This window comes from Pecten maximus, chromosome 16, assembly GCF_902652985.1.
Source record: "Pecten maximus chromosome 16, xPecMax1.1, whole genome shotgun sequence".
Taxonomy (NCBI): domain Eukaryota; kingdom Metazoa; phylum Mollusca; class Bivalvia; order Pectinida; family Pectinidae; genus Pecten; species Pecten maximus.
This window is the reverse complement of record NC_047030.1, coordinates 16,615,641-16,859,433: the sequence shown is the minus strand read 5'-3', so window position 1 is coordinate 16,859,433 and position 243,793 is coordinate 16,615,641. Positions and strand designations below refer to the sequence as shown.

Here is a 243,793-nt window from a genome sequence, read left to right as displayed (position 1 = left end):
ATATAACGTATTCTAAATATTCTGTTGACTTTTGGCGGCCCCAGGATGTCGAGAATTACGGACATTTTAAGTATATAGAAATTTGCGCTATATACTTGTTGTGACGTCACATTCTCTATGACGTCATTACGTTGTAGGTTTTGCTCATATTAAATTGAATTGTCAAACGGAAAAGACGTTCTTTTTATTATCATTTATCTGGTTAATTCGGTATTAACAAACCACAATACACGGTCCATAACAGAGCATGTGCACTACTTTGATCTGCGAAATCTCAATTAGAAAGCAATATATAGTGCAAAAATCCGTGTCACATTCAAAACATGAAATTTTCAGTTTCACAGCTTAAAATAAATCTATGCCCTGATAAGCAGAGGACCTGTATTTGAAATCTTAAAATAGACATGTCCTAAATCAATCGTACATAAAAATGAAACCAGTCTCTTCGAGTTGATCCGCTTACCTAATCTTTTCCTTCAATTAATGCATATTCTTAACTGTTTATTTTCCATTTATGAATAGCAACACTACCGTTTCCTCCACCTACGATGTCCCATTTTTAATCTATACGATATTGAAATATTTTTTTAATTTAAGGAAGAAGAAAGATTCGGTTTGTATGTCGGTATGATCTGCTTGTTTCGTCAAGCAGACTATTTTAGTATGTTTCGTTTGTGTCAGTTTTATTCATATAAATCAAACATTAGTTGTCTCTCTTTGCATCACTCCATACATCTTGTTCTCTACTATACTGGGAGCCAGATTGATTGACCGTTGCACTTCTGGAGAATGTCGTCGTCGCCTTCTAGACAAACAATAGAACATATCATTAATCATAGACAGAACATGGAACATTACAAACGAAAGAAAAGTATGTTCAAGGTGAACTGGACTAGTAGTACCTACTTGTGTTTTGTTAGATAATACAAGTAATAACAAAGCAGAATGAAATACTTGTTTGAAAAAAAACCAGAATTACATATTATGACTACGTACGGGAACGGCTTGAATCTAATCAGAGGGAGGATAATATAAATACCACTGGTTCAAATACCGATATAGAGCAGTGAACACTGACGTAAGGGTATCTAAGGTTACAATCGAATGATAGCATGCGGTCTCTAAGGTTACAATCGAATGAGAACACAAGGATCTCTATGGTTACTATCGAATAATTACATAATGGTCTCTATGGTTACCATCGAGTGATAGCATGGACATATTTTACAGTTAACAGGTAGTGCTTAAATATCGCGTGTATAAATCCCAACATTTACCTTTTTACAAGATCTCGCCTTATAAATTGCATTACCATGGCAGTTCACGACAAGATAATCGCAGCAAACAGTGATATGTTCGTTGAGTTTAGCCATGACTTACCTGTATACATACAAGATGTAACAACTTTCCTATTTAAGTTAAGAGGGGCAACTGCTTACGGTAGAGCTAACTACTGAAGGGTAGAGTATATGTCTTTTTCATCTCATTTTAATCACAATTTACTTTATAATTAATTTGTAAAGAACATGTGACTAATATTATGTTTTGGGACTTACCTGTATATATATACAGCAATCAGCGCAACAATTATCCCCATGACTCCACCCCACCCGACTGCCATAGCTATGATTAGGTCAAAGTTATTGTCCGATTCTTCCGTGGTGGAAAGTTCAAATACGACTGACATTGACGAGCTTTCGATGTCTTTGATATCCTCTCTGGTGGTAACATTTTCCTTTTTGTTGTTTAAATTATTAGATATAGTGAACTGTTCCGTTGAACCTACAAGCTTGTTATCTGGTGTATCATTGTGTAGTTGGCGCGAGGTGGTTGTTGTAGATTTACTGGCATTATCAAAGAAAGCACTTAGCGTCACGAGACTTTTGGAAATAGAATTAACTGATGATTCATCAACGGTTACAGTTTGCTCAGACAGGGCTATTGCTGTCATTAGCGACGGTCCTTGTGGTGTTATATCCAACACTTGGCCTTGCTGTGGTGGCGAAGGAGTGGTTATGTTTGCCGATATAATCGTTGTCTTGTCTTTTAATTTGTCTGAATGGTTTATTTGTGTGTTGTCGTGATTAATTTCATAATTTGTTGTAGTAATTACTGTCTCTGGATTAATGATTTTTATATCAGTTGATGACCTTTGTAGACCCATTGATACGGACGTAAGTTGTCCCAAAACTGTAGATGGATTTTTCGACACAGCTTTGCCAGTGAGGGGATGAGTAGTGGTCGATAAAGGCCATGATACTGGGGAACGGGGCGATTCACGTGTTGGCGTAGACAATGTTGTTGAAGTTAATGAAGGTACTGATCTAGGGGTCGCTGTACTAATTGGTATAGAAGAGGTCTCTGCAGATGATGTTGTAGGAGCTAACGAGGGGTTAGTTGATGGAATAGGAGTTAATCTGTGAGTTGATGTATGTGATGATGCAGGGTACAATTGTGGGTTCGATGACGTTATTGTATGCGTTGATGGATGTGTTAATGTATGCGACAATGGTGGGTTTGATAAAGTTGTTGAAAATGTTGATAGCGGGTTCGATAAAGTTGTTGTAGATGTTGGTGGATTTATTAATACAGGAGACGATGGTAGGTTTGATGACGTTGTTGTATGTGTTGATGGATTTGTTAATACAGGAGACGATGGTTGGTTTGATGACGTTGTTGTATGTGTTGATGGATTTGTTGATACAGGAGACGATGGTTGGTTTGATGACGTTGTTGTATGTGTTGATGGATTTGTTGATACAGGAGACGATGGTAGGTTTGATGACGTAGTTGTAGATGTTGATGGATTTGTTAATACAGGAGACGATGGTTGGTTTGATGACGTTGTTGTATGTGTTGATGGATTTGTTGATACAGGAGACGATGGTAGGTTTGATGACGTAGTCGTAGATGTTGATGGATTTGTTAATACAGGAGACGATGGTTGGTTTGATGACGTTGTTGTATGTGTTGATGGATTTGTTGATACAGGAGACGATGGTAGGTTTGATGACGTTGTTGTATGTGTTGATGGATTTGTTGATACAGGAGACGATGGTTGGTTTGATGACGTTGTTGTATGTGTTGATGGATGTTTTGAGGCAGTAGAAGATGATGGGTTTGATGGCGTTGTTGTATCTGTTACTGTATGAGCTGATGAAGTTGATGTAACAGTTACTTTGGATGGAGTAGTTAATGTAGGAGACATTTGACACGCCGAAGATCTAGGTGTTGATAAAGGAGTTGACTGCTGAGTCAAAATTTGTGCTGAATTATCAGTAGGTGCTGATTGAGGGATCCCTAGTTCACCAGTCTGATGGACGAAGTCTGAAGACGACGACATGGATATATGTGAAGGAGATGTGAACACATCTAAGGTCATACTTGTAGACATTGCAGGGACTCTATCTGTAAATGAAAATGCAAATTATGTACTTACACATCATCGGCATGAACAAAGATATAACAAAATCAGTAGTAATTGCATTTTTAATGCCTGGTCGGAAGTGTTTTAAGGAAGCTACCTTAACTGTTATTACTACGTTTATTAAACTATCCCGCCATGAAAAGGACTTTTTAAAAGACACTAATAAATAAGAATAAATTTAGTACAGCATTCATATAACACGTGAAAATACAGCTGTAAAACTCATTGAAACGTCTGCTGTTGATACATCAGTAAATCCCTATAAACTAAAATGACAGTGATATGACAACACTTAAGGAATCGTTAATTAGAAACTATTATGTCTCGAATCTAACCAAGTACTTGAATATAAAAAGTCAGCTGAGACTCAGTTTTGAAAATACGATCTGCATTTGGAATACATGTAACTAACCTTGCATTATGTTATTCGACTATACATAAAAGCGTGTGCATGGTGTTATCAATATAAATATCGAAGAACGCTTGTATGGTGGAGCACGTAAGTGAACGGACAGTTATAAAATAACATAATTTTTTTAATAAGTTTTATGAATGTGACAAACTCACCATACTGGCATATAAACGAATGACTTCCATCGCATTGTACAGCTCGCCATTCCTTCAACGGGAAGGATAAGACAGCGCAGTTTTCTGAAACGATCAATAAACTTATTCTCAGAATACTATACAAATCGAAATAAGAATATTTCATGATTCTGTCTCTCTGTAGGCGGATCGTTCAATCGATATTTTTAAATGTTTAATAAAAAAAACCATAAACGCTATATTACCTTTTCAAGATATCAAAGTAGTCATAGACAATGCAAGTTTATTTGGGGGGGAAGTCAAATTATCTTGTGTTTTGAAAACTCCGATGTAATATAAATTAATGATTTATTGTCAATTTTGCAATTTCAGTACATATAGTAGCGTTTGATTACAGTATTATAGATATTACAAACTTTGAGTGAATGGGAACAAGAATCCTCTGGTTGGTTGAAGAATTTTCCACATCAATGTTAAACCATCTAAAAAAGAGAGAAAAATGAGCAAAAATAACTGACGAATAAACAAGACTATAATAGAAACTCGTCACGGAAATCTTCACTGAAATATGAACTAAATATTCTACACACAGAGCTGTCACAAACTATTCTCTAGAGTAATTCAGAACGATATATCACTTGCCCTTCGACTTGTTGGTCGGGGCACCTCTTAAATTCACTTTTACAGCACCACTTTGAAGAGGAATGTGGTTTTAAACAAATGCCTCATCATTGTCTAAACGGTCATGTGATGTTTTTAAACCCAATGTCACAAAGGTAAGATGTTTGGTAAACGTGCGATGATTTATAATATTTTTCATATTTTTTGTTTTGTTTTACATAACTGCAAGAGAAATGTTTGCTTCAATATGGTTAATGGAAATAGATGATAATTAAACTAATATCGACCTACCCGAATCCCACTTCCATTGACCATTGACCTTGGTCAATCCCAGCCATACATCATTGTAATACCTGCCGGCAATGACGGCGGCCAGTTGATCCTGTTCAGTCTGACTCCTTATCTCTAACAATTGTCCATTGGGACAAAACGCAGCAGCGAAGGTTTTAGATGTTGACTGTTCATGATACACTAGGCAGTGTCTATCGGTCGATCCTATATAAAATCTTCTATCGCTGTCCTTAATTATAGAACAATCATCTGGAATGCTACCTGTAACGATTGTAAGAGACACATGTTAATATCAGCTGTAGGTATTCGTTTGTGTAATGCGTACAGTATATTTACAATTCATTAGCTTATTCGTCCATCAAGGTATCTTGAGTGATGCCCAGTACTTTGCCGAAATATCCTAAATGTGTAAGGGTAAGAAGAAAACATTATCAAAGATGACACTGAATATGGAACAGTTTTAATAGAATACGTGAAAAATAAATAATTCTGACTTAGTGGTATAGTAAATCATTCGTCGCGATTATCTGTACGTAAATTACACATTTGGATGGCGGCCAAGTTATCGGTTATACATGCATATATAGTAGTTTTCTTAAGTCCATGACCTGAAAAAAATCATCATTCACTTAAAACCATTTCTAGATCAGCGGTCGCGAAATCATGTATTTGCGATTATATCTGAAGTTCGCGAATTAAAGCATTAAGGAACTCTAAGTGATTTACAGTATTCATAGGATTCTCCACTTGACATGCTGGGCAAGTGTTGGTCTCGGGGTATCAGAGAAGATCGCAAGTAACTGTACATGCAGTTCACTTTGTAGTTTTAGAAATTTGAACAATCATTGACAATGACAAAGAAATGATAGAGTTAAGTGTTCTTCGCGTTGCCTGATATAATAGTTTACCAGCCGTCCAAAATGTAAGGAATGTCTTCCTAAATACATGACGAATACCACGTTATTGTTATCAAATCTGTTCTATCAAAACATTACTTTTAAAGAAATCACTAAGCGTAACATAACGAAAGATTGCGTGTTATTTATTCTCTGTACATAATTTGTATAATGATACCTTGAGAACAATTAGCTTGCATCAAAACTGTTTTCTCATATACCAACCTAAGGTAGGTCTTGCCGTTCCAATAAAAGATAATATGAACATGGCAATCAAAGCGTAGCTATTAGCCATTTTGATTAGTTCACCACTTTTGACCACCACTCCACATCAGTATGTAACGTTGAAAGGCTGTGACATAATATATATTATATGTTAATCAGTTTAAGGTGTAATCACAGTCGTGTTATCTCATTATCAGATGTCATGGATAGAAATCATATCTGACTTGTTATCTTGTGAAAATGACAGCATATCAATGTATGTCATATAGATATCTGAAAAAGGAACAAAAACTCCTGAACAGTAACAGTATTATAACCAGCAGGGGTTCATTGAATCATTGAGACGAAAATGAAGATCACCCCACCCTCCAAAACAAGGGGGGGGGGGGGGGGTGTAATGAACGGATGACCTGATAACATTTCCATACAATTCTGTCTATTGTATAAGCAGAATTTAAAAATAAAAAATATTGTCCTGACTAGGGAATGTATGGAGGATCAATTATCAATTTTTCGTTACCTTACTCTTATTCAATATTATACATAATATTCAAAGCAGTAATTTCTCAAAATAACAATAACATCTACAGTCTATACCATTTAATGCATACTTTAAGTACTTATATCCTTTTTTTTATCTAGCTTCAGAAACGTGACCACGGGCTATATGTATCTTGTGTTTATAAAAGCCCGGATAAGAGTTTTTAATATCACCCTAGTATATCAAGTAGACAGATTACAATAATATCCATGAGATGAGCGTATCAAAGTCATTACAAGTGGGAGGATTGTTGGATAAAACATCCACATCCGACACAACCAAATGTGGAGGCTTGGGATACGCCCTAGTAAATCACAAAGGAACTTCACTGTGTTAATTTTGCAAACTTACAAGCACTAAAGTGCTGTTTGTTATTGCGTCAGCTTGACATGTCATTGCATCATCACCGGGGCTAGATATAAAATATCGATGTGAAATTCCATCATCAGTTGGACGGTAAACAGCTGACCTGACCGAGAAGGTACGAAAGGAAATATCGACAGTGTTTACGTTTTATAGGGAGTTAAGGTTTAAAATTTAGCAATATCTAGTTATAGTCAAAGCGTCTATAACGTAATGTATAATGTTTATGATCAACATAAATAAATATTGATGTTTACCACTTTGTAATGTGAATGTATTTCATTATTGATGCTCTGTCTAAAAGCGCATTTTAATTTACATGCTTGAAGAACTTATTTTATATTAATTTTACTTTGCAACGAATGATGCATATTGTGCATGTATAATTGTACAGAATCTAATTATCGAGTGATCACAGGATATTGAACTAAAAATTAATAGTTTTTCTATCAATTACACGTATGCATAACGTGTATTTTGACGAAACATATTACATCAAAATTAATTTAACATGGGGTTTAAAGCTTAAATAATTTATCGTAAGGAACTCCTAGCCTAGAGTACGACGTTCATGTGTGTATATTTGCTAAAAATAAACTTTTCGATTCATGCTGGCGTTCATGTCGCTTGCATGAAAGTATCGTATAATGATTTTTTTTCTTTAAAAATCACTTCTATAAAGCATCAGAAATCACTGCAGAGTTTGTAAAAGACTAGATTGCATTATAAACGCATTATCTTTATAAATATTGTAAATTTAAATTTAGAGCAAAATTAACAAAGCCACTTATATTCGATCAGGATATTCCTATACTGGTAGTGATTGTCGCTGTCCTGCTCACCAATCACAGACGGAGAGGATTCAATTTCGATTCCAACAAGATCTTATTGTCTTTTAATAAGTTAAATGGATTGGACATCAGGCTAAGTCTATGTAAGTACTTTTCCAAATTATTACAAATATAGATATATTGTTACATGTTCTGCAGTGGTATCCACTTATACAGATAAAGGGAGAGAAGTTATTTTGGAATGTATGTTTTATAAATGATACAATATGCAAAGACGTATATCATAATATCAATTAAATTTGTACCACTAATACAGATAGAGGGAGAGATGTTATTTTGGATTATATGATTATGTCAATTATATTCATACCACTGATGCAGATTTAATGATAAACACTGTTTGAAGTCTGTGGGAAACAAGACATAAAGTATAAACAAACTCCATGAGGACAGTGATACACATAAATTAGTGTTAGTACATGTTTGATAGAGTTGTTTCCCCTAAATCATTGTTAATATTTGTATACATAATTGCTAAAGGGTTCATACATATATTGGTGTAGTTGAAGATTTTGACTTGAAAAGAAGATTTTTATTCATAGTCACGATCCATGAAATGATAGACACAATTCAAGGGAAAATCGTTTGTTGATAAAATTCCTAAAACAATAATAAATTTTTAAGCGCACGTACTGACTTAATCTGATAATAAACCAAGTGCTCATATCCAGAAAATCTGTTTGTCATGCATAGATTTGTGGAGTAAATCAAAATTTGTGATTTAAAATCTGTGGAATCTGTCGGTATCTCACGAGGATACAGATATTTCATCAATTGCTTCTCTTTTTATAACGTTAAACAGGTGTAGCTTTGAAGACGACCCTTTTCTTATAGTGTGTATTTGATGATGTTGAGCCTGCCGGTCCTTCGGGACCTGTATCACACCAAAGTGTAGGGATGTATCAAATTTATAGTGTGTCTGTTTACTTAATTCTAAGCATTAATAATATTAATTTTAGAGTGTGCAGTAGATATTTCTACAATAACTAGAAAGGCAGCGTTAACATGATGTAACTAATAACAAATGTTATGAATTACATATGTATATAAACTATATGTATGTATGTAAATTATATATTTATATAAATTACATTTAAATGTAAGTTATATATGTGTGTAAATTACATGTTTGTGTGAAATACATAGGTATATATATTATGTATGTAAATTACATGTCATATGTATATAAATTACATATGTATGTAAATTATATATATATATGTATGTACATAAATTACATATGTATAAAAAAATTACATATGTATAAAAATTACATATATATGTAAGCTAGAGATACCTCAATAGAAACATCATTAAATCCTTCTAGGACCCGTCTGTCTTACGTAATGTTGTAACCGAAGATATGAGAAATACAGAAAAATCCGAATGATGATCAAGTTTTGACCGGATTCTCGCTTATGAACATATCTGGATAAAAAGGTGTTATGTTCATATATTTTTGATGTTCAATAATACACAATAAATTAAATTTTGTTATTTGATAAGTTAAGTTACAAAGGCTTATATGCTTTGCAATCTTCTTTCTGTTTTAATTATTGCGGTGGAAAACATCATGATAGGCTCTAATTTCCCTCAAAACAATCACCAGTGATACCATCATCACAGTGATACCATCATCACCAGTGATACCATCATCACCAGTGATGAGCTGAAAAACACCATAATGACATCGAAACATGTTGTTAAGAACAAATATTTACGTTAGTTTTGCAATTTAATTATACATGTATATCATAAATGTAATGAGAATAATAATGAGATATATTAACAATCATTCTTTGTTATTTATTCAAAACTGCATGATAAAATCTGAAATATTTCTTTTGATAAAACATTAACTTGAAAAAATGATTGAAAGAATGATTTCTTTCAATCATTTCAATTCATTTCATTTCTGATGATGAGTGTGTGTATAACCCAGCACTGATTTGGAATGTACACACTAGTGTACTAGATGACCTGTGCCAACATGTGTATATGTCGGCTGTGTGTTGTTTAAGGTACACGTCTGATCAGGGGATCGTCGAACGAGTCCACCCTGATGTAGCATACATACACTCGTATCACCTTTAGCTTTTTAGAATTTTCAGACCATTCCAAGCCTTTGATTCCAAGTCATTTTTATTGCTTCTGTTACGTTGTTAGTTAAACTTATCTTCGATTGGTGCATCCTGGTTACTAACATGTAATCCGATAGTCTCGCATTTGCGAGACTAGTAATCCGAAAGTTTCTGGTGTTTTTATTGGCACTTATGGGCCGACTAACATATCTATTCAGAAATCCTGCCCTCGGATTGGCACCTTAGTTATGTTTTCAAATATATAAACCGTAGTATGGATATAAAAAACACGATTAAAATAAGTGGAATGACATATTTATGCATGTTGACATGTATGTCTGTATGGTCAGGTATGTCGAAAATTGATCGATGTTTCGATATATGTGTGTTTTAAATCCACATAGCGGTATTGAATAGTTGAAAATATGCAGTGCCGATCCGACCGCGAGTCGACTTCCCCCCAGTTTTCACTTTTGCAGTACTGTTATTCGGCCAATATCAGCTTTTTAAAATGACGATCAAACATCAAAAACCTTCAGATCAGCTAACATACCGTTAATCCATCATAATTAGGCTTGTAATATGCAATGGATATGGTATATCTTGTATAATCAGAATTGCCGTTTTAAAGTTATTTTTAGTGCTTAGTTATGCTTAGTTATTTTAGTAAAATAGGAAATAACTTTTCCCATATTTAGCTGTTGCAGGAAATGACGTCTTGTACAAGTATACTCATATAAGACGGTCGTTCGTAACTACTCGGCCGATTCCGTACCTTCCATAGATGATCGTAGATCTATCATCCGAGGTGTTCCGACAGGTAAGACGGTAAGTTGTAGATGTATCATCATTGGCCTTTCAAACTAACATCCATTGTTACTGGGGATGACGTATATATGAAGCTCTGGGAACTGTGCCTACAACACCTGTAGTGTTTGGACTTTCGACTAGTACAAGGTATAATCCGAAAACTATGGATTGGTTATCTACGTTTTGGTTTTCAGTATACTGGTTTAGCTTTCATGTTTTATATTTTACAAACATTTCTATACTGATCTTTTAATAGAAAAATGCACATCTTCTGAAATGATGTATGATTAACTGAATTGAAGACTAAGTACCATTGATGTCATTCCCAGCGTCTAGACACGTCGTTTATATTTCAATTGTAGTTGGTGTATGTTATTACCATATCATGTGTAATGGTCGATTATAACTCACGTTTATAATTAGCTTATTACCCATCATACACATTCCAGGGAATGGAAATTAAACTAATCTGTTTATCTTGATATTACTGCCTTTAAAAGTGTAACAGCGTACACTTGCTACACATTTTACATAAGTGAAAATAGCATGGACCTATTAATAGTATTACGTAATTGGCTGATGTAGGGATTTCCATTTTGCTATTTTTAGATCCAGCTAATATTTCATCACATTATGTGAAGTATATTTATCCTTCACACTGTTTATCAGTATTTCTTTCTACTTTTTACAGAGGAATATAACCGTGATGCTTGTTAAACAAACCCAGGCTTTTCCCGCTGTGGTAAGTACGCGTACAAATACACATACACATATGTAGTCGCGTGTGCATATGTTTACGACATTGATATAGCTCGTTTTTGATTTCCAGGTGGTTGTGTTTGTGGTGGGCCTGGCAGTTACATCTGGGAAGATTTGCTACTTTCCAGGTACGTTGATGTTATAAACATACCTGTACACATTATCTTATTCTAACTTGATACAAAACATACATGACCCAATATTGTAAAGGTCACATGCTCACTATATGTATTAAAATACGTGTGCATGGATTTGTCTGTTAAGGTAAGGGCAACAGCTAGGTTAAACATATTGTGTTTTTCTGAAATATATTTGAGGAAACACTTTTTAAAATGAACCCATATCCTGAAGCTAACAATTATAGTAAAATATTCTTTGTTTTTTTAGTAGTACGTATTTTGGTGTAAATGATTCCGAATTAAATTGAAAGTTAATATCTTAGGCTTCGTAAAAGCTTTCTTCATTTAGAGATATGTTGATAAACATAATTAAGGTGGTCGTTATTAGTGTTTATCATTGTCATATGATATACATGTAAGTCAGCTCAATGACTGTTCATGATTTAAAGTGTTATAAATATTGTGTTAGTCCTATAAAGTTTGCTATGGATTGTGTTGAAGTGTATATGTTAAATGTTCTATTACACGCGTAATGGGTGGTGTTAAAGTATGAAAAAAGGAAAACGACAATATATCAAATAAATCAGTAATGTGTCAATAAATCGACAATATATTAATAAATCAGTAATATATCAATTAATCAGTAATATATCAATAAATCGGTAATGTATCAATAAATCAGTAATATAAATCAGTAATGTATCAATAAATCGACATTATTTCAATAAGTTGGTTATATATTAATAAATCAGTAATATATCAATAAAACGGTTATATATCAATGCTGACGATTGATAGACAAACGAAGCAGACATATAATGCAATGTTACTAATTTTCGACACTGCATGCAAATTCTTATTTTTATTGAAGCGTGCAAAAGCCTTGTGCATTTTGTAAAATCCATCAAAATCTTTAATAGGTTTATATGTGCTATCAAATGGTGTTAAAGTGTAATGTATCAGTTCTATATTCCCATGTGTTGGTTACAGAGACGGTACCAGTAGTACAGTCGGATGGATCTGAGAAATGTGTCTGTGACACATCACGAGGCTACTGTGGTCTCAGGGAAGATTTGTGCGTGAAAAATGTCTGTGATGACAACAGAATTCTTCTACATGATTGTAAGTGATTAACATAGGTTTTTGTGTATCATTCCAGTTAAACTGGACTGTGGAGCTGATGCTGCATTTATTTATTACCATCATATTGATAATTTTTTCGATACGGCTTAAATTTAATGTATATATCTAGTTGAGTTCATCCGACAGGATTTATATTTTTTTATTTTAATAAAATAATATTTGATCGGAATGAATTAATTCATTTGAGTATTGACACGGATATATATGTACTGAACGTTCTTTTGACATTCAATATTGAATAATATTGCGTTTACACAGTACCGTCCCGATTGTGACATTTCTGTCGACCGATTTTTAGTATTGATTTTGGTCACCTCCCAGGTGTCAACACTTTTGATTCTCAATTTGTTTTGAATGTGTGATATATCTGGTATGTCAATAATGATCTTAATAGTAAAGTTTATTATGATACACATATCATGTTAGATTAAAGATTATGGGTTGCATTGACACGCCGTGTATGGATTGATATAGTTTCTGAGTCATTCCTTTACACTCCGTTGTCGTATCAATAGATAGTTGGATTTAATCTCTTTGAGGCATAAAATTTTAACAGAAAGATCACCTGAATATTTTGTTTCAATTATTCAAAATGTTTCAACATTTATTCACACTTTGTACTTGATATAGCTTTTTCGCTTCAATCTTATATCATGAAAATCTTTTCCAGGTTTGTGTGTTTGTCCAACAAATTATACAGAGACTACTGAAGGCAACTGTATAGCGGTTCAGACACCCAAGTATGTACTTTTTGATAGTGTAAACACTATTTTTGCATCCGTAAATCAATAGATCTGTAAAGTCCTAGTTAAAACAGTATGCAATTGCATGCGCGGATCCAGGAATTTGAAAGGGGGGGGGGGGGGGAGGGGTCCAGTAATTTAGTGGTAATGCGAGCGCCGTAGGCCCGAGCCGAATTTTCTTTTTTGGCGATAAGATTTTCGATAAGAGGGACCCCCCCCCCCCCCCCCCCCCCCCCCCCCCCTGGATCCACTAGTGAATTGTTCGTTAATAATTAAAATGATTATTATTGTGATTTATAAAACTATAATGCTTGAACGATATAAAGTTGATAGTGTAAAAGTTGTATTGATGAAATAAGGAAACCTCTTTTATAATGACTATAAAGTACCTTCGTTTTGCATAATAATATTTCCAGGTGCAAGGATGGGAAGATCATACTCCTGAACGAACAATGTGGCCTACCGAGCACTGCTGACACTAACAACACCAAGACAACTAGCCCTCCAGGTACATTACGGTGTTATGATATACAATTATAGTATTTTGATGAAGTCCATGTATGGTTATATCAACCTTTGAAAATACATCAACCGAGGACTGAGATATTAAAATGTTCTCATTGTTTATGATAAGTCAACCTAGCAAGGGACGTGTTAGAAAAAAAATATAATGCATAAAGTGACGTTGACCTATACTGGCAACTGTAATTTTCAGGATCTCATTATATGAATTAATACATTTATCCAATTAACCCACAATTTCCAATAAATGTAATGCATTGTTGACACACTGACCTAATATATGTATTGATAATTCATTACATCGCCAATTACTACTGTTATCTAAAGATTTTAACAAAAGACACCCAAGAGGGTATTAGCGCATTTGAATACAAATTGAGAGATAGAGTAGCGCCATAGATGACTTAAATTTTACAGCTATTTCGTCCTTGAAGGATAAGTAAGAAATGATGATTAAGGGCTTTAAGTGTTAATACCTCAAAGACGATAGATGAAATAAACATTTCAAAAGAATGTCAAAGGTCAAATGGCAAAGTTGAAGAGAAATTATTTTAACAAAAGGAAAGTTTCAGATGAAGTACCATTAGCGTATGGCTGTCTGAAACACACACAAAAAACCAGCAAATTTACTTAACAACCGAGGAGAACATTTAAGTACGATATCTGTGTTTACTTTAGTAACTTGAGTTTTAATACAATATATTTTCTTTACAGTTCCTCAGATAAATCCTCCTGAGGTGAAGGCAACTAACATAACTTCGACCTCGGCGATCCTACTTATCAACGTGATACGGCCACAAAGCATGATGGGATATATAGCTGCTCGCATATATGGACCTCGCAATGAATCCTTGCTGAGACAACAGGAGAGGGATATTGGTATGTTTTCTTACTATTGATATATTTTATATGGACTAACACAAGATCCTGACGGTTGGGCTTTTAGAACATCGAAATACTTTGCAAGATTGTATAAGACACACAAAATGTTATCCAACCATTTGTTATGTATGTAATGGTAGCACTGATCCAATATGAATATTGATAAAGTATTACATATCCAATAGCTATTGTATTCAAATGATTTTTACAAAAGACACACAAGATATTAACCCATCTCAATACGACTTGAGAGATACAACAGAGTCAAAATGAGTAAGTTCCATACTGCTGTTTAGTCCTTCAAGGACTCGTCGGTGATGCTAATTTAAAGGCCGAATGTGTTGATAAGAGGCGACTACATCAGGTCAAAATCGCGTAAAAATCTGAAAATGGAGGTAGAATAGACCCATAATCCATTCAATTTCATGATTATCATCATCAAGAACTTTATTGATATATTTATAGATAAGAAAATCGGAAACAAAGGAAGTATTTTAAGGAGACGTTAGAAAAAGAAAAAGAAAAGTGTTTTATATATTGTTTATATATTATTATCTTTGATTTGTTTTCTAAATACATTCTAAATGTTAGGTCTATTTTATCTCTGCTTATTCAAACTCAGACAGATAAAATATATTCCCTTTTATATGAAATATATACATATTATCATCTAGATCCTGACCGTAACATTACCGATATGAAGCTCCCCAACCTTTCCCCGAATACGACTTACACGGTGGCTGTGAGAGTGTTCCTCCAGAACGCCAGAGCGACTGATGCCAAAGTATTACAAATACGCACGATTTCAGAAATCAGTAAGTTTTTGTAATTTTTCTGTTATCTTCGGATTTTTCGTTCTTTCTTTCTGCTATCCTTTGTTTTGCTTTCTGAATTTTGTATACAACTATTTAACTAGTAAATTTAGTTAACTAAGTTTACTAGTTAAATGGTATTTATATATTCCCGTGGTAAATATAGGCGTTATGTCGTCAGTCTATCAAACATTCTTATGGGTAACGTGAGCCTGATGCAAAAATGTTACTCTATTTTAGGTGAACAGGAAGGCCCTACAACAGGACCTTATCTGCCCTCAGACAACACTGACGTTTTAAAGATGTAAGTATAAACATATACCTAGATGTACACGTAAAACACCAATCAACAATGCAAATTCCGGAATATCACTTTAATGACAGATACATCACTGCAAAAGAACATGTACCATCAACTCCTATCGAAAATGGAATTATCATAAACGGTATACAGATGTATGGTGTAATATGATAATATAGCGTATAATAGTAAGTAGCTGGAGTTGTCTCCCTTCTGGATATTACTAACAGAATCACAAAATTAAAATTTAAAAAAAAATTAAAAATATGTGAAAAACAAACGTAATTAGGGTCATCAATACAATTTTATATAATGTATAGTTTTTACAGATATCATTCGTCAGAAATAGAGGTTACACAACGAGTAATTGTTGGATATGGAATATCTAACACGAGTAAGTTATTTTTTAAAAGTTACAAAAGACAGGAGCTTTAGCGAGTGTCTTTTGAAACTTTTAAAAAATAACTTACGAGTGTGAAATAAATTCCATATACAACAATCACGAGTCGTGTGACCTGTTTCTACCACAATAATATCGGCTTGAATCAAAGGGAAACGTGGCCAAGTATAATTTCGCCTATGCAAATAAAGTCTACCGGTGACGTCCGGGACCCGGTGATGTGACGTCTTTCGATTATTGATGACGTCAATAACAATTGCAGCTTGGGTCAATGTTCAAATTCTTATCCAATCAAAAGACCGGAAGGTCATATACCACTAGTGGTATATAACATATATTTATCCTACAGTCGGCACATTTATATATTGGCTTGAGAGTGGAATAACAGAGCGTATTGTGGTAGAAACAGTTATAGCCGATGATCTGGTCTTGTCATTTCTAACACGATAACTTCCAAATCATGACAGGTACCAACATATTCTCATTAAATGTTTTCCTGCTTGAGCTTTACTTGATTGATAGATAAATGATTATTCTGTCTGATCCTGTGATATATTTTATCATACTACATGAGTAGTTTATGATAGATAAATAATTATTGTTTGGTCCTGTGATATATTTTACCACACTATGTGAGTAGTTTATGATAGATAAATAATTATTGTTTGGTCCTGTGATATATTTTACCACACTATGTGAGTAGTTTATGATAGATAAATAATTATTGTTTGGTCCTGTGATATATTTTACCACACTATGTGAGTAGTTTATGATAGATAAATAATTATTGTTTGGTCCGGTGATATATTTTACCACACTACGTGAATAGTTTATGATAGATAATTATTCTGTCTGGTCCTGTGGTATATTTTACCACACTACGTGAATAGTTTATGATAGATAGATAATTATCTGTATGGTCCTGTGGTATATTTTATTATACTACGTGAATAGTTTATGATAGATAGATAATTATCTGTCTGGTCCTGTGGTATATTTTATCATACTACGTGAATAGTTTATGATAGATAGATAATTATTCTGTCTGGTGTTGTGGTATATTGTATCATACTACGTGAATAGTTTATGATAGATAGATAATTATTCTGTCTGGTGTTGTGGTATATTGTATCATACTACGTGAATAGTTTACTATAGATAATTATTCTGTCTGGTCCTGTGGTATATTTTATCACACTACGTGAGTAGTTTATCAGTGTGTGACAAAAATACTAGAGATAGTATACGTGTTACTAATATTTAAAAACACAGCTGATGCAGAAAACATACCAGCACAACTGTAACATCAAAGGCGACATTATCTGTTTTGGATTTATTAATGGTGCTAAAGGCCAGCCATATATAACATGTAAATTTGTATATTATATCGGTTTAATTATTCTTGGTATCAAATCTTTGATTTATGTACACTATGCCATATTCTCAGGAATGTCGCTATATTATACATATATCAAAATGGGGTTTGGGAAACTGTCATCACGGGAAATAACTTTTGCCCTTTCTGTAAATGATTATCCTTGATCGATAAATAAATCGAGTATATCAGAAGGGAAATAATGAAGAGTTTTTGTTTATTCCATAAGACACCATTAAATATATTTTAAAAAATTGACATCAACTGTCATGTAAAATGAATAAACGCTTTCCTTTCTTTTGTAGATTAATACCAATAGTGTCGATAATGGTGGTAGCGCTAGTACTTATAGTATTCTTTTGTGGGTGTGGTGAGTATTGAAATCATTTTATGTATATGATAGATAATGCTTTATTATAATATATTCCATATAATTTCGAGACATCGACAGCCTTCGTGCTTACTGATTTTGCTTATCTTTACAAAAAAAATTGTAGGCGGCATAGTTGGTGTGCACCAAAACAAATGTTGTATTTCAATAAAACAAAAACGAGAATCAATTAACTACAGATGTAGAAAAAAAATTAAAGAATCATTTTCTACGTTTCATGCCTTCCGAGTTTCCGCTGTGAGTATACCAATAATGTAGCGTTTGTTGTTCTTTGTAATCAAATAAGTTCCTATGTAATCATTTCACTACAGATGTACACAAGAAAGCGTATGAACAACAAAAGTTGGGGGGGGGGGGGAATCAACAAAGAACCGCCAATTATATTGAAAATGAATAAGTTTCTACATAAGTTATCTTTCAAAAAGACAACATTGCTTAACTTCATCATAGGTAACCTGATGATTGGCTTAAGGGATATACATTATTTTGAGTAACATTTGGTTTTTCTATTTTCTTTCACATATTTCAGGTAACACCATAACATTCAGATGTCAGAGGCTACAACAACGATGTAAGAACTCTGTTTGGAAATACAATATTTAGAATCATAAAAATATTATAGTGAATTATAAGGAATTGATATTTCTTTCTGCCTATCTTGTGTTTTCCCATTTGCCTCTTTAATATCAACACTTTAGACATTTAGCATCGTTGAAGACAATTTAATTGATATGTTGCTTTATAGTAATCTAACTCTGAACTGGTATTGAATGGCGCTAATAAGTGTGTCTCATACAATCCAATGTAAAGATGTATTTTCGTTTTGAGCCACCCTTCACTGTAGAACAGCCTGCTGACTCAGATGTACTAGGTTGTGTAGTACCTCCTACAAGCAGTATGTTACCTAAGACGGCCAGTTATGCTTTTAATGTAACCGTGTTACCGTCAAGAAACCTTATATGTACCTTACATTCCAATACATATGAAAATATCTTTTAATGCATAAGAACAGAAAATAAGATTTTTACGATGTTTTTCGTAAAAACAATGTTATATCTCAGGAAAAAGCAAATGGAATGAAATGTTTGAAATGACGAGGATACTTTGAAAACGAATATATATATAGCACCTTTTCCACAGAGATTCAAAATAACAGTGGCTGCAATATAGAATAAAACATCATATCTTAATAGCTAATTCTCATCGTTTTTAGAGTTGGAGATGTTGATAGTCCTTATTGTTTTCGTTGCAAACCTGAAATAGAAACAATGATTTAAACAATATGGGAATTGTTCACAAATTTAAGAATTTATACAAAAATTTGAATCTTTTCTCGATGACCACCTCATTCCATTTTCCTTTAATAAAGAAACTTCATTTTTTTGACTTTTCTAAATCAAATCACATCAGTAACAAGGTTGATAATATGATGCTCTTAATCATAAAACACTATATTTATTCATCAATATGTTTAGAAACTGACCTAAAGCTAAATGCCTTTATGATCAGATCAGAGAAAGTTACCATACCCAAAAGTATACTGACATTGTTACAGGTGTAATATTTGTACAGGAACTGAATGCCGACTCTGGAAGAAATGGGCTAGATTACTTAAATATACATATTTTTCTTTCACTGCATAATATCATATGGAAAATAAATTAGCGAACTCTGACTAGTAAATTACACTAATTTGTGATATTTTATTGGATAACATATTGGATTTGATTGGTTTTTGTTTTTGTTTTTTTTACATTGCTGTGGCACTCCACCCCCAAGAAGACAATGAATTGTTTATTAAAGGGATACTTGTAATGTATATTATAATTTATTTCGTTGTAGTTCTTAATACACGCAGAAATACACCCATACAAGCAGTCCCCGTAGTGACAGGTGAGTAGAACGTAAACCTTGTTTATGGGCTTTCCAATTTTTATTTCTATTCGTTGTACATTGGAATCAAATCCAGCTGATTGTAGTTTATATATAAGTATCCTACTGTACTAAGTGGTAACGTATCACAGGTATTTCAAAAAGGAAAATCGATTAATCGGCTCTGATAGAAAATCGTAATCGTTATCATAATTCACAATTATATGACTCAATAAATAAGATTAATACACAAAGAGACAATGGAAAAGTCGAAAGATAACAAGACCAGGAATTCCGGAAGGGTAAAGACATTTTGCGACGATGAGATTTGTGTTTCATCAAACTCGTACTTAAACGTTTGCACAACGAGTGATTTTTTTTTCGTGGAGGACTGTAAAGTTTGCCTAAATATGTTTCACATTCAGTTATGCATTTACCTTCAAACCGATAGTATTTTTATCATGCTTTAAAATCTGTGTAGTGTGAGATCTATCTTTTCACATTTATCGTATATCTACAAATGTATGTGGACATTTAAGGTCGGCCGGGATCTCCTGTTTCGCTTACGGGTGAAAACATTCCTCTGCGTGGACAAAGGAATGGTGATGTAGTCCCCAATGGTATGTACAAGTTTCAATATATATTTGAATCGTCCGTCTAAAGCGGGATACAACGGAGGGTTTTTCCTTCCTATTTTCTTGCTTGCCATGCAACTGTTTAGTATCTGTATTGTCACCTCGCCGGTTATGCCTTGAAGTGCATGGCGGCCAGCAGTAATGTCTTAAAAAACTCCTAAAGTCAAGAAAGTTTTTTTGTCGTGTAATGTTCACAAGACAAGCGCCAAATTGACATCATATTTGTATGGCTTTTAACCATTCTTAAATAAAAAAAAAAAAAAACCTTTGAGGAAAAAATCGGGTTTTTGGTCATCTTACCCGAAGGGTCAAGATGAACTAAAGCAATCGTGCTCCGTCAGTCGCCGTCCGCCATTAAACTTTTATTTTCAAAATGTTCCTCCACCTTGATTCCAAAGCAGATTAATACCAAATTTGATGTGAAACATCACTGGGGGAGGGCAATTATATTTTATTTAAGAGAGGCTTGTCCGACTCTTAAAGACAGAGGGCTCAAAAAATTGCTTTCTATATATAATGATTCAATTGTCAGATGATCTCTAAGGGCCATGACCATCTTGTTGAATTTGAGGTTTTATCAGTATCAAGTTGGGAATATCACTTTAGAAAATATTAATCACATAAAAATCGAAGTTTTTAATAACAGGTTAAACGATGTCAATCTGTTTTAAGAATGAGTTTAGCTGAAATCGATTTTTAATTGTTTAATCAATTAATTCCGTGTAATGTAATCCCTGTCACTAACTCGTTTCCAGTCATCGACGAAGATGAGAATGCCCGTCTTGTGAATTCCCGTGATAACGAGAGGGATCACAGAGGTATGTAAATATGTTACATACGCATTTTCATACGAAATTTTTGCAAAAGTTATCGTCCTTTTCATATTTTTCCACAGAGGTCTCCTCTTTCATGTCTTGAACGATTTCAGAAATAGAAATGTTATGATCTCATTAAAGCAACGGTAGTGTTTTTAAATATGCCTATACACATGTGGAGGCAAATATGTTGTTAGTTCTGGTTATAGCATAATAAATGATAGTGCCACATAACTTCTAATGGACAAAGGAGGTTGTTCACGCGTAAATAGTTCTTCAAAGGTTGATAAATCCTTATGTTAATCTACAATCAAGGCCATGATTTTTTTTTAAATCTTAACTATGAATAGCCCGATGAGCGAGAAATCCCTTTTTTTTTTCTTTTTTTTGTTTTTTGTAATTGTTATTAAAAATTCTGAAGCCTAGGAACATTCCCTTTTGCTATTAAATGTCCTATGTGGACATGGTTGAACAATCAATTTCACTTCACCCAGGAATTTTTACATTATGCTATAATTTGGCATTGATATGGACATTGATATGGACATTGAGGTTGCAAGCATGTGTCCATTATATATTATTAACTAATAAATAAATAGAAATGAAATGTTTACAATAAGAAAATTAGAATCATCATAACTAAGTTGTCTGTCGTGTCTGTTAGAAACAGAGAAAGTTGAGGGAGAGGCGAGACTTTTCCTATAGACAATGAATGTATCAATGTAAGAATAGTTCGTCGTGTCTGTTGGTTGATCGTGGTTTATGGCTCACTTATAACTAGAGTCCGCTTTACTCCATATTCACGCGGATATAAAATACCTACATGGTAAATGTCCTTTTGTTTTATTATAAAAATAAATGAAGGTCGAGAAATATTATTTAACTGTATTGCTTAGCTGAAACAACCTAAAACAGATAATACCGAAATAATAGCGAAACGTAATTCTAAATCAACATCGATAAAACCAGGGCCCAACATCAACAAAACACGCACAGATTCTCAGACTTGACCGTATTGGTAGACATGTGAAAATGCATGGTTTAAACATGTTGAAATGAATCGGAACTTGCTTTGTCGAACACATTTGGTGATGAATGGAGTTGGTATTCGGATGAATTCAACAGGAACAAATTCCATTCAGCACAAAAATGAAACTGATAAATCCAAGATATAATCGTTAAATAGATTTGTTGAAATCACTCCTATGTCTGATCTTTCAGAAGTGTCCCCTTCAGCTGACTCAGTTACAGAAAGTGTTGAGGTTGGAATCGCTCATAGTGTGGAACCACCCGTTGACGACACAGATGTTATTGGTATGTATAAATTAGATGTATAAGTATGTTTAAGAAATAATTAACGATGATTCGTGTATTGTTGCAGGATATACAACGAGGACGAGGATATTTTGGAATTAAATTAATAACAAAGGTCGCAGGCCTGAGTTATTAATTAAAATTGCAAAATATCCGAGTCCGAGTTGTATATCCTGCAACAATACACGAGTCAAAGTTGATTATATCTATTCTACCATGTACTGTTTAGTTCTGAGATCTACCTCTTTCTAATAGAAAAAACGGCAACGAAACCCCGGGAAATGTGTCGCTACATAGCTGTTACAATTCACAAGAAGCGATAAGGCGCGCGTGCTAATTAATATTCAAAAGCTGACGTCAATTCCAAGCCGTTTCGATAACTTTCGGGGATGTCGGCAAATAATTCATGTAGAAATGCTCTCCAACCTTACAACATATTGTTTAGCAAAGTCTGCTCTGGGTGGAAAGAAATTAACAATCTGCTTTTCTCCGTTGTAAAATACACGGTCTCCGACGTTCAAACGTTTTGGCGCCGCCATGTTTGTTTACAAATGCACGATTTGAGGGAAAATATTGTAACAGCCTTGACTCACCAGCGTGTATTATTGGAAAATAATACATGGTTTTAAACCAATCAAAACTGTCGTTGCATAGCAAACATGGTAGAATGCAGAATAATCAGTCATGAGGCTGTGCTACAGTGATCGCTTTGACAATAATTTTATATTTACGTATTATTTCGTGATTATTTTCTCTTTTTCATAAAAGTGTAAAATTGCTAGGTATATGGTCGTTTCCCATTATGTGAACAGACGTAGGTTACCTTGTACAGATGTAGGTTACCTTATACAGACGAAGTTTACCTTGTACAGTCGTAGGTTACCTTGTACAGACGTACATTACCTTGTACAGACGTAGTTTATCTCGTACAGTCGTAGGTTACCTTATACAGACGTAGTTTACCTTGTGCAGTCGTAGGTTACCTTGTACAGACGTACATTACCTTGTTCAGACGTAGGTTACCTTGTACAGTCGTATGTTACCTTGTACAGACGTAGGTTACCTCATACAGACGTAGGTTACCTTGTACAGACGTAGGTTACCTTGTACAGACGTACATTACCTTGTACAGACGTAGGTTACCTTGTACAGTCGTAGGTTACCTTGTACAGACGAAGGTTACCTTATACAGACGTAGGTTACCTTGTACAGACGTAGTTTACCTTGTACAGACGTAGGTTACCTTGTACAGTCGTAGGTTACCTTGTACAGTCGTAGGTTACCTTGTACAAACGTAGGTTACCTTATACAGACATAGGTTACCTTATACAGACGTAGTTTACCTTGTACAGTCGTAGGTTACCTTGTACAGACGTACATTACCTTGTACAGACGTAGGTTACCTTGTAAAGACATAGTTTACCTTATAAAAACGTAGGTTACCTTATACAGACGTGGTTACCTTGTACAGACGTAGGTTACCTTGTACAGATGTAGGTTATCTTATACAGACGTAAGTTACCTTATAAAAACGTAGGTTACCTTATAAAAACGTAGGTTACCTTATACAGACGTAGGTTACCTTGTACAGACGTAGGTTACCTTGTACAGACGTAGGTTACCTTGTACAGACGTAGGTTACCTTATACAGACGTAGGTTACCTTGTACAGATGTAGGTTATCTTATACAGACATAGGTTACCTTGTACAGACGTAGGTTACCTTATACAGACGTAGGTTTCCTCTTACAGACGTGGTTACCTCTTACAGACGTGGTTACTTTGTACAGACTAGGTTACCTTGTACAGACGTAGGTTAACTTGTACAGACGTAGGTTACCTCGTACAGACGTAGGTTATCTTGTACAGTCGTAGGTTACCTTGTACAGACGAAGGTTACCTTGTACAGACTTAGTTTACCTTATAAAGACGTAGGTTACCTTGTACATACGTAGGTTACCTTGTACAGTCGTGATTACCTTGTAGAGTCGTAGGTTACCTTGTACAGTCGAAGGTTACCTTGTACAGACGTAGGTTACCTTGTACATACGTAGGTTACCTTGTACAGACGTAGGTTACCTTATACAGACGTAGGTTACCTCTTACAGACGTAGGTTACCTCTTACAGACGTAGGTTACCTCTTACAGACGTAGGTAACCTCTTACAGACGTAGGTTACCTTATACAGACGTAGGTTACCTCTTACAGACGTAGGTTACCTTGTACAGACGTAGGTTACCTCTTACAGACGTAGGTTGCCTCATACAGACGTAGGTTACCTTATACAGACGTTGGTTACCTTGTACAGACGTAGGTTACCTTGTACAGACGTAGGTTACCTTGTATAGACGTAGGTTACCTTGTACGGACGCAGGTTACCTTGTACAGACGTAGGCTACCTTGTACAGACGTAGGTTACCTTGTAAAGACATAGATTACCTCTCACAGACGTAGGTTACCTTGTACAGACGTAGGTTACCTCTCACAGACGTAGGTTATCTTGTACAGACGTAGATTATCTGGTACAGACATAGGTTACCTCTCACAGACGTAGGTTACCTTATACAGACGTAGGTTACCTTGTACAGACGTAGGTTACCTTGTACAGACGTAGGTTACCTTATACAGACGTAGGTTACCTTATACAGACGAAGGTTACCTTGTACAGACGTAGGTTACCTCTCACAGACGTAGGTTACCTTGTACAGACGTAAGTTACCTTGTACAGACGTAGGTTACCTTATACAGACGTAGGTTACCTTCTACAGACGTAGGTTACCTTGTACAGACTTAGGTTACCTCTTACATACCTAGGTTATCTTGTACAGACTTAAGTTATCTTGTACAGACGTAGGTTACCTTGTACAGACGTAGGTTACCCTGTACAGACGTAGGTTACCTTGTACAGACATAGGTTACCTTGTACAGACATAGATTACCTCTCACAGACGTAGGTTACCTTATACAGACGTAGGTTACCTCTCACAGACGTAGGTTACCTTGTACAGACGTAGGTTATCTTGTACAGATGTAGGTTACCTTGTACAGACGTAGGTTACCTTGTACAGACGTAGGTTACCTCTCACAGACGTAGGTTACCTTGTACAGACGTAAGTTACCATGTACAGACGTAGGTTACCTTGTACAGACGTAGGTTACCTTGTACAGACTTAGGTTACCTCTTACATACCTAGGTTATCTTGTACAGACTTAGGTTATCTTGTACAGACGTAGGTTACCTCTCACAGACGTAGGTTACCTTGTACAGACGTAAGTTACCTTGTACAGACTTAGGTTACCTCTTACATACCTAGGTTATCTTGTACAGACGTAGGTTACCTTGTACAGACGTAGGTTACCTTGTACAAACGTAGGTTACCTTGTACAGACGTAGGTTACCTTTGTTCTGTACACGTTCTATTTGACGAACTCAAATCAGTGCAATGGTGAATCAGTACACACACAATGCTTGTCATAGAAAACAATGTATAGAAAACAATGTATAGAAAGCTATCATTACCGCAATCATATCTAGCGGATTGCTTCCAGCGCTAACATTTGTGTAATGTGAGGACCGCTTAATATTCTTGCTCATTTATAACTTATCACTATTTTTCTCTTTAGTTTTCCTTTAATAAGTTATCTGTATGTGGAAGAAGACTTCAATAAGCACTCCAACCATGCCATGTTTTAATATCACTTTTCAGTTTTTGAAGAACAAGACAACACATTGCCTAATTATCACATCTATCCAATTCTTTCACAAACTTCATACAAAAGTAAGTATATACGATGCTCTTATACACAGACATAAAAACAAAAATGGTTAGACTTAATTATCTCTATATGACATGTAGTCATTTTGATACTGTAAATGCATAATTGAAGTTATATATTTATCGTTTGGGCTTAAACAAATATCTGGCATGTATACTCACTGAGATAAGTACACTATGAGTCCCTTTATTATACCCCCGCAACGAAGTTAGGGGGGGTATACTGGAATCAGGTTGTCCGTCCGTCCGTCCGTCCGTCCGTCTGTAGACGCATTTTGTCCGGACAATGGCAACTGGTCACTATAAACAGGTTTTCCGATAAAAACCCTAACTTTAAGTTTGTCCGGACAACTCCTCCTAAACTGAAGGGCCGATTTCAATGAAACTTCACACAAATATAGAAGACGATGTGTAGATGTGCATGCCACTTTCTTTTTTCTCAAAATTATGGTTGCTATGGCAACTGGTCACTATAAACAGGTTTTCCGATAAAAACACTAACTTTAAGTTTGTCCGGACAACTCCTCCTAAACCGAAGGGCCGATTTCAATGAAACTTCACACAAATATAGAGGACCATGTGTAGATGTCCATGCCACTTTCTTTGTTCTCAAAATGATGGTTGCTATGGCAACTGGTCACTATAAACAGGTTTTCCGATAAGAACCATAACTTTAAGTTTGTCCGGACAACTCCTCCTAAACTGAAGGGCCAATTTCAATGAAACTTCACACATATATAGAGGACAATGTGTAGATGTGCATGCCACTTTCTTTTTTCTCAAAATTATGGTTGCTATGGCAACTGGTCACTATAAACAGGTTTTCCGATAAGAACCATAACTTTAAGTTTGTCCGGACAACTCCTCCTAAACTGAAGGGCCAATTTCAATGAAACTTCACACATATATGGAGGACAATGTGTAGATGTGCATGCCACTTTCTTTTTTCTCAAAATTATGGTTGCTATGGCAACTGGTCACTATAAACAGGTTTTCCGATAAGAACCATAACTTTAAGTTTGTCCGGACAACTCCTCCTAAACCGAAGGGCCGATTTCAATGAAACTTCACACAAAGATAGAGGACCATGTGTAGATGTGCATGTCACTTTCTTGTTTCTCAAAATGATGGTTGCTATGTCAACTGGTCACTATAAACAGGTTTTCCGATAAGAACCATAACTTTAAGTTTGTCCGGACAACTCCTCCTAAACCGAAGGGCCGATTTCAATGAAACTTCACACAAAGATAGAGGACCATGTGTAGATGTGCATGTCACTTTCTTGTTTCTCAAAATGATGGTTGCTATGTCAACTGGTCACTATAAACAGGTTTTCCGATAAGAACCCTAACTTTAAGTTTGTCCGGACAACTCCTCCTAAACCGAATGGCCGATTTCAATGAAATTTCACACATATATAGAGGACAATGTATAGATGTGCATACCACTTTCTTTTTTCTCAAAATTATGGTTGCTATGTCAACTGGTCACTATTAACAGGTTTTCCGATAAAAAAACCTTAACTTTAAGTTTGTCCGGACAACTCCTCCTAAATTGAAGGGCCGACATACAAATAAAAAAATTATTAAAAAAAATAAAAAAAATGAAGGGCCGATTTCAATGAAACTTCACACAAATATAGAGGACCATGTGAAGATATTATTGTGCATGCCACTTTCTTTTTTCTCAAAATTATGGTTGTTATGGCAAGTGGTTACTAAAAACAGGTTTTCCGATAATAACCCTAACTTAATTCAAATATAGAGAACCATGTGTAGATGTGCATCTCACTTTCTTTTTCTCAAAATTATGGTTGCTATGGCAACTGGTCATTATATCACTGGGTTATCTTAGTTAGCCTCTAATTAACAGTTCCAATTCACCATTGACTCGTGCAGATTTCGGGGGTATTAGTCAGCCATCCTGGCGACAGTTCTAGTTAATAAATATATCTATGTTGATATGTAATTTACTATTAGTACTTGTAGTATAGAGATTTTGATGTTGGTATGTACTAAACTGCTAGTACCTGTAGTATAAAGATATGTGTGTTGATATGTAATACACTGTATAAAGTTGTCTAAGTTGATATGTAATAAACCATATCTATGAATTTTCAGGTATGGCGGGGAGTGATGATGACCCAGAGGATACCAAACTAATGAAATTGGTCAGTGAGCCTCCATCCAGTGGTAAGTACATACGTATGACAGTTTGACGATCCTGTTGTCGTAAAAATCCTCATCGACGATTTTCAATATTTCCATCCTTTTGATATTGTTTATGCATAATATATTCATCGTTTGAGCTGAAAAAGAAAAATCACCCATTGATGATCACTTGGGTGTGTGCACCATTAATACCTGTAGTATAAGTTGATATGTAATATAATGTTAGTACATGTAGTATAAAGATATCTATGTTGATATGTTATAAACTGTTAGAACATGTAGTATAAAGATATCTGTGTTGAGATGTAATACACTGTTAGTACCTGTAGTATAAAGATATATATGTTTATATGTAATACACTGTTAGAACCTGTATTATATATAGGATCTTAAATGAGTTTTCATTTCATATGAACCTCCATCTAGTGGTAAGTACATACGTATGAAAGTTTGACGATCATGTTGTCGTAAAAATCCTCATCGCCAAAGGCGAGCAAAAATAAAAACTTCTAGACGAGTTTCATAAAATCTCATATGAAATGAAAACTCATTTAAGATACTTTTTATCACATAATTAAAATATTACAATTTTAATGCAGGTCTATAAACTAGAAACGGTCGACATTCACAGCATTAGGAAATATCCCATGAGTAATTATGCGTCCGCCATTAAAAATTGTACGTGGTCTACAGAAAAAAATAATAATAATAAAACACGATATTGACTCAAATGAATTTAATAAATAGCACATTACTGTCAACACATTTAAAGTATTTAAGATAAATGTATTGTCTCTGAACTGATCAAATGTGTGACCTAGTGTATGACGTCAGAGCGCGCGACACTCCGTAATGTGACCATGACCTTGTGCGAAAGTTACTCACTGCCAGAATCTGACACAATAATCCGGCGACGTTTTTGAGGTCTTTGAGGCGAGTTATCAGAGTTGTTGTATATGTTGATGCTGAAGTGTCCACAGTACACGTTACCACCAAACAGGGTATGCACATTTCCCTGAAAAGTGGATGTACTGGCCGATTTCGGTCCCGTCACACACGTGGTGGTTGAGTTAGTGTTTACAACGTTCTGCACACTTGTCAGGGCCGAGGCGTTCATTGAAACGTTGTTCTGCAAATTTGTCATAGGATTAATGGTAGAATTTGGATTCGATAGCAATCTGGATATGTTCTTGTGAGTTTCCTCATTGATGTGGCTGTAATTATCAACAGATTGTAAATTACGATGCCCAGTAAATTGGACGATGGTATTTGGCGAAACTCCTTTGTTTACAAGTGTTTGTACAAGATGTTTTCTTGCACTGTGATTTGTGAGACGTTTGTCTCCGGAGAGTCCAGCTGCGACTGACATTTTCCTCATCAATGAGGTAAGTCTGTTTGGGCCTATAGCCTGTCTCTTAAACCATTGGTCTTTCTCGCGTATAGTTGCAACATTGGTATGTGTCGCGATGTAGAAAGGATAATCTTTTCAGCATAGAACTTGTAGACATCGAGCGGACCTTGTTCAGGTCTCTCAAGATTCGCCCACATTTTGGGAGTAACTTGTCGAATATCGCGACGATTGTCTCCTTATCGAGTTTTTGTTTGACGCTCCTTAAATTCCAAATATTCCTGTCCATCGGAATCTGTACACAGTGAAACGTCTCCCCATGTCATACACCGATGTTCATGTGAACCTCTCAGGTCAAAATGGATAGTGTTGTAAAGCCACAAAGTGTTTATAATAGTGTCCGGATTATGTTGTCCTAGTTGCTTTGTACTCCAGAGTGTTTCTATTTCCTGTCCAGTTATCGAGTCAGCTTTTTGGGGGCCATTTCCTAACGAGTTACGTTTGAGTTCACGTTGTTTTGATTTTAAAACGTCTTGAAGCTGTGAAAACTCCCTACTAGTAGCAAGACTGTACCCGTATCTGAATCTTCGTAACTGACGGTCATAACTGCCCATGAAACACCTGAGTGAACTGGGTTCATAATAAGAACCATCAGATTTCCTGACGGTGATAAAGAAATTGGAAAGCAGTGGGCATAGCTCTGATGGTGGGATATGATGGATGGGCCTATCCTCATTTTCTTTCGCCATGAACATTTTCAAAATTTTCAAATCATAAAATGTCTTGCTTAAAGTGATTTTATTTGCCTCTGCATCAACAAAGTCTTGAATGGAATCATTTTGAACATCAGCAAATCGAGATTTGTTTTCTTGATCGTGAGTTTGTCTGGTTTCCCCAGTCGACGTCTCTGTCGTCTGCTCCGACGCCGACGGGACGTTTTCAGTTTCGTTCAGGGCTAATCTATCTCCACTCAAATCAACCTCAAAGTCAGTTTCATTAAATAAACTCTATACAGAGGACCAGCAGTTGACTGCATTACCTTTACCACCTTTCCTTTGTATTTGCCATCGATTTGGACGAATGTGCCCACTGTAAACAGTATCGTGTCGTCCATGTTTACTACGAAGCGTAGAGTAGTACTACGACGCGTAGTAATATCAATAACCGTGGGAAAATGTGATAAGGCTGGCCAATCAAATTTGCGCTAGGGTATATGTAACTAGTTACATATACAAAATATATTACACTGTCAAATTCACTGGATAACAGCTCAATTATGTGATAAAAATATATCTGTGTATTTTCAGGTATGGTAGGGAGGGATGATGAACAAGAGGATACCAAACCCACGAAATTGGTCAATGGATATCTAGCTGGTGGTAAGTACATACGTATGAAAGTTTGACGATCCTGTTGTGGTAAAAATCCTCATCGACGATTTTCAATATTTCCGTCCTTTTGATATTGTTAATGTTTAATATATTCATCGCTTGAGCTGAAAAAGAAAACTGTCACATTTATTATCACTAGGGTGTGTACACCATTAAGACCTGTAGATAAAGATATCTGTGTTGATATGTAATACACTGTTAGTACCTGTAGTATAAAGATATCTGTGTTGACATGTAATACACTGTTAGTACCTGTAGTATAAAGATATATATGTTGATATGTAATACACTGTTAGTACCTATAGTATAAAGTTATCTATGTTGATATGTAAAACACTGTTAGTACATGTAGTATAAAGATATCTGCGTTGATATTTAATACACTGTTAGAGCCTGTAGTATAAAGATATATATGTTGATATGTAATACACTGTTAGTACCTATAGTATAAAGTTATCTATGTTGATATGTAAAACACTGTTAGTACATGTAGTATAAAGATATCTGCGTTGATATTTAATACACTGTTAGAGCCTGTAGTATAAAGATATACATGTTGATATATAATACACTGTTAGTACCTGTAATATAAAGTTATCTGTGTTGATATGTAATATACTATTAGTACCTGTAATATAACGATATCTGTGTTATTATGTAATACACTGTTAGTACCTGTAGTATAAAGATATCTGCGTTGTATTGTAATACACTGTTAGAACATGTAGTATAAAGATATCTGCGTTCATATGTAATACACTGTTAGTACCTGAAGTATAAATTTTTATGTGTTGATATGTATTTTCAGGCATGATAGAAAGTGATAATGGTCAAGAGAATACCAAACTAATGAAATTGGTCAATGAACATCCATCCAGTGGTAAGTACATACGTATGACAGTTAGACGATTCTGTTTTGGTAAAAATCCTCATCAGAATCTTTCAATTTTGTTTGCATCAAAAATGATATTAAAGTAAATGACCGGTAAATGTTTAAACTTATGCACATATATTATGATTATTTACTGTATTCACAGCATAACAAATGTTAGTACCAAATATTATTTGATGAAAATTAGAGATCTATATTGCGTAAATATTCCCAAAAATTGTGTCGTTCCATTCTTTTGAGATATGTCCAAATAATAGATAGATGTCATTTATTTTGTTTTAATTCAATAATATTCAACAAAGGTGTTTTTTCCCCTTTTTTTTACTAGAAATTAGAAGTAAAAAACAACCCACACAGTAGTTTTAAATGTTTCGAATTATGTGATGACACCATATGTTTAGCGATTACAAGTATTAGTATTAGTATTAGTATTAGTATTTCTCCTTTTATTCTAGCAACAGAGGCTGCCGAAAGACTTTGTTTCCAACCAAACACTATCGATGGTAACGGCAAGCAAGTTATCAGTAATCAGATCAATTCCATCGGCCCTCTTACTGATGAATCTCAACAAGACGACAGCCGAGTAATTGATAATCAGAATGACTCCCATGTTCCTCTTACAGAACAATTTCAACATGGCCTCAACAATAGAACACAGCTACATGACAACCCCAGTATTCATAGTATCCAGCAGTTTGGTGGAACTCAACCTTCCAGTAATACTAGTTAACGCCACATATTTACATTTGGTGTGGCAATGCGCGCTAGCGCGCACCATTCAGTTTGTCTGTGACACATGTGGCAGTTATACCAGTAGGTCTGCCGCATCTAGGCAGTTTATTGCTTAACCCTTTCACTGCCGGATTTTTGAATTTGCCAAATATGACGTTACAATATTGATGACGTCAATATTCCATGACGCGACATACAACAAATAGCCCGCTGGCTCTCGTCACGTCAAAGATAATGACGTACGATTTGCCAATAACATACACGCGCGTAATCACGTCAGAGATGTGTAACTTATATAATTTATCCGATGTGAAACAGGTCGGTATTTCAGTTAACAAGTGACATTTTAAACAACTTCAATTTAGTTACTTTAACATAAACTTATTTTGTTACAATATGCATCAAGAACACAAGTTTTAATACTGTAATTGTAGTTCATTCCGGAACCAATTACCATACACATGCAGTAGCAGTAACCTTTAAACATGCCAACCCTTAGAGTAGAAAATACCCGTCCGATACGTTGGAAATCAATGACCAATTCAAGCCTGTACTTTTTATTGTTCAATATGTTTGAGTGCCTTTTAGACCGTGTTTGCAAACTTTATTTTTCACATATGGCCAGGAAAGTCGGCCAACCACTATTGCGAATGAATTCGCAGACTAGAGCTAGGGGACATTAGTATTGCAGATCATTATATTAACCATTCAATTTTATCGAAAACTAGAGATGACTGTAAGACAAAAATGCCCCTGCCTCCATATGAAAGTAGTCTATTTGTGGTCATCTTGAATGTAATTCCGTATTTTTTTATAAAGTATGATGTCACATTATCATGCCACCCACTAAGTTTCATCAGCATTAATAACACAGAACAAAAGTTTGAAGCGGGACGATTATAGGTAGCACTGTATGCCTCAGCCCCACCTACAACCCATTTCATGGCGGGACCTTAAAACATATCATGGTCAGTTATATTTACATATACACAAACATAGTATGGTTCGATCCATGAAATACTCTCTTCTAGAGCTGTCAATTTGGTCACTGGCCATCAATTTCGTCACCGGTTAATTTTCTTCTAAAAAGCAATTTATTCGGTACACACCGGTTCTCTTCGATTGTATAAAAGATATTATAGGAAGGTGTTACTTATTTTGAACGGTTTGGTTTGGTTTGGTTTGGTTTATTTTGTTTAACGTCCTATTAACAGCTAAGGTAATTTAAGGACGGCCTCCCGTGCGTGCGACATGCATGCGTGTGGTGAGTGCGTATGTGTGTTTTGGGAGGCTGCGGTATGTTCATGTTAAGTCTCCTTGTGATAGGCCGGAACTTTTGCCGATTTATAGTGCTACCTCACTCAAGCATACTGCCGAAGACATCCAGCAGCACACCCCACCCGGTCACATTATACTGACAACGGGCGAACCAGTCGTCCCACTCCAAATATGCTGAGCGCTAAGCAGGAGTAGCAACTACCATTTTTAAAGACTCTGGTATGTCTCGGCTAGGGGACAGAACCCAAAGCCTTCCTCACAGGGGCGAACGCTCAACCAAAGGCCAAAAGTGAGGCAGTGTCAAGGGAGACATTAGGAAGAAGAAAGTTGTTAAGAAAGAAGAGAAAAGATAAGTCCACAATTTAGTCGCCTGTTACGATCATGCAATGGGGGCAGCAGGTACAATTCTTACGCCCTACCTGCAGGGCAGATTTTGAACGGATTAGTGTAGCAACGTATTATGTATTTGAAGTTGATATCTTTAGTCTTAACGGTGTTTGAAATTAAGTTTTTCACAGTAGTAATTCATCGCCAAATAACCCTCTTTTTTTTACAAAAACTGATAATTTTGTCACTATACGATGTTCTCTTTGATCGCTATTTGTTTCAAGTAAGTATGTTAGTAATATGGAATATTCTCTGGTATAGTTAATAATTATATATTTACGTGTATATCACTGTCTGTCGTTAGATGGAAAAGCAAACTCTTTCTTGGCATGTAAAATAGAGTAACCCTGTTTAGTAACGGATGATCAAATTTGCTGGGGCCGCGGAGGCCGCGTGCTTTTACACATAGCTCTCCACCTCTAGGTCGCGAGTTCGAAACCCATGTAGAGATCAAAGGTCGCTGGTTTTTCTCGGGGTATTCTGATTTACCCCCACCTCCCAAACCTGGCACGTCCGTAGATGATTCTGACTGTTAATAGGACGGAAAACTAAATCAAATCCTATTTTTGTTGGACCTGTAGTTTAGCGCACAAATTTGATGACCGGGCTTACAATCTACCGTTGGATATTAATAATAACATTTTACTACATGTAGTGAAATTATATTTTTTACGGATTTCTATACATTAAAGGATTACCGGAAAGATATGTACATTTGTAAACAATGATGATGAAAAAAATCTCGTGTGAAAATGTTTAGTTTAATTTAAACATGCATGTATTTCATTGACATGAAATGACAAAGGGCTTAGTCAGCAAGTTTTACCAACTTATAAACGACTTCTCCCATAATAACAACACAATGATAAACAATAGCATAGTCACATGATGACATTAACAAATATTAAAAAATGTGATAAAGAAACGAAAATGTGATAATTGACATATCAGAAATAGTATTTTTAAAGGAGAGAGAGAGAGAGAGAGAGAGAGAGAGAGTTTATTCAATTATACTTAATCGATTAGAATTTTTTTTATATATATATATTTATATAGTATATGGATAAATGGAGCATTTTGGATTAAGTTGTTTTTGTAATTATAGGAAAATGGCATGAAAAGAAGGGGAGAGGGGGAGTTAGGAAGTGATAGTTAGTCGAATCTTCCCGACCTTCTCAAGAAGTGAAAATGTTAATGTTTGGATACCAAATTAAAGGGTTCAATTCCTTATCCCTGCTATTTCTATATATTTGAAAACAAAACAATTTCTTACTTATGATATCGCAGTTTATAACGATGTGTTGAGAAAATTCCTCATTTCTGCTAAAATGACAGATGGAGCAGCCAATCACATTGTGGCTGTCTGTATGGCACTGATACTAGATAATTATATACGCTCACGGAAAAATATTTGTATGGCACTAGTGAAATCTAGACGCCTTAGAGATACCCATATAATACGTCCGTATTGTTTTGGAGAAACATGTACGACATTATGCCATGTTTCACTTAACAATTTTATACATTATGACAGTGTTTCCAATTACATTTGTAGTTTGCCTGGGTTAATTTTGGACGTTGAATGATACAGGTATCGTTTTGAGATTCATTTTTTTCCAAAATTAAATCCGTCTGCAGTTACTGAAGAAGTATTTATTACAACAAGAACAAATACTCCACATCATTTTAGCACCTAAAATGATAACTAATAGGAAAACATAAAAATAATACACATATTAAATGAACTCTATATTTCAGCGCATCAATGAATACATAAGTATAGAGTTGCAAAATGATAAGTTAAACTCAGTTACTGCCGCGCTAAAATATGTACAGTACATGTACGTTTACACCAGGTCACAGTCATTCTTTGTGTGAAACCGGGGGTACATTTTGTATAATGGTCGAGTATCGTGAGTTGTACGTCCATGTATTTAACGAAACAAAACAACTATTTATGTAAAATCCGATAAATATTTTGTGACCCGATTCTCACAGACACGATATCGGGTTCGATGGATGTCTCCTAGGAGGCACACATTTCCTCAAACATTATTTTACATGTCAAGAAGATTGTATAAACAGAACAAAATAATCTAACGATAGCAAACAACATAGTATAATAAATCATGAAAATAAAACATATGTATACAATCTGATTAAACAAAATATCAATAGATCAATAGATTAATTTTAGATATCTTTCACTTAAAGGAAGTACAATCTGATTAAAATAATATGTTCATGGCTTTTGCGTATTTTTACATAATCTTTGCCTGAACAAATGATTTATTTAATCAAATCGTAGGAAACAATGTATAATAACTGCGACGTATGTATGCAAGTCATAATATAATGACGTCTGTGACGTCATAATGACGTCATCAAATGACGTCCGGTATTTTAAGATTTACCCGATTTCCCGTATAAGGTCAATGAAAACGAATCTCAATTCAATTAAAAACATTTACTTCTAAAAATCCTTATGATCGGCCCAATCGGCCCTTTGGCACTCTGGAAACCAAAAGATCGGCCCAATCGGCCTTCTGGCACTCTGGAAACCAGAAGATCGGCCGAAATCGGCCCTACGGCACTATAAGGGTTAAAGGTCGCTAGGTAGGTAGCTGTATAAATTCGGTTGGTTTGGTATTGCTGAACACCAAATCGACAGTTCTGGTCATTTAAGGACGTCTGTATCAATTGGACTATATGTTGTGACTATAGACAAATGAAGGTTTTAAGTAGTATGTATACTTAATGTACTCCGCACACTGTACTGACTTATGTATAATGTGTACATGTAGTTCATACTGTAGTTGAAATTGCTCCAAATACATTAATTTATCAGGGAAATTGCGAATATTTTCAACACATCAGAATGTTCCGACATTCAAACGAATTCATCTCCTTGGGGCTACAAGATTTTTAACAATTAAGATATCGTTCTTAATTTTTATCATAAAATCACACTAACATAAGCTTTATTTCATATCATTTTATTCATCTAAACAAATATAAGATAAGTGTTCTGATGTTTCAAAGCGAGATTACAAGTAATATTATTCTAAAATTGTTTGCCCATTAGGAACAGAATTCAGTGATCGACAATGCACAGTCAGCATTTAGAAGAAAGAAGGTGCTAGCATTATACAGCCAAGATGTAAAATGCGGATCTATGGTCTGACAGTGTGAATATAAAAAAAAATTGGGACCTCGGCTGGTAATGTTTTATATGTAATTCTTCGATGTAATTTCGATATGGAAATTGGTGTTTACTTTTGGTCTCGTGAGGTGGTGACATGTTGAAAGTCAGGTTGTTGCTTGAAGGAATTATTATGTTTTGAGAGCACTCGTGGAGTGGCTAGTGAATATTTCCGCCTATCGGGTTGTTTACCAATGGTTAGAACATGTTGTATTCTGGTGCTGGAGGCATAAACGGGGTATTGGATTGGTGGAAATAGCTGTAACATTTCTCCTGGTTTACATCTTCATCATCCCCTTCGATTGCTAGCGACACTAAGGGGCAAACCGAACCAAGACACTCCCTCCCCTATATTCATCGGGTTTGGGCGACTGTATGGTTATAGATAGGTTGAGTGGGTGAAATGCCGATAATGTATCAAATCTGATCAGGCTAAGTGTTGTGTAAAATTAGAAAATTACGATTGTCATAGGGTGACAATGTAATTGGAGTGACTTGTCCGTTTTAATTCAGATCGAGGAATGTGCTGACATTGGACAAAAGTCTGTGTTTGTTTGTTTTTTTTTTGTTTTTTTTTTATCATTATTTTTGTTTGTATTATTTATATCCATACATATGTATAAAAAATAAACAAAAAACAAGATTTTGCCGCAAAGCCTTTCTGCCCTCTCAGGCTTCTTCATGCGGACTGAACTTTTGTTTATTTGTACGTTGCTTAGATATGTATGACGTCATCAGTTTACAATAGCGTGACGCAATAAACAATTATCAATAATTATATGATGTATATTTTTATGTTTCGTATGTCGTTGAAGTTGAAAAGATTCCCTACGGACTCGAGCAGTTTATGTGGGACCACTGTCAAATGCTCTATAAAAGCGAATACTTTATTAGTGAAATTACACGTTTGAGGTTTTCCCTCAGTTATCAAATAATGGCATTATATTATAAATAATTAGCAAATCCCTTAAAATAAATATTCGGCCATGGGTTTCCCGTTACTTCAAAAATTTGCAGTTGTACGTAACATTTTATCTCTACTAAAGTAATGGGAACATGTGATTACATTTCATTGAAGATAACACTGCATTGAGTGTTTTGGGCCTATCTTTTCAATTATTCAATTTTCATTTTTGTGGTGGCAGAGTTGGGAAACACCACGCGCAATTTGTGATCGTAATGTACAAATTCATTTTTATAATGCTTCTAGTTATGCCTATACCTATTAACGATAGGCCCTGATAGTATGTTAATATCTCATTTTTTGGCACTTGATATATTTACATGTTCAGGAACATTGCTAAGAGGCTTGAATGATCATATGTCATATGCAAAATGTACATGGGCTATGTTGGGTGTTCAAGAGTTAAATGCAGGTTGCTGTAAATGCTGAATGCCTTAATGTTTAATGCTGAAGGCCGAAATGCTAATTGCTAACCAATCCTATCCAACACGTTTTCAGAACTAACCCGTAAATTGGAACTTTGTCGGCCTTTTATACACTGTCAGATAAGGAAGTCTCGCTCTTAACATGAAGCCTTGTTCTGATTTATTTTTATTCTGATATCTGGCTTTTATGCCGTCACAATGAACGACTTGTGATTAACCTTAGAGCCCACATTCAACTTCATATACAACTTCTGAGACCTTTAGCAATACTTGGTACGGACCTCTCAAAAGCTTTATAGGGAAGTTCATAAATACTTCGTCACCAGCTCTAAACCTTCCCTAAAAACAGAATGATCATGACATCGGTTCTGTCGTTTAACCTTCTAATAGAAAATGATGTTAATGTCAAGTATTCCCAGTAGCCCTCGAGCAATGTCCACCAAGCAATCCTACTCCATCATGAAATCCATTCCCAGCAAACCATCGATATCTAAGTCAGCAATCACTGTCGTCATTTCTACAGTGCGTGCTCCAAGAGAGAATGGTAATATTCATGTACCGACCACCTCAAATCTGCTGCCATTCGCTGTTTTTATCAGCTTAACCATGTCCTCCTGGCTAGGCCTATAAAATCCTGTCAATCACAGTCCCGTTAAACTATCGTCACCGTAGATCCCATGTCTACCTACTAACAGCTTCCACGCCCTCGACAGTTTTCTGTGACTCACAGCGCAGGAGTTAGCTGTGAGACGCATCCGCCTTCTGCATAGGTTTCTGTTAAGTGAATTGGTTTTTCCGTCCGCCTTCTTCTGGTCCTCATTTTTTGTGGGCAGTTTCATACTACGTGAATTTGTTTTACAGCAGAAGCATTGAATGTCTGTGTTGCGATTCGGCCAAGCTTTGATCAGTGTGCCGTGCGCACGTTTCATAATTGATAGAAGTTACAGTTGATCAAAAGTTCTCAGTGCAGCACACTTTTATTAAGAAAAGTGTGATAATCATATAATCAATATATTTTTAGCTCACCTGGACCGAAGGTCCGGTGAGCTTATGTCATGGCGCAGCGTCCGTCGTCCGTCGTCCGTCCGTCCGTCAACATTTGCTTCAAATCGCTACTAGTCAAAAAGTTCATATTGGATTTTGACCAAATTTGGCCAGAAACATCCTTGGCAGAAGGGGAACAGATTTTGCGTAAATGATGACTCTGACCCCCAAGGGGCCAAAGGGGCGGGGCCCAATAGGGGAAATAGGGGTAATTCCTTTAAATCGCTACTAGTCATAAATTTATGAATGGATTTGAATCCAATTCGGTCAGAAACATCCTTGGGGGAAGGGGAACAGATTTTGCATAAATGGTAGCTCTGACCCCGGAGGGGCCAAAGGGGCGGGGCCCAATAGGGGAAATAGAGGTAATTCCTTTAAATCGCTACTTGTCATAAAGTTATGAATGGATTTGAACCCAATTTGGTCAGAAACATCCTAGGGGGAAGGGGAACAGATTTTGCATAAATGGGAACTCTGACCCCCGAGGGGCCAAAAGGGCGGGGCCCAATAGGGGAAATAGGGGTAATTCCTTTAAATCGCTACTAGTCATAAAGTTATGAATGGATTTGAACCCAATTTGGTCAGAAACATCCTTGGGGGAAGGGGAACAGATTTTGCATAAATGGTGATTCTGACCCCCGAGGGGCCAAAAGGGAGGGGCCCAATAGAGGAAATAGAGGTAATTCCTTTAAATCGCTACTTGTCATAAAGTTATGAATGGATTTGAACCCAATTTGGTCAGAAACATCCTTGGGGGAAGGGGAACAGATTTTGCATAAATGGTGACTCTGACCTCCGAGGGGCCAAAAGGGCGGGGCCCAATAGGGGAAATAGAGGTAATTCCTTTGAATCGCTACTTGTCATAAAGTGATGAATGCATGTTCTAAAAGCAATTCTTGAGGTCTTTCAGACCTTAGAGAGTCTGGACTTCATTAATCTGAAAGCAGTTCGAATTACCACACTATAACCATATATAGCATTGTTAGAGATTAACAAATAAAACAAAGTGAATATGAACATTATTTTGACATTTGGCCTAATCCAACCAGGTGAGCGATGCAGGCCCCATGGGCCTCTTGTTCAATTGTTTAAGCGGTACCTGTAAGCAAAAGGATCCAAATAATTAAATTCAAATTTCTTGAATTCCTGAATATTAATTAATTTCCATTAAACTTTGATGTAAAGGATTCAAATTTGTTCAGAACATTTACAGCATAATTTACATAAGGAAACATGTTATTTTAACATTTATGTTTAAATATATCAACATCTGTATATAAACCAGAACGGGACCATAATGAATCAAAGAGGTGTCTTATTGGTTTTATGACCTTATGACCCGGGAGGGTCTGAAACATCTTTTCAAATGATTAAACAGCAAATATCTTAATGTTTGCTGGACTGCTACATATCCTGAATGGGCTATCGATCTTTATGTACACATACTGTCCTCTCCTGTCCCTTTCATCGGCAGATAGTGACAGATTTTGGTTGAAAAATAACATATGTTACCAAACATAGAAATTAATTGATATTGATTATTTTTTGATTAATATCTATCAAATATTATGGTAAGTGAATATTAGGATGTGTCGAATTACGTAACCCAACGATATTTTATATGACTGTGATTTTTGGACAAGGCTGTGGTAAAATATACAAATCCACATATACATACACGTATGGTATTTCAATGTATATTTCATCATTTTTATGAATTTATTTATTTATTTATTAATTTATTTTTTAAATTACGATTATTACCTAATCATTGGTGTTATTAATATCTTATTGTTATTTTCTATGTTTAAACATTCCTACCATAATTTCATGATAAGATGGAATATACTTACCTGTAAAGCCGAGCTGTACAAATCTAACAAGCTGATATAGTCTAAGAATACAAAAATATCCAAAATTAATGTATGCCGATTTAAAATTCGAAGACAGTTAAAAATTTTAAGTATTTCATTTTTATTAAGGTTCTTTACAATGTTTAAAATGTCAATTTTTGAAAGCTTTTGAGTTACTACGATTTTGCCATTTCAAATGTGTCTAAACAACGACTAGAGACAACACTGATATTGCTTATTGCTGTGGTATTGTTGGCAAATGGTTTGGTAGATGACACCTGTAATTACATTAAATCGACCAATTTACTTGGGGGGATTTATAATTACTTTAAGACAGTTATTTGTCATAAAATTTCAGTTCGTTAATCAATATATTTATGGAATATAGATATAATTTCAACCGGTTGACGGTAGGAATTAGGATGTAATTATTTTCTCTTCGGTATGAGGTACGCCAATAGGTGGCGTTACTGGTATTTGCACGTGCAAATCGGGTAAGGTATAGCCTATACGTGTCATTCAGGCGACACAGGTATACCAGATCACACGTAAATTTTAAACTTTTAAGGGTAATTTTCATATGGTGTATTATAATACAGTATAGGTTAGGTTAGGGTAGGAGTTGTGTGTGTGATATATGTTATTTTGTAATACATGTATTGTTATTTGACAATAAATTAGTCAGTTAGTCAGTGCCTATGTCGCTGGGAAATACAACTTTTGTGTTTGTGTTCTTTATCCTATTGGATAGTTTAGAAGAGAAACACTGTTACATTCATTGATGAACGCCTTGCAGACCTTTCATACCACGACGTTATTTAACATGTAATCATTCCAGTCATTATTTTTATGGACAGATTTATATTCATTTGAAACCTATTTTATATTATAATTAAATACGGTATGCACAAAGGTACACTGTGTATTCATCCTATACATCAATAAGGAATATTAGCTAATCGTTCGACTTTTTGGAGTATTCTTCCATTTGTAAATGACATGTACAGTGTATATGTGCCGATAGAATAAATGGAGAACTCTAATTTATGTTATTATACTATGTACTGTATACATATTATTGCCCGTAGGACTGGACTGGGACATTCGGACAGATGGATGCCTGAGTAGGAACCTAAACCAGTCATCTATCTCTCCGAAATGTCTTTGTCTGGTGTCGTGAATTCGGCTTAAAAGGGAAAAGAACAAAGAATGTGTATGCTAGAACAAATCTCATTACCGAAATAGAAGAAATGGAAAAGTAACTCTTCGTAAAGGAACAACTTAGAATATAACAAAAGAAAAAAAGATAGAAAAAAAAGAAGAAATAGAATTAGAAGAAATGAGGAAAATGAAATTGGTTGGACATATGATAAGATCACAGGTTTCTTGGCTAGAAGAAGAGGAGAACCCCCTGATATTTTTTGTAATCTAAAAATCCCAATATTATGTTAATACACTATCACCAAGATTCTGAAAGATAACGGTGAAGTTATTTATTCAAAAATATACACGAACTATTCAAAATTTATCGAATATATAGACTTGGGTGAAGTGTTGGAAGTATTGGATCAATGTTTAAATGTTCCAAATTAGAGAGTAAACTTCGAGAAAGAAAAAGTCTAGCTGACTTAAAAAAGATTATTTAATCTCCGGGTTCAGACGGAATAACATGTGAGATTTTGTTACTATTGTTGTTGTTTTTAATTATTATTATTATTCAAAAGCTTTAATTGTAAAAGTCATCAATTTCGGTTATGAAACTGGAAAAAAACTCCTTCTCCTGACTCAATAACGATTATTCAGAGATTTAACAACACATTTTAAACTTTATTTAACAGTCTAAAACTGAACGCATTAAATGAGAAACACTCATACATATAAGATTATACGTTTTCAAAGTTTTAAGCAAAAACTCAACATAGTCTCAAACATTTATACAATATATGAAAATACGTGAATCAATTAAGACAGCATGCCGGAGTTAAGATTCAAACTACATGTATGTAGTAAATGTCCCTTTTTATCCCAAATCACATTAACAAAAAGAATTTGTAATTTGGATAGTGAGTTTTACTGAACAGCTGAACTAAGTGGAGTGTATTGAAATTGATGAAACATTTTGGAAACCTAATAATATCATTGTTAACATTTGTATGAAGATTTTCTTTGTGTGTGTATATTTCTTGTGCTAAGAATTAAAGATTAAAAAACACTCATCATTCTGTAAAACAAAAACAATGTCTTTCATACGTACATGATCAATAAATATATTCTTTTCCTTGCGTACTTGTGATTTGTATATCCCGAAATAAGAGACTACTCTTTAATTATATAGATGTGGTTATCATATCTTAATTGCTATTTCAAAGGAGAAATGTATAATATATCTACGAATGGCTGACTTATATGAAGTATACGTTATAAAGTTGGTCAATACCATGCCGTAGTAGTCAATTGCAAACTCCCGTTAATCAAATAACGTATTTGTTAAAACATTATCTACTCCAGTTGACTTGAAATGCTGATATAGTAAGTCTAAGAACACACCAAGCTGCCCTTGCTAGACATGACGTCACCAATATGATAAAGAAAAGGGATAATTCTACATTTTTGTTAGATATAACATTTACATTTTTAACACATTTTCATCTGTAAAGGAATTAAAGTTTCCCATGTTTTTGAACTCAACTTCTACATAAAACTTTGGTTACATTTAGGACAGAAATAAATCGTGAATATCAAACCATTGATGATGATCTGTAAGCAGTATCTATTCGTAACTAGATCCTTTTGTGGGTCTGATATTAGCAGACTTGTGATCGCTGTTTTAATTTTTCCCTACAAATGTTTTCAAATATTAATTAAAAGAGGATTCAAGCAACGGTAAGATACTGCCTATGGGTTAATTTCTACAATGTAAGCCGTTATAATTACAATGTCATACAACACCTAGCTTATCAAGTATCAAATTCTGCGATTAATATCGAATAAAGAAATGGAAAACAATGAAATAAATATCATAGTAGAGCAGGAAGTCATTAATTTAAGTTAAGAACCTATTATCAATATATATCTTATGATAAAATTAAATTGTTTAAACGTCTTATCAACCGTTAAGATCATATGAGGACGGCTTCTCTTGTATGCGAGATGCATGTGTGTGGTTTGTGTCTCTGTGATAGCGCGGAACTGATAAACTCGTCATCCATACGTGGATTAACTGGGAAATGGTGCTGCTGTCAGATGGGTACAGTCTTCATCGTTTACCAAAAACTATAAAAAGTGGAAATTGAACCGGGTGTTCTGGATACTGTCTTCAGTATATTTAGATATGTACAGTGGACCCTCGATAATCCGAACACCTTCGTTCCCAGTCCAAACCGTCCGGATTACGAGTTTTCCGGACAGCCGAGTTTCGTCTACCAGGTCAAAAAAAAGGTCGTATAAGAGTTATCTCCCTTTACTATATACAATGTGGGACGTTTAAAGAGGCTTGCACGCAGAGAGATCAGAAAAATTGGCTAATAGAAAAAGATTTTTTACACATGACAGATTGTTGGAATTGTTGAGATTTTCATTTTATTTTCCTTATAAAACGCTGAAAAGTAATATTAAAACCTCATTTTTTAAATATTATTTATTTAATCGCAACCCGCAATAAGTCCCCGCTATAAAGTGGAGTCTAATTATGATTGACACATCAAAGAAACAAGCACGTGCACAGTGCCGCACAGTGATAACTTCAAAGGCAGCGGCGATTTACAAAGAAGATTTGCCGTTATATTCCATACATTTCCCTCTCAGGTTGAGTTTTAAAACGTCTTTTAAATACATATTCTGTAATTGTTTTCAAGAAATAAAGTCGGAAAGCCTCTAATTTTGTCACATAGAAACGTGTACTGAAGTTTATTTAGTGATCGGAGATGTGCCGTTTACCGGTCCGTCTGCGGGTAAGCCTCTTTAAATGACATACTTACTTTCATAAACACGTCTAATTGTCAGTCTTTTTTAAAATAAATATACTTATGTTTCTGATATGATTCTTGTTTTGTTTTATTTTATTGAAACTAAAAAATAAAAAAGAACATGTAAAGTGAAAGTTGTTTTATTTTTCCAGGTCAACGTCAAAGAGAATACAAACCGATGTTTCTGAGCAGCACCGTGCAATATAATCTTCACTTTGTTATGTATTGTATAATGTGACCGTTATGAAGCGTTTTAACTATACGTGTACTTGTATATTTGCCTGAATCGGGTTAGTCAGTCAGAACAAGCACTCGGATAGCGGACATATGTGACCTACAAACAACACACGTGTCACGTCCCGGAGGTTCACGAACAAGTAGAAATTACAAACGTTAAATACCTGAAATAAAAGACCCAGATTTTACAACTTACCAACAATCCATGTTTTTACGTTTTTTTACCGTAAGTTAAAACCCTGTATTCGATTCCACACAGTGCTTCAATTAGCACCTTTCAGTTCATAGCTTTCTTCGTCAACACCCATTCTGTTTTAGATTGCGTCTGAACTTGGATTTGACCTAGATTTTTATGGAAGGGGTCGTCGATGAGGAGAAGATGTTTACTCTTCCGGAGCGCCTGGTCATTGATGGTTTTTGTTGATATTTTGCTGCCGTTTTTGTTTATTTTTTGCCCACATATTTATTGACATTTTGCCACGTTTTTGCTTATATTTCATCCTCGTTTTTATGTTTGTTCGTTTTCCCTTCATTTCTGTTTATATTTTGTCCTCGGTTTTGTTTATATTTCATTCTCGTTTTTTTTTGTTTTTGTCCTCATTTTTATATATATTTTACCCTCGTTTTTGTTTATCGTTTGCCCGCGTATTTATTTACATTTTGCCCCCGTTTTTGCTGATACTTTGCCCTCGTTTTTATTTTTGTTCGTTTTTCCCCTCATTTCTATTTATATTTTGTCCTCGTTTTTTTTATTTCGCCCTCTCGCTTTTGTGAATGTTTTCCCCTCGTTTTCGTTTCTATTTTACCTTTGATTTTGTTGATATTTTACCTTTGCTTTTGTTTATATTTTGTGTTCGTTTAATCGATTTCGAGCTACACTAATGGCTTCGTTATTATGTCATTATTATTGCCTGTTTGTAAAGAAAATGTCGCTGACTAAGAAGGAAACGTCTGAGAGACAGCCACCATTTCTACAAGGTATATAATAATTATACACACATAACTATATACATACTAGGATCCATAAACCATACACACGAGGTAATACGCATAAGCAGTACTGTACTCGAGTCCTACCTTATACGTAAGTAAACATTGGAATATCTCAATCAGCCGGGGATGCTCAACACCGTAGGGAGCTATACAGCTGGACGTTTATTGAGCTTCAACACCAGAGAGGCGGGTGAGTGTTCTAGTCAGTGATATGATAGACTGTTCATTTACAGTGTTTGTTTTTCTAGTTCATTTCACTGAAAATTATCTTTCCACATACAGAATAATTATAGATGTCGGTATGTATTACACATACAGGATAATTATATATAACGTTATGTCGTTTAGGAATCACAGTATTACACATACAGGATAATTATAGATAACGTTATGTCGATTAGGAATCACAGTATTACACATACAGAATACATGTAATTATAGATTACAACATGTCGGGTTAGGAATCACAGTATTACACATACAGGATAATTATAGATAACGTTATGTCGATTAGGAATCACAGTATTACACATACAGAATACATGTAATTATAGATTACAACATGTCGGGTTAGGAATCGCTCTAACTATCGACATGAGATCAGTTTTGTATTGTAGAGATATCTTTAAGTATTTAGGAAATAGCAACAAGTCTGACCATTCTATTCTATTCACAATGTATGCTAAGTAAACGTTCTTTTTTTATTCAATATTGAACACTGTGAAAATAATCTAATTTTGGGTCTATGCACCACACCATCTAGACTTTTTTTCTTATCTATTTATTTTTTATCAATTTTGAAATTTTGTTTACAAAACATGACATATACACAATACATGAATAAAGACAGAACATCCACATTTATGCATCGACAGTTACACTTTCACTCCACTAAACTTATATTATGTTGTTGTGTTAATTAAATTTCATTCAAATGGAATTATATAAATGGAATAAGAGAATAGATGGGGATGTTGTATTTCTTAAAATGCTTATTTTAGATTTGTAGTTACTGCTGTGTTTTTGTGTCAATATTTATTTTGTTTTTAATGCTACTTTTAGGTATTAAACTTTTGTAAGCTTTAAACTCAGATTTGATATGATTTTTAGACTGTTTAAGTTAAGTTCTAATTCCAGGCATATGAATTTGTAAATATGTTGTTTTGTAATGAGTAATAAGGTTATCTAGGTTGGTCTTTGAAAAATTAATAATTTGCTTGCAACAGATCCAAGACTCAAGTTTTCAGTGATAATAATGATCCTTTAATGTTCTATCAAATTTTGAAGGACGAAACAGCTGTATTATGTCCCTAACATCACTGACGAGTCCTAGAAGGACGAAACAGCTGTATGATATCCCTAACATCACTGACGAGTCCTAGAAGGACAAAACAGTTATATTATGTCCCTAACATCACTGACGAGTCCTAGAATTACAAAACAGATGTATGATATCCCTAGCATCACTGGCGAGTCCTAGAAGGACGAAACAGCTGTATTATGTCCCTAACATCACTGACGAGTCCTAGAAGGACAAAACAGTTGTATGATGTCCCTGACATCACTGACGAGTCCTAGAAGGACGAAACAGCTGTATGATGTCCCTAACACTGACGAGTCCTAGAATTACAAAACAGCTGTATGATATCCCTAGCATCACTGGCGAGTCCTAGAAGGACGAAACAGTTGTATTATGTCCCTAACAACAATGGCGAGTCCTAGGAGGACGAAACAGCCGTACCGTAGGATACAGTGTTATTTATTTTGTCTCTACTGTATCTAATTCTCAGTTTGCATTGGAATGTGTTGATAGTTTGTTTGTATTTTGTACAATCCATAGAGACATATATAGCTGTGTAGGCCTGTCTGTCCAAAGAATATGCTTCATTAGATAACAATACGTATTGTACACCAGCTGTACTGACAGCTATACTAGGATATATTAGCCATTCACCTATTTTATACATTAAGCTACAAATGTTACATCGTATACAGTACAAAACAAACAAACAAAGAAACGAGAAACAACCCCCCCCCCCCCCCCCCCCCAAAAAAAAAAAAAAAAAGAATAACAAAGAATAAAATGCTGTTTTTTATTTGTTGTTTTTTGTTTATGTCATTGTCTTTGTCGTGGGTATCCATTAATTAGGGCACTTCAGTGAGAAGCAGTGTATAAATTGTCAGTGATTTAATCTTAATTTCCCCATATTAATTTCTTTCATTCTTAAACCTTTCTACCCTGGCGCTCGTACATACATTTCTACTTTGGGACGTTGAGTCAACATTCTACCCTGACACTCGTACATACATTTCTACTTTAGGACGTTGAGTCAACATTTCTACCCTGGCCCTCGTACATACATTTCTACTTTAGGACGTTGAGTCAACATTCTACCCTGACACTCGTACATACATTTCTACTTTAGGACGTTGAGTCAACATTTCTACCCTGGCCCTCGTACATACATTTCTACTTTAGGACGTTGAGTCAACATTTCTACCCTGGCCCTCGTACATACATTTCTACTTTGGGACGTTGAGTCAACATTTCTACCCTGGCACTCCTACATACATTTCTACTTTGGGACGTTGAGTCAACATTTCTACCCTGGCGCTCGTACATAAATTTCTACTTTGGGACGTTGAGTCAACATTTCTACCCTGGCCCTCGTACATACATTTCTACTTTAGTACGTTGAGTCAACATTTCTACCCTGGCGCTCGTACATACATTTCTACTTTGGGACGTTGAGTCAACATTTCTACCCTGGCCCTCGTACATACATTTCTACTTTAGTACGTTAAGTCAACATTTCTACCCTGGCGCTCGTACATACATTTCTACTTTGGGACGTTGAGTCAACATTTCTACCCTGGCCCTCGTACATACATTTCTACTTTAGTACGTTGAGTCAACATTTCTACCCTGGCACTCGTACATACATTTCTACTTTGGGACGTTGAGTCAACATTTCTACCCTGGCCCTCGTACATACATTTCTACTTTAGGACGTTGAGTCAGCATTTCTACCCTGGCGCTCGTACATACTTTTCTACATTGGGACGTTGAGTCACCATTTTACCCTGGCACTCGTACATACTTTTCTACTTTGGGACGTTGAGTCAACATTTCTACCCTGGCCCTCGTACATACATTTCTACTTTGGGACGTTGAGTCAACATTTCTACCCTGGCCCTCGTACATACATTTCTACTTTAGTACGTTGAGTCAACATTTCTACCCTGGCGCTCCTACATACATTTCTACTTTGGGACGTTGAGTCAACATTTCTACCCTGGCGCTCGTACATACATTTCTACTTTAAGACGTTGAGTCAACATTTCTACCCTGGCGCTCGTACATACATTTCTACTTTAGGACGTTGAGTCAACATTTCTACCCTGGCCCTCGTACATACATTTCTACTTTGGGACGTTGAGTCAACATTTCTACCCTGGCGCTCGTACATACATTTCTACTTTAGTACGTTGAGTCAACATTTCTACCCTGGCGCTCGTACATACATTTCTACTTTGGGACGTTGAGTCAACATTTCTACCCTGGCCCTCGTACATACATTTCTACTTTGGGACGTTGAGTCAACATTTCTACCCTGGCACTCCTACATACATTTCTACTTTAGGACGTTGAGTCAACATTTCTACCCTGGCCCTCGTACATACATTTCTACTTTAGGACGTTGAGTCAACATTTCTACCCTGACACTCGTACATACATTTCTAATTTGGGACGTTGAGTCAACATTTCTACCCTGGCACTCGTACATATATTTATACTTTAGGACGTTGAGTCAACATTTCTACCCTGGCCCTCGTACATACATTTCTACTTTAGCACGTTGAGTCAACATTTCTACCCTGGCACTCGTACATACATTTCTACTTTAGGACGTTGAGTCAACATTTGTACCCTGGCGCTCGTACATACATTTCTACTTTGGGACGTTGAGTCAACATTTCTACCCTGGCGCTCGTACATACATTTCTACTTTAGGACGTTGAGTCAACATTTCTACCCTGGCACTCGTACATACATTTCTACTTTGGGACGTTGAGTCAACATTTCTACCCTGGCGCTCGTACATACATTTCTACTTTAGGACGTTGAGTCAACATTTCTACCCTGGCACTCGTACATACATTTCTACTTTAGGACGTTGAGTCAACATTTCTACCCTGGCCCTCGTACATACATTTCTACTTTGGGACGTTGAGTCAACATTTCTACCCTGGCCCTCGTACATACATTTCTACTATGGGACGTTGAGTCAACATTTCTACCCTGGCCCTCGTACATACATTTCTACTTTAAGACGTTGAGTCAACATTTCTACCCTGGCCCTCGTACATACATTTCTACTTTGGGACGTTGAGTCAACATTTCTACCCTGGCGCTCGTACATACATTTCTACTATGGGACGTTGAGTCAACATTTCTACCCTGGCGCTCGTACATACATTTCTACTATGGGACGTTGAGTCAACCTTTCTACCCTGGCCCTCGTACATACATTTCTACTTTGGGACGTTGAGTCAACATTTCTACCCTGGCCCTCGTACATACATTTCTACTTTAAGACGTTGAGTCAACATTTCTACCCTGGCCCTCGTACATACATTTCTACTTTAGGACGTTGAGTCAACATTTCTACCCTGGCGCTCGTACATACATTTCTACTTTGGGACGTTGAGTCAACATTTCTACCCTGGCGCTCGTACATACATTTCTACTATGGGGAGCAGCGTCTGAGATCGTTTTACATGATATGGTGGTTACATGACATCTCGGATAGGGGTTAAACATTCCCCCGCCTGTCAATTCTACACAAATCTCTTCTTTTTGGTGCTTTTACATGCACGACATCTTGAGTCGTATTCAAATATCTCCACGTTGCATGGCTCATACATACGTTTATACTGGGGTGGGGGTGTATAACATCTGGGATGGTCGTTAAACACCCCCATGCCCTGCGCTCGGATATATTTTTGTTATGGTCTTGTATGGCGGTGTCGTTATTTTAACCTTATTTTGAAACACTGTATGTCAGTAATTGTGTTTTAATCGATTGGATATTGAAACATCTGTTTTTATTTCAGAAGTTTATGACTAGAAAAAAATAAATCTATCACAATAATTAGAGTAATCCTGTCAGACCGAACAGTAAGATCAGAACTAATTCAATAAAAGGTCTCACTGGTGTGTCGACACGAATCAATTAATATCACTCTTAACGAGACATGAAATGGAAAGTTATACGTACATAAACCCTCTTCGTATCTTATATGTATGTTTCAGATTTTGCTAAGATATCCTAACAGGATTGTCTATGTAATGTTCTTAATTCCAATATCTAACTCGGCACCAAGTCTCGCACGTGTCCGCGATAAGACGATATTATAGACAGCTAACTTCGTTACAAGTTTTTGATGACAGATTACCTGTAAAGTTGTCTATACGTATCTGCTTATTTGAATCTCCTTTAATCAAACCTTGATTGGGAGGATGTAAGCTTGAACTTTTTATCTTTCTTTTTTTTATAATCATTTTTTAATGTATCAAGAACATCATTCCGAAATCATTCAGCTATGATGAGGACAGCTTAATTAACTAAACAAATATGCCGGCAAGACGTTTATCGACCGACCTGTACATCAATAGGGATCACAACTCTACATGCTCGTTCATTAATCGGACCTTTTAGATCAAGTGAGTTGATCCAGGACACCTTGAGATTTAAGACATTTACGTGAAGCCAAGTACACAGGAAAGCAGGGACGGTACTCTTACAATGATACCTGTACGTGTGGGTATGTCCCTCCTGTTACAATGGTATCAGTACGTGTGGATATGTCCCTTCTGTTACAATGGTATCTGTACGTGTGGGTATGTCCCTCCTGTGACAATGGTATATGTACGTGTGGGTATGTCCCTTCTGTTACAATAGTATATGTACGTGTGGGTATGTCCCTCCTGTGACAATGGTATCTGTACGTGTGGGTATGTCCTCCTGTGACAATGGTATATGTACGTGTGGGTATGTCCTCCTGTGACAATGGTATATGTACGTGTGGGTATGTCCTCCTGTGACAATGGTATATGTACGTGTGGGTATGTCCCTTCTGTTACAATAGTATATGTACGTGTGGGTATGTCCCTCCTGTTACAATGGTATCTGTACGTGTGGGTATGTCCCTCCTGTTACAGTGGTATCTGTACGTGTGGGTATGTCCCTCCTGTTACAATGGTATCTGTACGTGTGGGTATGTCCCTCCTGTTACAGTGGTATCTGTACGTGTGGGTATGTCCCTTCTGTTAGTGTGGTATCTGTACGTGTGGGTATGTCCCCCTGTAACAATGGTATCTGTACGTGTGGGTATGTCCCTTCTGTTACAATGGTATCTGTACGTGTGGGTATGTCCCTCCTGTTCCAATGGTATCTGTACGTGTGGGTATGTCCCTCCTGTTACAGTGGTATCTGTACGTGTGGGTATGTCCCTCCTGTTAGTGTGGTATCTGTACGTGTGGGTATGTCCCCCTGTAACAATGGTATCTGTACGTGTGGGTATGTCCCTCCTGTTACAATGACATCTGTACGTGTGGGTATGTCCCTCCTGTTACAATGGTATCTGTACGTGTGGGTATGTCCCTCCTGCTACAATGGTATCTGTACGTGTGGGTATGCCCCTCCTGTTACAATGGTATCTGTACGTGTGGGTATGTCCCTCCTGTTACAGTGGTATCTGTACGTGTGGGTATGTCCTCCTGTGACAATGGTATCTGTACGTGTGGGTATGTCCCTCCTGTTACAATGGTATATGTACGTGTGGGTATGTCCCTCCTGTTACAATGGTATATGTACGTGTGGGTATGTCCCTTCTGTTACAATAGTATATGTACGTGTGGGTATGTCCCTCCTGTTACAATGGTATATGTACGTGTGGGTATGTCCCTCCTGTTACAATGGTACCTGTACGTGTGGGTATGTCCCCCTGTAACAATGGTATCTGTACGTGTGGGTATGTCCCTCCTGTTACAATGGCATCTGTACGTGTGGGTATGTCCCTCCTGTTACAATGGTATCTGTACGTGTGTGTATGTCCCTTCTGTTACAATGGTATATGTACGTGTGGGTATGTCCCTCCTGTGACAATGGTATCTGTACGTGTGGGTATGTCCCTTCTGTTACAATGGTATCTGTACGTGTGGGTATGTCCCACCTGTGACAATGGTATCTGTACGTGTGGGTATGTCCCTTCTGTTACAATGGTATCTGTACGTGTGGGTATGTCCCTCCTGTTCCAATGGTATCTGTACGTGTGGGTATGTCCCTCCTGTTACAGTGGTATCTGTACGTGTGGGTATGTCCCTCCTGTTAGTGTGGTATCTGTACGTGTGGGTATGTCCCCCTGTAACAATAGTATCTGTACGTGTGGGTATGTCCCTCCTGTTACAATGGCATCTGTACGTGTGGGTATGTCCCTCCTGTTACAATGGTATCTGTACGTGTGGGTATGTCCCTCCTGCTACAATGGTATCTGTACGTGTGGGTATGCCCCTCCTGTTACAATGGTATCTGTACGTGTGGGTATGTCCCTCCTGTTACAGTGGTATCTGTACGTGTGGGTATGTCCCTCCTGTTACAACGGTATATGTACGTGTGGGTATGTCCCTCCTGTTACAATGGTATCTGTACGTGTGGGTATGTCCCTCCTGTTACAATGGTACCTGTACGTGTGGGTATGTCCCTCCTGTTACAGTGGTATCTGTACGTGTGGGTATGTCCCTCCTGTTACAATGGTATCTGTACGTGTGGGTATGTCCCTCGTGTTACAATAGTATCTGTATGTGTGGGTATGTCCCTCCTGTTACAATAGTATCTGTACGTGTGGGTATGTCCCTCCTGTTACAATGGTATCTGTACGTGTGGGTATGCCCCTCCTGTTACAATGGTATCTGTACGTGTGGGTATGTCCCTCCTGTTACAGTGGTATCTGTACGTGTGGGTATGTCCCTCCTGTTACAATGGTATCTGTACGTGTGGGTATGTCCCTCCTGTTACAATGGTATCTGTACGTGTGGGTATGTCCCTCCTGTTACAATGGTATCTGTACGTGTGGGTATGTCCCTCATGTTACAATAGTATCCGTACGTGTGGGTATGTCCCTCCTGTTACAATAGTATCTGTACGTGTGGGTATGTCCCTCCTGTTACAATGGTATCTGTACGTGTGGGTATGTCCCTCCTGTTACAATGGTATCTGTACGTGTGGGTATGTCCCTCCTGTTACAATGGTATCTGTACGTGTGGGTATGTCCCTCATGTTACAATAGTATATGTACGTGTGGGTATGTCCCTTCTGTTACAATGGTATCTGTACGTGTGGGTATGTCCCTACTGTTACAATAGTATATGTACGTGTGGGTATGTCCCTCCTGTTACAATGGTATCTGTACGTGTGGGTATGTCCCTCCTGTTACAATGGTATCAGTACGTGTGGGTATGTCCCTCCTGTTACAATGGTATCTGTACGTATGGGTATGTCCCTCCTGTTACAATGGAAATCTGTACGTGTGGGTATGTCCTTCCTGTTACAATGGTATCTGTACGAGTTGACATGTCCCTCCTGTTACAATGATACCTGTACGAGTTGACATGTCCCACCTGTTACAATGACACCTGTATGAGTTGACATGGTCCACCTGTTACAATGATACCTGTACGAGTTGACATGGTCCACCTGTTACAATGATACCTGTACGAGTTGACATGGTCCACCTGTTACAATGATACCTGTACGAGTTGACATGGTCCACCTGTTACAATGATACCTGTACGAGTTGACATGGTCCACCTGTTACAGTGATACCTGTACGAGTTGACATGTCCCTCCTGTTACAATGATACCTGTACGAGTTGACATGTCCCTCCTGTTACAATGATACCTGTACGAGTTGACATGTCCCTACTGTTACAATGATACCTGTACGAGTTGACATGTCCCTCCTGTTACAATGATACCTGTACGAGTTGACATGTCCCACCTGTTACAATGATACCTGTATGAGTTGACATGTCCCACCTGTTGCAATGATACCTGTATGAGTTGACATGTCCCACCTGTTACAATGATACCTGTATGAGTTGATATGGTCCACCGGGTAGTTCGACGTTCCCTACCCGTTTCGGTTTGTATTTCTAGGAAATCTGAGAAAGAGTCGGTCTGTGCTGTCGTCGTTGTGTCCTTGGGCAATACATCTACTGCCTCAAGATGGATAAACAAACAATAAGTAAACAAACAAACAAACAAATACAAAATTTCAGAAAAAGTCCTTGATTATTTTTTCTTTTAAACCAACGATGCTTTTCTGTGGAAAATAAAGTTGAGGAACTCTTATGAAACCGGGCAAGATAGACGGCACACGTTCAGGTTATACGTGGTATATATACCCCTTACCTGTTACTTTACATTACCACGTCATCTTTTTCTCACCATAAATCAATACCCTAGCGAACGCTTTGTTCTTTATCAAGTAACCCCTAACGAAGCAGGAGTATTTTCATCTTATAAAGTGACACAAACAACCGCTGATTAGTCGGAAGCGAGCCTCGTTCTGGAAGGATACTGTTTCAATAGAATACACAATATGGCCCAGCGACTTAGGGGGGGGGGGGGGGGGGGGGGGGGATTCAGACTGGAATTTAATCTATAAGATAATTAAGATAATGTGACAGCTAGATTTTAGCGTGTTTGAAGTACAGCCGTACTCAAACTTCTCTGTCAGATCAAGTGTAGCATTACAAGTAGATGACATAAAGACACTTATCACTTTACAACAATGCCTGAAGCTCCTATTCTCCGGGTACTCCGGCTTTCCTCCACCTCCAAAACCTGGTACGTCCTTTAATGACCCTGGCTGTTGAGAGAAAGTTAAACAAAATAAACGAAACTGAAGTATTCTGTTTGATTATATTTTTCATAACATGTTTTGACTTCTTCACGTCTTAAAGATGACACATAAGAAACACCACCGACAGCGCATAAAACAGCACGTTAGGTTTTCCACTTCATTTAAAAGGATGAAATTAGAAACTCGACCTTTTTGGAGGGTGGTAAAAGTGTAAAATACGCAGCTTTTGGCATTGTATTAAATCACCCAACAGACTTTTGCAATTTTTTCAAATTGTCATTTTTAAATACAATGTACACGGTCGATTTTTTCTGTAACAACATTCCCGTTCCTGTTTCAAATTATGCAACAGTCTTTTCTTGTTATAAATATTTATTTTTAAATACATTGTTGATTTTCCTGTAACCAAATCGGACTCTGGGAAATGTCCGTAATAATGTTAGAAAGTAATGAAGCATTGTATATGTGACGAGCGCCGTGTATCCTCTTAACTTCGGATTTTTACTGCGCATAATGTCAAATTTTCTTAGTTAGGATTTTGATTATATTAAACAGCTAAATTACATTTAAATGCTTAACAGTGTCGTGTTATTACCTCTTTTTCATGATAGTCAATGATGAATAACGATCATTTACATTTCAAGGTCTCATCCCGGTAACAACACGGATTGAAAATTACGGTCCGGTTAATACAAAAATGAATGTAAAGCAAAAATAAACGAAAAGCTTTTTTCTTCGTATTTTGTATTTGTTCCGCTTGGTACACACATTCCGCATTTTTAACAACCAATGCCGCCATGTTCGAAATAGGTTACTGAAAGCGATGGAATAACTCGGTGTGAATTAGCAACTAATCTGTTTAAATGGGACATATAATACACAAAATGTAAGTACACACCGTTGTCAAGTTTAGTGTTAAAATACTGACATTATTATGTCTTTCGTTCCTGAAATCAGGGCGGAACGTGCGCAGTGTCAAGTTCGGTTGCCAATGGAAGAGACTTGTTGTCAGGGTATATACGTCTCTGCCAATGGTCGGTTGCCGTCACAACCAGAAAATAGCCAGAGTCCTTTAGCTAGTTGAGGTAAGTCATTGTGATGTCATTCCGCCGACAATGCGTGATTATATAGCCCAGTTGGTGGGAGGGTTGGATTATCACACTCCATAGACCGGGATCAATTCAGGTCTGGACACTCGACAGAAAAGATTTTGTGCTATTGAGCACAGGCGCTTGCATAGAAAATTATTGATTTTAATATTTTAATATATGGCAGGGGTCTGGGTCCTGTGGAAAGTACAAGGTTGGCAACTCCGCCACGTGCGAAACGGCACCCGACCTCACTTCAATCAACGAAAATAGCACATTTATTCATACGACTGTCATCAGGAAACACTCATTTTTAACCTACCGTTTCACTAACTACCAATTTTAAGATCCAAATCACAATATTCAGTGAAAACATCGCCGAAATAAAAAAACAAATAAAACCCCTGTTTAGATTCCTCATTTACACACGGAGTTAGAATATCATGCCGTTATATAATCGGTCGTCGCTAGGTGTATTTTTATGGTCACCTCCGAACAAATCTTTCGTACAGGCTGTCGTTTGTTAGATCACGGACCCATTAAATAGCATACTTTTTATGCCAGAGATCAGATTGTCCTTTCCTTTTCTTTATCTTCATCTTCCTCATTTTAGTAGTTAAAATTGTGGGGTTTTTTTTTTAAATCAGACGACTTCATATACATCAGCGGTGCTCAATAACTTGCTCTAGACATGGACGTAAAAAGAGAGTATCATTACATATATGTACGGATAAGTTCCACTTTAACACCTATTTGTTCGCCGTGTACTAGCAGTATTGGTAGCATTTTTTCAAAGTTGTGAAAATTGATACTGTTTACCTGGTATTTTTCGCCCAGGTTATTTCGCCTTTGAGCCACACAAAAGTTATTCGCCCCTATTTAAATTCGCCCTTAACTACTTTTAAGAAATGTTTTTCCTCGTTTACAATCGGAAAATATCGTTCTCAATTCTCGATACACAGTTGCACTCGGAACACTCGGGATTTATCGAGTTCTCCCCATTTTCTTTTCTTTGAATATCTCGTATGACAGAATATTTAGATATTTTTCACTCGTGCTTCGCACTCGTGAACATATCAATATTCTGTCATACTCGTGAAATATATGTTATATTAAACGGGAAACCATTCAATATTCTCGAAATATATTGTAATACTAGATCAAACGGGATGCAGACCTGTCTTTCTCGGCTCTAATGACTGCATGTTTAATTAAAAAACAGATCTGAAGTAAGCAATGCCATGTTGGCATACGTTCCATTTTTCCCTATTATAGTAAGCTGATATGATGACAGTCTTATTAGTGATATCATTTTCTTTCTTTTTGTCCTGATTTCAGCAAAATCAGTTGATCATATAAGCAACTTGTTCTAATTTTATGACAAAAGTATGCTACTGCATTTCCCATATTTGTTTTTTTCATTTTTGTATAAAAAGTATGTACGTACTGATGTACCTGAAAATTATTTGAAACTGTTGAATGTTTTTCGAAGTGATAGTCAAAAGTGTCAAATGTTTTTCGCTTCTTAATAACTTAATATTCTGTGTAAATGTATATGGTGTGCCTATTCCGGAGACGATTTATATATAGGCACTGCCTGTTGTCTTAATCTGTTTTTAACACAATAAATTTTGTTGACACCAAAATATAAGTCAAGGATACCAAAGAAAATGTTACATATGAACAGTAAAACATCGCGGTATTGAAAAAACAGTATTCCGATATATGATATTTCGAAATCTTTAGTGACAACATCAGAAATATTTAGTTTCAGGCACACGGCGTTTGCTGTGGTTTCTTTTGATGAAAAACTAGTAATTAGACACTTAACGTTAAATATCAAATTTATAGGTGAAGTTGTGGATGAGGTGCATATTAAATCCATCTTTATCCGTACTTTATCGAGAGCTACTTCCTTTTCTGTTTTTATTGACCAATAAGAGAGAGCGATACATTGCCATGTTTTTTCAGCCAATCAAAACAAGGTGCTTAACGAGATTAGTAGATCGTAAACGACACTGCTATCAAACCCCGGCTTAGGAAGCAGTTGCAAAATGGTGTGCTGCAGGAAGATTTCGGCTATGATTTTACGGATTATTGTGTTTTGAACGTAACATTCGTAATTAATGACACGAGAGGTTAAAGGTGAGTGTTTCTTGATGACGGTCGTATATAGCGTACACAGTGTCAGTTTGATTAGTTATGTTTTTTCGTCGATTGAAGTGAGGTCGTTTCGCACGTGGCGGAGTTGCCAACCTTGTACTTTCCACAGCACCCAGATCCAAGCGCCTGTGATATTTAGAGTCTGTATAATAATATAGGGAGAGTTTTGTAAAAGGAACGGGTCGGTGTTCATGGTCAGAACTGTGAACTAGTATCACTCAGATGACGGAGTAGAAATCTTTGTCTCAGATGGAATATCGGTATTCTCGGGAATATGGTATTCACATTAAAACACAGCAGTCGGTCACGGAACGTACGTTTTAAACTAAGACAAAAGTTGTGTTGAAAAAAATCTTTAGATGATTTTGATTTAATTTTGATTTAATTTTAATGGACAAATACCTTGTTAATATGAAGAAATATATAATTTCATAGTCCTTATCATGTCATAATAGCTAATGTTTTACTACAATAATGAATTATCAGAATAAGATCTGTCTAACAAAGGTGACCTGCCCCCCAGCTAGCATGTCAGAAACGGAGGAATCGTATTTAAACACAGCATTCCGGTCATGTAAATGTATACTTATCTTCCGCGTTCATACATAGGTTAGTAATGAATAGAATAATTATACATGTATCTATATAAAGATGTGAGTAATGTTAATCCTGGCAGACACATGTGATATATTTTAATGTATCTAGTGTTAGTCCCAATAGGGGTATCGAATTACAACCCTTTATTTCTTTACGCCAACTTTCCATAAATTGTATACACAGTGTCACTGCCTCCACTAGTGATCGTACCCAGGACCTCTAGCTACGTATACTTGTCTTACACTCGTACTTTAGATGATAAGTTGTATATTGTTGTTAATATAGATATAAAATCTACATGTACCTAACTGGGGTTAGAAGTGTTGACATCTCTGGGATAATGCTTATGTACCTGTACTGGGTTTACCTACCACACGTTAAGTCAATATAGTAATCTAACGCCGTTGATTTACAACAAATTTTCTCCGTACTAGTAATTCTAACGTATACCAATTGATTTCTGTTTTATAGGATACCGGTTGCCTTGGAACTACTACATTGATGACAGCTATACCGGAACTTCTCTTGTATTCACGAGACCGACAGGACATTAACAGGATCCGGTTTCGAATGACCGGATGTTAGGCGGATCCGACTTGGATGAGATGTGTTGGGCTCTGGATTCCGCAGACAAGGGCTTGTTATCCACGATCTATTGATATACTGGGGCGATACATCGTGTTTAAATGTATAGATATATGATGTAGACTTGTCAGTTGTACATCTCATCAATGTGTGAAGATAGCAGCAGTCCAAATATAGACTTCCATACGGAGTTACAATGTCATGAATGAAATTAATTGACATCACCATGAATACCTCGGCATTGGATATCCTGTACATCCACGTATACACGTGATGGCATTATTCTGTTTGTTAATATCCAAGGCAGCATGCAGAAACCAAAAGTTTCGTTCCAACACTGAACAGTTTTAACGAAGTGACTCTGATTAGGAAAATTAGATTTAAATAGAAGTTTACAGAAGCTCAGATGTTACATCCCTACAAAGGATAGTCGCGAGGCCGTACCACGATGCAGGAGCCTAACAACGCGATATTTCTGGCGATAGACGTGACTCTCATGGTCTTAATAACAATCCTCAACTTCATTGTTATCTTTATTCTTTTTGCTAAAGCTAATGTGAGGAAATCAAAAAACATTCTTCTTCTCTCACTGGCTTTCGCGGACATGTTTGTTGGGATATTTGTCATACCAAATGCCATCTCTGTTATGTTTCTCCACGTGATGTGGGTGGATGCTGTTTGTAAATTATGTTACTACGGCGAGCACGCTGTTTGTGCGGCCAGTGCTTTGTCTATATCCGTAATGGCGATGGACCGCATGCGTGCTATACTTTTCCCTTTCAAATTCAAAAGTGTACATCGCTGCTTTCCTTACTTCGCCCTTGGTTTTGTTTGGACATTGGCTTTACTGTACGCACTGCGAGCTCCCTTCGTTTATGGTGCCGTGACCAGGATATCGGACGTCAGTAACGTTACCAATACTGAGTGTACCGTCATGGACAGCCAGTCTGATGTACATCAGGTCCTGGTGTATGTGGACTTTTTCGTACTTTTTCTCCTGCCTAGTACAGTTCTGGTGACGTGTAACGTGGCCGTATCTATCAGACTAGCTTCACAACCTAATATCCAGACGACGGGACGAACCCGTTTGCTGATGAAGAGAAGACGATCTATCCGACTCCTACTAGCCATGATCTTCCTCTTTATAGGATGTCATTTACCATTGTATTCCATTCGAATCCACCTCCTTATCGTCGATTCGGATATTCCTTTTAAAGATATCATTGTTCAGTCATTGCTCATATTGTCTTGGTTAAACAGTCTTCTGAATGTTTTGTTCTACGGTTCACTGAATAATGACATCAAGAGTACTCTCGCAGTGATGATTAAATGTCAGTGTATGAAACGAGCCAATAGAATACACGCGCGCGTGTCGACAGTCAGAACGACACAACGTGCACTTCAACAGTCCGCCAGAGTTACGTCATCTACTTCTATATGATCCAGCAGCTGGCATCTTCAAATGCTTAGATTTTAAATCATGTTGTTTTTTAATTTATTATTTATATCGCAAGTTATAAGTATTTGTATAGGCGTTTGTTATGAATATATCATTTTTGAAATTATGGTGGTTTCAGGAGACATGTATTTAGATGATATTAAATAATGCTACTTGAGACCATTTAACTGGTTTAATTCTTATTCTGTTGATTGTTTAGGACTCGCACAACTAGATCAGCAAATCAGCTGGTGTTTCTCCTGAACCAAATCATGAAGAAAATGTATTTCTTAGGTTTGTAGCTGTTTTCTTAAGTAAATGACATATGAAATGGGCATTTTCTATATAAGAGAATAAAAAGTAGGGTCTTCAGATTTGGAAAACTAAATATGTACACTCCTACTGAAAATAGGATGATGGAGGATTCGAGGAGTGAAAAGGCGTGAATTCCCTAGGCGGGGGTTCCCCAGTGCACTGTAAATGTCAGGGTTACTTCCGTGTGTTCTTATTTGGCCATTAAACATTTACTATAACAACATTTATCAGATAGAAACAATTTCAAACTTTAATTTGATATGAATTTCATATCATTTGAACCTCGAACGAGTGAATGAAGGGAGGGAGTCACTATTAATAACATATAGTAAACTGTTTAGTTATGTGAGCCCTTAACCTTATCAATATATACATTATTGAAAACGTTAAATCAGGCAAGACAGTTATATCACACCTCAGACAAGTTACAGATGTATGGTATACACAACCCTTACAGATTTGTTGTATTGAAGGCACTGACGTTTTCAGTTTTAATAATAGCTGGTTGGAATCTACGAATTCGATACATCGTACATTTATTGTAGCTTGATATTTTTTATGAGAATAAATACACATAGCGTTGTCTATAACTTCTCGTCCAAGCGAGAGTTAAATGTGACTAGGACTGTTAATTCACATTGAGCCCACGTTCAAATTATCACCTTAATGAACGGAAGAAATTTACATCTACAAAAAATGTATTTGGTTTGCGTAAGGAACTCTGCGGCAAATCTGTCTATTTTTCATACAGACACTATTTATATATATATATTTATGTCTTTTATTTATTTATTTATTTATTTATTTATAAGTAACAATTCAAATTGTATAAAAAGTGAAAGTCAGATTTACGATAAATTTCTAAAGCAAAACAGTTGAGGAAAACCTAACTATGCCGACACTGGTAATATTACTGACAATTCGTAAGATTGTTTACTTTCATTTAGTGGAACAAATGTAGAAAAAAAAGCAAAAACAATAATATGTATCACAGAAAAATTCAAATGATTCAAACAGCAGGAAGTTCGAGAAATTGAACAAAGAGGAATCGGAAATTATAATGTTTGCACAACACCTCACCAGTACTACGGAATAATACAAAACTATTTATAGAAATAATAGTACACAATTAAGGCATCAACTTAACAAACAGTTCTTTAGGCCTATTCTGACATCAACAAATTACAAAAAGCAAGTCTTGTGTTAATTAATGAAAATAAATCAAATATATACATTGTACCAGGGGGAAATAGAGGTCCCAATGGAAATTAAGGGTTGAACTAGAAATAAGGGTTCCACTGGAAATAAACGTCCTGTCGGTATTAACAACAGGGACGTCATGTCGGTATCAACAACAGAGACGTCCTGTCGGTATCAACAACAGAGACGTCCTGTCGGTATCAACAACATAAACGTCATGTCGGTATCAACAACAGAGACGTCCTGTCGGTATTAACAACAGAGACGTCATGTCGGTATCAACAACATAAACGTCCTGTCGGTATCAACAACAGAAACGTCATGTCGGTATTAACAACAGAGACGTCCTGTCGGTATTAACAACAGGGACGTCCTGTCGGTATCAACAACAGAGACGTCCTGTCGGTATCAACAATATAGACGTCCTGTCGGTATCAACAACAGAGACGTCATGTCGGTATCAACAACAGAGACGTCCTGTCGGTATTAACAACAGGGACGTCCTGTCGGAATCAACAACAGAGACGTCATGTCGGTATCAACAACAGAGACGTCCTGTCGGTATCAACAACAGAGACATCATGTCGGTATTGATAACAGGGACGTCCTGTCGGTATCAACAACAGAGACATCATGTCGGTATCAACAACAGAGACGTCCTGTCGGTATCAACAACAGAGACGTCATATCGGTATCAACAACAGAGACGTCCTGTCAGTATCAACAACAGAGACGTCATGTCGGTATCAACAACAGTGACGTCCTGTCGGTATCAACAACAGAGACGTCATGTCGGTATCAACAACAGAGACGTCCTGTCGGTATCAACAACAGAGACGTCATGTCGGTATCAACAACAGTGACGTCATGTCGGTATTAACAACAGAAACGTCCTGTCGGTATCAACAACAGAGACGTCCTGTCGGTATTAACAACAGACGTCATGTCGGTATCAACAACAGAGACGTCCTGTCAGTATCAACAACAGTGACGTCCTGTCAGTATCAACAACAGAGACGTCCTGTCGGTTTTAACAACAGGGACGTCGTGTCGGTATCAACAACAGAGACGTCATGTCACTATCAACAACAGAGACGTCCTGTCAGTATCAACAACAGAGACGTCATGTCGGCATCAACAACAGAGACGTCCTGTCGGTATCAACAAAATAAACGTCCTGTCAGTATCAACAACAGAGACGTCCTGTCAGTATTAACAACAGAGACGTCATGTCAGTATCAACAACAGAGACGTCATGTCGGTATCAACAATAGGGACGTCCTATCGGTATCAACAACAGTGACGTCCTGTCAGTATCAACAACAGAGACGTCCTGTCAGTATTAACAACAGAGACGTCATGTCGGTATCAACAACAGAGACGTCATGTCGGTATCAACAACAGAGACGTCATGTCGGTATCAACAACAGAGACGTCCTGTCGGTATCAACAACAGAGACGTCATGTCGGTATCAACAACAGTGACGTCATGTCGGTATTAACAACAGAAACGTCATGTCGGTATCAACAACAGGGACGTCCTGTCGGTATTAACAACAGAGACGTCATGTCGGTATCAACAACAGAGACGTCCTGTCAGTATCAACAACAGAAACGTCCTGTCGGTATCAACAACAGGGACGACGTGTCGGTATCAACAACAGAGACGTCCTGTCGGTATTAACAACAGAGACGTCATATCGGTATCAACAACAGGGACGTCATGTCGGTATCAACAACAGAGACGTCCTGTCGGTATCAACAACAGGGACGTCATGTCGGTATCAACAACAGAGACGTCCTGTCGGTATCAACAACAGGGACGTCCTGTCGGTATTAACAACAGAGACGTCATGTCGGTATCAACAACAGGGACGTCCTGTCGGTATCAACAACAGTGACGTCCTGTCAGTATCAACAACATGGACGTCCTGTCAGTATTAACAACAGAGACGTCCTGTCAGTATCAACAACAGAGACGTCATGTCGGTATCAACAACAGGGACGTCATGTCGGTATTAACAACAGAGACGTCCTGTCAGTATCAACAACAGAGACGTCATGTCGGTATCAACAACAGGGACGTCCTGTCAGTATCAACAACATGGACGTCCTGTCAGTATCAACAATAGGGACGTCCTGTCAGTATCAACAACAGAGACGTCATGTCGGTATTAACAACAGAGACGTCCTGTCGGTATCAACAACAGAGACGTCATGTCAGTATCAACAACAGAGACGTCCTGTCAGTATCAACAACAGAGACGTCATGTCGGTATCAACAACAGAGACGTCATGTCGGTATCAACAACAGAGACGTCCTGTCGGTATCAACAACAGAGACGTCATGTCGGTATTAACAACAGAGACGTCATGTCGGTATCAACAACAGAGACGTCATGTCAGTATCAACAACAGAGACGTCATGTCGGTATCAACAACAGAGACGTCCTGTCGGTATCAACAACAGAGACGTCATGTCGGTATCAACAACAGAGACGTCCTGTCGGTATTAACAACAGAGACGTCATATCGGTATCAACAACAGGGACGTCATGTCGGTATCAACAACAGAGACGTCCTGTCGGTATCAACAACAGGGACGTCATGTCGGTATCAACAACAGAGACGTCCTGTCGGTATCAACAACAGGGACGTCCTGTCGGTATTAACAACAGAGACGTCATGTCGGTATCAACAACAGGGACGTCATGTCAGTATCAACAACAGTGACGTCCTGTCAGTATCAACAACATGGACGTCCTGTCAGTATTAACAACAGAGACGTCCTGTCAGTATCAACAACAGAGACCTCATGTCGGTATCAACAACAGGGACGTCATGTCGGTATTAACAACAGAGACGTCCTGTCAGTATCAACAACAGAGACGTCATGTCGGTATCAACAACAGGGACGTCCTGTCAGTATCAACAACATGGACGTCCTGTCAGTATCAACAATAGGGACGTCCTGTCAGTATCAACAACAGAGACGTCATGTCGGTATTAACAACATAGACGTCCTGTCGGTATCAACAACAGAGACGTCCTGTCAGTATCAACAACATAAACGTCCTGTCAGTATCAACAACAGAGACGTCATGTCACTATCAACAACAGAGACGTCATGTCGGTATTAACAACAGAGACGTCCTGTCAGTATTAACAACAGGGACGTCATGTCGGTATCAACAACAGAGACGTCATGTCGGTATCAACAACAGAGACGTCATGTCGGTATTAACAACAGAGACGTCATGTCGGTATCAACAACAGAGACGTCATGTCGGTATCAACAACAGAGACGTCCTGTCAGTATCAACAACAGACACGTCCTGTCGGTATTAACAACAGAGACGTCATGTCGGTATTGATAACAGTGACGTCATGTCGGTATCAACAACAGGGACGTCATGTCGGTATTAACAACAGAGACGTCCTGTCGGTATCAACAACAGAGACGTCCTGTCGGTATCAACAACAGGGACGTCATGTCGGTATTAACAACAGAGACGTCCTGTCGGTATCAACAACAGAGACGTCATGTCGGTATCAACAACAGAGACGTCCTCTCGGTATCAACAACAGGGACGTCATTTCAGTATTAACAACATAGACGTCCTGTCGGTATCAACAACATAGACGTCCTGTCGGTATCAACAACAGGGGCGTCCTGTCGGTATTAACAACAGGGACGTCATGTCGGTATCAACAACAGGGGCGTCCTGTCGGTATCAACAACAGAGACGTTCTGTCGGTATTAACAACAAAGACGTCCTGTCGGTATCAACAACAGAGACGTCATGTCGGTATCAACAACAGGGGCGTCCTGTCGGTATCAACAACAGGGGCGTCCTGTCGGTATTAACAGCAGGGACGTCATGTCGGTATCAACAACAGGGACGCTCTGTGGGCATTTACATGTATATAAAGGACGCCCTCTCCGCGTAAGCAACAGGGATGCCTCCTCGATATAAACAACATGTCCGCCCTCACACTTTAAACAACAGGGAAGCCTTCTCGGTATAACCAACAGGAGAGCCCTCTCAGCATAATGTACCGGTACGCCTTCACAGTATAAACAACAGGGATAATACGTAATGTGAAAATATGCATTTTATTGCACAATAAAATATTGACAACAAGCCGGTGACCCGACGACCTTTTACAGAAGTATGAATATTAATATAATGATCACAGACACAATAAAATATTGACAACAAGCCGATGACCCGACGATCTATTATACAAGTATGAATATCATTATACTGATCACAGACACAATAAATATTGTATATCAACATGTACAACAAGTCTTTCTATACTGTGAGTATCAACTGTACTCATGCTTGCATCAAATGATTCTAAACTATCCATATTTGTACAATAGCAATTCACAAACTTACTTAATGTTTCTAAACTTTGCGTAATAGCAGCCAACATCAAATGTTCCTAAACTTTGTGTAATAAAAGCTTACATCAAAATTAATGGCCTAAATGTTGCGTAATAACAGCATACATCAACTGTTTATAAACTTTGCGTAATAACAGCCTACATCAAATGTTTATAAACTTTGCGTAATAACAGCCTACATCAAATGTTTATAAACTTTGCGTAATAACAGCATACATCAAATGTTCCTAAATTTGCGTAATAGCAGCCTACATCAAATGTTTCTAAACTTGCGTAATAACAGTCTACATCAAATGTTTCTAAATTTTGAGTAATAACAGCCTACACCAAATGATTCTCAACTTATGAGCAACAACTCTACGCGAGCATTCACAAATTGTTCCCAAATCATGATAAACATCTCTACCCCAGCTTACGCAAAATGTTCCTTAACTATTAGTAACAACTCTATCCCAGCTTACACTTTAAAATCTTAGCTGTTATGCACTAGACAAGGTTTTATTAGACAACATCAACAAGAAAGTTAGGCACACCAGAACTACAAACTGTACATCATGTCTCCCTTCATTTGAAGTCATTTGTGGCAATGTCCAAAAATGACAGAGCAAAGTACACCATCATAACGATATCGTCCTGACGAGAAATTATTGGCAAACATTGCATTTACTTGACCTTTGAACCTGTAACCGTGGCCGAAAGGTAGTGCACTGCAGATCAGCTTTAGATGATGCAAGTTTTGTCTAGATAATGGCAGCGGTTTAGGAACGATGGCCAGAATAAAATGTGCACTTATTTGACTTCTGACCTTGTGGTTAGGGTCATAACTGTCAGTGGGTGGTAAATGTATATATACCCAAACTTTCTTTAAATATCTCTAATGGTTGAAATGTTATCTAGCTAACAAAAACGTATTTGTTAGATACACTTTTTTTACATTTGACCTCAAGGTCAAGGTAGTGACGATTAAAAAAACAGTGTACTGAACTTTTTCAGTGGAGGGTTTACGATTTAATTGTAATCGCCCGGATAAGAAACGACTGGAAAATAATGCCCATATTTGACCGTTTACCTCGAGGTCAAATTCACAGAGACCTCACAGCAGTGCGCTCCACATCAAATATACCGAACGTTCCGTCAAGATATTTACAACAGTTAAAAGCGTATGGCCAGCACAAGAAATGGAGAACCGAGATAACTGATCCTACGGTGCATTATCGAAAGAGTTTAACTTGATTATATATCACGTGACACCTTTGTAAGATTCTATTTATCTATTTATATTATTAATGAGAAAATGAAAAAGAAAAATGAGCAGGAACACATAGAAATAACCCCCAGGACAGCGATATGACTTGTTAAAAACCTTATTAGTATCAATAGTATTGTGAAAACGGGGAAATTGACGCGGAGTCAGTGGAAGTCACGCGGAGTCAGTGGAAGTCACGTGAAGTTATCTGAGGAGGTGACGCGAAGTCAACGGAAGGAGTGATGTGAAGTCAACGGACAAACTGATCATGACGCGGAGTCAACGGAAGAAATTATTTTTTTTCAAGTATATACAAAATATCATCATTGAGAAAAAACATAACTAGAACTTTTAACGGAAATATATTACTATAAGAAACTTAACCGAACATAGATTTGAACAATGATCCATGTAATTTTATGATTTATATCATTAATATTTTTAATATAATAGCTATCATTACCACACAATCACCATGATACTTAACAATATATTCAGACAAAATTTACACAAAAATAATCTTTATCATATGTACACATACACACACATATATATGGTATTAGAAAATAAATCTTTTGGCAACAATGATGGTAATGCACCTCGGAATTTTACTAGTAAGGGAGACAACTTTATATAGTCTCTCCCGAGACCTCATTTTTATGTGGTTGTTTAAAGACCCCTTGAAATGTCTCAGAAAAAAAATCTTGAAATTTGAGTGAATGATGCGTCAAATCCAAATTTGTATTCAGCGCGAAATATTTTTAATGGAAGGATTTTATTCCTTTACAGTACTGGTCCATCATTTATCTGCGGCATTTTTAAAAAGTAAATCCGACATGTAATAATCGAGTGCACTACAATGATATATACATTTATAAAGTAAGCTGATCATTCTCAACCTTGGTTTTACTACTTGTCATCAGTTACTGAAATGCTTTTATCTAAAACTGAAATATTTATTGAATAATATCAATAGTTTAAATGGTAATCTTCCCTGGTGTAGAAAGAGCTTTTGTCTCAGTAAAGGGACATAACTCTTTCACGCCTACTGTCCAATACAATACTTCCTTCGGAAAAGGGAACTACAGGATGAGATCTTGTCCTTCTGCAGTGAAATTTTAAAGACTTTTCTGGGATTTTTACTGTAGATTTTTGTCCAATGTCATTCTAAAATAAAATATAATGTTGGTGTCTCTTCTAAATGCATCCCAGGTTTGACAGGACTGGATCATCTGAAAGTAAAACAAAAAATAACTGAAACACAAACGCTATGAGAACACATATGGATTGCATATTTCATGGGGACCCCAGTTGATATTCACAGACTACTCCTATCTAAAACTATATGGCGAAGTCATATCAAGATCACCAAAGCAAAGTAACAACGAAAACAACGAAAACTATTCCACAATAGCTATACCTGTACATATACTAGGTTATAGGACGCTGTCAATGGACAGGAATTATATATCTAAACTATGGTGATAGAACCTTACCAGAAACAAAGAAACAAAAACAAAACAAAGAAATCGAAGTTCTCCGAAGAGTCCAGATAACCTCTCTGGATCCCGGACAGTAGGAGTCCAGATAACCTCTCTGGATCCCGGACAGTAGGAGTCCAGATAACCTCTCTGGATCCCGGACAGTAGGAGTCCAGGTTATCTCTCTTGATACAAGACAGGACACTCTACCAGAAACAAAGAAACAAAGAAATCTAAGTTCTCCCTCAGGATCCCCGACAGTAGGAGTCCAGATAACCCCTCAAGGTCCCCGACAGTAGGAGTCCAGATAACCCCTCAGGATCCCCGACAGTAGGAGTCCAGATACTCTCTCAGGATCCCCGACAGTAGGAGTCCAGATAACCTCCCAGGATCCCCGACAGTAGGAGTCGAGATAACCTCTCAGGATCCCCAACAGTAGGAGTCTAGATAACCTCTCTGGATCCCGGACAGTAGGAGTCCAGATAACCCCTCTGGATCCCCGACAGTAGGAGTCCAGATAACCCCTCTGGATCCCCGACAGTAGGAGTCCAGATAACCCCTCTGGATCCCCGACAGTAGGAGTCCAGATAACCTCTCAGGATCCCCGACAGTAGGAGTCCAGATAACCTCTCAGGATCCCCGACAGTAGGAGTCCAGATAACCTCTCAGGATCCCCGACAGTAGGAGTCCAGATAACCTCTCAGGATCCCCGACAGTAGGAGTCCAGATAACATCTCAGGATCCCCGACAGTAGGAGTCCAGATAACCCCTCAGGATCCCCGACAGTAGGAGTCCAGATAACCCCTCAAGGTCCCCGACAGTAGGAGTCCAGATAACCCCTCAAGGTCCCCGACAGTAGGAGTCCAGATAACCCCTCAAGGTCCCCGACAGTAGGAGTACAGATAACCCCTCAGGATCCCCGACAGTAGGAGTCCAGATAACCTCTCAGGATCCCCGACAGTAGGAGTCCAGATAACCCCTCAAGGTCCCCGACAGTAGGAGTCCAGATAACCCCTCAGGATCCCCGACAGTAGGAGTCCAGATAACCTCTCAGGATCCCCGACAGTAGGAGTCCAGATAACCCCTCAGGATCCCCGACAGTAGGAGTCCAGATAAACCCTCAGGATCCCCGACAGTAGGAGTCCAGATAACCCCTCATGATCCCCGACAGTAGGAGTCCAGATAACCTCTCAGGATCCCCGACAGTAGGAGTCCAGATAAACCCTCAGGATCCCCGACAGTAGGAGTCCAGATAACATCTCAGGATCCCCGACTGTAGGAGTCCAGATAACATCTCAGGATCCCCGACAGTAGGAGTCCAGATAACCCCTCATGATCCCCGACAGTAGGAGTCCAGATAACATCTCAGGATCCCCGACAGTAGGAGTCCAGATAACCCCTCATGATCCCCGACAGTAGGAGTCCAGATAACCTCTCTGGATCCCCGACAGTAGGAGTCCAGATAACCCCTCATGATCCCCGACAGTAGGAGTCCAGATAACCCCTCATGATCCCCGACAGTAGGAGTCCAGATAACATCTCAGGATCCCCGACAGTAGGAGTCCAGATAACCCCTCAGGATCCCCGACAGTAGGAGTCCAGATAACCTCTCAGGATCCCCGACAGTAGGAGTCCAGATAACCCGTCAGGATCCCCGACAGAAGGAGTCCAGATAACCCCTCATGATCCCCGACAGTAGGAGTCCAGATAACATCTCAGGATCCCCGACAGTAGGAGTCCAGATAACCCCTCAGGATCCCCGACAGTAGGAGTCCAGATAACCTCTCAGGATCCCCGACAGTAGGAGTCCAGATAACCTCTCAGGATCCCCGACAGTAGGAGTCCAGATAACCCCTCAGGATCCCCGACAGTAGGAGTCCAGATAACCTCTCAGGATCCCCGACAGTAGGAGTCCAGATAACCTATCAGGATCCCCGACAGTAGGAGTCCAGATAACCTCTCAGGATCCCCGACAGTAGGAGTCCAGATAACCCCTCATGATCCCCGACAGTAGGAGTCCAGATAACCCGTCAGGATCCCCGATAGAAGGAGTCCAGATAACCCCTCAGGATCCCCGACAGTAGGAGTCCAGATAACCCCTCATGATCCCCGACAGTAGGAGTCCAGGAAATCCCTCTAGGTCCCCGACAGTATGAGTTTGAAGATTTCATTCCTAATTGTTTATGTTTATAACAGTTACTTATTTAAACTTGATAAAAAACATAAGTTTCAATGCATTCCTTTTTCCGGCCCACTGATTATAAAACAAAAACATAACAAAAAGTCATATCCAAGCTTTACATAAATAATATATTATTGTCAAGAACTCCTGATTTGGTATTTCTGAACATTGAAATTTGCTCAACAGTTTTATGCTCTATGTATATATGTCGCTACGATACACGTGAAATAGGTAAGAACATTTACGACAGTAGTGTCACGAACACAGGGACATGTAACAAATCACAGTATACTACAGTATACTCTACAAGTCCCTCTCCCAGAAACATTGTTACGTGCCCCTGTGGCTACAGTTCGGACGTCAAACCCACTCATTCACATCTCATTAGTTATCAATATTTGCTTTTGTTCCAAACTGGACATCCAGCTACATAGTTACTGTATACTGAAACAGGAAGGTTCAGACCTGACCAGACAATCATTCGTGTACTGATTTTGTTCTATGATAAATAATTGATTTTCGTTTGAATCGAATTAAAGCATAACTACATTATGTACCTGTTACATGGTGCCCTGGAAGTCCTCGTTAGGGTTGCGGGCCGGCTGTTGTTCCATGATCTCCTCGTTCATGTTACTGATGGTGCTGCACGAGATGTTGGCGTCCCCGGTATAGTGGACGATCTCGCCGTACCCGTTAGTGGAGCGAGCTTCGTGACTGTGCCACAAACCGTACGAGAAGTAAATCGTCAAACCTGAAAGATGGTATAAAGACAAGACATGTAGCTTTCTGTGGGTCAAAGGTCAAAATACTAGCTCTACGGCGAACGCCATTGTAAAATGGTTATACTAACTGTTCAGAAACTTAGGATATCATATCTCAAAATTATTCACACATAAACACACGATATGGAGTTGAAATAATACATTTCGGTAAATATTTAGAATTTAATAAATCCAGCTTTTACTCAACTGGTAAAAACAATAAACAAGAACATTCAACACAATTAGTCATTTAATTTAGACCTCATATTCGTGATAGTACCATTATTTTTTTTTCTTTACATATTTAACATAATTCGTTTGTTTAATGTTGTTTCGTTTGTACCCATTTTATTCCCCGTTTTTGGCCTTGATAACCTGTACAGTGTTGATGAGAAGTTAAACATGTAACAGAAATAGGCCCGCAAATGATAGAATTATACCAGTGTATACTATCTCGACCTCAACTGATAAAATCCAAGATGGCTGCTTGATGGTCATCACGTGTTTTTCCGATCAGTCTATATAATTAATTAATCATGTATAATAAGGGACCGAAGGACATCCATCATGGACTTCCAATAAATAGCGATAAAAACCACAATAATAGGAGCTGATACACATTGTATCAAGATAGAATAAAACGATTCCAGCATTTCTTAGAAAAATGGCGATACAAACAAGAATTGAAATCCTAGTAGAAAGTCTGCGGTGTGTAGTTAATGGTTATTATGTAAACAATCATTGGACATGTCGATCGGTAGCCTGTTACAGTTATGAATACATTTCGACTCGTTAGTGTTTTTATTGTTAATATTTTAAGACTTTTAATGACATGCTTTCGATCTGTTGAAATAGGCAATAATAAATCTCCATTGAGGTATACGACAAGATGTATTTTACTATCACTAGGCATTTCTTTTACAACAGATTAGGCCTGTCCCTACCGTCCTAGTGTAAAAGTAAAGAGTACATGTATAAGGTCAGACAAGTGGGAATTTCCCTTTAGCCTAGTGGTAGGATGTTTGCCTTGAGAGCGAAAGGTCGCTAGTTCGAAGCCCGACACGGACATGGTATTTTTCATTACTCCTTCCTGTTACAGATGTTGTGTCGCTGACCACTCCAAGTGAAAGATATAGGACACCTAGAGGCTTCCTTGTAGAGGAATAATCTGGGTTGTGGTTCTCTTCGGGGCGAAGACTTTGTGAAGGAGGCAGAAGTGTAAACGTATAGAGTATAATGTCACCTTAGACTAGTGGGAATTTCCCTTTAGCCTAGTGGTAGGATGTTTGCCTTGAGAGCGGGTCGCTAGTTCGGTACGGGACGGGTATTATTCATTACTCCCTTCCTATCACACTAGAGATCAGAGGGACGATTTTGTCTCTCGCTGTTTCATCATCACATATTAGACATGCTCGAGTTAATATACGCGTGTACCAGCGTGTGAGACAACTCAATCATTTGAATCTGTTTACTGAAATTTGATGATATCTATTAAAGTATTGCAGCATCATACTTGATTTTAATAATTAAACAGCTTGGAATATAATCACACCTTCGTATAGTTACATGGCATTGCAGGAGTCATCTTAACTTGGATCGTCGAATATAAGCCAGTCTCGGGATTAAGCCATGGAATCATTCTCAAAAGAACAGAAACCACTATATAATGTCATTACTTTAATTTTTATGACGATCCCTGTTAGAAGCTCACATTCACAGCTCATTCCATCTTCGCTAGCCAAGGTTTCTGATTATTTTACACTTCGTGGAGTGTGACGTAATCAGAAGCCTTGGCTAGCGAAGATGAGCTCATTCCCACATCCAACAGTTTGATGGAAATGTTTGTCTATTATCAAGTAACTTACTCTTCATGTATTCATGTTAAAATAATGTGACATTGAAGTTACATATCCTGGTATATCAAAAACTTACTACGGATATTTGAATATTAAATATTAGATTATCAGGGAATGTTATGTTAGATTGGCTTTAAATCTGTTTTATGATTAGATCCCCAGATCAAACACGTGTCAAGACATAGATTTGGTTTGATTGATTTGTGATAAAAAGCTTGTAATATCCAATGTCATAATGAGGCTGCGTCCACGGACGATCAGGCAACTTTATACTGACATCGAGACTTGGGAAAACTAGACCTTACCGGCTCACTGAAATGTCCTACCCTGGATACTGTAACGTGACACCCACCCGGTCATATACTGCTGTCGATGGAATAAACCGTCCTTACCGTCACAGTGAAATGTCCTACCCTGGACACGGTGATATGACACCCCACCCGGTCATATACTGCTGTCGATGGAATAAACCGTCTTTACCGTCACAGTGAAATGTCCCACCCTGGACACGGTGATATGACACCCCACCCGGTCATATACTGCTGTCGATGGAATAAACCGTCTTTACCGTCACAGTGAAATGTCCCACCCTGGACACGGTGATATGACACCCCACCCTGTCATATACTGCTGTAGATTGGCTAAACCGTCTTTACCGTCAAACTGAAATGTCCCACCCTGGCTGCTGTAACGTGACACCCACCCGGTCACATAACGCTGTCGATGGAAATAACCCGTCATTACTGTCACATTGAAATGTACTAACCTGGACACTGAAACATGGTCACATATCACTGTAAATGGGCTTACCATTACCTACAGTAGGTTCTTTAAATCTAACAGTCTAACGTTGGTCTCGATCACAGTACAGAATTACCCGAATAATTAACCGTACTCGCTTGGGACGACGCTTCGGCAAACAGCAAGGTAATGCTTTGCATCAGGAATCGAAATTTGAAAAAGAGAGATTCCACGTGTATCAATGAATGCTACAGATGTATTTAGTCAATTTATATTCTAAAGCAGCGGAAACGAAATTTCCAATTCAGCAGGAGAGTTTCACATTGGTCTGTTACGAAAAGCAATTGACAACAGCAATTGTATTCCATATATGTATTTCAAATGAGAATTTGTTATCTCTTAAATTGTCTGATATAAAACGATTGAATGCATTTAATCGATCTTTGAAAGACATATTGCTGTTCTTCATGTATTTCTGTATAAACTGTAGCGAGTAACCGGAAACACCCACAACAATAGCCTGATTATAACCTTTAACTGATATTATTGACAAATGGAACTTCATATCAGATCCGAAATAATCAATTTATATGCTAAATTGTTCTGTGTCCAAACACAATGCCTGCCAGTATTGAAGATTCCCAAGGTAACGGATCCGATAAGTTATTATCGATTTTACCTCGAGGCTGACAATAACGCTCTCGTGAGCCCTGCATTGTCCAGTGGGGTGTATCTCTGAACGCCAACATTTTGAATTTACCTGTAGGGCAGTTTGTTTTGATAGTGATTATAGTCTTTTTCCAAAAAGGAGTCTCAATGCCAACAGGTACATGTAGATTTACCTGTAAAAGTTACCTGTTGATACTTACCTGTAGGTGAAATGAAGGGTTTTAAATTAAACATCATGTACTTATATGTGTATTTAAAAAAAAAAAAAAATCATTTCTAAAATAAAAATGCAATACCATATTATATTTGTGAACATGATTTTTATGTCAAAAATTATTATTTTAATTTATCAAAGTCTTCAATTTAAACTTTTCGTTTTTTTTCAAAAAAAATTGTATATTGAGATAAATGAAATAGTTAAATATACAGCTTTATATAGGAAAGTGTGTCCAAACAGCAACATACATATACACTCTGTACATATACATGTAGGTTGAGTGCACATTCGTTGATTTTTTTTTTATACTGGTAGATACGCCATGTGAAAGTAATTAAGTTGTAAATGAAAATCATCATGTATTGTTGGTTGTGTTAAACTTATTCAGAATTAAGAGTGACTTATATCAATCTATACTTTTACCGCCGACCATCGGTTTACAAAATAACGAAACTGCAATAGTGTTAACTTTAAAGAATTTTGGAAGATATTGATTCATACTACGATTAGGAGAAAATCACTTTTAGATAGTTAATATATCATTCATATTTGCCATTTCTTTAACGTAATGTATGTTTGTCTTGTTGTTTGCTTATGTAAAGCGTACGATTTTCAAATGAAATCCATTTCGATATTACATTAACAGTTTTTTTGGAATCTTTGAAAACAAATATTAAGAGAAGATGTTTTCCTACTTTTCAAAACGTGATTATGTATATTACTCATTACTTAAATGATTTTTTTATCTATTATTCCTGTTTTTAAACATAATGGTAGTTTGTACGATCCCCATAATTATCGACCTATTACTTTGATTAGTTGCCAGGGTGAATAGTTTATAGCTATACTAAACGAACGTTTAAATAAATATGCTGATAACGTTGAACTCATTCTCGAAAATCAGGAAGGGTTTCGAAGAATTATTTTGCGCCTTTATAGTTTTTGAAAAGGAGCTTAATAGTGTATGGCGAATTGGTCTTTTTGGAATAAACTTTTGATCAATGATTTCGATGGCAAATGTTTTCGGATGATTAAAAATTTGTAAATGGTATCAAGGCCAAAGTAAGTAAAGATGGTGTATTCTCAACTGTATTTTTCAGTTCTTCTGGGGTCCGACAAGGCGATAATCTACCTCCGTTTTTATTTTCACTTTTTCTTAACGATTAAGAAGATTTTTATTAAGTTCGAGATTATAAAGGTTTGTTTTATATAAGTGAAAAATTGGAACATGAATTAGATATATGTATATTGAAATTGTATGTAATGCTGTACGAGGATGACACTATATTACTATCAAAAACTGCGGATGATTTTCGTAAGCAGCTAAATACATTTATGAAATATTCCAACCTTTGGCATCAAAAAGTAAATACCAGCAAAACTAAAATAATGATGTTTGGAAGGAAAAGAATTCCTGATGATTTGAATTTTACATACGGTGAAAATAATCTTAAAGAAATAACCACATTTTTTTAATCGTGCTTATTGTATTTTGAATGAAATTTACAGATTTTTGTCACTAGAATCTGAAAAAGCTTATCCAAAATCTAATTGGCTAGAGTTTGTAAAACAGAAATATTTTGAACTTGGATTGGGTTTTTCATGTATATGGATGAGACTTCAGTTTATTAATCCCTTGATCAAACAGCGTTTAGAGGATCAAGCTAAGCAACCTATATTTAACTCTTTGAATATGTCTAGTAAATGTGATCTGTATAAGTATAAATTCAGACAAAAGCGGGAAAAAAACTTATGTTATTACATGGTACATATATTTGTTGCTATTTGTTGAATGCGGGCATGTACAAAAAGCTGGGGAAAAATATAATTATGATATATGCCTAGTGAAACACAGGTAAATCTCAGGTGACTGTACAGGTTAAAAAGGACATCTTATATGAAACAGTATATAATGGCATCCCCATTGTTTCCTGAAACAACACCTATCTATTGTTCAAAAAAATGTTGGCGTTCAGAGAACACCCCGTCCAGTGGTATCTCCGCCAATCAATTAGTCCCAATTACACTCCTAGGAACCTGGTACAGAGCCCAGGTCTACAGTAATTACAATATCAGTATTTGTCCTCCTGGTGTTAACTTTCAGACAGTCAGTACGATGCTAAGTCGCAAGTACATACATTTAACGTGGTAAAGAAGTATGTTACAGTGGTGAACCATTTCGTCATATGTTACTGTTACACTGATTGTTGTCAAATGTCTAACCTAGGTGACTAAATGGTTCACCACTATGACATACCTCTAGCCGAGTCAGTAACTAGATGGTTCACCAATGTGACATACCTATTCAGTAACAAGTGACTAGATGGTTCACCACTGACATACCTCTAGTCGAGTCAGTAACCAGTAACTAGATGGTTCACCACTGTGACATACCTCTAGGCGAGTCAGTAACAAGTGACTAGATGGTTCACCACTGTGACATACCTCTAGGCGAGTCAGTAACTAGATAGTTTACCACTATGACATACCTCTAGGCGAGTCAGTAACTAGTAACTAGATGGTTCAACACTGTGACATACCTCTAGGCGAGTGAGTAACTAGTTGGTTCACCACTGTGACATACAAAATGTACATCTAGGCGAGTCAGTAACTAGTAACTAGATGGTTCAACACTGTGACATACCTCTAGGCGAGTGAGTAACTAGATGGTTCACCACTGTGACATACCTCTAGGCGAGTCAGTAACTAGATTGTTCACCACTGTGACATACCTCTAGGCGAGTCAGTAACTAGTAACTAGATGGTTCAACACTGTGACATACCTCTAGGCGAGTCGGTAACTAGATGGTTCACCACTGTGACATACCTCTAGGCGAGTCAGTAACTAGTAACTAGATGGTTCACCACTGTGACATACCTCTAGCTTAGTCAGTAACTAGTGACACCAACATAACGGGATATACCAGTAAACGCCTATCAACTTGAGGAGTGGTACTTACCCACGGCCATCCAGATACCGAGACGGATCCAAGTGAGATGGTTCAGGTTCAACATCAAAGCTATGTTACAGAACATACTCAGTATAGGGATCAATGGCACGAACGGGATCTACAATGGAACAAAGTGTATAGGAAATAGCGATACACAAACGGGATCTACAACGGAACAAAGTGTATAGGAAATAGCGATACACAAACGGGATATACAATGGAACCAAGTGTATAGGAAATAGCGATACACATTCAGGATCTACAACGAACAAAGTGTATAGGAAATAGCGATACACAAACGAGATCTACAACGGAACAAAGTGTATAGGAAATAGCGTTACACAAACGAGATCTACAACGGAATAAAGTGTATAGGAAATAGCGATACACAAACGGGATATATAATGGAACAACGTGTATAGAAAATAGCGATACACTGCCGAACAACAACGAAACAAAGTGTATAGGAAATAGCGATACACAAACCAGATCTACAACGGAACAAAGTGTATAGGAAATAGCGATACACTGCCGGAGCGATTTTGAAGGAGATAGCAATAAACATATGAATCTACAACAGAAAAAAGTGCTAACGAATATTAAGAAAAGCACGAACGGGATCTGAAAACAACATACATGTGGAATAGGGAGTTAATTTGGGGTTAAGACGGTGAAATAGGAAAAAATATGTTACAGGGCATAAAGGGCAATCAGAGAGTCAAGTCGTTAGAAAATTGTAAACCCGTCGATTGTAAGATTGTGTAAAAGTATAGGCAGTCCCAGATAATTGGTACCACCTTTTTGTATGTTTCTAACATTACTATTATAAGTTTTTGACTAAAAGATTTAAGCTTTGAAAATCTCAAACATGCACTCTGATCAACGATACCGGAAGTACCTGTCGAGAGCGGAAATACGTACCGAGAACGTGGTAAAGGCGTCATTCTTCTCGTGGGCGATCATGACTAGGAAGCAGGCAATGATAGCGATACCGAACAGGATCACGAGGAAGATAGCCCACCAGGCTCCCGCCTGTATGTAACTAAAGCCAAAGATCAGGGTGGCACAGAAACAAACGATGAATACAAGAATTAAGAAGGTAGCCAGCAGAGAGGCGTTTCCGGGCTGGAAGGACCGTAGCAGTGGTATGGATTTTAACTTTTCTTTCAGACGTCCAAAATCGTCATGGCTCTTTGATTTCTTGATAATCGAACTTTCTTCGGTTTCCATTTCCGATACTTGCCTCACTTCCTCGGCCTCAACTTCCGGTTTAAGTTTAAACTGACACTTGTCAACCGGTAGATATCTAAGAATAATGACAGAGGCTCCAACTATGGTGTAAGGCCATCAGAGTGCCAATTGACATAAACTCAACGAGAGTTTCTATCTCAAACAGCAACGCCATCAACGCCGACACCATCCCGAATGTAAAAATTCCCCAGATAGGGGTCTGTGTTCTTGGATAAATGTAGGCAAATATGCTAAAAAGGAGTCCGTCAGATGACATCGCGTAAATTGTACGTGGTAAAGAAAACGCCGAACCAAGAAGTGACGTTGTGATTCCAAACAGAGTTCCTATAGCGACGATATATTTGGCCCATTCGGCACTTCTAATAGCAAACGCCTTCGGGAATGCTGCAGTCGGGTCAACATCATAGTATGGAATCATCAGGGTCAACGCCGCCGTTACCATGATGTACAAAAACGTGACAATTCCTAGTGACGTCACAGTTGAGATCGGAATAGAACGTTCGGGAGTCTTAGCCTCTTCCCCTGCTGTGGCTATTCCTTCGAATCCTATGTAAGCGAAAAAGCAGGTAGCTGCACCAGAAAGACAACCACTGAATCCATTCGGGAAAAATCCACCTCTTTTAGTGTTTTCCCAGTTATGAATATCGGCAAAATAAAACCCGACACAGATAAGAAACACCAGTACTGTCATATTAAGCACGGTAAATACATTATTGAAGTTCATCGTAAATTTAGCTCCTGTTCCAACAACGATGAAGACCACAATAGTCACAGAAAACGCGACGAAGTCCGGATACTCCGAAAGCCATTCACTTCCCTTACTTAATGAACCGATGTTTGTAAGAGTGCTGTTCCGAATTGCACCGTTGAAAATAGAGTCCAGGGCGCCACTGAACGCTCGCGCGACTGCCGAGGCGCCTAAGAGATGTTCCAGGACTATGTTCCATCCAATGATAAAACCCCACAGCTCCCCTAGTGTCACATAGGTATAGGAGTAGGCGGAACCTGCCTTCGGAACTCTGGCTCCAAATTCAGCATAACAGAGTGCTGACAAAATGGCTGCGAATCCGGCAAACAGAAAGGACAGGACAGCGGATGGTCCGGCGAGATCCTTAATAACAGTGCCAGATAATACGTATATCCCGGCCCCGATCATGTGACCTATCCCCAGAAGGGTAATATCGAAGGTGTTGAGGCATCGCTTAAGGGGCGTGTCATGGAAGTCGTCAGTCACTGTCTTCTTCCGGTTGATGGCAAGCCATAACGAGGTCATCCCCTCGCGCACTCGCTCCCTCATCGTGCCGTCTGTAATATAAAAAGTGGAGGATAATGTACGTTCATATTTACAAAACTTAAGTATTTGTTGTGATAGATCACGTTGGTTGCATGGTGAGAGTCGTCGTTGACTCGGAGGACGCTTACTCTGTCGGAACACCTGGTCATATTCACCTTGTATATTTTGAATAATACGAATATGTATATATATCTTTGAGTTAGAATTATGGATTCATTTTAATGTCAGTATTATCTGTAGGCATGGGCTCGAATCTAGCACACTTTGGTCAGTAGTATAGATCTGTAATGGAACGTAAGCACGTCGATATGTTATTACGGGCATAAAGCGTAGCTTAAAATTAATCATTAATATGATGATAAGACATGTTGTTGAAATATTTGCACTCTCCAACCTTCCTCTTTCATTCTAATACTTTACCCAAAAGAGTAGACATATTTAGCATGTACCTGTGTTTTATCGTAATACCTGTGACTTGAAATATACAAACCAATCATACACGATCTGTTTAAAATACTGATCCTGTAAAATGCTCAATCTACTTCCATAAGTAAACCACAAAATTTAACCCCGAAGAAAAAAGTTGTGCGAAGTTAGTTAACACCCACAATTTGATTGTGCCAGAAACATTCGACTTACGACATGTAACACTCACAATTTGATTGTGCCAGAAACATTCGACTTACGACATGTAACACTCACAATTTGATTGTGCCAGAAGCATTCGACGTACGATATGTAACACTCACAATTTGATTGTGCCAGAAACATTCGACGTACGACATGTAACACCCACAATTTGATTGTGTCAGAAACATTCGACATACGACATGTAACACTCACAATTTGATTGTGTCAGTAACATTCGACGTACGACATGTAACACTCACAATTTGATTGTGTCAGAAACATTCGACATACGACATGTAACACCCACAATTTGATTGTGCCAGAAACATTCGACTTACGATATGTAACACTCACAATTTGATTGTGCCAGAAGCATTCGACGTACGACATGTAACACTCACAATTTGATTGTGCCAGAAACATTCGACTTACGACATGTAACACTCACAATTTGATTGTGCCAGAAACATTCGACATACGATATGTACATGTAACACTCACAATTTAATTGTGTCAGTAACATTCGACATACGATATGTAACACTCGCAATTTGACTGTAACAGTAACATTCGACATACGATATGTACATGTAACACTCGCAATTTGATTGTGTTAGTAACATTCGACGTACGATATGTACATGTAACACTCACAATTTAATTGTGTTAGTAACATTCGACATACGATATGTAACACTCACAATTTGATTTTGTCAGAAACATTCGACATACGACATGTAACACTCACAATTTGAACGTCGAGCTGGCTCCACATTCAAATTCTGAATGTTAAATGTTGAACCAACTTCACACAACTGTCGGAACACATACATTATACGTTACAGAATTAGACGTTTCTTTTACCGTGTACATTACGTCAGTGTTAATGGATAAGAAGGTATCCACCGTGTTACAGTGGTCCCACAGTCATCAGATACGTTTATTGTCGTGTGTTCATCATCCCGGACGACACAGGGAAACTGATGTAACATGTGCATTTCTGTGTTATATGGATAATCTAACTTACAATGTGACATTACTCGGTCCATTTAGTCCTCAGTGTACCGTGAACGTCACTGAATATCGTCATGCATATACAAGTTTACAATACACACGCTCTTAAATAAGAAAGAGCATTTGTATTGTCCACGGTCCAATGGTTTCTTGTCCTGGATAAATGCATCATTGGTTTCAAAAATGGGAGCAGGTTATTAGATGAATATGATTTAATATATTGTTACGATTTGTTACATCCAGTGATTTTTTAGTATGTGCCGCGAATCAACCCTTAACAGCGCACTGTCTGACCTGCGGAAAAGTAATTTCGAATGTTTCCCGATATTTCAGGAAGCCTGCCAAACACTTCGCGATACAGATACAAAAATGTACATCCATATAGACCGTATGTCCCGTTACAGTGTTGATCTGTTAGGATAGAAACGGATCAATCGGTACATATCTGTTGTACTCTGAAGGATGTGGTGAGATCATTTGAATCATGCACGGCAGCAGGGGAAACTGACAAATTCAATTAAAAGTAGGTAACTTGATATTTGGTGTTTTAACTGTTCTACAATTACACCAGTCTTATATATATTAGTTGTAGTATAGATTACAGGTATATACAAATGGATCTTACAATAGCAGCAAAATAGAAATTAATTTTCAAATGATTCCCTGTATCAAATATGTCTATATCATCTGAAGAAACGGGTTATAAAAAAAGGTTTGCTGTTCGTCGAATCCCTTTGTTTCAGGGAAACATTTCAACAGAAATATTAACCAACGTTAATACAATGCCTGTCAACGTTTTGTCCACGTTTAAGGGACCGACGTTTCTACAACGTCAGGTGGAAATCCAACGATGAACCAACCTAGAGCCATGTTCTAGACTGACGTTCTCTCTACCTAGAAGTATACGCAAGGCTGACGTTCCCTCAACCTAGAGGCATGCACTAGGCCGACGTTCCCTCAACCTAGAGGCATGCACTATGCCGACGTTCCCTCAACCTAGAGGCATGCACTAGACCGACGTTCTCTCTACCTAGAGGCATGCACTAGGCCGACGTTCTCTCTACCTAGAGGCATGCACTAGGCCGACGTTCCCTCAACCTAGAGGCATGCACTAGGCCGACGTTCCCTCAACCTAGAGGCATGCACTAGGCCGACGTTCCCTCAGCCTAGAGGCATGCACTAGGCCGACGTTCTCTCTACCTAGAGGCATGCACTAGGCCGACGTTCCCTCAACCTAGAGGCATGCACTAGGCCGACGTTCCCTCAACCTAGAGGCATGCACTAGGCCGACGTTCCCTCATCCTAGAGGCGTGCACTAGGCCGACGTTCCCTCATCCTAGAGGCATGCACTAGGCCGACGTTCTCACTATCTAGAGGCATGCACTAGGCCGACGTTCTCACTATCTAGAGGCATGCACTAGGCCGACGTTCCCTCATCCTAGAGGCATGCACTAGGCCGACGTTCTCACTATCTAGAGGCATGCACATGGCCGACGTTCTCTCTACCTAGAAGCATATGCAAGGCCGACGTTCTCTCTACTTAGAGGCATGCACTAGGCCCACTTTCCCTCAACCTAGATGCATGCACTAGGCCGACGTTCTCTCTACCTAGAGGCATTCACTAGGCCGACGTTCCCTCAACCTGGAGGCATACGCTAAGCCGACGTTCTTTCAACTTAGAGGCATGCACTAGGCCGACGTTCTCTCAACCTAGAGGAATGCGCTAGGCCGACGTTCTCTCAACCTAGAGGAATGCGCTAGGCCGACATTCCCTCAACCTAGAGGAATGCGCTAGGCCGGCGTTTTTTCAACCTAGAGGAATGCGCTAGGCCGACGTATTTTCAACCTAGAGGAATGCGCTAGGCCGACGTTTTTTCAACCCAGAGGAATGCGCTAGGCCGACGTTTTTTCAACCTAGAGGCATACGCTTGGCCGACGTTCTTTCAACCTAGAGGAATGCGCTAGGCCGACGTATTTTCAACCTAGAGGAATGCGCTAGGCCGACGTATTTTCAACCTAGAGGAATGCGCTAGGCCGACGTATTTTCAACCTAGAGGAATGCGCTAGGCCGACGTTTTTTCAACCTAGAGGCATACGCTTGGCCGACGTTCTTTCAACCTAGAGGAATACGCTAGGCCGACGTTTTTTCAACCCAGAGGAATGCGCTAGGCCGACGTTTTTTCAACCTAGAGGCATACGCTTGGCCGACGTTCTTTCAACCTAGAGGAATGCGCTAGGCCGACGTTTTTTCAACCTAGAGGAGTGCGCTAGGCCGACGTTTTTTCAACCTAGAGGCATACGCTAGGCCGACATCCTCCCAGCGTATTACTGATAACGTGGAAATGTACTTCAATATTATCATTTTCTCTGCATTGTCACTTTATAACCTTACAGAACGAAATGAAAAGATTACAGATCATAATTATCACATAACTCCCATTTCTGTAGTGATATAAAGAGTATGTATGTGACGTCATCACTAAATGACGTCATCACTAAATGACGTCATCACTGTCTAACATCACTATATTAGTGAACTTGTTTATTCAGTGAATTAATCAAATTTATCATAACGCGAGTTGTTCAATCTATCTGCAACCCTGAGAAAATTATAGACCAATATCTATCCAAAGAAGGTTGTTTAATGCTTGACTAATTCTACCACGCACCATGACTGCTTTGAGAGAGTGGGACAAGGAATGCCACCAGTCAATGGAAAAGGCCTGTCACACTGACCATATGGCGGGTATTCCCTTTAACCTAGCACACTTCAATGATACATGGAATAGAGATCGCTTATCCTACTTTCCATGTATAGTCATTGTGAATAATTATGACCAATTATATCAGTCATTAACTAAAAATGTCATCAGTTGTATCAGTTATATATATTTCGTCATGCTTAACATACCATGCACTACGGGTTTTTTTCGCTACTTGTAAATTTCAGATTATTAACCAGTTTAAAATAAATTGCATTCAATGCTGTCGGACACGGAATCGCATCCCTTTAAAAAAAACAATCTACCATATGGTACAGGGAAACCAGAAATAATCTCTTCATTACCACGTGAAATGCATCGACAACCCTATCCTGACCAACACATCATGTATCTGTAGTTGATTATTATTATTTAATTAGTAAATTATGAGAATATCTAACGTGATTACTTCTCCTGATCAATAACTGTATTGTCACCCACACGTGTGTGGGGGAGACCGCCATTTTATACTCCCCCACCATATGTTAGTACACAAACTAGGTCGGGACTGAATCCTTCTCCACAAAACTCGTTTATATAGGCTCTCACACACTTACCCGCCATTCCGAGGAAATTTGGAGACGAAACTAATCCCTAGAATTGACTGTCAGCGATGTTTGTCAGGCAGAGAGCCATGGAGCGTGAGTCTACCTCTGTTACAGACGACGAGTTAGAATAAATTATGTGGTGTGTACGATTATTGACCGATTCCAGCTTCTCTACACGCGCTGTTTGCTCGGTCGGTTCCAACTTCCGTTCAACAAGACAAGAGTACGACATATGATTCTAATTCATTCTTGGACAGATTTAGATGACAATGGTTGATACATGTATTGTTACTGTAGCGGGGAAATCTTGATTGTTACATCTGACCTTTTAAAGAACAACCTTCACACAATTTGGGTCAGATGTTTTAAATGTGAAACAGTGAGTAATATTCTACGAGGATAAGAGTCTCCATTTCTATTATGACAGCAACCTCAATTATGGTTCCGAGGACAAATAAGTAAAGATTGTTTTCATTGTGTGTCATCATGGCTTACGTATATATAACTGGAACAAATTGGGGGGGGGGGGGGGGGGGGGGGGGGGATGAGGAGAGTCACAATGTCGATAGAACTCCTACCCAATCATCTGTACGCAGTTGTTTTACATGTTTAAATATGTTGTATGTTATGAAAACGTTTTCGTAGATTGGCAGACAATATATATATATACATAATTTCACAGAAATATATCGTACTTCCTTTGGAGAATTAACGCTGGTCCTCGATCTTTGTAATACATTAATGTTTTGCTGTAAAGTTAAAAAAAAAAAAAAAAAAAAGACGATAAGAATTAAGGTGTTTTGGATCGATACGAGCACCTCATGATTACCGACAATATGTATCTCTGGTTGATGTGAACTTATTTTATCCTTGGTTAAAAGAATGCAATGCCATCTACTATAGATAAACTCTAAACAATGAAAAGGGTTAATCCATTAATCAATGTTTACTATCAGTTTCTTTCCGTGATTGATGAGTAAGAATCTACATACATGTATTGGCCATGGCTTTTGACAAGGCTATTACATATATTAACGGTTGCAAAAATTCCTAACAAAACCCGAGATAAGCTTCCACTAGGCCTACGTTTATAAAACTGTCGGTCGGAGACGGAATTCGTGACAAACTGAATAAGATATAGAATTCCGTTCCCGTGAGAAAGTGTCCATGGATAACATAGTGGTCGAATAGGGGGGAGGGGGGGGGGGGGGGGGGGCAGAATTATTGGGAAACGGATTAACGGAGCTCGACCGTATATCAATTGATAGAAGAGCTCCTGTGCAGTCCAATCAAATCAGAAAAATTCCATTTGGCCACACATAGACGCCGTATAACACGTACGATTTAAGAGAAGTTAAAACTGTCAAACGTGTAGGTGTTATAACGAACAGTCACCAAACAACCTATACTTATATAGCGGAAGGTGAAGTAACACGTGTTGATTTTATTATTTTAACATAACACTCCTAATGTTACAAACAGCCCATCTAAATGTATTGATTTGTCGATAAAACTTACCTTAATGCTAGAACTACATCAGCACTGTATGGCCCTAACTACGTTATGTCTGCAACGAGAAACTCATAATTCAATGTGCGACATAGATCTACAGTGACGAATGCACGAATAGATCTAGTGTCACCTTATATAGGTGTAGTGTCACCTTATATAGGTGTAGTGTTACCTTATATAGGTGTAATGTTACCTTATATAGGTGTAGTGTTACCTTATATAGGTGTAGTGTTACCTTATATAGGTGTAATGTTACCTTATATAGGTGTAGTGTTACCTTATATAGGTGTAGTGTTACCTTATATAGATCTAGTGTTACCATATATAGGTCTAGTGTTACGATATATAGCTCTAGTGTTACCTTATATAGATCTAGTGTTACGTTATATAGCTCTAGTGTTACCATATCTATGTCTAGTGTTCCTTATATAGGTCTAGTGTTACCTTATATAGGTCTAGTGTTACCTTATATAGGTGTAGTGTTACCTTATATAGATCTAGTGTTACCTTATATAGGTCTAGTGTTACCTTATATAGGTCTAGTGTTACCATATATAGGTGTAGTGTTACCTTATATAGGTCTAGTGTTACCTTATATAGGTCTAGTGTTACCATATATAGGTGTAGTGTTACCTTATATAGGTGTAGTGTTACCTTATATAGGTCTAGTGTTACCTTATATAGGTGTAATGTTACCTTATATAGGTGTAGTGTTACCTTATATAGGTGTAGTGTTACCTTATATAGGTCTAGTGTTACCATATATAGGTGTAGTGTTACCTTATATAGGTGTAGTGTTACCTTTTATAGGTCTAGTGTTACCATATATAGGTGTAGTGTTACCATATATAGGTGTAGTGTTACCTTATATAGGTCTAGTGTTACCATATATATGTCTAGTGTTACCATATATAGGTCTAGTGTTACCGTATATAGGTCTAGTGTTACCTTATATAGGTCTAGTGTTACTATATATAGGTCTAGTGTTACCATATATAGGTCTAGTGTTACCATATATAGGTCTATAGTGTTACCATATATAGGTGTAGTGTTACCTTATATAGGTCTAGTGTTACCGTATATAGATCTAGTGTTACCATATATAGGTCTAGTCTTACCGTATATAGATCTAGTGTTACCTTATATAGATCTAGTGTTACCTTATATACATGTAGGTCTAGTGCTACGGTCTCTCCTCCTACTAGACATATATGTAGAACTAGCCTGATATCAAGCTGTCATTCAGAATATACTGTTGTCTAAAATAATCAGAAATCAATCGTGTGTCTTACGGATCATACGTCTTTGTGGCCAATAGAGACATCTTATGACCAAGTTCCGTTCACAATGACAACATATGTGTTAGTCTTTATAATATTGTGGCGAAGTGTTCACATTACCTGATAATTAGTATAATCACCTGTACTACCTGTCACCTTGGTTATGGAGTAAGTGATATACAGGTGATGATTTACCTGTCCGGGGCTGTTCCGCCACACGTGTGAAACACACTCTCCCCCCTGAATCCTCGTGTACGACATCTTGATGCATGTTAGTTTAGATTTGTAATGGCGAAATCAACTCCACGTATACCGCGTATACAGAACAACTAGTCAACCGTAACGTTTAGGAACGTCCAAAAATAGATTTAATAACAGATTGGTTTCTTTAGGTAGAGACACTCAACAGTTAATATTCTATACACAAATGTTGTTTTTGACGATAGAAACTCCCGTCTCGCCCTGTATTACAGACATCCGGTATTATCATTATTCTCTTTATTGCCTCCGAAAACGACGAATGTAAAGGAATGTAGGCATATATACAAAGCCTTCTGTACAATTACAGAAAGGCATTACATGTATACACTTAAAATGTCTGAATTTGCCTATAAAGCGTAAAAGCAATAGTGCATATTATAGTATACTTAAAAGATACGTGATGCAAGATAGTAATACATGGCTATGCAGACATTCAATTCATTGGTGTATTTAAATACGTAAAATAAAGATATCTATGTTATGTAAACATATATTGTTTATGTAAAATGTCTAAATACCTGTTTGATCTGCCGGGCATCATTACGTCGTATTGTAAATGAAACGGTGGAATATTTACTAACGTAAAGTATAGATTGAATTATTTTTATTAACATTTAACCATCCTATTCTAAAGTTGCAGCATTTGGCTGGTCAGGTTTGAAAAGAGGAGAGGGGGCAGTTATATTCTTATAGAATCTGTCTGGCCGAGTAACTGAAAGCAAACAAACAAAACAAACAAAAAACAAACAAAAAACAACAAAAAACAACAAAAAAAAAAAAAAAAATATCGTACCAGTCGTAAAATGTACGTTATTTTGTTGTACACTGTATGACGTACCCGGTAGATTTTATGAACCACTTTGCCGACACACACCTCTACCCTGAGAGGTATTAGAACTTTGAATCTGTAAAGGTCTACCATCCGTTTCTGGTACAATACTGCCAGGTCCGTTGCCGCGTCTCGAGCTTAGTAATCGTATCTTACCTACATAACTACTCACATACAGAATATGAGCCGTTATATTCTTATTCACTTTGTTCAAACGAACATAAAATATCTATCATATATAACTCAACACCAATGTATGGGCGTGGCCTTCAACGGTCCAATAGATTATTTTTCCAAAGAACAGTTTAAACAAGAAATATCTTTAAAAAAAATAAACGGCATAGTTTTAATGCTGGTGGTTATAATGTAAAACTGATGGTGAAATAAATTAACGAACTAATGCGTTTCAGCACGGATAACAAAATTATATCAGTTTGAATCATTTTTGGTGATAATAAGACTGCATTGTACATATATAAATCCGGAATATAATTTTATAATGTGTCATTTAAAAAGATAATCTAATTATTCAGCTTGCATTCAATGTTAACTTTGTTTCGTTTTTAACTGCATATCTGCATTTTGCATTTACCGCTACATTGACCAATCACATACTTCATCTTGACAAGTAACGCCACCTGTCGCGTCATATCCGGGGTCAAAAGAAAATTATACGGCTATGCCGAAAAACACAAGCGTTAACCGCGAACTGCCCTTCCGTCCCCGTCTTCTGCGTCAACATCTCTCCTGTGCTTGTTACGTCGGGATTCCAAGGTACTATAATCTGTAATAACAATACACATTTTTACTACTTCATATTAGATTTTGAGAAAATCTAGTGTGTTTGCTTGGACCGTCACAACTCGAATGATCACTACTATCATTTTACTCATCCATTACAACTCTTGACACGCAAGTAATGCGTAACTCACGTGCGGTCATGTACGTGACCCTCACGTTTGTCTACATACCGGACACCCGTACGTGACACCACACTGTTTACGAACATCGGCGTCACGTGACTATGATAAATTCATCTAGCGTGCTTCAATAAATTTACATTAGTCCAGTCACAGCCGTATGCTTCCGGATAGTATCTAAGCCCCTACTCCTATTTTTCTATAAATACTTTCCGGAAGCAGACGCATGTGGTCTAGTTGTCATTCAAGTCAATGAATGCCAACCGAAGACAGTTAAATGTTTATCATGGAGAGTAAACTGTTCTTGACTGGTATATCATCTACCACCTATTTATATCACGGAGTGTAAACTGTTCTTGACTGGTATATAATCTACCACTTATTTATATCACGGAGTGTAAACTGTTCTTGACTGGTATATAATCTACCACTTATTTATATCACGGAGTGTAAACTGTTCTTGACTTAAGAAATAATTAACGATGATTCGTGTATTGTTGCAGGATATACAACTCGGACGAGGATATTTTGCAATTAAATTAATAACGAAGGCCGCAGGCCTGAGTTATTAATTAAAATTGCAAAATATCCGAGTCCGAGTTGTATATCCTGCAACAATACACGAGTCAAAGTTGATTATTTCTATTCTACCATGTACTGTTTAGTTCTGAGATCGACCTCTTTCTAATAGAAAAACAACAAAGAAACCCCGAGAAAATCTTGTAATTTACTTCTTGAGTATTGCATTATTTGTTGATGAAATATACAGGCAATACAGTACTACGATCAAAAGCATCTATCATATGGCATTGATTTTGAAAATTAAAGGGGGCCTCCGTAGGATTCGAACTCGCGTCGTGATAAACATTTATTGAAAGACTAACCCATTAGCCCACTCGGCTATAGTAACCTTTAATAAAACGGGTGAATTTTAGATATATAAAATTGTAACAGCCGTGACTCACGAGCGTGTATTATTGGCACGAGCGTGTATTATTGGAAAATAATACATGGTTTTAAACCAATCAAAATTGGCGTTGCATAGCAAACATGGTAGAATAGTATATAATCTACCACTTATTTATATCACGGAGTGTAAACTGTTCTTGACTGGTATATAATCTACCACTTATTTATATCACGGAGTGTAAACTGTACTTGACTGGTATATAATCTACCACCTATTTATATCACGGAGTGTAAACTGTACTTGACTGGTATATAATCTACCACTTATTTATATCATGGAGTGTAAACTGTCCTTGCCTGGTATATAATCTACCACTTATTTATATCAATGAGTATACACTGTACTTGACTGGTATATAATCTACCACTTATTTATATCACGGAGTGTACACTGTACTTGACTGGTATATAATCTACCACCTTTTTATATCACGGTGTGTAAACTGTTCTTGCTTATTAGTCTTTGATGTGGAACGATATCAAAGGTTTTCGAAAGTCCATGTATATAGACTTTGTTGCCAGGCCTTGATCCAAAACATCACCGAACTGTTTGTCATACACATTGCTAGGCCTTGATCAAAAGCATCGGTCTATTCGTCGAGATTTTGAAGAAGGTGCAGGGTAGTTTACCTACCTGGTACAAATCCATATTGCCTTGACAAAAGTGGATTATTTTGCTTGGTGTGATTTATTATGTATCTCTGCAAGACTGTCTTCATAACCGTACAAACTATAGACGTCAAACTAACAGGTATACCGTTCCCATGCTCAAAATTATCTCATTTCTTCCACATTGCGTTGTTTTAGCCCGGTTCCAATCATTCGGTAGTGCCCCACATTGCAGAGAAATAATGTATAGTAATAATGCTAGTGATGTCGATATGGAGTCTGGTGTAACCCATCAGGTCCCGGGGAGTCTGTAGTTTGTCTAGGAAAGTGTGGATGTAACCCATCAGGTCCCGGGGAGTCTGTAGTTTGTCTGGGAAAGTGTGGATGTAACCCATCAGGTCCCGGGGAGTCTGTAGTTTGTCTAGGAAAGTGTGGATGTAACCCATCAGGTCCCGGGGAGTCTGTAGTTTGTCTAGGAAAGTGTGGATGTAACCCATCAGGTCCCGGGGAGTCTGTAGTTTGTCTGTGAGAGAGTGGATGTAACCCATCAGGTCCCGGGGAGTCTGTATTTTGTCTGGGAACGTGTGGATATAACCCATCAGGTCCCGGGGAGTCTGTAGTTTGTCTAGGAAAGTGTGGATATAACCCATCAGGTCCCGGGGAGTCTGTAGTTTGTCTAGGAAAGTGTGGATGTAACCCACCAGGTCCCGGGGAGTCTATAGATTGTATAGGAAAGTGTGGATATAACCCATCAGGTCCCGGGGAGTCTGTAGTTTGTCTGGGAAAGTGTGGATGTAACCCATCAGGTCCCGGGGAGTCTGTATTTTGTCTGGGAAAGTGTGGATGTAACCCATCAGGTCCCGGGGAGTCTGTAGTTTGTCTAGGAAAGTGTGGATATAACCCATCAGGTCCCGGGGAGTCTGTAGTTTGTCTAGGAAAGTGTGGATGTAACCCATCAGGTCCCGGGGAGTCTGTAGTTTGTCTAGGAAAGTGTGGATATAACCCATCAGGTCCCGGGGAGTCTGTAGTTTGTCTGGGAAAGTGTGGATGTAACCCATCAGGTCCCGGGGAGTCTGTAGTTTGTCTGGGAAAGTGTGGATGTAACCCATCAGGTCCCGGGGAGTCTGTAGTTTGTCTGGGAAAGTGTGGATGTAACCCATCAGGTCCCGGGTGGTATATTTCGTTTGTGTGGCCGTAATTAAAGTAATGACTGACTCTGTTGTATATGCGAACTACATGTTTATTACTGCATGACTATGGTGCCTTCTGATACAGATACAGAATACCGTGTCGGTATACACCTGTGTAATATACATGATCGGGGCCTGGGCTGATAAGCCTTGACACAAGTGAAGTTAATCAAAATACAGGCCTGTCTCACTCCGATCTTATTACGGTCGTAATAGATAATTGAATGGACATTACATCTCTCCCCATTTTACAGAATGAGACTCCATATAAACAAAAGCCTTTAAATTCACGATAAGCAAATAGTTTAGCCAAGTCCAATCTGTACCAATTAATTTGGTCAGCAAATTTCAATTTGATCTCCCGTCTGAGTATATGGGGTTTTGTTATAATGAGTCCTGGACGGGGCTGTCCTGTCTGGCGGTAATCATGTCCAATTAGTGTCTGTTTAAAATCACACAGGCTCTTGTGATTTACGATGGTGACGTCCAAGTGGAATTTTCACTTTACGGTAAATGTTCTAAAATGATGTAAACTTCCTTCACGGATTGGTTCTGAACATTGTCCTCTGATCACTGTCTTCTCTATTATCTATATATATACATGTATAACAATATCTAATTGTGAGTTAAGGGTTTTGTTATGCCCTTTGATACACAACGCACTGCTTAACTAAACACACTATCCTACTGTAAGAATATAAGGGATTATTATGCCCTTGAAATACACTTCATGAATACACAAAATCTTTCAATAGGTTCGGTGGTTTCTTTCGTCGTGCGGACCTCCTGATGCTTGGTTTATCATGCATGTTTCTTTCTTCCTCCTCCTCGGGGCATTGTTCCGATGATGGTGTTATAACTCGTTTGAAAAATGAAGAATTTCTGGTAATTTGATGATTGTTTCTTTCAGCTGTCACCATGGATCCTTTCTTAGATTTTATTCTGTATGGTTTTGGATCAAATGGGGTTGTCAGCTTGTCATGTTTGTTCTGTTTAACAAGAACGGTGTCACCTACTTTTAGCTTTGATTCAGTAGCATGCCTTGTGCTGTCTGATTTCTCCTTCATCTTTTGTTTTCTTTTGTTGTCAGTTTCTCTCACAGTGGAGTCATCGCTAGTTTTGACTTCAATGCACGGTATCTTGATGCGAATGTTTCGTCCAAACAGTAATTCTGAGGGCGATACACCTGTTGTAGTGTGAGGTGTTGCTCGATAATTACGTAAGACTTTCCTAGAGTCCTCATGAAGCGCTCTACTTCTCCATTTGCTTGAGGCCATAATGGTGTAACCTTTTGATGTTTGAAACCTAAATCCTCCGCAAATTTCTGAAATTCGTTTCCATTAAACGGCGGTCCATTGTCCGTTTTGAGCTTTTGTGGAATTCCAAACATTGCAAAGATTTTGTCTAGTACTGGCATGACAGTACGTGCTGACACGTTTGATAGTATCTCAACCACTGGATACCTTGAGTAATCATCCACAAGTACCATTAAGTATGATCCTGACGGGAATGGTCCACAAAAATCCATGCTTACTCTGGTCCACGGAGCTTCTGGAAGTTCTGTCGTCCGTAATGGTTCAGTAGTTGTCTTAGGTACTGATGCAAGGCACGGAATACATCCCTTACACATCTCTTGGACTTTTTTGTCTATACCGGGGAACCAAACTTTTTCCCGCAGTAATTGATTTGTTTTCACAATTCCCTGATGTCCCTCATGGGCCAGTTCTATTGCTCGTTGATGTAGAGTGTTTGGAACAACCAGTTTGTTTTCACATAATAACACTTCACCATCCTTTGTAGTAACAACTGTCAGGTTACTGCGTACTCTTGACAATGTTTCCAGGGTTTTGCTGTTTTTTTTTTTTTTTCCATACTCCCGATTTGACAGATTGTATGATCATTTGAATTTCCATGTCCTGCTTAGTAGCCATACATATTTCGTAGAGTGTCATTGCCTTTGGTACTGCGTTTGTTGCGATATAGCGTATATAGCTTTCCGCTATTTCAGAATGTTTACCGCTTTGTAAACTTGTTGGGTGTCTTGACATATAGTCGGCTGCATTGGATTTGCCTGGTTTGTATAAAACCTTGAAATCATATTGTTGAAGTCTTAATCGCCATCTCTCGATCCTTGCTGGTGGTTTTGATTTTGGATTATTAGAAATGCACTCTAGTGGTTTATGGTCACTGATGAGTGTAAATGTATGTCCATAGAGATACAGATGAAAATGTTCACAACTCCACACAATAGCTAGTGCCCCTCTCTCTGTCTGTGAGTATCGCTGTTCAACATCTGTCAAAGCTCTGCTTGCGTATGCGATAATCTTTCCTTCTTGAGATAAGATAGCACCTAATCCAACGGGACTTGCATCCACTACAAGATTAGTCAGCTTCGTCTGGTCGAAATACGACATCACAGTGTCACTAGTCAGGTCTTGTTTGAGCTTTTCAAACGCTTTTTGCTGACTGTCTGTCCATTTCCATGGCGTTGTACTTTTTGTCAATCTCCTTAGCGGTTCTGTTGTAGTAGAATAGTCGGGTATGAATCGTCCAACATAGTTTGTCATACCTAGGAAGCTTCGTACCTCTGATATGTTTGTTGGAGTAGCAGCGTTCTTGATTGATTCAACCTTTTTTGGATCAGCAGATATTCCTTCCGCTCCAAATATGTACCCATAAAATTCTAGCCTTTTCTTGTTGAACTCGCACTTGTTTTTGTTAAGTGTTAAGTTCTTTTCCTTCAACCTTTGAAATACTGCTTCGAGATTTCTGTGATGTTCTTCTTGGGTCCTGCCAAAAACAATGATATCATCGCTAATATTTCTTACACCTTTGAGATCTTCCAGACATGTCCGTAACGTATCTTGGAAAATTTCTGCTGCTGACGATACACCAAAACTCAATCGTTTGTATCTTCGAAGTCCAACGTGTGTTGAGAATGTTGTGATATTTCTGGCCTTTTCTGTCAACTAGTTGATGATATCCTGCTCTGAGGTCTAGTTTTGAGAACATTTTTGCACCATTTAAATCTACTATCAAGTCATCGATAGTCGGTGTGATGTGTCTTTCTCTTTGTATAGCCTTATTGGGTAGTCTCATGTCTACACATATCCGAATTTCTCCTGGACTTCTGGGTTTAGGAACCACGACGATCGGGGATACCCAAGGTGTTGGTCCTGTCACTTTCTCAATGATGTCCAACTTTTCAAGTCTGTCTAGTTCAGCTTCTACATGTTTCCTAACATGAAAAGGAATACGTCTGTGTGGTTGAGCCACAGGTTTAACATTGTCATCAATGTGTATATCTACCTGGGTGTTTTCCAATTTCCCGATACCCTCGAAAATTGATGCATATTTTTCGCATAGATTCTCTTCTCTCTGTTTCGATACAGCAGAGATAACAGGTATGAGTTGAAGATTTACTGACGTTTCATAGCTCAGTAAATTTCCGTTGCATCCCTTTACTACATAAAATAGCGCAGTGACAATTCGCTGTTTACTTTCTATGCTTGCAACAAAAGTTCCAATTACAGGTAAAGGTTTTGTTGAGCCATACGCAAACAGTTTTGTTGATGCTTTCTGTAGCTTTTTCTTATTTCTGATTTTGTTGTAGCTTGTTTCCTCCATGACATTGATGCTTGATCCTGTGTCAACAAGGATATTAAGAGTCAATCCATCAACAGTTACCGCAGTTTTAGGTTGTTTTGATTTAACCTGGTTGATTGTTTGTATACCATAAAGATACTCGTCTGTTGAACTTTCATTGCGTGGTTGACTTGATTTGTCTTCTACTTGTTTAACAAGTTTTTTCGATTTGCATACTTTCGAGAAATGATTGTACTTTTGACAAGAGTGACATACTTTCCCTTTTGCTGGACAGAGCTTCTCGTGAGGAAACTTTCCTCCACAGTTTCGACATACCTGTGATGGCTTGTTTGAGTGTGTTCGGTTCTGTTTACTCCAACCGCCATTTGATTTTCTTTTTACAGCGTTCGTGTCTTCTCTCTGTGGGTAGGCACGATCAGTTTTTTCAATTTCCTGAGCTTGTAGGTGTGAAATCTCCATACTTCGGGCCATCGCTATTAACTTATGAAGATCCATGTCCTCCTGTAGCGCTCTTCTCCGAAGTCTGGTTGAACTGCATCCCTGAATTATTTGTGATTTGATCTCCTTGTCACAATCAACAAATTCACAGTTTTGTCCTAGTTGTCTCAGTCTGGTGTGGAAACTGTCAATATTCTCACTGGACATTTGTCTTGTTTGGCGAAATTTGAAAACTTCAAATTCTGTGTTTTTCTTCGGCGCAAAGTACTCTGTTTATCTTTCAACAGCAGTTTTATAATCGTTGCCTGTGTCGGGTAGACTATCGAAAATGTCATTGACTTCATCTCCAGCAAAATGTAAGAACAATGCACGTTTCCTGTCTTTGTCTTTGATGTCCATACCAACCAATAGGTTATCCAACCTCTTCACCCATTTTTTCCATCTGATGTCGACAGCATTTTCGTGTACAGAAAATTGTTGAATGTTGGTAATCCAGTTGCCATTTTTCCAATTTGTGATAAAACTACAAGTGTACTGCACGGTAGCTAACACTGGAAAATTTTAGTCCATGTATTTCTTTTGTGTGGCCGTAATTAAAGTAATTACTGACTCTGTTGTATATGCTAACTACATGTTTATTACTGCATGACTATGGTGCCTTCTGATACAGATACAGAATACAGTGTCGGTATACACCTGTGTAATATACATGATCGGGGCCTGGGCTGATAAGCCTTGACACAAGTGAAGTTAATCAAAATACAGGCCTGTCTCACTCCGATCTTATTACGGTCGTAATAGATAATTGAATGGACATTACACCGGGGAGTCTGTAGTTTATCTAGGAAAGTGTGGATATAACCCATCAGGTCCCGGGGAGTCTGTAGTTTGTCTGGGAAAGTGTGGATGTAACCCATCAGGTCCCGGGGAGTCTGTAGTTTGTCTTGGAAAGTGTGGATGTAACCCATCAGGTCCCGGGGAGTCTGTAGTTTGTCTAGGAAAGTGTGGATGTAACCCATCAGGTCCCGGGGGGTCTGTAGTTTATCTAGGAAAGTGTGGATGTAACCCATCAGGTCCCGGGGAGTCTGTAGTTTGTCTGGGAAAGTGTGGATATAACCCATCAGGTCCCGGGGAGTCTGTAGTTTCTCTGGGAAAGTGTGGATGTAACCCATCAGGTCCCGGGGATTTATCGATTTTTTAAGATCTTTCATTATTTATTCTTTATTGTCATATATAGCCATCATCGAACGTCGATGTCACTAGCTCTTCTGTACACTCTGAAGTCACTACATTCACCTTTCCACTATCGGTAACCGCTTTGTGCGAACGATCATATCCGGGTTCCGTGAAGAGGTAGCCAACTCATCTTTTTGGATCGAATATACCTCAATGTAGCTTTCGGGTCCTGCTGCATTCGCTTCATATTTTCAGATCTACCTTGTTTGCTTTCTAACCTTATCTCTTATTTTGCAGTAATCTTGCCTGACAATTATTTTCCCCCAAATTTTTTTTTTTTTTTTTTACAATTTATTTGGTATTGCTATCGATCGGTATCCGTTTTTTGTTTTTTTTTTTTACTTATTTTGTTCTCTTAGGGGAGCATGGTTGCTGAATTTCTATAATTTTATCATAGAAACATTTCAGCTAAGGTTTATTTGAACCGTTCTGACAATTTTATGTTGTCAGTTTTTGCATTCATTGCTGTGAACCAAGCCTTGCCATATGGTGGTCTGAGACAAACGAACACCGTGACAATAATACGACTGCGATACTCCATATTCGTTCCATATCCCTATAGTCACAGCTCCAGCTGTACACATCTACACCTGCACTGACACTGTAGAGCTGTATTCGGAAAAAAAACACCATTGGTATACAATTTATGCCATCCGCTGGAATGCTACTTTCAGACCCATCCCTTCCATCATTCCCATGACTTTTTGTTGTCATATACGAATCTAACATTATAATTACGTTGCATTGGACTGTAAAACGATTTACTCTGTGTTGGCATTGTCCCTGCCCGTCTGCATTCACATATAACTAACTTTGTATCTACCCAAACAGAATCAATAACTGTAGTCACAATTTTGACGTATTTTAATCGCCATTTCGTTCAAATCTCTTGCGGCCTTTTCCTATTTCCATGTTTTCGTTTGTGTACAACTGTAACCAACACCAACCAATATCTGTCTCTCTTACTAGCTCTTATATGTGGAATAACCACCCTGATATTCCACGACGCCTCCGATATAGAGCCTTTATTTAATAGTTTGACTGTCTGTTGATGAACCTACATGTACATTATCCGTTGCAAGAGACTTATGTCACTTAACCCTGCATCCGATGATCGAGACTGCCTCGCTCGCTCCTTACTCTAGTCACGTATTAGGGGCCGTTCTTACTACAGGACGATTTGATCTGATTTAATTAACAACCGACCTCTTTAACACATTGGGATTCATGATCATCATTTTCTTCAAACTTTTCATCTGACCTTCGTCAACCATCATTGTCTCGTACATCTAGTGGCTTTCCACACTGATAATATGTGCCTGAATCTTGTTCTGAGACTTCAATCTTCACTCCCAAGTCTTCACTTAGCACTATCTCAGTCTTAGACATATTTTGTTGAAATGTCAAAATCGATTCGGTTATTCCACATTTATAAAAGGAAACCCCAAATGTTATTTGTATTTAGAAGTATCATTTTTGTGTATGTAGACAAGGTCTGTTGTGGGGGTTTATGAAGTACGATCTATACATTGATGGCAGACACTTACATTATCCACGTATATCACTGATACAGTGCAGTGTAGTGCAGTGCGGTATCCACGTGTCGCCATTAAATCTGTGTGCCATCAGAGGCTAGGATATCAGCATGAAGTGCATGTTCAATACCGATTGGTTGATTTACCATAGCTGTATCGTGATACGTTATCAGGTACATGGCGAGGTACCGAAATAGACCTCATTAGACCTGCTGTTGCAATAAATATCGTACAGGTTGTCAACTTATTAACATATTCTGTAGATAAACATTAAACGTTAAGTTGGTATAGGAGATATGAAGAGATGACATCCGAAGATACATGTACTTTCTACAGTGTATAATTTCAATATAACACTTGACTGTACACTTGCACCAACCCATATATAGAACAGAGAAATAAACAGCTGAATTATAATACTAGAGTGTATCCCCTGGTTTGAAACTTCCACAGGTGTCTACATCTAGTAAGTATTGATAGAAAACATATATATTATCCCCTCCTCCTTCTATAGCAACAAGTTTTAGCATGTGAATGTCGAAAGTGAGGTAGAGCTTCGATTCACTTTGAATTTCTGTTTAGTCCGACAAAAATATCAAGTGCACACATACTTCAGTAACGAACCTTGGCCTGGAATCCTTAAATATCAACATTTATTATTCTTTTGTCCTGTAACAATTTAAAGATGAGAAATTGGGCTAAAAATGGACGACGCATCGACTGTACAGCGGAGGTAGGCTAATTACTGTATCGTCATGTTTTTCTAGAGCGGTTTTGCAACGGGCAATCTGATTGGTTGAAAAAACTGACTGTAAACTAAGTATAATTGTTGACAAATTAAACTGTCCGTTTTAAAACAAATTCACGATAGATAGCCTATTTCCATTCCACAGTCGATGCATTGTCCGATCTTCAAGTGTTGCACCTGGTTGATATAGCAGGAGAAGGGCTAATATTTTTGGTTTTCTTATGAGAGTGATTAACGGAAGTGTTCAGTAGATTTTTTAAGCCATATGCTTTACTTGGTCAGTCATCGTGACCTTCTTTCATTTTTTTTTACTATTTTTTTTCAACAAGAATTTGAAATTTCTGATATTTCCCTAGCAGACACTGCAAACACTATCATTTCTACTCTACTTCTAATAATTCTATGTTGAAAAAGGTTGTATGGATGGAATTTTTTTTTTGTACCGATTAGTAAATTTTACAATATTACGATATTGATTAAAGACGAATACCCTTAACGCCATTAAATTGACTATTTCGATATCAAAGTTTTACAGCGCCGACAAAGAATAATTATGATCGATTAAAACAAAGGATGTAGTGTTTTTATACGATACCCCAAGTTAAATATTTTAGAACATTACCACCCTCCAAAAGTTTCAGCTTCAATTATGTCTTTTGAGTTTAAAATGGAAAAAATGTTAATTGCATCGCGATGAAATTATATCGTGTTCCGCCTCTAACATCGTTGACTTTTTCGTGGGGTACACAAATTAAAGTGGACGATCTCATTTTGCGTAGGTATCGGTGCATTGAGTACATAACGTACGTGTACACGTTGTGGAGCTATTCGCGAAAACAACAGCGAAATATGGTAATGAAGCAATGCTGTAATATTATACAATAATAATAAGCCTACCGGGCATAGTCCATGTGTCACACTCATTGTGTCGATATAAACAGGTAAAACTAAACAAAAACAGATCCAGTCGTTGATATATAAACAAGCATGTGCGTTCTCTGGGACAAGTTAAATAACATTAATTAATTAAGGTTATCAATTGCATTTACATGTTTTGATTATTAGCATTTAAAAACAGATGTTTTTGGTCGTTGGAGTATCTCGTTCAACATTGTGTCAATACTCGAGTAATTCAACTTGGCAGTTGGATGCGCTGTACAGAACAATCTTAAGACATCTCGCTAGCCTCTCTATCATCTCCCGTCGAATAAAGGACGTTAAATCTCTGAGACATGCCACCTACCTCTATAAACATAAGGCAAAGACGTTTGTGATATAATTGGTTTTTATTTGTTTAATTGCAAAGAAAGAAAATCTCGGACGGACATCACGAATGAAAATTATACATCCATCTTATCGTAAAGTAATTGAGGTACAAGCCTTACATTTCCAACCAACGATTATACACTCACATACACACATGCAACGCGATAGTAACACAGGTTAATATGAATCATATGGGAATCATTTATTGTTTTAAACCAATTATGTTTAAGATATTGTTATAGAGTTAATTATAGATAAACGTCTGGTCCATCAGAACGTGAATCAATCTTGTTGTAAATCTAGATGCTGAATTATGACGGTACAGCTAAATTAAGCATTTCGTTCATGCTGGACCGTTTTATTGTTATACATACTTGACCGTTTTATACAGCAGAGAAACTAGACAAAATGGTATTATCCATACATTTTATTAGCTTACAAAATAACACTCTCAGAATTCTATCATAATAAACAGTTCTCTGACTATCACAATGTCGTTTGAACTACACATATTATCAGTACACTTTCTTAATATAAATGAACAGAGGAACAAACTGTGTTCCTCTAATGCTGAATAGTTAACATATAAATTTATAGTTGTCATGACAGCCAAACGTCAATTTGACGACAGACATAACGTAATAGTTGTCATGGCAGCCTAACGTCTACCTGATGACAGACATGAAATAAAAGTTGTCATGACAGCCTAACGTCTACCAGATGGTAGACATGACGTAATAGTAGTCATGACAGCTTAAAGTCTTCCAGATTACAAACATGACGTAATAGTTGTCATGACAACCTCACGTCTACCAATTGACAGACATGACGTAATAGTTGTCATGACAGCCTTACATCTACCAGATGACACACTTATTGACCGGATTCTGTTTACTCCCTCGTGGACAGTTGAATGCTTCCGCAAAATCGTTATTATTTGACGTCGGACCATTAACCCTGTAAAATAAAGTGAAAGTTTGCAAGTTTGAAAAATCAAAACAAACCCTGTGTGCGTGAAAGAACAACATGCACGATAAGATGATAATTACAGTTCTTGCTTAAATTACCAAATTCGTTAAACATATAATCTACGACATTTCCACACAAAACATCGTCTGTTTGAATTGATTTATGTTAAAGAAAAACGTTTGCAACTTTCTTTTTCCTTGAATATAACGCGGTATTTTTTTTTGGAAAAAAGATTGCTACAACCGTCAATATCTCCTTATTACAATTATGATAATGAAAACAATACAGGCTTTTATTTAAATTCATTTATTCATCTTTCCCCTCAAAACTGGACACATGTTTAGTTAGATATCTTATGAAAACGAGGCTAGAATGATGATCCATATCATTTTGTTACCGCGGGAAACTAGAGTTAACTCCCCTTATACTACGTGGTCTAACAATATTGCTTCTTATTTAAAATGCAGCAATTAAATCGTAATTGAAATGACTTAATGGGATCCCTTTTGAAATAAAAATAAATATATCCTTATATTATGTAGGTATGAAGATATGCAAATGTGACGTAGTGGTATCTGTTGTAGCTAGTGTACATCTCCAAGTAAATGGCGATACGGACAGACGGACGGATGGATGGATAACGAACACTCGAATCTCTGAAGAAAGGATCTGATAACAACAGCTATGAAAACGATGTTCAGACATAAATATTCAGTGACATACCTTGATTTTCCATCGCTGTGTACATCTACACGAATTCTTCGGAGAGCCTCCTCTGGTCTCATTATTCCACACCATACCTGTTACGTCAGAGAGGATACATACAAAGTGTATAATGGACAAAAACAATGGAAAACGCCACTCATTGGCAACATCGACTCAGACGTACCTTATTTTGTTTTTATTGATCAATTTATTTATTCATTCATTATTTATTTATTCTAGATGTTTAATTTATTTTTAACAGCTGGTAACGTTATGTGCACGTCCATTATCATAATCATAATTATATCAAGCGTAGACCATTCGAGACACTTACATGTGCCGAGTTCAGGAAAAAAAGCTGATTTGGAGTATACTCTAATCCCGGAAGTTTTGGTTCCTCTCCGTTCTCCGCCACCCATTTCCGGTATGCCCGGAAACTCTCTTTTAGTCCACCATTGTCAGCGATATTCTCGCCGAGCGTTAGTTTCCCATTCAACTTTAAAGGAATAAAATAGGCGTTATGTTTTCTTTGGAATACTTCAATTATTTCAGAATATTTGATGTAAAGATAACCAATATACCAGAGAGACAAGAAATGTAAATAGACTTATTCGAAAAAAATACCTCTAGAATCCTTTCTTCGGAGTCTTTTTTCATTTCAGGAGGTTTTAATTGTAAGTAAATCGCGAATATAAGTGGTAACAGGCAAACCTTTATTGCCTAGGAGTGACTTTTTAATGATATATACACTCCATTTCCAAATACATTTCTTTGTATTGGATCTACAAGGTTGCAGATCGTTACAATTTAAGCAGTGAGAGGTTATATAGAAACAAAATGCCTGGATTGTAGTTGTAAAAATCTCACGTTTGTCTTGGCTGCCTCTACCGTGTATCCGCCGTACTGATTCACCATACACTCTGCTTTAGTTTTGAATGCATTTATAGAGGAGTTCGTCCACCAGGCGTTCAGCTGTCCTGTCTTATCGTACCTTCGTCCTACACAGAACAGAACAGATCAGAGTAATACAGGTACGTGCACAATGATTAATACAGGCATCTATTACAGCACGAAGTCCCCCTTCACTGAATATGATTTATTGTTTTATCAATAGGTTACAAAACAAAAGTATGACTATGTATATTTGTAGCAAATTTGAAAAAAATTCTCTCATATACCTCATCTGAAATGGTAACAAATGAAAAGACACTCCTAGCTGACGATGTTGTGTACGAAACTACATGACTTCTAAGTTCAACAACAGCCTCCCACTTAAGATATATTGATATGTTACACATACCATTGTCGTCAAACCCGTGGGTTATCTCGTGACCGATGACGTAACCAATTCCTCCGTAGTTCAGATACCTAGAAAGAAAACATATTATTGTATCATTGGCTCTGAATTAATACACAATTCGTTATGTATATCATGTCCAAATTAAATTTACACGTATGTAAGATCTATATATCAATATGCAGACTTTACTTACTGCGGATAATCCTTGTGGTAGAATGGCGGCTGTAGAATACCAGCTGGGAAAGCTGCGGATTAGATAAAAAAAAAAGAGAGAGAGATACAAATGAATATAACAGATCTGTTAGAACTATATGTTATACAAAGTATCTGGAATTATTGGACTATAAGTTCTATATGCGTGTTCTATTAACACAACCATAAATTCAAAAGCATGTCTAATTTACAGTCTTATAGAATTCGGAACAGTACCATTGAAATACATCCAAAATGTGTCATAATGTAGAACAGTTGTCACAAGAAAATAGTTTCATTTAAAAGCTTAATAAATGTGCTAGAATTATAACTGTATTCAACTTTGTTATGCGGGTGTATTTAATTGAACGCGTCGTCTGTATGGGAGAGGATAGACATATTGGACAGACACAGATGCAATATTACCAGTCTTTAAAATATCTATATATCGATAATCAATAATCACAGAATAGTATACCATTGAGCTGTGTCGACTTAAAAACAACAGTGGTGTTTGATGTTCATATCTGGAACATAATTCCTAGTCATCAATCTATCGTAATAAACCACGGTATGCGATTTGGGGTTATCCGACGCTTGTCGACCCGAGTAAATGTGTGGAAACCAATTGGCTTCTTTTAAGAGTGACCTTGACCTTTGGTGTGCAGAAATGAAAGACAATTCCAGGTCAGCTTTATCAATGTAGTGAGAAGAGTTATGAAGTGTGAACTCTTAATTAGGTTTCTCATTAAGATTTACCATAGGAAAACATATAGCCAACATCTGACGTTGACAGATGAAACCATTTCTAAAACGTGTCGGGGAAAATGAGTTATTATTAAGTAATTGTTCCCTGCATAAATGTTACCGGCACTGAATGTGGATATAATCTATCAAATGACTTACTGATCTGGTTCCTAGGGGGATTGTAGAAGGCATTCACTGTGGCGGGGTCAGTTTCCCACCTGTAAAAACACAATGAGAGTATGTATGTTACCTTAATTCTTCCTTTATCAATTTTGGATACAACTGTTAACCGACACTGGCTACTGTATAACGATATAACGACACACTTTGAATACCGACTGAACCTCGTACGAAGGATCGGTAACCCGTTATATATGATATGTGACTAAAACAGCATCTCTTAGAACTGGTACTGATTATTTACACCGTACGTACTTTGAGTACTAGCTGATTCGGTGAAGCAACAATGACGATTCCATTATTGTGTTGGTTTTATTTCAGTTTGACCTGGTTGTAATACGACGGATAAATAAGTAAATATCGTAGTTAGTCGTCTCAAAGTTAAAATCCATTAGAACATTTGTATGATGACATTCAAAAATCATTTCCGTAGTGGCATTATTTCATGAAAGAGAATAAGTTCTCATAGTTAATCATAAAAAAACCGTTTCCAAATTTTCAATTAAATATCTTAAACAATAAGTATATTCCACATTCCGTCTTTTTTATCACAAGGTATTGTTACCTTCTAGTACCCATGTTATTACACCATATGGATACCCTGCACAGGTACAAGTTGTAGCGACAATATTATTTTAGCGATTTTCGCGATTAAAACATTCCGCTAATAGACTATTACGCTAATGACGCTTACTTTATATTTGTCAATTATTGAGTGTTCCGCATACGTTAACAGTAATACCAATAAAGAAACTCTCCTAACAAGAAATATGTTAACCAGACATCAGATAAACTAACTTAACATTTTACTGTTGTGTTGCCCTTACGTTTCTCTGTCGACGTTTTTCCTTAGCTTCCTGAGACTATAATATGCAGCATTCATCCTGGAGTTCAGTGTGTTGTTAAAATAGGCGGAGGCGCTAACCGTGTACTGAAAAATAGATAGTTATTTCTAACACGCAAGGTTTCAAAATCAAACATATTCTCATTTTGATTCAATACAAGTACAATTTCACTGCAGCTATATCAAAACCTATTTTCTGTAATTTTCAATAATCCAAGTATTTCATTACTTGAAGTTATCATTTATTTATTCATTTTCTTACTTTAAATAATGAACAGCATAAGTACAAGTACCGAATCCTTTTTCTGTACATAAGTTATCTTTTTTTTCTGACTTACATTTCCGTATCGTTTATTTAGGTAGTTGTCGTCCATTACGTTGTCCGGGTAGCCTATACGTGGCACGATGGCCTTCAACTGTGGAAATATAACAGTGCTATTAATCTGAGTTCGTATTATTTAAAACACACAATGTTTTCTACCATTACCCCTATTGTTTAATTTGTACATCAGTCATTTGCATTTTCTATTGTTGTCAAGTTTTATACAGTTTTTATTGAACATTTTAGTCATTATTATGCTGGAAATAATTCAAATATCCAAAGTGAACGACATTGATTTAATTATAGAGAAAATTCATTCCCTGATTCCTTTTTGGATTCTCCTTTTTGGCCTTTATAATCTGTAGAATACTGTAGTTTAATGGAGGATACTTCAAAAATTTTAACAATAATTATTGCTTCAATGCTAGTGCTCAATTATCGGCTGGCTTACCTTATCGATAGCCACAGCTTTAGTAGGATCATCCATCCAGTCGTTCTCAGACAACAGTCCTTTCATTGACGAACGAAGGTTTGTTATCATCTGTAACGCCTGAAACACAAAATACATAATACACAGGACTTAAAGATTACTGCATTACAACTGCCAAATCAAGGTATGTTATCTCTGCGGAGATATATTTTTGTACAAAAGCATGTCTTTTGAAAGATCACATCTATTACACAACTTTAATATCAAAGCATTCGTCAAACCTTGCCAAACAGCGTAAACGTATCTCTGACAGGGAGAACAATTTCGGCAGATTGTTTTAAATTCTGTCACACCTCCGCGACGCTGTTTAGTATTACGTGACGGTTTCTCAATCGGAGTCTTGTATTTTCATATCGAATTAGATAACCAAACTGATCATATATGTTCCACGAGGCGTTATTAATGTTACTTACATCCCGCTTGGCCTCCGGGTCGAATGCTTCTTTAACAAAGAGCTTGCCTACAGCAAGGCCGAGTCTGTCATTGGCTACACCAGTGCAATAATGCCATCTAGGCTCGGAAGTCTTAGATCCGCGTAATACCTGATTCAAAGATAAATACAATATATGATGACAATCGTTACTTATTAATTTTTACATTCGTACTGTAAAATCATAAATTTTCTAAGTTAATTTTCATTTATCTTTGGAATACTTGATGCGTGAATTCAAATGTCCACGAACTACTAAAATAAGTTCATAACTGAAGATATTCTTTATCCATGAATTTATATCCCCAAGAAAAAGCCTTTTTGAAAGAAATAACGAAAATTTAAACCCACGAAATATATGATTTTATTTTATATTCGAACACATATTTCGCCATTGTTTCATCAAAACAATTCTAATTGTTTAAATGAGATATTAGTCTTGTATTGTTTTGTATTTATGGTTGCAATTTAAAGGAAGTGTTGAATAACTTTATAACTGTAGCGGTATAACAAAATCACAGACGAACTATATATCAATTGGATTGTTTTTATGTTTTGTGTATGTCTTACCAAGCCTGTCATGGCTTTAACAACTCCGAGTATGTACCATCAGTATTTGTTCTAGAAAATACTATATATATTTAGATTTTCGATATATACTTCACACACATATATATATATACATATTCTGAAAGCAGCAATAAGGAAATATTGATTTCGCAAGTTTTCTTGACAATATATCGCGGTCAAAAAACATACTCTGTAGTAATCCTGTCGAAGATCCTGGATGTTAGCCGGAAGTGAGAGGGCCAGCTTGTAAAGACTTATCCACACCACATAGTTAGCCAGGATGCGCTCTCTGTGGTCAAATAAAATATGTTACACTCCGATAAAGCACTTAACTATGACGTATATCTACATAAAGTTGGTAGTTTGACTGTAACATTTCCTATACACGTTACGTAATATTCGGTAGTTTTTATAAAGTCAGAAAGATTTTTTATCAAACGTATATATCCATGATGTCACAAAAATAAAAGCACCATTCATTGAATTGAAGACGCTATTTGGAGCTACTGATGTAACAATGGATTTTACGGAACATGATATAAAGGTTCATCGGCAATACATGAGCAGTACGGGAGTAAAATTGCTCTTGATATATAAACTAAGTTGAATGTTTTGCGTCGGTTATATTACTTTTGTGAGAGTGTGTATTGACAAAAAGACGGCGTATCATTGACAAAAGGACGGTATACCACTTACAAAATGACGGTATATCACTGACAAAAGGACAATTTACTACTGACGAAAGGACGACATACCACTGTTAAAAGGACGGTATACCACTGACAAAATTATAATTTACCACTGACAAAAGGACAGTATACCACTGACAAAAGGACGATATACCACTGACTAAAGGACGGTATACCACTGACAAAAGGACAGTGTACCACTGACAAAAGGACGGTACACCACTGACAAACGTACGATATACCACTGACAAAAGGACGGTATACCACTGACAAAAGGACGGTACACCACTGACAAAAGGACGATATACCACTGACAAAAGGACGTTATACCACTGACAAAAGGACGATATACCACTGACAAAAGGACGTTATACCACTGACAAAAGGACGGTATACTACTGACAAAAGTACAATTTACTACTGACGAAAGGACGACATACCACTGTTAAAAGGACGGTATACCACTGACAAAAGGACGGTATACCACAGACAAAAGGACGGTATACCACTGACAAAAGTACAATTTACTACTGACAAAAGGACGGTATACCATTGACAAAATGACGTTATACCACTGACAAAAGGACGTTATACCACTGGCAAAAGGACGGTATATCACTGACAAAAGGACGGTATACCACTGACCAAAGGACAATTTACCACTGACAAAAGGACGGTATACCACTGACAAAATTACAATTTACCACTGACAAAAGGACAGTATACCACTGACAAAAGGACGATATACCACTGACAAAAGGACGATATACCACTGACAAAAGGACAGTGTACCACTGACAAAAGGACGGTACACCACTGACAAAAGGACGGTATACCACTGACAAAAGGACGTTATACCACTGACGAAAGGACGGTATACCATTGACAAAAGGACGGTATACCACTGACAAAAGGACGGTATACCAATGACAAAAGGACGGTACACCAATGACAAAAGGACGATATACCACTGACAAAAGGACGTTATACCACAGACAAAAGGACGTTATACCACTGAAAAAAGGACGATATACCACTGACAAAAGGACAGTATACCACTGACAAAAGGATGGTATACCACTGACAAAAGGACGTTATACCACTGACAATTTCAATTTATCAGTCATATGTTAATATTAATTAAACCACGATTTAAATGCTGTGAGACATATTCTGAAATTTACATAATTAAGCGTATTTCGAGACCTACTATCCTGGAATCAATTATTTGTTCAATATCACGACTGCGGAATCATAAGAATGTGTTCTGTAGGAGGGGAGACAATCCAGACGACTTACTTGTTAGGTGTTCCGTTGATCATGGTGAATATTTTACCCATGTAATCAGGATTCACGACAATAACATTCTCTGACTCGGTCACCGAATATCCTATGTTTTCGTCGCCAAGCACTCCGTTAAAATAATCCATCCATTTAAACTGGAACATTAAGTAAACAAAAGCATAGTAAATAATTGTCCGCATATTAAAGATGCATCGCTAGTGCGACATCGGCTTTCTTACTTATATTAGCTACCAATAAAATAAGTACTAAATGCAAAAACTGCAACAAACAGCAACAAAAACTTAACAACAAATACTGGACAACAAACAAGAATTGCTTAAAACCACATACTTATAAACGCTGAACTAGACATAAGTTAACCTTCAAGTATAAAAATGGACAAACACCCCTCTTATATCTGTGTTTCATGCCTAGGAAATACGTTTAGGTGGTTTGACCGTCAATGGACATTCGTTGGTCAGCCAACCCTCGTGACATACCTGGGGGTACCGTCGCTTCAGCGTTCCAATAGTCATTTTGTTGTATAGTTTGTCGGCATTTCTTCTCTGGTCGGATGGCATGGTCAACTGAATTTAAATAAAGATATATATACGTATATATAAATAAACTATATAAATATGCACCTCGCACACAGGGGTGGGGTATTTAAACAAAGGCTGTTAATATGGCATTAAACGATATCAACAGCTTTTTTTCTAATTCCAGTTTTGAATTTTGCATATTAATGATATAAATATTGATAACACATAACGTAACTAAAAAATAAACACAATCGACGCCTCCTTATTTTTAAATACTACTAGGCCTACATCATATACCCTTCAATATGAACATTGTTACGTACGTATGTTGAAGACAAAGCTGAATGAAGTAAATTAAATTACGGCCTGTATAACAGACTAACATAATTTAAGTTTCTCACGGAGAAATGACATACATTAGCAATTTTTATTTCGAAATCCACCATCTCCCGTATCTGTTGTTCGGCCGAGGTAGAGTCAGCGCCAAAAGCTTTAGCTAGCTCCACAGCAAACCTCTCGTACGCCTTCAACGTCTTGTCGTCACGGCCATTCAAGAAGTACTTCCGGTCAGGCATGCCTAGTGATGGCTGGTCGATCTGCGCACAAGATAAACAAAGTAAAAGATCACAAACGAGGTACGTCATTTGTCTTTCGTACTGGAAGAGGAAATATTTCTTTTCATAATTTGAATTGACTACGCTTCATTTAATTAATTAAAGAGAGCCGTCGCAACGACATCGATGTTCAGTTCAGTGGCCACCGTTCTGTCAGTGACAACTATGTTCAATATTTCCAGTTGTTAGTCATTATTTCCCGTCATGGGACCTGAGCATCTGTCAAGATTAAATACGTGTTTTTGTTCATAAGCGACACGATTCCCATAGTTGGGAAACATAAGGACTGTAACCACTTGTTGGGTTTATACATGGTTACGTCGTAGACAAATATAAGGATAGCGGGGGAATAATTAGTGAGAATGCTTGCATTTTTGTTTGAACATTTGTTTACTTTCGAGACTGTTTGTCCAACAAACTATTGTTTTACTCAAGGAAACAAACTGTAACTTTCTTTGTAGACTTTAACAGGTAGCAAATGAAACGTATGTCATTTTCATCTTTTGATGCATCCATAATGTATTGCCTATATTGCCCGGTTGTTCAGATATACTCCAACAACATGGCATCAAGGAAAATTCGGACATTCAATTAAGTCGTACATCACGATCTCTACTTAAAAAATAGCTCCCTTTGTTTTAAATTTCCTTATTGTCAATATTCTACTTGCATTTTATGTCATGTTTATCTTACATATTTGTCATGTTCAACTAACGTGCGTTATATAGCGTATTGCTCTAATTACAAACCTAGTGTTATATTCTACCTCCAAACATAAATTTATATTCTACCACAATACATAATATTATAGTATACCTTCATACCTAATGATATATTCTACCCCCATACACAATGTTATATTATACCTCCATACATAATACATTGTTTATTATATTCTACCTCAATACATAATGTTATATTCCACCTCCATACATAATGTTGCATTATACCTCAATACATAATGTTATATTATACCTCCATACATAATGGCATATTCTACCTCAATACATAATGTTATATTATACCTCCATACATAATGTTATATTCTACCTCCATACCAAATTTTATATCATGCTTACATTCATAATGTTGTGTTGGACGTCCTTTGAGTCATCGTACACATACATATCCAGGATAGGCCTGTTACTATACTTCCTCGTACGTTTTAATAGTTCCTCGAGTCCGAGAGCTCTGGCTTGACCTCCGGGTTTGTTACCCAGTACCGGCCAGCCACCAAGCTCTTTGATAAATGCAATTCCTTCCGCGACACCTAAGGATTCCATTTTCTCTGTAAGTGATAAGCGAACTTGTATATGGGTATATTTTTCACAACTCTTTAAAATTTGTTCAAATGTTAATGATACGGTTTCACATTTCAAATAAAAAGCCCGCCCACCCCCACCAACACAACCCAACACCACCACCACCACCACACACACACACTGCTTATGAACATTTACCATGATAAAGTAAATGATATCATTGCAATATTGAGATGACATTCATATCACTACATGAATGACATCGATCCATTATTAACTCACCATTATTTGGGCATTAAAATCGGCTCCCGAGGTGAACTTAAGTGTAACGCTTTATACGTATGTCTGAAGTAAAACTATTTTAAATATTGTATACTGGTATGCTAACAAAAGGTTTATAAGTATTTTTTCCATTCAAAATGTATGTCTTTTGATCATTTTAGAGTAAGATATATTTTATTTGATCTGACCCAGGTATACTATTTACTTTCATTGGGTGACAGTCATTGCTATATATAGTATATGTTACTTGTAAGATACTACAACAAACGTGTCAATATAAATTGATACAAATATCGAAACATCAAATTTTAAAACAATCCAAATCATTTCAGACTACAAGATCGCAAATACACGTATCCTATAAATCACAAACGGGTATATCGTTATCGTGTCGCAGAAAAACATTTCACTTCTTATCGCTCCTACGTACATTCATAGCTTCACCTCACAGGAGCCAAATAGTTGTATAATTCAACAAATATTGATGGAAACAATTATCATACCCCAACAGCTACCTGGGTAATATATAATTAGGTACGTTACCTTCATCAACACAGGACTGGTACGTGTATTTGGCTTTCTTTATTGCTTCCGGGTCCTCTGTCGTCACTTCCGCCTCCAAAAGATCTGTAAATGATATGAATTCTTTGTTTACACCAGACATCGGTATTTATTTCCAAAATAAAACATTCTGAACTTTATCCATTTAAATGTATTCTATTGGTACATATAAGCATTACATAATGCGCCTAGATATTGCCAAAAACGAGGACGTTTGTCCGATGTTTGTCTTAGGCACTAGTTTAGAGCACATGTATCTATTCGATATTTCTCAAAACAACTCTTCTTCATTGTACATTTCCTCTACAATCCTTTGATTTCTTTTTCTTTTATTTTTTGCGTGGTAGTTTTTTTATATGATATGATGGTGGATTAACGCTAACTACATTTGGTAGGCTGTAATGGTGGACTATCATGGTTACTAACCATAAATGGTATTTTCTGAGGGTGGACTATTATGGTCACTAACCATATATGGTATTCTTTGATGGTGGACTATCATGGTCACTAACCATACATGGTATTATCTAATGGTTGACTATCATGGTCACTAACCATATATGGTATTCTCTAATGGTGGAATATCATGGTCACTAACCATATATGGTATTATCTAATGGTGGACTATCATGGTCACTAACCATATGTGGTATTCTTTGATGGTGGACTATCATGGTCACTAAGTATATATCGTAGGCTCTGATGATGGATTACCATTCACTACATCTATCTGTGTGTCTACTAAAACTGTAGGTGATTCTTACATTTCAGAGTGACTTTGACATCCTCTCGGACTTGGTAGAAGGTGCCAAATGCAGACTCGTCTGGCTTGAGCACATGACGCTTGGCCCAGCGGCCACACGCGAACTGATGGAAATTGTCACAGGGGTCAGCTGTTACGTCAATAGAGTTAGCCAATTCCGACGCTGAAATTGAGGTCAAGTGGGTAAAATGAAGCCACTGAAGTAAATGTAATCAAGGCGACCAATGTATATTATGATCAGTAAAATTTAAATGTTGTCATGAACTTTTGATTTATAACGGATGTATGTAAAACATCGTTAAGTTCGCAAAATGTATAGCCGTGCGCCATTATCTATACAATTTGATAGTATTGATATTGTTTTCCGAAAAATATTTACCTGCCCGGGCACAGTCAGCTGTTAGACACCGGTACACTGAAAAATAAATGTCACTAGATATAGTTATATTATACAAACGGGTACTCTATAAAATAAATGTAACTAGATATAGTTATATTACACATACGGGTACTCTACAAGAAAACAATTAATTGATATAGTTTTATGATATAGTTTTATGAACCTAGATTAACTTCTGTAATACTACTTTTTTATTACATCAACGTCCTAAAATATTCCACGTCAAAAACATAATAATCATATACAATAATAGTTCCAATAGTGTCCTTGTGTTTTTTCAGCATGCCTTGACAAACTTTAAATCAAAGGTGACAATGTCTTCCTCTGTGGACGTTTTGAAAATTAAATACCTCAAACAACCTCTCCCCTCATATTTTCCAAACACCTATCAACCACTAACTTTAAACAACTACTTCACCTGTTAAAATGAAAAGAAGAAAAAGGCATAGACCCCAATAATTATTAAACATACCCTTTCCTGATTGCTGACTGGCCTGTGGAATTTGGCTGCTTTCGTCGGCGTTATCTATCTTTTTGCCTGAGATGACAGCAAGAGCGATAACTAGAGCTAGAATCACTACCAAACAAAGAACCAGCGCCACCAAAATACCACGTGACATCATACCGCTTTTGGGCTCCTTCATACTGGAAAGAGAATATATAGGTAGACATGTATTACCGACGTACACACACAAAATGAATATTGTTTGGCTTTCTTTGTCATTTAACTGGTAAAGATAAATATCTACAGCGTTCGTCATACATGCGTGACAGAGCGTTTTTAATAGAAGTATCTACAGTTGTACTTAATCAGTGTTTATTACGTCAGCTAACTTAAGTATATATCAATGACAATCGTGAGTTAGGGGTTTTTTAAAGACAGGAGTATATGATGAAATAAGATCATTTAGTGTATATCCGTGACAATCGTGAGTTTTTAAAGACTGAGTTTAAACATTTGTGACACATAAATATCCATCTGACGTCACATAGTGATGTCATTTTGTATATGAACGCACATTTACCATTCCTTAAAGTACGCGCCTGCACAATAAAAGACGACAACTTAACGGCAAGAAATTTTGTATCCAACAACATATGCTGATTTACATGGACTTGTAATAGCCGAATAATGTTACGCTGACCAGGTGCGGTATTATGTATTGTTAAAGCCGAATAATGTTACGCTGACTAGGTGCGGTATTATGTATTATTACTTTTTATTATTTAAGGAATGAAATTGTTTTTTCAACATCCATGAGGTCATAACAACATTGGCTGTTGGACATATCCGTGAATTGCCTCTTAGAAAAATATGTTTCATTCTTTATAGTTACATTGTGATTATTTTTGACCTTATCTTTTAAAGAAACATTTTTTTTAATGCATTTTTCATTTTTTATCTGGGAGTGACGTCTGAGAGAAAGTGTCATGCATCTCTTGGAATGGTCTAAGAAACTGTCATAACAACAACACAAACAAAATGTAGTTCCATCAACAACTTTAGTTATTTGTATGTTGTGAACATTTAGGAAATCGTAACAACATTAGATCAAGGTACATGTTACATGGATCGTGTTTATTTAAAAGAACACGAGAAGAAACAAAAGTCCAACGGCGAAGAGTACCGCGGTCCCCAACATTATTGTTGAGGCTAATGTAATAAAAAATTAATACAATCTTCGCCAATGATTTCAAGCATACTGAATATAAATATATGGTTATACGTAATATATAGAAATATTGATCACGTTATACATCTAGCAGCCAACAAACGCCAAAAACTACCCTACATTGATTGAAAAGGATGATTTCAAAAATCTATAAAATAGACAACAACCTGACATTGATTGAAAATGTTGATTTCAAGTATCTCTATAACAGACAACAACCTAACATTAATTAATAATGTTGGTTTCCAGTATGTCTATAACAGACAACAACCTAACATTAATTGGTATTGTTGTTTTCCAGTAGCAACATATCTTAAAGCGAATTATTAGTGTCGCAATGGGCACAAAGAGAGACGTTCACAGTCAGTAGGTCTGAAATAAAGGTACCTCCCCTCCCTGACAACAAGATTTGGACTGTCAGTACAAGCGTGTTATATTACACGAGTCAATAATAGGGCAGTATCATCGGTCACTATCTTCATAACTAAGGCAATGTCCTTGGCAACAGATGTATGCACGAATGTACTTGAAGGATTTTTATTGTGCAATTTGAAACACTCGACATTCGAATCAGATAAGAACCGGACTCCCTAGGACCTATACCGACAGATCGGCTGGCAACGTAGCAACTTGAAAGCATTATAAGCTCACCTGGTCCGAATAACCAAATTGAGCTGATATTATACCATGGCCTCAGAACACTCAAGGTTTTACTATGCTAAAAGATGTTAATATATATTAATAGAACATCTTTGGCATAGTAAAACCTTCAATGTTCCATCATTTTCTTTGGCAAAGTACTTGGACGGTGGGTTACTTGGGGACGGAGGAGGGGGGAGGGGGACAAATTATGAACTGAAGACTAGAGACCGTAACCAAATGAATTTGGAAAGGTTAGCGTCTTCTTAAGCGACGATATCCACTAATCATTTATTGATGGTCTAATCCGAAGTATAACAATTATAACTGGGTTGTGACAATGGAACTACCAAGCATGTACATGGCAACGCTCACTCGTACAAGAAAATGTAATTACTGATGATAAAACCATTTAAGTTCCCCATGGTCTTTTTGCTGACACCAGCCAACATTCTGAAATCATGCAAGGTCACTATACTTTACCAGCAGCTATTTACCTCGATCTTTATTCACAACTTACGCAACAGGGACATGTTGAGGTGTTTGTCAAAGACCGGGTATAGATATTCGATTATGATTTCCTATAGAGAGTCGATATTTGTGTAAAATCATTCACAACCGCCATTTGCATTACAAGGTCAAAACAAAATACGTGTTTATATGTACATATGGACTCAAATGCCGTCAAAAATGTCCCTATACTGTGATATAGATACTCGTAAGCACATCAGCAGGATTATTTTTCGGGCTCGATTATTTGTGTGTCTTTAAATTATTCCTTGCTAGATTTCCCCACAAAGTAACTATATTGAAGAAACTATAACCATCCGAGTCAAATGTCAAGACAAACTTCGCTTTTTAGATCCAAGCATCATTCTCCTATATAAATGACAATTAACATCATACCAACACAAAAACAATGTACTGTGGATTGAGAGCATAATCTCTAACGAAATTTATTTTTCGATGGGATCAATAGTAACGCGCTGTTGGCCGAATCGGAACTCCAGACACAATACACAACACACCAGGGGAAATCCTGTTCTATAAATAGACATGAGCTTGCACGCGTACACAAAAAAATGTATGCATACGTCTGTATAATTATCATATTATACAAATAAGAAGAAGGCGAGTTCCGTGTTGATGAATTTAATTTACGTAAACATAGGATGAGGTTTTTCTGTACAAACTGGCCACTGTTTAAATTTACGTAAACATGGGATGAGGTTTTCCTGTACAAACTTGCCACTGTTTGATAAAGCCAGTAGTGCATGATATACCCAGTAGATGATATACCCAGTAGATGATATACCCAGTAGATGATATACCCAGTAGATGATATACCCAGTAGATGATATACCCAGTAGATGATATACCCAGTAGATGATATACCCAGTAGATCACTTCATTTTAGATTTAAACTCGAGGCACTGTCACAACTACTTTTAATATCGTTAATATTTGTATGAAGAACTTTTCGGGTCATCTAGTGCACATGTTTTACATCATTTAATCTAAATCATTTTGTATTTAGATCGATTTAGTTTACATCATTTTAACTCAACAAGGATAATACCGACATCGATTTCGGTATTATTTGGAGGAAAAAGAATAAAGACATATTTCATCTCATGAAATGTTTTTGTTTGTTTATTTGTTGATACATTTTCATAAAATTTTCGAGAGTTCCTGACATCATATGCCGGTTGTTTCAAGAGCCTATCAAACCCAAACGATGCAATTATTTTAACCTATGTACCTATGTAAGTATTTCAAAGTGTGACTTAGAAAAAAACAACTAGGGTACGGGCAATTAATATAGTGATCAAAGTGTCTTTTTAGTGGATTTATCAAGAGATACATTTCAGTATGGTATCAATATCTATCTCATGTACCGTTCTGATACCATTCGGGGTCTATATGATAAATATCGATATCATTCGGGGTCTATATAATAAATATCGATACCATAACGAGCTGCATCTGTTGATAAAACAACTAGAAAGACACTTTAATCCCAAACTGAAATACTTCAGGTAGCATGGCATACCGCTCATTACAAACCAGACCATTACTGCCATCATTGAAGACGCCATTTTGTAAATTATAATGTGGAATGTTATGATACAAACACGATAATGATGTATGTTTTACACGTGCACACCTGTCAAATGACATGTAATACATACCTGACATCGACGTCGGTGATTGACAGGGAGTTTTGGGAGTTTGACAATCGCTCCCTACTGACACTTTTAGACATGTTTCGTTCCCTGGCTCAAAACAATCACCGCTTACAAGGTTTATCTTGACCACTCAGTTCCGTTCCTCCACTGTACAGTGGACAAAAACAGTTTTCCCGTCTGCAAAATACATTCATTTACAGCGAGTGAACAAACAGACTGATTTGAATCAATTCTGGACTAGGACGGGGCTTTCAGGGCATTTGGTTGATAAACTAATCAATAATTATCTTTTTTTCCTCAAAATCTAACGCGATGATTATTCATTTGCCTGTATACAATGGTTTAATGTATGTACAGTGTGTATCACTATACTAAACATGTCATTCTGATTCTAGATTACCTGTCAACTCCATCACGAATCGTTGCGTAATTTACATATATTTGATCGATCAAGTTGGTAATATTTACAAACCACGTGGAGTGTTAATGGCAGGTGAATCTATTCCGTATCCTCGTATTTATATTGCAAGTTTCATTAGAACCGCCTTTAATTTGTCGACCATCTCTCTGGCACAATGGCGTTCTGGTGGACTCAAGAGCTCATATAGTGTAATAGTTACTATTTTTAGATCAGTATTGTTGTTCAGTAGGATTACATTCAATGATTTTTTTTTCATTGCTAATTACGCAGGCTTTTTGGCTGTCCCGATTTGAATACATTATACGTTATACAGCCATGATAACTATATCTATATAAGTGTACAATGTATAGGCCGTTCACTTTTAAATATTCCCTGGAGATAAAACGGAACAAGACGACGGTGTTAATACTTCTTATTTTAAAAGCAACCTTACTCTCACCTGAGTAGATGGTTTTTGTTATTGTTTTTCTTGTGTTTTTCATCTATGAAAATTGCTTGATATTAGATTCTTTCGTTGCTGCGTATCGAGAACAAGACCTTTTGATATTTCAGAAATACCATGTTTGCATTATTTCCAATGGAAAATAAACAAATGATTTTTAAAGCTTTTTATTTTACATTTCAAAGTAAAACGGAAAGGAAAGCTCATCTCCTCTCCATTTTAAAACAAAAGAGACCATTTTGGAAATGCGCAATCTAAGATTCAAACATATCTGGGTTCCGAAAAGAAGATTTTTTTAAATTTCAGTATCTTTGACCCATTATTATAGTCAAATCCCTCAGGCCCTGAGGGACAACATACTTTGTAGTTAACCTTTGCCTAGGCCTTGCAAAATTAAATTGAAATTGATAGAAAGCTGACCAAATAAAACTGACTCATACAAAGAGTTTCATTATAGTATCCCTCTGATCTTGAATTGACATGTATTATTGTATTTTGTAGTATGTTGCTGTTTGAAAGGAAGTGACGTGTACTGTCTCTCTCGCCAGAGAGTAATATCATACCCAGGCACCATCCGGGTCTTGGACGCCATGACAACAGCAGGTAAACTTAGCACACGGAACTATTGCCCGACTATAACCAAACCAAATCGTTCTAGAGTGTTTCTCGTGTAATGTTTGTTTATTTGTTTATGTTTTATGTAAAATGTTCATTGCCTTTGAGCACTTATCCTTCGGGTGTTTAATATGTGGAACAAAGGAGAGTTTCGAATCGAAAATTAGTCCGAGGAATTTTGGTTTCTCGTGTAAAACAGAAAGGATCCGTTATTTTGAGAAAGGGGCTTATGTTACCAATAATTTTGGGATTAGTCTTCTATTCGAGTTTTACGACTACATCGTGCAACAGTTATATGCACTGTATGTGCATGTCACTGAGATAATTTGAAACTGAATAGTGACGATGCATTTTAGTCAAACAAATAAATTTCAATGTCATATTTAATAACAAAAATAACATGAAGTTAAACACTGAGACATTGCGTATTGTTGGAGTGTATTAACAGGAGGACCGCCGGCCTTAAGGATGTAACGTGCACCGAGGGTACACAGGAGCGGTGACCCATCCAAGAGCTGACCACGCTCGATATTGCTTAACTTCGGTACACTGACACGACACTCAAATACATTTGTACATGTGTTTGTCTACCAGCATTTGAAGTTTTCGTGTCAGCGTTCTGCTATGATCATCTACTTTTTTGTAGGTCCTTAAGATTTACACCCATTGTTCCTCTAGATTTACACCCATTGTTCCTCTAGATTTACACCCTTTGGTCCCCTAGATTTACACCCTTCGGTTCCCAAGGTTTACATCCGTTGGTCCCCTACATTAAATCCTTTGATACTCTAGATTTACACCCTTTGGTCCTTTAGGTTTACACCCTTTGGCCCTCTATATTTACACTATTTGGTCCCCTAGATTTACACCGTTCGGTTCCCTAGATTTACATCATTTAGTCCCCTAGATTTAATCCTTTGATATTCTAGATTTACACCCTTTGTTCCTCTAGATTTACACCCTCCGTCCCTTAGATTTATATCCTTTAGTCCTCTAGATTTAATCCTTTGATACTCTGTATTTATATCCTCCATCCTCTAGATTTACACCCTCCGGTCCCCTAGATTTACACCCTTCGGTCCCCTATATTTACACCCTTCGGTCCCCTATATTTACACCCTTCGGTCCCCTATATTTACACCCATCGATCCTGCAGATTTACATCCTTTGTTAAGATTTTATCTCGTGCAGACTACTGCAATGTTCATTACAAGAAACCGCACTGGACATAAAGACGTAGAATTACGGCCACCTGCAAAATCTTATTCAGACAATAACCATCAATATTGTAGTTATGAAACAAGGATTTATGATTGATAAAAACTAATCTGCCCTATGAAAATCTGTTTTATCTGTCTTATACAGGACATACAAAATGAAGCTTCTAACTTGGCCACATTAATCTGTTAGGAGAGAGATTCGACTCATTTCGAGTTTGCTCCTTGATAAAACCTCATCAAACATATTTATATGACATATGCAAATAACAATACATTTACATCAGACAGATTCATGTAACGTATACAAATAACATTATATCTACATCAGACAGATTCATGTGACATACAAAAATAACAATACATCTATATCAGACAGATTCATGTGACATACAAAAATAACAATACATCTACATCAGACAGATTCATGTGACATACAAAAATAACAATACATCTACATCAGACAGATTCATGTGACATACAAAAATCACAAAACATTTACATCAGACAGATTCGTCTAAAATATACAAATCACAATATATCTACGTCAGACAGAATCATGTAACGTAAACAAATTACATTATATCTACATCAGACAGATTCATGTGACATAATTTTAAAAAAAAAGGTCGACAGAAGGTGAATTCATCAATAAAAGAGATAGATCGGCACACCGTGACGTCATCACAGTGGTGGGAACGAGAGTACGAATGACAGGTCCAACTGTGCGAGAAAGGAATGATTATCGATAGCATTCTTCCGAGGCGCGTCGTTATGACAGGTTGATAGGATGCCGATTCAATATGGTTGTTATGGAAATCATCGATAAATCAATATCTAGTTTATGGTGTTATTTAACTAGCTGTCTAATGCCTGATTACATTGTTAGACCTAGAAACGGCATCCCCGACATTTAATTTAATATCGTATCTTCCGATATATTCAGCACATAAATCACTAATGGGTATAGATACTGAACGACCCACCGTATATTAGCTGGTCAATCCATACAGTTTTATGTAATAAATGATGTACATGTGTAGTCAATGCTGTATTGAGGTAATTAGGTGGTGTTGAATGATTTCCTTATCATACGTAATGGTGTTGTGAACTCGTCCAACCTCATCACTATACAGGTGTTATAAACACCTGTGGTCAACTCGTCCAACCTCATCACTTTACAGGTGTTAAAAACACCTGTGGTCAACTCGTCCAACCTCATCACGATACAGGTGTTATAAACACCTGTGGTCAACTCGTCCAACCTCATCACTATACAGGTGTTTCTAACACCTGTGGTCAACTCGTCCAACCTCATCACTATACAGGTGTTATAAACACCTGTGGTCAACTCGTCCAACCTCATCACTATACAGGTGTTATAAACACCTGTGGTCAACTCGTCCAACCTCATCACTATACAGGTGTTATAAACACATGTGGTCAACTCGTCCAACCTCATCACTATACAGGTGTTTATAACACATGTACTATACAGGTGTTAATAACACCTGTGGTCAACTCGTCCAACCTCATCACTATACAGGTGTTTATAACACCTGTGGTCAACTCGTCCAACATCATCACTATACATGTGTTAAACACATGTGGTCACTTGTCTGCTTCCGAGTGACAACGCAAGCATGTCAGACAGGAACCGAGAACTGTGTTATAAATGACCAGTTCGGTCTGAGGCGTCACTCTACATATATACCAGAACACAGTGAATGTGTATTTTGTGGGAAACTTTAACGCTTGATGTGGAGATTCCCTAGGAGTTTACAGAACAATGGGTAAACAACAGGACAATCGACTATCATATTCATCATCTAATTAACTTTTATCGGACCCATAGTCTACATGTATGTAAGAGTAGGGTAACAGAATTGTTGTGGTGTAGTCTGCCTTCAATAATCTTAATATGGAATGAAGGATAACCGTAAACAACAGCTCGTGAATCATCTCTACAATGAGTATAATTAGGTTACAGCTTTCTGTTTTGTAAACAAGGTAGGCCTTACCTGCGCACTCTAAAACAATGTTTTGCTACAATTAACACGGTATATGAACTACACTGAACCTTGCAGAATTTGATTTAGTTATTCGTCAATACTACATACCTCCGTGTGACAATCCTATTTTCAACTTTTTCTCGTCAATATAAAATCTCCACCCCTTTTCCTGCATAATTCCTAGGGATGTTTAGGGGATCACGTGTCAAGAGATCCGTCCCTCCTAGCTCACTGGTCATACATCAACTACACACCGTGGCTCTGATCACTAGAGCCGTACCACAGCGGTTTTTATACAGCCAGAAACAACGCGTATCCTGTCGATCTTATACCTAATAAGGTTAAGAAAATATGTTCCTTTATCTGTCAAACTTTTAATTAAAGCTCCATTTCGTTATATCCATGAGTACAACATACAATTATTGTCTCTCCTACCAGATACGTTTTTGAATTTTACGTTCAGATTCCAACTACTAAATGTAAGCGACAACAAAAACTTAGACATGTAACAACTACCTGTCAGGATGTATTGTCTGTAGTGCCTACAAACAGTCTGTTAGATCTGATACAATGCATTACTTAACGAGTAGAACAAACTCACGCTACTACGGTTTGTCACTAAACTCGTTCTTATTACGTGAATGATCAGGAACACATGGAGCTGATAAGAGGGAACTTTAAATTAGTTACACTAGTAAAGTAGTATAGTATTTTTATGTGTAAACTCCCTAGTCGCCCCTATTCCCGATCACAACCATATCTTCACTCCTTGAAAATTCCCCGTCACAGCCGTATACAAACAAATCTTCACTTTCCTACTCCTTGAAAATTCCCCGCCACAGCCAGATACCAATACATCTTCATTTTCCTACTCCTTGAAAATTCCCCGTCACAGCCGTATACAAACAAATCTTCACTTTCCTACTCCTTAAAAATTCCCCATCACAGCCATATACCAATACAACTCCTTAATAATTCCCCATCACAGCCAAAAATTCCCCATCGTGCACGTTATATCGTCCTGTATTTAGTACGATATTTTGTTACGAAATGTTTAGTCATCGAGGAGAATTATACTTATCATAATGAGATTAAGAATGATTTACAATTCAACTCAGTTTACGTACACACAATACACGGCGTACATCTTGGTATTCTCGTAAGCCTATAGATAATTATGTATCGCCTTCCCCATAGATATACCTACGAGCTTTACAAATATTTCAATAAAGGAGCTGCCAAGATTTCTAAAGCTCTCGTATATGAAAGTAGACGGTACACCTTGTTTTGGATAATTGGCTATCTCCAATAAACTTCGACAGTAGTGATTTAAATGCCTATTTATACGTGAGGTGTAGGGCCAATATACAAAAAGATATAAGCAATATGTCTGTCTGTACCCTAGCGATACCGAATAGCTGGCCATTCCTGCAGGCGGAAATCTGTAGCTCCTGAAATTACTGACATTGTTGGATTTTGTGTTATATCGAACATGTAAAATTACATATCCTGGCAAAGTTTTGGATTAAAAATGTTACTTTAACCAATTGTGGTCATCTACTACCGGTATAAACTTTTTATATCATCATCTAATCTGTCGAGCTGTTGGGGAAGTTGTTCTCCTTACACTGGTTCGATACTGTTGTGTTAATTATCTGTATCATGGCGCCTTCGCTCCCTGACGTGTACGACTGTGATCACATTATTCTACCTGCTGGTGCCGTCATACCTAGTTCACTTTATAATAAGCCAGTTATAAATAAAACTTATCGTACTGTTCATGATTAACACTAATTTTGTTTGTATACACGTGTTTGTGTGGGGAACAACGCCAAGAAACCCCGATAACAAATCGACGCGAAGTAATATCCATACCTTCGTGACTGCTAGAACTCATGTATCAAATGTGTATGTCACCGAATTTGATTCAACTGTACTGAATTTGTGCAAATTTTACTTTTTTTTTCATGTAAAACTTAATTAGCTAATTAACACACATTAATGTTATATAGGTCTCCATATTAACAAACCACGCGCCTCACTATGTAGTCTTGGTAATACGATCTCTAGTCACGTGACTTGTACATTTACATGTAAACAACGATATGATACCATGTCAGGCGTGTCCGACCGTTATCGTCAGTCGGGCCTTACAATCCACACACTTTGTAAATAATGATGTCTAACTCGTGTATGAAGGAAAGCTTGTGAGATGGTGATCAGCTGGTCACAGGTAACCACGGACACGACAAGTACGGTGTGTGGCTCGGCCGCCAGATGACGCTGACACCTGAATCGACGTACCTGATTTGCTACTGAATACGGAAGGACACAATGTAGTTATACTCTTACAAGGACAGCCTTCCTTATTAGACATGTATAACCATTTCTTGATTTTATTTTCCCGTACATAACGCAACATTTCGTCCTGCTCCGGCATTTTTGCGACGTTATCCAGTGCATTATGTAAATAATGCTTATAATTAGTATCAAGAGATCTCCTGATTGACGGAGGTTTTATGTTAAGTCAAAGTTTTGTATAACAGCATCATTGTAAGTTGTCAGATGCGCATATGCACGTTATTAATACTGCATATGACTAATAGTACAATAGTAAGTACAGATCGAGTGTTATATGTGTAACCAAACCCCTCCCGAGGTGTAGGGACTGGTTATAAGTACCTAAGGGTGGGTCCCTGTGTTTATCTAAATCCCGGAAATGTGTAACCAAACCACTCGATGACCCCTCCCGAGGTGTAGGGACTGGTTATAAGTACCTAAGGATGGGTCTCTGTGTTTATCTAAATCCCGGAAAATTTTCTACCAAGAAAACAGCTTACGCCGAAATATTTTAAGCTCGTGTCTTGTCGACAAAGAGTCCTTGTTCGTCTGTACTAAATATATTTATCTCAGTATCTCAAGTCCGTATTTTATCATACAGATTTGATTTAAACGTATGTCATTTGTCAAAGCACAAATGGGATAACACACCAGTGTAAAACTTATAATCCGTCTTTTCCCGTATAACATAAATGATGAAATGAACAATTGATGATGTGAACATGTCAAATATAGCTATAAGATAAAATTTACCATATACATATGTCATATTATTAAGTCACTGTACAACAGATACAGTTCGATATCAGAATACAAGAAGGAACACACAACGTAATAACTCTTATGATCAGAATATAATGTAACTCCTTACATTTAACTCGTTATTGAATCACATCTCCTATTGAACTCATGCATCAGATAAAAAGGAAATTAAAAATAATAATCCTAAAAATAGCATGATATGAACTTTTTTTTAGAAAATTATATATTTACAAACTTTTGGACTGTCTAAGAGCTAGCTGTCCATGTCTTTTACAAAATACGACTTTACATGACCACGCTATTTATTGGCCCCAATAACCTCTTGTCTGTGTTGATAAAAATATAAAGCAAAAAAAAAGAAAGACGATAATAATGATCTTGTAAGAGTTAATTCCCCTTAGTACGTTAAGCGTGGTTCTTTTGGAACAGGTACCATGTTTTGAGTCGATAGTGTCCTCTATATTTACTTCGCCTCAGAAATCAAGCGGTCTGAAAATTTCCTGATACGATTCTTCGTTAACTGATAAAACACGATTATTAACCAGGCTATCAGTAAACCTACAATACAGCATAGTCCGAGCAATAAAATCTGAACCAATAATTCAAGGGCTGATTGGGGCAGCGGTCTGACACAAACATGGTTGGATTTAAAGATTATTATTATGTTGACACAGACGGGTTATGTTCATATAGCTGGGTTCAATCTGAAGTTAAATTGGACAAGTGTTTGCTGTAAAGAACAATCGTTAGTGCTAAATCAAATGTTCGGATGTATTTAGTGTTTTTCACATACGATGCCATGTTATACTTAGACAATTAAGTACCGATTGTTGTATTTGTGAGTGTCCTCCATAACATGATCACCGTGCAAACTTCTGGTACCCTCAGTTACACAAACCTCTGATTAGACAACACGGGTTGTACGTAATGTATTCACATGTATAGTAAATAAAGGGCGGTAAAACAGTTTGATAATTAAACAGCGAGTATTCATAAACAAAACACCGAGCCATCAACTATAACAATCACGATGTTAATTAAAAACTAAACAGAAAAAAATAACAGTGTTGCTGTGTTTTGCAGCGACATTAGTTCTAAACAGCCCAAACCTACCTTAATGCTTATCCCCGACGTAGCCCGAGTTTCCTCTGGCCCTGACACCTACGCCAGACATGGTGTCAGCGCCAGAGGAAAGTCGGGCTACACCGACGGTACCTAAAGCATCTTAATAGTGACGTCATGATATCGCAGTACCAGCACGTTATCGCAACTACGTAATAGCAAGTGGCGTTTATGAATGTTTTATTTTAAACTAGACAACATATATCTAAACATATACACCGGTGAATTTTCACTTTGCCGTCATCATTTCGCCGTGCCATTAAAAACAGTGACACGGAAATCGGTAAGACAACAATTAGTGACATTTGTCGTTATTTAACGGTTAATGAAGTCTAAATGGCATTTAAATTAGACGTGGGGTCATCGCGACGGATAACGGGAATACTTAAAGCTGGCACACTATACATGCTGATTTTTTTTAGTGGAATAACCCTACAACAATTAAACTGGACGGGATTTAAACAAGCTGGACGAAATTATGAAATTTATATCCAACAAGAGATATGGGGATTTTGGCGCCAACCATTGAATTATCTTGATCTGTCCTATGTAAGATATTTCCTACTTTTCATTTTTTTATCATTTGATAACAAGGGGAACCTACATAGGAATTCTAACAGAGATCTAGGAACGACTTCCTTTGAACAAGAAAAGGCGATAACAAATACCAGAATGCCAAAAATTTAAGATGACCGTCTGTCAACTATTTTGTTTCATTGATCAGTCTTAAAATGTAATGGACACAACTTAGTCACGAGGGGTACCTACACAAAAAGTGTTACAAAAATATCTTTGCATTTTTTTAAGAAAAGGGAGATTACAAACTTAAACTGTCAACATCCAACATAGCAGTCTTTCGCCCAGTTTAATTTTCCGATCTGACTAAAAATAAAACCTGCACACTCAGGGACCGAGGAGAACCAAAACATCAAGTTTTGGAATTATCTTTTACATACTTCCCGAGAAAACAGCAGTAACAAACGTCAACTGTCAAACTCCAAGATGACTGCCTATCGGCCATTTTGTTTTTTTTATCAATTTTAAAATCGAATGGCACAACTAACCTACACAGCAAGTTTCAGAAATATTCTTCCAGTACATCTTAAGTAATAGCGACAATTCAAATTAATGTCAAAATTCAAAATGGATGCTTGTCGGCAATTTTATTTTCTTAATCAGACATCAGAAATATACTTCCTGTACATCTTAAGAAATAGCGACAATTCAAATTAATGTCAACATTCAAAATGGATGCTTGTCGGCAATTTTATTTTCTTAATCAGACATCAGAAATATACTTCCTGTACATCTTAAGAAATAGCGACAATTCAAATTAATATCAAAATTCAAAATGGATGCTTGTCGGCAATTTTATTTTCTTAATCAGACATCAGAAATATACTTCCTGTACATCTTAAAAAATAGCGACAATTCACATTGAATGTCAAAATTCAAGATGGATGCTTTTCTTGACCAGACATGAGAATTATCCGTCCAGATTATTAAAGCAGCTGTGTGATAAAGGTTAATTAGTGTTGGTGTTAACTAACTAACCTTCATTTTGTTTTCAGAGGTGCTAATGTAAGTGTGGATTTTGTACAGTCTTTCTAATAACTATAATAAGGACGTAATTTAGAAAATTGTTTTGGGGGGAAAAGATAAATGGCGACACATTAAAAACTGACACAAATCGCTAACATCCACGTGTAACCATCATCACCAATAACTTACGTAATTCCTCAAACTCGTCATAGCTAGTGTGTTCACCTATTAAGTAAAGTATTAATGAAATGAAAAACATGCTAAGTTCGTTTACATTACGAAATGTACTTACTGTGTGCTGAACTTACCTTTAGCACTGTTGTCGGACAATCCCAAGTCACCTTCAACAATATACAGCGGGTGTTTCCTCGTACATCTATATCGGATAAATCCGTTTATGATGACCCCATCGGTCACGTGGTTTAATGGCAGGTGTATCTAGGCAACCGAAGTGGGTATCGGGGTGAAGGTCGACCCTTTATCGTATCTATTGCAATGGAAAATAGTACATTAATCACGAAATGTCCGCGAAGTTAAACGGGTCATGATATTAAAGGTCGACACAATAAAAACATCCAAGAGTTATCATTGGTGTGCCAACTACCGACATTAACAGAGCTACGGGGACAATATGACGTCCACAGTGTCCGTGACACCATCATATCTTTTACAGACATATTGATTTGTTTGATTTGTGCGTATCCTTAATATGGACAGGACATATGTTGTCTTATCTTACAATTCCAATAAGATGCCATTAATGTGATATTCTAGCCATGTTTACTATATACCTGGCTAGTCCTGATTTAAGCTGTTGGCATTGTGGCTATGGCGCCCAGATTAGATAGAGTCGGAGTGGTAAAACTAGCGGTCATATGCGAATACGTTGTATATGGTCAGCCGAACTGAGAACTTTGTACAAAGATATTGATGTTTTATATTACAGTGACCTTTAAATTAAAGAGAAATTTTAAATTTCGTTTTAATCTAAACGAGTGGCGAGTTATATATTGTCTACTAACTTACTACACGTATATTAGTTTACCATTATGTAGTAACAACTTGTTTTGTTTAAAACAAGTTCCACCACCGTTTCGATTTTCGTGTAATATTTATCTCGTAACGGGGATCCTATGGCAGATGATGAGTGAGTAAAACACGCCCCACTGAATATGATTCATCACCACCAAACAAAAGATCAACTTTATCAGAGATCCTCGTTGTCCTAACATCCAATTGTTCTGATCTACTGTTGTCCTAACCTCCCGTTATCCTGACTTCCCGAATACACTTTTTAATTTTGTAGTAGATGATGAATTGAAATCACTTGTAAAATTAATTAAAGAAATAAGTATACGACTCAACAATATTTAAGATAATCTCTTGCTTAACAAATGTATCGATGTATTATATCATATGTCCTGTACAAATTTTGTATGTATATAATTCTCTACACTTTATATGTTTATGAGAATAAAATATTGTCATTGTCATTGTCATTGGTGGCCTGACCTCTCGTTGTTCTGACCTTTCATTGCCCTGACCTCCCGTTTTCCCGACTTCCTGTTGTCCTGACCTCTCGTTGCCTTTGTCTCCCGTTGTTCTGACATTTCGTTGTCCTGACTTCCTGTCTTCTAAACCTCCCCTTGTCACTAACCCCCTTTTCTGACTTCCCGTTGTCTCGACTCCCCGTTGTCCCGACTCCCCGTTATCCTAACTCCCCATTGTCTCGACTCCCCGTTGTCCCGACTCCCCGTTATCCTAACTCCCCATTGTCTCGACTCCCCATTGTCCCGGCTCCCCGTTATCCTAACTCCCCATTGTGCCGACTCCTCGTTGTGCCGACTCCCCGTTGTCCCGACTCCCCGTTATCCTAACTCCCCATTGTCTCGACTCCCCATTGTCCCGGCTCCCCGTTATCCTAGCTCCCCGTTGTCTCAACTCCCCGTTGTCCCGACACCTCGTTGTCCCGACTCCTCGTTGTCTCAACTCCCCGTTGTCCCGACACCTCGTTGTCCCGACTCCTCGTTGTCCCAACTCTCCGTTGTCCCGACACCTCGTTGTCCTAACTCCCCGTTGTCTCAACTCCCCGTTGTCCCGACACCTCGTTGTCCCGACTCCCCGTTGTCCCGGCTCCCCGTTGTCCCGACACCTCGTTGTCCCGACTCCCCGTTGTCCTAACTCCCCGTTGTCCCGACTCCCCGTTGTCCCGACACCTCGTTGTCCCGACTCCCCGTTGTCTCGACTCCCATTGTCTCGACTCCCCGTTGTCCCGACTCCCCGTTATTTCGACTCCCCGTTGTCCCGGCTTCCGTTATCTCGACTCCCCGTTGTACTAACCTCCCGCTTTCCCCACCTCTCGTTGACATATAACTGTATTATAATATAAATTTATATAAAACATCGGTGTATGACATTTGAAGCTGTCTGTGTCGCGACATAATGGTTTTCAGATTTCCGTTCGGAAGTCATTTTTCCTGTAACGGCATCGAATGGGGCATGCTCACATTCATGATGTTGACCAATCGGGCGTTGATCTTCTATTCTTATACAACCAGACTAATTAATTAATGGAGAATTCCATACAGGTATGAGATGATATGATCAAGTACATGTTTACGTGTACAATTTAGTTGTTTTCGGAACAGAAATACGCATATATCCTTCATACACAACACGTCAAACCCTGTCTTACCGGTAACGGTGATATTCATTTGACCGATGACCTTAACAGCAGTAATGTCACGAGGGGTTCCGGTATCTCCCGACACACAAACACCTGTTGGATCAGGTACACACCTAACATCTCATACATTTAACTGTACATCTGAGTAAGACGAGACAATTCTATTCGAGGTATCTAAGTCGTTTTAGACAGATAACAGTGGGATGCCTGATTGTTTAGATAAATCAGAACGGTTACGATATCTGAGTTATTGTAAGCCATTAAACGGTGTGCAAGGATGATTTGATCGCCCAAGTGTCATCATCATGAAACCCAACCAAGTCAAATTATATACGGGAAACTGGCTAACCATCCCTAACTTATTGAGAGAATCAAAGAAGACAGTAAAATAGGTAAAAAATATGGAAAATTCTGGATGCGGAGTTGCTAAAGCCCAATTATTCAATAGTTTCAATTTCATAATTTTCGATATTAGATGTCAAACAACGTCAATCACATGTATATATTCTGAACGCGTGACACGTAAAAAGTACCAATTTCGTCGACTTCAATGTATATAAGTCGCGAAGAAAGTAGAATTAGAGCACTTATGACTAATCTTCTAGCTTTAGTTTTTGTCCCAAGCCATGTCTCTATGACACAGTGCATAGCAATATGCTTTTTTCTCGTTCCCACTCTGCAGGGTTGAAACATGATTTAACCAAAGTATGCAGTGCACTACCCAGAGGGCGATATGGGTCAACCAACCAAGTCAAGCTGTGTAAGGACAACCGACCAAAGCATGATATGTACCCGAATGACAACCCACGACAACCAGGGACAACTGACCAAACTTGCAGTGTGCTACCAAGGGGACGACCTGGGACAACTGACCAAACTTGCTGTGTACTACTCACAGGACGACCCGGGACAACTGACCAAACTTACAGAGTGCTACTCAGAGGACGACCAGTGACAACTGACCAAACGTGCAGTGTACTACCAAGAGGACGGCCTGGGACAACTGACCAAACTTGCAGTGTACTACTCAGAGGACGACCTGGGACAACTGACCAAACTTGCAGTGTACTACTCAGAGGACGACCTGGGACAACTGACCAAACTTGCAGTGTACTACTCAGAGGACGACCTGGGACAACTGACCAAACGTGCAGTGTACTACCAAGGGGACGACCTGGGACAACTGACCAAAACATGCCGTGTTGTACAGATAGAACGATCTAGTACAACCGACCGAAAGTCTGACGTGAAGTTCAGAGGACGACCTGGGACAACCATGGATCGTTTTACAGTGCATGGGTGACTGGCGACAATGGTATCTAGATCACTCAACGAAGTTTGTTTTCTAGATGTTATCAGTATCAGACTACTAGGGTACAGAACCATCACAGTGCATTAAAACAAAGTATGTAACTAAAACGTCCCCTACAGTATGCTCATGGTATCACGTTTGGATTTGTTCGTCAGAGCTCGTGATGACACCGGATGTGGCGGGACACACAGGTGTGATATAATGCCAGGAAGGGGCGATAGAAATATTTCAACCCCATTTAAAACAAGTTTCGTCTTTAGTTTAGAGTGATAACTCCTACATGTCTTTTGTGTTGCCTTTTTTGTCGTTTCTTAAGTTCTGAACTATATCCTTCCTTTTGAACGACGCCTCCTCAGTTCTTACTAATGCATTTTTGTTTAAGATCTCATTACCTTCCGTTTTGATAAATATGGAATACATTTACGACTGAGCGGTTTGATATGAAAGATGAATTTAATTTCCCACTCACTTATTAATTTTATTCCAGAAAGAAGCTTCCCCGCTCTCCTTAACCCATGCTGTTATTTTGATTTGATATTCAAGAGTTAATTGTTTCCAATGTTACGATTTGCATCAGAGATATCGACTACAGGCGAAAACAACTCCATTGAAACAAGGTGGCGAAAAACTCATTCAAAACAAGGTTTCGAAACAAACAGGTAGATGAAAGCCATAGAAAAATGCAATGGTTACCATCATGAAGCCATAGGAAACATCTTTGTTTGGTATGAAGTGAGACGTGTAAAATGCTCGTTATATCCCTGTATGTGCTGCTTTAACTACTACGTCCACACATCCAGAACATGTCGTTGCCTAGATTCGATAACAGGCTCGTGGATTTAGACATGTTGATTTTAGACAAAATAGATATTGGAGGTGTCTAGGTACTGTGGAAAGATCCCTCACATATGTAAAGCTGTCCAGGATAAATATTTTATATGCAAGCGCCTGCGATTCGGTCTGGTTTACAGTGCGGTTGGTTGCAGTCAACGAAACAGAAGACGCTTATCATTCCACAACGCCTGGTCGTATCATCAGTTCACTTGTTAACATGGATCTCCTTGTATATCCTGTATATTTTATTCACATTTGCCCATGTTTTGTCGATTTTATAACTACGATTTCTTCTACATTTCAGTATGCTGTTATTTCTTTTACTTTATCATCTCCATATTGACGCTTGAAAGATAAAAAGCTTAAGCGATGATGCTTTGAAACTTGTATCTCGAGTGATAACGCAGTAGGGATTTGTAGCTTTAATATTGTGATTGTTCTGTCGGGATTTGTTGAATCTTCCGTAATTCTCTCTGTGTTTGTTGCTGGTGTCGTATTATAGTTTGCCCGTGTGTCTCATTGCTGTAGACATGGTGTGTTCTTATGCTAATATAATGTTATAGTTTTCTGTAAGTGTTGTAGTAATAATGTAAGTATATGTTAGTTCCGTAGTAATTTTGTCCCCGTGGGTTAGTTCGTTCCGTAGTAATGTTGTCCGTAAAGTTAAGTGCCGTAGAAAACTTTGTCTGTGTGGGTTAGTGCCGAAATATTTTTTATCCGTGTAGTTGAGTGCAGTAATAATTCTGTCCGTGCGATAGTAATTTTCTCGAGTAGGTAAGTGCCAGAGTAATTTTGTCCGTGTAGGTTATTGCCATATCAATTTTGTCTGTTAAGTGCCGTAGTAGTTTTGTCCGTGTAGGTTATTGTCGTAGTAATTTTGTCCATGTAGTTAAGTACTGTAATAATATTATTCGTGTAGATAAGTGCCGTAGGATTTTGTCCGTGTAATCTCTCCCCCCTCTTCAAATAGTAAGACCCCTCGCGCGCTTCCACGTACCCTGGGCAACAGGTGTGCTTAATATAATATTGATTTTCAATTGTTTCGCAATTGTTATAAAATTAATAAAGTTTACATTGATTGCCTGAATAATAACGATGACCATCAGAGTATATCAGTGTAACAGGAAGACCAACAACAAAATCAACAACAAAATCAAATCAAATATTTAATCACCAGAGTGTAGTAGTTATAGACCATGGACACGTTATATAAATAGTTTTTTTTGTGTATAAACATTTAAATACAATTACAACATGAAACAATAACAAGCTATTATTTTGTATATACATTACAAAACTTACAAATTAACAAATGGCTAAAACGACATTTCTTTTTAAAACCCGAATCAATCATTGCTACCTCCCTTTGTGTGATACACACATTAAGTAAGGGAGATAAATCGTACGACATTGTCCGACGTCCTCCACGTGTTGGGTCTACAATAAATAAACATGGTTCGTTTCTCACACCTAACGAACTGTGGCGTTATCTAGGGTAATAAACATCGACCACGTGGCTAATGAGGTTGTACGTTAACATAATGGTTCTAAACGAATCCCAATATACTATACATATATTATCTGGGCCAGCAATTGTTCATCATAATTTTTATGTGCCTATCTTAATGGTAGCTGTGGATGTCGGCACCCCTCTGCCTAACACGGACCAGACACACACCGCTGAGACGCGACCTCTCTAGCATGGAATGTTAATTGTAGCCGTTCAGCTGCTACAACAGATACCACATGATGTTCATTTCCATCACTATCATTGACTTATGTGTCCTAAATTGTCCGTGCGCAGTCAATTAGTTAATCGTTCAGTCTTCTGGGTCTTTCAAATCTGTGATACTGAAAGAAATGATATAATACATGATTTTATAATTTTATCAATTCCTTTCTGATTATTGCATTAATGGACAAATATAAAACGCGACTTTATCAATTATTTTATAAATATTTCATTGATAGACAAATATAATACATGATTTTATTAATTCTATTCAGATTATTGCATTCATGGACAAACTAGAAAACACACAAATCATGCAATTTTATTTAAAAAATGCGTTTATAAAACATTACAGCGACAGGATGCAGTTTCCTATTCACTATTCGTCACATATTGTTCGTCTTAACAGTTCTATCCATTTGGTTTATTTTTGTTATTCAAGGACGACCTCCCGTGCTCGTAATATGCATGCATGTGGTGAGTGCATATGTGTGTTTTGGGAGGCTGTGGTACGTTAGTATTAAGTCTCCTTGTGATAGGCCGGAACTTTTGCCCATGGGTGCATGTTGTATAATACTTACTGATCATCTCGAAATAAGTGGGATTAAGGGAAACGTCCGAGATATCCCGAGTATTTAAGGTCTTGACTGATTGATAAGACTCGGAAGATCAATATCTTTGGTCATATAGGGCCCAACAAGAACGTAGTCTTAAACAATATACGCGGTATAAAGATTCTAAAAGGAGTAACAACTACATCTTATCAAAAAGACATAACACTCCTTTAACTCCGACAATATGGTGGAAATATCCAATTTCTCAAACCGGTTTTTCATGTTATCAACTTTGTAATATATTCCAAGAATTTGCTGAAAATCGATACAGTCCAGTTTTACGAACTTACGCTGTAACCATATTTAAAGCTAAATTGATTGCTTGTGATTCTGCAGAAAAAAATAGAAGCTTTTTCCGGTGAGCGAAATGAAGATACAGGGAGTATTCGGGGTACCCGTACCCGAGTAGAATTTTTAGTCATAACTGATATTTACTTAAGAATTAATATTGTCATCGAGTTATCAAAGTTCCAGAAAACGAAGTTTGACGATACAAATATCTTGTCTATTAAACACAATACCTCACAACCATGGATAAACACAAATATTTGTATGAACTAAAAAACTGAACTGATCTGAAATCCATCTTTCATATATGACGTTTGTCCCATCGGAAATCACTATGGGCAAAAACATTGAGACAAAAAGAGCTTTCTGTTTCGATATTTTAAATTCGACCATAAAGATTTTTTTCTCTTAATTGATCTTGTTTCATTACTTTGTCGACCATTGTGTCCGTTATGTAATGGCGAACACGGACTGCTTCCCGAGCTATGATAAACAGTACTAGCAGGATGAAAAGTTGTCGAACCACATAAAGACAATATAACAGCACAAAATCACTGTACCGAAACAACGACCAAAAAGGCTTACTGTGTAATCGCACAAAATCACTGTACCGAAACAAATATCAAAAAGGCTTACGTGTAACCGCACAAAATCACTGTACCGAAACATAGACCAAAAAGGCCTACTGTGTAATCGCACAAAATCACTGTACCGAAACAAATATCAAAAAGGCTTACTGTGTAATCGCACAAAATCACTGTACCGAAACATAGTCCAAAAAGGCTTACTGTGTAACCGCACAAAATCACTGTACCAAAACATAGACCAAAAAGGATTACTGTATAACCGCAAAAAATCACATAACCGAAACAAAGACCAAAAGGATTACTGTGTAAAAACACAAAATCACTGTACCGAAACACCGCACAAAGTCAATGTACCGAAACACAGACCAAAAAGTCTTACAATGTAACTGCACAAAATCACTGTACCAAAACGGTCATAAAGATTAGCAATACAACTACATCAAACAACAGTACCGAAACAGACAAAATTACAGTACAAATAAACACAAAAATGGCAATGCCGAGTAAATAGCAACGTGAAGTCAAACCAGCGAGAAAAAAACCCCTAATAAAATCAAATAACCTGGAAACAGTCGGACAAAATCGTAGTACCGAAAATCGCATTGCTTATTGATACCTGTAGAAGGTAATGTACATATGTTTAAATCATTATAGACGGACAGTTTATATACATACTGTTGTCAATCAATACTCATTAACTCTCCTACCACAAAGTGAATATTTAGTATCTGTAACGTACACCTCAGCTACATTGAACGGGTTGAGTTATGATTTGGCCATTCGCTTGGGTTTCCCTTGGCAGCCACACCGATATCCGGTACGTATTGGTTTGAACCCATGCCAGAGCGTCTGGCCTTCTGTTAAGTATCTGACTTTTGATTAACATTTAACAAAGTGTTTTCATTACGTTTTGGAGTCTCGACAGAAAGCTATAAGTCAGTCGCGTTTTTATGAACACTACGTAACATCGGGTTTTATGATGTTAGCGTTAATGGCGAAAGAAAATAAAGTCTGGAGTATTATGTAATGATTTATCGTAATTTAAAATTTCGTCTCAAAAGTAATCTTCCTGACACAATGTAAATGTACCTTTATCATTATTTAACCGTCCAATCCATATTACCAATGCTTTGTTTTTTCAAAACAGAAGTGTTCAGATAATACTTCCGAATGTACAGCAAATCTTTGCAAGAACAGCACAAAATACGTTTAATGATAATGATTTGTAGCGTATAATACAAAAAGTATGTTAAAACCAGGTGATCAGCGGGCGATGGGGTGACAATGAGGCTCTAAGAGGAACATCGGGAACATATAAACGTTGAAATAGGGACATTGGCCTCATATCCATGTCCATTAATTGGTCTGGATTAGTATAGTTAAACGTCCTATTAACAACCATTCGAGGAAGCCCCCACCTATCCACAGGCCTCCCCTGTAAGAGAAAGGTACATTGGAATGTTATATATTGTATCTGTTGATCGCCTTCTGATAGCCCGTACCTGACGACGACGTTATAGTGCTACCTCACTGAATCATTTCGTCGAAGATGCCCAGCAGCACACCCAACCCGGCTACATTATACTGACAACGGGCGAACCAAATATTACATTTGTAATGGGTACACTTATCCTGCAGGACCATAAGGTAGGTGTTTAGGTATTACGAAATATAAAAACACGATTATAAATGTACTACTAGAGATCCCCTCGTCAGTATGGTAATTGACTAAATTGAATACTTTATGCCAAATTTTAAACAGAACGTACGTTGTGATGGTCCGTGGCTTGAGTTCTATGATGAGAGTAGCTGTTGCCCGCTGTAGTGTCTGGTCGACGAAGGTCTCTACGAACTCTGCAACATATTTCATAGTTATATACCTATACACTTCCATATATTCTAACTTCATTCAAACCTTAATATTACTTACTTTATTTTCAGAACTTCTTAATTGTTTTTCTGATATCCAGTACGTCATACCAGATTAAATACCTGAACACTTATACCTACAAAAGTATTAAAAAAATGTGTCGTCCTCCCAAATAAGAAATAATCACGAAAGAATTTGGACGCCAAAATATGTTATCGTTATCAAACCTCTGCTTACCATCAAAGTCTTCTAAATAAAAACTTTCTTCTGACGGCGATTTCGGAAGTGAATTCCTCAGGCTTGTGTCAGAGCTTGTAAATGTGTGTTCATATTGCAGGGGCATCACCTTATTCACTTTCTTGGCAAAGTGCTGAAATTTTAAACAGTTGAGTTAGCGAAACCTAGTAGTTTACTTACATCATATTCTAACATCAACTAGTGAATAGTATTTGATTACAGGTACAGCACTTTTAACTTCTTTTTGTTATTGATGGTAGTGTGTGTTTTATACACTTTCAGTTATGTTTTTATGCTATCCCGATATTCAGATTTGATCTCAAATGTCCAGCTTGACTTCTCGATTCATATGGGGAAACTTTGTCAAATTTATCGCTGATAACCACGTGACATTTTTATGAAAATGAGGCAGTTCGCTTGTAAACACAGGCGACAAATGACACAGTACGTAAACATCTACTTTCCAGAATCATATTTCGTTGTGGCAGATATTATTTAATAACTAAAAGACACTCCAGATACAAACACATAATGTCATACTAAAAATCCAGAAACAAGGTCACACACTGGGCTTACGACCAGGGTAGGACCTACCCGATTATTTTAGGAATCGGAAGTGTAGTGTGCTTTGCCTTGTTTAACGTCATATACCGACATCTCTGATCATTTAAGGAGAACCTCCCCTGTGCATGAGATGCATGCGTGTAGTGTATGTGTTTTTTTGGTAGGCTGTATTCTGTTTGTGGTTTGTCTTCCTGTGATAACGCGAATCTGATGTCGACTTTATAGTGTTACCTCACTGAAATATACTGACGAAAACACCCAGAGAAAACCCTCATCCGGTCACACTATACTGACAATAGGCGAACTAGTTGTCTCACTCTTAAATATTGAGTTTCAATTTAGTTTGATATTCTTAAAGACACACAAACACTATTTAAGTTAATCAGGCCCCAAAAGATACGAAAAAAATAGGAAAAACATAAAAAAAGAAACACGTAACACATTGAAATATATATTGGTACTGAGCGTCAAGCAGCAGTAACTATATCGTATTATAAACTCTGGTTTGTCTCGGCCAAGTGATAGTTCCCAAAGCCTTCCTCGAAGGGGAGAATTGGTTTGGTTTGGTTTTGTTTATTTTGTTTAACGTCCTATTAACAGCTAAGGTCATTTAAGGACGGCCTCCCGTGCGTGCGACATGCATGCGTGTTGTGAGTGCGTATGTGTGTTTTGGGAGGCTGCGGTATGTTCGTGTTAAGTCTCCTTGTGATAGGCCGGAACTTTTGCCGATTTATAGTGCTATCTCACTGAAGCATACTGCCGAACACACCCAGCAGCACACCCCACCCGGTCACATTATACTGACAACGGGCGAACCAGTCGTCCCACTCCAAATATGCTGAGCGCTAAGCAGGAGTAGCAACTACTATTTTTAAAGACTCTGGTATGTCTCGGCTAGGGGACAGAACCCAAAGCCTTCCTCACAGTGGCGAACGCTCAACTAAAGGCCAAAAGTGAGGCAATGTCAAGGGAGACATTAGGAAGAAGAAAGTTGTTCAGAAAAAAAGAAAAGATAAGATCCCAAATTTAGTCGCCTCTTACGATCATGCAATGGGGGCAGCAGGTACAATTCTTACGCCCTACCTGCAGGGCAGTCGAAGGGGAGAACGTTCAACTAAATACCGAAAGTGAGGCAGTGTCAATGAACACGAGTATGACTAAGGAAGGTGAGTGTATCTTTTCAATTTAATGATTGGGTTTACACTTTGCAAGCTGCGCTGACCAGAGTGTGACGATGAAGTGTGAGATTGAGTGTGTGTGTGGGAATGTTTGAATTGTGGTGACCAGAGTGTGACGATGAAGTGTGAGATTTAGTACGTGTGTGGCAATGTTTGAGCTGTTGTGACCAGAGTGTGACGATGGAGTGTGAGATTTAGTGTGTGTGTGAGAATGTTTGAGCTGTGTTGACCAGAGTGTGACGATGAAGAGTGAGATTTAGTGTGTGTGTGGGAATGTTTGAGCTGTGTTGACCAGAGTGTGACGATGAAGTGTGAGATTTAGTACGTGTGTGGCAATGTTTGAGCTGTGGTGACCAGAGTGTGACGATGGAGTGTGAGATTTAGTGTGTGTGTGGGAATGTTTGAGCTGTGGTGACCAGAGTGTGACGATGAAGTGTGAGATTTAGTATGTGTGTGGGAATGTTTGAGCTGTGGTGACCAGAGTGTGACGATGAAGTGTGAGATTTAGTGTGTGTGTGGGAATGTTTGAGCTGTGGTGACCAGAGTGTGACGATGAAGTGTGAGATTTAGTGTGTGTGTGGGAATGTTTGAGCGGTGGTGACCAGTGTGGCGATGAAGTGTGAGGTTTAGTACGTGTGTGGGAATGTTTGAGCTGTGGTGACCAGAGTGTGACGATGAAGTGTGAGATTTAGTGTGTGTGTGGGAATGTTTGAGCTGTGGTGACCAGAGTGTGACGATGAAGTGTGAGATTTAGTGTGTGTGGGAATGTTTGAGCTGTGTTGACCAGAGTGTGACGATGAAGTGTGAGATTTAGTGTGTGTGTGGGAATGTTTGAGCTGTGGTGACCAGAGTGTGACGATGAAGTGTGAGATTTAGTGTGTGTGTGGGAATGTTTGAGCTGTGGTGACCAGAGTGTGACGATGAAGTGTTAGACTTAGTGTGTGTGTGGGAATGTTTGAGCTGTGGTGACCAGAGTGTGACGATGAAGTGTGAGATTTAGTGTGTGTGTGGGAATGTTTGAATTGTGGTGACCAGAGTGTGACGATGAAGTGTGATATTTAGTACGTGTGTGGGAATGTTTGAGCTGTGGTGACCAGAGTGTGACGATGAAGTGTGAGATTTAGTACATGTGTGGGAATGTTTGAGCTGTGGTGACCAGAGTGTGACGATGGAGTGTGAGATTTAGTACGTGTGTGGGAATGTTTGAGCTGTGGTGACCAGAGTGTGACGATGAAGTGTGAGATTTAGTGTGTGTGTGGGAATGTTTGAGCTGCGGTGACCAGAGTGTGACGATGAAGTGTTAGATTTAGTGTGTGTGTGGGAATGTTTGAGCTGTGGTGACCAGAGTGTGACGATGAAGTGTGAGATTTAGTGTGTGTGGGAATGTTTGAGCTGTGTTGACCAGAGTGTGACGATGAAGTGTGAGATTTAGTGTGTGTGTGGGAATGTTTGAGCTGTGTTGACCAGAGTGTGACGATGAAGTGTGAGATTTAGTGTGTGTGTGGGAATGTTTGAGCTGTGGTGACCAGAGTGTGACGATGAAGTGTGAGATTTAGTGTGTGTGTGGGAATGTTTGAGCTGTGGTGACCAGAGTGTGACGATGAAGTGTGAGATTTAGTGTGTGTGTGGGAATGTTTGAGCTGTGGTGACCAGAGTCTGACGATGAAGTGTGATATTTAGTGTGTGTGTGTGAGATTTAGTACGTGTGTGTGAATGTTTGAGCTGTGGTGACCAGAGTCTGACGATGAAGTGTGAGATTTAGTATGTGTGTGTGAATGTTTGAGCTGTGGTGACCAGAGTGTGACGATGAAGTGTGATATTTAGTGTGTGTGGGAATGTTTGTGGGTAAGTGTGTGTGTGGGAATGTTTGAGCTGTGGTGACCAGAGTGTGACGATGGAGTGTGAGATTTAGTACGTGTGTGGCAATGTTTGTGGGTAAGTGTGTGTGTCCCTGTGTCTATGTTCTCGTCTTATTTTATCTGTAGTAAAATCTTAGAAAATTAAAACAATTGTTAAAAGAAAATAAAAAGTATCTCCTACTATATCAATAAGGTGTTGAAGATCAGAAGATGCATCAGATGTAGAACGGAGGTAAGCTATTGATTGGTTGACAATTCTAGTAAGAATCACTTATAGAGCTGTCGATACATCAGATTGCCCCTTGCATACCGCTCTGAAATAAAGATGCATCGTCGTTCATCATGACCGATTTTAATTCATTTCCCATATTTAAGTCATTGTCACATGACAAAAGAATAACATGAATTGGTATTTAAGGATTCTAAATCAAGATACGATACTGAAGTTTTTTTTTAACACGGCAGCAGTCGTCTGTGATTAAACCTATTTAACACGCAGCAGTCGTCTGTGGTTAAACCTAGTTAACACGGCAGCAGTCGTCTGTGGTTAAACCTAGTTAACACGGCAGCAGTCGTCTGTAATTAAACCTAGTTAACACGGCAGCAGTCGTCTGTGGTTAAACCTAGTTAACACGGCAGCAGTCGTCTGTGGTTAAACCTAGTTAACACGGCAGCAGTCGTCTGTGGTTAAACCTAGTTAACACGGCAGCAGTCGTCTGTGGTTAAACATAGTTAACACGGCAGCAGTCGCCTGTGGTTAAACCTAGTTAACACGGCAGCAGTCGTCTGTGGTTAAACATAGTTAACACGGCAGCAGTCGTCTGTGATTAAACCTAGTTAACACGGCAGCTATCGCCTGTAATTATACCTAGTTAACACAGCAGCAGTCGTCTGTGATTAAACCTAGTTAACACGGCAGCTGACCAACGAAACGCTTACTCTCCCAAATACCTGGTCTAATATTCCTTATATTACTGTCTGCGTATAAATCAATAATAATGTGATATAATCTAATAGATATTGTCATGTCTGTATACAATAGAATATTTATTAAGCATTACTGTCGATCGATTCTTTTAGGTACTAAATATTATCGGTTTCCACAAACCTGACTGACCATTGTAAGATATAGAGTGGTATCCGAGAACTTTTGTATTCACAACTCACGGTAAACTAGTTACTAGGCAACGTTACGGTTAAGGTTAATTAGTTTATTGTTGGGATTATCACTATTGTATCGCATAATCTATCGTGACATTAGTCGGGAATTCTCGGAATACATAAAGCGATCTCCGGCCTCCATATTGAACCGCAACAGACTTCTATGTTACATATAGGAAGACACATTCAGGACAAAATTTAAACAATTAATATGTATTTTTTATTTCATATGCGTGTATCCGCTACTATACTGTGTGCATCAAAAATGTTTTCTAAAAAGTATTTTTAGTAGTAATTACAAACATACATGTTGTAGTTAAATGTTAGATACCTATGTATTAGTTATATGTTCAAAAGATTTGTAGATGATCGTGTTTTCTCTCAAATATGCGGAAGTTGTTTTGATATTATAAAAGATCCGATCATATTTGAAATGCTGCTCTTAGATAACAATGATTATGATGATAACAAAAAACAATGAAAACAGATGACAATGATAATAAATAACGATGAAAACAGATGACAATGATAATAAATAACAATGATAAGTTGGTTTATTTTGTTTAACGTCCTATTAACAGCTAAGGTCATTTAAGGAAGGCCTCCCGTGCGTGCGACATTCATGCGTGTGGTGAGTGCGTATGTGTGTTTTGGGAGGCTGCAGTATGTTCCTGTTAAGTCTCCTTGTGATAGGCCGGAACTTTTGCCGATTTATAGTGCTACCTCACTGAAGCATACTGCCGAAGACACCCAACAGCACACCCCACCCGGTCACATTATACTGACAACGGGCGAACCAGTCGTCCCACTCCAAATATGCTGAGCGCTAAGCAGAAGTAGCAACTACCATTTTTTAAAGACTCTGGTATGTCTCGGCCAGGGGACAGAACCCAAAACTTTCCTCACTGGGACGAATGCTCAACTAAAGGCCAAAAGTGAGGCATTGTCAAGAGATACATTAGGAAGAAGAAAGTTGTTAAGAGAAAAGATAAGATCCCAAATTAAGTCGCGTCTTGCGATCATGCAATGGGGGCAGCAGGTACAATTCTTACGCCCTACCTGCAGGGCAGAATAACAATGAAAACAGATGATAATAAGTTCAAAACATTATAAAAATTGAAAAGAAAAACATATTATTTTGGCATGAAGTCAATCCTTAACCTCCAACGAGGAATAAATGTACCGAAGTGGACTGGTAGGGTAGGGGTGTTACACTTATGGAGTTCAAAGATCTTAAAAAAAAACTAAGTTTTGTAGTGGGACTGAGAAGCCGTTTCCGAATACGATCCAAAAGTATTATGAAATTACTGAGTGTCCTGAATACGTATACATATGGAAAATTGTGTTTAATGGAAGTTATATATTCAAAGTAATGGAAACCAGAAGTAATTATGCCGCCACATGCAAACTCAATTGCAGGTGCAAAGCAAACGTTTTATTGTCAATTACATGTCTAATTCTAACATGAATTATTGCTTAGCTGCACGTGACAGGATGATAAAATCTAAAATAAATATGAAGGCCTAAGAATACTTTCTCCCGTCCAGAGACATGTTGCGATACAAGACTTTAAACAATTGTTACTATATTATCACTTACAACGTGTGTGTCTTCCCTTCGGATCCTCTTAGAGTTTTTCCTATGGTTTATTGGGTTCCATTGTCTTTCCTTGCGTCGACAGCAGAGACATTTCCGAAACTGTTGACGTAACATAAAAACATGTTGTTAACGAAGTTACCTTTAGCAACACGTACCAGATCGGCATTAAATTATTCATACAAATCATTCTTAGTTTTATCATGGCATAAAAATCGCACTTAGCTTCATCACAACACAGACGATGTTATCATGCCAAGTATAATGTGTGGCTTTCCCAAACAAAACCTATCACCTTTCTACTAAAATTCGTGAACTCGTGTATTATGTATGTCTTTGAACCCAGATAGCTGATGAAACAGAATTTCATCAAATTCATTATGTATATACAATGTACATGAAAATGAAACAGAAGATGTCAGCATCATTAAAATATATATCATATACTTTTGATAAATTTGATTTGTACAAACGCAGCTCTATTGGAGACACAACAGGAATCGGGAGAGAAGCACATCATATGTGCAATACCAAAAACATTTTCCTAAAACATAGTACATTTGTTGGGTAAATTTAGATACTCATGTGGTTTGGTATCGACTTTCCTTTTGTATATATATACATATATATCGCTTATTACATGATGTTCAAGAATAACATAAAACTACTCTTGCCTTTCTTTAACATTCGAAAGTGCCACTTTTTTGTTTAACATATAACAGTATAAAACAGTTCAATAATATGAATAATAATAATAATAAAACACCATCGTCAGCCATCATAACACCAAAGCCTTAATCACGGTTTGTTAGTTTTAGGTGTTAAACGTCCTCGCAACAGTCAGGGTAATATGAGGTCAGGTGTCAAGGTCACACCAACAGCAAGGGTCATATGAGGACAGGTGTCAAGGTAACAACTAGGGCTATGTAACAAAGCATAGAAAGACAGAACGGCGAGGAAAGAAAGGACAGATTTAACGTTGACCTCGTCAATGTCCCCTGAATAGAAAACTCGGAAGAAAATCCTCGATTTGTCAGGGTGCCAACTTCAAGTCGCATTCTACGACCCACAATTAGTGCGATACAACAGGCCTTATTCTTTGGCTCGCCAATGTCTAATGACAAAAAAATAGTTTTACCACATACTAGTTAAAATTAAAGAATTATAAAGAAATAACCAAAGACAGGCATGTCTTTGCTATTATCCGTATTTCATTTTTTACGGATCATCACGTAGAAAAGTTAATTAGGGCCAATAAAATGGTGTGGTAAAAGGGACACTTAATGTTTAATGTGCTAAACACACATCAAATATGGACTAACGTTTGGCTATTAGAGATTAGATAACGTCTTTTTCATTTTTGCAACATGTTTTCTTGTTTGGTCGCTACCAGATCTGAATTGTTGGCTAATGTCCAATAGGATATGTTTACTTCTACGTACGATACATTAAACAAACCAAACAAAATGGTTAACCTAATCGACCCTTAAGACTGTTATAGTGAAATGTTACGGAAAGACAACGGTTCACAGAAATATTTACAAACTGTTATTGAGACTGATTGTCTTTTTGCGTCGTTAATAAGTGGTTGTATTGCTACAGAAACGATTTTATCAAAATAATGACATTTACAAGACTGTAAAAGCTTAAATAATATCGCATGTTTTAAGCAAAAAGATGTGTACCCAAGATTGATACAGCGTGTCATTAACTAGGCAGACAGTGCTGGCCAGTAACATGGAAAAAGGCGTCAAGACAATGTCTGATGCTCCTCGAAGAAATATTCTCAATCATACTTACGACAGCAAGGATATCTGCATGTATCCATCTGTCCATAGTCCGCAGTTGTGTCCTGTTACATCGTCTCACCTGGTCAAACCCATCACCACACCTGAGTGGAGATATCGTCCAGTGTCACTGCTGTACCGCTGCCAAAAACAGCCAACAGACTTACGCACCTAGCCGTTGTAGACATCTTCCATTGCTGTGGTAGATCTATGCCAAGCAGCACCAGATCGACACCACTATGTACTTACAGTTCATGTATATTCGACATTGATTATTGTCAGTATTATCGTATCTGAATCTGTGTTGTGTCTCTTCGCGTTAAACTTTTACAAACATAATGGAGAAAATAATTGCCTTTTTCTTGTATTGTCAAGCTGACTTTGAACGTATCAAAGGTTGTATGTAAACCCGGTACCAGTCTTAGTACAAGCTCCACCACTAGAGGGAGTTGTTTATTCCAGAAGGACCACCTCACGTTGTCTGTCAGAAGAGAATGAACAATACAATATAGAATCGGTGGGAATATCCATAGACAATTGCTTCGCCCTGTCGTAAATTCAACATTAAACGAATCCCAAAATCATTAAATAGCTATAGAAGGTCAATAGTGGAGGGGAAACACAATGCGATATACACTGAACTTGTAGTCTGCTTTCTGTCCGCGTCTGCATGTTCAGCCCAGATATACGACTCCCCGGGTTACATGTATCTTAAACTAAGAGAAATGTCATTCATATTTGCAAAAATAAATATCACACTTGGCGCTGATGCAAATAGGGAGTGTTTGCACCGGGCTCTACACGGCTGTCCGAGATTATTATTAAGTCAATATTTCTGATATAATATCGCTCAATGTCCAGTCCATTTGCTAAAGATAGCGATGAAGTGGGGAACTACAACCCTATCGATTATTTGTTGTAAACATTGACGAATCAGCACGTCCCTAGGTAAACCAAAAGCCTACACAACGGCCCGCAGATTTACGACATCTGTAACTATATATTGTCTGTGACTGCAGCACGCCACCAATCCAATATACTTTATGTTTTACTACTACCAATCAATGATAAATATCCAAATTAAATTAGTTTCCCTGGGTTCTTCAATTATAATGGTACCAATATTGACCTTTGTACATACTATCTTAAGACAACGAAATAAATGGCTTTGAGTATCAAGTGTCTGATAAGGAACACGCATAATAGAATGTTGATATAAATCGGCAGACTTCCGATACCCTCTGGCATATCTTACTGATGTTATTTACTTTCTGATTACGGTATATCTTAATGGTGTTATTGCCCGATAACGGTATAACTTAATGGTGTAATTTAATCTCTGATTACGGTATATTTCACTGGCATTATTTACTTTCTGATTACGGTATATCTTAATGGTGTTATTTACTTTCTGATTACGGTATATCTTAATACACCATTACATCATCTTACAAATGTTATTTACTTTGGGATTACGGTATATTTCACATGTGATATTTACTTTCTGATTACGGTATACATGCATCTGAATGGTGTTATTTACTGTCTGATTACGATATATTTCACTGTGTATGTTTCTTGTGACATTTGAATTCTGATAACGGTATTGTTTTCGTTTCGCGTTTAATTTATACAGCCGTATCAGTTACAAACATTGTATAGGTTCGGTTCCATCCATGGATTTCTCTTTAGCAAAACAATTTTGAAATTTTATTTGCATCCCGTGAATAATCTATGTTTCTAAATATAATTGAGTCCCGTGTTAATACTACGGCGGTAGTCTGGCTTGGTGATAGTGGCAATAGCCATAGATTAACATTCACTATTCGACAATGTACCTTTTTATTACAGATATTCGTGGTTTTATTTCGCGTTTTATCGATTATGTTAGCCGACCAAAACTAGATCAGAGTTTTTAGAGCATTTTAATTCCTCGCCTTATTATATGCAGCGACAGTAAACCCCGATAAAGACTACGGCTATTATGGTATGGGTTTCCATGGGAAAAGTAGAGCTAAGGAGTTGTTAAATCAAACAGAAATACAACCTATCTGTCTATATGAAAACAGGGGAAAGAAAGTAGACAAAACATCAAAGACAACACTGTAGAATGATGCGACGCTTGACTAAAAGCTCTTTAATAGCCCAATACCTACAAAACAAATGGAATATCCCGTCTGTTGCAGTCACCGTTACGCTTGTCTATACTTGTACAAAATATTAGATTTTTGATAACTTTCTTGTTTACGTTTGCACAATTTTCTTCAAATTGTAGTTCAATTTGCAATATAGAATTCTCAAATTGTACTCGGTACACGTTGCTACAGTGAAACAATGTATTCATGTTATGTAGGTTTTTTTTCTCAATAGCTCGAATGCTTACTGTAGTATGTGTGCGTTGAAATACCACATGTACATCCACATATACAATGTTCATTTTGCATGTAGTTATGTGCATTACACAATACACGTTCATGTTCCCTGATACTGTAAGGATCTGATAAGTGGAAAATTAACATTGAAAGTGTCAAATACAGACGATGTATACTGTATATCTACTAATAATTATATCATGTCTACCATACTGACTTCAATTTTTTTTCTCTCACTGTTTCCCCCTTTTGTATAGCACCGAAATGCTCTGAATTAAGACCCGAAGAAAGTTATAAAATACTATATTTTTCCACGTATCAGTTGTTCATAGTATTTTGTAAAAACAATCAAAGATATAGAAAATATGAATGAGATGACTTGAATCATGAGTAAATCGTCAAAGTTGGGTCATATGCTAAGTGCATGAGCAGCCAATGAAATACATCTGCTGAATTTTGCATATCTTGTAAACAAATGAGTAGCCAATGAAATACATCTGTTTAAATTTACATATTCTGTAAACAAATGGGTACAGCCAATGAAAAATGCCTGTTTAAATTTACATATCTTGTAAACAAATGATAGTAGCGAATGAAATGTATTTGTTGAATTTACATCTCTTGTTAACAAATGAGTATTATTTGTACAATTCACTGTCATATCACGGTACACTTGCCATACCACAACCTTTGTTAAACTCATACTTATTGTAATATAAATATGACTACATCTTGGTAAAGAAACATAATCATAATTAACTCTGTTTACACAATTATAAGATTCAACTCTTAGTTAGATATATATGCACATGTTTGTATATATGTAATTAGTAGCACGTGATGCGCCCACTCAAGGTCACCACGTGCTAGGTTAGCCAATAAATGGCGTTCTTGTGTTGCAATTATAACATGACTATTCCGTGCTTGACTTGTATATTACCGCTTGCTTACGCATGCCCTTCAGAACTTGAATTTTTTAAATCTACTCCTATAAAAGATAGCGGACACTAGTTATATATTGGGAATCGAGTCATAACCAGTCCAGCACGGAACCACATATTCTTGTATATGTGAATCATAAATATTGCGTATTTAGTAAATATGAAGTGACATTTGTGTACATATCTTGCTGACCTCTGTCCCTCCACTTCAACCAAACCCTACATATGTTTCTCTTTCTCTTCTACTTCTCTGGACTTCAAAACTTCTCTACTTCTTTTTCTAACTCACCTGAAAACAATTTCTATTCCCTGTACCCCCTTGATCTAATGACTTATGTGATACTAACGATGATAAAATTGTACCCGGCATTTTCTATCCGAGCACACCACAGTTTCATGTTTCTGTACAATGTTACTGATGTGACATAATGCCAATATCTCTGCCATTATACCGTACTCGGATAGGATTATTCAACAGAAAACGTCTCCGATTTTTTTCAAAATCCTTTAAACAAAATGTCAGCACTCGTGGCTGTCTGGGACTTGGTGATATGTTTTTTCTCCTATGTGTAATTCAGTTGTTACTTATTACATCGGGGAATGTTGAGATAAACCCAGGACCTGTAAATATTTCTGATTCTGATTTCGATATATCCTCTGAATCCTCATACCTCTCTAGTAATGCAAGCGACTACTACGACAATTCTAAATACTCATTTGTACACTTGAACGTCCAAAGTCTCCGGAATAAGATGGATATATTATTTACAGAACTACACAACGTCTGTGTTTTATCTTTCACTGAAACTTGGCTCTCCATTAATGATAATTTAGCTGATTTTACCTTTCCTGGCTATTGCGACCCTTTTTGCCACGTTAGACCAGATCGTGTCGGTGGGGGAGTATCTGTGTACGTTAAAAACAACATACTTGTTAAGCGTCGCCCTGACTTAGAGCTTCCCTCTGTAGAATGTGTTTGGGTTGAACTAAATTTATCAGGAACTTCTATACTCTACGGCACTTTCTACATGCCTCCTAATTCTCCGGTCTCTCAATGGGACCATATTTCACGATCTATAGAACTAGCTTTTAACACTGGATGTGAAAACATTATTGTAACCGGTGACCTGAATGCTAATTATCTTACTAACAATCAATCAGTCTCGCACTTACACGAACTTCTCCAAACTTTTAACCTGTCCCAAAGGATATCGTCTCCTACATTTTATACTGAAAACTCCTCATCTCTACTTGATGTAATATGTGTTAGTAACCCTCAGTTGATTGATAAATGTTCTGTAGGTGAAAGTTTTCTAGACCAACCTCTGAGGTATCATTGTCCCATTTTTGGTAGCTTAAATACATCTGTACCGAAAAAGTCGTCAGTTAAACGTAACATATGGCTGTTTGATCAGGGTAATTACGACATGTATAGAGAGAAACTTACTAATATTGACTGGGATACGATTCTAACAAATGATAACATTGACGACTCTGTCGATTCCTTTACTAATATACTTATTAATACTGCTATGGAATGTATTCCTAACAAATTAGTAACAATACGCACCAGAGAACCCCCATGGATGTCCATTGAATTTCATAAATTATGTCGGAAAAGAAAAAGATTATTCAGATTAGCCAAGAGATCAGGAACTGCGGAGGATTGGAGTAAGTATAAAAGAGTCAGGAACAAATGTGTAAGTTTAATACGTAGTGCGAAAAATATATACATTCGTAAACTTTGCAGAATACTTGGTAATAAACACATGGGAAATCTTGGTGGAAAACGGTAGGTAAACTGATGTTAAATTCTAATAAAAAGAGTAATATACCACCCATTCATACTAACACGTCTACTCTTACCGATGACTCTGACATAGCCAATGCATTTAATGAATTTTTCTGTCTTAACTCCACTGTCGATGATACTAACGCAGAACTTCCACCCACTTACAACAATGAACCTTTGCTTACTCATATCCATATTGAAACAAATGACATTTATTCCGTCTTATCTAATCTGGACTGTTCCAAGGCAGTGGGACCTGATCTTGTAAATCCAAGACTACTTAAGGAAGCGGCAGCAATTTTGTGTTATCCCCTTCAAATAATCTTTAATTATTCTTTAGCCACTTCATCTTTTCCTAGTACATGGAAATTAGCAAATGTTACCCCTGTGTTTAAAAAAGACGATCCTTCTCTTCTCAATAACTATCGACCAATATCTTTAATTTCAATAGTAGGTAAAGTAATGGAGAGATGTGTTTTTAAGTACCTTTATAAGTTTATTACTGAAAATTCTCTATTATCACCGTCTCAGTCTGGATTCAGAGCTGGCGACTCTTACAGTAAATCAGTTAATTGCAATTACTAATGACATTTATTCAGCACTAGACAAAGGTAAAGAAATTCGAATGATCTTTTGTGATATTAGTAAGGCATTCGATCGAGTTTGGCATACGGGTTTACTTTTCAAATTACGCAAAATAGGCATCGGTGGAAGATTTTTATCATGGTTTCAAAGTTATTTAAATAATAGGAAGCAAAGAGTTGTTGTTAATAGTAAGACTTCCGAATGGATGGAAATTAGTGCTGGGGTTCCCCAGGGGTCAATATTAGGCCCTCTATTGCGTTTGATTTTTATTAATGATATCGTTGAAGGCATGAACACCACAATAAAATTATTTGCAGACGACACTTCTCTTTATGCTATAGTAGATACTCCCACTCACTGTGCTGATATGTTGAATGACTGTTTAAGGAAAATACATGAATGGTCTGAACAGTGGTTGGTTAAGTTTAACCCAGAAAAAACCGAATCTCTTTTAGTGAGCAGGAAAATTTATAAACCCCGCCACCCCACATTATTCATGAATAACGTTCCTGTTAGTGAGGTCAAACATCATAAACATATAGGGCTATTCCTCTCCCATGACGGTACTTGGTCTGAACAAATAAATTATATGATTAAAAAAGCATCAAATAAACTAGCCATATTGAGACGTTTCAGATTTAAAATAGATAGGAATTCACTTCAAACCTTATACTTCTCCTTTATCAGGCCCATACTAGAATATGGGGATATCGTCTGGGATAATATTACTATTCAACAGTCTCAATCTCTAGAAAATATTCAACTGGAAGCTGCAAGAATTATAACGGGTGGGACCAAACTTACAGGCCATGCTAAATTATATGACGAAACTGGGTGGGACACTTAACAATATCGCCGTAAAGTGAAGAAAATTGTTCAGGTACACAAAATGATTTTTGACCTCACTCCCCCATACCTTTCTAATTTACTCCCTCAACGCAGAATGGACTTTCATCAATATAACACACGCGATGCTGATAACTTAAATAATGTATTCTGTAAAACGAACTTCTATAAAAACTCTTTTCTCCCTTCTTCTATTGACCTGTGGAACTCACTACCCCCAGATATTAAATATAGCCCCTCCCTTAGTATCCTGAAAAAATACCTACAGACACTCACCGACAGTCCCTCCTTATTATCGTTATGGGAAACGTTCTGATCAGGTTCATCATGCTAGATTGAGGATGAATTGCAGCTCTCTAAATGCCCATCTATTTAGTCGTAATCTTATCGACAGCCCTGTATGTTCATGTAGACAAGCGTATGAAACCACTGAACACTTTCTATTGTCTTGTCCAAACTATACCATTGTAAGAAACGAATGTTTTGTAGATCTACCAATAGACTACACTTTTGATATGCTCCTATACGGAGATCCAAATCTATCGATTACAGAGAATGAAAATATTTTCCATTGTATTCAACTTTATATTTTAAAAACCAAACGTTTTTTAAATTAATAGTGCCATTTTACGAGTCCCAAGAGGTCACTAGTGCTGTATATTTACATTATATTACTATGTTTTATTATGTCATTATGAGTATGTAGTACCTATAGTATCACTAGGACCCATTACATCTCCCCCCCCCCCCCCTCTCTCTCTCTCTCCCTCCCCCTCTATCTCTCTCTCATAAATAGTTTTGTTTTTAAGTTATACTATTTGACTAATAAATGGCTATACAGTGTTGTCACCCGCCAATCTGTAAGGGTCTTTTTGTCCATTAAGCATTGTTGTAAGTTTGGAAAAAAAATTGGAATAATAAGTTTTTTTTCATTGATGGACCAAATACATTGTTTTTGAAAAGAAATAAATAAAAATGGATACAAGTATGTACCTATGTATATGGATCCGGAGTTATCATACCTTCATCCCATTAAGGCGGGAAAGTTGATCCTGGAAGTTGAGTAGAAAATCATCTGCGGGTGATGGGACACAACGCACTTCTTTGGCCTCGGACTCGTTGAGAAGGGGGGTAACATCGTCCTTATGTTAGCAATCGGCTGCCATGTCACCGGACAATATGGCATAAGCAGGTCGAGTCGATCGCTATATAAGGACATACACATAGATTTACGTCACCGGCCTGTTATCCATAATGCATTGCGAGGTTCGGCCAATCGACTAAATGAGATGTGATCACATGATCTCTTTTACTACGTGTTTACTATACGAAAAACACGTCTTGCGTGCATAAATATGTTTTTTGCTCTGGGTAATTCATTTATGTAATTTATTGTTCAATATCTTTTTTTTTTAATTTTTTTTTTTAAAGCATTTTCATCAACAACATATGATGTACAGAATAAAATAATTCATTCAAATTCCCTTCCGTTCATCATCATCATCATCATCATCATCATCATCATCATCATCATCATCCAGCAAACACATCATCATCATGTCATCCGGACACATCATCATCATCATCATGTCATCCGGACACATCATCATCATCCAAAAACACATCATCATCATTATCCAAATACATCATCATCATCCAGCAAACACATCATCATCATCATCATCATGTCATCCGGACACATCATCATTATCCAAAAAACACATCATCATCATTATCCAAATACATCATCATCATCATCATCATCATCATCATCATCCAGCAAACACATCATCATCATCATCATCATCATCATCATGTCATCCGGACACATCATCATTATCCAAAAAACACATCATCATCAATATCCAAATACATCATCATCATCCAAAAAACACATCATCATCATTATCCAAATACATCATCATCATCATCATCATCATCATCATTATCCAAATACATCATCATCATCATCATCTTTCATCCGAACACATCATCATCATCATCATCATTATCCAAACACTTCATCATAATCATCATCATTGTCCAAACACATCATCATCGTATTTTGGGAAACCCCCCCAAAAAACCCACATAAATCAATAGAAACTAAACATACATATTGATAAAACAGAAAATAAGCACTTTTTAAGCTTTTTGAGGTCTTAAATAGATAATATGTTTTTCCATTTATTCCAATCCAGATTAAACTTTTCAAGAAAACAAACTCCCTTTGATGTTGCTATATATTTTTTCAGATTGTGGTGGTCCTTAATTACATTTATTAATGCATGTACATTTAAAGAGCTACTGGAACATCTAGTTTTATATATGTAATGCTTAATAACCATGGTAATTTCATTATCAATACTGTTATACTTTCCAGGTGACAAAAATCCAAAAATAAATGATTCTTTATTGTAAGTGAACGGGATAACTAGTGCATCGAGAAGTGATTCAAAACTTTGCAAAAAGAACTGAACTTTTTCACATTCCCAAAAAATATGAATTATTGTTTCAGGGTAAAATTTACAAAAAGTACACAACGGACTTGTAACAATGTTTGCTTTAAAAAGAACTGAATTTAGAGTTAAAATATTGTGCAAGATTCTAAATTGAAACCACTGAAGTTTTGAGTTATTTGTTACTTTAAAAGGTATGGAAAAGATATTTGCCCATGTTGAATCTGTAAAATCAAACACTTCATTCCACTTTTTTTTTCCTGTAGCAATTTCTGTATTTTTTGAAAGACTTTTATATATAATTTTATTGTCCTGTTGTGATTTGAGATATAAATATATATTATGTGGAATATATGGTAATATCAGGTCTTTATCTATGATCTCCTGTAAATGGAAGTTTTTACGGATAGAATTAATAACACCCTGATATTTAAGAAAGTTTGTTCGTATATTATATTTCTGAGTAAATTCATTGAATGTATGAAAAGAAAGAGTATTCGAATCTTTTAACACATCATTAACTACTTGGACACCCTTACTAAACCAGTCTTTATAGAAAACAGAGTGTCCACCAATACTAATATGTGGATTATGCCATAGTGGACTTTTTAGAAAAGAGAGTTGTTGATGTTTCGTATTAGTTTCTGATGTCAATAATCTTTCCCAAGCTTTGAAAACATCGGCCCAGAATTCATTTTTACATTGTTTTTGACATAACCGTAAATAATCAATCCCAAAATTTATGCAATAGTTCCAGTTAAACAGATTGTTGAATAAAACCTGCCATTTTCTTATACATGTATTATGGAGTAATCTTTTTAACCATCCTAGTTTAAGGGAATCAACAAAGGCATAGATGTTTATCATTTTTAACCCACCCTCTGAATACTCCTTAGTTATTACTTTTCTCTTCACCTTATTAGCTTTACCATTCCATAAGAAATTAAAAATAATGGTATTGAGTTGTTTCAAAAAGGCCGTACTGGGGTTTGGGAGTGAAATAAACAAATGGTTAAATAGAGAAATAAGGAGGGATTTAATAATGTGTATTTTACCTATAGGGGTCAATATCCTTCTATTCCAAATTTTGATTATGGATTTTAGTTTAATAAGTTTTTTATCAAAATTAAGTCTAGGTATTTCATGTAGGTTGACACTAAAATCTATTCCTAACAGTGTAAATTTCTCCCTCCCCCATTGTAGGTTTAGATCAGGCAGATATGTTTCATTACTATATTTTTTACTCCCAATCCAGATTACTTGTGTTTTATGTGTATTGATCATGAGCCCAGATATTTGTGCAAAATCGTTTAATTCTTTAATAGATTCTAGCAAGGAGCTCTCAGATCCATCAAGAATAAGAGATGTATCGTCTGCATACTGAGATAGAAGTATCGGAATGTTATCAACGCTTATACCTAATATCTTTTTGTTATTTTTTATTCTAATCGCTAGTATTTCTACGCAAAGTATGAAGATATACGGTGCAATTGGGTCCCCTTGTCTACAACCGCGTTTAATATTAAAAAAATCTGATAGATTACCACCCTGATTAATAGTTGAGGAAACCCGAGCATGAAAAGTTTGAACCCATTGCCTAATACCCTCCCCAAAACCCAAAAATTTAAGAGTTTTGTCAATATATTCCCATGAGACTGAATCAAAAGCTTTTTGAAAATCAACCATAAGAAGCATACCTGGAACATCATTTACCTCTGCAAACTGCATAATGTCATAAATTAATCTAGTGTTTTCTCCAATATAACGCCCGGCCAAAAATCCTGATTGATCATTACTAATAAGCTTACCCAATACAGACTTAACTCTATTAGCTATAACACCTGAAGCAATCTTATAAACAATATTTAAAAGAGAAATAGGTCGCCAATTTTTTAGAAAATTTCTTGGTTTTTCCCCTTTTGGTATACATGTAATGATTCCCTGCCTTTGAGTAATGGAAAGTTCCCCTTTTTGATAACCAAAATTTAAAGATCGAACAATAAAAATACCTAATTGCTTCCAGAAACACTTAAAAAATTCAGATGTAAAGCTATCTGACCCCGGGCTCTTGTTATTTTTCATTTTACTCAATGTTTTCCCTGCTTCTTCTAAAGTAATGAGACCCTCTAATTTCTCTGACTCTTCATTAGATAATTTAGGAACATTACAATTATGTACAAAATCATTTATATCAATATCACTTATACAATCTTGAGCATCATATAAGTGTTCATAAAATTTCTTAATTTCATCTAAAATCTCAAACTGATCTGTTATTATTTCGTTATTCTCTTTTTGAATTTTGGGTATAATTTTTGATGTATAATTCCTGTTTTCTAAACTCAAAAAATATCTGGTTGGTTTCTCACCTTCTTCCACCCATTTGGCTCTTGATCTAATAATGCTACCCCTCATTTTCTGCAGTCGAATTTCTTCTAGTTCTTTCTTTTTTCCTAGCAATTCATCTAATTCAGTCCCTTCTTCTTCTAGTTCTTGGATAGTCTTGTTTCAAATTTTCCTCCCTAATATTTTGCTGTTTTTTCAAATGACAAGAAAAAGAAATTGTCTTTCCCCTGATTTCCATTAGTAGTACATCTAGAAATAATTGATCATCAATTGAAAATTGCAAATCAAAATCTGATACTGCAGAGATAGAATTTAAATTGTAAACAGGCAAACAGTATTTGGTTTTCACTTCATCAATACAAGTCTTAACCATGTTTAGATAGTCTAAATTATGTAAAAGATAATTATTCATTTTCCATAAACCCTTTCCCTTCTTAAAAGTGTTAAATTTTATATCAATTTTCGGAAATGAGTGGTCTGACCTATAACCGGAATCTATTAAAGAATTTTCTACACTAGGTAACATTTCTTCTGAAACAAGAAAGAAATCTAACCTGGCTTGTTTTAGTGGGTTACTTTTTCTCCATGTATAACGTTTTGTGTGCTCATGATGTTCACGGAATATGTCAACAAGACTATAGTTTTCAATGATTTCTAATAACCTTTCCCGAGCTTTAGGGTTATTTATATTTTTATAACTGTCATAATCTATAGCAGGATTCAAAACCAGATTAAAGTCACCACATGTCACAACTTTGGAGTTATCAAACTCATCAATAGTATCAGTAATACAGTTATAGAATTCTGGACTGTCATGATTCGGTCCGTAAATATTAATAAGTGTTATTCTAGAGCCTTCAATAATGATATCAATAGCTAAAAAATTTCCAGAATTATCTCTTTTCTCTCTGATAACCTTGTACTCAAAATTATTATTGAAAAGAATAGCAACCCCTCTTGCGTTTGATTTGTATGAATTAAAAAAACATTCAGAACCCCATTCGCTTCTATAAATACTTTCCTTATCCTCGGTGAAATGGGTATCTTGAAGACAGAAAATGTTACAACTTTTACTCCTTAGGTACGATAAAATATCTTTTCGTTTCGTAAAATCCCCAAGACCCTGACAGTTAGAACTCAATATGGTTATATCATTTGCAGTGATAGCAAGTTATAAGTGAACCTGTAATTATATAAATGTCGTAACCCAGCCTACATACGTTCACCGCCTGACAGAAATCATTTGAGGACATGAAAGACATAGTCAAAAGAAGTGACATAAAAGAGTAGAAGGGAAGAAAGAAGAAAACAGGTAAAAACATACTATAGGTCTTAGTCAATAGCAACCACACCACTTACACGCTCCGTGAGACACATTTCTCCGCCTCGTGTAACACAGCTTCCAAACAGGAAATGAGATAACTTCATCTCGGTCAAACCGATTCTTATATATTCCCTAAAGCGTCCAGCCAGGAAAGCGCCCGGCCGACTGGGACTATAATATAGTGAAACTACTATACCGGACTTTATTTCCGGACTGATATATATATATATGTTAATTTGATCGTTCCAGTAAATTGTATATGAAACTACCAATATGGAGTTGTACACTATCAGGAAAAACGGAATTAAAGGTTTTTAATATGATCGAAACTTTTTGTCATAAAAATCATTTCATGTATTGAGATACATGTATACCATCTACACATGTATCGTGTAACAGCACATACTGATTATACTCTTCATTTAGTAGCAAAGAGTCACTCACCTTGACATAGAATCCTTATATTCCACACATAACACAGACACAAACACTCCTAATAAACTGATAAATAAGCACATTTAACACACAAACGATAATATGTGTATAAAACGAAAACAGTATTGAGAGAAAAGGAAAAACGTTCATATTGCAGTAAATCGGTAACCAAAGACATTAGTCCCCGGTAAAGTCTTGTACCGATTTCTCATATGGATTACGCGTCATATTTGGTTCTTATAAAGTGTTCGTCCTTCATGAGGAATTCATCGTTCAGTGGCATATCGTAGGAAAGTCTGCGCTTTCTACCGTCCTTTAAAATCACGAAGAGTTTGCCGTCAATGCTGTAGGAGTTTTTCACACTGTTAAGAAGTCTATACGCTTCTTTCAGTCGGTCTTGGTTAAACTTAGTTAAATCCTCGAAAATGGTAATGCCTGATCCTTTCAACATTCTCTTTTCTTTCATTATCTCGTGCTTTTGTCCTATGGGTGAATTTAACGATCACATTTCTGTTTTTTCCATTGATGAACTTGGTCACGTGGGCTCGGCTAGACACGCGAGTTTCAGCTCTGACCAAATATGCCTATTTGTTGGTATTTTTAGAAGTTCAGCATTCGTCATTTTTGGACAGCGAGTAGTTGAAACTTCAGTGTTGAATATTCCCGAAACAAGATTTTGTTTCTTTCTGGGGAAAAGTTCGTTTTTTGACGATTTTGAATTAGACCATGGATTAGGCCCTGCGGCGTGACAACCACTCACTACACGCTTTCTTTATATCCACTATACGTGTATACAACAGACTTTTTGGTACGTCCTTACACAGCGTTTTGACAATATGGCCACCTCCAAATCTAGAGGAAGTCGGACAAGTTGTATTGATACCAAGACTACAGAGGATAGACTTGATGAAATTAGTGCGGTGTTGTCCAATCTTATTACAAAAGCAGATATGGATAAGAAAGTTCAACGTATCACTGACAGCATGGAACAGAAATTCCACAAATTGAAAGAGGACATTAAAAGAGAAAACCGAGAACTCATTGATACATTTGAGGGTCGGATCTATGATTTGGAGAAAGAGAATGAAAATCTTAGAGAACATGTAGGAAATCTAGAAAATGTCTGTTTGGAACTACAAGGCTCTCAGAAACGTATGTGTGAAAGGTTCAATGACTTAGAACAGCATGGAAGGAAAAATTCCATCAGGATTTTCGGCTTAAAGGATACTTCAGAAAAAGAGACTGTAGAAGAGTGTAAGGAGAAAGTGGTGAAACTTGTGAACACAAAACTGAATGTTGGACTTCGTGGTGAAGATATCGATGTCACACATAGACTATTGTTCAATATCTTGTATCAGTAAAGTTTACGAGATTATAAACAACTTCACCTTTGGAATGACACGTTTTTATAAAAGACTGAGAAAATAAAACACCGAAATAGTTATCAATAATGTATTCACATACATGTATTTTTGTACTATGACACGTGTCAATCAATGCGTGTATCGTGCAAACACGCGTAACACATATCACGAGAATTAAGCAGTTTTACAATTAATACCAGAGTTCCAGCTAGAAATTGGCCGTATATATATTAAAGTAACATGACATTTTGAAGTGGGGGAATCTCACACGAGAAGACCTCAATTACAATAGATCATCTAGTATGTACATGTGTTATATATATAGAGGATCTTACATGAGTGGCTATGTCATATGGAATTTATCAAACTCGTTCAATAATTTGATATGCCATGGGCCTTTAGCACAGGCGCTTGCATAGAAAATATGATTTTCATTTTGTTGTTGTTGTTGTTGTTGATATGACAGTGGTATGTGTAATCTGTTAAGCTCAAGGTTGGCAACTCCGCCACGAGCGAAACGGCACCCCATCTCACTTCAATCGACTAAAAAACACATTTATTCAAACTGACACGGTGCACATTATATACAACCGTCATCAGGAAACATTCATCTTTAACCTACCGTGTCACTCAATACGAATTGTTACATCCAAAACACAATAATCCGTGAAAACATCGACGAATTCCTCGCTCAGAACGCCATTTTTCAAACGGCTCCCTCAGCCTGTCCAGATTCTTCATTTACATACGGGGTTGAAAGGTCATGCGATTATATAATCGACTGTCACCAGGTGCACTTTTTGGGGTCATCTCGGCATACTTTATTTTACAGGTGCATGCACAGGACGTCGTTTGCGATATCACGGACTAATAAGATAAAATATTTTAATGCCATGCAGTGATGAGATCGTCCTTTCATTTTCTTCAACTGCATCATTTCGGTAGTTGTTGAACTTCGTTTTCAATCAAAAAGATTGCATATAACGGTGCTCAATAACTTGTTCAAGACAGGGCCGGGACATTATACGTATACCATGAACAAGCAGTATCACTTGAAATTTTTCGAAGTTAAAATTTGGATGGGTAATAGCTGATAGTTGTTTGATATTTTGATTTTTTATTGTACTTGCCATCTATTTAGGGCTATGCCTATCTTCAATTTAAAAAAAAATGGACCCCTACATGACTAGTTAAAAATATATAGACCACACACAATACCGGTAAGAATAAGAGGTTGTTCTGGGTATTCTGGCGTTAGCCCTAAAATACTATAAAAGTCTGGCGTTGACACAAAATAACCACTACTGCCCCTCAAGTATTCTCTTTTCTTTCTCATTTCAATTCAGTTTCATAATTCTGTAAGCACTTCAGCCAGCTTGATTATTATTAGAGTAGCGTTTGATGCTTACACACTCAATTAATCAGGTAATTCATCAATAACTTAAATTTTATATATGCGAGCGATGTAAAGTGGAATTAATGGATAATCAGTATTACAAAGAATACTTTAAAAACATCTCTCATATACTTGTTTTTATAAAACACACCAGCACCAGGTATGAATCTATCGTGAAATACACTAAAATGCAGGATTTTGCATTTATTTGCTATTTTTTTTCAGGGGGAGTACCCGCGGACACCCCCCCCCCCCCCCCCTCCCCCCTTTAATTTCGCACGCCCCCTAATTGAAAATCCTGTGTCCGCCCCTGATTGTAGACTCTACTAAGGGGCAAACTGATATCGAGTGTATTAAAATCGAAATCAAGTAAGAAAGTAATACTGTTTCGAAAATTTGAATAAAAAGGGGTTTAAAACAAAATGACTGAAGGAACTCCTCCTCAATATTTCGATAATCATACAGTGATAGATCTATAGGCAAGTCCCGAGTCTTGTATGTACTCATCAAATTTGGATTGAACTCGAAGAACTTCTGGCAAACATTTAATCTAACATTGTGGGAAATGAAAATAAATTGATGATGGATCATCGATCACAACGTACAGATCGTTTGGCAGGTCTGAAGTATGATTTTCGTATTTGACGACATATTTGTAAAATGTGCAGAAATAAATGAACAGGTCTGAAGTAAGTAATGTTGGTACACATGTATACGTTCCAGTAACCTGATGACAGTCTTATTCGTGATTCACTTTTCTTTTTGTTCGTCCAGATTTCAGTAAACTGACAAAAGGTAATCAATACATAAGCATTTTGTTCTACCTTTGTGACAAAAGTATGCGAATCCATTTCCCTTTTACAATTTCAAGTATAAAATGTCTAGGCCTACTACGTGAATGTGATTGCAGAATAGGTATTCTCGACTTCTTTTGCTTTTCCTGTGTACTAGCGGATTCAGAAGGAGAGGGAGGGGTCCAGGGGGTCAGGACTCCCCCCCCCCCCTTTTTCGGATGAGGAAAATTTGTTTATAGCCTTAAAAACCGTTCATTATTTAGAAAACGATACGATAGTGACGCGTTCTGTGTGAATCAATTTATGCCCCCCCCCCCCCCCCTTCCACTTATCGAAAATCTTATTCTCGAAAGATTGCAAAAGTTGCTATAATCATTTGATCATTTCATTTTTCCGAAATTTTTGTGTCTTTGTTAACATCTAAGTTACAAATTCCAAAGGTAGAATATTGAAATTATGTGTATAGTTAACATTTCGACAATTTTTACTGGTTGATAAGCCATATTCTTTTACCCACTGCAGTTTTTGCAACATTATTGACAAATCATTATCTAATGAATGAAACAGGTGACCGATGCGTAGTAACTGTGTAGTAAAACAGATCATGTGATCACATCTCATTTAGACGATTGGCTGAACCTCGCAATGCATTATGGATAACAGGCCGGTGACGTAATTCTATGTGTATGTCCTTATATAGTGATCGAGGGTGATGCTCTTGAGTATACCACTAATGTAACCCTGGCATTGAGACGTTGGAAATCCACGTCATGAATCCCTACCCCATAGTGATGCTACCAGGAAAATATGAGCGACAGGCATTGCTTGGTTTCAGAGAAGTCGTTTATATCAATATAGCCAAATTGACCACATTCGGCCCCACCCCTCAGGCACCTGGGGGGTCAGCCCAATCATTTGTACAATTTTGAATCCGCCCCCCCCCCCCCCCCCCCCCCCCCCCCAAAATGATGCTACCAGTCAAATATGAGCGGTAGCCATTGCTTGGTTTCAGAGAAGAAGTCGTTTATATCAATATAGCCAGATTGACCACATTTGGCCCCGCCCCTCAGTCCCATCATTTGTACATTTTTGAATCCCCACCCCATAGTGATGCTACCAGGCAAATATGAGCGACAGCCATTGCTTGGTTTCAGAGAAGTCGTTTATATCAATATAGCCAAATTGACCCCATTCGGCCCCACCCCTCAGGCACCTGGGGGGTCAGCCCCATCATTTGTACAATTTTGAATCTCAACCCCATAGTGATGCTACCAGGCAAATATGAGTGATAGCCATTGCTTGGTTTCAGAGAAGAAGTCGTTTATATCAATAGCGCCAAAATGACCCCTTTTGGCCCCGCCCCAGAGGCCCCCAGGGGGTCAGCCCTGGCGTTGTCAATAAGAAATAACTGAGTGCAATATTTGTAAAACGCAATTCAAATATGCAACGGGATCGACGTCTTCAATGACGGCACGCGTATGCCGTAATAATTCAATTTTTACTCAAGTTTGACTCAATGAAACTACCAAACTTAATCTGTTTCATTTGCTCATGAATTTGACCAGATTAACACTGATCAGTGCGTATGAATACATTGTTAAAATCCTTCCGCGGAACGATTTCACTTTTTCTACATTGTTGTTATAAACATGGAATAATTATTAAAATTATCAAATTTATAATGTATTCTTGTATTTTATGAAAGACCAGATATGCTAGATACTTCTATTTTGACAAAATAATGCTGTTTTTAATCCTAAAATGTCGGACTTTTTTACTCGACCGACTAGACATGTACAGTCCGGAACTCCTCGGGCTTTTCCCCATTTGGACTTGCACAAGTTTCGGGATATTTAATATCTTTTAGATCGATTTTTTTATTCGAAAAAAAAAAAACCAATTGAAATATAAGAAATGGTCGATTTCATGGGGTCATGAATTGAGTTGCTCTTGAGACAAATTCAACATGAACTGCGAAGATTCAATCCTTAAATAACGTTAAAACCCAGGGAGCCTACCGCAAGGACTACGAGGCCAGGCTCATGTCAAGGTTTGCCACGGTCCGAAACCAGTGGTCCCTGTGCTGATGTTGTTGCTCAGTGCTCACAGTATTAATGTTTTACAGTTTGTTCAACAATTTATTTAAATATTTTCTAATCTAGTCAACAAATGACGCAGTGGCAGTCTGGCAGAAAGTCAGAGATTTTGTCTTTTTTTCTTTAAAATACAATAATGAATACAGTACTGCAGTACCTTGAGATAAGTTTTTTGATGTTTTTTTTACTGTTTTATTCTTTGTTAGCATATTAAAAGTTATTTTAATGCACATACATTCTTTTACGTTCTTGTTTAAGATATGAAAAACAAAGATTACAAGGTTGCCTGAACCGAACCGAAATAACCGAAAACCGACAAAAAAAATGAGAACCGAACCGAACCGAAAAAAGTCTGAACCGTGACACCCCTAGAGCTAAACATAGTATTCAACAAATTAAATTTCACTTCACTAGAAAAAAAGGAGTATCCTGGACCGTTTTGGTAATTTTGACCCACGGCACGATACGAGTATTTGTATCTTTGTAAATCGACCTTAATTTGAAGACAAATTTACCTCTCATAACTAGTGGGGTGACACAGGATGTCACAGAAAGAATGAAGTGTAGTGAGGGGCGATAACTCTGTTCCAGCAGTTTTGATCAAAATCGCTCACTATCTAATTTCGACAAATAAGAAGACCTTGTGTTATTGGGCCATCGTAGCCGATTGGTTAAGGTGTCCAGACACGTTATCACTAGCCCTCCACATCTGGGTTGCGAGTTCGAAACACACGTGGGGCAGATACCTTGTACGGACGGTAGGTCGGTGGTTTTTCTCCGGGGACTCCAGCTTTCCTCCACCACCAAAACCAGGCACGTGCTTAAATGACCATAGTTTTTAATAGGACGTTAAACAAAAATAAGTAAAACTGTGTTGTTGCCAAGAAAATGAAACCCATTAAGTTTAATTTGCTGTCCCATAATACCATATCTCATTGAAATCAAACAATATATCGATTTGCACCAATCAGAGGTTAGGAAATGGCGACCTTTTCGGTAAAATGTGAATATTGTTAATAAAATGTTAAAGTGGGGTTACAAGAGTAACCAGCGTCCTATGATGTACCCACATACCAAATTGAAAATTTATTGCAATCGGACAATAGCTAAAATCCTCGAAAATTAATACGTTTCGTAACGAACGATAACAGATTTATCGTCCCTTACCACACTTCATTCTTTATAATATTCTATCGTCGATTTATCCGTTGGAATCCTGAGATCTCATTACCACGATAATTATAAATTATGTTGATAATAGTTCCATTAATTATATCTTTAAAATTAATAAAGTATTTCTATTACTAAGTTGAAAATACTGCTCGAGTATTAATACTAAAAATAAATTCCAAAACTGTACACACAATCGTTAACATCACTTCTGGTGATAACATAATATATTGGGACCAAGTTCACAATTAGCTGCGCTATATGTTCCATTGTAATATTAAAATTCATAATGAATTCCCCAAATATCTTTTAAAATTTTCCATCTCATCTGGCCAAGACCAACACCAACATCAAATAAATACAAAAGTTTCAGCACAGCATGTTGGGCATTTTTAGGAGATAGCTGTCAACAGCTGCCATCAAAATGTCGATTATATACATCAGGGTCAGGGATAGAGGTCAACTCTACGCCCGAAAGTGTGTTAACAACTCGCGCAACCCAATCGACCAATCAGCAAGTGTTTCACTTGTGGAGAATGTGTTTCCCTGGTTTGTAGCTATTTCCCCGAGTAAATAACACATGAAACGGGTACTTTATATATGATACGAGGATATATAGTGTGTTGAGATTTAGAAAATCACAAATACACACTGTTACTGAAAATAGAATGACGTAGGATTCTGGATGTAAAAAGGCGGGAATTCCCCAGGCGGGGGTTCCCCAGTGCAGTGTAAATACGTACCCGTGTGCCCTTAGCGGAAACTGTTGCATCACGGACACGACCGAAAAATGAACTTAATGTACCATATATGTCAAAACATGATTAATCCTGTCTTTGGGATAGAGTTATTTGTGAAATATATGTAAAAAAAAAAAAAAAAAAAATTTGCAGAGAATTGTGTCGTTCGTATTTTCTCTGATATTGTAAAATTGTAAGAAATATTGACAGTGACAGTAAAATACAACCCAGCTCACCGAGAGCTACAAGTTCAACCAGACAAGCGGAACAGACTTAGTAACGTCACTCGTGACGTACGTCCGTAATAGACTCTCCGGAATGTGTGACCTCGCGGTACATAGCACATATGTACCCATGTTCAAAACCCTATTGTGACTGTTCTGTGATAGATATAGTGATGTACTTGCGATGTGTGGAGTTTCAATAAGTTGGCTTTATGCGTTAATTCTCTAGGCCGAGTTGTGCAGAAACCAGCAGTCAAAGTGTCGATTTTGGTGTGTTTGTACTCAAAATATCTCCATAACTACATTATTCCCAGATATACGGGACATGCCAGGACATAGATCACACCGAGCTTTACAAGTGTGGAAAATTTTTATCAAAATGTATAGAGTCGTTTTTCAGTTAGCTCCGGCAAAGTAGTCTGAATTAGCCGCATGTACATTACCGTTCCTCACTACGATACATTCCACACATTCTTGGTTACGTCATCCGTAACATCCGTAAATCCCTCGAAAAATACGACCCTTTTTCAAAACCCTATTGTGGCCGTTCTATGAAAGATATAGAAAAAGTAAAGATACTGTTTTCTTCAGAACTATCTCTACTTGCTATGTTTGGAGTTTCAGATTTTTGGATTGAAACGCTGATTTTTAAGGACCGGTTAAACAGAAGCTACCGGACAAAATGACGATTTTGGCATGTTTGACCCAAAATATCTCTCAAAAAACTATTTGCACGGGGATACCAGATACACTCAGACCTAGATCGAGCCGAGTTTTACAATGATGCAAAACATGAACCAAATCCTATGAGCCATTTTTTCGGCTCCCAAATCGCTATTATATCCGGCAAAATAGGCGAATTAGCTCGTGTAAGCATTACGCCACAAAACAGGCTTTAAATCCCAGTGTGTTTCGAAACGCTACGAGGCGATGCAGCCAATATTGCGGCGAATTCGGTGTCACCTGGGTTTCAGAACGAGGCACTCCGATACCTCCCGGCGTGCGTGATATTTGGTAAGATATATAGACTGTTTCGAGTCTCCCTGATATACAAGTCTCTGACCGGAGCAAGTTGTCTCTGCCAACTCAACAAATCAGTTCAAAAACAGACTTGACAAGCTATGGGAAAACCATCCACTCAGGTTTGATCACACAGCCAGCTATAGACCAGATACTGGAATGACGACCAATTGTTACCCAGCGTTTATTGACAATTCTGAGCTGCCTATAGAGGACCAATAGGTCCTGCAGGCGGAAACAACATAGGTAACATAAGGTACGGTTAGACCTAATATGTTCAAATGTATAGATCTAATGTCATCAGAACTGTACCATCATTCAAAACCTGGCTATGTATATTTTCAAAGCAAACACGAATTAAGAAAATAAATACTATTTGGTTAAGTATGTGTATAGTATCCGTTTACTATATGGTTACATTGGGTTTTTTTTATTCAATAGTCTGTCAGAAATACTGTGAAGAAATATTTGATTGATCACCTTAGTAATAATTGAGTGAAATCTTACGAAAATATTATATATGTAACACTTTTAATACTGAAAAATGTTCCTACTGAATACTTATACTTGTACATGTATGTACATGTTGATTATGAGCACAAGGGCAATAATGCCTACTGCAAATATCGTGATACGTATGGTATCGTGACCCCTGTATCGCGAGACGAATCGTATCAGGACCACCTTGCGATACACAGCTCTAGAATTAACCAATCAAATCACTACTTCGAAGTGAATTTCGCATGATCTGTTAATCTGTTTCAAGTCATTTCGTCAAACGAAGCATATAGCTATATACATGCTGTACCGAAATGGCTACCTTCAAATGTTTGATTTGACGAATGGGTGAGATCGATGACATCGAAGAATTGTCAATTCGACCTGAAATTGAAATACTGAGATAACATAGGTCACTAGAAGGATATCGTTAGATGTCCATGCAACGTAGCAAGAAGCATTTATATTTTAATAAGATTGTGATTGTCGGGTTCAGTAAGCCAATCCAATGTGTGTATACCAGATTCTGTTTGTGTGCGTTTGGGCAAGGACGGACAAAATGAAGAACTCCGAATTATTTCCGTAACCTATGTGTTGGGAGTCCGTTTGGTATACAGGAAGAGAATGACGAAGATATACGACCAATTATTCACACAAACCTGTCAGTCAGGTCGGGGAGAAGTCCTCATTTCATCAATATAGTGGTATTCCGCTATAATAGCTATTTATGACTATGCAAACACTCGCATATCGCGTTACTTCCACCGGAAAAGGTATACGCGAGTAAAAGCGAGAGTCATGGTGAGTACATGCATGATCCACTTACTCGGTTGTTTGTAGAACGACGTTTAATTGAAAATGTCACCTGTGTATTTTACTGTAAAATCACCCCTTTTCTAACGGGAAATTGCTATTTTTGTTTCTTTGGCCTATTCTTTAATGTTTAACTCACCTTAGCCAAGCAACTATCTCACCACCCTCTCCCCGTGACTTCTTCCAATCCAAAATGGTCGCTGCAGCCGGAAGTTGAGTAACACAATACCTGAAACCGTTTTCTTGAGATGCTAAATACGGTAGCCCATACTAAGCAGACCTAATTTGTTTTGGCGGGAAGGTTTACATTTCTGATGGACTAACAAGTAGAACACAAAACATTAATTAATATTTCATGAACAAAACTTTTTCATTGAATATAATTAAAAATTGAATATTATAACTACATATGATAAATTACATTTTAATGAGTGTTTTAATCACATGAACTTATAAACACATGTACATCTTAAGGTCTATTGAACGTCACAATACTTGTTAATTTATTTTTATATAAACAATTTGTTTACACCCAAAATATCAATACCTCAATTATATATAGCCAAGTTTAACATAAAAGTTAATTAGAATAATGATTTCCTAAATCGTAATTTTGCAGGCGTCCAAATTTGTCCCTGTGTGTGTTTGTGACAACCACGATAAGAACTCGTAAGGCAAAATTTTCAATCTAAAAGACACTGTTTAGCGTTTAGTGGGGCAGAAACGTGGTAATTTTATCTGTACTGCGTGTATAAATTCATTGAAACCAGCTAAAATACCAAAATCGTTTAGGCCTAGTCCCAACGAGCAATTTTGTTCTTTAGCGTCGGGACACCCCTTTCTCCCGAAAATTGGCTGTACAATACCAAACTGTGAGATGAAGAGCAGGTTAATCTCATTAACAGTCTCCTTCACAGCTGCTCAAGCTTATTTGACAAGTTCAGAGACTATTTTATATCGAAAAGACTCGTGTCTGTTTGAGGATAAAGTTTTGGACGGCGAAACGATAAACGATTTTGTCGACGAGGAATCGAACGTGGCAGTGAACCGTAATTTGTTACTTGGTCTGTATAGTACGATCCCCGACGGCCATTCGGATCCCTCTCCTCCTGTGATAATTGGGGAACCCTCGTTCGTTAATCCGTGTTCCTACAGTGCCGTTAAGACAGTTCTCCAGGATATATAGCAAACGTGCATCGGTGAGGACAGGTGGTCCATCGTAGGCTGTGATGGTCTTCCGTATGTGTTAGGGTCCCGTGTCATGCAGACCGACACCACATTGCATAACATACTCATGGTTCCCGGATTTGAGCATTATGAGATTAACATGATTAGAGGTCTTTTTAAATTGTTGTTTGATGTCATCTTGGTCGACGTTGCCAATCTTTTAAATTTCAAGTCTGTAAAAGCCATGTCTTCATTTAAAATGCATTTGACCATCCTATATCCTTTCAGGCACTTTGAATTTTCTTTTTTAGAACAATAGACGAACTCATCATACTGTATGGTAGAACGTGCATAACTAAATCATCCCAGCCTTCACTTCTTTAATTTTATAATTTCCTCTCGTCTGCAACCAACCCAAATTATTGTTTCCTCAAAGATGTTATTTTCACGTACTGCTTTGCGTTCATGTTATTTCGCAGTGGAATTCGTCGCGAAACTACTCTGACGCCATTCTTGCTGGCCGCACGAAATTCTCACCTTTGTTTTAGGGGCTCGATCAGCCCTATTATCAGGAAATTGAATTCAGAATCGGAGACTTACGAACAACGGTACTTGCACCTGACAGTGTCAGTAAATTACATGCGTGGAGAAGGCGGATACTTCGTTCTCGAATCATACAAGAAAACCAAGAACTGGATGCCTTCCGGGCCCTGCAGGTAGGGCGTAAGAATTGTACCTGCTGCCCCATTGCATGATTGTAACAGGCGACTAAATTTGGGATCTTATCTTTTCTCTTCTTTCTGGACAACTTTCTTGCTCCTAATGTCTCCCTTGACAATGCCTCACTTTTGGCCTTTAGTTGAGCGTTCGCCGCTGTGAGGAAGGCTTGTGGTTCTGTCCCCTAGCCGAGACATACCAGAGTCTTTAAAACTGGTAGTTGCTGCTCCTGCTTAGTGCTCAGCATATTAGGAGTGGGACGACTGGTTCGCCCGTTGTCAGTATAATGTAACAGGGTGGGGTGTGATTCTTGGTGTCTTCGGCAGTATGCTTCAGTGAGGTAGCACTATAAATCGGCAAAAGTTCCGGCCTTTCACAAGGAGACTTAACACGAACATACCCATACCGCAAGCCTCCCAAAACACTCGACCAGGGGACAGAACCCAAAGCCTTCCTCACAGCGGCGAACGCTCAACAAAAGGCCAAAAGTGAGGCATTGTTAATAGGACCTTAAACAGAATAAACTAAACCATCTCGCCCGAAACCGTTGAGACCATCTACAAAGAGCGGTTCGGGGGCGAGTCTCAGGAAGTCGACTTGTCTGGTTATCCCAAGCCAGAGCCTGTTAACAAAGAAATATTGGTGACCCCGATCACTACTGAGGAGGTCAAAGCTGCCTTGCGAGAGCAAATAGCAATACCTCAGCGGGACCTGACCGGATAGACCTAAATTTGTCAAACAGGTTAATCCGAGTGGAGCGTTCTTAGGAAACGCCTTCACCAAGTGCCTGCATCAGTCAAGGAAAATCGATCAATCCTTCTGCCCAAAAGTTTAGTTTCGTTTATTTTGTTTAACGTCCTATTAACAGCTAAGGTCATTTAAGGACGGCCTCCCGTGCGTGCGACAGGCATGCGTGTGGTGAGTATGTGTGCTTTGGGAGGCTGCGGTATGTTCGTGTTAAGTCTCCTTGTGATTGGCCGGAACTTTTGCCGATTTATAGTGCTACCTCACTGAAGCATACTGCCGAAGACACACAGCAGCTCACCCCATCCGGTCACATTATAATGACAACGGGCGATCCAGTCGTCCCATTCCAAATATGCTGAGCGCTAAGCAGGAGTAGCAACTACCATTTTTAAAGACTCTGGTATGTCTCGGCTAGGGGACAGAACCCAAAGCCTTCCTTACAGCGGCGAACGCTCAACTAAAGGCCGAAAGTGAGGCATTGTCAAGGGAGACATTAGGAACAAGAAAGTTTATAAGAAAGAAGAGAAAAGATAAGATCCCAAATTAAGTCGCCTCTTACGATCATGCAATTGGGGCAGCAATTCTAACGCCTTACCTGCATGGCAGTCTGCCCGAAGGGACTGAGGGCCTACACAGTGACCGCTCACAATCTTATCAGTTCTGCTCAGGCTATATAGCAGTATATTAGCCAAGAGTGTCTTGAAATCATTCAAATTGAATGAAAGACAGAGATGGTTTATTGAGGCTCCTGGCTGCGCGGAAAATACCTACTCAAGAAAGCGATTGAAGACGCTAATAAAAACAGAAAACCGCTCTGTGTGACATTCCTTGATCTCGCGAAAGCTTTTGATACAGTATCGCATAAGCATGTAGTAGCTGGGCTAGGGGAGATTCGAGGCAGATAGTCATTTTCTCAGAATGGTGTCCAACCTCTACGAGGATATTTCCAGTCTATCACAAGGAGACTTAACACAAACATACAGCAGCCTCTCAAAACACACATTCGCACTCACCACACGCATGCATGTCGCACGCATGGGAGGCCGTCCTTAAATGACCTTAGCTGCTAATAGGACGTTAAACAAAATAAACTAACCAACCAGTCTTTAAAACGGCTGACGGGGAAACTGGAAGAATTCCCATGACAAAGGGAGTAAAGCATGGCGATCCGCTTTCTCCTCTCTTGTTCAATATAGCAATGGATCGGTCCTGAGGAAAGTCACAAAGTACCTCGGAAGCAAGATAAACACGTGGATCACGGTGGTCCATAAAAATCTTGAGGAATAGTGTACGGATATGCTGAAGAAGATAGGTAAGGCAACGCTAAATCCAAGGCAAAAAGTGCAACTACTGAAGCAGTATGCACTGCCAGGGCTTACCTCCCCCCTATCGATGGATCACTATCCTGCGGGGTTTGGTTTGGTTTGGTTTGGTTTATTTTGTTTAACGTCCTGTTAATAGCTAAGGTCATTTAAGGACGGCCTCCCGTGCGTGCGACATGCATGCGTGTGGCGAGTGCGTATGTGTGTTTTGGGAGGCTGCGGTATGTTCGTGTTAAGTCTCCTTGTGATAGGCCGGAACTTTTGCCGATTCATAGTGCTACCTCACTGAAGCATACTGCCGAAGACACCCAGCAGAACAACCCCACCCGGTCACATTATACTGACAACGGGCTAACCATTCGTCCCACTCCAAGTATGCTGAGCGCTAAGCAGGAGCAGCAACTAGAGTAAGGGTACGTGATTTCGTACAGGACGTGATTTCGTACAATAAATGTTTTTTTCTTATTTTTCCATCGATCGCCTGCGATAGAGGCTTGAAATCGTTCCAACAGCAAACCACCGCCATAGCCCCTCTTCGGTGATGCTAAATATAGATTTTCAGAATAACCTCATTTTCAAAACGAAACTAGGATTTGCATATTGTCGTCTGCAGAATGGGACCCAGGTAACTTAAAAACATAATTAGAAATATAATCTAGCCAGCTGACCTGTGACAATTTTGAGATTATTGAAATAAGATAATGTTTTACCATTTTCATCAAAAAAAAATTAATACGAAGCTCCAATAATTTAAATAACAGCGTATATTGACGTACAGGTCCAATCATCGACAGGGCAGATATCGTAGGGAGCATTAATTATTCCGAAAATGGTTGACATAATTGTTTGTTTTTTGGTCTTAAAAACTGTATGGAGCTTTAAAATTGTTCATAACAATTCCAGCCAAATAATTCTTATAATATATATATATTGTAGTTGCTATATTCCCACAAACATAAAAAAAAATAAGCCAAATATTAATGGGTTTTTTTCAATTTTTATTTTAGACCCAAGTCTTATCAGAAATATTCTCCAAACACATTAAAAAAGGCGGTTTCGTTGGTGAAAAGGGGAAAATCCCTTAGATTTGCAGCATCTGAGACAGGAATACCATTTAATACCATAAATGACCATGCAAATGGCAGATATTCCCAAATTGATACAAAAATTCGGGGAACTCATACTCTGTCTTTTGAAGAAGAACAATCGCTTGTAAATTATATAAAGTTTATGAATTCTTCTGGATTTCCAATAGGCCGTAAAGTCATTAAAAAACTAACTATTGACATCACCAAGTGAAATGGAAAACAAACCAGACTCAATCCTGAGAATGGCCCCTCCAATAAATGGATCCGTAATTTCATGTCTAGGCACAAAGACCTGTCACTCAGAACTCCCCACCCACTTGAACAGTCCAGGAGCGAGTTGACATCAGTCCAGATTAGTGACTATTTCCAGTTACTGAAGGACACATTGCTCAAACTTGAACTAACAGATGAACCATCACAAATATATAACCTTGATGAGACTGGGTTCTTTGGTAAAGAATTTTGCAAGGAAAAGGTAGTTGTTCCCAAGGGAACAAAACATCCTTATCAGCCTTCAGTTGGGATTTCAGGTCACCTTACCCTGAATTTGGCTGTATCAGCATCAGGAAAATGTATTGCTCCACTGATCATTTTCAGCAAGTGTAAGCCAAGGGAGAGTTTTCGAGATGGCCTGTCCAAGGAATGGAGCTTTGAATGCACAGAGAGTGGATATATTAACAATGATATATTTTCAAAATGGTTTGAGGAGGAATTTGTACCACAGTGTGGCCGTGCCCGTCCAGTATTAGTTATCATGGATAACCACAATTCCCATGTCACCAAACAAGTCATAGATATCGCAAAGGCCAACAACATTCACCTTCTTTGTCTTCCAGCACATTCTACTCATTTACTGCAACCTTTAGATGTTGGTGTCTTTCATCTTCTAAAAGCAAATGTTGCCAAAATGTGTACCTCACTAGGGTATACTGGCATGAAAACAATTCCTCGACACAAGTTCCCGAAATTACTTCATTTGGCCCTCAACAAAATTCCACCAGCCAACATATCTGCATCTTTTTCCGCTACTGGCATATCTCCTTTTGATGCACACAAAGTTGTACTCCCATCTGTAAACAGGGAAAAGGCCTCGTCAACAGACAATCTCCCTATTGATGAAGCACAAAATGACAGCTCCTCACATCTATGCAACTGTGGGAAACCCAAAGAAGAGAATGTGCTTGTGAAGATGGGTCTGATCAATGAGGAACTGGAATTTGTTCTCCGAGAACCTCCAAAACTGAAACTGAAAGTCACAGGTAAACGCAAGTCTGTCTGTAAAAATGCCAGGGTCATCACTGATGATGTTGATGAATGTATCAAGACAGCCCCAGTAGCTGGTCAACGTAAAGCTGACAATAGGTGTAAAAAGTCAAAGAAAGCTCAAAAAGAAAACGCTGTTGAAGTTGATGATGTGGATATTGTTGATGAAGCTGACAGTCAGACACTTTGTGAAGTTTGTATGACAGGCACTAACAGTCTGACATGGTTTGGGTGCGACGACTGCACTCGGTGGGTCCATTACGAGTGCTTGCCTCATGAACAGGTCCAGCTGGATCCGAGTTGTGTAACTGGGGCTCCCTGATCCCCGTTCGATTTGCACTCTTCTAAGAAGAGAAGCCTTCTAAGAAGATCGTATTCCGTTATATGTAAATCGAGTAAACCGGGAGAATAAAAAAAAAATAGGCAAGTTTTTAAGTTTTCTCAAACACGATGACACAAACATGTGCATGTATGTGTTATAAATCATTCTCTAGTGAAACTCATCACTCGCACACTTAAAACATGGTCGCCGCCATCTTGGAAGATAAATCTTCCAGCTCTGAGACGGAAGAGTAGAAGATCTTCCAGAAGCAGAAGAGCTACAAATCGAGTGACCAGAAGATATATTCTAGAATGAGAAGAGCGCAAATCGAACGGGGCTCTGGCTATGCAACAGTTGCAGATCTGAGCAGTGAATCTGAGCATTAAAAAAACAATGTGTTGACAAATTATTTATAGCTGAGTGAACAATTAATAAACATGCTTTTAGAGTTAATATGTGAATAATAAATCATTGACGTATTGTTTTAGTTTGGTTGATAACATTAATATGATAAATGAGTACTTTTCACTTTACAAACTCATGAACCTCTATCTAAAATGAAAGTAGAATGGATCAATGCCATCACAAAAAGTGACGTTTTTTTTTAAAAATTCATATTTCTTTCAAAAAACATTTCTGTTGTTTGAAAATCGGCAGACCTTATTAAAATATGCTGTATTAAATCTGCATATACTAACATTTGCCATATTTACTTAGAATCACACATTTGAAGGGTGTACGAAATCACGTTCCCAACTGCCGCTAAACACGGAAGTAAAGAATGGTAAAGGAAATATCCCCTGCGCAGTGCATTTCTGCGCATATGACGTCACATTACCAAAAATATCGCAGATTGTGTACATCTTCTAGGTCGATGTAGATAAAATATACTTCTAGATGCATTTGAGAAAAAAAATGCAAACATGTGTGAAAAGTTTACGAAATCAGGTACCCTCACTCTACCATTTTTAAAGACTCTGGTATGTCTCGGCCAGGGGATAGAACCCAAAGCCTTCCTCACAGGGGCGAACGCTCAACTAAAGGCCAAAAGTGAGGCATTGTCAAGGGAGACGTTAGGAAGAATAAGTTGTTAAGAAGAGAAAAGATAAGAACCCAAATTTAGTCGCCTCTTACGATCATGCAATGGGGGCAGCAGGTACAATTCTTACGCCCTACCTGCAGGGCAGATCCTGCGAGGACGCTGAAGACTCTTGATTGCATAATTCGACGTTATGTCAAAGAGTGCCTTAAGGTACCACCATCCGCTTATTGCCCTTCTTTATACCAAGCAGGCAGAGGGAGGCATCGGCCTCAACTAGAAAGAAGCGTTCATGCAATGAGGATCCATACGCTCTGATCAGTACTGTTCTTTACGGACATCAAAATAAGGCGTATGGCCGAGGTCATGGGTACCCGGCAAGAGATTCAAGAAATCGGGAATCAAGTAGGTATCACGATTCCGAAAGGTGAGAAAGGCAAGGCAACGTGGCACAAGCTAGTGGTTTGGTTTGGTTTGGTTTGTTTTGTTAAACGTCCTATTAACAGTCAGTGTCATTTTAGGACGTGCCAGGTTTTCAAGGTGGAGGAAAACCGGAGTAGGGGAGACCGGGGCTTGTTCGGCCCCGTTTTAGAAAAATCGCAAATAACAACTTACAGATTAAGATAGACATCTGAAAATGTATATTTATGTCAATAATATTTGGGCCTATTAAGTCCCATGATTCCTTAATTATTTTCTCTGCCGACAAATGGTTAATATCTGCCCAAAGTGAGTTGGCCAAGATGACCGAACTTGCCCCGCACTGGGGCTAGTTCGGCATCCACCGGGGCAAGTACGGCCCCTGCTCGAGAAGAAGGCTGTATACTAACGTTAGTATACTTGTATTGCCAAATAGTTGTTTTAATTGACATGCCAGAGTCTAAGGGAGGGTAATGGGTCATCCCAAGCTCAATGCCTATGCTGTCGCGGGATAGCTAGATTCTGCCAGACGGCAGTATGCGTCTTTTGTGCCCTGTCCCTGCGGTTTGATTGTGGTTTATGAATTGGAAACTCGATATATCGCTTTATACCAAGTTGATCGACAATACACCAACCATTATTAAAATCGGCATATGAGGGTGTGGTTTGGTTGGGAATATAACCTCCCGGTCCTTTTGCATCCTCAGTATTAGCCCAATACCAAATTATCTCCTCCCCCCGGTTCCCTCATTCCTCTCTCCGGATTCCGGCCCCTCCCCATGACTCCCGACAATCCTGTCCCGACCCTTTTATTCTCGACTCCCGCCCATCAAGTCCAGGCATCCGCCCCTTTATCATATTAAGTTTTGAAGTCTCGTTCTAATTAATTATTCATTATACATCCTGATTTTTCGGGCTGTTTTGGAAACTACTATTGCTCAATATTTCATTTTGTGGAACCTAGTTGTAGATTGAATGACCTCAACACATGTATGTATAACTCTATAATAATAATTTAATTCAAAATACAATTCATAAATTCATTCTAATCTATATCAGAATCACAGTTATGGCATGTGTAAAATAGCATGCCCCTTGTGTCCGCACATTCCTCATGTGACCACATTTTACAAATCGTGCACTCGATCCATTTCTCATTTGGCCTACTGTTGGCCCATGTCTCTAGACAAACTAAACAAAAACATTCATCTTCACTTTCGGATTGTTCGTCTCGGATTGCTGGAGATTTCCTTTTTGAAGTTTTTCTGGTTTTGTTTAACTGTTGTATTGGTTTGTGGGATGTTTTGCGTGATTTGGTTTTTGTATTACTTGTCTTCTGTTTCGATTTACGGTTGTTTTGCTCCTGTCGTAAAGCTTCTTTTTCTGGTGTATCGGTAAGTATACATGTCTTTCTACGCTTTTTGATTCCCAATGTCTTGCGAGAGGGTGCCTTTGGGTGGGGTTTTACTAGATCAGGGGAAAACTTCTTTTTCTTTGAAATGGGCGAACAGGTATACATCAACTTACGACGTGAGCTGCTTGCTATACTTTCTTCCTGTGTATTACAACTAAAACCACTGGCGTTGATGGATGTCGAGTTATCTTCTATTGGATCATGGAAGCTGTTGCTGATTTGTGATACCATTTCACAATCAGTTGAGGTTTCCGATACTTTGTAAACAGCACCACTGTAATGCGCGTTAGAGCCAGAGCCTTGCAGTATCAAATGTATAGTGCGTTGAGGTTCTACTCCAAGCCTGCAAGGGAGCAACTCCAGTTTACTTATCACACCATTCATCTCTCGAATAACAATTACTTTCATGATCAGATCATTGCATTGCATATAGCACTAAGGAAAAGGTCACAAATGTTATTGTTATATTGTTTTTCTTGTATGTACCTCTGGATTGCAACCAATATGTCCACGTCGCCCGTTACTGCGAATTCTCTATAGAATGACTGGTGCGTGTGAATTTCAGCTGATAGACTCTTTTTCAAATCCTCATCTGTAAAAATCTCATCTCCAGCAGCATACAAGGATGAACTAACGGCATAAAGGAGGCAATGTCCGTCACCGCTTACGGATATGGATGAAATATTCTGTTCTTGAAGATAGCAATTCATGTTAGTATCTCTGTCAATTTGGGTGTCATCTACTAGTACTTGTTCCGAATCTATATCTCTGTTACTGGTAGTGGACGTGTCAAAAACTTGTTCTACTGGGGCAACCGCGGGCTTTACTGGTCCCGATTCTAATGGTCTGTCCGTCACGGCTGATGGCATGAAGTCTTCTTCTGTGAAAACTGTGTTTAATGGGAAAATCCCAGCCTTTTGGAAACCACTACAAATGTTGGACATAGTTAGTGCCTCCTTCCATGGGTTACATAAAATGCCTGCAATATCATATATAGATATTGGCTTCCCTGGATTGTTTCGAAGCCAGTTACTTTGCGATTGGTTTGGTTTATTTTGTTTAACGTCCTATTAACAGCTAAGGTCATTTAAGGACGGCCTCCCGTACGTGCGACATGTATGCGTGTGGTGAGTGCGTATGTGTGTTTTGGGAGGCTGCGGTATGTTCGTGTTAAGTCTCCTTGTGATAGGCCGGAACTTTTGCCGATTTATAGTGCTATCTCACTGAAGCATACTGCCGAAGACACCCAGCAGCACACCCCACCCGGTCACATTATACTGACAACGGGCGAACCAGTCGTTCCACTCCAACTATGCTGAGCGCTAAGCAGGAGTAGCAACTACCATTTTTAAAGACTTTGGTATGTCTCGGCTAGGGGACGGAACCCAAAACCTTCCTCACAGCGGCGAACGCTCAACTAAAGGCTTAAAGTGAGGCATTGTCAAGGGAGACATTAGGAAGAAGAAAGTTGTTAAGAAAGAAGAGAAAAGATAAGATCCCAAGTTTAGTCGCCGTTTACGATCATGCAATGGGGGCAGCAGGTACAATTCTTACGCCCTACCTGCAGGGCAGTACTTTGCGACACCGACAGTTTTCTTTTCAGTGGTCCGAAGACCGACAGGTCCAGTGGCTGCAAGCGATGCGAACAGTGCGGTGGAAATGATAACATAACAATCCCGTTCTCCTTGGCGTAATCAAGAGCGTCTATGGAGAGATGAGAGACATGATTATCAAGCAAAATGAGAACTGGATTATTCACGGTTGGTTTGACATGTTGAACAAAGTGCTGCAGAAAGAGAAGAAAGTTATCAGCTGTCATCCAACCAGATGGATGGGCCGTTCCCTTGGAACCCGCTGGTGCTCCAATTAGAAAATGGTCTCTGTAGTTAACACGAGGATAAATAAGGAACGGTGGAATTGCTTTCCCGCCTGCGGATACACCAGCACACAGCGTGACTAGTTGTCCCCTCTCAGCTGATGTTAGAGATCCTATTTGCTTAACACCAGTACCTGCTACAACCTTTTTTGGTTTTACCACTGTCACCACTCCAGTTTCATCGACATTCCAAATGTCACATGCCTCAAACATATGTCTCTCCGTCACTTCCGTCAGTTTGGTAAAGTATTCAGATACATTTGTTTTGTTAAAGGCTGTCGCTCTAGCGATGCAATTTGCTTCTGGGGTCCTGAGTGAAAGTTCCGAATGACGTTTTAGAAACGAAGAGAACCAATCGGCACCCGCTATTTCCTTTTCCGACCACGATGCTGGCATTTTGATGTTAAATTGCTTGCCGCATTCATATGCTAAAAGTCTTACTTCACGTGGACACAGTCCAAAGTAAATGGTCGACGCGTGCTTTAAGTACACAACAAGTGCAGTTTCATCTCCTTCTGAGAAAACTTGTCTAGGCCTTTGGTATCCGAAACGCATATTCGAAATTGATCTTTCTGATTCGGGCATCTTGTTTAGTTTTTTCACATTATCTTGTAGCGTTGAACGAGGTACGCCAAACAACTGACTTGTTTTCTTGTATCCATCGATAGTATTCTTGTAATGAGCTAGCGCTCTTTGCAACACATCTGTTGATACTCTGTCCCCTCTTTTCTGTTTGTACGTACGTACCATGTTGTAATTCTAAAATAAACATGAAAAAACTTGCATAAGGTTTGGAAAGTATCAAATTATGGTGACTGATATCGGACATTCCGCAATGTCGATAAATCGCTCAGAAGAGTGCGACATAACGCACGACAGATATTGCGACAGTATGAGAAAACGGGCGACAATGCGAAAGAAATTTATTGTTGCTATCTCGCCCGTTTTGTCGCACTGTCGCTCTCACTCTCAGTCTGTCATGCGTTTTGTCGCACTATATATCGTGCATTTTGTCGCCGGTTTTGTCGTTATCTCGCCCATGAAAGTGCGCCAAAACCGGCGAGATAGCGACAGTGACACTCTCGCCTGTTTTGTCGTACTGTCTGACGTGCGTAGGCCTATAATGTCGCACTGTGACGTGTCGCTCTGTCGTGCGTTTGTTTTAGCAATGTCTTGGACGAGATAGCGACCGTTCAAACTGTCCGATATCAGCCATGCAACATATCAAATAAACAAACAATTCTGCCATATACCTCACAACGGCATTTTCCGTCCAGAATGCCCCGATAAAAATAATTGCAGCTAATTATTGTTCGTTGTCCGCAAGTTACAGCTGTGTGGGGCACGTTCGGCCTTGTATGGGGCAAGTTCGGCCCAGGCCGAACGTGCCCCTACTCTCAGGGCCGGACATGCCCCCAGCAGTTTTTCCAAACACTTCGCTTTGCACCTTATTTAATGGTACATGGGATGAAGTAAACATAGTGTAATAGCAAAGCCTAGTATCTTACCTTCATATTTCATATTTAAGTTCGTCCGAATTTCTTACGGTTCTCGGTGAAAATAAAAACTGAAAAGAATGTTGAAAATTTACTCACCAGGCTTAAAAATAAACATTCGCCACCAAAACGCCCAAAAACTTCACACTGCGGCCATCGTTGTACTGACGTAAACAGCGTCGTCATAAGTGACGTCATAGTATAAATGCCCCGAGGCCGGACTAGCCCCGGTCTCCCCTACCCGGAGAAAAAACCACCGGCCTACGGTCACAAGCTAGTGGCCAGGAGGTTGATTGAGCTTGTTTGAGTGATTCTCTACCCCGTCCGGCGCAAGTTTACTTCGACCAATCAATTTCGACTAGCTGATGCCACATTGCCCTGCTTTTTTCACTTTTCGTTTACGATTCTGGAGTTGGTGTTCATTGTCGCTATTGAACCAGTTGTCATCTGCGTAAGCATAGGCCTCGATGTTTTCCTCCTTTTCTGGTCTGAATTTGTTTAGAAATCTTGCATAGCAATGGATCAATTGATATATTGTACAAAAAGCCTTGCATTACTCCCCTTGTCATGGATATCCCGCCAGTTTCTCCATCCCCTATATATCCTCATAGAGGTTGGACACAACTCTGATGAAATGACTATCAACCTGAACTGCCTTACATGTAGGGCGTAAGAATTGTACGTGCTGCATCCATGGCATGATCGTAGGAGGCGACTTAATTTTGGATCTTATCTTTTCTTTCTTACTAACTTTATTAATTCTAATGTCTCCCTTGACAATTCCTCACTTTTTGGCCTTTAGTTGAGCGTTCGCCGCTGTGAGGAAGGCTTTGGTTTGTGTCCCCTGGCCGAGACATACCAGTGAAAAATGGTAGTTGCTACTCCTGCTTAGCGCTCAGCATATTTGGAGTGAGACGACTGGTTCGCCCGTTGTCATTATAATGTGACCGGGTGGGGTGTCCTGCTTGGTGTCTTCGGCAGTATGCTTCAGTGAGGTAGCACTATAAATCGGCAAAAATTCCGGTCTGTCACAAAGAGACATAACACAAACATACCGAAGCCTCCCAAAACACACATACTCATTCACCACACGCATGCATAATGCAAGCACGGTAGGCAGTCCTTAAATGACCTTAGCTGTTGATAGGACGTTAAACAAATAAAACCAAACCAACCATCGTCGTTTAGACCATTGCCAACAAGTGCAAAACGTCCGAGTGGAATCTGGCTAAGACCTAAAAATCTAAATGTTCATACTAAGACACTAAAACCAGACCTGGTTCTGGTTAAGGGCGACTGCGCTGTTGTTCTTGACCCGACTATAGTTTACGAGCAAAACAACTCGTTAGGCAAAGTTATAAAGTGGCGAAATATGCTCCTGCTAGAGATTGGTGAAGGAACAATATGCCGTGTCAAAGGTTATTGTTAAAGGTTTCTCCATTGGGGCTAAAGGTTGGCGGACTCAGACGAATTCCGAGACACTAGGGATCCAAGATAATAGATTCGAGACAAATCTCTGCCGTCTTGCCCTGAAAGACTTATGTGCATTTAACATGGGCTTTAATACAAAAAGAAATCCTTATTTGGATAACTAGCAGGAGTAGCGGCTTCCATTTTTAGAGACTCTGGTATGTCTCGGCCAGGGGACAACCTAACGCCTTCCTCACAGGAACGCTCAACTGAGGGCCAAAAGGGAGACATAAGGAAGAAGAAAGTTGTTTAGAAAGAAGAGAAAAGATAATATCCCAACTTAAGTCGCCTCTTACGATCATACGCAACGGGGACAATAACCAACAAGGACTGGGTTTTAGGCCTGTAGCATGCTGGGGTGTAGGGCTACCAGGTTTGTTCAAATGAATGACATTGACTATCATCCAGGGTCACATAGGGCTCAAACAGGCTAAAATCTTCAAACGACATCTTCTCAACAAGAGGTCCTGTATCGCTCATCTGGTTGTATTTGATATACATTTTTTTCCAAATATAAGTTATAATCTTTACCACAATAAGTCAGTTTTACTTTTGAATGTCTGTCGTAAATATTATTTTAATATTGAAACTCAGTGTTTGATACATATGTTAACAGTATTTTAAGTTATGGTTAAGAAATATGGGGTTTTCATAAAGCGCCCGACGTTGAAAAATTACATACTACATTCTGTAAACAATTACTCGGTGTACAGAAAAATACTTGTAAGGATTATTAAGAGCTAGGTAGATATCAGTTTACATTGTTAAGGACATTAAGAATTTTTAGATATTTGATAAAGATAGTAAACACTGATAATTGTATTTTAAAGGTGCTACACCTTCGACAGATAGTATTTCTTATCAATTAAAAACACGAATAGATTCGTATGTATTTTTCTTCAGGAATAAAAGTTACAAACTTGACATTATTACCACCCTCGGAAAGTTTAATCTTATTTACATTTTGTATCTATAAAATTAAAAAAAATAATAATGACTTATTCTGGTAGATACTTCTTGTTTTCCCCAAGTATTTCCACCATACATGTTGTAGATGATTCATCCTTATTGACAAACCCCATTGGTATCTATTACGTATTAGAAACCTTATCATTATTAAAACAAGAGATCCAAGAGGGATCTTGGCGCCCACCATTGAATGATCTTTATAGGTTGTTTAACGTCCTATTAACAGCTAAGGTCATTTAAGGACGGCCTCCCGTGCGTGCGACATGTATGCGTGTGGTGGGTGCGTATGTGTGTTTTGGGAGGCTGCGGTATATTTGTTTGAAGTCTCCTTGTGGTAGGCCTGGACTTTTACCGATTTATAGTGCTCCCTCACTGGAGCATACTGCCGAAGACACCCAGCAGCACTTCCCACCCGGTCACATTATACTGACAACAGGTGAACTAGTCGTCCCACTCACATACGCAATCACCACACGCACTCACCACACGCATGCATGTCGCACGCACTGGAGGCCGTCCTTAAATGACCTTAGCTGTTAATAGGACGTTAAACAAAATAAACCAAACCAAACCAAACACTCCTAATATGCTGAGCGCTAAGCAGGAGTAGCAGCTACCATTTTTAAAGACTCTGGTATGTCTCGGCTAGGGGACAGAACCCAAAGCCTTCCTCACAGGGGCGAACGCTCAACTAAAGGCCAAACGTGAGGCATTGTCAAGGGAGACATTAGGAAGAAGAAAGTTTGTAAGAAAGAAGAGAAAAGATAAGATCCCAAATTCAGTCGCCTCTTACGATCATGCAATGGGGCAGCAGGTAAAATTCTTACCCCCTACCTGCAGGGCAGGCAATAGGAGGGACCAAGGGGAACCTACATATGAAATTTGAGAAAGATCCCTTCAGTACCTTATGTAAAATAGCGATAGCAAACATCAATTGTTAAAATCCAAGATGGCTGTTTGTCGGCCATATTGTTTTTTAACTGCTCCGAAAATGTAATATGGATGATTAGGGACCACGGGGAAGCGACACATGAAATTTCAGAAAGATCCCTTCAGTACCTTATGTAAAATAGCGATAACAATCTTCAATTGTCAAAATCCAAGATGGGTGCCTGTCGGCCATGTTGTTTTCCGACTGGTCCAAAAATGCAATATGCATAATTAGGGACCAAGGGAAACCTACATATGAAATTTCAGAAAGATCCCTTCAGTACTTTCTGAGAAATAGCGATAACAAGTATTGTTTACGGACGGACGGACGCAGGGCTAAAAAGTTTACATTTCATCTAATCATAATCTATAAAATAGTCTCATCGTAAACGTTAATTATCTTGCTATCTGATTTTCATGCAGATATGCACTGCTTTTTGGAGTTTTAGTTTGAATCACTTTCTGTGTTTTGCTGTTCCTTCTATGCTGTGTAGTAGAATGTAATTTTGTTGTTAAATAATATCCGGGATATCTTATCTTTCTGAATTTCTGTTAAACGTTAACGTCCAGTGAATAGATAGTCCGACTGTGGGAACTACATATAAATGCAGCCGTCGCTGGTGTTATGGTAACTTTGTAGTAAGTGTTTCAGAAGCACGTGAGCCTCCTTTGAATTGAGTGCTTGAGCCTCCTTTGAATTGAGTGCTTTTGTCTATCATTTTATACCAGCATTATTTCGTTTCGAAACATCCGCTGCAGCAGGCACTATACATCCAATGATCTTTTGATGACAGTACCTGTTTAATCACGTGGCGGCAAGACCCGTGACACAAAGAAGTCCATGAGATTGGAGGTCATTTTTATATTAAGAGAAAATGACGGCGACGAGGTGGACATTTACAAACATGGATGGTATCGGTTAGAGAAAGTCTTTATTTATCGAAATATTTCAGTTAACTGTCACATGGATATATGTTTGTCAGCACCCTGAACGAAAAGTTCACTCGGCTCGACACCAGGCGGTGTAGAATTCCAAGTTTTCATACATTAATGCGCTCTAGCCCTACACCGGACATGCTGTCAGGGCCAAAGGAAACTCGGACAATCACAAGGAGATAAAACACGAACATACAACAGCCTCCTAAACACACATTCACCACACATATGCATTTCGCACTCAAGGGGGTGGGGAACGTCTTTTTCTGTCCTGCAGGTAGGGCGTAAGAATTGTACCTGCTGCCCCCATTGCATGATATCGTAAGAGGCGACTAAATTTGGGATCTTATCTTTTCTCTTCTTTCTGAACAGCTTTCTTCCTAATGTCTCCTTTGACAATGCCTCACTTTTGGCCTTATGTTGAGCGTTCGTCGTTGTGAGGAAGACTTTGGGTTCTGTCCCCTAGCCGAGACATACCGGAGTCTTTAAAAATGGTAGTTGCTTCTCCTGCTTAGCGCTCAGCATATTTGGAGTGGGACAACTGGTTCGCCCGTTGTCAGTATAATGTGACCGGGTGGGGTGTGCTGCTGGGTGTCTTCGGTAGTATGCTTCAGTGAGGTAGCACTATAAATAGGCAAAAGTTCCGGCCTATCACAAGGAGACTTAACACGAACATACTGCAGCCTCCCAGAACACACATACGCACTCACCACACGCATGCATATCGCACTCATGGGATGCCGTCCTTAAATGGCCTTTGCTGTTAATAGGACGTTAAACAAAATAAACCAAACCAAAGGAACGTCTTTAAATTACATTGGCTGTTGATTGGACATTAAACAATGCTAAACCAAACCAAACCGACCATCGTCGAATTCCTATCACGAGGATGTATAATGAAAAATGCGGTAGGACCTTAAACAAAACAGAACCAAGTTCACGTGTTGTATCATCTCGCCTTCATTAGATAAAAGAGCAAACACTTTTATATAAACGGCGTTAATGTATGTATTGATACATCTTGTTGCATTTGAGAAACGGATAAATTATTGTAAACCTCAAAACAACGAATCAAAAGGGAAGAGATATCTTAACTGTAATAGTTACGAGGTAAATACTACTCCCAAGAGCTTAAGGGGTTGATGATTGAAGATAATCTTTGCAACATTCCATTGCCTTATCATTACGTAAAACGTTTCTTTTGGTGAATCATATTGTCTGAAGTACCTACTTTCTCGAATTCATACTTATCAATCTGTTCCAGATGACCTCTATGGGATTACACACTTTTGTTCCCTTTGACGACTTCGATAGCCTACGGAAGTGAATCCGACTTCCGGCTTTTCATCTCCGTTACTTTACGTTTTATGTAGCAGCTTTGTGGTTACGTCAGTAGTACACTTTGTGTCTTAATTGAATAAGCAGGTTTGTTGTGTCTGGAACAATCACCCGGTAGAAAATGTGTGTGTGGAAATTTCGTTAAAGATAATTTCGCACAAAGTTGTGGCATGTGTACATGTATGTCTGGAGGTTTACGTTGGAAATAATATCGCACGAAGTTGTGCGAGCTGTACGTTTGGAAATTTATATGAGAAAATATTGTAAAAAATTGTCGGATATGTACGTGTAAAGATAAGTTGGAAAATATTGTACAACTCTTCAAATGTCGTTAACTGAAGGATATATATATATGAAAAAAAATATTCCAACAAATTTTGACCAGCGTAAAGCGAGTGTCTGTGGTAGGATCGAATTTAATATATTGTTAATTGTATTGTCTCCGTAATTGTTAAGGTTCATGACCTGACTTCCAGTAAATATTATTTGCTATTGAAATAGTTTGTATAAACACCAGGGTGTTTGCGAGATTACATTTACAAAGGTACTCCTATGCTTGAATTCTAAAAATACATTTTAGATTTTAACTTTCAGTGTGGCAAACTCACCTACCCTATGTAACAACAGACCACTTCAGAGGGGGTTGGTACATGTGTCCATGATTTTTTGGTATCTATAATCAATATTGATAGCAGTACCTTTCAGATGAATGGATAAACAACTTGTTTTATTTTTATAATGATGCTAGTTCCAGAAATGGCTCTGGATTTTTTTGAAAGGAAATAATTTTTGCCATAGGATTTGCTAATATTGGGCAATGTTTAGGTGAAATAGACAGATGGTATGTCCTTGAATTGTAAAAGTGCAAGGTAACCTGGGGGTCCACTGCGGGTACAGTATATATTTTCGATGGAAATCTTACATAACAACGTGTTTCAGTTTCGTTAAATACCCAATGCAGTACCTCACCAGCAAAACCTGTTTGGAAGCCAGTAAGGTGTCTGCGGTCAAGCATGACGATGTTACAATAGGATTCAATGAGAGTGTTGTCTCAATAGCCCTGGGCATATACGGCCAGGTGTGATTACCGTAGTCGCTTCGTAAAAACCTGAAGGGAGATTTTATGTCAGAAGTGTGGACATCTACCTTAAGTCGTGTCGTGATTAGTTCCCGTTTATTTTAGTTATTGAGGCATATGTTGTGTCATATGGTCATTGGTCAGTTTAGTCTTATGTCTTATTTCATTGGTTATTCAACAAACCGTTCGTGGTGTTGGTGCAAGCTTAAGTGAAATCAAGAATATTGACGTCAAGTAATTGTAAGTTTAGTTTTAACTATCCTCCACATCCCCACTGATTACATTTATTAATTATTATCGGTATCAAAAGTAAGATTTATATTGCTTTGATGTGAAATAGTTTCATACATTATATTCATGCAAAACTGTATGAATAGCCGGTAATGATTTCAAGTAGTTCTTTTTGAATTTGCTTAAATCCATTTTCTCGATAAATGTAAATTATAATATTACATAATGGTATCGTTAATTTATTACTAGTCCAAATATCTAGTGTCTTGATTTGTTACTTCACAGACTTGCCCGTCCGCCACAATGAAACCAGACAAGTACCTTCTAAAGGACACAGATTCGAATCTATATCTATGTCGACGACTTGAGAAATCGACTGAAGCGAGCCTACGAAATATCGTCTGCTAACGTCTCCAAGACCCAGTCTCGACAGAAAGGACAATATGATCAGAAGGTTCGTGGAGCTAGTTAACATCGGTGATCGTGTATTGGTAAAGATAGTAGCATTCGACGGCCGACACAAGATCTCCCAACAATGGGAAGCCTAACCATGCAAGGTCATTGATCAACCTGACATTAACATCCCGGTATTTGTCGTCAGAAAGGAAAATGGAGAAGGAAAGGACATAACCCTTTATCGGAATCTCCTTCTTCCGATCAATTACGCCAGCGGGATACATGAGAAACACATGCCAGTACTGCGCCAAAGGAAAACGCGCGCTCGAGGAAAGAACAGGAGCCGCGTGAATCGAGTTCTTCCTCTAGCGAGGATGAGGACGGCGTTTTTGTTAGTAACGGTGTCATCAAAGACACTACAGCCGGCATCATCAATACGACACTGGACCACGACACAGGCGTATCTGTTTCTGTCGACGATGTCAACGAAGCGGAATCAAGACAGTAGAGTTGAGGAGGATGACAGAGAAGCTGATGACAACGCCGATTCGGACCGGAATGGAGACGTCCATAGTGCCAGTATTGATTCTGGTGACTTCGTCTTTTCACAGCAGCCAACTGCGCAAGACTGGTTTGGTTTGGTGTATTTTGTTTAACGTCCTATTAACATCTAAGGTAATTTAAGGACGGCCTCCCGTGCGTGCGACATGCATGCGTGTGGCGAGTGCGTATGTGTGTTTTGGGAGGCCGCGGTATGTTCGTGTTGAGTCTTCTTGCGATAGGCCGGAACTTTTGCCGATTTATAGTGCTACCTCACTGAAGCATACTGCCGAAGACATCCCAACAGCACACTCCACCCGGTCACATTATACTGACAACGGGCCAACCAGTCGCCCCACTCCTGGACGGCGCACGATGACGAAGCCGGATAGAAAAAGGTCATTGAGCTTCGCTCAGGTGACCTAGAAATGTTCTTATGTAAAATAGGTATATTTCTTAAAGGACTCGAACTTCACTATTTGTCTTAAAAACATCCTTCTTATTATGATCAGGTATCTTTTTTTAGGTCACCTGAGACAAAGTCTCAAGTGACCTATTCTAATCGCCTTTTGTCCGTCTTCGTCCGTCTGTAAACAATTTACATTTCCAACTTCTTCTCAAAAACCTGCTGAACCAAATTGAATGAAATTGGGCAGGAAGCTTCCATGGCCAAAGGTCAACCAAAATTGTGAATTATATGGTCCCCACCTCCCAAGGGCCTGAAAGGCGGGGCCAATAAGGGTCAAATTGACTAAATTTTCAAAAATCTTCTCAACTTCAGGATATGGTAGAATCAATTACTCTTCACAGATAGAAAGGTATTATGGTGCTTTACCAAAATTGTGAATTTCATGACCCTGGGGTCTCATGTTTGCCCCTGGGGAGGGGGAAACTTTACTATAGTTTAAATAGGAAAATCACATTTTTGGCTATCATTTGTTTCATTTCTATTTGAGTTCATTCTAACTTGGTTAACATTATCAGCATGGGATGGTGACAGTTTGTTAGTATGCACATGTTGCCCTGACTGACCCCCGGGGGGCTGATGGGCGGGCCAAAAAGGGTCAAATTCGCTGAAAATTCAGAAATCTTTTTCTCAATACCCAAATAAGATAGAATCAAATACTTTTCATAGATCGAAGGGTCTTAAGGTGCTTCACCAAAATTGTGAATTTCATGACCCTGGGTCTCATGTTTGCCCCTTTGGAGGAGGTACACTTTACTGTTGTTTATATAAGGAAATCACATTTTTGACTATCATTTGTGTCATTTCTATTGGAATTAGCAGTTTTGGAAGACAGTTTGCTGGTATGCAGTTATTGGCCCCAGGGGCTTGTGGGCAGGGTCAAAAAGGGTCAAATTACAGAAATATATCAAAGCTCAGGTGACCATTAAGGCCCATGGGCCTATTATTTCGATAGGGAATGGGACCCCCCCCCCTCCTTACGCTATACTTCTGCAGTAGTATCCAAATCTGCTATTTGTATTTCAAGGTCAAGACAAAATAAGTGTTTATACGTACTTAAATTAAATCCGATCAAACAAATGCTCATAATCTGTGCTATAGATATTTGTGATCATAACAGCATAGTTATTTTTGTGTTTGATAGTCATTGAGTTATTTAATATTCCCTGTTACATCTTACTATAAAGTTACTTCACAGAACTGAAAGAAATTACAACAAATATCTGATTGTTTTGAAATCCATACAAATTTACATATTTTTGGGGGATGAGGTTTGGATAACGGAACATATAATTATGTCTAGACCCAACTCGTTGACCAAGTTATGTAATGTACATATATACGCGACTATCTCTACAAATATGCATTTTAACGTACCCATTGTCTACACATACATCCGTGTACCTGTATAATATAACTCAGGTAATGTTCACATATAGGGGTCCGTAATGCTCGTGTAAATATACTGGATGAGTGAAAGTTACTGTTCTATGATGAGTGAATTGGTCGTCAAGATCGTTTGAAATCAAGGGTCTTGGCACTTGAGGAGATAAACCACATCACAGACACTTAAAGGGGGAGAAGAGCCATCGTAGTGAGGGAAGTACAATATTGCTGCACGCTCTCGTCGCTGCAGGAGTCCTTCCAACGCCTGGTGCGGTGTATCTACCTATGTTAGACCTATACCGACCCACAGACTCCGCGAGTGTCATTTTGGTGATTACTACAGGAAATTCAGACATAGTACACATACTTGGACATTACGTCTTATCATGAGTGACCCCAAATATTTTCCCCGTTACAATGTGATGGGTGGTTTGGGTACGGTCCGGTGACGGAAGCCGGAAAACTCTGTAGATAATTACTCCGGGCAGATCATGCTTGTTGGGCTGCCAACAAAAATCATGCGCTACTTCATTTTCTCTCAAAACCATTTAACTCAGTTTACTGTTGAATCTCTATAACAATGGAGCTACGTAGGAATTGTTCGTGGGATATTTTTGTTTTGACAATCATCGTCTCTTTTAATTACTTAACATCAAAGAGTTTGACTGAAGTGGATGTACCGAGTGTTGACGACAAATGGCTGTCTGACCAATCTGTAAGTGACATTTGTGTTTGTTTTTTTAATCATTGTTACTTGTTCTTGAAATATGTTAGCTTTATGCAAGAGAATTTGTTCAGATGGTAGGAATTATTTTAGTGGTTCAATACATTACTTCGAGTTTCTATGCCATTAAGATTGACCGATTATTTAACACTGAAAAAGAAATTGAATTTATACCTAGGAAAAACTATTCATATAAATATCGAATTTTTAACATACTGTGCTTATTTTCGCAGAAAATGAAGTCTTTAAAGAATCAAAATAAATGCGTAATATTAAATTTTATTTAAGCATTAAGATCATATCTATTCCAAAGTCGGATTACTAGTGTAAATGTAAAGATGTAAAGCTTCATTTGTGTTACATCTGAAACCTGTTGTAGCACACTATCGTTATTATCACAATTCCAATGGGTATAATTTGTATTAATGTGTAACGTTCGTATCGCACCACGTCTTAAAATTGAAATAAAACATTCTATTCATTTTTATTATTGCTGGAGATTATGCCGATAACTGAATATCATAATGTAATAAATACGCGGTAAGTCGAGCTCATAATTAATCATCTGCATGCAAGTCTATAAATACTGTTGACTGGGAAATCTGTACGGAGTTTCCACATAAAGGGAAAGTGGTCTGCCCACAGTACGGATAACATTCTTTGGTCGTCATGATGAGTGGCCATTATCGTCCCATTAGCGTGCCTTACCTCACTCTGAGTGCATTAGGAATGGGAGAGGGACATAAGACCTTAGTCTGTTACCCAGTAACGCCTCTGTTAGCCCAACTATTCAACAGAAAAAACCTTTAATTTCAGGTAGCAAAGTTGAGGTACAGGTCAATTTATTCAGCAAGTTACATATATCCTAGTGTAAATTTGTAAAACGGTGACAGGTCTTATTGAAGGCTGACACTTATGTCACGTGATTCATGTTGCGTGTTAATTCTATCTCGAATTATTTCAATACTAACATGTCATTTTGACAGACATACCAGTTCGGATGATTTTCTGTAAATCGGTAAAATCTATAACCAAGGTGTAGTTTTGAACGGCGTTTGAGACAATAAGCATGTCCCATTTTATCGTAACTACATCTGCACATATTTGTGTGACTTTTATTGATACTGATTGTCGTACTCAATCAAGCGTCACTGTTCATATGCGACATAAAACAAGGCAACAGTGTTATTGCTATCTTCAAAACCATGTGTTAGTTTGTAATGTAACGTTATTAATTTTGTAATTTAATGTAATTTAAGGATGGTATCCACTAATGATCAAAAGCATTTTAATGTCATCCCGCTGAAATGAGTTCATGATACTCCAAACCGTTACATTGTACTGACTAGCTAACCATCAGAGAGCAACACGTTAGTTCGTCTTGATCGGGGACAGAATCCACAACCAAAACAATTATTATGCCCAACCATCAGGGTATAAACAAGAAGATATTACGGAAACACCAAAAACAAAAGAAAGATAACAGGGACCGAGGCAACACAAAAACTAAGGACTTCTTATTTATCTTTTATTTATTACAGTATACGTTAATCAAGTTCGTACTAGAGTTACGAAAACACGAAAAAAAAAATATTCTGAAACTCAACATAAAATGAAATGTACTTATTTACTTAGATGTTTCGTATTTAAAATGCGTTTAACACTGAACACTCGTATCTTCTTGGCTATTGCACATATAATTTTTGGTGCTCAGATGCATCACAGGCAGTAACGAGAAACTACCAGCATTGCAATGAATCATTTAAATACACGAGAACAAGTCGAACCTGGTTTTCTCGCAGTCAACGGTGCCATGACTTCGTGGTAACCGAGATATTCTACATATAGTTTTTACCTTCGAGTTCTGTACAGTTATACATTTTCAGGACTAAGAGATATCAATGATTTGGTTTGGTTTGGTTTATTTTGTTTAACGTCATATTAACAGCTAAGGTCATAACTAAGAGATATGAATAAACTTAAATACCCAATATATCCAAACAAAACTGTGAACGAGAACAATGGTTAAATTGGATTCTTATTCAATTAGAGAAAAAATCCGAGAGAACACCAGTTATGTTTCTTAACCTTGAATTCAGTTTGGTATAACCTATATGTATTGCTCAGTGTATACATCAACCTATCTATAAGTAGTTTCTACTCTGTTCCTAAATTCTATTTTTGTGTATCATTTTAAAGATGTTAATAATTTGGTTTTGCACTTTGATATACTATTTGAAAGATACTTTACAAATCGTGTATTACGGTGTATTAAGGTACCGGTCAGTCAGAGAGGGATTCTAAATTCCGACTCCAATACGTTAAATACAAACTCGAACCAAATCCGACTCCTGTTTTCTAATAGGCTATCGACGTTTGAAACAACCCTTGTTGTTTTCGGTGTCTCCTAGGTTCTCCAATGACTATAGACGTTGAATGGACGTCAAGCAATACAAAACAAATCTTTGCCGTGATGTTATTTGGACATATGATGTAATATTGGTTATTTTTGGTTTTCGGTGTGTTCTGCCCTGCAGGTAGGGCGTAAGAATTGTACCTGCTGCCCCCATTGCATGATCGTAAGAGGCGACTAAATTTGGGATCTTATCTTTTCTTTTCTTTCTGAACAGCTTTCTTCTTCACAATACCTCACTTTTGGCCTTTAGTTGAGCGTTCGCCCCTGTGAGGGAGGCTTTGGGTTCTGTCCCCTGGCCGAGACATACCAGAGTTTTTAAAAATGGTAGTTGCTGCTCCTGCTTAGCGCTCAGCATATTAGGAATGGGACGACTGGTTCGCCCGTTGTCAGTATAATGTGACCGGGTGGGGTGTGCTGCTGGGTGTCTTCGGCAGTATGCTTCAGTGAGGGAGCACTATAAATCGGCAAAAGTTCCGGCCTATCACAAGGAGACTTAACACGAACATACCGCAGCCTCCCAAAACACACATACGCACTCGCCACACGCATGCATGTCGCACGCACGGGAGGCCGTCCTTAAATGACCTTAGCTGTTCATAGGACGTTAAACAAAATAAACCAAACCAAATCTCCTTGGTTGATGTTGAAAGGGCGTTTAAGAATACAAAAACGTTTAATTTTGATGTGAAATGTGCTCCTCTGTACTTGGTCTAGCTAGTCTTTTCTTTATTGATAAAACAGGTTTTGGCGTAAAAATTGTACAAGAGGGGAGACTTTAACAGTATTGAGGTAAACAATTATTTTAAGCTTCACATGTTTAAAATATGATTCCGCTAGAAGAGTTCTCCATACCTCTTGGCAATATATCTTGAATTGTTGACGTATGACAACGGCAATGTTCACTAAAATTCTCCCATCTTCGCATTATCTGCACGTGTCTTGTGTGTAATCTCAAAATTCTGTCAAAATCTCGAAGATCGTCAAAATCTCGTTCTAACTTACTTCTGAAATAAAATATATCCGTATCTGACACTGTAAAATTTGATTTGACATGTGGTCATAACTCACCGGATTATGCCTTCCTTTTCGACAATTGAGGTATCAGTGCGCACAGCAGGATGACATGATGGATTATAAAAGTACCTTCCATAGTCAGGGTTTCCAAAACATACCTTCACAAAAGGCCGTGGATATTCCCATATGATAACAGCGTATCTTTCCCATGATAAATGTTTTAGATACACGTATTATACAATGACATAGTAACACAGAGACGGTCACCCACAGCAGGAGGTCTGTAACCTTGAACTGGCACATTGGTCTAAATCTACTTCTCTGTAAATCTCAACTGTATCTTGACAATCACCGTATTGCATTACGGTAGAGTTGATCTATATAGACAGAAGTCCGGGAATGAGGCAGTATTTTGTATATCTGTAAAGGGGATTCGATGTACCATCATTGTTTATATATATCCTAAAAGTTATTTTTATGGTAATTAAATGAATTTCTCAAAGCATTGCAAGATCAACAATTATAAATCAAATCAATGCAATTAAATTAGAATATCATAACTTAACAATATTATTAATTTAAGTATAAATGACTATATTGAATTCGCTTCATTGCAAAGAATACATTTTCTCTTCAACATTAGCATCGTCCTATAATTGTCAATGGTGTGAAATACACAGGATGTCACTCTATATGGACGTGTCTTTTTTATGTTGACCGTGTGTAGCTTCTACCTCATTATAAACAATAGTTAATTGGTGTGATTTTTGTCTGAATGGCCAGGTCGTTAAAAATATTTTGCCATGGTAGTGAATGTGTCTGCTGTCATCCCTGGTGACAAAGACTTCCCTAGAGTCCTAGATGCTATATTTGAAATGTAAGTCATCTAGGAATTATATTTTACCTGTAATATAGTAATATATTCATAATTTGTTTTTGTAATTTCATAAGAGACAAAAGTCAAAATGTAAGGTTATAATGGATTTTTTTGTTTTGGAAAAATGTCACACATGACAATTAGTAACCATTAAATTCGAATTATTGTATTCATGTTACAACTAATTTTGTGTCCTACAGGTGTAAAAGAATAAAAATAATCATTTCTATTTGATACTGCATTGTTGTTCATTTTTGTGTACAGGGACTTTTGCTACGTTGGAGTGAGTACCGCAACTTTATCTAAAATAAAATGAAACTTGATCGAAGTAATGATACCTGTCTCATTAAATTATAGTGGTAAGATCCAGAAGGGTTCCGAACGCTTCATTACAGTAATTTATCAAGTTTCGGACTGTTTCCTCTGGCAGTTTGAATAATTTTAATGTGATTTAATTCGGACCTAAACCGTTATCGCTTTATTATTAAACTCTTAACAACAGTGTACATAGTGAGATATACTGCAAAAAACTCGAGGATATTTTACATGCCAAACGTGTCTTATATCGCTTTATGTTGGCATACCTACAATACCTTGTCAGTGGTATCTAACGTATTGTTAGCATGAAGGAGGTGATGTATTCTCCACTTTTATTTCGTAGAACAGCGAGTAAAATGAAGGTAATAGTTCGATACAGATATAAACTGTACATATCGACCGCCAGTAGTGAAGTAGCTATGATTATCGAACGGACTGACGAACCACTGTTACCCGAACTCTGTAAGCTGTTAATGCGGACGAGGTCATATACTAGAACACCTGGTTAATTTCCGAGTCTGAGCTATTTATGTCCATTCCATATGTCTGTGCTAGAATATACATTCAATTATAAGAGGTGTTAAGTCGACCTGTCAGATTCGATAACGTACACAGCGGGGAAAATGCGATCCCCTCGGACCTTTCTGATAGCAGAATGAAGCTTCATGTGTCTATTGGTAGCCGAACGAGATATTTGCTTAAAACTTATCCCGCTAATACACGTATCTATAGTCAATGACAATATCCCCCTATATAAATTAACCTGCAGTGTATTAAGGATATCTGACGTTAACAATTCGATATTATTTCAAATAAAATGTCTCCATGCTCGTAAGCACAGCGTCATGCAACTGTCGTAAGGATTTAAGTTAACGTTAGGCCTAATATGTGAAAATATATATATGCGTAGCAGGCATCGAGTAAATAGGCAACTCAAACGTATCTAAAGTCTTACGATATTGACGTGGCTCTGTGATCAAATTATGTCATGGAAGGAATGACTGTCTTCCCGCGTAGTCGAAACTCGCGTTCCCGTGTAATGTTATGAACGACGGTTTCGGGACCGTCGGAAAGGTATTACCGCATCCCGACATTAAAATCCTCAATAGAATATGAGGCTCAAACCACTCTATCAGACATAACTATGTCTCAAGAACAGATAGACAAAATCTACCACAAACAACTCGCATTTGGTTTGGTTTGAATAACTTTGATGTGATTAAGCTCAAAGCTCAGTGTCGTTAGTGTATAGCAACATTACGCAAACGACTCTTATATGGCTATATGATGGAATCTTTCTTATTGTAAGTATGAAGGTGTTTTATTCTCCATTTTTATTTCGTAGAACCGCGATTAAATGAAGAAAATAATCCCACATATCGATCTCAAGTGGTGTTCAAGTTTTTTTTTGTTTTTTTTTACAAGGATGAAAAGATGCGATTCAATGTAAAATGCATGCATATATCGGTTGGTTTAATGAGAATGGATGATGTTGTTTAAGTACATAACTTGATTCTTTAATAACAATTTTTAGTTATTAATTTCCATGTACTTCAGTACTAATGTATTTTTGTAGTTTCATACACGTCCATGTAAAATCACTACTTGTATATATGTGTGTACCAATATTTCAGATATAAACTAAAGTACTGTTATTTCCATCGTTGCCCATTGTCTTTCAAACAAAACAGTCCTTAATTATATAAAGTATTTGCGATTGAAACAAAAACATCACCCGTCACCACATGCATGCATGTCGCATGCACGGGAGGCCGTCCTTAAATGACCTTAGCTGTTAATAGGACGTGAAACTAAATAAACCAAACCAAAATTACCCGTCAACGTTATTGAACATATTCACTTATTTATTGATTATTGGTAGTAGTATTGAAACGAGTAATCATTGTTATTTCTACACTGCTCTTTTAAAGGCCCATCAACCAAGAACAATGGCTTTAGGACCAATAACTGGTGGTTAAAATAGGAAGCAGTAAATAAAATGTCGACTCGTGAAACTGGCAAAGATTCGGGTCATGAAACTGACATATACAAAGACTCACTAAACAGACATAATGTAAACGTTCTTATTTGACGTACTAATATTTGAGCGCAAAACCAAATTAAAACAGATTAGCGGAATGATGAATTGGTGCACTAACGATGATTAACATAGAAATCGATGAAGATAAAACTAGAATTAGCGAAATCATAATTTTGCGGGATGCGCGAAAAATGCAGTAATAAGATGACCGCTAAAATATGCAAGTTTACAGTATACAGAAACAGTACTCATGTAACTATTTTTGTTTGTACATATTACTGCGAAACTAAAATGCACAAAGACATGACTAAACTACGGCATATACAAATCAATCACTTCAACAATATTAATTTTATTTGACTTCGTCACTTATATTTTATTTTGATAATGTGTTTTGCAACTAGTTCGTATTATATCAGTGATTTGTAGTTTTTAGATTTGATTTTAAGTTGAACATGATTTTGTGAACGTCCTTCTCATCTGGTGCAATGTAATACAATGATTAAATAATATCTTTGTATTTCTAACATAATGTCTATTTCAAATTTTATGTGTATGTATTTTCCAGAATTATTACTTTGACTACATGGGCGATGCTCCGGACAGTGTAATCAATAACGATAACGATTTGTGTCCGCCGGTACCGGAAGTTATACCGACTCATGCCTGTAAAGTGAAATCAAAATGTGAAACAGATTTAGACTGCAGGAAAAAGAATGGGCGATGTTGTTTCAATGGATGCGTGCGCACATGTAGGAGGCAGCAGGACCCCCCAGCTGGTGAATATAAACTACGGGATTACGATAAAAATCAGTGCAATTTACATTACATTGATATCTAAAATCTTTCTCGTTAAACATTTATCAACACCTATCACTAAGCTTTTCACTACCTTACCAGTCGGTACAAAAGTCAAATTAACTACGTCAAAGTGTTCGTATACTAGTGTGAGGATATTGGACCTAAACCATGTCTGAAACCTGGAGATATAACGGGGAACTACCTTGTATTGTCTTAATTTCTTATTGCTTCTGCTATGATTCAGTAAACGATTCCACTTGAACGCTTATACTATACAAGTATATGTCGATGTAATTACTTCCCGGACAACAAATATGCTTTGCTCACGTTGCATGTTTGGTGTATATGTCGGTTGCACTACATGACATCTCTTAAATATTTTGTATTCTATACACACTCTTCTGCGTCTTAAGTACCTTGTTAACCCGATATTAGACCCTTTTGAGAGACTCACGCTTAAAGGTCCACACCGGATTAGATTTTAGAGGCCATCGAACAAGGTTAAATGTCATGTCACACTTACAACCTGTACAAGATATATCGTCGATCCTTGGACAAAATCAGTTCATATTCACACAATAGCATTATACCTTCCAGTAACAAACATCATTATATCAAAAAGCTGAAAGATTTGATATATCATGAACACATGGAGTAATCTAACTTAGCAGTCATCAAATATCAAATAGATTAGTCCAAGTTAGCCTAAAACGTATAGCTAAAGCCACGTTTCTGTGTAATTCAGTTCCTTTCGACTTGTATGTAAGCATGCATTTATTTCATTCTAACAAATAATAATCTTCGCTTATTTTTACAGTAATTGATTGGATTAAAGAACCTAGACGCAGACTTAGCTCAGGTAAGATACCTTTGGTGTGCACATCGGCAGCAATGGTGGGATCACACAGATACTAAATTAATGATAAACTAAACGTTTTTGATTTAAATAGGTTACTTATTTTTCTGAGAGTAGAAACGGATAACATTTTACGGGGGAATTTGTTTGAAGTTAACACAAACTAATAGCTTTCATACAACACTGAAGATGAATTTGGCCGTAAAGTGCTATTCAGTACAACCCTATAATAAACCTTCGTAATAATTTCATCTTTCTATTATTTGTAGTTTTCTTAAGAATGTTCATTGCAATTGGAAAATTTATCACAGCATCAACTCAACGTATTAATGTATAACAAACCATCTTGGTTCCCAAACAACCATTAACAAGTTTTACGCCACCATTTATTTGCCCTTATGACCTGTGTTGAAGGGGTATTTATAATAGAAAAAGATCAGCTCAAACGGCTGATGCAGTATGGTTTTTTCTATTAAAATCCCCTCAAATATCGCATGTAAATAGTCTTTGATTAATATTAATAAGCATATAACATTGCGATATATACCAGTTTTATGTATTAAAATTGTCTATTATCACATACTATTATTGCCCCGAGGCGAATCGAAAAAAAAACCCTATGGAAATCTAATCAAAAAGTAGCATTCAGTCATGCGATGAATTAGCTTCAAAATTGTTTGTGTGCATCACCTGTTCGCTGCAATACTACTTTCAGTGTCTGGTCAAGTAATTAGGTTTGCGATTTGAGAGCCATATTACGTAACAACAACCAGCTTCAGACCGACAAACCGTCTCAGGTTCTTGATTTTAAATAACTCATAAGAACGAGAGGAATGTTTTGTAAATACCGTATTTAACCTACATGTACATATAACAATACATATAATGTCAAACAATAAAAAGCATACAGTTGAAGCATTCAGTTGATTAAATACGGGTTGGGAAATATTTTCACGCCCTCAATCTTAAAATACAGAGACCGATACCGACCGGTCACTTTTAAATATAAGTGTATAAAGTATTCATATATATTTACATTTGTTTGTTTTGTGTTGTTTCGTTAGTTTGTTGTTGTTGTTTTTTGCCCGATTTTGGTCATCTCTTTTGCCCTAATGGCCTTAACTTTATTGACGGCGTTTATGTCCTAAAGATATAGTCTAGTCTAGTGATGTTTGGTCCTAAAACAACACTATACGACTGAAAATACTACTGAATTTCTGAATTAGTAATTTTACGTTGACGCTGTAATATGTTTGCAAATTATTGGCTTTTTCATGCATCATTGACACAGTAAAATAACTCTAAATTGTTATTGATAAATATGAACACATTGTAGAAACTAAGACTAATGTTAACAACATTTAATTTGTATTTTTTTTATCAGGAATTTCGTGGCTGTTGAGTGGTCCAGATTTAGCGCAAGAATGTACGTATGATTTACAAAACTAATTATTTTAAAAATTTATTTGGTTTGTCTTGTTTAAAGTCCTATCAACAGCTGTGGTTATTAAAAGACAGACCCAACTAAGCAAGCTGCAATCATGGTCTACTCTACTTAACATTAACATTTAAGTTGCGAGACGTCTATTTCGCCCGCTGTCAGTATAATAGGGTGACTGCTCTGACGGAAATTATATACAGGACTACCAAGTTATACAATATTATTGTACGATTGTATGCTTTATATTTTGGTTTCAACATCGGAAATAATTATTATAGTTTTATAGTTGTCAGTATTACTCGCCGAGTGAGTTGGAATTCAGATTTTTTATATATTTTTTTTAGAATTCGGTCAGGGTCATCAGGTCTGCAAATGTAGTACCAATAGAAAGGTTTTAGGACACGGAATATACGTGTCAAATATGAAAGCCAAGTCGGTAAATATACTGTGGTCAAGGATAAAGATGTTTTTTCTAGGTAAGTCAAAGGTCATGGTTAAGGTCCGTAGGTCCTTGAATGTAGCACCAATGGAAAGGTCCTTTAACCTAGCTGTTCGAGGACGACGCCGCCGTCGTGGGGTTGTCACGGCGAGCTAAGATATTAACATTCTGTTGCATGCTTTTCAGTGGAACCATGCAGTACGACGCCATACAGTGAAGAGGAGGATCCGCTACTCTGTCCCCATGGTTATGTATGTCACGTGGAGGATCCTGGGGACCCAGAGATAGACCTTCCCAATAGGGGTCACTGTATCCCAGAATCTGATGATAAGTGTATGCTTCAATTTTGTACTTTCCAAAACCAATAAAATATGTTTATTTTCTGACACAGGAAACATTGTCGAACCTTATTCTACATTGATAAAAAATAATTTTGCGGTTTATCTCTTTGGTTTATATCATCAAAACAACTGTAAATGAATGTCCTCTTATTAAATAGACAGTCGCAAGGTTATCCATGCTCGTCCTTGGTTGGGTCACGCATATATAACTACTGAAGCGTGATGACCAGCCTCAGTGAATCGCATGAAATGAATCGTTTAATGGCTTTTGTTGATCGACAACCTATCGGATATACTTCCTCATTAGCAAACATTGTATTACACTACTATTCGAACTGTTGACATATACATAAAGTGCCTGGAAGATGTAGGTCTGTGCCGCAAGCTCTGACTAATAGTCATATGTACAATTTAAACTATATGAGTAAGAGCAACACAACATTTTATTGCAATCAACTTCTGGCTGTCGCCTGTCGTGCGTCCTTAAGCAATTAAAAAAATTCAATGAAACCCTTGAACAAACTCAAATAAAATTTAGCAGAAACTTCCCATGGCCACAGGCAAACAAAGATTGTAAATTATATATTTCCATCCCAAATTGGCAATAGCGATTAGACTAACTGTGTTAAATTGACAGAAATTAAAAACAAAACAAAAACCGGTCAAATCTTTATATATGGAATAGTACTTTCCCAAAACTTAATTTCATAAAACTAGAGTCTCACAATTCCCTCTGGGGAGTGGGTTAACTTAACGTTTTATAGAAATGCCGTTGAAAATTATTTATTAGAACCATCGGTACTGTTAGCAATATGCAGGTTTGCACATATTGGTCCTCACTTACCACCAAGGGCTGATTAACAGGACCGAAATTTGAGAAATATACCAGAGTCGTCAATGTATGTTGTTACGTTTGTTAAATGTTTTCTTCAGTACCATTTTTGCTCACCACTGATGTTTACTAGTATTACTATTGGCAGTCGCAAGACTCGGCGTGGGCTACGTTTCCAGGCGTATGAAGGATAACTCGTGTTGGATGGATAAGTATGTTCTATTGGATGGGGCCAGTATGGTGTTTAAAGGAAAGACATGGTATGTATTTAATCTATTTGATGAATATCAACACATATCATTATCAGTTCTGCGCTGTGGGAGGCAACACCAAAATATCGCAGTCACTCGATCACCACACAAATGAATCTCGCAAACGTTAAACAATACAAAACCAAAATTAAACCATGTGTCAAACATGTACCTGTTGTCAGCGTTCTGGTTGACCAATTTCGCATTTCAACGCAATAAGTTTAATTTCAATTCAAAGTTGTTTCATTCCGTTTCTGGGCGCCTTATATAGTTCCGGTCCGTTTCAATTCCCGTTTTTAGCTCACCGGTTACGAGTTAATGCTGTACCTCCGGTGTCCCAAACCACTTTAAAGTTTTTGGAATAATTGTAAGACCAAAAGTATACACCTCACACCCTTCTAATTTGGGTTATACATTCATTAGAGGTCCTGCAGTGATGTTTTGGCAAATTTCAGAAAAAAAATTGATTTTTTTCGCATTGTACCATTTTGTGGACTTAATTTTTTTGAACCAAAAATCCGATTGAAAGGTTTTAGGGTAAGTGTTTGGAAAGCTTGTAAGTCCACACCCTTCTAATTTGGTTTAAACATCCATTAGAGTTCTAGGAGCGATATTAATAGCAATTTCAAAATGACATGCTTATACATAAATGGGAGAATAAGTAGTGTGATTACCGCCGCCAGTGACCTTTGCAACCATTGATTGTACTTGTATTTTTGCGGGGCCTAATAATATTCCGTTTAGATCTTTTTACTTAAAGATTTAACTTAGCTCCAGCTAATGTATATATATATTAAGCTACTTCCCCAAGAAATTGCTTTGACGTCAACCGATAATCTTGTTAACAAGAACACTTACATCCTGAACCTGAGATATGCATCCACAAAAGGCATGAACATTTCTCGGTTCGGAATGAACATGTTTTCAGGAGGCCCGTAGACTATTGGCTATATTCATAGAGTTGGACCTTATGTGAAAGATCCTGATATGGTCCTGACCAAGTGTTGTTATTTTCTGGGTTAGTCCAAACTCCAAGAGGGCCGCCATGGCCGCCATCTTGAAAAACACAGTTTAAACTTCTCCAATTCCACTGGTGCCATTGCACTGGAAATTGGTGAGGATGTTAAGGAAGGGGAGCCAACAAAGCGTTGTTATTTGTCAGCCTCGTCAAAAAACTTTGACTTGGCAGCTACGGCGGCCTTTTTTAAACATGATTACGTAATCATGGTTTTCCTGAACAACACCTATTTCAAACTTCTTCTCAAGTTCCACCAGTGGGATACAGCACTAACTTACTTGAAATGATCCTGAGATGGTCCTGAACATTTGTGTATTGTTTGGTTTGTTTGTTTGGAGAACGATATAATTTCTTACAAAAAATGGAAGATGCAATTAATTATTATTCACACTAATCTTAAAAGATCACCAGAACAAGAAGAATAACACATAAGTATATTTGTCTCACGTATCCCAGTTTTTCAAAGTCCAAGTGACAGTACATTGTAGGGTTAAATTAGTATCTAAAAATTACGAGTATGCCTTGGAACGACCAAGCATAGATTTAGGTATATATAGTTCATAAAAACATATGTAATTAGATATAATTAAGCCAAACCCAGGACTGAACATTAAACTTTACAACTGGTTGCATAGTATTGTTTTACGGCTTATCGACAATTAGTCATGTAGGGCCAAACAACCCCCACTGAAAGAAAACACATGCAACAAACTTAAATGTTACAACGTAACAAGAGGTCAATGGGCCTTAACGGCCATCTGAGTTTTGTTATATTTTAGCACATTTGGCCCGAATACCGCAGCCTCACAAAACATACATACGCACTCAACACACGCATGCATGTCGCACGCACGGGAGGATGTCCTTAAATGACCTTAGCTGTTAATAGGACGTTAAACAAAATAAACCAAACCAAACCCCTGCGACCTTGAATGAAAGTCAATGTCATCCATTTGAACAAACCTGGACGCCCAACATCCGAGACCTAATATTTGGTTTCTGGGCCTTTTGGTTATCAAGAAGAAGCCGTTCAAAGATTTTAGTACATTTGACCCATAAGACCTTAAATGAAAGTGAAGGTCATCCATTTGAACAAACTTGGTAGCCCTTCATCCCAGCACGACGCCGCACAAAAGGCGATCGCAAAAATATAACCATCGTTGATATAACTTTATTGCAAAACACGTTATACTTTATTGTATTGTTAAAATGGTCAAGGGATGGTTAACTAGTTTTTATTTACCGTTACAGCATATGCAAACGAGGATTTCTAACATGTTTCCAAAAAAATGGAGGTAAGTCGCAGCTTATAGTTGTTCTATTTAATATAATATCATTTCGTCATTAACACTTGTCCAATGCTAGCAACACATAGGTCCGTGCTACTAAATTATCATATGCATACATAAATGACCTTAGCTGTTAATAGGACGTTAAACAAAATAAACCAAACCAAACCAAACATTTACTGTTATATAACAGTGTTTAGTAGTAGAATATTACTTTCTGAACCTGAAATAGTCAAAATCGAGGTCTCCATCAATGCAATATGGAAAACTATTGGCTATAACGAATTAGGTCAAGGCAAGTAGAAAAAAGGTATCGCTGAACCCTGGGTTAACGTCAAACCTGTAGTCCTGTATATTTTAGCTGTACCGTTGTTTTCACTATGTTATGATTGCGCCAATATAATTATATTCAACTGTTTTGGAATGCCCCATACCTCGTTGACAACTATTGTTTCTTTGGTCAATTGATACAATGTATTTTAATTTGTTATTTTAATAAGTTTATCAACAAATGTTTGTTTGATGTTGTCTCGTTTAACATCCGTTTTGTACTACTACATATACTTTTACTATTTTAAAATAAGTGTACATGCAAATGTTACATATTTAACACATTTGGTTTGTTTGTTGTTTTTATCACCATTCACTGACCCTTGTAACCTTGTGTGTTGACCGGTCGCTCAGACTGTAATTATAAGTGGTTTTTTTATTTTATTTATTCCAGGATCTTCATCTTCCTGAGCTGAACCTTAATCTACGATTTTCTGTGCTGAATTTTAACATTTGTATTACGTTGATGATAATCGGTATGGTTCTTTTTATAAATATGTCGTATGTATTTTATGAAATAAACATGGAATATTAAAACTTGTTCTTGTGCTATTTACGAACATTTCAATAGAGTCATTGATCACCGTTTCCCAAAAAACAACTGTTATGACTGAATAGGGATGTTCAGATATGGATATTTTTTGGGTTTTTTTTTAAAATGTTAAATTGTAATACAATTGTATCTTAATTATCTCTATCCCCTGTCGGCCATAATTCCGAATAATCATTCTCTGTTACAAAAATATACGTCATGACCTACACAATCCTATCAACAAGGCCAACAGATTGGTGTATTTTTTCAAGCGGCAACATTTGTGTTGATCAATAACCACAGGTGAGATTAAAGCAAATAGCACTTTTAAGTTCGCCTGTACTTCATGGTCAAATGTAATTTGTAAAGTATCACAAGGATTTTTATTTAACTTCATGTATTTAATGGCATGTCCTGTCCTATTCATGGCCATCCACATTTCGGTTTTTCTCGGTCTACATTTCCAACCCTCTACGATGCCATCAATATCTAAAGTATGAACATCACAAGGACAGTTGTGGACGAAACATGGTCTATGAACACTTTGGTCAAGAAAGTCATACTGACCATGACGATCGCGACATCACTGGCAAACGCATCAACTGTCAAGGTAGGGCAACCATTCAGCCTCACCTTACAGACGGAAAGTGAAGTACTCCAGGTGAAATATATCCAGAACGTTTCCGGAATCCAAGAGGATAGTGGAAGCCAAGGACATGACAAACTCATCATTATGGGAAAGGGGGTGTCTGTGTATCCAAACCATCAAACTCTTTTAAAACCCATCGCGGCACCTATGTCCACAATAAATGAGATATGTTTCATCGAGAATGACGCCAGAGGTACCTTTATATCGTTATTTGGCGTAAAGCGTGGTCTGCTTTAACACGATGCGCGCAAATGATTTCGTTGAGGTTAAATATTTGCTACCGAGGCGCGAGGAGGTGCTACGCGCAACCGATAGGTTCGGAAATATTTTTACAAATTTAAGGCAAAACGTCAAAATTAAGGCATCATTCTGATGTTCACGGAAAACACTCCTGACGAATCTTAATATACCCAAAAATACATAACGCATAGTAATGTCGAAGGCCACAGTAATAACGTAAAACGTGCAATAAATATCATGTGCTGCCCTGCAGGTTGGGCGCAAGTGATCATTAGAGACGACTAAATTTGGGATTTTATCTTTCCTGTTAAAAGCTTTCTTCTTCCTTATGTCTTCCGTGACAGTGCCACACTTTGGGCCTTTAGTTGAGCGTTCGCCCCTGTGATTAAAGCTTGGTGTTCTGTGTCCTGGTCGGAACATACAAGATTTTTGCTTAGAGAGCTACCTCACCGACGCATACTGTTTAAGTCATCTAACAAGTCCAACCCATCCGGTCACATACTGACAACGGGCAAACCAGTCGTATCACTCCCAAAATATTGAGAGTTAAGCAGAAGCAGCAACTACCATTTTAAAGACTCTCGTATATCTTAAATTGTATATTAAAGTCGTCAATTGCAACATATTTGATTACCTTTATTGAAGCACGTTACTCGTTGTTGTTTTTTATCGAGAACAATATTTATGATTTTTTTTGTATTTTGTACCCATTATAGCATATATTATGAGCACTGACGTCTTACACATGAAAGTTCAACAATTGACCGTTTCGAAAAACCGGAAGTTGACATTTGACACAAATAAAACTGTAGCAATATTGATTATTTATCGTTAATTGCATTCTTTATTTTGTTTAATGACCTTAGCTGTTAATAGGACGTTAAATAAAAAATAAACCTAAACCACTTTGTATATTTAAGGATTAAAAAGTATGGTTACATGCACAATTAAATTTGTAAAAAGATGTGGTATGTTCACAGTCAGTATTGTCGAATTATAGTTCTACCTCTCTGAAGCACAAAGAGAACAAATCAATATAAAAGAAAAACCTAATTGTCTTCGATAGATTATTTCTGTAAGCGAGTGTGGGTTTGGTTTATTTTGTTTAACGTCATATTAACAGCTAAGGCCATTTAAGGACGGCATGCGTGTGGCGAGTGCGAATGTGTGTTTTGGGAGTCTGCGGTATGTTCCTGTTAAGTCTCCTTGTGATAGGCCGGAACTTTTGCCGATTTATAGTGCTACCTCGATGAAGCATACTGCCGAAGACACCCAGCAGCACATCCCACCCGGTTACATTATACTGACAAAGGGCGAACCAGTCGTCCAAATCCCCATATGCTGAACGCTAAGCAGGAGTAGCAACTACCATTTTTAAAGACTCTGGTATGACTCGGCTAGGGGACAGAACCCAAAGCCTTCCTCACAGCGGCGAACGCTCAACTAAAGGCCAAAAGTGAGGCATTGTCAAGGGAGACATTAGGAAGAAGAAAGTTTTTGAGTTCTTGACCATGCAGTCTAATGTTGAGCGTTCGCCCCTGTGAGGAAGGCTTTGGGTTCTGTCCCCTTGCCGAGACATACCAGTCATTAAAATGGTAGTTGCTACTCCTGCTTAACGCTCAGCATATAAGGAGTGGGACGACAGGTTCGCCCGTTGTCAATATAATGTTACTGGGTGGGGTCTCTATGGCGCGGGAAGGATGTCATAATTAAATATTTTTGCCTAAGCAAAATTATTTTTGCCTAGGCAAAATTTGATTTTTGCCTAGGCAATAATCGAAACAAATTTATTTTTGCCTAGGCAGAAATAATTTTGCCTACGCAAAAATCGAATATTGCCTAGGCAGAAATATTTTTTCCTAAGCAATATTCGATTTTTGCCTAGGCAAAAATATTTAATAATGACATCCTTCCCGCGCCATAGGTCTCCTGCTGGGTGTCTTCGGCAGTATGCTTCAGTGAGGTAGCACTGTAAATCGGCAAAAGTTACGGCCTATCACAAGGAGACTTAACACGAACATACCGCAGCCTCCCAAAACACACATACGCACTCATCACACGCATGCATGTCGCACGTACGGGAAGCCGTCCTTAAATGACCTTAGATGTTAATATGACTTTAAACAAAATAAACCAAACCATTGTCCTGCTGAATCCTGCCTGGTTCTTCTTGCACAAACCGTAGTGTACAGTTGTGACATGTAGGGTTGTATAGCTTTTTCTACAGATTGCGCATGCGAATCTGTATGTGTACTCGTGTCTAGAATCAATATGTTTGAGGAGCCCTCTTGGCGTTACAAATAGTTCCATGCATGACCCGCACCTGTGTGGTCTAAATGGATACATGATTGTATATGTTGAGTCCTCTAGCACACTGTCTTGTTCAAGCCACACCCTCGCACTTGTTGGAATGGCATCGGGGTCAGCAATCCCGGAAGCTCTTCGGTGCTTACTCGGCAATTGTCGATGAACACATAACCTTCTGGTGTGAAGAAAACGGTTGGGCAAGCAGCAGCCTTCTATCTAGGGGAGCCCCGCCCACTCCTGGAGCAAGGTGTACCCTTAATGTTCTTTGATTTGGTTTGGTTTGGTTTATTTTGTTTAACGTCCTATTAACAGCTAAGGTCATTTAAGGACGGCCTCCTGTGCGTGCGACATGTATGCGTGTGGTGAGTGCGTATGTGTGTTTTGGGAGGCTGCGGTATGTTCGTGTTAAGTCTCCTTGTGATAGGCCGGAACTTTTGCCGATTTATAGGGCTATCTCACTGAAGCATACTGCCCAACAGCACATCCCACCCGGTCACATTATACTGACAACGGGCGAACCAGTCGTTCCACTCCAACTATGCTGAGCGCTAAGCAGGAGTAGCAACTACCATTTTTAAAGACTTTGGTATGTCTCGGCTAGGGGACAGAACCCAAAACCTTCCTCACAGCGGCGAACGCCCAACTAAAGGCCAAACGTGAGGCATTGTCAAGGGAGACATTAGGAAGAAGAAAGTTGTTAAGAAAGAAGAGAAAAGATAAGATCCCAAGTTTAGTCGACTCTTACGATCATGCATGGGGGCAGGAGGTACAATTCTTACGCCCTACCTGCATGTTCTTTGAACGGCCAGTTTTCTTCCCCAGGTGGCTTGGACTTCCGTTTTGCCTTACCGTGCCGTTGCCGGTTTGATTAGCATTCCCGACCCGGTGGGTGGCATTACTTTTGTTCTCCCCGGCACGACGAACGTTCTCTCCCCGGTGAGAGGTCCCGCTTTTGTCGTTACAAACTTCGCCTTTTATAGGAGGGCTTGACACCGGGTTTTTGATTTCTCAGATATCTACTTTGCATATGAGGAATTGGTTGACTCGCAGATGCTCCCGCCCTCCATGTAGTCCAACTAGGGGACTTTGTTTTTACGACGTGGATTTCCAACGTCTCAATGCCAGTGTTACATTAGTGGTATACTCTAGAGCCTCGGTCTTGTTTGTCTCTTATGCCATATTGTCCTGTGACATGGCAGCCGACTGGTAACATTATACAATTATTGCCCTTGTTCCGGGTTGACATGAATATTTGACCACCCGAGAGGTGTCATGTCACCATGTCACCCGAGGGTGACATGAGACCTCAAAGGTGGGCAAATATTCATGTCAACCCGAAACAAGGGCAGTAATTGTTTTATTATACCGAAAAAAAACATAAGTGAATCAATTTTGGTATCAATAAGTTTATTTATTACTATCAACAGTTTTTAGGAAAATTTATTTCATTAATTCATCAACTATTCAACAAATGCTCAATTGTAATCAACCTATAGCCATAGGATTCTAATATTCATTTCCTTTTATAGATAAATTCACTTTAAAGAATTAATATAACCCAGTACCCTGGATTTTTCTTCATTTGTAATAGAAATTTTCAACATATTATTGTGAACGTTTGTCAACTGTCATTAAAATGGCAGACCAAAAAGTAAAATGTCAACTTGTAGCCAGGCTTAATATGTGTAGTCGTTGACTAATCTGATTACTTTACTTACAATAATTATTGAAATTGATTGTTACATTGCAGTTTCCATCAAATTTGAGGTTGAAACTTATATAACCCTGGTTGTTTTGTTCATTTGTAGCAGGAATGTTCAACATATTGTTGTGAATATTTGTTGCGTCTCGAACATGAGCAGTTGATGGAGTAGTTAACAACAATATGTGGCTCTGACTTACAGATTTTTATCAGGTCTGATGTTCTGTGTTTCCTGGAGAGATGTAGAATGACCCTTTTGGTGTTTTTAGAATCCTTTTCTTGCAATAATTTCGCCATTTCCTCCTCTGTTGGCAGACGATAGCGTCCGCCGACAGCCATTGTTGTTGTCAAGCAGAATACTCGGAACTCCTTTGATTCGACTACTTTTGAAGACGTTACGGAAGAGAGTTCCGAGTTGGGGCTCACGAGAGGGTGACAACGATTTTGGAGGGCTCACGAGAGGGTGACATGATATTCAGAGGGTGACATGTTTCGAAAGCGACAGCAAGTAAATAATGAATTATTTGGAAATTTGTGGTTGACCTAACGAATGTTTTTAATCACGTGACATGGTTTTCACAAATCAGAAGCTGTGATACAAGTCTGAGGTATAATAAAAGGACGATGTTACTCCCCTTCTCATCGAGTCAGAGGCCAAAGAAGTGTGTTGTGTCCCATCATGCACAGATGATGTTCTACTCAACTTCAAGGATAATTTTTTGGTTTGGTTTTATTTGTTTAACATCCTGTCAACAGCTAAGGTCATTTAAGGGCGGTCTCCCGTGCGTGCGATATGCATTCGTGTGGTGAGTGCGTATCTGTGTTTTGGGAGGCTGCGGTATGTTTGTGTTAAGTCTTCTTGTGATTAGCCTGATCTTTTGCCGACTTATTGTGCTACCTCACTGAAGCATAGTGCCGAAGGCACCCCGCATTTTTAATGACTCTGGTATGTCTCGGCTATTTACATAGTAGCCTTCCCAAAACTTAGTAAAAAACATTCCTAATCTTTCTTAATTTAAATTCGCCAATAATTACTACAATTCCCACATTTTGTACACAAATACACACCGGGACCTCCTGCCCTGCAGGTAGGTAAGAATTGTACCTGCTGCCCCCATTGCATGATCGTAAGAGGCGACTAAATCCGGGATGTTATCTTTTCTCTTCTTTCTTAACAACTTTCTTCTTCCTAATGTCTCCCTTGACAATGGCTCACTTTTGGCCTTTAGTTGAGCGTTCGCCGCTGTGAGGAAGGCTTTGGGTTCCGTCCCGTAGCCGAGACATATCAGAGTCTTTAACAAGAGGCCCAATGGGCCTGTATCGCTCACCTGGCTCAACAGCAACTTTGAAGTTGATTGATGTCATTTCTACAGATACTATGCTGATTACCTCTTTATTCAAATATCATAGTAAGCTAGGTTTATTCATATTAATACATTTACCAGTCCTTCATTCCAGCATTCTATTGGCCTAATACCAGGTCTCGGAGGCTCTTGGCTATCGCAAAATTATTGTTTACAGATTTAAGCCGATTTAATCCCTGTGACCTTGAATGCAGGTCAAGGTCATTTATTTGAACAAAATTGGTAGCACTACACCCCAGCATGCTAAAAGCCTAATATCAAATACCTGGGCCTCTTGGCTATTAAGGAGAAGTCAATTGAAGATTAAAGCCTATTTGAACAATGTGACCTTTAGTGACCTTGAATGAAGGTCATTTATTTGAACAAACTTTGGAGCGTTTCACCTCAGCATGCTACAGACCCAATACCAAGTCCCTTGGCCTCTTGGTTATTGAGAAGAAGTTGTTTGAAGATTATAGCCTATTTGACCCATGTGACCTTGAATGAGGGTCAGAGTCATTTATTTGAACAAACCTTGTAGCCCTTCACCCCAGCATGCTACAGGCCCAATATCAAGTCCCTGGGCCTCTTGGTTATTGAGAAGTCGTTTGAAGATTATGGCCTATTTGACCCATGTGACCTTGAATGAGGGTCAATGTCATTTATTTGAACAAACCTTGTAGCCCTTCACCCCAGCATGCTACAGGCCCAATATCAAGTCCCTGGGCCTCTTGGTTATTGAGAAGAAGTCGTTTGAAGATTATGGCCTATTTGACCCATGTGACCTTGAATGAGGGTCAAGGTCATTTATTTGAACAAACCTTGTAGCCCTTCACCCCAGCATGCTACAGGCCCAATAGCAAGTCCCTGGGCCTCTTTGTTATTGAGAAGAAGTCGTTTGAAGATTAAAACCTATTTGACCCATCTGACCTTGAATTAAGGTCAAAGTCATTTATTTGAACAAACTTTGTAGCCCTTCTCCCCAGCATGCTACAGGCCCAATATCAAGTCCCTTGGCCTCTTGGTTATTGAGAAGAAGTCGGAAGATTATAGCCTTTTTGACCCATGTGACATTGAATGAAGGTCAAGGTCATGTATTTGAACAATTTGGTAGCCCTTCACCCCAGCATTCTACAGGCCCAATATCAAGTCACTGGGCCTCTTGGTTATTGAGTAGAAGTCGTTGGAAGATTAAAGCCTTTTTGACCCATGCGACCTTGAATGAAGGTCAAGGTCATTTATTTAAACAACATGGTAGCCCTTCATCTCGGCATGCTACAGGCCCAATATCAAGTCCCTGGGCCTCTTGGTCATTGAGCAGAAGTCGTTGGAAGATTATAGCCTTTTTGACCCATGTGACCTTGAATGAAGGTCAACTTCATTGATTTGAACAAACTTGGTAGCCCTTCACCCCAGCATGCTACAGGTCCAATATCACCACTCTTCATAGATGGAAGGATCTTACGGTGCCCCTGGGGTCACATGTTTGCTCCTGAGAGGGAGTAAACCTTACTATAGTTTATATCGGGAAATCACATTTTTGAATATCATTTGTTTGATTTCTATTGGAATTCATTCTAACTTGGTTAATATTATCAGCATGACAGCTTAATGGTATGCACATGTTGGCCCTGACTGACCCCTTGGACTAATTGTCGGGCCAAAAAGGGTTAATTACATTTTTTTAAATTGTCATCAGCAAATCTAAGAATCCTAGGTGCTTCAAAAACGTCAAACACCCCGTTGACTGAAGCTAATAAGAAAGCCTGGCTAACCTCTAAAAGTTTCATACGCTGGGTTCAGAAGCTAGACAGACGGATGTTGTCACAAGCCCTGTGACCTTGAATGATGGTCAAGGTCATTCATTTGAACAAACATGAGCCTTTCATCCCAGGATGCTACAGACCCAATATCAGGTCATGTGTTGGTAATTGTGAAGAAGTTGAAAATGTAAAATGTTAACGACACACGACGGATGCCGCTGGACAAAAGGCGATCGGAGTAGGTCAACTGAGACTTTGTCTCAGGTGACCTAAAACCTGAAATGATTATTATTTAGTAGTTTTGACAAATAAACAAGAGGCCCAGTATCGCTCACCTGGTTTTCATGAGATATGAAACAAGAATAATGCTTAAGTATAATTGTCACTGGTATTACTATGTCAATATATCATAGGCATTTTATATGGGTACGTGAGGTTTATGCCAAAAAATGCATTAATCCATGAAATGAAATTGACTTTTGACACAACCCCACAGGGATGCTACCATACAAATGTGAGTGTTACTTAGTTTTAGAAAAGAAGTTGTTTAAACCAACTGACCCCTTTTGACACCGCCCTCTGGGGGGTGTCAGTTCCTTCCTTTATAAAATTTTGAATCCCTACCCAAAAGGTAGCTACCAGTCAAATACGTATCAATTTAGCCAAATTGACCCCTTTCAGTCCCTCCCTCAGCCCCGGGGGTCAGCCCTGTCATTTGTACTATTTTGAATCCCTACCCCAAGGGGATGCTACCAGGCAAATATGAGCTTATAGCCATTGCTATAGTTTCAGAGAAGTTTTTATATCAATTTATCCAAATTGACCCCTGTTGGCCCCACCCCTCAGACCCCCAGGGGTTCAGCCTCACCATTTGTACAATTTTGAATCCCCACCCCATAATGATGCTACCAAGTAAATAGGAGCAATATCCTTTGCTTGGTTTCAGAAAAGTCGTTTATATCAATGTAGCCCAATTGATCACATTTGGCCCCGCCCCTCAGGCCCCTGGGGGTCAACCCCATCATTTGTACAATTTTGAATCCCCACACCATAGTGATGCTACCAGGCAAATATGAGCGATATCCATTATTGGGTTTCAGAAAAGAAGTCGTTAGTATCAATAGAGCAAAATTGACCCCTTTTGGCCACGCCCCTCAGACCCCTGGGGGGTCAGCCCCACCATTTGTACAATTTTGATTCCTCACCCCATAGGGATGCTTCTGACCAAATTTGGTCAAATTCTGATCTGTGGTTATGAAGAAGTCAATTGTTGACGGACGGACGGACGGACAACGGACGCTACGTTATGGCATAAGCTCACCTTGGTCATTCGGACCAGGTGAGCTAACAAGACAGCTCACGCAGCTTGGTTAATGCAGGGTTCAATGAGGATAACCCATTAAAAAGGAAAGTCGTTTTTTTAAGTTCTGTTACCTTTTCCATATGAAGTTCGATATGAAATACCAATATTCCACCGACTTACCTTTCAAGTGGGGGATGTACCATAACTGGGTCTCGCTTGTGGATCACGTGACGTCTCAATTAGGGCAGTTAATGCAGAGTGTCTCGTGTAAGCCTTTCCCATTGTTATTTTATTGCAAAACTTCATAATTATCAAGAGAATGATTAAAAATATATATTTCTACTTGTGCATTGTGAAAATATTGGAATGTTTAATTTTTGTGCTGCAATAACAATCACAGCTCTGTACGGACTAGTGCAAGGCTAATCAACTAGAACCTATAAATACCAAAATACGCCTTTGCACCACGTACTTTTTATTTCAGATTAACACACTATTTCATATTACTATATTTTTTTGTCAAGTACCGTTATAAAGGCCTCCACGAAACGATTATTCATAGCAGTGTTAATGCACCGCTGATAACCAATGAATATTCATGTCAAAATCTTCTGTTTTACTGGTACAAATGTTACAGCGATGTTTATTTACTTGGTTACCATTGGTTACACGATGTACATCAACTTTAATAATGAAGATTTTTAATAAAAAATACAACACAACATATTTTCGGTGTATTTCTTTTTATTTTAAACATTTAAAATAATAAAATATAAAAGAATCAGTGTTTTATTTTTCACAAACACTGTGCTAAAAAAACAACAATGTCATCTGTTGGACAGAAACTGAAACTAACGAATTTATAAATGAAACGCATATAAACAACAATACAACTTAATTTTGTTGAAACACTTGCCTCAATTTTTGTTCTATAGTAGACATACAAACATCAATTATTTCAAATATACCAACAAAACAAGGCAGGGCGAAGGGATATGACCCCTATAGGGAAAAAAGTTCCAGGCAGCAACTCGTCCAAACAACCATCATGACGATAATTTTTCAACAAGATGAACCTGTGTATTTTTTCCAAGGTTTTAATCGCTAGATCATCTAAAGATAATAATTATGTACAGAGGTTTGACAATTCTAATGAAAAATGTAGTCAAAATATAGCTGAAAAGTGTAAAGAGTCTACACCAATTTATGACAATGACATTAGCATACCAGGTCTACCAACATTTTGTAGCCAATTATCCAAAACTTCACATCACATATTCAAAATCAGTTTTGCCAAGGATACAAACCGCTTTGTCAAAGGATGGGAATTGGATAAATTCTAAGAAATCTAGTGAAAAAACTCTTTTCTAAAACAAAAAAAAAGTCATAAAGAAAAAAATCATGTGTTGAGTGACTCGCGAGTGTATTGACAATGACCACACCTTTAATCGACTGCTTCAAAAAAACACAAAAACCAAAATAGACCTTTATAAGGCATGTGATACTAGAAGTTCTTTCATAACAAATACTACCACCTCACTTAATGATCTTGATGACAATCCAGTTGTTGCTGCCACACACATCATAAATGCCATCAAGCCAGCATTTGATAAACAATTTGAAACCTCATTTGATGTTGCAAAAGTCCCCAACTTGAACGTTCAAATTAAACAAACGGAAAATGAAAAAAAAAACACCCCCCCAAAACAACATGTGAAAGAACAGTTAAAACAATCATGCACCATTGCCTATGGTGACAATGAAGACAATGTTATAAACTGTCTTGCCAGTGGGACTTCTTATTCACAATATGAAAGAACACGTCTGAGAACTTTTTATGAGAGACCAGAAAAATCTAAAGAAAATATGGGAAAACGTTTGAAAAAAGAGAATGAAGGCATATGTAAAAAACGAAGTGCTATTGGTAAATTTACATCTTACCATTTCAACAAACTTATTTTTGTCCGATATCCACAATAGAGACAAAGGTTCAACTATAAATTTGTCCCAATTAGCAAAGAAGTATGATGTCCGTAACTCCAATGGAGAAATCCCGTCCAATGGTGGGCAAGTGCTCAAGCTATTTTCGCAAGAAAATGGAATTCCTGTGGATTGTTTTAACATAAATTGTGTTGTTTCCGGTCGTGATTACCCGCGGCGTGTTCGAAGACAAAAGAAGAAACTCTCGAGTGGAAAATTCTCTTTTCCCACTCCAACATCCTCTCAACACCTTCGTACCTCAATAAAAGACATGGTAAACAAAAGGGATCTTGATATGGGCGAGTTAGTAGCTCCAAAAATATTTGAAACACAAGTTCCCCAAAATGATGGTACAATCATATCAAAACAAATAACAATCCATGCAAGAAAAATATCCATGGCAAATATCCGTCAACAGGAACTGAAACGACATTTAGAGCTAAGGTCAGGGTACCCAAATTGTGACAGTACCAAGAATGTGACACTTTTCAATAAAATGGTTCTAATTGTCGCGAGAAAGAATTCCGCAAAAATAAACGTCTGTGACGTCATTTACGTTGTTGTTGACGTTATTTTTCCAATGGCATCCAGCTGCTGACTCACCTGGTATCCTGGTTAGCTGCTTTCAAAATGGGTAAGTAAGGTGACGTTTTGGCTTCCTATATCATTACCGATACCATTGAAAATTGATGAGGAAAGAAAATCGAATCCATAAAATCAAATTTCACTCAGGTTTAAATTGAGAGAAGACTAACAACAGCTGTTACGAGTCTTATTACCGCAGCTAGACCAACCAAACATTCTTCCGCCATCTTTCATAAGTTGACTGCATAGTGATCTAATGCGCATGACAGAAATGGGTGCATTCGTTTACAAAAGCAGGTGCTCTCCTAGCTAATTCCGGAAACAAGTCCGTTCTGTATCAAAAGAAATAAAATTTTAAACAAGAGGCCCAGGGGCCTTAACGGTCATCTGACTCTAAATTAAAACCCTTATATTATTGTAGTATGTATTCTCTGTAGCAAGTATATAGTGGCACTGTTGGCCATGGTGGCCATCTTGGATTTCTGACTGACCCAATAAATAACAACACTTGGTCTGGACAATCTAAAGATAATTTCTGGTAAGTTAGAGCTGAATCCCACTGGTGGAATTTGAGAAGAAGTTTTAATAGGCATTGTTCAGGAAAACCATGATTGCACAATCATGTAACAAAATGGCCGCCATGGCTGCCAAGTCAATGATTTTACTAGGCCGAAAAATAACAACACTTTGTTGGCCCTCCTTCCTTAACATCCTCACCCATTTCCAGCTCAATGGCACCAATGGAACTGGAGAAGTTTAAAATGTGTTTTTCAAGATGCCGGCCATGGCGGCCATCTTGGATTTCAGACCAATCAAAAACTAACAACACTTGGTCAGGATCCTCTCAGGAACATGTCAGGCAAGTTTCAGCCCAACAGCACTGGTGGAACTTGAGAAGAAGTTTAAAATGTGTTTTTCAAGATGGCGGTTATGGCGGCCATCTTGGATTTCGAATCGGCCCGAAAAATAACAACACTTGGTGGGGATCATCTCAGGATCATTTCTGGCAAGTTTCAGCCCAACAGCACTGGTGGAACTTGAGAAGAAGCTTAAAATGTGTTTTTCAAAATGGCGGCCATGGCGGCCATCTTGGATTTCGGACCGACCCGAAAAATAACAACATTTGGTCGGGATCATATCAGGATCATTTCAGGCAAGTTTCAGCTCAATAGCACTGGTGGAACTTGAGAAGAAGTTTAAAATGTGATTTTCAAGATGGCGGCCACGGCGGCCATCTTGGATTTCGGACCGACCCGAAAAATAACAACAATTGGTCAGGACCATCTCAGGATCATTTCAGACAAGTTTCAGCTCAATAGCACTGGTGGAACTTGAGACGAAGTTTAAAATGTGTTTTTCAAGATGGCGGCTATGGCGGCCATCTTGGATTTCGGACCGACCCAAAAAATAACAACACTTGGTCAGGACCATCTCAAGATCATTTCTGGCAAGTTTCAGCTCAATAGCACTGGTGGAACATGAGAAGAAGTTTAAGATGTGTTTTCAAAATGGCGGCTATGGCGGCCATCTTGGATTTCGGACCGACCCGAAAAATAACAACACTTAGTCAGGACCATCTCAGGATCATTTCAGGCAAGTTTCAGCTCAATCCCACTGGTGGAACTTGAGAAGAAGTTTGAAATGTGAAAAGTTTACGCACGGCGGACGGCAGACGGCGGACGGCGCACGACGACGGACGAAGCATGATGACTATAGGTCATCCTGACCCTTCGGGTCAGATGACCTAATAAAAACGTCGCTGCAGACCATTACCAAAACAATACTCCGAATCTTCTGATTTATAATTATACATATTTTAATATTAAATTGTGTATTCTTTTAGAGAAACCAGGGACATATATAGACATATCTTATTGTACGTCCCTGGAGAAACCCACAATTCTGATTCAATTTTTAATACGTTTTTCTGGTATGTATAATGAATATCAAATTTTAATGACATTAAATAATAATATCAGTGTAAGCGTCATATATATATATCAACTTTATCCCGATTTGGTGCATACGTGTAAGCTTCCAATATATATCAACCAATCTGTAGCGGACTTCGACCATGGCCATGGTCGAGGGCCATCCAAGGGAGACGACTCCAATGCGACAAAATGTAAACGATCGATGCATTAGTCATGGAAACTATATGTATAAATTTAAACATTATTTTACCCATTATTGAAACCGCTCTATAGTTGGTAAATAAGTCGCCTTCTTAACCATTCTTTTAACATTGTCTTGGTATCAATTATATCCGCAATAATTTCACAGCAATGGATCTTTGAATACTGTTAAAAAGGACTTGCCTACAAGAACAAGATGTTTTGAAATCCTATGATAAAAACCCACCCTACATTCTTAAAAAAAAATTCAACTCCTTGTTATAGGAATGTCACAGGAAGCAAAACCATAACACACTTAGGATTGATTTTTTTTATCCAATATCATATTTAATTAAAGAATGTCCAGTTATTTTATTTCAAGTTAAACTGGTATTCTGTTACGATAAAGTTACAAAGAAATTTGGGAAATTGATATTGATTTTAGTGACATAAATAAAGATGTATTCAAGGAAATATCATATCTTTAATGGAAACAAACAAGAGGCAATAGCTTATAAATTGTTTTCGATCATCACGTATAAACAAAATGACAACATTCTTTAAGCCGTCAAACCCCCCTACTGAAATAGAAACAAAATTACAACAATAATACAGTTAAAATTTTATTTGAATAATTATTAGCAAACACATGTTGTTCAACAGGAAAATATAAGAAATACACACCGGATCAAATGAAACAAGCTATTGAAGATGCAAAGCCTGGGAAGTCAATTAGAAGTCTTGAGAAGCTACATAAAATAAATCGCATGACCATATCCCGTCATCAAAAAGGATTATTGAAAGGCCATCCAGTCCGGGTGTTAAGCAAAGTAGAGGAGGAGCAATTAGTGGCATATATAGTATACTGTCAGGCCAGAGCTATGCCTTTAACACGGAAAGTAATAAAATCATTTGTCAGAGGTATTGTGTCCAAAAGCGGCAGACAACTGTCAGGATCAGGAAACGGTCCGTCCAATAAATGGTTTAGGTCTTTTCTATCACGGCATCCAAGACTATCGATGAAGAGTCCCCAACTAGTCGATGGTGGAAGGACAAGAATGTCAAATGAGACAGTCATGGCACAGCACTTCAAGCTATTATCTGAAACAATAGAGAAATTGGGTATGTTTATATTTTACAAAACTCCCAATAATTTACTAGACAGAAACAAACCAGAATGGTGACTGTTAACAAAATACAAAGTTGACACTTATTAAAATATCTATTTTTTTGTGTTCATAACAATTATAAATTCAATTTTAAATATCTTCAACAATGTCATTCATTCATTAAAATAAGGAGTCAAAAAATAAATTAAGTAAGGAACAAATTTGAGCATTTGTAATTCAATGAAACCTGTTTCATTTGAAAATACAACACATATTACATTAATGTTTGTCAATCAATCCATTTCAAGGTCTCGGAAATAAGCCAGAGTGCATATTCAATGTGGACGAGACAGGCTTTGGGAAGGGTATGTCCCTAGACAAGGTCTGTGTAGCTGACAGGAGACAGGCACAATCTCGAGTAGTTGTCACCTCAAACCACACAACAGCAAATGTATGTGTCTCTGCAGATGGACGTGTCTTACCCACCATGGTAATTTATGAAAAGTCCTTCCCAAGTGGAATGTATAGAGATGGTATGTGTCTCAGATTTCTTCGTTGCTGTTAAAATATGAATAAAATAAAATGATAATTTAAATAAAGACATCAATTAAATAAGACATTTCAGCACTAAGTTCTTGAAAACTTTGGTTTAAATTACCTTGAGAATAAAACTGATGTATTAATCTAAAGCTTTAAATATAACCATCAACACTTTGTACATTTTGATGACCTAAAAGTTGCCTGAATGCAGGAATGCTCCCCTAAATATAAAGATTATAGATATGTCTAAAGGTCCCTTATAGGGTGAGTGTTGCTGAAACAAACCTTTTGTTTTCTTTCCTGAAGGAATTCCACAAAGTTGGCTTTTCGGCACGTCAGAAAATGGCTACATGGACTCGGACTTGTTCCGAAAATGGTTCCAGGAAATTTTTCTGAAGCATGTGCCTAGGTCCAGACCTATTTTACTGGTGCTTGACAACCACGAGAGTCACCTTTCGATTCCACTTATTGATATGGCTAGAGCCAACCAGATAGAGTTCTTCTGCTTGCCACCCCATACGACCCATCTCCTTCAACCGCTAGATGTTGTGCTTTTCAGGCCACTAAAAAAAGCTGTGTCTGATTTAGCAGTCAGTCTAAGCTATGTAAACAAAGAACTTATATTTGGCAAACATAGGTATGGATCAATAATGATAAGATGAATCTGGAACTATACTATAATTGCACATTAAAAATATAATCCTTATGTTTTTATTCTAATCCAATTGAATTTTGAACGAAATTTAGACAGATATTATATATATATCATGTAATTAGTTAAGGCCACATAAAGGTAGCTCCTAGGTTTTCATGCAAATTTTTCTCAAAAGCAAAGAGGGAGAGCAACATATTTAACTTAGCTTATAATACTTGTCATAATTTTGAATATCATAATCAATCAATCACCTTCTTTTTTAATTCATCAAGACTAGCTCAGGTACTTCAAGCTGCTGTGGACAAGGTCTTCAGTCCTCACAATATCAAGGCTGGATTCAGGAAATGTGGCATTTTCCCGTTCGATAAAGATGCCATCGATAAGTCACAGCTAGCGCCCAAAGATCCAGAGTTCGATCCCATCAACAACATGGGACCAGGGGGAGACAACATTTCATCACGGCAAGACCCTCTCTGCCATTCTTGTGGTCAGTTTGTCATGGGCCATCCTCTGGTGACCCAAGGCATCATACCACAGGAATTGGCAGCTGTGCTGGTCCCGATCATTGGTCCACCTAAACAAAATAGAGCAACAAGAATTATCACTGAAGCAAGAGTTATAACAGGTGAAATACAACATAAATAACAAGGGCCCAATAGACCTGAATCGCTCAACTTCAATCCAATTATACTTTTTATCAACAGACCTATCAGTAGTTTGAGGAGTCCTTGAAAATATATTTTCCTAGTTGTATCATGGTAAAGTTCATTTGAACATAATTTTTGGTTATTCAGAAGTCGTTAAAAGATTTCAGCCTATTTGATCCATGTGACCTTGAATGTAGGTCAAGGTCATTCATCTAAACAAACTTCATCACAGCCTGCCACATGCCAAATACCAAGTCTCTGGGCCTCTTGGTTGTTGAGAAGATGTTTAAATGGTAAAGTTGACACCAGACAGACAGAAGGACGGACAGCCGAAGGACGCTGCGCGCACATCATAAGCTCGCCTGCCCAAAGGGCAGGTGAGCTAATAACATACCATAAACAAGTTACAAAACTTTCTTAGTGAAAAACAATATATTACTTACTAGAAACTCTTAATGATAATAAAGTAGACCAAAATAGTATCCATAAAACATTGTTTCAGGAGGGAAATATTCATATTATCAAATACTTCTCAAATTCAACCACTGAATATTTTAATAAATTCCATAATTATTTTTTATCAGCTTTTGAATTAATAAACCATTAACCAGATTTGTTTTATTGAAATTCATGGGCCGATTGGTACCTCCAATAACACTAGTCTCAGTCAAGAAACTTATTGTATGTCCTCTTATATTTCCTTGTTCTTTATCTTCTTATATTTCCTTGTTCTTTCCATTTCTGTGTTCTTTCTTAATTGATCTGTCTTTAATCCCAGGAGAACAAATCTATGAGCAGCTGAAGGAGAAAGAGGAGAAGAGGAAACCTAAACCGAATAAACAAAAACCACGGGTAAATTCTAAACAATAAACATAGCAAAATATTGATCCATATCCATATTTATTTTGGGTGAGATCGGTCAATAAACTCACATATTGTCCACTGTCCCATGCAATATTTGTTACTTATTTATCAAACTAATGAAACTAAAAATGCATATTGTCCTCTGTCCCATGCAATATTTGTTACTCATTTATCAAACTAATGAAACTAAAAATCCTCATGTGTCTGACCCCTAAGTAGTTGCTGGTTTGTACTGACTCTAGTATACGCAAATGAAGATTTCCTTTACCCACGGTTTAAAAAATACCCGTGGGATCTTTTTTCGCTAACCAAATTCTGTTATTTATCCAGAGAGAAAGTAATGAATCTACAATGACAAATACTGGGAAAGATGTGGATCAGGCACCCAAGAAAAGAGTTAAAAAGGTATTAATTGAGTGTATAAAGATTGAAATATTCATGTATGCATATAAATAGCATTTTGCAAATTGTAAAAATTTAAGTTTATGCTATAACCGTTATACTTACTAACTTCTAACCTTTCCTTGACTTTCAGGGCAAGCATCATGTTGAAACAGAATTACCAAAGTTGCATGTCCCTAAAAAAAGAGTCAGAAAGGTACATGTATAAACAAAATATTATTAGTATTAATGCAACGATATCAAAGATATGATAGCAACAATATCATGCAAAAGATCAATTGTTCTTTTTTTTTAAGTCATACATATTTAATGTACTGTTATGATGAACATTAATCTTATATATTTCTTAGGAAATTATTAGTATCACTTGGCTCTACTAACACTTGAAATATCATAGAAATGCTTTAATGTGTTTTAGCCAAAAACAGTAGAACTGACAAGCAACAACATAAGTGAAGAACTTGCTGACCCAGAATTCACCTGTCTTATATGCAATATCTAAGGTCATACCAGTGATGAAGAGAGTGGGATTTTCTGGGTTGGCTGTGATAATGCAAGGTGTAGCAGGTGGTATCACCGAGAGTGTCTGACTCATGACCAGCATGCAGATGTTGACTTTAGTCTACTCACTGGTGGTACATGGCATTGTCATCTGTGCCAAAATGATGGCATTCTACATTCAGAAGATATGTCATACCCATGAAGTACTTTGCCAAGTATGCATGCTGTCATGCACTGCGATCGAAATTCGTGATGGCATTGATTTGTTCTGGATTAACTGCAAGTGTGGGAAGTCATATCACAAGTCCTGTCTGCCTTCCTATGTTTACAGACAGTGGGATCTGGCAAAGGAAGCCTGGCGCTGTGGACATTGTCCTGATCATAATCTAGTTTAAAAAAAAAATTATCAATGAGTATCAAAAGAACCATGTCATTGACATTCTATTTTTTGTATAATTTACCTGAATCAATTTCTTTTTACTTATTAATTAACAAATGAATTTCACTTCATTAAATGTCTTTAAATTCATGACTTATTCAATGAATTGACAGATCTAAAAAATAATTCCTTATAATTCATTTATTAATTTACAATAATCATCATAATTTTCCATATTTCATAACCATCACCAATCCATTCATGTAAAAAACCATCTCCGCGATGCATTTTTGTTTGTTCTTAAGCTATGTATACTTTATCAAAATGTTATGAAGTGTCAGTATTTATTTCATGTATTTGAGTATTTCTCCGATTCCACAAAAATTAAAAAAAAACAGTACATGATTCATATGCAGTTTGTTATTTGTATAAACATTTATAATGTGTAGATAAGCACTTTTTGTTTAAAATGAAATCAGAATAATCAAGAGTTATATATAATTATATCATCAAAATTTCAATTTATACACAACACACCAAAACAGTATGAAAGTCAAAAAATTTATTGAATGGAACCAATAACTTGTTCAGGCTCATATTAAATATTATCTAAAGGTTTTGGCATTCTTAGGGGCTGCTCATTCTTACAACTAAATAACATCAACTAACAATATTACATAATAAATTTTTACTCGCTACTCAAAAGATACACCTAAACAATTAAGATACTAATTATACTATAGGGGCATGCAACCCCCAAGCTAGAGCGATCATAGCTTAGCTAGCTATGACTAATAGAGAGGAGAGAAACCTAGCTTGAGCGACCTCAAGCCACAGAGTAAGCAGTTGGTAGCTAAAAAGCAGGCAGTTCTGCTAAGACTGTTTCAGATGGGGCGACCCCCGAGCTTGGGCGATCCCAAGCATATCATCTACATAAGAAATAAATACACAAAATATGATATAATGAATTGGGGGCAAGAAATTCCCCGAATTTAAAAGTGCTAATATCACGGCGTGATAAATTCATTACTGTGAGTGATATCCTCTAACTATTCCTTACTAAGAAGAGCAGCCCAAAATAAAAATAAAAATGTGACAGCTTGCATTGTAACAAAATAAAGCTTATTATTAATTATAATTAACCAACACAGATGTACAAAAAGGTGCTGCGAGCCGGCTGCCCCAACCTGAATCAGGGAGGTAGGTTTATCCAATGCTCAGACCAGCTTGCCAGGTGTTGTCTCACCATGAGGCCTTACTTACCCCTAAACAAATGAGCCCGAAACAAGTAAAAAAGACATGTAATAAATATAAATATTATAAGTAAACACATATAATAAAAACAACATATACACATGAAAAGTACAGGCAATCAAAACAAAACAACAGTATATAAATATTAAAAGGTAATTATAATATAATATAAACAATTATACACAAACCACAGTAAAGAAAACTGCAAATTATCAAAGGTGGAGGTGGGGCGGATGGTGGATGATGAATAAAACACTGCTGCTACAAATAATCACGCTGCTTGAAAATGAATGCAGGTGGCGCTATCCCCCCGACGTATTTCCATTGGTCAAGAACATCACGTGATCAAAGGCGCGAGGTTAGAAATAGATATTTACTAACATGAAGACTGTGACGGGGTTTTTAAATGTTGTGTACAAACAACTATTTAGTAAACAAAATATCATTTTATACACAACACACCAAAACAGTATGAAAGTCAAAAAATTTATTGAATGGAACCAATAACTTGTTCAGGCTCATATTAAATATTATCTAAAGGTTTTGGCATTCTTAGGGGCTGCTCATTCTTACAACTAAATAACATCAACTAACAATATTACATAATAAATTTTTACTCGCTACTCAAAAGATACACCTAAACAATTAAGATACTAATTATACTATAGGGGCATGCAACCCCCAAGCTAGAGCGATCATAGCTTAGCTAGCTATGACTAATAGAGAGGAGAGAAACCTAGCTTGAGCGACCTCAAGCCACAGAGTAAGCAGTTGGTAGCTAAAAAGCAGGCAGTTCTGCTAAGACTGTTTCAGATGGGGCGACCCCCGAGCTTGGGCGATCCCAAGCATATCATCTACATAAGAAATAAATACACAAAATATGATATAATGAATTGGGGGCAAGAAATTCCCCGAATTTAAAAGGCCAAATCGAAGAGGTTACAATAAAGTAACCGAATGAGAGCCCCCAAGAAAGAAATTATGTGCAAGAAGGATATGACGATGTAATATTTTTAAGAGTGTAGATAAAGTGAATCGATGATGAACTAGAAAATTATTGATTATAATCAGTACAACTAAGCACAAATTTGCCTATAGAAATTAATGCACCGTATTACATATATACACACATAATTATCATATGCTCTAAAATGAGACATTAAGAAGTTAAATGTGGTCAGTGGCACAGTAACTGGTATAAAGCTTGCAGATAAACCAAGTAATGACAAGAGTTCAAATGATTGAAAGGTTATATCACGTATGGAATAAAGCTGAAAAAGAGAGGAAAAACATACCTAATACTATAAAGTGAGATAGTATTTAAAGGAGCACTAGATTCTGCGTCTGTGAATGAGACAGACGCAAGAACTACATCCTTCTGATGGAGGTTTAATTAAGGAAACAGTGCCAATGATAAAGTGTTAAGGATGATAATTAGGTACTGGGAACGCACCCTGAAGATGTAAGAGGATAACAAGCTCCGTATGTCAACTATATCTACTAATAATAGACAAAGAAAGGGTTGCAGATGTCCTAAGAAAGTCAACAAACTGGTTGCCAAGACTAAGGAACTTACATACACAGAACAGGTAGTTATAATGAACCTGCCAACACTCAAACTGATTACGATGCATAAAAGGAGATACGATTAAAGTTATAAGTACTTAATGCAATAAGGATACTGAATGTAGTACAGGGCTTTTACAGCTAACTTAAATAAACAAGATGTGAGTATTCCGAGAAACACCCAGAGAAGAGACTTGACTCTGTCGGACTCCAGAGAAGCAGCTTGACTCCAGGTATTTCACAGTGAAGAAAGAAATTGAGTACTCAAAACTAAAGAAGGGGCTTGACTCTACTGAACAGCAGAAATACAATAAGGATACTGAATGGTGTACAGGGCTTAAACAGCTAACTTAAATTAACAAGACTTGAGTATTTGGAGAAACACCCAGAGAAGAAACTTGGCTCTGATGAACTCCAGAGAAGCAACTTGACTCCAGGTATTTCACGGTGAAGAAAGAAAATGGAGTACTCGAAACTTATAGAAGGAGCTTGACTCTACTGAACCGCAGAGAAGCAACTTGACTCTAAAATGCCTGACTTAGAGAAGAAGCTTGACTCTACTTGACAGCAGAGAAGCAACTTGACTCTAAAATGCTTGACTTAGAGAAGAAGCTTGACTCTACTTGACAGCAGAGAAGCAACTTGACTCTAAAATGCTTGACTTAGAGAAGAAGCTTGACTCTACTTGACAGCAGAGAAGCAACTTGACTCTAAATCATTCATACTGAAAGGTCCTACTAGAGAAGAAGCTTGACCCTACTGAGCCATAGAGAAGCGACTTGACTCTAGTACCCCTGTAGTGACAAACTTGACTCCTATGTGCTACTGAGAATACCCTTGGCTCAGAGTCGCAGTGACTCATGAGAAGAGACTTGACTCGCAGACACAGCTGAGAAGACCCTTGACTCTTGAGTTGTGATTTCTCATGAGAAGAGTTTTGACTCATGATTGGAGAAGCGATGACATGACTGCATAAACTAACGAATCAAAACACAGCGAAGTAGTAGCTGGTGGCATGACAAACTTGACTCCTAAGTGCTACTGAGAAGACCCTTGGCTCTGAGTCTCAGTGACTCGTGAGAAGAGACTTGACTCGCAGACACAGCTGAGAAGAGTTTTGACTCTGAGTGTGATTACTCATGAGAAGAGTTTTGACTCATGATTGGAGAAGCAAAGATCTGACTACGTAAGCTAACGAATCAAAACACAGCGAAGTAGTAGGTAGCTAGTGCGGGACACTCTTGACTAAGTGCTACTGAGAAGACTACATACTTTGAGTCGCAGTGACTCATGAGAAGAGACTTGACTCGCAGACACAGCTGAGAAAACCCTTGACTCTTGAGTTGTGATTACTCATGAGAAGAGTTTTGACTCATGATTGGAGAAGCGATGACATGACTGCATAAACTAACGAATCAAAACACAGCGAAGTAGTAGCTGGTGGCATGACAAACTTGACTCCTAAGTGCTACTGAGAAGACCCTTGGCTCTGAGTCTGAGTTGACTTCGAGTTATGACAACTCAAGAGAAGAGTGACTTGATTGTGGTTGAAGACATGACCTGATTACCCACAAAATAAACAAATAAAACATGGCATAGGTTGGTGGCTATTGTAAGGAAAAACTTCACTTCTTATGGCTGCTGAGAAGATCCTAGACTTTAAGTTGTGATTACTCATGAGATGAGTGACTTGACTCGTAATAGAAGAGGCTTGATCTGACTGATAACTAATTAAACCTAGTACATGATAATAACAATCTAGTAACAGACTAAATAAAGTGAGGAAGAAACATCATCTCTATATATATCTATGACAAAGCTCTCCTTAACAGTTGCATAATATATTCCGCACAAGTATAAACAAGAATCTGTGACAAGTACAAGGAAAACAATAATGCTAGATACAGATAAAAAGGTGTGACAGCTATGCCGTAAACCAATTATTTAGAAATATCTGTGACAAGTACATAGAAAACAGTAACGCTAGATACAGATAGAAGGTGTGAACGCGAAGATATAAATGTTTACTAGAGTAACAAGTATCGAGAATGCTCCTCTGATATCCACGCTGTAACCAAAGTCTGGTCAGGTACAACAAGTCAAAATAGACAGATTGATGAGTAATCTCACCGCTGAAAAGTCCAAGACAACTGAGTTGGAAGCATAGTAAGCTGATGCTACGATTTCCACTTTATCTGCATGTCGCTATCATCGGGAGATGGAAACGCATAATGTAGTTCGGTGAGTTTCCGAGTCGTCTGTATGTAGTTATCAAAGTTGTTCGTTGATTATCCGAGGAGTCTGCATGTCGTAATCGTCGGGAGATTGAAATTCCGACTAGTTAAGTTGTTCGGTTAGTTCCGAGTACACTGCATGTCGTAATATCGCGAGATGGAAATCTAGACTAATAATGTTGTACGTGTAGTTCCTTAATTATTTTTCCTTAAATCAGATAATTACCCCTACAAAATTAACCGTAAACGCCAAAGAAGACGATGCAATGCCCTACAGTGTTCGACAAGACATGGGCGCTGCCATCTTGAATCCCGCACGGAATCCTGGGATCGCGCACCAAGCTACTGGTAGTGACGCGTTCCTGACCTGCTTGGCCGCCATGTTAGATGACCCGAGACGGTTTACAAACTGATGTCTTTCGATTTCCACTAGCACGAATAAGTCACACACAAAGTTAGATCCCGATAGCAAAGAAAACACATTGTGGTTGCATAAAGACTGTTAGGATCCAAATAGGAAATACACAGCTCGATGACGAATGACATTCGTCAATGTAAACTAAAGGAAATATCCTCGACACACGTCGATAAAAATGTAAACAAACACAACACACGTGTAAATACCGTTATTGGTGTGTACTTCACTGTCGTAGGAGACGACAACTCCAGGCAAAACACTCGTAAGTTCAAAAGTCAATAGGAGTTGTTGCGACGAAAGTAAACAATAGGAGAAAATAATGATGAATAAATGATGAATAAAACACTGCTGCTACAAATAATCACGCTGCTTGAAAATGAATGCAGGTGGCGCTATCCCCCCGACGTATTTCCATTGGTCAAGAACATCACGTGATCAAAGGCGCGAGGTTAGAAATAGATATTTACTAACATGAAGACTGTGACGGGGTTTTTAAATGTTGTGTACAAACAACTATTTAGTAAACAAAATATCATTATAACGATTTGCATTGATATCCGCCATATTGATTTTCGAGAAGTCGCTTTACATCATTTATAATCGCTTTAAATGTTTGTTATTTTGTTTAAATATCGTTGATTTTAGCAGGAAATGAAAAGTGCTTTCTACATTTTACATACCCGCTTCCAATTTCCGCATTTTGTGTGGATAAGACGCCTTATTTTACCACGACCGAAAGTGTCACAATTTGGGTCCTCGCACCTGCTGCAATCCGGAACCATGAGGTGATGACGTCACAGCGTGTTCGAATAAAAGCACGTGAGCGATCAATTGTAAAATCGATTATAATATTGAACTTACGATGCCTCCTTGTTAGAAAGGTTAAAAGAAAAACTGAAAGTTAAACTTTCAGAATGCATTCAACGAAAACATGTGAAAATTGTCACAATTTGGGTACCCTGACCTACATGTGAAAATTGTCACAATTTGGGTACCCTGACCTTAGGTATCTTTAGATCCTTTACAGACGAGCATTACGAGGCTCTAACGGCAGATGACATCAAAATGAGATTTCAGAGAATGAACCAAGATTGTCCAAATATGCCTAATGAAGATCAACGGACTTGAAAACATTGGAAAGAACCAGACACTGGAAAATTTGGCACGACCACAGTGACATTTCCAATCATTCACATTTTCTGATAATGGTTTCCATTCTCTATCATACGTCTGGCTTTCTCACAGACGAGGAATACAAAACAAATCATCCTGGCAGCAAGAATGTTGATGTCCAGAGCCTAGTGGAAAGCCCACAGTTATATCTTTTGGGACGGTCTGGCAGCTCCGATGCTGACCAAATGGTGTATACCGAGGAGCGCTTGAATGACATCATACATATGGCAGAACCAATAAGGATTCCAGAGGGAGTGCCAGTTTTTGATGTCTGTCGGGTCTTCTCGGGCGATGGGCCTGCACGGCAGTTCGAATCCGGTCAACAAAGAGGTGGGAATTATCCATGCTTTTGTGGAGTCCATGCGGAAAACTTTTCCAACATCCAAACCTGCTTTCTTAATACACAAAATGTCATGGCACTTTAAGAACGCAGAAAACATGTCACTGCTGGTACTCTGGCAGAGAATGAACGGTGGAATTTTAAATCCTTTTCAAAATCTTAGGAAGGAACACATCCTTATGGAACTGGAGGCCCGTATGATCTTCCCCGAAGTAGACAACATGCAGGATCTTCAGCAGCTGATTAACTCCACTTTGCATGGAATAGTGAGACCACCAGCTCTACTGGCACTTCACCCTGCACAATCCATTCCTGATTGTCTTCAATCTTATGAAGTTATGTCATCAGAGCCACTTCATGATTTAACTGGAGTTATCAATAACAAACTGCAGGAATTGCCCCCGCATTTGGGTTAATGTTGCGTCCCATTTTGTTGCTCATTAGTGTATTCATGTAAGATATACATTTTTGTACATTGTTGCAACTTGTACATTCCGATGACGTCACATTGTTTACAGATCCCGCGTTGTGTCTGCACTGCCTGACACGAAGGCTTAATTCAGTGTTTTTAAGTGTTTTTGTTAGTTTTCTTATATTTCAATTGATCAGGTATGGTAAAACAACCTAGATCGATATGAGTTGTAAATGTACTTTTATGAAAATACGGCATGTTGCGCAAAAGACTTCAACATTCACTTTTTCAGTGCATTCGTGATCGCGGCTTAAATCGGCTGTCATGGCAACGACGAGGACGGTGGTTTTACCACAGTCTTGAATCTACAACCGAAAACTTCTAACTATACCTTACGTCTTTGGAAATCATCTGTAAATAATCAATTGAATTAATTACGATCCATTTCATTCGTCTATCAACGTTTGTGCGTTTCTATATGCCGATACTTAAAACACTGAAGAGTTTGGTTTGGTTTGGTTTGGTTTATTTTGTTTAACGTCCTATTAACAGCTAAGGTCATTTAAGGACGGCCTCCCGTGCGTGCGACATGTATGCGTGTAGCGCGTGCGTATGTGTGTTTTGGGAGGCTGCGGTATGTTCGTGTTAAGTCTCCTTGTGATAGGCCGAATCTTTTGCCGATTTAGAGTGCTACCTCACTTAAGCATACTGCCGAAGAAACCCAGCAGCACACCCCACCCGGTCACATTATACTGACAACGGGCGAACCAGTCGTCCCACTCCTTATTTGCTGAGCGCTAAGCAGGAGTAGCAACTACCAATTTAAAGGCCCTTGTATGTCCCGGCCAGGGGGACAGAACCCAAAGCCTTCCTCACAGGGGCGAACGCTCAACTAAAGGCCAAAAGTGAGGCATTCTCAAGGGAGACATTAGGAAGAAGAGAGTTGTTCAAAAAGAAGAGAAAAGATCAGATCCCAAGTTTAGTCGCCTCTTACGATCATGCAATGGGGGCAGCAGGTACAATTCCGGTTGGGGAGTCCTGCTGGGTGTCTTCGGCAGTATGCTTCAGTGAGGTAGCCCTATACTTTAACACGAACATACCACAGCCTTCCAAAACACACATACGCACTCACCGCACGCACTGGAGGCCGTCCTTAAATGACCTTAGCTGTTAATAGGGCGTTAAACTAAATGAACCCCCTTGCGTGCGACATGCATGCGTGTGGTGAGTGCGTATGTGTGTTTTGGGAGGCTGCGGTATGTTCGTGTTAATTCTCCTTATGATAGGCCGGAACTTTTGCCGATTTTTAGTACTGAAGCATACTGCCGAATACATCCAGCAGGACACCCCACCCGGTCACATTATACTGACAACGTGCGAACCAGTCGTCCCACTCCTGGTATGCTGAGCGGTAAGCAGGAGCAGCAACTACCATTTTTAAAGACTCTGGTATGTCTCGGCCAGGGGACAGAACCCAAAGCCTTCCTCACACGGGCGAACGCTCAACTAAAGGCCAAAATAGAGGCAGTGTCTAGGGAGACGTTAGGAAGAGAGTTCTTAGGAGAAAATATCCCAAATTTAGTCTCCTCTTACGATCATGCAATGGGGACAGCAGGTACAATTCTTACGCCCTATCAGCAGGGCAGTCAATGCAAGGAAGCAAGAGGTAAACCGAGAGAGGAATGGGAAATTTGAACACATTTTATTTTCTACAAACTTATTTGTTGTTTTTTATTGACATATCAAAATAATTCACCAACACGGTGCCATTCACATCATTATGTGGGGGTGGGGATACCGTTGATAGGTCCTTTGGAAGTCACAAAGTACTCCTATATTATTGTCTCAGTACGCTGATGATACATCAGTCATTCTTGATGGGTCAAGAAAGTCATTACAAGAAACATTGGAAGAGTTAAAAAAAATATGCTGAAATATCTGGTATAAAGATAAACAAGGGTAAGACTGAAGTTATTTGGATAGGTAGTAGAAAATACAGCGTAGAAAAGTTTTGTCCAGAGTGGAATTTACATTGGGGGAAAAGTACATTTACATTATTGGGTATTGAGTTTAATGTAGATTTACATAGAATGGTTAGAATGAATTTTGACAAAAAACTAGTAAAACTTAAATCACTCCTGAGTAACTGGAATAAGCGGATTCTTACACCTATTGGTAAAATACAAGTTATAAAGTCGTTATTGGTTTCACAACTCAACCACTGAGTAACTGGAATAAGCGGATTCTTACACCTATTGGTAAAATACAAGTTATAAAGTCGTTATTGGTTTCACAACTCAACCACTTATTCATATCATTGCTAAACCCTGATATATCCTTCATTAAAAAATTAAATTCGGAACTTTATAATTTTCTTTGGAACAGTAAAGTTGACAAGGTAAGAAGAGATATTATTGTAAAAGAATATAATGAAGGAGGGCTTAGAATGGTGGATATATATTCTTTTATTAGAGCTTTGAAGTTAACATGGATAAGATTTGGTTTGGTTTATTTTGTTTAACGTCCTATTAACATCTAAGGTCATTTAAGGACGGCCTCCCGTGCGTGCGACATGCATGCGTGTGGTGAGTGCGTATGTGTGTTTTGGGAGGCTGCGGTATGTTCGTGTTAAGTATCCTTGTGATAGGCCGGAACTTTTGCCGATTTATAGTGCTACCTCACTGAAGCATACTGCCGAAGACACCCAGCAGCACACCCCACCCGGTCACATTATACTGACAACGGGCGAACCAGTCGTCCCACTCCTTGTATGCTGAGCGCTAAGCAGAAGCAGTAACTACCATTTTTAAAGACTCTGATATGTCTCGGCCAGGGGGACAGAACCCAAAGCCTTCCTCACAGGGGCGAACGCTCAACTAAAGCCCAAAAGTGAGTCAGTGTCAAGAGAGACGTTAGGAAGAAGAAAGTTGTTAAGAAAGAGAAAAGATAAGATCCCAAATTTAGTTGCCTCTTACGATCATGCAATGGGGGCAGCAGGTACAATTCTTACGCCCTACCTGCAGGGCAGACATGGATAAGAAGATTATACTCTAAGTCAAGTAAATGGCAATACCTTTTAGCAAAAAATATTGATATAGGCATTTTGGCTAATTGTGGAGCAGAATACATTAAAAAATGTGAATCTAGATGTAAAAATCTGTTTTGGAAAGATATATTTAAGTCTTGGAGCTGTCTTATAGAGAAAACAACACAACTAAATAGTAAGTATGTTTACCCAATACTGAAAACACCCATTTGGTTAAATAAAGATTTAAAAGTAAATAGAAAAGTAGTATTTTAGCAGGGATGGTATAAAAAGGGCATTGTTATACTTCATGATCTTATGAAACATCCCCACCTATTGACATTTTAGTTTTCAGGAGTTTACAGCAAAATTCAATGTTAACACAAATTTTTTAACTTACCAGGGTATTATTAATTCCATCAGGGACTTTCTATTGCACAGACAATTTGATAATATTAACTTATCTTATCCCTTTATTCCCAATAATTTAGAATTTTTTCTTAAAAGCAAGAAAGGGTCAAAAGATTTCTTCAGCATTCTTTGTAGTAATAAAATCCTACCTACTGGTAAAAGGAAGTGGAACAACTTATTTGAAATAGATGAAGAAACTTGGAGATATATATATTTTACCCCTTTTCGAATTACTAGAAGCTCAAAATTACTGTGGTTACAATATAGAATAAACCAGCACATATTAACAACAAATTCATATTTATTCAAAATTGGTCTAACTGATACGCCATATTGCTTCTTTTGTAAAACAGAAATAGAAACAATAACTCACATATTTTGGGAGTGCAGAGAAGTACAATTTTTTTTTGAACACATTGAATTTTTGTTAGATGCATTATTGATTCCATTTTCTTTTAATAAACAAACCTTTATTTTTGGCATGCTTAACAACAAAAACATATATTATGCAACAGACAATCTGATTTTACTTATAATGAAACAATATATTTATAGATCAAGATGTTTAGAGCAAAACTTATCAGTAACGGCATTGAAATCCATTATCAAGGATAATTAGTGTTCTGAAATATATTTGCATTGATAAAGGAAATAGGAGTTTAGAAAAATTTAATACTGATTGGAAAAAAATGGAGTTAACTGATAGAAATAACACCCAACCCCTGACGGAAAAACAAAGATGAAATAAAATGTTTTATATGATTTTATTAATAATCTATTAAATTATTCATAAATAACTATGCATTTTACTGCATCCTCCAGCTATATATTTAAATTTTAAAGACACAAAATCTCTCTCTCTCTCTCTCTCTCTCTCTCTGTGCCTGCGTGCGTGCGTGTGCGGATGTGTTAAGTGAATGACAGTGTGTGTTTGCATGTAAGGAAGGATGTATGTGTTTTTTAACTGATGATCAGTTAAAA

At 37.8% G+C, this 243,793-nt stretch overlaps 8 protein-coding genes and 2 long non-coding RNA genes across 18 annotated transcripts; 4 read left to right on the top strand and 6 right to left on the bottom strand.

Moving 5' to 3' along the window:
- Positions 1–696: 696 nt before the first annotated feature.
- LOC117344676 (flocculation protein FLO11-like) lies at positions 697–6,076 on the bottom strand. The gene is made up of 6 exons (XM_033907504.1): positions 6,007–6,076; positions 4,886–5,146; positions 3,995–4,078; positions 3,440–3,586; positions 1,557–3,408; positions 697–805 (listed from the first exon to the last, which is right to left on the bottom strand). The coding sequence occupies exons 1-6, from the start codon at positions 6,074–6,076 to the stop codon at positions 697–699; spliced, it is 2,523 nt and encodes an 840-aa protein (XP_033763395.1).
- A 5,208-nt stretch (positions 6,077–11,284) lies between these two features.
- Positions 11,285–38,689, top strand: LOC117345071. Its single transcript, XM_033908014.1, has 20 exons — positions 11,285–11,394; positions 11,482–11,539; positions 12,521–12,652; positions 13,344–13,413; positions 13,833–13,924; positions 14,653–14,817; positions 15,495–15,635; positions 15,873–15,936; positions 18,014–18,078; positions 18,629–18,670; positions 19,942–19,992; positions 20,511–20,591; positions 21,362–21,424; positions 22,643–22,735; positions 26,442–26,513; positions 28,631–28,702; positions 31,337–31,408; positions 32,229–32,300; positions 32,768–33,048; positions 37,316–38,689. Exons 1-19 carry the CDS (start codon positions 11,359–11,361, stop codon positions 33,040–33,042), a joined length of 1,716 nt encoding a protein of 571 aa, XP_033763905.1. The 5' UTR covers positions 11,285–11,358; the 3' UTR covers positions 33,043–33,048; positions 37,316–38,689.
- Positions 38,690–60,441: 21,752 nt separating this feature from the next.
- LOC117344562 (neuropeptide FF receptor 1-like) lies at positions 60,442–63,341 on the top strand. Its single transcript, XM_033907354.1, has 2 exons — positions 60,442–60,555; positions 61,642–63,341. Exon 2 carries the CDS (start codon positions 62,204–62,206, stop codon positions 63,194–63,196), a length of 993 nt encoding a protein of 330 aa, XP_033763245.1. The 5' UTR covers positions 60,442–60,555; positions 61,642–62,203; the 3' UTR covers positions 63,197–63,341.
- Positions 63,342–70,663: 7,322 nt separating this feature from the next.
- Positions 70,664–88,842, bottom strand: LOC117345079 (cationic amino acid transporter 4-like). The gene is given in 6 exon segments (XM_033908021.1): positions 70,664–71,600; positions 74,589–74,782; positions 81,236–81,344; positions 82,148–82,567; positions 82,569–83,782; positions 88,735–88,842. Coding segments are annotated over 5 exon segments (1,941 nt in total). The 5' UTR covers positions 88,742–88,842; the 3' UTR covers positions 70,664–71,600; positions 74,589–74,591.
- A 16,283-nt stretch (positions 88,843–105,125) lies between these two features.
- LOC117345093 (neprilysin-1-like) lies at positions 105,126–133,665 on the bottom strand. Of its 3 annotated transcripts, none has more exons than XM_033908042.1 (22): positions 133,554–133,665; positions 122,775–122,948; positions 118,743–118,915; positions 118,250–118,285; positions 117,872–118,033; positions 117,090–117,173; positions 116,082–116,290; positions 114,805–114,984; positions 114,347–114,433; positions 113,862–114,001; positions 112,063–112,162; positions 111,287–111,415; positions 110,835–110,933; positions 110,400–110,477; positions 110,045–110,148; positions 109,197–109,255; positions 108,292–108,343; positions 108,099–108,166; positions 107,666–107,796; positions 107,133–107,294; positions 106,817–106,893; positions 105,126–106,081 (listed from the first exon to the last, which is right to left on the bottom strand). In XM_033908042.1, exons 2-22 carry the CDS (start codon positions 122,846–122,848, stop codon positions 105,982–105,984), a joined length of 2,304 nt encoding a protein of 767 aa, XP_033763933.1. In that variant the 5' UTR covers positions 122,849–122,948; positions 133,554–133,665; the 3' UTR covers positions 105,126–105,981. The 3 variants fall into 3 exon arrangements, with proteins under 3 accessions (XP_033763933.1, XP_033763932.1, XP_033763934.1); XM_033908041.1 differs by lacking the exon at positions 133,554–133,665 and adding an exon at positions 127,588–127,750; XM_033908043.1 differs by lacking the exon at positions 122,775–122,948 and having other exon boundaries at positions 133,554–133,569.
- A 5,565-nt stretch (positions 133,666–139,230) lies between these two features.
- LOC117314706 lies at positions 139,231–152,374 on the bottom strand. The gene is made up of 5 exons (XM_033868795.1): positions 151,564–152,374; positions 149,767–149,865; positions 143,406–143,538; positions 143,068–143,152; positions 139,231–139,928 (listed from the first exon to the last, which is right to left on the bottom strand). Exons 1-5 carry the CDS (start codon positions 151,597–151,599, stop codon positions 139,898–139,900), a joined length of 384 nt encoding a protein of 127 aa, XP_033724686.1. The 5' UTR covers positions 151,600–152,374; the 3' UTR covers positions 139,231–139,897.
- Positions 152,375–197,562: 45,188 nt separating this feature from the next.
- LOC117345383 lies at positions 197,563–212,901 on the top strand. Its single transcript, XM_033908458.1, has 8 exons — positions 197,563–198,091; positions 205,335–205,545; positions 206,385–206,426; positions 207,808–207,849; positions 208,490–208,636; positions 209,625–209,736; positions 211,997–212,040; positions 212,759–212,901. Exons 1-8 carry the CDS (start codon positions 197,957–197,959, stop codon positions 212,773–212,775), a joined length of 750 nt encoding a protein of 249 aa, XP_033764349.1. The 5' UTR covers positions 197,563–197,956; the 3' UTR covers positions 212,776–212,901.
- A 14,591-nt stretch (positions 212,902–227,492) lies between these two features.
- Positions 227,493–228,558, bottom strand: LOC117314827. The gene is made up of 2 exons (XR_004529613.1): positions 228,270–228,558; positions 227,493–227,983 (listed from the first exon to the last, which is right to left on the bottom strand). It is a non-coding gene; the product is annotated as an uncharacterized LOC117314827 (long non-coding RNA).
- Positions 228,559–228,794: 236 nt separating this feature from the next.
- On the bottom strand, positions 228,795–238,257 carry LOC117344910. Of its 7 annotated transcripts, none has more exons than XR_004536289.1 (5): positions 238,132–238,257; positions 231,205–231,275; positions 230,480–230,659; positions 229,438–229,760; positions 228,795–229,132 (listed from the first exon to the last, which is right to left on the bottom strand). It is a non-coding gene; the product is annotated as an uncharacterized LOC117344910 (long non-coding RNA). The 7 variants fall into 7 exon arrangements; XR_004536288.1 differs by lacking the exon at positions 238,132–238,257 and adding an exon at positions 231,610–231,716; XR_004536290.1 differs by lacking the exon at positions 238,132–238,257 and adding an exon at positions 231,569–231,586.
- On the top strand, positions 230,449–231,626 carry LOC117344909. The gene is made up of 4 exons (XM_033907793.1): positions 230,449–230,685; positions 231,028–231,102; positions 231,233–231,295; positions 231,518–231,626. Exons 1-4 carry the CDS (start codon positions 230,464–230,466, stop codon positions 231,599–231,601), a joined length of 444 nt encoding a protein of 147 aa, XP_033763684.1. The 5' UTR covers positions 230,449–230,463; the 3' UTR covers positions 231,602–231,626.
- Positions 238,258–243,793: the final 5,536 nt, after the last annotated feature.

What these genes read in the sequence shown, in the direction of transcription:
- LOC117344676 (XM_033907504.1), bottom strand. Translation starts at nt 6,076, where the DNA reads ATGGCTAATAGCTACGCTTTGATTGCCATGTTCATATTATCTTTTATT. An exon ending in TCAATGGAAGTGGGATTCGG is followed by an intron (nt 4,079 to 4,885) that starts GTAGGTCGATAT and finishes TGATCGTTTCAG; the next exon opens with AAAACTGCGCTGTCTTATCC. An exon ending in TTTGTTCATGCCGATGATGT is followed by an intron (nt 3,409 to 3,439) that starts GTAAGTACATAA and finishes TTTCATTTACAG; the next exon opens with ATAGAGTCCCTGCAATGTCT.
- LOC117345071 (XM_033908014.1), top strand. Translation starts at nt 11,359, where the DNA reads ATGCTTGTTAAACAAACCCAGGCTTTTCCCGCTGTG. An exon ending in CAGAATTCTTCTACATGATT is followed by an intron (nt 12,653 to 13,343) that starts GTAAGTGATTAA and finishes AATCTTTTCCAG; the next exon opens with GTTTGTGTGTTTGTCCAACA. An exon ending in ACGCACGATTTCAGAAATCA is followed by an intron (nt 15,636 to 15,872) that starts GTAAGTTTTTGT and finishes ACTCTATTTTAG; the next exon opens with GTGAACAGGAAGGCCCTACA.
- LOC117344562 (XM_033907354.1), top strand. Translation starts at nt 62,204, where the DNA reads ATGCAGGAGCCTAACAACGCGATATTTCTGGCGATAGACGTGACTCTC.
- LOC117345093 (XM_033908042.1), bottom strand. Translation starts at nt 122,848, where the DNA reads ATGTCTAAAAGTGTCAGTAGGGAGCGATTGTCAAACTCCCAAAACTCC. An exon ending in ATCAACGGAACACCTAACAA is followed by an intron (nt 112,163 to 113,861) that starts GTAAGTCGTCTG and finishes ATTTGACCACAG; the next exon opens with AGAGCGCATCCTGGCTAACT. An exon ending in AAAAACGTCGACAGAGAAAC is followed by an intron (nt 109,256 to 110,044) that starts GTAAGGGCAACA and finishes GTGTTTTTACAG; the next exon opens with GTGGGAAACTGACCCCGCCA.
- LOC117314706 (XM_033868795.1), bottom strand. Translation starts at nt 151,599, where the DNA reads ATGGACAGATGGATACATGCAGATATCCTTGCTGTC. An exon ending in GAAGGGAAGACACACACGTT is followed by an intron (nt 143,539 to 149,766) that starts GTAAGTGATAAT and finishes TTAAAATTTCAG; the next exon opens with CACTTTGCCAAGAAAGTGAA. An exon ending in TTATTTAGAAGACTTTGATG is followed by an intron (nt 143,153 to 143,405) that starts GTAAGCAGAGGT and finishes AATATGTTGCAG; the next exon opens with AGTTCGTAGAGACCTTCGTC.
- LOC117345383 (XM_033908458.1), top strand. Translation starts at nt 197,957, where the DNA reads ATGGAGCTACGTAGGAATTGTTCGTGGGATATTTTTGTTTTGACAATC. An exon ending in AATGGCTGTCTGACCAATCT is followed by an intron (nt 198,092 to 205,334) that starts GTAAGTGACATT and finishes TGTATTTTCCAG; the next exon opens with AATTATTACTTTGACTACAT. An exon ending in GCAGCAGGACCCCCCAGCTG is followed by an intron (nt 205,546 to 206,384) that starts GTGAATATAAAC and finishes TTATTTTTACAG; the next exon opens with TAATTGATTGGATTAAAGAA.
- LOC117344909 (XM_033907793.1), top strand. Translation starts at nt 230,464, where the DNA reads ATGGGCCGATTGGTACCTCCAATAACACTAGTCTCAGTCAAGAAACTT. An exon ending in CGAATAAACAAAAACCACGG is followed by an intron (nt 230,686 to 231,027) that starts GTAAATTCTAAA and finishes TTATTTATCCAG; the next exon opens with AGAGAAAGTAATGAATCTAC. An exon ending in CCAAGAAAAGAGTTAAAAAG is followed by an intron (nt 231,103 to 231,232) that starts GTATTAATTGAG and finishes CTTGACTTTCAG; the next exon opens with GGCAAGCATCATGTTGAAAC.